Here is a 285,125-nt window from a genome sequence, read left to right as displayed (position 1 = left end):
CAACAACTTGAGTCCCTTGGCCTGATACGTACCGCAGCTCGGACATGTTAGTCCACCTTACTTGGAGGTTACTCATCCACAGATCCTTGCTGGTCACTTTTGGACCTGAAACTAAAATAATTTTCTTAATGATGCTTAAAGAAACGTTGCCGCACCCTTCTGACCAGCTCCGACCTTACAAAGCTAGTACTGACCCTAACCCGCAACCTGATCTTGGCACGTGCAACCTGCAAGGGCGAGCGCAGTTCACGCTAGGCGTTCTCAAGACACCTCCAAAATTCAAAAGTGCTCATTTAGATCGCTGTTACATGGAGGGGTCAGTAAATGCTACTATTATTCTTAGTGACAGAGCCCTCCTATATGGAGAAAAAGGTGAATTTGTGATTTAACACCAAAACTGACAGCCCAACTGGGCAGCGCCCACAGATGCTTCTTGCAGGCTAACGTGACCTGCTTCCACCAAGGCAGCGGTAGATGACTTCACATTCGCCAGTCCTGTCGCTCTAGCTGCTCTGAGAGCAGAGATGCTTCTACGCTGCAGCCACTAACACAGGCAATGTCAAGTATTCTGCTCTTCCCACTCACAAAGACAAGCGTTTGAGAGCCTTGCGCTCTTAGAGAGGCATGCACCGTGAAGGACCAAGCTCCTCCAGTTCCCACCATCGGTGCGTGGCAGGACCTACCTCACCAGGTCTCCTGCAGGGTTGTATGATTTGTATGGCTGGGACCAAGTCTGTGGGCAATAAATACATCAATGACTTTGTGGAGGTGGAAGAGACCTTTTTAATAAACAGGATTCAAATAAAATAAAATAAAAAAAAAAATCCCTCTGAACTGCCACTGCGAGAAGAGTTCGGATAACTAGCACAGAAGATGATGCTGCGTGTGCACGATGGAGGGAGAAGGGAAGAAAAGAACAAGCTGTCACCAACTTGATGAGCTTCCTCAGTAAATCAGCAGAAACCAGCTCAGCAAAACTCTCCAGATAAAACACCGGTGGATCCATGAGAAACAACTCAAATCAAAACAAAGACAAATCCCTACATCGGAAGGCGCTACGTCAGAGTAACCAGCAAAATACTGAGTGCCGCTGGAGCTGCAGCAACGGCAGGGAGACGGGTCAGATCTGCCAGCGGTTCCCCGGGTCAGGAATAGCCACAGTGTGAGGGACGCACTCAATCCGTTCACAGGCAGTGTGTGTGTGTTTGTGCTAGAGGGGGTGTCGGTGGCGGGGAGGTCAGGCTATCGAACGAGGTGGTGGTGTAGAGTGGCAGCAACGGAGGGTGAAGGGCAGCACTCAACGATGTCAACTCCGTCTTGCTCTGGTGGCTAGTGCAAATAGTCGTCTACTCTGGCAAAGGAGCAGGAGCCCAAGCCCACGCGAGCCATGAGCCGCAAACACTCCGAGGCCTGGCCCAGGGCAAGCATCAGCGGGGGCTGCTTTGGCAGGTTCTGAGATTCTGTGGGGGCAAAAAAAGAAATCTGTTTAGAAGAGGCATCCTGGCTGCGGTGCCGGCTCACCTGCACGCGGGTCGCTCTCAGTCCCACCTGGGCACCAAGCCCAGCAGCCCCGCAGAAGGCCCTGGCTCTGGAAGGAAGCTACTCCTACGTAATGCCGGCTCTGCACCGCTGCTCATCTGCACGCCCCACCACCCACGACGCGTCCCACGTGGGGCCAGAGCTCAACGGGGCCTTTGAGAAGGTGCTGCTGTGGTGGCCAGAGCAAGAAAAAGGCAGTGAAGCTCCTGCTGCCTCAGTGTCTGCCAGAAAACCCCCAAAGCATGAGAGATCGAAGTGTGGAAGAATAAAGAAAGGCAGGAGAAACTGGCACCAAGTGAGAGGTGATGTCTTCGTCTCTCCCAGTTGTCCACGTCTACACAGTAGTCCAAGCTCTAGACAAACTCACTCACTGGGCACTGTTTCTTTTCAACTTCACGTTTGCTATGTATGCAAGAGGGAATCCTCAGCCGAGCTAGACAAGGTGTCTTGCAACCTGTGTGACAAAGCCTGTCCACACACCATCTTTCATGTCTCCCTGGTGACACCCCTCAGCAACTCGTCCAATGCTGCTCAAGCACTGGACAAACAACGGCTGAACTGAGCCACCCTGTTGGACACCTGCCCATGGCGACTGTCAGGGGAAGGGACGCTCCTTCCCAAACCGTATCGTTTCTGTTCCTTTACTCAGACAGAACAGGAGCCCTCGTGGGTTTCTCCATCAAGCTGTTCCTTCCCCCCGAAGATAATCTCTGAATCTCCTTCTGGCACACTCAACGTGAGGTGCACAGACCCACAAGGCAATACGTCTGGGCACAGTGAGCTAGACTGTGCACCGGAGTCAAGCATGGGTTTCCGAGACAGAGAAGCCGTCCAGCGGACAGCGTTTGGCCGGCTGCGGATGGACTGGGCTAACCCAGACTGGGGAGCGTCCTGTGAAGTTACCTGAGCAATGATACAGTATGTGCATGGTCTGGTGACAGGATCAAGGGCCCTGCCTACAAGGAAACAACCCCTTTCTTCCAGACCGTGGGATTTTCTGCAGCTGAAGGTGCCAGGGGTGTCAGCAACAACATGGCAACTCATTGATTGCAAGCACAAGACTTCCATCAGGGAAAGCTCCTGCATTTACCACACCAGGTTCAAGACAGGAGAGTAAGCGACAACAAGCTGTTGGGCCAAGGAACACGCTTGTTTAAGGAAAACGGAAGAGCAGGCATAAACATTCGGCTCTGAGGACACAGACGAGGGCAAGAGACTCCTCATACCTGGATCCAACCGTGACCCATTCTGCTGACACAAAGAGCAAAGCTCATCAAAAAAAGGGGAGCTGTCTTGCTAGCCTGACAATAACCAACCTATAACCAGACCTGTGCACGGAGCGGCGTCCTCTCAGCCCAGTTATGACCAGAAGGGAAAGAGCAACTGGGCCATTACTACAGCGCCGATTTAAACACCGGGACTGCAGGCAGCCAGGCTCTCTGGGCGCCAGCAGGCACAGCACACGGTGGGAACATGCAGAGGCAATGCTCGAAGGGAAGACAGACACATTTAACTTGGCACGTCCAACAGGAGCTCAAAGGTAACTGGACTTATGGCCCCTTCTGCTTTTGAGCCAACGCTACGGGAAGTGGCTTCACTTAGCGAGCTGCTGCAACGGAGCAATGGCATCGCCTTCCAGAAAGCAGGATGATGCCAAGAGAAAATTCTGCCAACCCAAAGAGCATGCAGAAGAGCCCTGCTAATGCTGGTGAACTGATGCAGGTGGGTTTGGAGAAAGGAGGGAGAAAGGCAGGAAATGCACCGAAGACGTCTTGGCTTCCTCAGTAAGCAGGGGAAGAAAAACCCGAGGAACTTCCTTGGAAGCGGCATTGAGGAACACCCAAGAAAGGGAGCCAAAAGAAGATCAGATCAGGAGGATGTGTTCTCTGCAGGCTTCCCTCCTGCCTCCCTTCCTGCACCACCGCCCTGTTGGTCCTCAGCAACAGGAAGAGAGGCAAAAGCTAAACACAGGCATTTCTGAACTTTCCCTAACACTCACAGGCTTGCCCGCCACAGGACAGCCCCTGAGAGCAGACGTGTCCAGCGGGTAGCGCTCACACAGGAACTGGGCCTTACCCAATATAGCACTATTAAGAGCAGCACACACAGGTTCCCTCTGGATCGGGTCCAGCTGTTGACCGACGGGGCAGTTCCAAGGGTCTGAGTAAGCTAGCAAGCTAAACGCGTCCTGCGTGAGAGAAGAGAAAGGCACGGTAAGGTCATGCATGGCCGCAAACACACCGGAAAACCGCCAGGTCCGTCAGCTAGGGCACCTCCTGCCATCGCCAAGGTGACAGGTGCCTACCTCCTGAAAAGAAATGGCCCTTTTCTTCTCGGCAGCAAGGGACCACACTGGGCCGTCAAGATAGTGGATTAAAGAGGGTGCCCCCTCCACCTGGCAGGGGAGCCAGCACGGGAAGGCAGGTAGAGTGTCACCTGGGGAGAAGAAGAGCGAAGGCAGGCAGGAGCGGTACGTGTCTCTCCGGTGCCGAGAACTGGGTCTAGATGCGCCACATTCACCGAGTTTCGATCTCTGATCCCCATGCAGGCCCCCTCTTCCTCACCAGGTGCAGAAGCGGGGGCCACCCAGAGCTCTGCAAGAGAACCCGCGTCCCCAGTCCTGGCCCAGAGAACTGCTGCGGCGCAGCGCAAGGCCCGGGCTTACCTGAAGCATCTTTTTGTGCACTGTGTTCTTCCCATATTCTCTGCAAAGCTGCTCGCTCAGCATCTGCAGCTCCCGTCCAAACTGGATCATGCGCTCCGTGGCAGCGTGGTTCCCTCCACAGAGCTGCCTCTGGGGGCAGCTGTCTTCTAGAGGAAAGGCAGTGGAGAAGTAAGAATCGTCTCTCATTCCCCACCGCTGCCCACTCTGTGTCATGCTACCCATAAACTCCTTCCCCTTCTGGAGCAGGTAGCTGCTCCCTGCTCTAAGTTTATCCCAGTGGAAGCTCTTCTGATCCCTGCACTACGACGGCCAGTAGAGGCTTTTTCATGGCACCTGTAGGGTACAGGGAAAACTTGAGCTCAGTTTGTTTAATGCTTGAGGACTACAAATCAAGTATTCTGATAAAATCATAGGAACTCGCAACTCTGGCTGCGTTACCCTTTCACGTGTGCAATACAGCGCACACAACGTGGAAACCCCTTGTCTAACAAAACCTGGACTCAGAAAACTTTCAGAGATGCCAACACCACCAACTTCCCAGTATTGTTAGGCGGCCACGACACCCATTATAACTGGAGGAATCCCCAGTTTCAGAGGTAGTGTAGCTAATTCATCCTCTCCCTCCAGGCTACAGCACCCACAAACCCGACAGCTGACCATACTGCGCTGAGGACGCTTCGCAGCCAGGCGTCTGTCAGCCTTTCACAGCTCCGTTCAGTCCCTCAGCTGGAAGAAGTGACAGGACTGCTCTGAGCTGGAATTCAGGGCTGAACAAACCTTTGACTCCTATTGCTTTCCCTGCTCCACAACCTCACCAGTATTGCTGCAAGACTAGGAAAAGCCAGACCTAATTTTAGTTCCAGGACAGATTCGTTTTCCCCGTGAAACAGCCAACTTGACAACTTTCTTCACTGGAGTGGGGAAAGAAACCCAAAGTACACGGTTTTTCCCTCACAATCCAATCACAATTTTAACTGCCAGCACCAGCTCCTCCTACTTCCCTTGACCCCTCCTGCCTCTGAGGCCCTACCCATGCTGGATTCATCTGTCTGCAGGATCTCTTCATGTTTGTAGGTGCCATTCATTATCCTGGTGGATGAATTTTCCAGGACTCCGTTGGGGTAATGCTCTGCCTCCATTTCCATCTCGCTGTCACTGGGGTGAAAGAAGGAAAGAAAGGTCAGTTGTCTAAATTAGAAAGGGAAGAAATGAAGAGCTCAGATGCCAAACGGTGCCCAGGAATGGCCAGTAAACCAGGAAAGGTGCCAGCTGGGCTACAGAGAGCCAAATGGTCTAATTCGGTGCAAGCAAAAATTGTTGCAGGCTTCTGAAGAAAATTTATGGAACAGGTTTCTGTTCCGAAAGTGCCTGTCATAATTACAGGTGCAGAGAGCTTATCATTTTCCCTTCAGGAAGCAGTCATCTCTGGGACAGCGACAGCAGCCAGACAACAGATAACATATTTACATGCTAAACAGGAGGGAAATCTTGGCTCTGGTAAGCCATCAACCCTTGCAAAAAGTGCAACGCAGAATCCAAGGGCTCTAGGCTTAGATGTTCAAGACAGCAGCCTTAATGAGATTGCTGATTGATTAACTGAAATGATGAGAACATCTTGCTGGGATTTGGGCTCTACATTTTAAAAAAAGAATCATAAATCCAGCCTTAATGGTTCTGGTAAACTTGAGTCTGAACAAGTGCTTCTCACTCAGTTACGTGCCGTACGGCTCTCAAGAGGTCGTGACAGAGACTACACACTGTCCCGCGAACGGTGCTCAGCACAGTACTTGGAGGATGAGTACCAGCTGCAATTAGCAAGAGATGCTACTCATCACAAGGATATCCTCTGCTCCAGCAGGGCCTCAGACAGCCCTGCAACGCCAACCTGGAAAACGAGCCCGAAGGAAGCTCAGTATGTTCCACACACCAGTAAACGCAGCAGTAACTATCCCCCTCTCCTGGACCGCCCACGGCTCCGTGGAGGAGGGAGGCTTTCTGAAGGTCTGACTTGCTGCCACAAGTACGAAACAAATTACTGTTGATTCAGAGGCTCATCTGGAAGGAACTGGGCAACAGGTAGAGGTAGCCTAAGGAAAATACTCAAGAGGGCAACGCACCAACCCAGTAATCACTTGAGCTGCTGCCTCACCCCCTAAAGGGCAGGCAAGCTGCTCAGCAGCAGGTATCGACTGGCTGAGGCAGCAGTAACAGAAACAGGACCAGTGGGAGAGTTTCTACGCAAACTATCACGTTGGGCTCTAAGGACATCGGTTTAATGGGACGGCTTGGTGTCTGAAACAAGAGCATCATAATATTCCTTATGAGATGAGCCTCCAAGTCTGAGCCAGAGCAGGGGAACTGGAATAGGCTTGTGTCTGCTGGGAATAATAGTGACCCCGTAGATACGCAGAGCTGTTCCGTTGTTCAAAAAAGCAGGACAGATGCCCTTCTGGCTCCTCAGAAAGGGGACTGAGCTCTCTCCCACCATCTCACCCTCCTCACACATCTACAAAGGGGAAAAAATACCTGGTTTCTTGGTTACTCGTACTACTGTGCTGCTGCGATTTGGTAGAATCTGTAGAATTGGACTCAGAGTAGTTCACAGATGAGGGGGAGGAGGAGGAGGAGGATGAAGATGATGAACTCAGTGTTGGGTATTTACTGTGACTCTGTTTGCTTTTTGTGGACATGACTCCATTGCTACAGGTTGGACTATCTGCTCCTGAAAGTCAAGAGGAAAGGGAAAAAATGAGATCAGACTGAACAGTATCACTCTGTTGTGAAGTCAATGATTTAGCAAGAGAGCAGGCCCCAAAGGAAGAACGCAAAATAAAACTGCAGATCTTAAATTATGATTCACCATTCTTAAATTCAATGGGGTTTAGAGAAAATACAAATGAATACGGAAGGAACCCCGCTGCTCAACCAGCAACATCTGAGCTTAAGGAAGTTCTAAAAATGGGCTGTAGGTAGGAGATCGGCAGCAACAGCTCACACAAGTACAGAAATTATTGCTGAAATATGAAGCAGGGATGGTTTGTAAAGAAGTTTACAAACTCTCTTCTCACAGACCTAAATATTTCTCATAAATTGAAATCTCATCCACTTCCCCACAAAAGGTGCCTATCAAACTGTGGAACTTGCTGACGCAGGACACAAACCTTTGGTTCCCCCAAGTTTTATATGGAGTAAAAAATGACTGGCTAAATTTACAGGGCCTATTAAATACCAAGACAATGGCAAATCTTTAGAGGCTCAAATAATATTTTGGAAGAACCTCACTATGGGCTCGTCTTCTTCCTATATTCTTCCCATGGCAACCAATATTGACCACAAGCTCTTGACTAGACAATGCGACTTGGCATGGCTGTTCCTCCAGAAGTGATGGCGATATATCCAAATCCACCAGCTGATCCCACAATTATATTTATAGCTAGGGAATTTATTTCTATTTTTATCAAACAACGGGCTATTTTGTGCCTTTTGATGACAAAGACACAGCGGACCGCACAACAGCTCTGCTTAATCTTTGAAAGATGCGCTGATGAAACGATCACGATTTTGAAAGCACAAGATCTGACAGAGAGAACTGCGGAAGGTCTTGTCCTGTGTATGGAGGCAAATATACATGAATGTTGCCTTGTGCTGCCAGGTTTTTTTTACGTAGGCATCTCCTGGTTGAAAACGGGTACTACCAAGAGCTTTTCTGGAGGGATGGGAGTGTTCTGACTATCTAGGCAGAGAAATATACCCAGGGTTTCTCGCAACACAATACAGGAAAACAGAGATACTGGCTTGGGAAGGTGAGTAACAGCTTGGAGGCATTCAGGTGATTGTCCTTCTTTCCCTTAAATGTTTGTCTGTCCACAGTTCATCACATGCAGCTGTGGGAATACCGAAAACTAAACACACTCGGATGGCCGTGAGCAGCTCACGGCTCAGTGAAGCAGCTCAGACTGTTTTAGGGGCTCTGCAGGTCATACTCCCTGGCCCACTCCACCTTCAAAGCTGTAGTCAATAACTACCTAGGGAAGATAGGCTGCATGTCCTGGTTTACCTTGTTCTTTCCACTTCAAATCCTAAAGTTTCGTTTCCCAAACCACAAAAAATTGATGCTTCAGAGATGGGTTTTGCAGGTTCCCTCCTCCCACATTTAGAGCTTGCAAGGTAGAGTGCATGGCATCCCTCTAATCTTTCACTCAGTTGGCCAGAACAGTGCATCTTCTGCTCGGTCCTTCCTGGAAAGCAGTTTTTTTGCAGACTCCAAGGAAACAGGCTTTGCTCTCCAGACTGCCTCTTGCAGCTCGGTCAGTGAAACGCTAGTGGCTGCACTAGAAGGCCACCTATAAAAGCTTTATCCCCCAAAAAATTTGCTCTGCAGACAATTGTCTGTGGAAAATCACTCACACAAAACCAATTCTGTAACAGTGTAGAGACACCCACGACACCAGTATGTCCTCTCAGCTGGGTATCACGAAGGAAAAAAACATTTCATAGAATAATGTACAGAAAGCAGCAGGTAACGGACAGCAGTTGACATTTGCTCTTCTCAGCAGGAGACACGGAAAACAAACTTACCGGTGCTATGAACGTGTGAGTTGCTTGATCCATGTCTAGGACTCAAGCTGGGGGACCCGGGGTAACTGTCCTGGGATCTGGGGCTGCGGGCACTGAAACAACGTACTTCACTGTCTGTCCCATTCACCATCTCCACAAACTGCCGACACCTGATTTCATAGGAAGGAAGAGGGAGAAAAGGGTGCGTGACAGCCAGGATGTTCCGCACTGAGGCTTCCTGAGTGACTGAGAAGTCCTAGAAACTGCAGAGGAGCTAAATTTCTTGGCTTTGAAAAAGACATTTTAGACTTCTGGTACCTTTGTATTGCGAGTGCTCTGATAATGCTGTGGGAGGAAGGAGTTCAGAAACTCCAACTTTGATGCTAGTGAATGTCGAGACATTCCCCAAAAGCAAGTTTATTTCCATTGTGCTAAGAAGAAACTGTTCCCTTACAGCATGCTTCCATCTCTACCACCTCTGCGGGTACTCCAAAATTCAGCTGTGGGGTTTTTTTTGTCAGGGAGAAGATACTAAATCTACCGAACATCACAGTTCCCCCACTACTCCATCAACCTAGAAATACTGTTGGCCAATGGAAAATAGACATGGAAGGGTAAAAAATGCAATATCCACGCTGACAGTGAGGACATCTCCCCATTTAGCTTCACTGGGAATTGTCCTTACGTGTCTCAGGAGGCTGGGGAGAGCCACTGGGCTGGGACGTATGGCTGGGAGAACTGGGACACACAAGCACTTTCTGCCTTCAGTCTCTACCCCAGACAGCCTTTTCCATAGGTCTGCCTTTCTAGGAACCTTCACAGTGACTGCCCTGTGCTCCAGCGTCGCAAGATCTCCACGAGACAAGTAAAGCCATCGGTGAAGGAGTTTCTGGCAGTCAGCAGAGCTAAAATTTCACCCACCTCTGCCGCACCTCGTGAGGCAAAGCCATTACTGGGTCCGAGCAGCAACAAAAGGGCTACGTCCACATTGCTACAAGCACTGTGCAAAGGACTGAACCTACTCCTCTCCCAAAGGCGTCTCAAACAGTTTGAATGCAGACCGAGGTGTGCAGCCGGACTGGATGGCTGGACAGCCTCTTCCTTCCCTCCTTCATCTACACAGTTTGGCATTAGGGAGCATAAAGCTATCCATACTTACTTTAACATGAAGAGCAGGTTGGGGTTATGTTCTAGGAGGCCAGGATAGAGCTGTTGGGTGGCTTCTATAGCCTCTCCCACTCTGCCTGCTAATACTAGCTTCTGTATTCCTGAAAGAAAAGGAGACCTGCTGACACACAGGACCAGCCAAGAAGAACAGCCAGAAGAGTTGTCTCACATATGCCACACAGCTCCCCACTACGACCTTGCACAGGGGCTAGGGAGCACTGGGGAGCGTATCCCATTTATTATGGATTAGGATGAGGAAAAGCCTGTGAAAATGAGGGAGAATCTGTCAGTGGCTCAGAAACACCAAAAGTAGAAGGATCGGAAAGACGGAGTGGGTGCGCTGGGGTGGGGTGCTCTGGGACTTTAGTCCTTTAGGCACAGTGACGGAAAAGAAAGCAGGACACGACAGCTGGATGGGAGCAAGGAGGCTGCTGGGGAAATGAGTTTCAGAGGGGAAAATGACAATGTCAGAGGGAAAAGCCCTAAGTCAGCCCCACGTTACATCCTCTGGCTGGTCCTTGCTTGGAAGATTACTGCAGGGCTGACCACCAGATGAGCAGAGTATTCTTAGAGGGTCTAGGGGCTTAAACCACAGCACAGTACTGCTTCCCCACTACCCCTATCTCTAAGCAGAAGTAATTATACCAACAAAACAGGGTTCCTGCATGTTCCACCTCAATATATTCCCAGAGAAGTAATCTGAGCTGCAATGAGGATGTCAGCCAGGAATCAACTACCGACTAAGCTAGAAACAGCTCAACAAGTTGTACGTTTCTAGCAGGTGTAAAGACACACGGCAGGAGCCATGTATATCATCCTGGGTGTTCGAGTCCCAGGTATGTTCCTTCAGTGGGTCAGAAGACACAAGTGCAAGACTCAACGCAGTCACCGATCCCATCCCACAACACTCAGGGAAGCTGCTGGTCTACAGAGATTGACATTTTTTTTTTTCCCCTAAGTGTACTTAAACTAAAACCTAAACGTACTTAAAACTGAAACTGCATTGCACTTCCCTCTCTGTTTTTTCCAGGACTCCTTACAAACAACAGAGAGGAGGTTTGAATCACCTGTGAGGTGCTTTGCAAGCAGAGGCTCTAATAACAACAGGCTGTGACTTTCGCAAGTCATGAGGTCTTGAAAGCCCAGCCCGGTGATCCTCACTAGCAATTCCCAGTAACAACCCGCAATGACTTGTCTTGGCTCCCACTTCTCAGTGTCTATTTGCTTGTTTTCGTAGCTGAAAGCTAAACCCAAAGACATGGCGCTCACACCAACGTGTGTTGCACAGTCTCCTTCGTTTCGCTCTCCGTTCCTTCTACTTACTTGCATGTCCGTTTTCACGTCTCGCTGCTTTTGACAGCACTCTTCTTTGCCTCGTTTGGCAGCTCTCACAGTCATCGCCTTTTATATTTTCCCCTCTTTTTGTTTTCCCATCTGTGTTTTCCTCACACCTTTTATTTAAGCCCCAACTTCAGAGCTCTGTGTTCCTTCCCTCCATCTGCCTTGCCACCCGTCCCCACACGACGAGACTGCACTGTCTCACGTGCCTCCTTACTAGCCTTACTAGCCCAGCCTTACTAGGCTTCACCAATTAAACCCATACCAGCAAGACCTCTGGCTGGGGTCAGGGTTGCATAATGCATGACCTGGAAAGCACAAAGCCCATCAGCACTAACGGGCAGCCACTACAAGTTATTTTGGGTACTAAGCAGAGTCCCCAGATGAACCCGAATGCTGGCTAAGCGCATGTAAGGTACGGAGAGCGAGCTACAAAGGGGCATGACGCGCCTGATACGTGACAGTCACATGAGAAACGGTTCACAAAGGGAAGGGAAAGGCACAGAGCGGGACGCAGCCTGTGTTCAGCAGCCAGGAGAATGCAGAAAACACACCAATGTTCTGGGATTCTGCAGTTTGAACCTGTGAATAGAAAAGCTAAAACAAAAAAGTACAGCAGGAAAAAGCTGCAAGCCTTATTCTGCAGGAACCAAAAGCACTTACAGCCTTTACCAACCGCGAGATGAGCCACTTCAGAGGGAACAGCAGTAAGCAAAACAGAAACAGAACACAAATTCTTCACCTAGTGAGAGCTAAACACGTTGGCTGTGACTTTGCAAAACCCTCAATATGCAAAAAATTTACCTGAAGACCCAATGTGCAAAGGGACTGGAAGACTCGTTAACTCTGGGAGCTGTAGTCAAAATAGATTGATGTGTCTGGGTTCCTACGGTCATGCTAATGAAAACCACCCCTGCTGCAACAGACTGCATTGAAGAACACAAATCCAAAGGGATCTCAGGTGCACAGTGACCTCAGTCTGGGTGAAGTCCAACCATTCTGTTCTCCTCCAACTTGGCACTACTTCCAGGAGAGCACCTTCTGCCCTGGATGTTTCGTTTAGCCTGATGTGTGAAACTGCTGGACCTAAAGCCGATAGTCACCTCATCTCTTCCAGGATTCAGCTATTCATTTTCAACAAGACTGAGGAAAATTAACCAAGTTGATAACAAAACTCAGCGTATTCAAGACCGCCAGGCATGCGGGGCATTTCTCAGAGCGGACAAGCAAAGGAAAGAATAGGGCAGTTCTTCAGGCAAAGATGGCAGAGGGTGGAGAGGACACAGAGATGGTGGGAGAAGTGCTCCCAGCAGTGGTCCCCAAGCTCTACTGACCCACAGGCAGCAACGGCAGGTCAGCAGCGTGCTGTGGACAGCTTTGTACTGTCATGGAATAACTTTTCTACTTCCACAGCTTCATTCCTCTGCGGGGTCCTGAAGGGGACACGCGGCCAGCGTGCCACACTTCGGGAACGACTACCCAAGAGACTTACTTTGTCTGTTCTTTATTGAGGTCTGTTCTTCCTGGATTGTGGTGTCTGTGACTCTAGCAAAGGCAGTTGCTGTTGAACAGTACCCGTGATGAACCAAATACGATGAAACCATACTAGAAAATAAGAAAACACAAACAGATGAAGAGGCATTGGTAAAATAGGGTAATCACGCTGGAGTAAAAACATCAACACTGCGACCTACGTGACGCGTTCACGCAGACAGCAACCACCTTTCAGAAGCCCAGGCTCTCCAAAGCAATGACTTTTATTGCTTGGGAGCCACGGTTGAAACTTGTTGAGGGCAGAAATGATCAAATCGGAGGAGCAGCTATGTCTGTGCTGCATCTAGGGGTGCTTCTCTCACCCAGAGCGGCCACGGTGGTGGTGGAGAGGGCTTGCCCCGTCTGTGGCTTTTCTCCTTCAAGGCAGAATTTGACTGTACGCTTCTCTCTACAAACCACACACAGTTCTCCTCCTTCTGGCACGGACCCCTTAGATTCTCAAACAACCAAAGTCCTCCCACTTTATCAGAAATAGGGACCTACACCGCTCATCCTCCCACAATCAACCACGCCAGCCTGCTTCATTTCAGCTGACTCCTACCCAGATTCTTCACAGCAAGAGCTAAAAAGATTAGAGATCCTACAGGACTGCAACGACACACAAAGGTGACGAGTTATCCATGGGAGTCCTGTTCAAGGTTTCAAGCACGTGAAAACCTTGCCAGAGCAGCCTCAGACGGCATATCCAGGAGTGCAACACAGATGAAAAATTCTGCCACACTACTTCTTCTTCTGCTCTCCAGGGAGGCACTCCCTACGGCAAACAGATTAAATAAGACACTACGAATCCTACCAAAGCCACAGGACAAGAAAACTTTGGCCAGCTTGGAGCCCCAAGCTGAAACGGCTGGACTACTAACATGAGGTACAAGTCTTGACTTAGACCTGCCTATGGAGGGGAGGAAGATGGGAAATGTTATGCTGATTCTTAAAAAGAAGTTCAAAGGAGGTATGAGGGACTCCAGACCGGTGATCCTGACCCCTCCACCAGGCACATCAGACGAAACAATTCTGGAGAACACGAGGAACAAACACAGGGATACACTAGTCCTGTTGCAGAAGAATCAACAGCTTTTGTAAAGGGAAGTCATGGCTCTCTAATTTGGTGATTTTGGAGGTTTATGGAGGGAGTCTGGAAGCAGCCAGAGGAGTGATACTTTTGCAGTCCAAAGACGTTTCACAGAACCTGTGCTACTGACGTATTCATAAAACTAAGCTCGATGGACCAGTGCTCTCACCCACTGCAGGTGCTTTTATGTTCAAAGATGCAGGGCGCACACTTTTTTTCTGAGTAAGTTGCCTTTTGAGCATTAAGAACTAAGTATTTCCATTTAAATATCAATGTAATTCTTCATTCTCTTTGGCTGCTAAGCGAGCTTTCCAAAAGCGGATCCTGTCTTTCCGCAGCCTGACAAGATGCGTTGGAGAGAGTGAAATGACCCTATAAAGTCAACAATCCAGTACATCAGAATAAAAATTAGCATTAAAGTCAACAACTTCACAAAGTTTTAAGTCTCTGAGCACATCCATGCTGGGTGAAACCAAACATCCAGTTAGCCCCGTACTTGTACCTCCCAACTGGCAAAAGCAAATGCCTAGGCAAAAATAAAAGCATAAGGCACATATGAAATGATACTTTTCCCCATAACCCTTCCAGCTTCCAACGATCTGTGAAGTATTTCCCATCCTAGAGGTGGTATCTCTCTACATTCATAACATTAGGTACTGAAAAAAATTAGCCGACATTTCCACGCAATGATTCATCATAGTCCAAAGATCTCATTCCTTCCTGGAGGGTCCCTTCTTCCCAGTCATTTCTGAGCACCCTTAGCAGCACAGACATTACCAGCACACCTCCATGCACAACTTGACAGCAACCTCCTCCAACACGGACAATCCCTCCCTCGCTCATGCCCTCTCTTGTCTCTCTTTTAAACAATTCATAATCAAATGGCTGCATAGTCCCTCCTTAGTATGCAGCAAGGGAACTTCTCAAGGACTTCCAAGACAAAGATGGCAGCCCAAGAACCATATCAACGTACCTGCTGGCTCATCTTCGCAAAAGCCACCTTCTATTTCTCCACATGCCCAATGCATTTACCCTGCAGTAGTGCTCCTACGGATTTGTCCAAGCCAGACGTCAAGGTTCTCTCAGCCCACCGCTGCCCAACTCTCTTCTGAAACCCTTCATGAAACATGGCACCATGCGCACCATCCTCCGCTTCTCTTGAACCAAGGCAGTTCAGAGAGAAGCTGTTCCACAGCTACCAGCTCACCTGTTTTCTCCTTGAGTCCTGTTAGGACTCTGGGTAAGTATCTGGTCCTCGAGACTTTCTCCTCCCCTCACCTATTTCTTCCAGTCAACTCCTTCCATCCCAGACACAGCCTCTGCCAAGTCCCTGACAAAGCAGTGTCCCAGCATGACAACCTACCTGATTTCTGGACACCGGGAAAGAATTCAATTGGGTATGGTCTTATCTTCCCCAAGGTCTCTTTTTATACTCTACAGGCCCTACAAACTCTCTGGAAGGCCTCCTGCTCCTGATTTCCCCGAAGAAAAATATTATTGCTATTTTCAATAGCTTCTGCTAGTTGCTTTTCAAAGTTTTTGCTGGTTGGTGTGAATTACCTGCAAATAACTAAATACAAGGCTGGCAGAAGACAAGAATGGTCACATGTATGCGCTTATCGCTGCATCTAAGCCTCCTGGGAGACAGTGACCAGTATCAGGTGTTTAGGGAAAGGATACAATAAAAAGATGAAACACAGAGCGATCTGTAATCAGAATTAGAAGCAACAGCCATAGACGTGGGGGGTTAAAACATAACTATGGCGTTGGCCTCCATGAGTTACCGTAAATACTGAAACGTGTATTTTTTAAAATCCATTTACACTTAAACCATCACAACTTTTTGCAGCAGCAAGTCCCACAGTTTCACATATTTAAGTGAAAAAAAAAAAAATCTTAAAAAGCCAGAAGGTGCTTTTTCTCTAATCCTTGTGTTTTGAGAAATAATCACTTTCTAGTCACACTTTTCATGGTGTAAACGACTGACAGACAGCTACACTCCACCTCCCTCAATTACCTCCTTCCAAGCCGTGTAGCCTTAGTCAACTCTGTCTTTCTTCAGGCAGAAGATACTCCTGACCTCTGACAACCCTTATCAACTGTTCTCATCAAGTTCCGCTCAATCCTTTTCGCAATGGGAAATGCATTCAACAGTCATAAATTCATAAAATGCTATAACTGTGGTTTTAGTTAGGCTGGGTTTGGAAGCCTTTGGTTTAGGCTATTTCTTGTTCTTTCATTTCTGAATTCAGCTGACTTACGTCCTGGCTTTTCTCCTGCATTAGAGCTTTTATGGTATCCTCTCCACTCCCCTTCCCCCGGTGCATCACCTCAAAGTGTATGCTCTTCCATTCCTACAAGCTTTCACACAGTCTTTGGCTGAAAACTTCTCCCGTATCTTTTACATTTAAAACAGCAGCAATCTACACAGGAAAGACTATTAAACAACAAAACAGAGGGTAAAACAATTGCAGCAAAATTCACTGACCGGCAATTTTTGCCATAAGAAATTAGCATTAAAAAAGTCTTTGAAGCCTAACGGAACGAAAGAAGCTGAAGACGAGAACAGCGACTTACTTCTGCAGCATGGCTTGCCACTCGCCTAGTCTGTCTCCTATGGGAAACCGCTTAATGGTGCTCTGAATCTTCGCTCGCCACTCCCTCATGTAGTCCTCAATGTCGAACACAAATGGCTGCTGCCCAAAGTTGGCATCGACTATCTCTCCTGGAGTCTGGAGACCCACCGTAGGGTAGAGGTTTGACTGGGAAGGAAGAAAAAGAAACCTCTATTAACCCCAGCTTTGGCAAGACGAAAGAGCTGTTCTTTACATTGAAACATGTAACGGAAGAGGAAGGGGCAACAACGTTTTAGGTACATCTCAAGGAACCCCGCAACTTATTGTACAGTTATTAGAGGTTATTGTGCAAAACCAGAGCAATGGAATCAATCTCCCAGCAGGCTGTGATCGATGCGAGCGATGCCATGACTGCTTTCTATGGCGTGTGCACTTTCCGGCTTAGTTTGCTGCAATGTCTACAAAAAGCTCAACAGCCAGATAATAATAATAATAATAATAATAATAATAATAATAATAATAATAATAATAATAATAATAATAATAATAATAGGCATCATCTCAATCAACAGTTCTACATGTTCTCCACTGTTTCAGCTGAACTCTCTTATTCCTTGGAAGCTGCTGTCTGAATATTTTACATCTCTGATGAAAAGGGAACGGATGGTAGTAGAGCTCTGAGGTTCGGTCTTTGATGATCCTAAGACAGCAAGCCATCCACACAAGAAATTCCACTACTTATAGATGAATTTCATTTTAAAGCAACCACATGGATCCAAATGGAAGCTTTGACCCACCACCAGAACATGGGGAAAACAAAAAGGTTACCATCCTGAAAATACCTCTAAAATTCAGCCAATAATTCAGCTTCCAAAGATGACCTCATTGAAAATAGGTGGTAAAGTCTATCTAGAAGTTCTCTGAATTCAGGTTATTTTAAGAATAAGCTTATGGATATGAATTGAAACCCTGAGCCCACTTAAGTGTGGGAAAAACAGAAACGGCATCAGAAAAGGTACAGGGGTGCCTGGTTCTCATCACTCTGGATCACGTTTTTTAAGAGCGTGTTCCATTCACTGTCATGTTACTTTTCTACAGCAGAAATTACTTTTCTGTTTTCAACACAAACTTCGTTAATCCTCAGAGCATCTGCCGACAGCACGTGGGGTGTCGGAAGAAATCCCTCTCATGCCACTCATGAACTCAGGTTTGGTGTTGGGTTTTTTTCACTTTGCTTTAACACACTGGAGAGCGCCACAGCCAGAAACCAGACACTGGGCAAAGCACACGGACGCACGCAGTGAAACTGAAGTCTGGAAGGTGCCTGGTTGCAGTGTCTTGCTCGTGGTTGAACCCAGGTCAGCCGTTAGATCAGTGGAGGAGCAGATCTCTCTCTCTGGGTCAAATCAGTGAGAACTACTACTAGGGGTTAGATGGTCATCCTAAAGAAAGCTAGGACGATTCCCTCCTCCTCTATAGCAAGGGGCTTTCCTACAATTATCTGGAAAATGCATTCAACCAATTCTTCGCTCTTGTGGAGACCTGAGATATTGGCAATATAAATGATCTCCCCCTGAGACCTACTGTAGTTGTGGATTTTACTGTTTACCAAAGGTATTAAGGTGGAAATCAGCAGAATCCTAATCACATTAGCAAAAACAGGAGCCACCGTGCCGTGGGAAGTGATCACTTCTCCCTGCTTTCACTAGCGTGGCTACAGCTGCAGTCCACCTCCTTCACAGCCACATCCCCAGGACAAGAAAGACATTCATAAACGGGGTCTGGTTCTGCTGCGATGGTCAGAGGGCTGGAGCACATGGAATACAAGGAGATGCTGAGGGAATCAGCTTGGAGAAGAGGAGGAAAAAGGGGGAAAATCTAACCGCAGCTCTTCCACTCCCGGAAAGGGAGGTGATAAGATGGAGATGAGAGATGCTCAGTGAAAGGACAAGGGGCACAAGCTGCAGCCAGGGAAATCTTGGTGGGACAGAAGGATGAAATTCTTCCTTGTGAGGATGATTAAGGACTGGAACAGGTTCCCAGAGAGACTGCAGTAGCTCTGTCCTCAGAGATTTTCAGAACTTAACTGGATAAGGTCCTGACCAACCTGCTCTACCTTTGAAATTATCAAATCTCAAAAAAAAAAAAACAAAAACCAAAACCAAACCAAAGAAAAAAAATGAATCTAGAAATAGAGGCTGGAAATTTAAATCAGAGATTGCTGACTCAGCACACCTCTTCCTTTCCCATTCTCACACCAAGGAAGTCGCTGGATTAGAGGTGTGCAAAGAAACCACAGCATGATAAAGGAGGAGCCGCCAGAGGAAAACGCCGTATCTAAAGCCAGTCTCTCCTTTCTTTCAAGCACAGCTGACAAGGACTCTCTAATGAGGGATCAGATCTTTTCCACAGTTCATACTTTTTTATTAACTTAATTTTTTAGTATTATGAACCCAAGGACTTCCAAAGCCAGGAATCAGACACCCTAAATACTTGGAAGGTAGAAGTAAAAAGCCCAAGTTACAACAGATCACATATTTTTCAGCCACTTTTGAGTATGTGCATCTTTGAGGGAAGTTGCCTAGCCCCAACTTGTCTCTGAGTTAAAATCCCCTTTTTTACACGTGGGATGTGTCCTCTCTGTTTAGCAACTGTTGGGACCTCCACGTATCTCCACCACGCCTGCCAGATACAGGGAGACATCATCCCAGAGCCCACTGGCCGGGCAGATGCTTCTCCTGCCAAGTTCTTCAGGCAGACTTTCCCAGTGACTTTGGGACCACCTCTTCCCTCCGATGTTGGTGGCCAGTTGCTCCACAACCCCTAGTTCAGCTTGACTTGTTTTTTTAACCTCTTTGTCCCTTTGCACCCCTGCAATCCCACCCTGGGCTCTTCCACATGCTGCTTTTTCACATTTCCTATTGTTTCAGCAAACCCTCAGGCAGGACAAACCTGATACGGGCTTGTGTAACTAAGAAAGTTAAGCCTAAGCATTGACTTAACTCGGTGAAAAGGGGGAAAACTCCCTTTGTGGGATATTCACTTCTATTTGCAAGCAGTTATTTTTGTACTAACTTCAGCCTGTGCTAAGCCAGTATTTTCCTCTCACTGTATATTTGTACAAATGCACTCTTCAGAGGGAAGTGAAACAAGCTGAAGCAAATATGCTTCACCTTGTGTGAGAATTATCACAACAAAATGTGGTTTTCAACTGAAAATATCCATTTCAACTTCCTAATATTGTGAATATTGCAAAATATTGTCTTCATCATCTGCCTCTGAAAGGGGAATCTTGCAATAAGCACTTCAAGGAAACAATTTCTAGACAGGTAACGTTCTGAAGGGTAATGTTAATCCCTTGTGTAATCTCACCGACGTGCCAACCCCAAAAGTTATTTAGGCTCGAAAGATGTAGAAGTAATAGGGCTTATCGGCCAAGCTTCTCACTGCTGTGTGCTCCCAGTCAGCTTCAACATCACATAAGCTGTAATGAAAGAAAAAGCTTCCAACCTACGGCGCCTCTCACCGGATTTCAGTAATTGGGTACGGAACAGAGCCAGGGCCAAAAAATGTGTGTCAAGCTGCTCAAACCAGAGAACCTCAAGGGTCACTCATGGAAGACTGCTGTTTCCACTCTCCATTTGCAGTTAAATTTTTGGACTGCAGTTTTAGCACGTGAAGGACTTTAGCACGTGAAGGACACAGATTATCTTTTATATCTTTCGTATGATGGATGTTTTCTCTCCTTTACCTTATAATGGATGGATACCGTGTTTGAGCCTGGATCACAATGCTGTAATAAATGAAAAAACCCCACTTGCAAGTTCTATCACCTTCACATTCCCTACTACCTCAAGACTTCTACAATCTCTGACAGTAGTCGTTATATTTAGACCAAAAGTCTGTCCTGGGTTTGGCATCCCCTTCTTCAGGAAAGGGCAGTAACCTCCACTGTTTGGAAGAACAACCAAGCAGCCATGGACCGAGGAAGCAAAGAGGGCAAGAAAAGGACAGAGAATAGTCTGCAAGAGTGAGGGAAGAAGGCAATAATTCAAGGGAAGTATATTGGAAAAGGAGGATGGGAATAGGAAGTCGGGTGCCAGCACCTTTAGGATGAAGCTGCCAACACAGCAGCTGAGCCATTTAGCCATTTAGGAGAGGGAAGTCCAAAATCCACACAGATGCAGAAGTCTCCAGTTCTTGCTCCCATCCACAGTCAGGGGATGAAATGAGCCAGTCAAGCTTCTCTCATTTAAAGAGAAATTCTCTCAGGAAGGATAATTCTCAACAGTAGAAGGCCTACAGGGCATCCACTGTTCTCCTTCCTGGCCCAGAAAACCAGTGTTATGGATTAGTTGCTGTTGTAAAAGCCAGAAGCAGATTTCCACAGAAAACAACTCGGCAAACTGCTGGTAAAAGGCACAGGGATACCGTTTGACCGTTGCAGACTCCGTCACAAGGCATTTGAACAGCCGATCCCCAAAAAACCACTTGCCCAGATCTTCCTCCAGTTTAACACTGAACCAAAATCTCCTCTGCACAGGACACACGGACAAACAAGCATGAGAACCTGTAAGGTGAGATCAAGAAACAAGAGGATGGGGGGATGCCCTGGGCTCCGGAGGGCTCTGAATTCAGTCTCAGCAGCACTGCAAGACCTCGCTGCTGGAGGAGCCCTTCTGTCTGGTCTCCTGCCCCAACTATTTATCCCCTATTCATAAGAGAGACTCAACACCAGGGTAAACAGCCTCCAAGGAAGAGAAGCAGTCTAGCCAAATGAGAAGACAAAGCAGTGAAAAAATCAGAAGGAATATGGCAAAACTGTGATTCCTAATGTAATCTACATCCAGAGGGAAAACAAATAGCACCTAAAACAAGGCATATGTCACAGAAGCGTCTTCTCGCCACAGATGCAAGGTCGTCACAAGACCTCACATCAAAAGGTTAATATTCACGGACAGGTAAAATATTCGTTTACTTTAATAAACTGTACTTGGATCAAGTGAATAAACTACTGTGAAACAACCCACATAAAGAGGGTTTCTGGTTTAGAAACGTTACCAAGCTCAAAGAGCCTTGGAACCAAAAAAAAAGCCATATTGACAGCTGACGTGAAAAGGCAAATTCAATAACTGGAACACCCTTCAGCACATACATTGGCTGGGGTATGGGAGAGATCTGTAAAGCCATAAATCCCATTGGGAAGTTGAACAGGGAGTGCTAGTCCTTATTTCTCACGGCACAAAAATTAGAAGAACAAAATAAATTTTTTGGCAGAAGGTGCAAAACAAATAAAGGTGAGCTTCCTTCCACACAAGGTGGACGTGAGCCAAGAAAATTGACCACTTTGGAGGCCTAAACAAGTTATGAAACTAAGAAATTCCTCAGAGGAAATTCATTTGGGGTTATTAAGTACAAAGACAGGAGTGCAACCTCAGGGACAAGAAGTTCTGTGTATGAGAGAAATGGATGCAGTGGAGGTATTGGCGTATGCCTGACCTGGTTTTATCGTCTTTTCCTAAGCACCGGCTCCTTGTCCAGGAACACTTGGGTCTGAAAAAGAGCAACCAGTTTTTTGTTCATGACACACTGTGAACGTTGTGCTTTTGTACGACCCAACCAGACGTTACCGCCTGGTGTAACTCAGCTGGTGTCACTGCACTCAAGAGTAAATCAGTATCAGGGCTTGTGAATCAGAGGAGTAACTATCAAGCCCAAAGAGATGCCAAATACATTCGTCCAGCAATTCCACGAGATGGTTACTCATCGTGGGCTTGTCCAAAACCTGTGCAATGAGCACACACACTACAGCCAGCTAAGTCCGACCTTCATTCTCAGAAATACCCTTCCTTAACCACAACGTGGAAAGGGATCAACTCCACCACGGCTGCAAGACTTGGACGAGAGAGGAAGAAGCTGAGACTAATATCATTAGGTGGTTTTGTGCTCTCTGATGATGGGACGTGAGAGGCTACTCAATGCACATGTAGTCCCCATAGTTGAAGCTTGGCAGTGAAGTTTGAATCCTTGGTGTAATTCCAGGAGAAGGAGCAACGTATTCTTAGAGGCAGTGAGGGGTGAGAGGAGGCATGTGAGTAGCCCACAAATCCATCCACAGCATTACGAAGTTTCAGAAAAAGGAGCATCCACACCATTCAGTAATGTGCGTTACCATTTTTTAACAGGGCATCAAACAGGGGGGGGGGGAAAAAAATCACCCCCCCCACACTCTTCCCCCTCCCTTCTGTTTGCATCCTTAGTTAAAATATTGAAAATAGGTGTACTTACAGGGAGGTCTGTAAAGGCTATACCTGTGGGGGGAAAAATATTAGAATTAAAAAGACAAGGATTTTTATTCCCTGCTTGGCTACATCCTTAACATTCTACAAAACGTTACGGCATTTCAATAAATCCCAGCTCTGACCCTGCATTTCATCACCTGTCGTATTTAGAAGTAACCTCCCTCCCCAGTCCCCTCCTCTGCAAGGTTTTGCATCCGTAGAAAGGTTCAGGAAAAAGCCTAAATGCTTCCGACATCTCTCCCAAAAATTTTGATTTTCTAAAAAGCAGCTCCTCTTTCCTTTGCTTCTCCCTTTGTTACTATGGAGCTGGTTTTCAAGACTCACTTTGGCTTTAGAAAGAGAATTTTACTATAACGTTGCTTCGGTTTAGGCTGCAACTACTTCTGCTTACCAGCCAGAGACAGGAGTGAAGAGTCAACAGCCTTGCAGCAGGACCAAGCTGCAGCCAGCAGCACCTGAGAAATACTGTGCAAGGAACAGCTTCATCCCCAACTATGCTGCTACAGTCCCAAATAGAAGAGGTGGAAAGAAGCGTATGGTTCCCCTTTTCGTTTACACTGGGCGTGCCAGGGAAGAGGTATCTACTTAAGCAGAGACAGCCGTTGTCTTGGATCGCTAACATGGAGGTGCCTCTCCTCCCTCTCCCGTGGCATAGGTCCCTCCATCCGCCACGGGTGAGATCCAGCAGCGAAGCAGGAGCACGGTGGGATGGATCATCCAGCGGCAGCAGCTCTAATCCACGGGTTTTGGGTCACCCTCATCAACAGCACAAGGGGAACTGCTGCCATGCCCTGTTCACCTTCTCAGGCTGAGCCTAATTCACGTTTTAGGCTAACGTTTCAGGAGTCAGCCTGGAAGCTGCAGTCTTGCCCCATGCGTGCTCCCAGCAATGCTTTCTGTCCCCAGCCAGAGGAAGGCTGGTACCCACACCAGTATGCCCAGTTCTTCCACGCGTCCCACCTCTCAGTCACGCAACCTTCTGGGTGGCAGTGAAACAGCCGCACAGAAGCAAGGGCACATCGTTCTCTGTTTTTAACGTTAGGCCTATATTAACTAAAAGCGGCAATGTTACTCGGTCAGCCCGAAACGGTAACTTAAACCAATTTTAGGAGTCAACGTAGGAAACAACTAATGACTATTCGAAACAGCTCAGATCCAAAATCAAATGCTCGGGAAAACAATCTCGAATATTTTACTAAATACATAGCCAATAAGGTTTAATTAGCAGCCTGGCAGATAGCCAACATGGTTTAGTTAATATCATGGCAGTTTGGACTTTGTTTGTTGAGTACCCTCTCTACAACCCAACCAAAAATTGTGTATACAAACAATGTTGAATACCTGACTGAGAAAAATGTTCAGTAGGCATTTCCCTCACCCCAGCACTTTGCCTAAATATTGTTCCTCAGCTGAAACCTCTTTTTCACTTCGCGCTTGTTTTGCTCAGCTGGATGAAAGCTTGTTTCTACCCTTACACCAGAGTGAGGTCAACCTCCTTGAGTCTGCAGCCCACTTGGAGTCCTCCTCTGCCACCCGCCATCAGTCACAGCCAAAGGCGTCCCGGCTTTCCCGTGACAACTCGTGTAGCCGTATGGCTGGGAGCTGCATCCAGCACACGGACAACCATATGATTTTTGAGTGGAATACAAGGTGGGTGGAAAATTGGCTGGACTGTCAGGATCAAAGGGTTGTGATCAGCAGCTCAAAGTCCAAGCGTTCTCCCTCAGGGTTCGATGGCAGGGCCAATACAGTTTAATGTGTTTACTAACGACCTGGACGACGGGATAGTGTGCACTCTCAGCGGGCTCACAGATGTTACCAAACTGGAGAGTGAACAATACACTGGAGGGCATACTGCTATTCAGAAGGACCTCAACAGCCTGGAGAAAATGATCCAGCACAAATCTCACAAAGCTCAACAAAAGGAATTGAAGAGCCCTTCTACCAGGTTGTAATATTCCCAGAAAAGAGGACAGGCTGGGGCTAATTGGAGAGAAAGCAGATCTGCAGAAAAGGATGCAGAGGGTCCTGCTGGGCAACAAGTAGAACGGGAGTCAGCAGTGGGCCCTTGCAGGTCAACCACATCCTGAGCGGGATTAGTAAGAGTGTAGCTGGAGCTGTATTAGTAAACTGGGCTGTACCAGTAAGGGTGTAGGTTAAAGGAAGGGATTGCTCCCATCTCTTCAACACTTGTGAGTCTGAACTTGGGAGTATAATGTCCACCTTTGGGCTCCCCAATGCAAGACAGACAGTGAGACTGCAATGAGTCCAGCAGAGGCCAACAAGATGAAGAGAGGCTAAGGGAAAAGGGGTCGTTCAGTCTTAAAAACATTAGGGAAGACATTTATTGCTGCCTACCATATGGGAGGGTATAGAAAAGATAGACTTTTCTCAGAAATGCATGGTGACAGGAGACAGGAGGCAACAGAGACAAGTTGCAACATGGAAAATTCTGATTAGATATTAAGTGGAAAAAATTCAGTATGAATTTTCAGGTCAAACACTAAATCAGGGAACCAGAAAAGCCCCCTGGGGTATCTCCACTCTTGGAGACAGTAAAAACTTGATGAGCTTCTGAGTAACATAATCTAGTTGGTCCTGCTTTGAGTGGGGCGTTGGATGCATGACCTCCAGAGATCTCTCCCAACAAAAATTACTCTCCGATTCTGTAAATTACATTTACTCTTATTCATTCTTATTATATTAATTCTTATTACATTGCCTTAATTTTAAGGCATTTGTATGTTTTGCACCCTCTGTTATGTAACTAAGACCAATAAAATGTTTTACGTGTACAGAACTGGATCTGTTGCACAAATATGTCTGCTTAGCGAGTTCATCCTGAATCTGCACTGCTACACCCCTGCATCCAACAAAGTCAACAGCAAAAAATGAAAAGAATCACAGCTCTAACCAGGCAGCTGAGTCTGAAACTGTATTCTTTCTCTGCAGCACCCCCAAAGCCTTGGTCCAATTTAACATAACAAGCTTCATAAATTTAAAAACATAAGAACTGGACAGCTCAAGAGGTCAGGAAGCAAGAGGCAGTGTGTGAAGAGCCTCTCCTGTAAGTGCATGATGTTAACGTGATCATCAAGGCGGTGATATAAAACCATTAAAAGAAGGTTCAATGCTGGGCAACAGTGTGAATGACATCTTCATCTGCCATCTAACCAAAGGACTTCCACCTTTCTGTGACTAACGCGCTTATAGACGTCCTCATGCATGCAACATGCTTGCGGACCTTCTAGCCCAACCCTACTCTCCACCCAGCAACAAGCACCCTGTCTGCCTCATAGCTGGCCATTTTCTTCACAAGACATTTCAGAATTCAATTTGCACAAGACAACGTACATTTGGGTGATCAGCCACAGCACTCCATTTCCTATACGGCAGGATACTCCTCCAGCATCTGTTTAGGTAACCGTAACTGAGAATGCAGGGGCAGTGCTGATGGATTGCCATAAGCAACACCACATTCAGCAAGACGGGCATCCTGAAGAGTAGACTAGGAAATGTCAGCCTGTGAAACACTTGAATACTTCTACAACTTGCTGCTGAGGAGAAGCACTATTAAACCCACACAGCTCTACCTGCTCTTGGAAACAGTCATCCTCCAATCAAGCCACTTGGGTTCTTACAGAGAAGCAAGGCTGTAGACAAGTTTGATATTTTCCATTCAATTTAAATTTGTTTCATCTAAAGACTTGTTTAAAACTTCCCAAGGCTCTTGCTCTCTGCAAACTTAATTTGAAGGTTTGGGGACAAACCTGTTAAACCTGGGAAGGACATCTGTGGATCTCTATGACAAGCAGATTCCTTCATCATCTTTAATGTTCCTATTAGTCTCTAAATTGGTTGCAGAAAGGGTATTTTACTTTAGAGGTTAACTCGGTCTTTCCAAGTGCCTGCACTAGAACTCGCACTACGGGACGTTTTCTGTGCCAAGACTTCAGAGGGTTGCGTGCTCTTTTTATAGCCCTGCTGCTCCATTTACCTTGGTCTGCTGTCAAAGTCTGAGATCTGAAACACTCCTCCATTAGTCCCTGAGCAAACTCATCCACTTAATCCCAGAGACCTGCGGCAGTCACATTCCCGCATCATGCCCTGTGTCCAAGGCTCTCTGCTTAGTGGCTGGAGCCCCAACATTTCTCACATTTCTCCCTCTTTCTCTCCTTATTCACTCTCACCACACTTCTAGCCAATCTCATCGTGTTTTTTACTGCCAGGACTCTGCTCAGAACTTGTCAAAAGCATTTAATCAGTAGGCAGAAGACATTTAAGACATTTTCCAAACCAGAGAATTAAGACTACATACGATGTCAAACAGTTTTCATTTTTCACGTGACGTCTCCAAACAAAGTTCAAGACTTAGCTCCAACCAGAACATCCAGAATTGGTCATGGCCAAGAAAACAGCTGTTACACAGTGCTCCTGATGGATCTGATTAAATGGAAGAGTATGGAGACAATGGAAGATCATAGTTAAGCAACAAGAGAAATCCCAAAGAAAACAAAGGGGGGTTCTCTAATTAACAGATGAAAAGGAGAGGATTAAAATGGTGAAGAGAGAAATGGTGAAATTTTATCATCTTTAGGGAAAGACAAAGCTACAGTAATTAAAAGCGAGACAAATTCAAATGCCCTGAGGTGTGGCCCTGAAACCCTGCTGTCAAGCTAACTGGCATCACAAAGGGGCTGATTAGTCTCATGAATATTTTTGGTATCTGCAGCAGGATTACAGAATGACCTCATTTCCTAAGAGGAGAGAGATACAGCTTCAATGGCTTTATGTCATGGAACGTCAAGAAAAAGCAGATTCATCCCCTTCCTGGTAAACCTTGGGTTTACACAACACAGAAGTGAGATTCTCGGGTCCAAGATCTTCAAGGAGATGCTTCCACCAGCGCAGAAAGCATTCTGACTTCCAAATAAATCATTGCTCCCACCTCCACCTGGTCTTGGCTGCTCTGCTGACACCTGCCTCACCCCCTCTTCTCAGACCTATTTGTTCTGTCCCCGTGAGAAGCTGTGTAACAGCCAGATGACTGCTATCTCTGGTCTACGGGGCTCCTCTCCTCAGTGTTCAATGGGAAGACTTCTCTTAAATGCTGCGTTTCTTTATCATTGGCACAAATAGACACTACTGGCCCTTAACAACAGTCTTCCTGGCTAAGGTTTTCATTCTGCTTTTCTAAAAAGACCGTAAAATGTTCCAGCGGCTTTTATCAGTCAGTCCAGCAATGACTGATGGTCTGCTACTCCCTAGTACCTCCATCACTCTGTCTCCTCTAACCACACCATCTCTCCTCTCTGAGTGGAAGCATTATGCCACTACAGATCAAAAAGAAGCTGGTACATGAATGAGCCAGTTGCGAACGCTCAGGAGAGTCTCCTACCTATAATTTTCTCATACATCTCATGTCTTGTACCGTACATCTGCAAAGCCCACGAAGAGGATACCCAGGAGACAGCAATAATCTAACGCTGTTCTCCAAGCACTGTGTAATTTAATTCCCTTCCTTTCCTGTTTCTTCCCGCTGGCATTGTTCACTGCTGGGGTAGGCTACTCCCCAAGGGATCATCCAATGTCAGGTTAGAAAACAAAAGCCTTCCACCCAAAAAAACCCCAAACATCTTTGAAGGAAAAGGAGCACTAAAAGTCAAGAAATGAAAGCCAGGTAACTTCACTGGAGATAAAGACCTCCAAACATCCCAACTAAAACAAATCTCCGAGCAGGACACGAGGCAAAGAATCAGAGGATGGTAATGACGAAATGCAATACAGAAATCACCGAACTGTGCTCTTCGTTTGGCTTCATCTGCCCAAAACGCCCAGGCGCAACACAGCCCTGGGAACAGAACGGAGGACAGAGCACGGGACAACTTTTCAACCGACACGCCTTCTACTCTGCAGGCTCCTGGTCACTAAAAAGGAGTTAAATTTCCAATGAACACATTTGTATTCATTAAATAGAAGACCTGGCCTCTTCCTGACTGTTATACTTTCGTTGTGATGAAAAGTAACAGCACGCTCAGGCTAAAAAATGGTGAAGCTGGAAAACCACCTACTCAAACAAAGGGAAACAGCCAGGGGGGCACAGCACAGATCACTATACTACTTCTGTGTAAATATAGACTAAAAATCAAGGACAGCAACTAAAAGGAGAGATTTTGTGAAGTCTTTTGAACTATTTCAGCACCTTAGTCACTGTGGTATGGTGAACTTGTCGCATTCCTAAGCAACAGCTCCTACTCTGTACTGTCAGCTTGTTGCTTTCACACCTCAACTTGTCTTCCCATATGGGATTGACAAGGGAAACACCCAGAGATTATGAGTTAAATTTAGAATAATCCAGCTATTAGAAATCTGGGCAACTAACTAATACTTATGGACTACAAATGACTCCTAGTGCCTCTACTAGTGACTGATCTCACTAGGCAGTAAGCCACAAGTCTTCACTAGGAGTCCCCCAGCATCACATATAGTCTGGCTGCTAAATAGTTGTAATTTCAAAAAAGAAGCCAGATCAGACACTCAAGTCTGAGAAGCTTCCCGCTGGGCTTCTGATCAAGGCTCCATTTATAAAATTAGAATGTTAAAAACAAGTCTCAAAGGATGCTTAAACAATTATTTTTTTCCATTCAGGGCTGGAGACCTCTTGACCTGTTGCAAAGCATCAGGACTAGTTGCTGAAAGCACGGTCACAGACTCAATCGAGAACGCTTCTCAGAAGGCATGTGCCTCATTTCTAGGCAACCATCCCCTCACAAATCAACAAATGGTGGGTATGAAATTAGAGGAATACTGAAAAAAATGCATGAGCACCAGGCCTTCCTGTTTCTGCCTCAAAGGAAGGATCTTTCTTCAGATTTGAGGGGGAAAAGCCCGCATCTCAGATCCGTATCTCTGCTATACATGTAGCATAGTGCGCTACCTTTACAGAACCAGAGACTGGCTGAGGTTGGAGGCACCCATGGAGGCCATCTGGTCCAACGCCTCTGCTCAAGCAGGGCCACCCAGAGCTAGTTGCCCAGGACCGCGTCCAGACAAATTCTGAATACCTCCAAGGGCTGAGACTCCACAACTCCTCTGGGCAACTTGTGCCAGAGCTTGATCACCCTCAGTGAAAGTGTCTCCTGATGTTCGGCAGGAACCTGCTGTCTCTGGTCCTGGCACTGGGCACCGCTGAGAAGAGCCTGGTTCTGTCTGCTTTGCACCCTCCCTTCAGGTATTTATACATATTGATGAGATCCCTCTGAGCCTCCTCTTCACCAGCCTGAACAGCTCCAGCTCTCTCAGCCTTTCCTCCTAGGACAGATGCTCCAATCCCTTCATCATCATCATCAACCATAGGAAGGGCACGGAGGTGCTGGAGTGCGTCCAGAGAAGGGCAACGAAGCTGGTGAGGGGTCTGGAGCACAAGTCTGATGAGGAGCGGCTGGGGGAACTGGGGGTGTTCAGTCTGGAGAAGAGGAGGCTGAGGGGAGACCTTATCGCTCTCTACAACTACCTGAAAGCGGGTTGTGGTGAGGTGGGTGTTGGTCTCTTCTCCCAAGAAACTAGCGATAGAACGAGAGGAGACGGCCTCAAGATGTGCCAGGGGAGGTTTAGGCTGAGTATTAGGAAAAATTTCTTTGCTGGAAGAGTGGTCAAGCATTGGAACAGGCTGCCCAGGGAGGTGGTGGAGTCACCATCCCTGGAGGTGTTTAAAAAACATGTGGACGTGGCACGTTGGGACATGGTTTAGTGGCATGGTGGTGTTGGGTTGATGGTTGGACTTGATGATCTCAGAGGCCTTTTCCAACCTTATTCTATGATTCTGTCAACTTGGCAGGCCTTTGCTTGACTCTGTCCAATACATCCAACTCCCTCTAACACTGGGGAGCCCAGTACTCTTCCCCGAGAGCTCACCAGAAATTATGCACTCTGCAGGTACACACACTGCACTCCAATCCTACTCCTTCCACCTGCCCAGCCAGTGACTCAAGCCAACTTTTGTTCTGTTAAGTGTTTTGATTGGGGTATTTTTCTACCAGCTTCTTCATCATGAATTCAACAAAGTAGAATCGACACAGCAAGGAGAAGCAAAGGAAAGGAGGAAAGGAGTGCTTGTCCCTGCCAAACCAAATGAAGTCCAGCACAAAAATTTAGATGAATTTATCAAAATTTACTGCATGTCTTAGGTGACAAAAAAAACCGACAAGAATTTATGTGGGGTGGAGAATATGTCATCCCAGGGGAAGATATTTTAGGTGATATTTTAGCCACAAGTTTCTATTTTAGACAAATCAGATACGACATATGCCTGGAAAACATCTACGAGATATGAGATACTCCTTTGGGCAAAATTTTGAAGTCCTTAACTTTAAGAGAACTACTGAAACAACTGTGGAATGAACCAAATTACACGTCAGTGCTTAAGCAAGACTTCTTATGCTGAATTAATGTCTAGCTTTGGGGATGCTTGGACCAACGTGTTAAGGCTTCCAGAATGACAAGTCCCTTTAAAAATGAAAAGACACCGATACAGTGGCTTTGTAGGTAGTTGAATAATACACTAACGAAACTTCCCACTTCTTTATTTCCCTGTTTCCCAGACATTAGCCATCTTATCCAACCTCCCACTGTCTGTGCAGCGGCAGAGGAAAGGAGTAGAAGCTGGGGATGCAATCCTAACCTACCTAAACAAATCAAGTAGCATAGAAAACATTTTACGTGCCGGAAGTATTCATGCCTTGGAGCCAGTTTACAACTCCTGACCGCTGCTGAGTGCTCTTTTTCTCCCCTGTTTCTTAAATCTTACCCACAGATGTGGGACAAGAGTTACAACACGTGCGAAGTATTGAGTAAACAGCAGCAAGAGCAGGGCAGGAGCATCCCCCTCCCGCGAACAACTTTACTTACTTACCTAAACTGTGGCCGTTTTTTGTGTAGAAGCAGGTATTGTTGATAAGGTTGACACAGCAGCCGATCACATCTCCAGTGGTGAACGTAGGGCCATAGGGCTGTCCTGTCCCCGAAGAACAGAAGGAGTGCCCGTCATCACCGTGGTACCCATAAGAATGTTTATCCCATCCTGCAAAAGACAAGATAAAAGAACAGGTCAGCAATGGAGCTTAGCAGAACGACATAGCAACTACAGCTCTCAGGACGCAATTTTTTGGTAGGAAATTCGAAGTTTTGATTCCCACTCCTGATTCACTCCAAGATTACTTTTTACACACCAGTACCTGAAAAGAAATTAATGGTCTTCAGTCATAACACACCGTTTGGGTTTCAACCTCATTTGTCCCTTATGAGAAATAATAAAAAGAACAGATTGCCGAAAGTCATTTTGACAAGGATTTTTTTCTTTTAAAAAAACATTAAAACCCTGTTTCTGTTTTATCTTGCCTGCGGTGAAACAAGCTCCTCTTTGTAAAACATTTGTGTTTCCCACTAACACAATCTTCCAGCAAAAGCATTTAATAAAATAATTCTCAGCCAATTGCAGCTTTGTCTGTAAGCGTAACCGAATGGCTAGAGGCAATTTTTGCATCCTCATATTTACATTTCCCTTCTAACATTCGATAAAGAATTCTGTGTCTCCTTGAGCAACATTTCGCATTCTGTAGACAGCTTAAAACACAACCCTTAAATGTCAGTGGGCAATTTTCAAAGTCGTCGATTCTAACATTAATATCTTTTATTTCTTCTGCCAGTAACACTGTGCCTAAGGTTAAAGCTGGGCTCAGGGAGCGCACCCTGCAATCACGTGCTCTTTTCTACATCTCGCAGTAATTCGTTATTCTGAGTTCCTGATTTTGTTCTATCCTACTCCAATTCTGTTCTACACTCTTTTGTGAATCTCCTACATGTAGGAACGCCAGGTATAACTGGTAACTATTGCAAAGAAGAGAGATTAAGCCTTCCTTTAAAAGCTGACATGTTCTTCAGGCAAGACATTGGTCTTCTCTTTTCAGGATTCATCTCCCTCTTGCAGAGGAGAGGACAGTGCTCCCATGGTTGTGGCCACAGGTGATCCAGTGAATGCCACCTGAATCTACTAACCCGTGCCTGCCAACTTCAGGGGCCACTACTGCTCAAGATGGTTTATCCTTGCCTCTCTTAGGAGACCAGCCGGCAGGCAGGGAGTCATGAGGAACAGTCCTCTTACCAGAGAGCTTAAAGAAAGCATGACACACTCTGTCATATAGAAGACTTCCAGAAGAATCAGGATTTTCTCCAGCTCTTTGGAGCGTTCCTATGAATTACACAGTCAAAACCACATCTCACAGAGAGATGTACTTCTATCAAAAAGCCTGAGATAGACACAACATTAATAACAACTTAAATGGATACGGTTGGATCCTTAGGCAGACGGTGCCAACTGAAGTGGAAGCAAAAGAAGGTGCTTTGACCATCTACTGGTCTTCTACAACCTAGTGTAGAATCTGTTAAATGTGGAACAATGGTTTTGGCAAAAGGACTATGGAGGAAATGCAAAGATCACAAGATCACAAGAAGAGAGGGGTTAAAAAGTAGAAAGTGCACATCCTGCAATATGGCAAAAAAAGTCCAAGCACAGTGCAAACCACAGGGAGGAGCCTGGTGAAGGTGGGCTGGAGCACTTCAGCAAGCCACGATTTTCCTACAAAAACAACAACATGAGGGCACTCGAATTTTAACCCTGTAAAATGGTGCTCAGCTACACGCACTCAGGTATCTTATCATCAGCAGACCCACATGCTCAGGGCTTCTCAGAAAAGCATGAAACATTCGGTGCATGCCCAAGGCCTTCCGTTTATTGCACCACACCACATGAATGCCAACGGGAAAGTCAGGGAATGGAGCAAGACTGAAAACATACCACGATCCAAGATTTTGGACCTCAGGGCAAAGTTTGGGGGTGAAAGGTGTGAAGGACTCCTAGCAAATCTTAGCCTAGAAATGGTGAATAATTTCCTTTGTTTAGTCCCACACATCCACAGGAACTGAGATGTCCCAAGAGTCAGCTCCGTCTTCCCTCAGACCAGCTCCAAACAAGCTGTTGACAGTAGCACTAGTCCCGTTTAATATCTTTATGAAAGACAGGGACAACAGCACAGACAGCACCCTCAGCAAGCTCAAAAACGATGCCAAACTGGGTTGTCAAAAACAAAGGAGGGAGTGATAGAGGCTCTAGAGTCTGTTGTCAAACTCTCGCTGCTAAGACTCCATATAGTAAAAATAACATTGAAATACTGAGTTTTTAACACCGTGGCTCTTTTCCACTATCTCTTTTATTTTCTCTGATGCTGGCCCGTGAAAGCCTGCCATCACTGATCTATTATTTTAGTCTCCCCAAAACCAGACCTGTTACATGTGTGTCAGTTCAGAACTTCTCTAATGAAGCTGTTGGTAACTTCAGATAGCTCTAATCAATTTATCTCCCAAGCAACTTAATAATACATTGCAAATAAAAACTTCTTGCTCTTCTGCATACAAAACACTCCTGGCATTACAAAGCATTCAATAAGACCTTTTCACCAGTTACATCTAAGTAGCCAGATGCTCACACATCACGCACCAGGTAAGGCTACCATGAGAAATGCAACACCGTGCCCAACCATGAGGACAATTTCACAAAATACTTGTGCCAATGCAGACACTACAGGTTGTGCAGTATAAGAAAAAAAAGGTTTTGTTACCTAAGGATTACTGAAAAAAGCCCTCCTCCTGCTCCTGTAAGACTTGTGCTTCAGAGTATTAGTACTTGCTGTACCACCAAGGGTGGTGAGGAACTCATTGATGAGATGAGCTCCAATGAGAAGTGACTGGATAAAGGCTTTGAGGACCCTGTCAAATTTGGTATGTATTGCAACAATACCTGGAAAAGGCTTGATTTGAATCGTATTCTCCACAGACAACTACTAATAGCACCAGTTCAGGAAATCTCACTTATCCAGCACTTTGCTAATGATACACAGAGTTAACTTTTTCAACTCAAATGTTGTGTAGTGCTGAATCTAGACCTGATACAACCCTCAGTGTTTTAAATCCTGGCTGTCAGCCTTATCAAATCACCATGGTCATCTTAAAAAAACAAGGCAGATTTGTTTGAGAGAACTTACTGTACTTGCAATAAACATAAGCTGAGTGGCGTTAATTATATGCCTAACCTTTAGTTGTTTATTAACCAAACAATGTACCAGTATTTCTAAAATTCTGCCCAGAATAAACATGAGGGTAATGGCATACAGGTCATTCCAGCACTGGCAAACTTCAGTCATGCTGAAATTTCCTAGTAATCCAAATTAAAAATAACAATCAGCACTTCTAACACTTCTAGGTCAAAGTTATCTGGGCCTGTTGACTTAAATAGCATATCCCTATCGAAAGCGTCTGGCATTATCTCCCGTTACCAGCAGAGCGGGGAATAACTCATCACACGTATTTTGCAAATACATCCTCCAACTTCTCTCCAAATACAAAACCACTTGCTGAAAACTTGGGACTTTTCTGCCTCATTAACAATTTATTATCGCCACCTAGTAATAGGTCTATGATATTACAACCTTTTCTTTGACTCCTACGACACCATTCGCACCTCCAGTCACTCAACAGCTTCTTCCTTTAGAAAATCTAATGCTGTTTTAATAAGGGCTGAATCAGACTTCCTATACGCCTTCCCTTAACATCTGCAAATTCTCCGGACGTTTTAACCTTCGCACCATTTGTACTCAAGTACTTCCAGAAGCTACTGTTGTGACCCAGAAGGCAGAGATGAGATGTTATCCGCACGTTCTTAAAGAAAGTGGCCATAGGGGATAGGGGGTCAACCCGCGTACGTGTCCTGTTCAAGAAGTGGATGCTTATGAGACAGCATAAGCATCGGACATGCACGTACCAAGTTCTTACTGAAGAGCATTACCACTTTCCAACCACCCACAGCAGAGACACGTACTGAGCCAGATGGAGATTCTCTTCACTTTGGACTCCTCATACAACCTCCTTGCCATTAAACTGTCCAATCCTCCTTTAAGCACATGTGAACGTTCACACCATTCACTGTATCCTGCAACAAGGAGTCTCCCAGAGGCACGAAAACACGCCTCCTACTACTCGGATTTGACACCCTGTAGTTCTTGCACTGAAGGCAGCAAACTATGTATTCAATCCCTCCAGAACGTACATCATTATATTGACCTCTACAAAATCCCCCATAATCAGTCCTTTTCCAGACTGATGAGTCCTCGCCTATTTAGCCATTTCCTGCATTTCCAAGCATCACCATCTGAAACTTTTGCAGGTTTACGGTGTTACTTTTGAGGATGGAGATGGAGGTGCACCATGGAGAAGGGAGCAGGTTATAGTTGTTCTCTGTACGATCCCTCTGCGAGTTAATCCTAGCATTCTCCCCTTTATTATCCTTTTAACCACCAAACTGATGTTTGCGTGATGCTATCGTTATCAGTCCAAAACACGTCATCGCTCTTGCCCACGAAGTGACAATGTTCTTTCTGCATGGATTCTGATCTGGTATCTTCACCGCCGGCACACTCAGCCTCAGCTTGCTCCCACAGCTCCTCTCCAACACCTTCCACCTTACCACACTCAGGAGCTCGCAATCCTCAACAGCTAGAGCAGTCCATCCTGGGCTAGTGAGGTGCAGGCAGCTCCTTCTAAAGAAAATCTTGGGAGTACCCATGCACAAAAAGTTTCTGTTTGGCAACTCATTCCAACAAGGCTGTGGGGTTTAAATAACATCCCATTTCAGTCCTTTGGTGATCTAGACATCTAGACTGATGCTGACATCTACAGCAGTGGACACTTCGCACCTACGTGCAGCTGACCATGTCTAAAAATTCTCAAATGCAAGTGCAGCTTCCTTAAAAAATTTCAGAAATCTGGACAACAAGATTGAAGAATGTGCTTTTCTTTTTGTACTAAGTAGATCATGGATCCCCGAAAGGCCACATGCTGCAGTCTGAAATCTAGTGAGCTAGTGTGGCTGGAGGGTTCAGTCAGCACAGTTCTCCCGTTCTTTCCTTTTCCTTCCCCATGCTCTCCTCAAAAGCACAAAATCATTTTGAAGAGAGAAGACAGGCAGAGAACAGAAAGGATTTGGCCACCTGGCCCACGGTAGTGGGCAAAGCAGAACCTAAACATCCCACCTCCTAAGGCTCCTGCAGAACCACTCTGCAGCTGGGACCTCAGCAGCTAGTGAACAAAAGAGGTTCAAACGCTGTCCCTTTGAAATGAACACTTCAACCCCAAACTCAAATTATGTGCATAGTATTTATTAAGAGCCGGACAGATGCAGAATAACTCAAACTGTGCAATCAATCAGAGAATGGGAAGAAAGAAAACCAGAAACCATGAGTAGTGCTTGGGAGGATATTTTTCTACGTTCAGCACCAAACCGAAGTTCTGTTTGGCCTGCTAACAAGAAAAAGCAGATACACTGATCTTCTGGGCAGACTATCTTGATCCCAACACACAGTGGGGGGGGGGGGGGGGGGGGGAAGAACAGCAAGTTCCATTGCTGCTGCTTGATAAACAGGCCAGAATTATGCAACATCAGACCACATGGCAGACAAGTCTTGAGTAACTTCAGGACCCAGTTACAGGATCAACTCATAAATGCTCACTCCTAAGCGAGCACTGGAGTTAGATGAAGTGTGCTACCCAGTATTCCTAACCATCCTACATCCATCCCTCTTTGATCTCTCCTTGCCCACTCAACAGCAGTCCTGCTTTACTCTTGACTTTTTGGCCCTGAACATCTACACCTGAGATCAGGCTCTGCCTCACAAAGCAGCAACAGGAAACTGGTACTATCGGGTTGGGACACCATTTACCTCTTAGCACTGTGGAAATAACACGTCATTTTATCTTTCCACTTCAAGAGCAACGTGCACAGAACCTCATCTGGTAGGGACTGGGTAAAACTAGCATCATGGCTACATGACACATGCAGGAACACAAGGACCTGGATACGCTGCTCGATTTTGAAAGCACGTAACATCAGGCCATATACACGAGAGGCAACGCAGCGGAGGATGCCCTGTACCAAGAGCAACAGGTATTTGCTGGCCTGCGGCTCCTTCCGCACAGAGTGTGGAGAAGGATGGAAACTGATGACCTCCCCCCCGTGCAGCAAGGTTCAAACATGCTAGACTCGCCAGCGGACATGGGAGAACCAGGAAGGCAACATTCACAGAGATCATGGAAAATGATGGCTGTTCCAGTAAATTACAGCCTGATACCTCAGACTCTTCCTGCTCTGTCACGTGCCAGGCTTAAAAAGATGGCAGACAGCTGGACTTTACCGTTGCCACATGGACCATCCCCTGCCCATGCACATTCCAGGGGAGAAACATGTTCCACTGCCGCTCAGCCCATACATTCAAGGAACCAGCACCCGTTGCAGAAGCTGCTGCAAAGGGCAGGGTCCTGCTCACAACAAGTTCGGTGGTGGCCTGACCCGCGATCAGGAAAACCTGAAACATCTAAAGTAGTAAGTGATGTCGGTGAAGTATGCATTTGGTCACATGAAGAGGAGGTGGGAGGCTCCTCGGAAAGAATCTGAAGATTTGTAAACAGGATTTGTGCCCGTTGTATCCTGAGTAATGTGAGAGTCTGGAGGCTAATTCTTCAGGAGAGACCTCAGCGACTGCTCTACGCAGAACTCTTTGCAGTGTCTGCACCTTTCTGGATTTTACCTGTGCCTACTCTTGTATTTTGAACCACTTTTCATCTTTCTCCCCTCCCTGTTTTTGTCCAGTATTTCTCCTGTGGCATTCCTCTTCCCACTCCTCCGGCCAGCCAGCCTAGCTCCCACAGCTGCCCGTGCCAGGGCAAGCAGCGTGCAAACAGTAGTCGCGGAGGGACAAGAACTTGTGTCAACACACTGAAACAAACCAAACAAAATAATTTTAATAAGATTTATTGAATCCAAAGTCTAGCAGAAGCAGATGTACAAACTTTGCTTGGGGAATGGGATGTTGACGGTGGAGCCAGCTACGGAGCCCAGCGTCGCCGCTGGACCATGTTCTGCACTGCTGCTGCTGCTCAGCCAGCTTGGGTCTTTGGCAGCTGCAGAGTACGATGCCAGCGGAGGGGAAGGTACATTAAACAGAGGCTGAACAGATGAATACGGTGCAGGGCGAAGGAGGATGTTGCTGTTCAGAGTTGCTTCTACAGTCTCCTGGGCAGAGCAGCCCCAGGCAGGGACTGGCGTCTGAGGGGACAGGGAAAAATAAATATGGGGAAGGAGCCGTTCTCCCAGCAGAAGAAGAACCACCCTCTACTGACTGCTCTACCATCCTGTGGTGGACTTGGCTCTGCCAGCGGACGTACCTTTGGTGCACATTAGCGCACAGCAGTGAAGCCATGCCTTCGCCCCTAGCAAAGCCTTCAGCTCTAGAGCTTCACCTCTACAGCTGTGCTCCTACAGCCTTAGAAGCTAAATGCCTGGTCAAGAAAAGCCTGTTGCCCCAAGAAGCATCTGGGGTGCTGCAGCATCTCAGCTGTAGTTCAGTTTTACAGCCTTTATGCCAAACCATATGAAGTTGCACAAACATCAGATGCTTGGGTGAGAGCAAGGAGGTAGCTTTGTTTTTCTTCATTCAACCATGCTTCAGAACCAGATCACCTATTACTGTTGCAACAACACATCTTTCTGTTTTCATATCCAGCCTACAAAAAATAGCTGCTCAGTGGCCACGGCAACCTATGCTATAGATTTGGGGTGGTGGGATTAGGGGAGGCATGGTCCTGGCATGGAATAGCTGTCTAGCTGGTTCATGTAAGAGGAGGTACAGTCCGGTCGCCAGCTGCAGGACAGGAATAGGACCAGGGAGCAGCGTGTTTAGCATATTACAGCATCTTCCTGGCAGAACTTCAAAGGCCTGGACATCTGCCCAGAAAGCGTTAAGGGGAAAAAAAAAAAAAAGTCCCCAAAACCCACTTACCTAGGGGCACCAGGAAATGAAGAAATCCTAGCTAGTAAACACCCCAACTTTTTATCCATGTACCTTCTTTCTTGTAACAGCTTCCAATTCTTCTGCAAAGCGGTGAAACAACTTTGAATGCAGTAGTGGCCCAAACGCTGCACTGCAGGACCAATGTGTACATAGAAAATAAAACCACTTCACCTCGTGGAGGACGAACTTCTTAAAGTAGGGATTGGACATGCTCAGCTCTCATAGTCCCTGTAGCATCACACCGAATCGCGTACGAGGTAACGGAGCAGCGTAACCACATCACTGCACACATCCCAGAGAAAATCGGCTGTATAGTGGCCTCCCCGTGCCCCAGTTCCCAGCAGATCAAGTAGATTCATCCAAGGCCAGTTTGGCCACTACAGAGCAACACCAGATGATGTTAATCAAAACGTGCAGGACTCTTGGCAGGCCCAGCTGTAGGTTTGGCTCAGAGGCTATTCCATGTTTTTGAATAAAGTACTTTGCACTTGCAACTGTAAAAGAGACAAAGCTCAGACCAAACCCTCACAGTAGAAGGACTTCAATGTGGCAAGCATCTGAAGTTGGGGGGGGGGGGGTGGGGGGGGTGGGTGAGAAAAAATGAAAAAAATCACAGCATCTCTCTCATATTAACAGAGAGCAGGAACAAAAGGACACAGTGACCCAAAGATCAAAAAGACTCCAAGGAAGACAGCTAAAAAGGCCTGCAAGAGTTTGGGAGGTCCAGCAGAACGTGGGTGCTAACAAGCATTGCCTGATCCACCACGGAGACTGTAAGCAGAAAGCAACATCGTAAAATTTCCCTTTTAACAATATTGATCTGGAATGGCGATTTTTAGACCAGATTAGCAACTCCTACCATTTGACAGCTACTGCATGGTAACTAGCCTCTAAAACAACATCAAACCACAGTCTACACTTAATTGTATAAAATGACACTACCTACTGACTCATAAAAAGAAAAAAACAAAACCAGAAGGCTCTGGATGGCTGCAACATGGGCAGTACCGTGTCAACAGGAATGGTCTGTTCCACCTGCCCCAGAAATTTGTTAATGAATCCATTCCACCATTACCTAGCATGCTCCTCACCACAGAATACAGTAATCAAGACAAAAATCCTACTTCCTTGAATGAATAAAAATGGCAAGCCCTTCTAACCTACAAGCTTGATGGGTCATCTTCTGCCAGAGTCAGAACATGATCTGGTCTTCCCTATACCAGAGAGGTCAAGATGTGCTACAAGCCGTTTTTATAGCCCTCTAAAGAGCACAACACGCTTAAAGCACAACTACAAAGCAGGTTGGTTCTATCTGCAAAGGCAAGGCTCAAAAAGCTCTCTAGCATGATCAGCTCATCACTGTACTGCAATATCTATTATATTCCTTGACACACAACACTGGAGGGGGTGGGGAGAAGTGCAGGGGCACAAAACAAGGTAGGACAGGGATTAAAAAAAAAAAAAAATTCAGATGAGGAGTTTTGCCATTTATCTATTAAGTGGCAGGGGCAAAGAACAAGTTGGGCACAAAAGCTTATCCCGTACACAGCCTTCGAATCTCATCATACTAAATAATTCACATGTTCACTTATATGCCGACTTTTCAACTTTTAGCTGACGGGCAAGAACACCTTTATAAAATATTAAGACACCTTCAGAAAAATCTTGCAAGATAACGGGCAAGAGTCATTTTACAGAGACATTGAGGCAGAGCAGTTAAATGACTCCGCCAAAAGCGACGTCAGAGCTCACTGCGGAACGCAGGGGGCTAGAACTCGGCTACTATTAAAAACAATCCCTAAAATGGTATTTAATGAGGTAAGAAAATTATGAACGAGAAAGTATTTATGTAAACACAAGACTTCTCTCTGGAGAGAGAAGTCTTCCAGAAGAAGTGCCTCTCAGGATGTGAAGGGGTTGCAACAAGGCCCTCTAAACCGAGGTTCCTTAAATATTTTCCACATCAGTTAAGGTAAAGCAACAGGGTTTTCTGAAAAGGATCACATTTATCCATCAGTAAAAACAGCTGCTATCTATCAGTTTGAGTTGTAGTGAAATTTAGCTTTGCGTTGATGTTCACTTTTATCCCAAAAGCTCAAATAATAGGTACAGCCACCATAAAGAAACTTCTTTTAATCTGAAGAACAAGCACTGCCGATCACAACTCCTGTTGACAGCTAAATTGCTGCCTCTGATTTCCTGGTCAACTGTCACTAAGATTGCCTGGATTGTCCGTAATCTGTGCGAAAGCTGGAGATGCAACCCATGTTATCGGTGAAGGCCAAATCACAAACCTCAGTACTCAATGCCGTCTCCACTCCGCTTTGGAAACTCTGTTTTCACATGGCACAAACCCAACACAACCTGCCGCATGCCAGAAAGCTCCACGCAAAGGCAGGCTCCAGCGTACCCGTATCATAAATTTCTGGGAACATGTTGCATGAGAAAAAAGTGCAGAAGCTCTACGAGGAGCCAGCCCATCTCCAAAATGGTTGTGGCACAGAAATCAGGGCATGGAAAAACACAGGACAGCCATACGCCCTGACTAAGAATTACTTACCCGCACTGATGCCCAAGCATTTCTTAGCCAGTAGAAACACTTTCTTTGATTAATCTTCCAAGGCCAAGGTTACTGCCTTGAAATACCGATTCATGGTTTTGTTCAGCTTGAATGATACCGCTAAGCACTTTCCCAAATATTCCAGGGTGAAGCATGGTTACTGAAAGCCCAGCTTTTGGTTTGCCTCCTCCATTCAAACCTGAAGTCTGTGTGCCCAAAAGCTAGTCTAATTGAAAAGACCAAAAGAAAAAAAAAAAAGAAAGAAAATAAAAACATCACCTCCCTAAAAACCTGACCAAATGGCTGGCAGCAGTTTTTTCCGGCTGCAGACAGGGCAATCAATACAACCAATACAAGAAAACACGTGAACTGAAGTGGGTCTGAAGGGGAAAAAGGCAGTAACTTTTATTTTATACAAACCTAATTTTCACATAAATAGCCATAAATAAACCATGAGATTAAATTTCACCTTCATTCAGAAGGTTATTCACCGCAATTCTGTGGTTCAGGAGCTGGTTTTGTTGCTCTCCAGCTCTGAACACATCTGAAAGAGAGTGTCAGGTCTAGGCCTGACCTCATTCGAGGAACTGGATCATCACCACCCGGGCGTCACTCTTCAGCAAGCATCATGCAGCGTACTAAGATAACCGTCCAACTCCTCCATGCCATGCCAACTCACCCAGTATCAGCTCTTAGCAGAAGGCTCACGTTTTACAACACGTCCCACCTAAACAGGTCGTATCCCGCTATGTGCAAGATAACCTAATTAGGGGAGGCACACCTAACGAGCAGAGCAGAGGCGTGCATGGGGGACGGAGGCTTTGGCAGCCACGAAGGTAAGGAAAGAAACTGCACATTCTTCGAGGTACAACTATAACCGCCAGTTCAGCATTTCTTGATTTGCTTATTCTCGACAGCTTATAAAGACCGTACGAGTCCATCCAACTACAGAACTTACACACCACACGTCAGCACCACAACTCCAAAAAAACAAGACCTGTTGGGAAGAAAAAGGGAACCAGTGGTACATAAACTAACGAACAAAATTTGTGCGTTTCTTGCACTTCCTGCACAGCACATTTGTAGTGAAGGTTGGCAAGGATCTACCCAACAGGATAGCTCAAGCTTCTAAAGCTGGACTCCTCCATCCCCCTCCAACTTTCCTTCATCAAGCTCTTTTTCCAGTCCCCATCACGGGTAGACAAGACGTGAGCTGACCACCTCTGCCAGGCTCCATAAAAGCTGTTTCCCCAGATGAGGCCAGCCACATGTGAGACACCATGCCCAGACAAAGGAGCAGCAGGATAAAGATAAATGCTACCACATGCCTGAAGGCCAACAATATTTCCAACTACCGATTTCAAGAAAATATACTTTTATACTGCATTTTAAAAGAACGGCTGATCTGAATTCAGGTTATTCAAACGCCGTAACAACACAATCTAATCTAAATCATAGCTCAATATGTATTTTATAACAAAACCATCACAGTGATCCTTGTACACCGGTTCAGCCCACGACCTTCCCCTCCTGTACCAAAATGCGCCCAGTTAATTCTTTTAACTGTATATTGGTAAGTTTTAACTTTGGATGTCTCCAAAACTTAGATCTTGCAAATCCAACCTTTCTCAAAAAGCCAACTATCAATATGTGAAAAACTCAGGAATGTGGAAGAATGACCTTCCAGTTCTTCTAGGAGCTGAAGATGGGATATGAATGAATTCATAGCAAATGCATCAAATCCATTTCAATATTCAAGCTGGAATTTCCACACAAGTTCAAGCAACCTCAGCACGCAAAGTAGGATCTGAGAAAACTGACCGGGAAGTGAGGAGGCTTAAGTGGGAAGAGGAGAAGGCAACCAAGCAATTAAGTGGAGCTTGGCAGACCCTGACTGGTAGTGGATAGGTCAAACATAAAATACAAGATTCACAAAGATATGTAGAACTTTTCTTTTTTTAATAAAGAGCATACAATTTTTAGAAAGAACAACTCTTTTTAAAGGGTGTTTACTGATCTGCAGAGAGTAAAGCAGGAAGAAAAAACAAGATGAGGGTGAGTTAAGTAATGCCAGCGGAACTCAAGAGATCATGATTCTTCAGCGTAGATGCAGCAGGGCACCCGTGGTGCATTTAAAATTTTGTCAGGCACCACATACACATAGAATTGAGAGTGAAGACAAAAAAAGAAACAACATAAATTAACCAGGTATGCCCAGAATAAACAGGAAATTAGTATTACCCACATTACTGTCCTATGATGAAATTCTACATACACTGAACGCATGCAATCGATTCCATATGGGAAAAATTCTCACATTAAAAATATGTGAAGCTTAAGTTCAAAGGAAATCCCTTTGTTTCATTATAAGAAGCTCAAATTTCTTATTCATTTCTTTAGTATGACCTTTATTTGGACTTAAATTAAAAAAAAAAAATCAAAAGTTGTTTTGAAAATAACACATGGTACAGCACAGTAAGAGCAGATTCGAGGACTCAAGAACCAGTTCCAACCAGTCTCAGGACACTTTCTCCAGTATGAGATTTTTTAATTATTTTTTTAAATGGGGATGGGCACCTTGTATTACTTAGCCTTGTCCTGTGGACTAGAGAGTTACTAGAGGCTGGAGTGCTCTAACTGTGATCCTGGAGCTCATCTTTCAGTTTAGTTTAGAAGAGACGAGGGTAGCACAGCTGAAGATGTAAATAAAAGTACAGCAAGTGGTGACAACCAGGAGATTCACTCAAAAAAATACACCCTTCCAAAAATAAGAGATTCACATAGACAAATCCAAAAGGCTCTGACTGACAAAGGCCACAAATCTTAAATCCATTGTAATGTGTACCTTTTTCTTGGCACTGTGTTTATTATCCACCCACTGCTCTAAGCTCCACAATAATCTTCACCCATCCAGATGAGCTCGAGTGGTGAGGAATTTCTCTAAAAATTCATTCTGCACAAATGGATCACTAACTCCAGAGCTGAACCAACACACTGACCCACTTTGCTTTAATTTCTTTCATTACGCAGCACTAAAACCTGCAATTTCTAAACATACCGATAACCTCTTAGGATGTTGAAGACAGATACAAATTACATTTTCAGGTCAAAACCTAGTTAAGTTGGCAACAGCCGGGCTACCCAAGTGAAGTTTTTGGAGCAGTTCTCAGGCTGCTTTGTCCCCTCAGCTCCTACTGAACCTCAGATTTTTTGGCAGTAACCTGCATTTAAGCAACAGGACACCCTCCTAGATGCTCCAGCGCTTCTTGCTCAAAATGCATTAGTAGGGTCTGCTGGGGAAGCAGAGACAGCTCTCCTCCTGCAGCCACCGCAGGTCAGAGGATCTCTCTGTGTCAATCTTTCAGGTCCTTTGTATTTTGGAGTGATTAACAGCATCCCCCTCGATTTGTTGTGAATGAGCTTCTGGTGGCCTCTGCTGCAGACTACCACTGGACTTCTCTACAATACACCTTCTTTGCAAGAAGTCACCGTCCTTTGATTACAGGTAACTTCCCTCCACCACCACCAAGACAATTTCTGTAGATGCTCTCATCTCATCGTACTCTAGGGCTTTAATAACCGTGGCACGCACATCGCGGCCTCTTTAACGTATCCCCAGCGGCAAACCAGACACAGCTAGAAGGCATTTGGCCCAGAAGTTTCCGAAGATAAGATTCTCCTCCATCACCCACATTTGAGTTTTCCTCATAGCACCCTTCCATAGCCCGGGCATTGCCACTACTAGCACACAGCCCTTCTAATAAATAGCTAACACTCTTCTGAGCTCAGTAGCTTCACCAACCTTCAGTCTCTTGATCATAGAGTCATAGAATTATTTAGGTTGGAAAAGACCCTTAAGATCATTGAGTCCAACCGTTAACCTATCACTGCAAGTCCACCACTAAACCATGTCCCTAAGCACCACATCTACACCTTCTTTACTGAAAGAGTGGTCATTTGGACGCCAAAGTATTAGACAGGTAACAGCACAATACGCATATGCCTGCATTGACATTTGTGTTCAATGAAATTCATTGACTGAATGAAACAAAGCTCAGTGGAAAAAAAAATCCAATCAAGTTTAAATATTGTCTGACTAATTGCCAAAACAAAAGGTATCCAGCCATCTCTTTAAACAACTTGAAAGAAGGCAGACAGATAAAAAAAACTAGAGAGACACAGCCAACCAAGCTAGCTTCAGCCTATTATGCCCTAGCGAGAAGCTCCTTCATCAAAAACACTCTCCATGATGAGCTGGATAACTGTTAATTGGAGGGAACGTTCAGCCTTTAATTAAGGTTTTCAGAACATATCTTAACTGAGAGTAATATTTGTTTCTATCAAAAATAATCTCAGACCACTGTTACCCACGCGTTTCTGTAGAATAAAGGTTCACAGAGGAGTTGTTTCAACCTGCACTACCTGCATGATCAACTGGGCAACAGAACAGATCCAAGTTAATAACAACCCCAAAATCAAGCAGTGCCCCCCGCCCATTATTATTAACCCAATTACATGACCCAGTTCACATGCAGCCCCACAAACTGGTTTGCTAGGATAAATGAGAGGGTACCAGATGTGTAAGCAAGTTTATGGATAGGAACTGGCACAGCCAGCTGAAGGACTGCATGCGTAACTAAGTCCTGGAGGTGCTTCCATAAGTAGTTTTGAGGGAACGCACATTTATTTTAAAAAAAAAAAAAAAAAAAAAAATCAGTAGCAACCCTATATTTTCCTTAACCTGACATACAAAAATTAATCGCCATACTCTATAATTCATGCAGGTACTAAATAAGTGATGTCTTTATGAAATTCCTTACGGGTACTACAGTTATCTATATGCAAATCACACACCAAAATTAAAATTTGGATACTATTCACTCTGCATTATACTTACTGCACAAATAAAATAAAATCCCTGACAAGTCAAATCTCCTCCTGGCTAGCAAGGGGAAAGGTTTAAATGTGGAGTGGCAAGTGGAGTTGGGTTATATACAAACTCTTCATTGAAGAACTCCAGCAGGACACGGTATAGATGGTATTGCCATTACCAGTTTAGCAGGAGTAACGCTAACAGATCCACATTGCCACAAAAACTATGAAATGTTGAACCAAGCATACATTTTGGTACCACTTTGATTAAATTACTCAACTAACCACTTTTATCCCAAACTCTATCAAACAGTACTCAAAGGTTTCCATGGTGCTAAGTCTAGAAGCACAAGTACAAAATACAAGGAAAAAAGGCAAGACAAAGACGACTATAAGCAATGATCAGGTAAAAGCAAGTACTCAGACCCCTTCTAAGAAATTACAAGGCTTCCTTTAGCCATTCTTGAATAATTTGAGTGGTTTAACTAGAAACCTCAGTGGTCTCAAGTGTCCATGAAGAGCCACAGCAACACTAAGAACAAAACATGGGGCAAGGGGGAAGTAAATTGAATGTCTCCATACTTCTTTTACAGCATTAAGCTTTCTTTATGGGCAATAACAAGAGGGACGGAACAGAATTCAGGTTTCTCCATGGCACTCCAAGGTTCCCCACACACTCCAGAAGCATCAACTGTGAGTATCTTTATTTCAACCTGACATGCACTGAGCACAAAAGGCAGCTTGCCCACAGCCTTGACAGAGTCTAAACTAGCAGCAGCTTGGACTGCCACTGCTTTCTCGTCCTTTTTTCCACTCATCTACCTTCATAATGTGTCAACAAGTTGCAATAAGGATAGACTACATAATTAAAGTTACATTTAAACTAAAAGTAAAGCTTAGATTTGCTCTATTTCTTCAACACAGGAAATAGAGTAGAAGAAAAGTGACATTTGAGGTAGAGACAAGGAAGCGCAAGTACCATTGTTAAAGACTTTACTGACACCATACAGAAATCCCACATGCCATTTTGGACAACTATTTTTAAGGATAGTTCTGGAAGAGCTTTGCAGCAGGAAAAATACCATAAGGTATTTTATACTATAAGGTATTTTAAGACAGAGCTTGATCAGCTGCATAAATAGTTAAGCAAACTTAATAGAAATTACTTCCCAAGACAGAAAATCAAGTTGGGTGTCCAAAATGCTAATTTAGCCAGGAGGGTTTGAAAGCAGACTGAATCACTATTTGTTTGCCACATACTGTTCATATATTTAATGCCACACTGTAGGGCTTTTGCTGGTTGCTCTAGAAGCCGAGGGAGAAGGCCCTTCTTTTCCCAGTTAACCATCTAGCTTCTTCCCCTCCCCTTTCTGCTAAAGCCTTAGAAATCATGAAAGCTTGGCAAGGATTTTCCTTTGCCCTTGTCTGCAGTGTGGGATAAGAGTCACTTCCCAGGCTTGCTCTGAATTTTGATGCTTTCTTTTACTATAGGGAGTAAGACACTGGTGCTTGTGATGTACCCAGTGGTTAGAGTTCAGAAAGGTCAACTAGAGTTGTCATGAATCAAGAAAACATGACAAATAGGGACAGGGTGAAGAGGCAGGGATGTTTGGTCTAGAGAGAAGACCACAAAGCAGCAATAGAAGTCTTCAATGCATACAGCTACAAAGAGGAAAGAAATTAATTATTCTCCACCTCCACAGGATCCAAGAGTAATGGACTTAGACTGCATGGGATATTCAGCTTAGTCATCAGGAAAAGTTTTCAACACAAGGACAGTGCTGGTAGAAGTTGCCAGAAAGATAATGAAAGCCTGGTTTAGACACACACCTGTCAGGCAGGATTTATGCATAATTGAATTAGCTTCAGATCAGATGATTTGGTGAGGTCTCATCTTCTATAATTATTATATTTACCACTGGGACTAAGTCCTTTAGCACAGGTCCTTCATTTGTCATTGGAGTCACAGAAAGTGACAACCCAAAGCATAACCTGATACGTGGAAATGAAGTTCTTTAAACAAATCTGAAGCAGAAAGATCCCCTGGCAATCACAGGAGAATTAAAAAAAAAAGAAAATAATAATTAAAAAACCCCAAACCAACCCAAAACTGGCTAGAAGGAACATCTGGAGGTCTCTAGCCAAAATTCCTGCTCATAGCAGGGTTAGCTCAAGAATTAGATCAGGCTGCCCCTTACCCAACCGAGGTTGGAAGATCTCTGAGAATAGAGCCTCTGTCCTAACCCATCCCCAACTCCGATGAGGAATAACCTCTTATTTCTTGTGAGAATTTTATTTGTTGCAACTCCTGCCCATTGCCTCTCCTCCTTGTACTGTGCACCTCTAAGAAGAGTCCATGTTCTCTGCAAGCTCCTTTAGATAGTGAAAGGCTGCTATAGATCCCTTCTCCGCCTCCTCTCCAGGCTGAACAAGCCCAGTTCCTTCAGTTTCTCACTGGTTCCTACAACACAACATCTATGCAGCCTCCCTTCTCTGGTCACTCCCAGAAGGGAGCACACTAGCCAGAAAAACCTTTGTGACATCCCTAGGGGAGAAACCAGTATCTTTGCCCTCTCAAAGGAAGGAACATTAAGACAGATTCCTCAATAGCCTTGCTCCCCTGCTTGCATCTCTTCTGATGCAAGATAAGATGAGAAGAAACAAAGTCTTCTCTACAAATGTCAACAGAAACCTATCAGCAAGAGGAGAATGCAAAGGAAAAGAAGGGATCTCCAAGCAAAGCTAAAATGGAGAGCACGTTCATCATGTTGGTGGCTTATGGTGGAGGACGGATGGCTTTCACAAAGGAGGGGAGCATGCGGAAGTCTTAATTCCCAGTGCTCACTTTTATTTTATCTACATGTCTACAGAAACAGATCACTCGCAAGGACCCTTTGCTGAATAAAGACATAGGACAGTTGGACAAATCGACTCTGGTTTTGCTGACCTGGCTTAAGGCATTACAGTCCCAGAAGCCAAACCCCAAGATGGAGAAGGTTTCTGTACACCAAGTCTGCTGGTTTATCTGGCTGCACTCTAATTCAAGTCTATAAAATATTCTTGAATTTGCAAGCTTGTTCTTTTCAGAGGGAGTCTGAAGCAGGCAGATCATGAATAAGAAAAGCAGTTTGTTTTCATTTGAAAAGTAAGGTGAAAAAATAATCAAAGTTTCATGAAACAAACCAATGGTGAGTGAAAGCTGGCACTCTAACATGTGCAATGCTGCACAGCAGGGCGAGTCAGTTATTAACCAGAGGGTATTTAAAGTCTAAAAGTGATTGGTCACAGCCTACCTATGCTGTTTCAGAAAGTGAAGCAGAGTATGGTTTCAGAACGTTTTAGGCTAAATTAAGACCTTGCTGCTACCGTAGAGAATCATCCCTCCCACTCTTTCTGCCTGGTTGTACGTTCGTGCTGGGTTACCCTCAAAGAGCTAGAACAAATGAAACCTTATCTCCTGACAGCATGAAGGACTTGAACCAATGCGGAACACCACACGCAGGGGAGAATCGTCTCCAGCGTGCCCATTCATCCATATTAATGACAGGAACACCTATCTTCTCCATTTCATGAAGGTTAGGTGAAACCTGTAGCAAACCACCAATGCATTTTCAGCTGGTCTTTGAAAAACTTCCTGGACTGAGGTCTAAATAATAAAAATAAAAGAAGGACAAGGTAAGAGCATTGTTCCATGAGTTCTGAAGGAACCAGCCTGCCACCACCCCAACACAGCAGAAAAGCAGGCAGGTTCTTGCCAGGCCTGAAAGCTGTCCTGGCAAAGGAGGTGACAAGTGCCAGAGCCAAGGGCTTGCACAAGGGAAGAAGAGTGCAGCTGTAGGTGGCAGGGAGGAAGGGTCAGGTTTCTCTCCTTTGATGACAGTGAGTTCGATCAGTTCAGCTGTAACATGTAATTTCATCCTCAAGATACCAAAATGCTGAGCATACGTGAAAAAAAAGTTCTATCTGTGGAAAGAAATGAGCAGGCATTTCAAGAAAAGCCACTAGTTTAAAGCAGAACGTTTATTAGTAAGTGTTCTAAATGTCTTTTGAAAAATTAAAAAATAACAACTAAAAAAATCACCAAGATATGTCAGGGTGGCAAAAGTCAGCACTTCAATAAAAATCCCACAATAATTTCAGACCCGATGATTGAATTTCAAAGCAAAGACCACAGAAACCTTGAGTCGAACAGGGACAGGGCACTCTCCTTTTAGAAGCAGTCTCTGCAACGCCGAGAGAGGTACTTTAAAGAAACGCTCAGGTTGCTCCAACCACACTTCCAACCTTCAGAGAAAGCCCTGCGCTACACCCATCAGCATCGAGCTGGGCTGAAGCCAAAATAGATTTAGCACGGAGCACGAAAGCCCCAACTTGGAACTGGATACGGCCAAAGTGTTTGTTCTTGTGGTGGGGGGAAAGGAGTTTGAGACAGGACTCAGCAGCAAGATGGTTCTTTGAATTAGGGCTGACAGGGTGCCAAGGATCCCACTTGAAAGTGGGAACAAGAAAGGGACCAACTTTGTCTCCCACACCAGGCTCTGGGGTCCCGAACCACTGAAAAACTGAAAACTGATCTGTTAAAGCAGAAGTGACTTAGAAAGTGTCTAAGGAGACAAACCTGGCAGGGTTTCAGATTGCAAAAAGTTAAAATTACACTTTGATGTGAAGCCAAGTCAAGATTCCAAAGTCTGTCACTTCTTTTTGGGCTCTCGCTTACCCTGTGCTGTGAAGGACCTGATAATGCTTAAGCCTGATACATGTTTCTCACTTTAGTTACTTGAGCAATATACCATTAAAAAAAAAAAAAAAAAAATCAGACTCATTCTCCAAAAGCCAGGAAGATAATTACTGAGCTGTAATACAGAGCCATGCAGTTCACTTTACATAGATTATGGGAGGTTGACCTGACTATGCCCACAGAATCACTCTTGGCAACATACTCTGTGTGTGATCAAACAAACAACAGGTTGATAGGATCAAATTTGTACAATTCATTGCTAAATAAACACTATCTGAAGTCTCAAGTTCACTTCATGTTTTATTTCACTCAGAGAAAAGAATTCTATGTTCGCTACATACACTCTAGAAATAATAGTAGTATACAGGCACTTTTATTCAAACTGGCCACAAAATACTGCCCATGTAGCTCTTGGGCTTTAAAGCCATTTATCAGAAGTGGTTTGGCTAATTTTTAGTCTCTAAAAGGAAAAAGAAAAAAAGAAAAATTACAGTGTCTGTTCAATTTCAGGACAGCACACCTATGAGATTCAGTACATATGATCTCAGGTTAGTATTCAACTGTGGTTTTTTACTTATTTTATCTCTCTCTCTCTCTCTCTCTGTTGTAATCCCAGGAGAATCCTAGGTTAAGCATAATCCAACCAGCAGTCTAGAGGCCAAGTCTACAAGACAATCCCACCCATCTTTCCATTGCACAAGCCAGAGCGCCATTTCTTGAACAGAAAATGCTCCCTTAATGGCCAAACAACTCTTCTACCAAGCAGCCAAGCACTTCAACCCTGGGAAGAGATGATGGGACTAGACTCGTGCTTCGTCTTGTGCATGCACACAAGTCACTTGGGTCGGGAGCACTGGGGGGTGAGGGAGTGCAGAGAGAGGAGGAGTCTGAAAACTGAGACTTCTATACCTGTTGACACCAAATCATCCTGATCTAGACATTCCCTACTTTTTTGCAACCACTTTCTCAATCACTTGAGAAAACTGGCAGTGCTCTGCCTTCCTCCTTCCCTGGTCTGGTTCCAAGTGGATAAAGGCCTGTGACCTTAATTCTCCCTCCAATGTACATATGCTGTTGTTGTCATAACAATTATTACAAATATAGTTTGCAGTAAGATGCAAATTCTTTAAAACATGGGTGTCACTGAAACCATTCTCCCAAAAACAGAGTTATCATAGAAGCATAGAATAACTAAGGAGGGAAGGGACCTTCAGAAGTCTCCTAGTCCAACCCCTGCTCAAAGGAGGTCTAATTAGATCAGGTTGGTCAAGGCCATGTCCAGCTGAGTCCTAAATATCTTCAAAGTTAGAGGTTCCACAAGCTCTCCAGGCAGGTCTGAAATTACCAGAGAAAAACAGATGCCAGGAAGGTTGTGCCCCAGTCAGACCAACAGGTCTCAGGACTTGCCTCTGACAGTGGCCAAAAGAAGACTCTCAAGGTCAACCAAACATGATCAAAGTGGTACCTGGAAAAGGAAAGTCTGCCTGCAACTTGTTAACCGTGGTTGCCAATTTATGAATGGCCCATGCGCTGCACTGTCATTTGTCACTAAAACAATGTTTATTGTTTCACTGGTGAAATTTTAATTGAACTAATTAACTAATGCAATTAGCCTACAATTCCAGATCTCCTCTTTATCAATGTAAAAGGTCCCAAACGCTCCCGCATGCATTCCAAGATCGCCATACTTCTCTTCAGTAACGAGACAAGGCAGCCGTTCCATTCCAAAATTCAGCAGCAGATTTACAATTAAAAGAAAGGGCACCAGAAAGTTGGCTATTTTCTGAAATCATCCAAGGACCCTGGCTTAGTCTCCTTTTTGTCTTCTTGCTGACACTCCATCTGCAGTCTTAGCAGAATTTCAGAATTCAGAATACCTATAGAAATGTACATTTCAGAAATTTATAATAGAGCTACAGAACGACAGATTTTTTTTTTTTTTTTTTTTTTTTTTTTGCTAACAGAATAGTCAGGGATTTTGCTCCAGTGCTGCAACATTTTCAGTTGAAGGTTATACGGAAAAAAAAAAAGCACGTTCCGTGCTCTGAATATGCAAGTTACCAGTCGAGATGAAATCAAAATCCTCACTGAGAAGTAGATTCACAAGAGCATTAGTGCAACCCCTATGGAAGCTCTTCCTTTTGTAAGGACATTCACAAAATGTTCTCCTTTGGAGGTACCAAGATATGCAATAAGGGTTGAACATACATGTCAGCTTTAAAGCAACTCCACCAGAAATAAAACACTCTCAAGACAAAAGTTTTCCCAGTTGTTTCACTTCTGGCACTTGAAGAACATTTACTTTCTACCAAACACAGAAAACTTCTAGTTTAAAACCCAGCTGGAAGAATTCCTGCTACAGAAGTCACTATGTTGATCCAAATCTAGAAGTTAAAAATATCCAATGTATTAACTAAAATATAAAAAGATTGCTGATGATTTATTTTTTAAAAGAAGCTACTTAACCAACTTAGAGGCTAAGCTAAAAACAAACATTCCAAACAAAGGAAGCCACAACATTAACTGGAAACACCACTGTATCACAATTTTCTAGTTTTTCAGTGAGAAGAGGGGAAAAAAGAGAGGAGAGACAATATGACAGGCCAATTTTCCTGTTACTTTTAGATTCTTTCACGCAAGTTTGTCAAGTGGGATATATAGATTAAAATGACAAATTATTTTGCTACTTGTTTTTCAGACGCAAAGAAGAGCTTGCATGTCTGAAGGCTCATCATCTTACCCATTACTCGTTAGTTTAATATGAATTTCTATTACTTGCTGAAATCATCACGGCCACATTAACAATACTAGCAACTCAGTTTAGGATAACACTCAATAGTTTGAAACTCCCAGATGTAAGACCCTTATAGTCATGACATTTTATTAATAGAAACACACATTCACTAAGTCATATATATAAACGAAAATCTTTATTTCAAATGAAAAGTTAACAGAGACTGTAAACCAAACCAAATCTTAACAGGGACTTACCAGGAAGCCTGTTCATGTTGACCCCTTGAGCAGAAAGTCCTATTCCCATGTACCTTCAAAAAAACCAAACAACATATCAGTCAAGCACAGAATGGCCAACCCACAAAATTTCCTGCAGCAGAAATACAGGGGGGGGAAAAAAAAACCAATCCACAAATCATTTAAGGTAAGAATGTTGAAATTGCTAAAGATTTTCCATTACGTTTTTAGTCTCCTCTTGAATCCAAGATAAAATGTCAGTCTGCTTTAGTGACTGACAGCTTTCCAATATACAATTACAGCTACTCTTTAGCTCTGAATTGGTAGGAAAAGGACTGGAAAACAATCAGCAATTAATTTTTTTTGCTTGTTCCCCCTCCCCCCACATATCAGAAAAAAATAATTATATAGGTGATTAACTAGAGTAAAAAAATACATAAGGGCAGATACAGTATATGAGAACAAATCTCCATCCAGCCCAATATACCGTCTCCAGGAATAGCTGGTAGTGGATGCATGGAGCAGCTGTACTTTCCAACAACGTTCTTTCATTGTCCAACATATATTTTACAGAATTTCCTAAGGAAAAGGTGGTCTTTCTGTATTTCACACCCACATACATTTTCCTCCATTCATCTGATGGCTTTCTGAACCTTGGTAAGCTCTTTCAAAAGGCAACATCCTGCAGCTCCACCATTAATTACTGTCCAAGCTAGTTTTGCTTGGTACTTCCATTTTCAGAACTGGAAGAGAGGAACAGCATTTCCCTGTTAACTTTCTCAAGGATTTTAAAGTCCTCACCATACTCCGCTCCGCAATGGTCTCTTCTCAAGGTTGATTACTCACAGTCTACTCCTTTGTTCCTCATATGGAAGCTAATCTGTACCTCTTAATACTCTTGCTACACTTCCAGTTCTGTCTCTTCTTTGAGAAGCAGGGGGAAACCAGGACCGCAAGCATCGTTCACAACACAAACACATGGTGATTATTACAGACAGCACTATAATTGTGTTCTCCATTTTGGTTTCTATTCCTCCCCATCTTGTTCTCTATATCATTACATTTATTTTTTGACTGCAGATGAGAACGGAGCTGATTTTCCCATGGAACCAGGACACAAAGAACTTGTCCCTGCGCTGCAAGAGGCACCTCAGAGACCATTTTTTGCGTCAAGTTTGGATTGTTTATTCTGCCCCCATGAGAATCATTTTACATCTATCCAGCCTGAACTGCATCTTTCATTTTATCATCCAGTCTCCCAGTACTGTCAGACCATTCTACAGTTCTTCACAGTCAGCCCTTCATTTTACAACTCTAGTTAGCTTCATACCATCTCCATAAAATATTGCCTTACTATTAATTTCACTTCCAGGTCATTTATTAATGTAGTGAGTATCAGAGGCTTAGTACACATCCCCACAGAAATCCACTGGTGAACATCCGCAGCTGTGGGGAGGAGAGGCGGCATGCCAGGCACACATGGGCCATTCGTTTCTCTGCCCCATTTCCTACCTGTTAGCAAATCTTCCAACCCATCATTCAACCACACAAGTACTTTATCCCACGTTTCCTTTAGTCTCCTCAAGAATTTTTGAGACTGGACCTTGTCAAATGGCTTTTGCAAATCCAGGCAGACCGATCCTTATCTACATCTGCGTTCAACAGGACTGGAAGGCATGGCCAGGCTTCGCAAAGGCTCTTCGTCCTCACTGTAATATTTATGCACATACCAGTTTTGTTCGTTCTATTTCTGTTAATTTGCATGCTCTGTAATTCTTTTAATATCCCCTGGAACCACAGAAACAGCTGCCCTGCTCGGTTTGTATTTAACAAGCTTCCATATTTTTAGGTTACTGCACTTTGGAATTAACAGTTACTGTTGGGCTCTTGTTCACGTGAAGGTATAAATCCAAATAGGCTGCAGCCAGCGTCCTGCTGTTCTCTCACGGTATCAGCTTTCTTCCTGTGGCTTCCCCAACTACCTGCTCTAAAAACATTATTTCAGAATTGGACCCCAGAGTTAACACTTCTTCAAGCTACATGTCTCTTACAACAACTGTTGCCTCTCCTTGACTTCTCTGGATCTCAGCCATCATTGCCACCCCAATGAAACAGGATGGGAATGGTAATAACTGATTTGTTTTCTTATTTAGACAGGAATTTTAATCCTTAGAGATCTATGATACACGTTTATCAGACTTGAGTCTATAATCTCTTTAATAAATAGCATTGCACCTTCACCAACATGGCCAACTTTGTCTTTCCTGTACACTTCATAGCTTGGTATCATGACTTTCCAGATTTTAAACACCTGAAACCTAGTTTTACAGTGCTTTAAATGAAGCCAGTCCCTTCTTTAAAAAAAAAACAAAAAAAACCCCAAAAAAACAAAACCACCCAAACCACGCTCTGTTTCAGAAGTATCCCAGCTTCCAGAGGATCCAAACCCCTCCTCTTTACACCAGTTCCTCAGCAACATACTAGAACTGTTCCTCTTCACCTCTCTTTCAGGTCCTGGGCAAAGCACAGTACTGTGCAAAGGTGGGGAAAAGCATTTTGGAGACTGCTACAGCAGAGGTCCTGGTTTTCAGCTTCCTATGTGATAGCTACAGGTTTTACATACGGAACCTTTTCTGCTCTTCCCTATGCCTTCGGCACCACGGGGACCACAACTTCGTGCTCAGCAACTGGTATGATATTCGGATGCCTTGGGAGAGCCGTGTACTTTGAATCTAGCAGCCAAGTCATGACGCCATTCTCCCCGGACTCACAAACCCAGTTATCTATATATCCGATCACCGAATTCCTAACCATTCTACGGTCCACCTTTTCCTTTTAGCTGGCCCCTGGCCTCTTAAGGTTCTCTACAGAGGAACATGATACATGATCATGATATGGAGAACCTATTGCTGGATTCCTAATTTCCCTTCACCCAGCTCAGTGTTTTCCTGACACAAGACTAGGGATCTCCAAGTTCAAAGTTTCTTGGGGTGAACGCTGACAAATAGGGTTATGCCAACATAATGGCCGGCTACAGCCAAGAAAAGCCAGTCCAGGTCCTTCAGCTCTCACTCTGTATAAATTATGTAATTACACAAGCACCAGGAAAGCATTTGTGTTTGATAACGGAAATAGTAAGAAGACTACTGAACTTAGGTAAATACCCAAAAGAGGCTTTGGCAGCAGCCAGTTCAGGAGCAGAAGATTTGAACCTCCTGACAGCATTTAGGGCTAACAGTTTATCTCAGAAACTCCAGTTACAAAGGACAGATTCCAGGACATTTGGCTGTTATTTCCCATTTCTCATTCAGAAGGATAAAAAGAGATTTGTGAGGGTTTCCAAAATATCTAGGATATACATTATTATGTAGCAAATCTGATATTCTCTGCAGAAATGCTAAAAGCCTGCAGCCTGTCTACAAAAAGTAGAGCTCAAGCTTGTTCAGACAGAACAGTCAACACTCCAGTGCAAATCCAGAGTGGACAGAGAGTGTACAGAAACACAAACAAATGCCCTGAGTGTATTTTTTGCGCTGCTGCAAGTCCCAGGACAGAGGTGAAATGACTGCTTTCTGCAGATAGTGGCCCTAAGCTTTTAGACCTGACTGGCCCCACCCTGGAGATAATCCTCCTCATCTTGTTTGGTCATGATGGAAGGAGCTTGAGGGCACGTCTTCCCTACCACAGGCTAACCAGCTCCTCCAGCACAACCAGGGATTGTTTCACCTGCACTAAGGGAACTGTCAGCCAAAAGTCAGCTGGCATCTGCCTGGGCATGCACGCCCTCCAAGGACGGATTAGAGGCTGCCAAGGTACAGCCTAAGAAAAGACATCCCAAAGGTTTCTGCTGCCACGTGCCATAGAGTGACCAGGAAAGACATAACGGAAGAGTGGAGTGGGAAGGATTCATACAAAATTAAGCACTGCATAGTCTGCAGTGTGTCCTGAAGTAGAAAGCTCAAGGGTAAAGACCAGCATTGTTTCAAAAGATACATGAACTGGGCAGAGACAAGGCAAGACTTTCGGGCATTCATCCCAAAACCTAAACTTGTAGAGGACTATAAGGATGAAAGAACCTATTCTCTAGATTATCTACTCCTCAGTAACTGCTACACAGAAAAAAACAAACACAACTTCCATCTGAGAAGGGATGCCATAAATGCCAGCACCTTTGTCACAGAGTCCAGAGGGGAAGATGTTGTTTCTCTCCGGCTTAGGAACTCCACTGAACCACACCTGAGCAGCGATGCAAAGGGCAGCACCATGGCAGTTATCAGCTAAGACAATGGCAGCTAATCGCTATTCTGATCTTAGTGAAAGGGTTCAGCTTTTGAAGAAGAGAGATCAGTTGCTGGTCTCCACTTCCCTATGATGATAGAAAATATGGCCCGCAAAACATCCCCACCCCAAAACCCTCAAGCACCAACAACTTCCATGAAAAGGACATGGCACCACAGGCAAATTATCAAAACATCTGTGTTCCAGCAGGGTATGGTCCTTCCCCAGAAAATCTTAAAGAAATTATCTTGGTACAAAAAGAAAGTCACCTCCGAAACTACTAACTAGTTTAAATGATAAGAGATCAAGGATAAGCAAAATGTTTCCAGGAACAGAGAGATGAGGTAAAGATGTCAGGCTCAGAACAAATACCTGTGACCTTAAAAGGAGACTCAGGAAAGCCAAGAAAAAGAAGAGGACTGGGCTGTACTAGTATAAACGCAGCCAGTGGGTCAAGGGAAGGGACGTGTTCCCCTCTATTCAGCACCTGTGAGTATCGTATTGAGCTTGGGGCTCTCCAACAGAAGGAAGAGTTCCACACTGCAGTGAGTGCAGCAGAGGCCACCAAGACAGGCAGGGGCTCAAGCAACATCATGGATGAGGAGAGGCTGAGGGAAATGCGTTTGTTCAGTCTTAAGAACAGAAGACAAAGGGGGGATCAAAGTTCTAATAAAGAAAACTCCAATTACAGAATCACAGAATCGTTAAGGTTGGAAGGGAAGTTTCAGATCATCAAGTCCAACCGTCAACCCAACACCACCATGCCCACTAAACCATGTCCCAAAGTGCCATGTCCACACGTTTTTTGAACGCCTCCAGTGATGGTGACTCCACCACCTCCCTGGGCAGCCTGTGCCAATGCTTGACCACTCTCAGTAAAAAAATTGTTCCTAATATCCAGTCTAAACCTCCCCTGGCACAACTTGAAGCCATTTCCTCTTGTCCTATCGTTAGTTTCTTGGGAGAAGAGACCAACACCCACGTCACCACAATCCCCTTTCAGGCAGTTGTAGAGAGCGATGAGGTCTCCCCTCAGCCTCCTCTTCTCCAGACTGAACAACCCCAGTTCCCTCAGCCACTCCTCATCAGACTTGTGCTCCAGACCCCTCCCCAGCTCCGTTGCCCTTCTCTGGACACGCTCCAGCACCTCAACGTCCTTCTTGTAATGAGGGGCCCAACACTGAACACAGCATTCGAGGTGCGGCCCCACTAGTGCCGAGTACAGGGGCACAATCACTTCCCTACTCCTGCTGGCCACACTATTGCTGCTGATACAGGCCAGGATGCTGTTGGCCTCCTTGGCCACCTGGGCACATTGCTGGCTCATATTCAGCCGGCTGTCAACCAGCACCCCCAGGTCCTTTTCCACCAGGCAGCTCTCCAGCCACTCCTCCCCAAGCCTGTAGCGTTGCCTGGCGTTGTTGTGACCCAAGTGCAGGACCTGGCACTTGGCCTTATTAAACCTCAAACAGGTGACCTTGGCCCATTGATCCAGTCTGTCCAGATCCCTCTACAGAGCCCTCCTACCCTCCAGCTGATCAACACTCCCACCCAACTTGGTGTCATCTGCAAACTTACTGAGGGAGTACTCGATCCCCTCATCCAGATCATCAACAAAGATATTAAACAAGACCAGCCCCAAAGCTGAGCCCTGGGGAACGCCGCTTGTGACCGGCTGCCAGCTGCATTTAGATATTACTAAAAAGATTTTACCCATGAGCATGACTGAACACTCGAAGAAGGGCCCAAAAAAGTTACTGAATCTCCACCCTTAGTCAAAAACTTTACTGCACATTGTCCTGAGACACTTGATGTAACTTTTTAAGTTGGCCCTGCTTTGAGTGGGGAGCTGAACCCACAGAGACACTACACAACGTAATTTATTCAACAATATCTTGACTCTGGACGGTTTTGCTGACAGGCAGCAAACTCTTGGCTAGCAGTGCATAAAGCAGGATATCTACCAAGTTGAGAAAAGACAGAACTTCCTGAGGCACACACATACACTGCAAGCTAAGTCCTGATCTGACCATACCAGCTGAACCCAGCTTTCTTCCTAGTCATCAGGGAGAATGGATCATCCAGGAAAAACTGGTTCCTGATCTACAGAACAACCCCAAACTCACAAACAATACATGCCATGATGACTGCTGCCTGGCATATCACCATGAGCCCTTTAACTCTTCGGCTGAAGGGCTCCTGAACCTAGCGTCCACTTGAAGAAAAGCAGCAAGGAAGGTTCTGCTCTGATGTAGAGATCTCAAGGACAGAAGAGACTTTAAGAGAAAGCACTATGTGATTTCATTCCTCTGGATTCCTTAAAAAAAAAAAAAAAAAAAAAAAAAGCCACACACACCTCTCTCCTCTCCTCTGTAATCAAGACTTTTTAGACATCACACTCCACAGTTAATAGCTCAGCTATTTCATTCTTTAGAACTCTTGAATGAAGACCAGATAACCCCTAATGATTTGTCCCTGTGTTTTATGGATAAATAACACTGTTGTTGCATTAACCCTTCAACAGGAGCCACATAAATAATTGGAAAACAAAGACTGGCATGTGTTTTATTGACAAATGACGTTGCTGTTGTATTAACTCTTTGACTCGAGCTTGATAATCCTTTAACAGCAAACACTGGCATTTAGGAGCCTCTAAACTGTCCTTCATAAAAAGTTCTGAATTATCTCTTGGTTTTACAGACTCTCCAGCTTGCTTTCCATCCCTGATGTTTTGAGAGGGAAAAATACTCCTTTAACACTTCAGACCTTGAGCCAGATGTCCCTGAAGTCATTTTGGTGAACCTTATTGTTTTTTTAAACGTAAAATTTGTTCTTTCCGTTTTTCTCATCTAATAAAATTTCAACTTTTGGAGCGTGTATCCCTATCCTTTCTCAGCCTCATGTCTAATGATGTCAACTGTCAAGTCATTTTGAGTCTCTCCACTAGTTCATACACATCTACACTGATCCTCCAATATGTGTCTCTCCTTGAACAAGCTCGATACAATCTGAAAGCATTTTACCCTTATGATTGCATCTTTTTTATTAACTCTTCTTAAACAAGCTTCTTCCATTTATGTTGGTTAGTTTTGTGACTTTTTTATTTTTAATGACCACTGAAGCGGTAGCCTTTGTACAGTGCTTCTCAAAGGACGTTAAACATAAGTACTTATGGTCAGCACTGCAGAGCAACTTACAAACACACATTTTTGGTAAACATTTTCTGCACTGCTTGGACCATGAGTCAAAAGTTACATCCTTCCATGGATGTAACTCCAAAGTTACATCCTTACATGAGTCCCTTACTAGCCTCTCTGAAGCAGTCACTTATGGCATCTAAAAATCTAGTCTCGCACAGTCATGTGACATACACACATCTATAAAGAATAAACTGAATTTTAAGGATATGTTTGCAGCCTTCCAGGCACAATATGGAAGAATTCTCCCTATATCTGCAGGGAGCACTCTAGTTCTTCCTTGCCACCTTCTTCACGCATAAGCAGATAAGACAGCGTGCTTGTTGTTCGCATTTCAATTTTTTTATTCCTACTGAGTCTGGAACCCCCTGCTGCTGCAGAGTTTTCCTTGCTACATGGTGGGTTTTGCTGGTTTGAGGTTTTTTTTCAACTACACGCACAAGCAGTCGGGATCACAGTCCACAGCTAGAACTACATTCCAGGTCTATATTGCTTCAGAGAGCGGTGAGAAGTGCCACCTCTGGCAATTGTTCAAACCTCAGGGTAGCTGTGATTCAAGGTCCCAAATTGTCTGAACACACAATAAAGGCACCATCTAAGCCTGGTGCAATAATACCAGAGTGCTTGGTCCTGACTCTGGCAGGCCTGAAAACACTTCGCAAAAATCTGTCGAGGAGGAGACCGGCCAATTACTCTGGCAGAACGATCCCCACCACCTTTACCTTGTCACATTAGCAAGCCCAAGACCTCCTGCATTTGTTGGCAGCTGCCAAATTTTGTTCAATGTGCAAGACACGCTGCTCGGCATAGGGAATGTTTCTTTATGTCCTGATCTATTTGGCTGAGCTGATGGTGAACCACGGTAAAACTGTGGCCACTTTGTCTCCTTGAGCGCAGCTTCGTGACGTGTCAGCTTCCTTAGTTTCAGTATCACACCGCAGAGCTCCACTGGCATAGGGCCACTGGCCAACTCCGTCCCTCCTCACTGCCTGAGGGTGCTTCCCTGTTCCTCTGCCTCTCCTTCTGCTGCTGTTGGCATTAGCACACCTGGAATTTAACAAAGAGAGCAGACACCACTTCTGCAGGCAACCTCAGCACACAGCTTCATCAGAATCATGGCTGCAGCATTTTGATGGCTTCTCTTCCATCCCCGTCCCTTGTTGGGTCATTGCACTGTATTGCCACCATAAGGACAGCAATACTGAGCAAACTGTTGGAAATTACAAGAAATTACATAATTGTTGAACTCGGATAAAATAGGTCATTTCCCACTTCAGCTTATCCTGCTTAACTTTCTTATTTTCTATGCAGATTCATCCTCCCCCTTTTCGTGTACTGCAGCACATCCCATGCACATAACCAAGGGCAAAATCACATAAAATAGTATCTTTCCATTTTCAGACAACACAGCTTTAAATTAGGGCTAGAAGCTTGTACTTTTTATAAAAAGCAAGTACTGCAAATCCAGAAATTCTAAATTTAAGATTACACTTTAATTTAGATACACAACACCATGGAAATTTGTCACTGGAAAAAAAAAAAAAAACAAAAAACCATGGCCACAAGTTTTCCTCATTCACAAATTTTTGCTCTTCAACTTATGCTCCCATTTAAAGCTTAAGACAAGCTTTAAAAATAAAACCACAATGACTGTAGAACTATACTCAGCAGGTTGCAGACAACCTAAAATAAAATAACTCTCTCTCTTCATGCTGAGTTTCAAGTCCACAGCCTATATCCAGAACTTCAAATTGTCATATATATGATTGCTGGTTATTGTTTCAGAAGATGCTAGCTACTTTGCTTTTCCAATCTACTACTGATTAATATATCAGAAGCAATGGATGAAATGAGCTTTGAGACTTACAAAGTCTTGGATTAAAAAAAAAAAAAAAAAAATCACTCTATTCTCTTGAAAATTGAGAGGAGGAAAAAAAAATCCTGTTCAACTCTACCATCACCAAAAGCATCAGCTGCTTTCTGAACTTCTTGGTGCAACAGCTCCTCACTGCCTCGATTCCAAATGCTGCAAACCAGTTTTGTGCATACAAAAAATTCAGAACTAGTTAAACAGTATTTGTGGGCATCATCAAGCACGACCTACTGCTGCTTTTTTTACATTCAACATAAATCTCAGTCTGCCTGCATCATCACTGCGTTTGGAGGTCTCAGGTGTGGAGATACTTCGTACAGGGTATCCATTATCTGGAGTCCCTTTTTGAGGGATTCAGAGAACCTCTTGTAAAAGGATGCACAGAAAAGTTAGTACCCACTTTCAAACAGGGTGGGGAAGAAAAAAAAAAATGTTTTTAGGGTTTTGGATAGTGATACATTTAAATCCATTATCCACCATACATAAGACATATATCTTAACTAAAACAAGGCAAAAGTGTTCTCCTAAAATCATCTTCTCAGCAGTGAACACTGAATACTTGGAACTGCCCCCCACACCTGATCAGAAGCTTCAGAAATGCTGCATCAGTAGATCAACTCCAAATAGAGCAGACAGACAAAAAGAAAGGCGGACACATGCTAGTGATTCAATTAGAAGTCTTGTCTCCATTTACCAGCAGCCGCAGTTACCATAGCACCGAATTTTTCCAGACTTGTAGCGCACCTCAGCTCTGCCCAGTCGATACTGGTTGCTTTTTAAAATTTTAATAGACTGAATCAGCCACACTCACCCCCAGTAACATCATCAGCTCTGCCACTTTTAGCCATGCACTGGCTCTCCTTGGCCACAGCAGATGAATGAAGGACCTTGGTAGCAAACCCTCATGCCAAAAGACGCGCTCCACACACCTCTGCACAGCACACGACCAGCAGGATTGCCAATATTTTTCCCTCTAGATCTAACAGCACCGTGACCGTGGTAAGATTAAGTTCAAAGAGACAAAGCGTTTCAGTTTCCTCCCCCAGTTCCCAAGTACTTCAGCAGTAAACATCAGCACGTAGGCTACATCAGCACAGTGACGTTTAAATAGGACAGTATTCACTTCTAGCTCCTAAGAGAACTTGTGTGGTGGATTGTGCAGTGCAGGTATTTTCAATGTTGCAATTTAAATGTGTATATTAAAAAAAAAAATTATTTTTTCTTCCGCCAATAAAAGACTGTCCCCGGAAAAAAGATGGAAAGAACCAAAATGATGACTGTACTTCTAAATTAAAACCTAACTCTTAAAGATACAAAAGATCTCAGATGCACTGACTCAGCCAGGAAGCATTATATATTGTCACTGGGCAGAAGTTATTCAAAAAGCTACATGAAAAGTTATTTCACAAGAGTGACAGTATTTGACTGACCTAAATTCAAACAAAGGGATCTCTTAAAGAGGCTGTTTTAAGTGTTATGCAAGTAGAGGAGTAAACCGTGGCTGCGTTCAGTTTGCCCCCAAAAGGAGAATCCACCCTTGTGACAAGCAATTCTTCGAGTCAAAAGATGTTTCTTCAGAACAAACACGATACTCAGAGAGCCTGCCAAAAAGTCAACGTAAGAAGTTTTTTGGCTAGTCTAAAGCTACGTTGTGACAGCAACCCAGAAAAATCCTCATGAACCCAGCAGAAAAACTTAAGAACAGACCTGCCCTTTGATAGCAAGTAGCTAATGCTGAAATTCCAGCACTTGCATCTGTTTGGCTTTTCAAACACGGGACTGAAGAAGTCCTTGACCAGAACACAGCAACAGAACTCATGTAATACCCACTAGGCCGTTATATAACTACTATAAAGGAATTATATTCTTCAGTTTTAAGAATCCCAGGAGCAAAGACCATCTCCCTTTGAATGCCTAGAAAGCACCCAGCACTTGGGAGGCATTGCTAGATGCAAAAATAAGTAAAGGTGGGACAGCAGGAGAGAAAAAGCAATCAGTCCAGGGTCCCAACTGGATCAAGGCAGTATACTTTAAACAAAGGAGATGGCATTTCTTTACCCAAAAACCTACAAGGCTTTCTCAAAGAAACTTAAAAAGAGTACTCATCTCAAATGCTAGTTTTGACAATTAGCAGAGCAGGTTTATTAAGGTTCTGCCAGGAAAAGAAAGATATTATGGTTTCCCTTCATTTATTTCTTAACCTGTTGAAAGGTACCAATTCAGGATGGTGAAAGAATCCATGTCGTTCCTCTTCCAAGGGCCTGTGAAGTTTACCTAGAAGGCAGACAAAATTCATCCCATCTGAAAGCTGAGAAAACGAAGGTGGAAAAATTCACCAGTGTAGCATTGGTTGGCTACCCAATGGTCACAAGCCTAGAACTCTTCTTTACTGTGCCGGTAGTGCCCTGACACAGTGGTCTCTCCTTAGCGCATGCTTTACTATGTATGCCAAGGTACACCTAGACCTACCCTTAAAGAGTTAAAAAACAGAGACATTAAGTAATTTGTTTTGTAGGCCATGACTTCCAGTAAAGCAGTTGTTCCCCGCTCAATTAACGAACTAACAATATCACTAACATGCGGTACAAATTCCTGGGATTGGCATTTTATTACGCGGCTCATCCAAGAGCAAGCGACCCAGCTGAGCCACGAGTTAAACACGGGATGTTCTTCTCTTCCAGAGGTGAGTTTGTGATTCAAAGGCTTACTGCATCCTGCAATTTTTTCTAATAACCACACCTATCTGGTAGGAATCCTGTCCTCCCAGCTATCATGCATCCCACTCTTCTAACACATGCAGTTAAGTCTTAATAATTTAGCTTGATTGTTTTAATTAGAGATTAATAATACACCCCATCACACTGGTGGCATTTCAGAGACTTTCATAGCCTCTTGTGCAAAGCTCTGAACTATCATTCTTGTTGTCTGAGGTGGGCCCTGACTTCAGGCCAGGTTTAAAGAGTGGTGAGAAACGATAACCCATATCAATTTACCACCTGAAACCACATTGTCGCAGTTATGGTGGGGGAAGGGGCATGTTATTTTAAGGCAGTGAAAAAACAAGTTACATCTGTTTAAAAAAATTACCTATGGTACACCAAACACCAGATTCCAACTGTCTCTGACTCCTCAGTCTAACAATAAATATTTTGGAACCAATTCATAATGGAATATAATGAATCTCTAAAGTGGAAGCGGTTCTGGTTTTATTCATGGACGTTGTGCTGTTCTGTAACAGTGCTTCAGAAATAGCCCTGACAGGCTCCAGAAGGAATCCCAATTCCTCAGACGGAGGTCAGTAAAGACAAATAATGTAAGGCTGAAAAGAAGTAGATAAAGGTAAGAAAATAAAATTCTTAAGAGCTCATTAAAAACAAGTACAAGTATCCTGAGGCAGGGAGGAGTCCAATTGCACATCAGCCCTTAGAAAGGCAGAGAAACTCTAAAAGCCAAAGAACATGGAAGAGCAGGCGAGCAAGCAGAACAAAATTAGGAGGCAGCAATCTGGTAACATCTTCTCAGTCTGTGTTTGAATAAATACTGACAAAGCTGCAGAGGAAGAATAAAAAACTATTTTTGCTAGAACAAGGTATCAGATTCCTAGCTCCCTTCCAATTTTAGGACCACGTTCAACTGGAATCTGCCAGCTGTAGGAAGGGTCAATCTGTCCCTTTTCTGCATTACCTTCAGGAAGGGAAAAGACTGAGGATGTATGTTAGCAATATATCTAGGAATACTGAAAGACAGAAAATACAGATCAGAGATGAAGACTTGACTTAAGCACCATTTAAGAAAGAAATGGCATAATACAAGCTTCACCAGGCTAAAATCACCACTAGGATCTGGCCAGAATAACCAACTTCTCCACCTGCCACCCCAAGCACCATCACATCCAACAGGACCCCAAACCCTGCAATATACTATGGTTGAAACCAACTGTACCCGAAGCTAAGGTGTCCCACCGACTTATTTTCCAACTTTAGATTTTTCACTCTTGACAGCTGACTTGTTCTTTAAGTCAGCTGGTATTCAACAAAGTTCACATAAATCATGTCAACATAAATCATGGTGTTCAAAAAGCGTGTAGATGTGGCACTTTGGGACATGGTTTAGTGGGTATGGTGGTGTTGGGTTGACGGTTGGCCTTGATCATCTTAGAGGTCTTTTCCAACCTTTATGAGGTCTTTTCCAACCTTTATGACTCTCTGTCAGTGGCAAATGATGCGTTCAGCCTGGGAACGGCATAAAGCATTCCTGATATTAATTCTCTAATTATTTATTCTGGTTACACCCAATTGAATAAGTAGAACTTTTGTTCAGTTTGTCCTGTTGATTAACAAACTTCACTTCCAAATGCACTGTTCAGAGTTGCTGAAAATTTTTATCCAATATATTTGAGAAGTTAAACAGGTTTCCACGACTGAATAGACTTAAGACTGTTTGACTGCTAGTCTAAGCAACAGGCCATTTCTACTGGCATGAACAAAACCTAGCAAACAGTAAAGATAGACACTAGAGGTACCACAAATATCTAACACAAAGGCATGCAAAAGAGGGCAAGTCATATAGAGACTACAATTCTCATGCTGAAGACTAATCTTGCATTTCAGTCCATTGTAACAGTCAGCTTCAAACAGCAGCTCGAGTTCCTGTTTTCTCCACTAAAACACGGGGGAACAATGTAAACGCGCTACCCAGATCAAAAAAAACTCACTCTACTGCCAGGTAGCTAGCTCTCTTAACAGGTATTCTCCCATCCTTACAGGCTAATTTGCTCTGGTTTGGGCTTCAATCAGGAAATTGATATTAACAATTCTTATGCAGGGAGGATTTACCTGCTAACACAAGTTTTCATGAAATTACAGAAAAAAATAACTGCAGTATTTACATAAGAACTGTCTTTTTTTAATGTGGAAAACACATTACAGAGAAAGTTTTAACAGATGTATTTATGAAATAAGAATACTTTCTCCTTAAAACAATAACAAATAGCCAGAGAGTTAGGGAGAGCAGCACACACTGAATTCACAGATCTTTACGTGCTGACATCTCCACAACAAGTGACAAAGGCTAGATGTGGAGAGCATCAATGCAAAGAACTTGTAAACAAGAAGGAAGATTGTATCTCTAGGATTGAAATTGTAGTGTGGAAACAGAGATCCAGTCTTATGCCACAGGTACAACGTAAACCCCGGTCCTAGAAAAGCAGTTAAGAAAATTAATCTGGCAGTGCAGACAACAGAACGCAGTTAAATCAGCTTTACAGGGCCACTGGCAGAGCCGAAGGAACAGCATCAAGCTTCGCAGCAGATGATAAATTCCTCAGCAGTTCATCATCCCAGAGCTTCATAAGTGAAGGAAAAAAGTTTCCCCTCTATAAAAGTTATGCAACTTGTACAATTTAATTATTAAGCAGAGAATTGCCTAGATCTATAACCCTAGATATTTAAACAATTAGTTCCCATTACTCTATGGTTTGATTTATTAACTGTAAACATACTCTGAAGAACTGAAGCATAATAATGTTTTACACATATTCTAGAGATGTTCAGTTGATTTTGCTAAAGTTTACTTCTGCCATATTCCTACCTTTTCTATAACAGGTATTCAGAAATAGCAAGGGGAGGAGGGAGGAGAAGAAAAAAAAAAAAAAAAAACAAACACAAAACCTTTCCTGAAATTTTTCTTCTTTACTGTGCAAAACCTCACAGCTCTAACTGGACAAAAAATTAAAAAATAACAAAAAGAAGTTACCACAGCTTGAAATCTAGGTCTCAGACTTCAGACATACCTAAGTGCACACATCACAAGTGAAAAAGTCACACATCACCTTCTTCCATTTCATTTCCTAATTTCACAAATTATTTTAATGAGAACTTGATATTCTACCATTACAATGGATGCACCTATGATACTGCTATAAGGCACTGCGTTTCACTTCCCACTTCACCAATTTAAACAACAAACTAAAAAATTTAAAAAAAACAGTTATTAGCTGCAAGTTGGATATTCCATTCTCACAACCTGCTTTACATCATAAAAGCTGCTCTCAATATTACTCCCTTTTGCAAGAGTTGAGCAGAACAACAACAAAAAAATAACAGCTTATACGAGATGTCATCAATTAACGTGAAACCTCCGCAGAAAATGAGAGTGTCTACACTTCAGAGCACCAAAGCTCAGCCAGCCAGTAGCTGAGCAAGCAAGACTTGCTCAGGCAAGACTGTTTGCAAATGCGAACAAGGTGAGAACTGTTTACTGAACCTACTTGGGGGGATTTATTTATGTGTTGGCTTGTTTAAATGATCGTCTGCGGAACAGCATAAATTCAAGTAAGCAGACATACCTGCAACCAGAAGAACAACCCCCTCTCTATGCTGGTTTTGGATTCTTGGAAACCAGGATGGAAAAAATAAAAAGGGGGAGGAAATCAATTATTTACAGGCTTATCAGATACAAATAAGGGATCACACAGCACATGCAGCTGCTAGAAATCCTCAGTTGCCCCAGAATATTCCACAGCCTTCCCTACAGCCACATCCAGACACGCATGACATTATAAGGCGTCTGCGGTATAACCAGCCGATGGGTGCACAAAGACAACCGAGCCATTAAAGCCACCGACGTCAGAGCACTTCATGGACAGGCCTTCTATCAGCATCTGGAAACCATTAGAGCACACGATGGAAAGGCTTTTCAAAAAGCAATCACACTCACCATATGCTGAAGAGAAATGGAAAGTTGGCAAGAAGAAACGTAAGCAAGGAAGAGAGGGGCAGATTACTTGTTACTAATGTAAAGACTGCTAAACAACCAATACATCTGACCTTTCTTTTTCTTTTATAGTCAGAAACTAAGCTATTTTTAAGTCTGGTGTACTGGTGCAAGAAAGCTAAAGAAAGATTTTAAATAAACTCTGGTACGGACTAAGCTAGATTAGCTCTTCGGCCGCTCTCCTCAAAGCACTCTTTCCTCCCTCTCTCCGAAAAATGCCCACAACCCAGCACTGACCAACAGCTCTGGACAACAGGCTGCTCATCTCAAAGCAACTGTGAAACAGTTCCAGCCAGTGCTGGCAACACCCTGTTGCCCATGTCTTCCCACTCTCCCTCTTCTGCCCTTCTGGGTCTCCTCTTCCTCACTTAACGCACAGAAAGCACCGTATCAAGGACTGATCCAGCAAAAAGACAGTTAACATGATTCAGTTCATTACAAAGTCACTACTGCTGGTACAAAAGAAAGGGTTTTTAAAATAAAAATCATGGCGAGAAGAAAAGCCAGACTGGCTCTGTTGGCAGCCTTCCTGAGATGGCTCAAAGTCCTCATGAAACGGACTGGCTCTCCCTGGAGCAGCTCAGAAATGGAGAAGAGGCTGCAGACTGGTGACTCTTGCCAGAATCAGGAACCAGGCACAATCAGGGTCACCTTCCAGGATGTCCTCCCCAGTCACACTCCATTACAACCCACCACATGGCCGAGGGAGGTAAAACAGGTCCAGAAACCAAAATGGTGGTCAGGAACAAACACTGCCACCCATGAGATAATTGACCTTGTCCCAGCATAAAGAGGACAACAAAGATGAATTGTCCCCCTGAGTCACAACAGCCTCTAAGTTGTGGGTTGACGGCCCTACCCTGGTGAGTCTTACACTGCTCCTGTTTACCAAGCAGAGATCATCTAATGGGGAAACAGAAGCTGCAAGATGTGCTGACAAATCAACAGCGAAAAGAAACATGTATTTGAGAGAGAGAGGATAAGAGTCGGGTGCTTCAAATATAGTTAAGGTTGAACTGTTATAAACACCATGGTGACAAAAGCTTGAGCTATTTGTGGCAGCTCAGGAACACAAGAGTCACATGCATTTCTGCCAGTCTGCTCATCTGAGGAATGCTGGAAGCAAGCCATCCACCGAACCAGAGAGATGTTCGGACTGGAAGGGACCTTGGGACCTTCCTTCTTCATCCTCCTGCCCAGAGTCTAAGTAACTCTAAAAGTTGTATCAGGCAGCATGGGGCCTTGTCCAGACAAATTTGAAGGTGGAGATGCCACAGCCTCTCCAGGCATCCTGTGTTCTGGGGCTTAACCATTTTCATGAGGAAATCCAGCTGGCATTTCCCTTGCCACAACTTGTGACCCATTGCCTCTTGTCCCTTTGTTCCACTTGACAACGCTCAGGAGAACCGCAGACAATGGCTCAGGAATTAAGTACCCAGCAAGTCTTAAGACAAAACTGCTCCACACCACTTTGGAATGGAACAAAATGAGGGTTGCTGCAATCCTACCCTTCCTCTCCCAACTCAGCCCATCCCTTTATTGACTCTCCTTCAACCCACATCAGGGAGCAGAACCCTGAAAACTAGTCCTCAATTAAAAATAAATAAATGCATTTAAAAGCAGCCATTTCTGACAGTGATGTCAATACATCATCATAATTATCTTGATGTGGCCAGCTTTCAACCAGTTATCTCCTCGAACCACCTCGCCATAGGACCGGGTAGCAGACTGTCAGCACGAGGGAAGGCACAGCAACATACGGCAAGTGGAAGGGCAGAATCCCAGTGTCTTGACTTGTATCATCTTAAAGTGTTGTGGAACCACTCCCTGCGTGTTCAGCACAGACAAGGAGGTGAGAAGAGGGCTGGAACTAGAGACTGTAAACTAAATTCTCCTCTACTCTCTGAGGATAAGAACCATCTCCTCAAACAAACAGTAGCACAAACAACAGATCAATCTACTGCCAGATCTGATTTGTTGTGTGTTACCTAGCCTCCTCGTCAAGATAATTTTTCAAGGGTAGTCTGAAAGCCTCTCCCCTCTAAAAAAAAAAAAAAAAAAAAAAAAAAAAAGACAAAAACAAACAAAAAAACCCCAAACCACAACGAACCCAGTAAATAAACATGACCTCTTATCAATAAAGGCTAAAACCACCAGGATGAGAAATGACCACCATTCAGTTAAAAGTAAGGCTCAGTCATCTTTCTTTAACTCAAAGGATTGTGGTTGTCTCTCAGCACATGAGCAGTAGAAGATCCAAAGCTAAGAAAAGTTAATAAATCTTAAAAGTTTAAGTGCATCAAATGGACTTCTTGCATTTTGTGCTTCCTTTGAAATACCCTCCAGTAAACTAAGCTAGATTTTACCGATGCCAAGGCAGAAAATTCTAGTGATGGTAAAGGGAGAGTTTTCACAAATCATTTCATTTGCTTCTTTACCAAAAGCACCTTTATGGAGCAGGTGCATTAAAGGCCAGGGGAGAAAGACAGTGGAAAAGAGAAAGTTCTTCTGCCAGCTACGGGTGCAGTGCCGTGGCGGTCTAAAGCAACTCGTGTCTGTGCTGCTGCAGCCCCTCCGTTGTGCTGGCACTGGGGCTTGCAAAACTGAGCAGAGAAGTAAGCTGGGGGCAGGTGAGGGTGTGTGTTTTTACTGCTGGGGTACAACGTGGTGGGAGGAAACAAAGGAGAGAACCACAGCATACTGGGTTTAAATCACCTTAGTCCCATGAAAGCAACAGAAGGGAGAAGTTAAAAAGGTGGTACCGATACCTCAGTTGACTCGCTAGCTCAGGTTTCTCTACCATGGTGACATCACCGATCCAGAACTGGCACTGTCTGATGCCAGTTCGAGAACCCTCGAACGTATCATATACAGGCAACATCTCATCAGGCTGCAAAAAGTCATGATGTGAGCTTCAGGATCCTACCATCTCCAGTAAAAGCCACCAGGAGCTTCTACCCTACTTCTCACCTGCGATATTATTCTGTTGTTCATTAGCAACTGTCAGCATCTAACCAGAGTGTAGAGTGCTAGTCTAATAATTTTTTAGCAAAGAAAGATGACAGCTTTGAGTTATTGAGAAAAATCAATCAGAACTCCTCAAAGCAGACTTCCTGAAAGTACACCAAATACACCAAACTATTTTTTGAGTAAGTCTCGTTTTGAAACCTGATTACTCACATTTTAAACCTAAATATGAAAAGCTATCACAAACTCCAGCAAGAGAGACACAGTGAATAACATCATGTGATCCATGCCACACTACTCCGCACGGCGTAAATAAAATAACAAGCTACAGAGCAAAGACTTTAAACCTGAAGTACCCATTCTGGAAATGAGCTCAGAAAGATTCCTCTTCCTCTCCACTTGCTAAAGGGCTTCCAGTTGAGTTCCTAGGGACATGCTTTACCACTTATGCCTCTTGAAAACTTCCTTTCATTCCCTCCAATCTCTTTTTCTGGACTTTTATTCCTTGGAACTGAAGCCACCATGGTGTAATAAACACCGGAGAGCTTTGTAAGAAGAAAAATGTCTCTGACACAGTTCATTATTACAACATACCAAGCCTCCAGTGGGCAGACTTCAAACTATCAAAGATGAGACACACAAGAGTACCTTCCTAAGTGACAGACAGGCAGCAGCTACAACAAATTCACAACTACAAATCCCCAGTACCACAGTATGCAAGATCAAAACCAGACCTCCCTCTACCAGCAAAAGAAACACAAGGCACAGGAATGGCTGAGGCATCAGACAAGCTCTCAAAGGCTCACCACTGTCCTGACTTCAGATCATAGCTATCAACCTCTCATGCTTGTACTGCTGTAACGTTAATACACACGGTTCCATGTCTTTGAAAGTATTCCTGGAAAGTTAACTGTAATTACAGAATACAATAAAAACAAAAATGGACTATTAATATAGAAAACTGATCTTGGGAAACGAGTAGCAAATTCCATTATCTCCCTGCAAGATTGATCTAGAATGCAGTAAGGTTTAAGTGCTGTTCAGTGACCTTTCATAACGTCATTTCTTTGGAAAATTGTCTTGAAGTTCACTGTAAATTATTTTAATTTTAGCAGTTACATAAACGAATCAAGTGCAAGGTTTCAAAACAGACGAGCAGTAAATCGCCAAGTCAGTGAAATGAAAGAATAAAGACGGTCTTTTCACTGCACTTGTAAAGCATTCAGCCCAGCATCCACCTCTGCACAGACAACCTAATAATTATTACAGGCCTAAATGCAGAACAATTCAAGATCTTTTGCAAGTCCCTTTGCAAATAGGCCACTTCTCAATTCAACAATGACAGCAAAAAATTTCAACAGTAAGAAATTATGACTTTACTTTGGTTTCTAGTAGGAATGTTTGCTGCCCTTGCCTAAGACCCCTAAAGCGGCCAGAGTTCAAATGTTATTCTTGAAGGACTGGATTAATTCATTACACTCAACACCTTCTCCTGGGCAGCTTTCCCTTCTGGATAGTTGTGTGTGCGATATTCATCCTTTCGCAATGAGAAATGCCAAACACATACACATGCAGCAGGCTGGCATCTTTGTAACGATTAAATATTAAATCTACACTACCAGTAGAAACCCAGCCCTTGCTAGAAATGCCCTTTTATTGCTTTCTTACATTTCCCAACATCCTGAATATGGCTTTAAAGGAACTCCACATACATCCTGGCTCAATTATATTTTGGATGAAAATAATGCTGATACAGTGACCTCAGGACTGGATGAGATCCAAAAGCCACTGCCAGCTCACTTCACTGAGGTGCCACCCAGTAAAATACGGCTGCATCTGTTCAAAGTAGTATATTTTCAAGACCAATAAGGCAAACACAGTCTCAACACCAGCCTACACTATTAAATATTATCCCCAAAAAACATGATTTGGTCAGGAAAAACCTTCTTATGTTTAGCAATCTGGTTCCAGCACAGTATCTCAAGCTTCCACAGTTGCTATCTGTCATGACACTTCGTGGTGCAATCTATCCTCAGACAATGACTTGAGTCCAAATTCGAGTCCCAGACTAGATATGACAGAAGTAGTGCAGATTCCAGCTTCAAATATCTCTCTAACAGTCCAAAATTAAGTTTAAAGTTCCTCCCCTCTATTTCGCTCCACTTCTGAGGTATCACAATTCCAGAAATCTGAGCAACCAGACCTAGCTAGCAAGAGGAAAAACTACTTTAATTCAAATTACACCGGAGACCCAAAGTTTCCTAAATTTTTAAAACTGCCCATCAAACAGCACAGAAAGCAGCTGTGTAAGTGCCTGTACTTCCAGTGTGTTCTACCACATTGACATCTATTAACCAAGAGAATATAACCTCCCCATGATGTACCTGCCTGTTACACCCGACAGCCATGGGACCGCTAACCCTTCCGGAAAGGAGGCCAGAGTACAGCAGAAATGCTAAATACACATCACCAACCACTGAACTGGAATAAGGCACTTACCCATCTCTACCTTTACTGACGATCTTCACTTCAAAGTAATAAATGCCACAGGCTGCAGGTATAGGGTGTGTAGCCCTGACTGAGGCAGCATCTTTGTGATTTTTACCGTGACCTAGGAAAGAACAGAAATGTAAGTCCTGATGGGATTCGAACTCTCCCGCGTTTTGTTCTAAAACGCCGCTATCTGGACACAGTGGGGATCTGTTTCTACGTATATCCAACAATTTAAAGCGCACTTTTCAGAGAACTAGAATATACAATCCTGCACTGCCACCATGAATGTTCCCTACACTACGAGCACTGTAGTTTTTCCTTTGTTTTCACTGTGAAGTTACTGAGAAAAGCTCACAGAACTCTCTCTCCCCCAGGTACAGAATTTGAAGACCAATGTACACAAACAGAAGACAAAATGATTACACAAGAGGGGAATGACATCAGTGTTTACTACCCAGGCAGGAAAAGGAATGATCAGTGCTCCGCTGGGTGGGTAGGGAGAACAGCCTCCAATAGCGAGCAAGAAAAACATCAGTGTGATTCCCCAAGTCCTAGAAGTCTGCGAACATTTATTTTGTGTAAACTCAAGCAGTCAAAGCCCCAGTTCCGCAGCGGGTCGACGCCATCCGACCCCTCGGCCGGGTTTTAGGCAGGAGGACAAAGTAAACAGAGGATCTGGCTACACAGAGGCGCCCGGGCCCGGGCTGGTGACACTGCAAAGCGTTACACAGGGCAGCCACTCCGCCGGGGAAGGAGCCCTCGGCTCCAGACTACCTCCGTTTCCACGAAAACCCCGCGCCAGGCTAGAGGCCAGCCATGGCACCCACGACGAGCAGCCCGCCCCGCGGCCGGAGCTCGGTGGCACCCCCCGCCCCGCGCTGCCCCTTCCTCCGCGGCTGCCAGACTCGCGGCCGCCCCAGCGCAGGCCCGGGCTGCCGGCCCAGCTCGCCGCCCGCCCAGCCCCGCGGAGCGGCCGGGCCAAGGGCCGCGCCGGGGCCGCCCCGCTCCAGGCCGAAGCCGAAGCCGAACCCGGCGCTGCCGCCCCAGCCCGGCACCTTTGTAGTGGACGCGCAGGTTGCCCTGCGAGAGGCCGATGTAGTTGTACTTGTCCTTGGGGCTCCAGGACCGCGGCAGCGGCGTCTCCTCCTGGTTGACGGCGGGGTAGAGGCGGCGGAGGCGCTGGCTCAGCTCCTGCTCCTCGGGCGGGCACGGCAGCGCCGTGTCCCCCCCGTGCAGGCTCCCCGCGCCCGCATCCGCCATCTTGGATTCGCTTTGTGTCACCGGGCGGGGAGCGAGGCCCGGCTCCGGCCGCCAGCCAATGGAGAGCGAGCGTGGCCACAATGGGGCCGCACTGCCCGACGGGAAGCGGAGTCCGCGCTGCTCCCGCCCGCCCGCTGCTCGCGCTCGCTAGGACTACAGGTCCCGAAAGGCACCGCGCTCGAAGCCCCGCCCCTCCCTTCGGCGCGCTGCACGCTGGAAAACGTGTTCCCCCTTCCGCCCAGCTCCAGTGAGCGCCAGCTGGTGTGGGACTCCCGTTCCCAGCGTGCTCCGCGGCAGTGGGGTCCCGAGGTCCCGCCTCGCGCCTGCCGGCCGCCTCCGCGCAAGGGCCAGTTTCAGCCGCCCCTCCAGCGGGGCAGGCAGCGCCATTCCGGCGGCCTCGCCCCGGGCCCGGCCGCTCCGCAGCGCCCGCCTCCTGCCGGGGCGGAGCTGGGCCGCGGCGGGGCTGCCGCTGTTGCCGAACGGCACCGGCGCGTCAGGCGCTGCCGCGGCAGCTATGGCGGCACGCGAGGGGGTCCTGGGGGCGGGTAGCGTCTCCATGGCGACGGGTGTAAACAGCACGGGCGGTGCGAGCCATGGCGGCGCGCCGCGCTCCACCGGGCCGGTAAGGGCCGGGCCGGAGGGAAGGACAGAGAGGGATATCGGCATCCGGGCCCCGCAAGGATGAGCCGAGCAGGGCCCTTCCCTTCCCGCGGGGTCGTGGGGCCTCCCCGGCCCTGCCACACGTACGGGCTGGGAGGCCGCGGGCGCTGTCACCCCGCCCCGCCCGCCGAGAGCCGGCGTCGGGCCAGAGCTGGGGCGGTGGGACACGGTTCACCACACCAGCCTGTCTGGAAGTGTAAATGAACCGTGAGGAAGGCTCTCCCGAACCGCTCGTGGAACTTTAGGACACGGCATTTCTGTAGCAAGGGCCAGGCTCACTCACAGCGGAGCAAGGAACTTGTCGAGTGATTCCTGTGGTATTTAGCTTGCAGTTGTTACCGTTTATAGCTAGCTATAGTTTGTTTATGGTTTGGAAAGCAGGGCCTCTCCCTACTACTTGATTTCCATACCAGTCTTTTATCAAAGCATCTGTCTCTACCCTCGATACCTCATTCCAGCTAGCCTGAGCAGTTGTAAAAGCAGAGAGGCCTCCTCTCTTTCCTAAGCCCAGGCCTGAGCTTACATGGAGCTCCTGGACCAAATGGCAAGAGGGTGCATGGGTGAGGGTGTTGCCTGAGGCTGATCAAGGTAATCAAGGTCCACTGGAAGCTCTGACAACTGCCTGGGCTGCCTCAAAAGGAAAATTCTAGAGTGTTCGTGGCCAAGATTACTTTTCTTTGTATGTCTTGAGCCTCCCTCCGGCCCAGTGCAGGCCAAACTTATACCCACAGAGAGGTTTTTAATCTTCAGATCTCAGAGTTGTATAATGCAGGTAGTGTAAAAGCATGCGATCACTGCCTTTTCTGCTGGAGAACTCCAATATGGAGAGCCATGTCTACATCCATTCAAGAAAATGTACATACGGTGAAAGCAACTTTGATTATATTGAAGTTGTATGTTTTTGTGCTCCTGGGAAGTATCTTTCATCAAATGAGAAAGGTTTTTCTTGCATCAATTTTGCTAGCTTTCACAATGCTGAAAAAGCCATCCATTCCAAATCCAGGCTGTCTGTACCACAGCCCAGGTAACGATCATTTTCACTCGGGGGGGAAAGTCATGGGCACTTCTTTTTTCACTTAATGTGATTGCCTGGGAACAGGCACCTTACAGTTTTCAAACATGGGCCATCATGCAGTCGGAGACCCGGCTCTTGTCAGGTGAGTGAAAAGCTGTCATGGCTGGTAGCATGCTGACTGATGTGGCTGTAAAGACTGCCATTATCTTAAGATTCCATCCTGCAAGAAAAAAAAGAGGCATGTGCTCTTGAGTGGTAAGTGCGCTCAGCTTTTATGAAAGCAAATGGAAGAAGAGAGCGCTCAGTACTTTGACTATCAAACTGGTCGCAAGATTAGCTGCAGATAAGAAGAAGGTGCATTTCTGGATAGCTAGGAACCTTATTTTGTTTAAATGCATGAAAAGCGCCCTTCTGATTCTAAAACATACATTACTGTATGTTTAATGGTCTGTTACATACTGGAGACTTTCAAAACACAACCACAGGCCACGTCATACTCATCCTGCTCCTGGAGTGTCCCTGGATAGTGGAGTTTGATATTCTCAGCTGTAGCTCCCCGTTGCTGCTGCTTTTCTATGCCTCCCTGTAGCCAGGCTCATGGCACGAGTTTCCATGGCTTCCTTGTGTGGTGGAACTGTGCCACGGAACCATGTTGTGCCAGGTACAATCTTCTCGCAAGAATGAAGCGTCTTCTGGGCGTCTGTCTGATCACTAAGCAAAATTAAAAGATGATGCTGGGTTAGTTTTCTGCTGAGGTGATGACTTAAAGCAGCTTATAAAGAGGTGTGATGAGCAGTGGCAGCAACACAGGGTAAAGAGCAGGAGGATCAGCTAGGAGGAGGAGAGGGTGTGGGAGAGCAGAGCTTTTTAAGAGCAGTAAGCTGCTAGATCAGCTCACGGTGTCTCGGGGAATCTCCCCCAAAGGTCTGGTTCCTTGGGCAGGCTGGCCCAGCTGCTTGGGCTTTCCGTCTCCGACCTCACTGCCATCTGTGGAATTGCTCCCCCACTGAGAGGTGAACTCTCGTGTTGTGTTTTTAGTCAGTCTGAACTGGGTTACTGCAGGTTTTCCCTTGGATTAGCGGACTAAACCAGCTCAGAGAGTTGTCCAGCACACAACAGAGCTAACACTAGGTAGGCATCAGGAGCTTGTTGTGTTGGGGAGAGAAACGGGACCTCCCCTTTCAGCAGTGCTAAGCTGTTACCACGTTTTACAGAGCTGCAGCTTGAGGCTGCCATTTTATATGCGAGGGTAGGAGATCCAACAGCTATGATCTCTCACCCCAACGCTGGCCCTTGGTGGACTCCTCTGAAAGCTAGTCCAGCTCACCCCATGCACACCTCCCCTGGAAAGCAGATGGTTGGAGAGTTGGATCTGCTGAAGGTCGAACAGCTACCTGCCACCCGAGCATCAAACCATACTGGCAGCTGAAGCCAATGCTGAGGTATCAAGCTGAGTGTGTGGTCCTGCTGTGCCAACGTAGTGACTGCAAATTCACTGTGATTTCTGGATTGCTTTACTATATCATGGCAACCCTCATTTTCCCTAAAATACAACTGTGGTCTTACTTCTTAAAAGGCCTTTCAGCTGTACATGCCAGTTTCTCATCTAGGAAAGAGAGTTTCTGGTTATATTTGTTCCATGGTTTGCCAGTTCTACCGGCCACCAGGCCATCTGTGCCACGGCACGACTGCCACCACAGGGAACTGGCTTTGCAGGCACTTTTGGGACCCCAAATCCTGGTCCTTGACCCATGGGCAACGGGTTTTCTAGCTCTCTTTCTAATCTCGCCTCTTCAGAAGACCAACACCTCCAGGCTCACCCAGCTGCACGGTTCAGCCCGGTTGCTCTCATTGGGATGGTGAGGAAGGTACCCAACGTTGTGCCAGTTATCAAGTAGCTAATCCTGGAGTTCATATGTTTCCATCAGTCCCTCCCTGTATGTTATCCTATTGGATCTTTTCATCCATCAGGCACTTCATAGCTGACCGCTTACCTTAGGTATACATGAGCCAGAGTCTCAGTCTCCACTGTATATTTAGTTAATTCTGTATATTTTGAAAAGTTTCTTTCTTGCCATTGCACAGGACTGCTCCTGAATCTTCCTCTGAGACTCCAGATTGCCAAACACGTATCAACAGTCTGAAATACATCCTGTCCAAGAATCAGAAGACTCCGGTGAGTTGAAGAATTCCAGTGAAATATCCAAACTTTAGCTAACTTGGTCAACTTTGAATCTTGCTGGAAGCCCAGGGAGCATCCCGAACTATTAGGAAGTCAAGCAGGTTCTAATTATTTTAATCTTTCTTTAATATATATATACAGAGAGAAAAACCTGTATGTTGCTGCTAACTCTTGAATTTCAGATTCAGATATCATCTTTGTGAATAAATGACTGCATTTTTAAGGATGGAGGAAAGAAGAGAGGAATATAAATGCTGTTCTTGGCTGCAACTTTTTGAGTGGACATACATGCCAAATACTGAAGCCAGAATTTGACCCATATAGCTTAAAAAAAACCAAAACACACAAAGCATCCTACAGGAACATCTGCTCCCTAGTATTTATCAGTCTTAGTAAATAAAATAAGCAAGCATGGGAAAAATCTGTATCCAAATTATGAGAAAATATATCCCAGGAACATGTATACCAACAAACTAATGGGAGGTTAAGCTCTATAGAAGTCATGTGTTGTTTATTTTTGGGTTCTTTTTCATTAGCATTTTGGTTGTACTTCAGGAATGTGCCACTTCTACGACAAGCTGTATGTGCTGCATTAGTACAAGAACTTAAAATATTATTTTGTCCTTAGAACTGGGACATTCTGTAAGCACTTCCCTCATTGCACAAAAGATTTTCAACTCTCAATAAATTGGAATCTTACTATTTCTCCAATGTAATTTTCCTGCTGCTTCGGCTGAAATTAGGGCATTTAAACTTCTGAGGCTTTAACTGTTTCAAGGCTTCGTCAGTCTGAAGTTTGGGTTTTGAAAGTCAAACCGTCCTGTTTGCCCATGATTAATTTTTCGGTAAATTTTACAGAATAGGGAGGGATTTGTATTGGACAATCGCATACGAATTATTTATTAGAAGATAAAGTAGAGCAATCCAGCATAGCTGGCTTCTTTGCCCTCCAAAGAAAAACTGAGAAAGTTCCAAGATAGAAATGACCAGCCTCTTAAAATTAAAAGGATTTTGCTTTCAGAAGAGTTTGCAATTTCTGAAGGAAAATGCATTTATCACGTTCTTTTTTACTATTCCTCAGACCTAAATCTGTTCCTCGGACCTTGTCTTCATGATGTTCTGCACTGATGCAAATTCAGCTGTTTTGTGTAGGGTCACCAACTTGCATTTAAAACTCATGACCTATATGAATTAACCTAGCTCAACGTGCCCTTACCGTGGGGGACACACCCCAGTGCAAAACTCCCTAGTGGAAGTGAGACCTAAGTCTAACCTGTCATTTTGTGTTTCATCTGGATTAATGCAAAATTCTGATCTCTTTGTGTGATCCTTTGGAAAATAAAGGACCTTGGGAAAATAAAGTGGTCCCAGTGTAGACCAAGAAACCATTTTTCACCCAATGATGTGACTTTCCCACAATCATGTAATCTAGCCAACGTGAACTGTAGCTACCAGGAGATTGTTCAGAGGTGTTTAACAAATGGTACTAGTCTGGAAAGATGATTTTTTCAAAGAACAAAAAATGTTTACTGGGTTTTCTAGGTGTGACCAGTTCTGGCTGAGAAGAGTTTCAGGGTACGGCCCTTGTCTTTCATAGGTAGTTCTACTGATTCTGGATTTTGGCTCTTTGTTGTGAGTTTATAGCACTCAGATACAGCAAAGGGGTTTTTTTCCTTCCAGTCTTTTCAGCTTTCTGCTCGAGGCCACTGGTCCACATGGCCTGCATTTGCATCTGGGCAGACCGTCCTAAAGAATCACAAACCCTGCTGCGCCCCAGAGGAGAGGCAGTCTAGGTAAGCTCAGCCTGTGCTGCTGGTTAAGTCACCAAGATTGCTGGAAGCAGATTATGAAAACTAAGACGTTACGGAACAGCATCTCTTCCAGTGTTAGTGTGAACAATGATGTTGGGTTACCCCACAAGAGTTCAGCATTGACAGAGAAGACATTGTTGGTTCTGAATAGTAGCTCTATAGGAGATGTCAAGTATTTACGTAATAGCGAGTCATGCTTAGTATAACCATTACCATAAAATGCTATCATTGAATGATTCATTGACCGACATTACGGAGGACCCTGTCAGGGCCTTGAGTGCACCAACAGGCTCTGCAAGCTCTTCTCCAGTCCTAGGTGTTTCGGTGCCTGGGCTCAAGACCGGTTCTGATGCAGCCCAGCTGGGTAACCTGGGATCAGGTGCTGTAACAAGAGCTGTGTGAGAAAGAGATGTGAGAAGCCTTCACTCAGGCTCACTTGCCTTAGGTTCTTGCTGGAGCTATGGTGTAGCCACATCTATCTTGCACCTCACTGACCCCAGCCTGCTGACTTGAGATCCCAGCTTGACATCGGACCTTCCTCATCATTGCGGACTTGCCTGACCATCACTGAACTATGGATGACCCCGGCTACCATCCAGGGACCTGCTCTGCTATTCTTGTTCAAGTCCTGTGGCATTGTGCCCTGCTGAGCAAGTCATTCGCCCTGGTTTCCTTCCTGTCACCCTGTGGGGTCCCACCTCCCCTTGAACACAGGCACCCAAACACCCAGGGCTAGGGGAAGAGGTTGCAGAGCCTGTTGGTGCACTCAGGGCTCTGACAGACTGCAGGACACAGTTGTGGATGATATAATAAGGATAGTTGGGCTTTTTAGTTTTAATTCTAGCTGGTTTTAATATGAAATATGGATGAAAATATCCAGCAAAGGGACATTTGGCCTAGAACCTCCTGAGGAACCTAGAATCTCAGGAGATGTACTACGTTATGAGTTCTTTTTTTCAAATGTCTGTTCTCCTTGACCCATTTCAAATGACATGATTAGTATTTATTCTTTTCTGGCACAGAGAACCCACTCACCTGTTTTTTTCTACCCGAAAGCATTATGAAGTTCTTAAACTGAAGAGTAGTAATAGCAATTACAACAGGAATCAACAGATTCCTGCTCCGTCAAGGAATTTTAAATCATCCCTTGTATGCTTTGAGAGAATATATATGTACTACAGTTAAAAAAAAGTCCTGCTGTGAAGCAATGGGCAATAGGGAGAAAACAAAGATCCTTGAGCTGATTTATTATGAGTTCATTCTTATGTATATGACATACACAAGTCCACGTGTCCATTCTTTTCCTGTGTCTCTGCAGCAATAAACAGGCCCTTCTCACCATTCCAAAGCCACAATACTTGGAGAAACTGGAGTCCTATTTAAGGAAGGAGCTGCAGTCTCTTGATCTGACTAAAAAGAACTCTCAAGAACTGAAGTTACAGGTCTGATACAGAGTTCTCTTGACTTGAAACTACATGCTGAGATGGATTACTTAAATAGGCCATCCAAAGGAAAAAGTAGATGAGAAGAGTAGGCACCAACGGGTAGTATTAGATAAGTGCATTTGCAGCTCATGTTAGAAAACTAGCACAGAAAGCAGTTGGGTTGTTCATATCTTGTGTACTCCACATCTTCTATAGCTGTTTCCATTTTCAAATCAAAGCCCAAGTCTTCAAAAAGACTTGGTAATCTAAAATGGATGTGAAACAGCATTTAGTCACTAAACTCCTGAAGATTCCTGTGTAAACCCATAAAGCAGCAAGTGTGTAGGCTCCCAAATTTTCACTGCAAAACATTTAATTTCTGAAGTTAGGTTCCTGCATGTGACAAGAAGGAGCTTTCTCACCTAGCTGTTGCCTGAGCCTAATCAGGATCCCCAAAATTTGCAGCATTTGTTGTGCATGTTTGAGGACACACCTCATGGAGACATTGAGAACCACCATTTTAATTCAAAACATAGATAGAGTAGGAGTGGGTACTCCTGTTTTTGCAATATCCTGCAATTAGAGCATTTACACAGAGTGTGGGAAATTTGGATTCAATTTTCTCTGCACAAATTAATTCAAATGCTCATTCTCAAAGGAATCCTGTAGTGGTGGGGAAAGAAAGTGGTAGATGGAAGAGACTGGAGAGAAACAAAGAGTGACTAATGGGAAGAGAAAATAGAGGTTTCATAAATGTGTTTCTGCTTTGAAAATATTTTTACTGTCTTACATGGTGTGTTTAATTGTATTTAATAGTGAAGTATGCCCAGTAAGAACATTGCTTATGACCAGTGAAGTCTTCCCACAGCCCAGGTACACAATGGGAGTTCAACTTTCCTCTCTGAACAAGTTTTATTCTGCTGAGAAGGACATCTGCAGCGAGACTATCTCTGCTTTGCAAAGCTTGCCATTTAACTTAACAAAATAGGCAAGAAAAGCAGCAATATGATCTTGTTTCATATCTTTAACATCCATGTCGTTACGTCCTTGAGTTCTAGTCGGCTCCATCTGAACAGGATCATATTGTAGAGCCATGCCCTGACAGACTTGATCAAAGCTTCTCTTCGGCCACTAAAATCTTTGTTTGCTCTCCATCGTGCTGTGCTGCCTATCAACAGGGGAGAGAACTGCATCTTCCTATCATGCATTTGGGACAGTGAACCAAAGATGGAGAGATGAAATAAAATGCGTTAGCAGGATTTTTATTCTCACTGTCATTAGATGCCATTTGTGTTGGACAAAACAGCTATCTCTGAATCCTGAAAAATGTGCCACTGAATGTTTTCTCAAGCTCTCTTTCTTCTCTCAGCCCTACAGAGACATCTTTGAATCCTTCATAGACAACTTCAAGACCTACAAACCCTTGCTGTCAGCTATAAAGAATGAATATGAAGTTACCTTGGGTAAGCTCTTGGATTTTGACCTGTGGGGGAAAAGCACTAATGGAGACATGTTCTTACAAAGCATACTTGTGTTGGATACATATATAGGATGAACAGCCTAAATAGATGTCAACTGATAAAACCACCTTTCTGGTCCATTAGCTCTATTTCCTTCATATAGAAGATGAAGTTGTTGGAGGCCTTTTTTTCGTAAAACATTTTAAATTTTTAGATTTAAGATTTTTAGATTTTTTTCTAAATCTTCACCACATAGACAGTTCAGGCAACAGCGGTGTCTCAAGGTTTTTCTGGGACAATCACATTCATAGTGGAGCCTACTGTACTAATATATTTGGATGCACTTGCACTGGTAACTCGAAGCTTGAATTACTCCTGAAGCAAGGCAGGGTGGAGAGCTGAACTGCCTGTTCCCTGGCCATTCTTAGGGTGCTGTAAGCTTTGGTTGGCATTCAGATGCCACCGTGATACCACTACTTTGTAAACAGTCACAGAGGGCTAGAAATAGACTGTAACCAGGAGCTCATTTCACACTGGGCACTGAGCAGCTATCAAATGTCGACAGTCTCTTACAGGATATATATTGTTTATCCCAGTACCTGTTAACTGGGCTACCTAACCATAGTCCCTCATTATAGACAAAAATCTTTCTTTGCACAGTATACTTCAACCAGGTGAATAAGTCAGTTTTAAGCATTATATAAAAACATCTTTTTAAAATCAGTTTCCATCCAGAACTCTTTAGTAGACATTTCTTTCAGCTCCCAGAGAGATTACTGGTGTCCATGCTGTAGCCTATCTAGTACTGCTTTCTGAAGCTTTTTTTTTTTACTATTTATTTACCGATTCCCCCATATTTCTTGGATGTGATATTTCCCTTTTTTTTTTTTCCTTTGAAGTCTCTGGATCCCAGCAAGACATATCTTTTATGATAGCTTTATGTCTGGAAGTCACCTGAATGCTAGTGAACCAATAGGCCGTGGTAGCAACTGTACTTGAAGCTCTAAGTATTAAAAAAAAGGGAATATTTTTAAATTTTTTTTAAGTTGGGATTGGGATCCTCCCACCTTTCTGTATGTTGAGGACAAACTCATTTTCCTAATTACAGATTTTACCTTGCTAATGAGGCCTGCATGGCTTCCATCCCCTTTTAGCTAATGGTGTTGGATGGGGTTATCAGTAAGTGATTTCCAGGCTTCCTCCTCCCTACCTAGCAGAGACATCAGCTTACCTGCCTGGCCAGGGAAGCAATGATCTAATCCAACCCAACAACTCATGGCCACGGAAACAAGAAGGTCCCACTTCCCCAGTCTTGACGGTGCATTCCCACTGCCGCTAACCCACCAGCTCTGCCACTCACTGGACACCTCTATGAGCTGAGTCGACTCACCCAGCAAGAAAAACAAAGACCAAGAGCTGCAAAGTTTCCTGTTGGTTCAGTGAGTTGAATTGCTCAAGAAAATGCCTGTGCTAGGGAAGAGACAAAAGCAAGTGACAAAAGCAAGTGTTTGAGAGGAGAAAGAGTACAAAAGACAAAAAGAAGGAAATGTACTGATTTGTAGAACTGCGCTCCTAAATATTTATCTTTATTCTTAAATTATGTCTGACTGTGCTTAACAAAAACAAGTTCTTTAAAATCTGTGAGAGGTGACCATTCTGAGGGCTCCCAACATCATTTATATTCTATTTATAGTCCCTCACTATAGTGCTTGGAGTCTTAAGGTGCAGCTCTGGAGCTGATAAATGGGACAGTTTGCTTCGAAAGATGTCTCGTCACTCCACCTAACACACATACTCTATCTGCAGCAGTTCAGCTCCTTTTGAAACCGAAACTAAACCTCCTTTACACCACAGCATTGTATTTCTCAGCTACCCGGCTACTAGCTCTGCAGTCTGATTTAGCAGCTTTGTCTTACTCTGTTTTTTCTGCCCTAGTCATGTATCCTGTACTAGCTTAGCCTCTATGACATTTAAGGTGATGACCACTGCACCCACTGCCGGGGGCGGGTTCTCCCCTTAAATCTGCTGGCATTACAACAAATTCCCAGTTCAGTCAAAATAATCTGGGTTGTTTTTTGTTTTTTTTTTTAAAAAGGTATTATTAAATGTTGTCTTAAAATGATGCTGCTTACACAGTATATTTAGCTACATCATTTTGGCAGCACGACGTTTGAAGTAGCTAGCACGTGCATAGCTGAGCACGCAGAGCGGAGAAGGCAGCAGCCTCTGATGGCAACAGGGATGCGCAGCCTGTGCTGGTTGCTTGCAATTATCTGTCTTCTGCCAGAACTGGCCGTACAGCTGCAGCTCCTTTGGGTGTTAAGGTTGTGTTGAGCCAGCCCTGAGGCCTTACGGCATCGTTTCTGGAGTCAGTGCACGTGAATGTGAAGGTACTAAGCAGAATTTGGAAAAGTAGCACTGTGGAGGAGAGCGCCATCAAATGCCTACAGCCGTTAGCTTGATCTGAGATAGTGGTTATGTTACTGTGAGCTCCTCTAAGACAAAGCTGAGTGACAGGGTAGGTCTTCATGCTGATGTTATCCACAGCTGAATCCATTTCTAATCAAGAATATTCTTGATTAGAATTATTTATTGTGCGATTTAATTTTTATTTATTATTATTGTTATTCAAATAATATTATTTCTTTTTCTTCAAATAATATTCAAGTTGCTATGTCCACAGTCACAATGACTCCTTTGTGGTGCTGAGACTTCTGGGTCCATCCAGCAATTCTGTATGTGCGATGAGCTGCACCACAGCCTGGCCAGTGTCCACACTACAAAATAATCACTTTGGCAGCCAACGAGTTGTGCTCTAACTTCTGACACGCTAGGCACCTGCAATTAAACGTCCTGTCACGCTTAATTTAAAGGGATTTGCTTGTGGTCAGGAGTCAGTTGTGAAACGCTCAAACTATGCCTTGAAACAAGTTTGCTGAAGTTTTAACGTGGTCACACTGAGCAACCAAGCAGCACAGTGGCAGAATCTCTGTGCTAATGCTCTAATTTTTGCCATCTCTTGTCCTGGTGTGAGCATCATAGTGCAAGCATTTTGCAAAACTTTTGGTACAGTTATAGCGTGGGAAGGAAATTCACGCCCAGGCGTAGTAAGAAAAGTAGTTCCTGTTCTTAGATTTATGTATGTGTTTTAACTTTTAAAATGCAAAATCTGTTGCCTAGTATTTGTACAGAAATGCTAATACCAGGTTTAACCGTGAAGGAAAAAATCTTCCAAGTCAGATTATTCAGCATCCACCAGCATTTCTCTACTTCTGTTCAGGAGAGGGAGTGAACAGTTTTGGTTTCTGAATAATGCAGTTATTCACAAACAAAATGAGGCTTGCTCATAACCTCATTTTGAATCACATCCTATCCTGTCACTGATCATTTTATTCTCCTGGTGGAATTCCTTCTAGTCATAAAAACAAGGCTCCGCACCAAGGAGGTGGCGTCAGATGAAATTCTACCATGTAACTGTAACTAGGATGTGGGACCCAAGTCAAGTATTGTCGTTAGGTTCCTCAGGTAAATATCTTTAAGAACAATTTTCAAGTCAAAGGGGAAACAGCTGAGAGTGAAAAGCACACGTTACAGCAGAGAAAGCCAAGAAGAGCACATGTGTTCTTTACTGGACGTACTGAAGAGAAGGGCAAAAGAAGAGAGGTCAAGGAACACCTAAAAAGAGGGGAGAGTGGGCAGGCAATAAATTTGTATACAAAAGGTAGCATGAGACCATGCACTGGGAGACAAGAAAGCAGACTGAGGTTCACGAAGAACATGCCTTCACAAAAGAGGGTAAATCGCTAATTACCAGTTGTCTTCAGCCCCGTATGCTGCCTGTGCTTAAATGGTGACACCTTCCCACCTACTGAAACATGACAAAGCCATCAGTACTCATTATATCTTATCAAAACCTTAGGTACTCAAGAAAACAAAATAAAATACTGTTCATCTTCTATTTTCCAAACCAGGATAAATAGCATGAGCTGAAATCAGAAATCTTTATGAAGTTCATATGCACAGCTGGATAGACAAGGGGATATAATCCCAAAAGATACTACTCCCAGTCCTTAGCCACTCACCAGTCCAAGCTCCACGTTCAGTCCCACTTCCCACTAGCACTGTTTCCAGGTTGAATTTCCAACAGTCCAGCTGAGTAAAATTCAGGCTTTGAGGCTTATTGTGGAACCCCACCTCTGCTTTCTTTAGCTCATCAGAAGATGACAATTCGTGCCCTAGAGCCCCTGAAGGCTATGGCCACAACTGTGTCTGAGGAGTGCACCCGGCAGATACTGGCACTGCAGGAAAAGGAAAAAGATGAAATAAATACGTTAAGGCAAGAGAAACAACATTTGTTGAAGTGCATTGACAACATAAAGGAAGAAAAGCATTCTCTTCAGACTCAGGTAAATTAGACAATGATGAGTCAAATGTTTCCCAGCTGCATTTAGATGTATTTTATACATCTGGTGTCTTACCTCCCAGCCTCTCGTCCTTTGATGCCAGTAGAAGTTCTGGAGCAGGCACTGAACATGTGGCACAGCAGTGATGCTGGCTCTTGGCCAGCTCCAGAGAATGTCCTGGTCTCTTGGAACAGGCTGTTCTGCTGCTGTCAGAAGCCTTCACGAGTATCTCTTGTCCCATCTGGCTCTTCCAGTGTCACATTTGAAGCGGGGAGGAAATAAGTATCTTCCTGGTACTAAAGTTTTAAGTTCTTATGTAAAAACACGTGCACTCTTTTCCAACATTGTACCCTTAGCATCTTCAAATCTGTTCCTGCTATCTTACTGCCTGTGCAGTCACATTGATATCTATAGGCCAGATCAGTTAAGTCTTTCCAATTTAAATTACCACTTTATCCAGTTCTTGAACAGTTTCAGCTACTCAGGCTGAAATGACATTACCATCAGAGAGCAACAAGAGCAGGGCTGCTGCCTGAGAAAGGACGAGCCAGGAGCTGAAGGTGATTGCAACACAATCAGAGCCCAGTCTCACAGCACCAAGCAAGGTGCAGTTGTCCTCAGCAGCTCCAGGTGAGGCATTTAAGCCCAGGGTCCATCGATGGGCTTAAATGCCCAGGGGGGCTTAAATGCCCAGGGGGGGGGAGGAAGCAAGCACTCAGGAGATAGGGCTAGAGTCAGGACTGGAGGCAAAACTGCAACAGACATCCAAAGGGGTCCATCCAGGAGAAGAGCTACATACGACATCAGTCCAAGGTCCAGTTAGGATACAGAGACAAGACTGGAGGCAGATACACCTACAACATAGCTCAACAACGATGAAAAACCTCATCCTGAGCTTAAACAGAGCTGCTTGGCTGCGGGCAGGTGGTGGGTGGGTGGAAGGTCCAGCTGAGGCTGATCAGGACAATTAAGGTTTTTGGGGCCCTGACAGCTCATTCAGGAAATATCAAAGTGCTGGTTGGAAGGAACATCTAGAGCCTCCAGCCTAACCTCCCACATGAAGCAGAACTATTGCCTATGTTACATCAGATCAGCCATGAACTTGTCTGGCTGAGTTTTTGAGATTCTCCCAGGGTGGTGATCATTCAACTGCCTGGGCAGCCTCTTCCAGGGTTGTACCATCCTCCTGGTGACAAATCAGCAGGAGGAAGAAACAAATTGTCCTTGTCACACAGCAATTCTGCTGTAGTCAGAGGTGTGATAACAGCATGAGGAAATCTACCTGAACTTGCTTTCCTCCACTAGTTGAAGTACTAAGTTTAAGTGGTAAAGGTGAAGAAGAACAAGCTGCTGCTTGTTCCCCAGACTATGTAGGCTCCTTATTCATCTAGCTAGCACTCGGTGAACCTTAGAGGCTTTGGTTTCACTAGCTGGATCAAAATGCTTATAAATATCTCTCCCATTTGCAGTCTTAGAACTAGCCACTTCCACTTTTTGGTACTCACAGTGCTTCACAGAGCCAGAGAACCTTCTCTGAAAGGAGCAACCAAGAATTTATGCAAAGTTATACTTGCCTTACCTAAGAATAGAGCCCAGAATCCAAATTCTAGTTTGGACTATTTAAGTTTTGCAATTTGAGTGAAGAGGAGGTTGGGATAAATAATTCTGCTAAAAGCAGGATTCCATTTTTGAGACAGCACTCAAATATTCTAACTGTGGCATGGTTAGATATTCAAAAATTCCTTGGAAAGATCCACCTAAGCTGCTGACTTGTCTGCTGGTGGCAGCGTGGTTGTGGCTATGATGGTGTAGGGACACAGGTAAAACAGCATTGCTACAGCGGGCTTGTATTTTTATGAGACTTAGAGAATTCAGAATTCTCATCAGAATCAGAATAGTCAGAGTTCCCTGAGGTACCAGTTGCCTTCTGAGCAACAAGTAAAATTCATTCCCCATCCAGCAGATTAGGCAGGCACTGGCAGTGGGAGGATGCGATCACGCAACAAAATGCACATCAGGGGAATCAGCTGTGGTTTTTACACACAATCCCAGCTCTTGGACTTCCAGATTTCTGATAGTTTTACTTTGCCACTAATTTAAAATGCAATTAAAATTTAAAATGACAACAAAAAATTAAAAATACACCACAAATACAATGCCATGTTGCCATCCAAGATACATTTCTGTCACCAGTTCCCGTGGAGTAAATTGGGAAGAGTAGCAGCTTTTTTTTCTCCTGTGTGACCAGCAACAGGGACAGAATAAGTTGCTGGAAGGTTTTCTAGACACAGGCTTACAACAAAGAAATGGTGTAACTCAGATGATGAAATGTGTAAAATTCACGCTCTAGAAGGCAAATCACTCAGAGCACCCTTTTGCACGCTACATCTGAGTCTGAACTCTTCTGTCATATTTCCATCCGGTCTGTCCTTTTCTACGGTGTTATCTCTTGCCCACTCTCCTGCTCCAGTTTTTCCCATTTTGCTTCCCTTACCCCACTCTCTGCTCCGTAGTGTCTGCTCTAGACCCACCAAACCAGTCCAAGAATTCCCACTGATGCTATGCTCCTGATCAGTTCAAGCCTCTGTTCCCTGCAGGTGGAGCATCTGCGGACAAGCGTAGCTGAGGAGTATGCTCGCTACCTCAATGAGTACGGTGCCCGCAAACTCCTTCTAGCAAAACTGAATGATATGCACAATGAACGGCTGGACATGACACGTCGCCAAGTCCAAGGTAGAGAGAGTGGATCTCTGTAAGAACCTGTCCTGCACAGAGACCCAAGTGCACACACATGGGTGCGGCATTGCAGGAAAAAATTCAGAGTATCTCTGAAATATCTTCCAATATGCTTTGATTCTTGAAAGAAGTTAGGCAAATTCATGGACAAAAAGTCCATAAATAGGTAGGAAAGGGAATAGGCAGTGATGTACCTACAAGTCTGATCTGATTCACTAAGTCATTGCTTGTATTCTTGTAACGCTTTTGCTTGGCACATCAGGTAAATTGAAGGCAGGAGCTGCCCAATGCAAAAGTTCCTTATGTTTTTTTGACTCCAGTGCCAGCTGTCAGCACATCTTACCCAGCCACAGATGGCAGCTTTGTGCCTGTCCACAATTCACATGTCACAAATACCTGGCACAGAGGCTACTCATGGTGGTAGGGAGCCTTTCAGTACGTGATCTCCGTTGATCCACAGTCTGGTTACGCACACCTGTAGCGCTACTGCTTCTTGCTCTCTGGCTGTAGCCATTGCACCTGTGTATGGGCTCGCCCGCCCATGATCCTTTCTCTTAATCAAAACCAAGCCTGAGCCTTTGAATATGTGTGTGTGCATGGGAGAGGAGGCAAGACAGCGGGTGGGAATGTGAACGCTGCAACATACTCTTGGACTTGCTAATAATAATAATAATAATAATAATAATAATAATAATAATAATACAATCTACACCCATTCAACTCTTGCTGACACTTTGTAGGGTTTTGTGGTCTAAAAGCTTAATAGAAGCTATTTTTAATAGCTTAAAAAACCACAATTTTACTGTCACGGGCTTTCATCGATGGCTGTTGTTTAAAGATGTCAAGGGTGAAGATGTGGTGAAGTTAACTTTGGCGTTGAAGATAGCTCGGCAGGACCTCACAAAAGCCCAGCTGAAGCTGAACACAATGGTGGCAGACTACGGAGATGTCGTGCCCAGGAGAGATTTTGAATCACTGGAGAAAAAACACTCTGATTTACTTCAGGAGGTGAGCATAAGCTCCTCATTTTCAAGCTGTACCACAAATACAAACATAACATGGTGCTTCAGTAGTCAGGTTGAGACAGGGACTCAGTAAACCTAGAGGTCACATACGGGTATTTGGTTTTTGTACATATGTGAAGCCACTGTCTTCTAATCCTCAAAAGCTCCCTTTCTATTGGAATCACATCCTGCCAGAGCACTCAAAATTAGTGTACTGTCACAAACCCTTAGCATCAGTTTTAACTTAATTAACACAGTAAAAGCTATAATGGCCCACAGACCGCCAAAAGCCCACAGATCACAGCTTGAGAACTACTGTCTGAAGTAATCACATATATAGAAATAAATGAACTAGGTTCACCTCACATTTGCACAGTTATATCCAAACCACGGCTAACTGAAACTACTGCTGGGCTACTAATGCTTTATCTGTCTAGCTGGGTTTTTGCCTTTTCCAGTGGTATTAAATGGCTTCTTTAGCCAAGGTCATCAACTGAACTATGGGGCTGATGAACGCATTTTCCAGCTGTGAAAGAACTGGACTAGGTTCCTCATGTCGTATCTGTTTGCTGCCTTTTCACAATACACGTTTGCTTGGCTTGCACTGGAGACGCACAGGAGCAACGCCATGTTCACATGCAGGACAGCGAAGGGATAACACACACCAGTGGCTAGGATGGGGTCTGCTTCCAACCCCACAGTGGCAGAGTGGCAGTGACCTGATCTCCAGAAGGAAGTAAAAAAGAGAACACATTGGATCCCACCACGTAGCTAGCACACAGCTGTGAAGAGGGATGGTTGAAAACCTCCATTAACTCCAGTAATTTAACTTGTGCTTCAGAAAAGCAGTGCTGGGCTGTCCCAGGTACATCTGGGCTGTTGGCAGCTCCATTCCAGCCCTGGCTGTCACAGAATCATTAAGGTTGGAAAAGACCTTTAAGATCATCAAGTCCAACCATCAACCCAACACCACCATGCCCACTAAACCACATCCCGAAGTGCCACATCCACATGTTTTTTGAACACTTCCAGAGATGGCGACTCCACCACCTCCCTGGGCAGCCTGTTCCAATGCCTGACCACCCTCTCAGTGAAGAAATTTTTCCTAATATCCAGCAACTGGCGCAACTTGAGGCCATTTCCTCTCATCCTGTCACTAGTTACTGGGGAGAAGAGACCAACACCCACCTCACCACAACTCCCTTTCAGGTAGTTGTAGAGAGCGATGAGGTCTCCCCTCAGCCTCCTCTTCTCCAGACTGAACAACCCCAGTTCCCTCAGCCACTCCTCATCAGACTTGTGCTCCAGACCCCTCCCCAGCTCCGTTGCCCTTCTCTGGACATGCTCCAGCACCTCGACGTCCTTCTTGGAGTGAGGAGCCCAACACTAATGGCACAGCTTGATCCACTGTTCATGTCCCGACCTTGCAGCGCAATAAATACAGGCACAACCCTCAAAACCCAGACGAGAGCTGTGGTTACCTCTGAATCACGATGTATCTTTGTAGTAGTATACAAAGATAAATCATATAAAAAAGAAACTTCCTAAATAAAGTATAGTGGATCTGAAGGGGATGCATGTAAAAATTTCTACAACAAAAACCTATGTTTCTCTTGCTCTCTCTTAATTAGTGGATTAAGATCTATTTTCTGTTTTTATTTTTTTTAAGATCTATTTTCTATAAGTGGATTTTGCTCTCTTAATTAGCGGATTAAGATCTATTTTTAAACACAAGAACAGGTATAAAAGGGTCATTGACATGTTTTGTCAGAAGTTTTTGTAAACGGTAACAATAAAATTTAATAAATCATTTATTTTTTTCCCATCTAGAAGCCATTAGCCAAGGACAGCTCTCCGTATGTCTATGGATTACACTGACTGCTCGCTGAAGCTGTCTGACAGCAACAGAAAATTTCTGCTACTCTGGTTAGTTTGTTACAGTCCTCCTTTCTGTACCCTTTAGATGAAGACTCTGCAGAAGGATTTTGATCAACTCCATACGGAATATGAAACACTGCTGGAAATCCACAGAGAGACTGCAGAAGAGCGAGACAACTTCTGCGCTGAACTCCAGCGAGTTCAGCACAACCGCACGCCCCGGCCGAACTGGGCAAAGTGTTCAGGTGCCAAAAGTATTCAGTAGTGGTTTGCTTAAGGCAGCTCATCTTTAAACACTTTCCTGTGGTGCATTTCTCATCTGCCACAGCCCATTTTCTCCTTGGCTTTTAGGCAGTGGGCCGAGAGAGGAGCTTGCAGCGTATTCCATTTTGCCTTCGACCTCTTAGGAGACAAACTAGATGTCTCAAGATCTGTATCTATCATAAGGCTCCTAGTGGGAGTCACACAAAACCCAGTATATGCGGGCATGTTCTCCTCTTCTAGCAGCTCAGCGTCTTTTTGCCGTTGCAGAGGTGATTCCTGGTGGAGCTGAGCGGTGGGGCTGTCTGGCTGAGGGGAAGACCAGCGATCAGCTGGTGGATGTGCTTCTGGAAGAAATAGGAACAGGAGTGCTGAAGGAGATAAATGTCTTCCCTGGATGGGTATGTGCAAGCTTTCTTCTCTGCTTGCTTCCACTGAGATTAATTGGTAATAAATATCCATTAGGAAGGTGGGAGAATTGCTTTCATGGCTAGTGTCTTCAATATTCACCTTCCCATTAGTGTAACCACCAAAAACTTTAAAGCTAGAAAAACTCAGGTGCAATAGAAAAGCTGAAATTGGGAGTGGGCGTACTGAAGACACAGCTGAAGTATTAGAATCACAGAATCATTAAGGTTGGAAAAGACCTTTAAGATCATCAAGCCCAACCATCAACCCAACACTGCCATGCCGATTAGCCACGTTTTACAATGATGCCACGTGAATCAGACATGCAGGTGTTACTAGTGGGCTAGAGCCCCTACTGATGCTGCACTATATGGCTGAGACAAATTAAGAACTTGCTGCTACTGAAAAGCCTCATCCTTCTCCCTGGTCCCTGCTCCCTGGTACTGGCTGCGGCAACGGGGAAGCGTCCAGCAGAGCAGCGTTCGGCTTTTTCCCAGATCAGTTCTCTGCTGATGAGATGAACTCAGACAAGCACCAGAATGACTAAAAGCAGCAAGACTATATAGCAGGGGATGACTCCTTTTTGTGGCATCAGGAAGTTAATTCAACTCGCACCATCCCATTGCGCTGCACCCCAGCACGTGGAGGAATCAGGAAATGATGCAGGGACAAGGAAGTGTTACAAGGATTCTTCACACCATACCGAGCATAACTATATCCAAAGGTTTTCCCAGAGACAGAGTAGCATTTCTTTGGTCCTATCAACATCTTTTCCACAGCCTTTCCAGAAGCTTGAACTGTTTGCCCTGCCATTCCTGGAAGATATTTCCAAGGAAGATCTTTCCTTTTCTATTCTTCCTGGGCAGAACCTCTCACACAGTCCCATTTTGTCAAAGGACAAGGTCCATCAGCCCGCTGCTGCCGAAAGTCCCATGCCCTCCTCCTCTGCAGCTACTGTTCCACAAAATGCTAAGTTTTAAATAGTGTAACTGTGGGCAATGGGCAATGTGGCTAGCATGGGCCCCAACTTACGCAGGTCCACCCTGGAGCAGTTGAGGCATGCTGCAGAGGTACTGACAGATGTGCTTTATAGTACTGGGACTGAGACCCACACAAATGACTCCTTTTAATGCCTTTAGATGCTGACAACATGGCTTTGTTCACCAGTGAGGTGAGTGCCTTCCCTATATCTGTGTTTCTTTTCCATTGCTTAGGGCAAAGGTGACAAAGTTCCTGTGTACCTGAGGCATGAAGGTGAAGTCAAGAACAAAAAGCTGACTAAGAAGGATGTGGTGAACATCCTAAGGGATGTCTGGAAGGAGAAAATTGCACTAGAACAGCAGGTTTGTCCCATTTTCCTTCTCCACAAACATTTGTTATAAGTCAATGCAGCTTGGGAAGCCAGGGTCTCCCCCGTGTCCTGCCTAGTGCTTCATCTGGAGGAACCACCTCTGGAACCACTGCAGTCACCCTGAGCTACGTCAGCCACGCTCACGAGTCTGAGACCTCAGCTAGATCGACTGCTGTTATTCTGGGGTGCGACGGCGCTCCGTAGACCAGAGATCATGACGATGCAGCTTCTGTTCTGAGGTGGTGGAAACCTTGGCAACATCTGTGAAGCCAAAGTAAGGCCAGGGTTTTATTGCTGGGTTGATTTTAACCCATGCCAATCCATTGTTAAGCTCCACGGCGTTTGTGCCCGTCCGAGAGAGGAACAGGAAAATCGAGGAGCTGGGGCAAAAAAAATAATTTATCTTGGTAAATGAATTAATATAAAAGTGCTTTGGTTTTTTTACATGAAAAACAAAGAATTTCCTTTTCTTTGTCCAGGGTGGGTTGGGAGTAACTACCGGAAAGAAGAGGGGTCAGGGGTGTGTTCTCTACCAAGGCAGAGATTCTGGGTTGTCTGTCCAGGATGGTACAAGACTCAAAAAGAGAATAGAAGTGGCTGTTTAATTCTCCCCATGTTAGGGACAAGTATCCATCTCCCCGGATACTGGACGAGCCCTGGTACTTTGCCTCAGTCATATGAGAGCAACCTTGCGAGAGGCAGAGTCACTTTACAGGTTTCTTCTCTTGAGCTAGAAGCCTAGAAACATCTCTGAGATCAGCCCTAAATGGCTTAATGTTTTCTATAGCAGTTGTCTTTTACTTTCAGCTTGGTTTCCTGGGGAAATAGGGTTGCTGCAATCACTGTCTGGCTTTACTTTTCTCCAATAACAGCTTCCATTTCTCAACCCATGAGCCAAACTCAGCTAAATCTGACCAAGGGGTAGCGCCTCACAGGTGGCAAGTTCCTACATATTTTACAAAAATAGGTAGGAGAGACTTTATCATCGGCCTCAGCAACAGAAGACCTTTGTTGTAAACTTACCCACGTTCAGAGAACAAACCTGGGAGAAACATTTTGAATGATCTAATAATGGGGGCAGACTGCAGCCAGCACTAGCACTGTGTGAGATCCCCAACAGATGGACATCTATAGACAGCTAGAATCAAATGGGCAGATTTGATTTAGTTCTGCTGCTTATGGGAGTTACTCACTTCTTATCCGCAGACAGGGAAGCGATCCTGTCTTCCTGAGTTCTTTCTCAGCTACCTCCAGAAGAAGTACGGAGATGCCGCTGCCATGGAATGGTCTTACACCCTCTACGAGAACATGCGGCTCTGTCCATCAAGCCATGTCCTGAGCTCGTTCTACAACATACTCACCGGGAAGGTAGGCAACCCACAACCCAATTCCACAACCTCTGCCCGGACATCCCCAGCGTGACAGGCCTTCCTCTGCAAAATAAAAGTAAACGCTGACACACACTGGAGAAGGGAATCCTGTACGTGCAAGACATGGCAAGCTCTTACTGCTCCCAACAAGCTTCTAGGAGACCTCATTTGTTTCAAACACTTTAGTCACATCGCATCTGCCCTCTCCGATGAGAGGCTCATGCTTGCAACACTTAGATCCAGGCCTCTTTCTCTCGGTAGGTCTTTCCTGACTCATGATCTGTCCCTGTGCAGTGTTTGTAGAGATCAGGACATAGTTTCTGAACTGCAGCACCGTGCAGGCCCTGGCAGCCTTGCTCCCTGCTCCCCAGCACCACGTCAGAGCTGGAGAGCTCTAGCTGCATGGCCTCATCCTTCCATCTCCTGTAACACAAAGACATGTTGTAGCCCTCCCAGGTCCTTTTATATGTCTTGCTTGGAAATGGGAAAGTGGCAGGGATTAAGTGCCACCTTCTGGGCAGGGAGGCTGCCCCAAGATTCTGGGGGATCGAGGTTGTGCATTTGCACCTGAGAGCTTCACAGTTTAAGCAAGTTGTTCAACAAGAAGCTACTGTGAACAGCCACCCTGCAAGCTACCGCGTTGCTTGCTTAATTATTTGTAAATCACTGAAAGCTGCCCAGGTAGAAGTTGCTTTAGAAGCGAGCACGGTCCTTTTGCAGTTTTGCTTCCCTCTTGAAGGTCATCCAAGGGATAGATACTGACCTGTCAACCTTCCCCGTTTCACAGGTAGGTGAAGAGCAGTACCATGGCCAGAATCAGCTGATTTCCAGCCTGCAAGAGGAGCTGGCTGCCTGCGACAGCTCAAACAGCGGATCCCTGAGCAGCAAGCAGTTCAGGCAAGAGGCCCACCAAGCTCTGCCCACGTCTGGCACACGTCAGATGTTGTGATATGCTGAGTCTGCTTTGCTTATCTGCCAGTGCAGCCAGGGGAGGAGGTTATCCTGGATAACTTCTGCATTAGGTTTAGAATAATGTCAATACTGCAGGTTTTGAGCAGTGCAACTGAAGAGGCCCGAGAGCAGACACGGGTTGCCTCACGCATACTCTGGAACAGGCTGGCAGCCCCTGCACCCTGCCGCGCTCCCCGAGGGGACACAGCACCCTACACAGTGCTCCCACAAGCTGCTATGATAGGTCACAAAGTATTTCTGTGTATTTTGCTGCAGGTGCAAGGTTTGTCAGTCTTCTCCCAGTCCATCAAGCAGCTGTGCCTTAAGTGAAACTCTAAATACAGCCTTTCTTTGGGCCATGGCACAGAAAAGAAGCACCAGCCATTTCCAGCACTTAGTTGGGAACACTGCTCCGGTACAGACACGTTAACCAATTCCATCTGGGCTACCAGCTAACCCATACTCATGGTTGCATTCAGAGTTTCCCACTCGGCTGCGCATCCAACACTCACCCGAGTCCTAAAATCTGCTGAAAGCTTTGCCCTTGTTTTGGTGTCTGAAGGTGCATGTGCTTCTCGAAATGTGCTTCCTGCGAAAGCAAGGACTTTTTGAAGATCTGGCCCATGGAATACGTGCACAAATTGGCAGCCTAAAAAACCAGCCAGCCTCACTGGCTGTTGTTAAGTGCTCATATTGTAACAGCATAGACACTTCTGTCCGCATTGCCTGTCTCCATACAGCATGGCCGTGCGGGAAGCTTTTCCCCTGAAAAGGAAAGAGTCAATCCAAGAACTAGTCGATGCAAGCAGGTACAAGTTGGACAGCACTGAAGATCTCATTGACTACATATCCTTATTTAAAGAAGTAAGCTGATGTTACTTAAGTTTTCCTTTTGATTCAGATTAAGCATCATTTAGGGCTTAAATTAGCTTTATCAGACTAACAAAGTTGCAGTGCCCACCACAAGTTCTAACAGTTGAAGGCCATCTGCAGACAACGGCAATGCAAGCTTATGCCTTTTCTCTGATACGAGTTTTTCCATATTCTTTCTCTTTATTTCCACTTTTCACATGGAAATTCCATTTCTAGGATATCCAAGTTATTTTATTACACATTGCGGGGCAGCTCCTATCCAGACTGGAACAGACGTTCAGTGCTAATGCGCCTGTAATTTCTTTCAGGATGAGGAGGGGAACATTGAACCTTTCGTTGCCAAGCTCAGGGACCAGTACGTCAGGGAGAAGCAGGACTACCTGAGACAGCTGAAGAACAAGCTGGGAGATTTAACGTGAGTCTGGAGGGAAGGGGCTGATGGGGACAGTCTATCAGGAGAGCGTGTGCGGAGGGAACCCCCGCCATGGACACGGGAGTGCATGGCCAGCGCAGGGCCCCCTGCACTGTCGGAGGGCCCCAGCTGTGAATATTGCAGTAAATACCAAAACCTGTCTGAGTCCTGCTCTACAAAACATTGCACAGCAGCAGTTCCTGACCCAAAGGACATGGGTAAGGCAGGCAGTGAGTAGAGGAGATTGGTAGTGCCAATAATCCCCTTCAGAACTTGAAGCCTTGTATCTGAACACTCCTCAGCTCTCCAAAACCAGCAGTAAAATCCTGTACATCCTCAGAGGTTGGTTCTGAGGAGTGAGAAGCGTGAACAGGACCCACAACTTCAGATTTAAAGAAATAATTCCGCTTCAAAATAAGATAAACAAGAGGCAGTTACTGCTTAGGAAAAAAAGTCTGGTGCCAGGCACCGAGCACACTGAAGGTGGGTAGATGCCCGTGAAGTTAAGTACTGTCCAACGTGGGCGCTGAATTCGCAAGGGAAAGCGTAGTTCTGTAACGAGGGATATCACAGTGCGCAACAGAGCGCTTTGAAGGTCTTCCCAGGTTATCACAAGTCTAACATTTACATTTCCTAACTTCTGTTAATTTGAATAACAGAATAACATACATAATAACATATTCTGAAATTTAGTACTTAGCCGTCTTTATTACATGTGTATTTAAACAACAAAGGAATACTAGTAGAGGCAGAGATAACAATATCAAAAGACATCTTTGCTCTGCAATCCAAGCAGCATGGATTCTCACTGTGGCGCAAATACGTAAATATTCCTTTCACATACCACAGCATAGCAGTGACCGAGTTGTTTTTCGACAGAGAGGTGAATGCAGATGATCTGAAGACTGCTTTCTGCACGATCGATCCTGATATTGATGATCAGACGCTGGATACCTACATTGGCCTGGTTTATCAGATCCAAAGAGAAGAGCCAGACCAAGAAGCTGTCCCTGTGGAAACTGTACTGGAGAGACTACTCGCTGGGGATGTGAGACGAGTAGGACCCTCACCCAGGGAGGGAAACCCGAAGGAGAGCAAGGACACTTCCAAGTATTAAGAATAAATGGACTGTTTGATCTCCAGGTTTGGATACTGAGCTCAGCAAGACTTGCCTTGCCCCAGGGACGTTGCCTGATCCCCAAACAGAGGCTTCACACCCCCATGGCACTGGGGCACCGCTTGCTGACAAAACAACTATGCTCCAACAGCCATTACTTGAACCCAAGAAGCCATCATCAAACTCCAGGCTGCAACACAGCTGTTTTAGGCCTTTGGTCTTATGGTTCCTTGGCTCAAAGAGGGAGGGTTTCAAAGATAGTTTGCAAAATAAGGTGTCATCAGCACAGTCAGTGCGCACATGAAAAGCGAGTTCAGCCCATGCCAGGTTTGCTATCATGTCTGTCCCCAAGGAGACTTTTATCCTGGTGTAGCTGCTGTTGGCCAGTATGAAGTTGCTTTGAAAGAAACTCAAGTGCTGCCCCAAAAGGAGGTTTAACCAAACTCCCAGCTGGAAAAATAATCCAAGCACACAAAGACTGAAATCTGTTCTTTGCTTCAAGGCAGACACCACATGCGTTTTTGTTGCTGCCTTTCCAACCACTGGCATCGATTAATCTTTCCTATTCATTAGTGTCCTCTCTATCCAGCATATAGCCCTCTCCAGGGAGGGCAATAAGGGTTCTTAAAACAAAAACCCCATAGGAAACCAGCTCAGCTATGGTTATTCCTAAATTGCTGAGTAAGTGAAGCGAACATGAGAAGCAAACCCTGTTCTTTTTCTCATAACATGCTTCAAAAAGTAGAAAGGGGTAAGCTGAAATCAGTAGATACCTTCCTGATAAAGCACTTAGTTTCATGAGCGTTTGCAAAACCTGATTGCATTTGTAAACTGGAAGGGTGTCACTGCCGGTGTGACAAAGTGCCACCCAGAGGTACGAGGCCCCAGGGGCTTCTGCCTTGAATACTGAAATTGGTGCTGGGCGCTCCCAACGCAAAGGAAAGAAATGATAAAAGGATTGAAAAGGGAGATGCATCATCTAGCCAGAAACCAAATGTCCTAACTGCAGGTATTTCTAGGAGTATCTGAAAGGAGGGGTTGGAATACGGCAAAATTCACTGTATCTATAAAGAACAGCGAACGTAAACATCAAGAAAGTGTTTGGTACATGATCATTAGATTTGCAAAGCTCAAGAAAGCCCCTAAGAGGAAGGTAGAGAAAGCAGTGGGCTACACAGAGCAGGAATCACTCGTTTTGCTTCACCCTGAAGACTTTAGATCCCAAAAAGTTAATGGCTGTTTACTGCGCCAGGCACCTTTCTTTTGCCCTTCCAGTTACATTGTTCAGACTTGAACACTGTGTCCCCAGAATTCTTGAATTTAGTTAGCCCTGACTTTACTGCAACTAGAAGCTGAACGGGTCTCAAGAGAAGAGGAAGACCAGATGGGGAATCTTACCTCTCCCTCTCACAACATTCCCAGCTCCAAAGCCCCATCATCTCCTGCCTTCAGCTGGAGGCTGTGCAGCTCAGGAACCCGGCAGCTGAAAAAGCTGGTTGCAGATGTGTGTCCTCAGCAGCGTGGCTGCATGAGGGGGCAACACAACAAAAGGAAGGAGGAACCAGCAGCTTCTTCCTGGGAGGTTGTCTCCTTTGGAAAAAAGGGTTCTCTGAGTGCTTCAGCACCACAGAGGAAAGTTGGAAACTTCATTACTATTTCAGATCAAAATTTTACAAATTCTGGCATGCAAGGCCTTAAGAACACACTCGAAAAGTCCCATAATGGCAGAAAATGTATTTTTAAAAGTACAAGTTTTGCAATATGTTTGTTCAAAGAACAAAGCTGTTTCCTTTTGAATACTGAAAAAAAATCCCCTTTGTTATATTAATGGAATTACTTTAAAAAAAAAATACTTGACAAATGACTGACCTTTGTATTGGTATTGCCTGCCAAAGAGATTTTAACTATATTGGTCATCGTTTCCTTTAGTGTTGTGCAAAAGCCGTTTAACTCGCAAGTGTTGCTGCCAAGAGCTGGGTTGGATTTCCAGGAGCCCTTATTAACTGTGCCATTTGGCTGTAATTTTGGGACACTACAGACTGTCCCACCCGGGAGCATCAGAAGAGCCAGCAGTGAGAGGATGTTTGCGCCAAGCTTTGACTTACCCCGCCTGGACATGCTGACCATGCTCAGCCCCACTCTGCCCTACGTAAGGAGACTGCAAAAGCAGCAGCCTCGAGCCGTCCCTTTTTCACAGGCATCTGGAAATTAATTAACTGATTTAAAGACTCAAGTCTAAGTCAAATTCATCAATTCAAAGGCTCAAGGTTTTCAAGTTCAAGACAGAGATGCTAGGAACTGGGGAGAAAAAAACCACAATCTATTAATTTTTCTCAAAAATTAAATAAGCATCATGTCTTACCTTACAGGCTAGCTAAATAAAAGGAAACCACATTAAGGTGTCAGACTGACCCCCGGAAAGACACTAAAGAAAAACATGCGAGAGAAAGCTTGACATCCATATCCATCCCTCCAAAACCAGTGAGGCAGGCATCATTCTTCGCCAGCTTGTGAATTGTTTTACAAAGCCACAGTCCTTTGCACCCAAAATCCCCTGCTGTGGCTGACCTCATTCCTGGTGCAGTTTAGGTTCACCGTAAGCAGTAAAAATCACACACAAGGATTTCGTATTTATTGTCTCCCTACCTGATCAGGGAGCGGAATGTGGACCAGCTCCTCTGCGCAGCAACCGCCTGTAGAAAACTGCAGGTGGAAAGCTAAGAGGCACCATGGCTCACGCTGGGAGTGGAGCAGCAAAACCCACACGGCTGTGTTGAACATGCAGAGGATTTATTTGCGCTTTGTTACTTACAGAGTCGCTGCTTGGATCTTGCAGCTTTGGATCATGGCGTGGGACACCAGCACACAACGCGAACGGTAGCGGGCTGACCTGTTTGAGTTTCGCAGAGCAAACTGCAGCTCAGGGAGGTGGACCCTGCTTCACAGATCAGCTTCTGGCACTGCCCGCCTCCTCGGTGACACTGCCAGGCGTGAGCAACTGCCTTCCACACACATCTCTGTGCGTAGACAGGGGACAGCACCCGGGCTGGCAGAAAACAGCTGCGCAAGTGCCACCTTCAGCTGTGGGGTTACACCACCTGCAGCGGGGTGCTTTAACCATAGCTGGCTGCCAGGCACCCACCCAGAGGCTCTCTCACTCCCCTCCAACTCAGCGGTGGAAGAAATAAGATTAAAAAGTTCACGGGTCAAGATAAAGACAGGGAGATTGCTCACCAGTTACTGGCACAGTCAAAACAGACTTGACCTCTGGGTCCCCCACGGGCTGCAGGTGGATCTGCTCCAGCATGGAGCTCCACAGGCTGCAGGGGGACAGCCTGCCTCACCATGGTCTTTACCATAGGCTCCAGGGCAGTTTCTGCTCCAGCAGCACCTCCTTCTTCACTGCCCTCGGTGGCTGCAGGGTTGTTTCTCTTGCGTTTTTCTCCTTACTCCATTTTGGAGCTGGCTGGAACCAGCTCTGTCCAACACGGGGGCCAAAGGCACTCCTGCAGCCTTCCCCCGTGCCACTACCAAAACCTTGCCGTGTAAACCCAACACACACAATTAACTCCACCTGAATTGGTCTCTCCCAGCCTACCTACCACGTGTGCCCCAGAAAATGTCACCTCTCCAATGGTCTCAAATTATTGCTGCCAATTCCCTGTGAGATTTAGTTCTATATTAAGTATAAAGTATATTCTCCTGTTTCAGTTTACACCAGTAAACAGCTGTGGTCACAGCTGGATCATGATCTACTCTTAACAGAGTAGACTACACTTGCAAACAGGGACAAAACCCAAGTTTGAAAGGCCCTGCTGGACAAAGACACACAGCTGTAGCAAGGATCTGCTTCCTTCCGTAAGGCAGACTATAACTTTTCTCCTTTGAGCAAACAACTAGTTAATATGAAGAGATCACCACAGCTAAATGGCTATTAGGAACATTTTGAACAACGCGATGCAGTAGCCTTTCAGCTCACTGGAATAAGCAGCATTTGTATCATGCAGAATATATACAATATTTTATTTATCGGAGCTGTACAAGTATTCAAAAGTAACATGAAAAATTCAGGATAGTCAAATTACTTGTAATAACGGTTGGTGAGATCCAGCAGTTGGTGTGACAGCCACAGCACAACCCGCTTCAGTTCAAGGGAACTGATTTATTTACAGCCCCACTGGTTCCTTGTGGAAAAGCATCACATGGAGCAGTTACATGAACAACCTACAGTGGGGCACCTTCCCACCCGGAAGGGCCACCGCTGTGAAGGGGCACACTCATTTGCAGGGGATCACTTTATTTCCACTCACAGCAACCGGAATCAGGAGCTTCCTGTACTCCAGAGGGAAGTAACGCTCTATCAGCACATTCAATGGCATCTTGTCTGTCACCAGCCCTTGTCTTTCAAGGAGGAAAGCAGAGAAGAAACAGAGAATTGTTAGCAAAAAGAGTAAAGTTTTCTTGCAGTAACATTTTTGCATTTAACAGCTGAAATGTGGTGGCTGCTTTTGATAGAAGAGCTACAGATTTCTATTTGCAGGCAACTTTCTCAGGTGATGCGCTAGGTCCTGCGTACGGCACCGGCGCGGGCACCAGGCGTGCCTATGCAGGAAAGTGGACCAGGAGAGTTCCTGCAGACCAGCTTCCCACGGGGCTACCTGTTTGTCACAGCCAGAGTCAGCATATTGATCTTTACTGAAGGACAAGTTCATTGCTTTTTAAATTCGCAATCCACCTGCCATGGGATAAATTTTGCCATTTAAAGACATGCACAGAATGAGGCAACAGAAGCAAATAGCTCATTACCAACAGATTTTTTTACGTTTCCAATTCAGAGGTGGTTGGCATTTTCAAACTGTGTAGGCCATGTAGTTTTCTAGTACACCATTTAGATGATTGGCCTGGAAAAAAAAAATCAGCATCTCCTAGTCTTGTAGAAAGGAAAAAACAAATGCTTTTCTTGTGGAAGGAAAGTACTGTTCTTATTCATGAACCAGCAACAATTCCCGATCCCTGAGGCCGTGGAAAGGCATAAAGACATCTAGAAAAAGGTAAAGTATCAAGTGTACAGAATCCTCAAACCTGGCCAACTAAACCACCGCACCTCTCAGCCTGTTCACACTAATTTCAGCACACACCTCTGAGGTGGGCAAATGACAATCTCCAGACCAGGACAGAAGCAGATTATTCTTTTTAAGCAGCAGTACCAGCTCCATCTAGACAGGCCAATGCAAAGCCAATGCCTTTAATCAGCAAAATCCCTCAGATGAGTTTAGCATCACATCTGAAACTCTTGCAGTGGAGACGAGGATTAACAACTTGCAATAATGACTTTAAATGAGTGATGGATTTGTTTCAGGCCCCACAAAGCTTTACAGAGGGCTCCAAAGCCAAGAACAAATCCCTTGCTTTTTGGTGACAGAACAAATGAAATTCAGTCATGAGATGGAGAAGCTGAGGGAGCCCGCAGGAAAGAGCGGCAGTGAAGCTCTGAGAACAGTTCACCCAGGCTGCTGGCCAGCCTGCCCCTCTGCGGGGTCTCGAAGAGGCAGCACGACGAGGAACACAGCTGTTAGGAGAGGCCAGCCCTGGCCTGCCAGGCTGGAGGCACCTTTTCCCGCTCTGGAGAGGAACTGTCAGTTTGAACCTTACGTATCAGCTGTGCAGAAGCAGGAAGAGTGAATCACAGGTTGGAAAAGACCTTTAAGATCATGAAGTCCAACTGTCAACCCAACACCCCCATGCCCACTAAACCATGTCCCAAAGTGCCACATCCACACATTTTTTGAATGCCTCCAGTGATGGTGACTCTACCACCTCCCTGGGCAGCCTGTTCCAATGCTTGATCACTCTCTCCATAAAGAAATTGTTCCTAATATCCAATTTCCTAAACCTCCCTTGGTGCAACTTGAGGCCATTTCTTCTCGTCCTATTGCTAGTTACTTGGGAGAAGAGACCACTCCCCACCTCACCACAACCCCCTTTCAGGTAGCTGTAGAGAGCGATGAGGGCTCCCCTCAGCCTCCTCTTCTCCAGACTGAACAACCCCAGTTCCCTCAGCCGCTTCCCATCAGACTTGTGCTCCAGACCCCTCCCCAGCTTTGTTGCCCTTCTCTGGACACACTCCAGCACCTCAACGGCCTTCTTGTAGTGAGGGGCCCAACACTGAACACAGCATTCAAGGTGCGGCCTCACCAGTGCCGAGCACAGGGGCACAATCACTGCCCTGCTCCTGCTGGCCCCACTAGTGCTGATACAGGCCAGGACACTGTTGGCCTCCTTGGCCACCTGGGCACACTGCTGGCTCATGTTCAGCCAGCTGTCAACCAGCACCCTCAGGTCCTTTTCTGCCGGGCAGCTCTCCAGCCACTCCTACCCAAGCCTGTAGCGTTGCCTGAGGTTGTTGTGACCCAAGTGACATTTTGTTCGGAAGAGTAAGTCATCAAAACAGATAGCAGGACATGTGAAAATGTTCGCACTACTTCAGTTGCAAACGCTTTTACCAAAGCGATCGCTCAGGGTGCAGCCCAGCCTCGCACTTACTATTACTCTTTTTCTACTGCTTCACCCTTGCAAACAGCCCCCTCCTCTTGCTACTTGTTCTTCAGATGACTCCAGCACTCCTGACCCCTCGCTAACTTCCTCTTGCCCCTCCACCACCGTCGTCGTGGAGTATAAAATCCCAAGCCCACAAATGCCCTTCCTGGCACAGAAGGCCAAGCAGAGTAAATCACAAGACACCACACTTGCTGCAGAAATACTGCTAGCACACACCCTGGCAACGAGTCTTACGGGGCTGTCAACGCGCCACCAAACACTACTACGGGTTAATAATAACCCTCCCTTCACCTTCTCATGAGGACTTCCAGGTCAGCCATCTCCACTGTCTTCCTCCCTGCATGGTTGGTGTAAGCTTCCAGATCATCGCTTAGCTGCTTGAAGTATCTCTCGGAGCTGAAGGAGGATTGAGGAGGGAAATAAAATCAGGTTGTGGAGCATGTGAACACCAGCTACTCACCCACTTCCATAGGGCAAGTTGCACTAGAGCTGCTCGCCGTGCCTGCCAGGGAAAACTGTGGGAGAAGAATCACTCCACAGCCAGCCCGTGCATGGAGAAGACTCATGATATTAGCGTGCTGTTAGCCTGAGAGGATTGTGAATGGTGCAGTTTGTAGTGGTTGGGACAAAACCCAGATGCTCCTGCAAGGTCGCATTGGTCATGGACATCTCACAGCAGCCAAAAGTAGCTTGCACATTTCTGTCCTCGTTTTAATCAGACCTCCCGTGGCTCCCGCCAGCTGAATCGGGAGGGCTGTCAGCTTGCCAGTGGCACTCCTGACAGGCTTGTTATTTCAAGAGAGAAAAGAAAGAAAGAAAGAAAAAAAAAGACTAAGAAGAGTGGGAGGAGGAGCAGGTTGTGGCTGCTTACCATTTTTCAACAATTTTGAACGCGTCTCTGGCCACCGGCATTTTCGCATAATGGCTGAATATCCTCTTTATCAAACTACTTGCTACTTCAGGCTCACGCGTTTTCCTCCGTGATGCTCCCGAGCTCTTCGGAAGTGGCTTAGCCTGCGGTGGCTGCAGGGGAGACCTTTGGAGGAAATTGAAAATTCACACCTCAAATGAACAAACAACAGAGGAGAGGCAGAGAACACCAGGCTGAGTTTGGGCAAAACTTATGCTGAATTTAAAGGGGTAAGAATTACCTCGAGCTCTTAATTCTTTCTCCTTCCCAATTCTTCAAAACCCTCATGCCCATGAAGTACAGTCTGCAAACGGTTCACACGGCATCAGGACCTTGGGAGCCACAATCCAGGCTCAAGTGTCCCAGAGGTAAGCATGCTAGAATAACAGTCAGCAAACCATACTTCCTTCCAATACATCAATGCAGTTTTCACTGCATCCCCATAGCTTGAACTGTCCAGGAGTGCACAAAATTTGATGCATCCACATCCCACATCTGCATCTGCAGACAGGAGAGTCTGGTCTGCAGGGTATATTTTTACACCGTTATGAATATTTTTTTGGTGGGTTTTGGTTTATTTTTTTGTTTGGTTTGGGATTTGGGGTTTTTTTGTTTTTTCCCTTAAACAAGATTAAGTCCCAAAGGAAACTACTGATGTTTTCCATTCTAAAAAGGCAAAATTGTAACTGAAAAAAGGGAAGTGAAATCCCTGGATTCACTCAGTAGACAATTTGAAAAGAACGGAAAAGACGTGGAATCTCAAACTAACACGTGCAAAACCCACAGAGGGAGTGCACATACCATTTGATTCGCACTCCAACCCATCTGTATGTTTTTCTGTCAGAGCCGCAAGGGCAGGTGGAAGAGATCAGCCTCAGAGGTGAAGTATGTGTAGTAGTGAGGAAAAAACCTGTCATTATTCAAGTCATCTTAGTTACCTTTTCTGTGCCTCAATTTACCCGTTTGGAAATGATTCTATATGAATGTTTGGTTCACAGGATCAGGGCAAAATTGAATTTTAGCGACGGTATGAGACGGTGGTGTTTCTAAATGAAAAGTACTATGTCTCTAATCTGGTAGAGTTGATCACAGTAGAATTGTACCAGTTGTGGAGTAATCGCTGAGGGGCGCTTTGGAAATTTACCCTCTAAGAACAGCATTGAAACCGGGTGGAACGTAGCACTAGTGTACAACGAGTCTGTACCATGGAGATTCCCTAGACAACCCTAGATGTTTGTAACATCAGGGGCACTTGGTGTGCTGACTCTGGGAGAAATTGCATGGAGGGTGGAGCGGAGTGGAGATGTCGTGGCCATGCTCTGTGAACAAGGGAATTTAAAGGTACACAGTGTGTACATTAATAAGCTGCACGTGCGATGCCCTGGGTCAGTGACCTGTCAACTTTGATGAAATGCTGTACTTGGAGTGAACTTTGCTTATTTTAATATCATTATAATACTAAAACGCACACCCCTTTCAAAAGTTACCCACCTCCCAAGGTGCGACCGCTCCTCAATGAGCGTGCGCACTGAATTTTTCCTAGTCTGTACCTTTAAACGCGAAGCGAGAGAATTCTGAACCAATCCTGATAAAGGTATGTATGACTAGAGTCACTCAAGCTCCACCTGCAAAGTAAAACACTCTAAAATAGTGTTTTAAGAGCTGGATGTTAGGGAAGATACCATCGTCATGTACTACTCTAACTTCTGGGATCAGTCGACGGGCTGAGCCTCTCTTTCCCCCGCATCGGGATGCCTTTGGGTAAGATTCGAACACTTGGTCATACCAAGTGCCTCCCCGGGAAACTTAGAAATCTCTATAGAGTCACTTTACATCTTTTAACACGTTTGTAGCCAAGCAGTGTTACTCATACTTTTGGCATTTGCACATGCTTTGTAGGCAGTGAATTTATCACCGGCAATCCAAAGAACCTGTGTATCTGTTGCTTCAATAAATCGCACTATTGATTGACTCAGCCGTGTGTGTGTTGTCCCTGAACACAACCGTAGCTCTGAGTGCGGCCATGTGAGTTCAGGAGGTGTCCGGTTGAGCAGGTAGTGCGATGATAGTAGTGCATCCGGACCCGTGATAGTCCAACGAAGGTGTTGGGCGTGACCGGACTACTAACACTAACTTTGGGCATCATTCAGAACCTAAGCTCAGCCACCCCCAGTCCCTCTGATATCTGAGGATCGACTGGAAAGCAAGGGGGTTTAGTTTCTGCCAAATTGCTCTGCCTCTTAACGCAACACCAGTATAAAGAGATTATTTTCTAGCAGAATGTCTTAACCACGGCTCTCACATGGTTATTGCTCCACCACATAACCTAGAGTACTCCTCAGGCTTTTAACCTGAGCATTGCTCTCCCAGGGAGCAAGCAGGCCAACTCAGGGTCAGACTGCATTACGTATAGTGTAAACAAACCGTGCTTTTGTGCAACATCTGCCTATAGCCTAGGCTCTGAACCTGTAATTATGATCATCTGTTATCTCAGCATAGCTTGAAAGCCTGAAAATCTGTCAGTAGTAACATCCAGAAATTACTATCAAAAACGTGAATCCAAATACATAGAATTCTTTTGCAATGAGGACTAGCACTCTCTACAGAAGAATTAGTATTCAGACATTCCATATATATATATATATAAAAATATAAAAAGAGCACATCTCAGTGCAATATCCCAAAGCAAATCTGCATTCATTCACTTCCACTTCAACAAAGTATCAAAGACTCCTTTTTCTATTTTAGAAATGTATTTTACTATTCATGATTAGAGCAATCATCCAGCACCTTCTGTAAGCATCATCTCTGTTCACAGCAGTAAATGGGCACAAGAATTTCATGGTCCTGAGGGATATGGGTCCCTGAATTTTAGGAAATCAAACTTCCAGCTCTTCAGGGAGTTGGTCAATAGGACCCGCTGGGAGACTGCCCTCAGGACAAGGGAGCAGAACGGAGCTGGCAGATCTTTAAGGACACTTTCCATAGAGCACAAGAGCTCTCAGTCCCCAAGTGTAAGAAATCAGGAAAGGAAGGCAAGAGGCCGGCATGGGTGAGTGGAGACCTGCTGGGCAAACTACAGGGCAAGAAGGGAATGCACAGGCAGGGGAAGGAGGGAGAGGGATCCTGGGAAGAGTACGGGGACGCTGCCCAGTTGTGTAGGGATGAGGTCAAGAGGGCCAATGTGCAGCTAGAGCTGAACTTGGCAAGGGACACAAAGAAGGGCTTCTACAGGTATGTCAGCCAGAAAAGGAAGGTCAAAGAAGGTGTACCCCCCTTGATGGGCAAGGCTGGCAGACTGGTAACAAGGGATGAGGACAAGGCTGAGGTACTGCATGACATCTTTGCCTCAGTCTTCACTGGCAGTGTCCCTTCCCACACCTCTCGAGGTGATGCACAGCAAGACAGGGACTGGAGGAGCAAAGTCCCTCCCACTGTAAGAGAAGATCAGGTTCAAGACCACCTGAGGAACCGGCTGATGTAGTTGCCAAGTCACTCTCCATGATATTTGGAAAGTCCTGGCAGCCAGGTGAAGCCCCTGGAGACAGGAAAAAGGGAAACATTGCACCTGTTTTTAGAAAGGAGGACCCTGGGAACTACTGACCTGTCAGCCTCACCCTCTGTGCCTGGGAAGATCCTGGAACAGATCCTCCTAGAAGCTCTGCTAATGCACACAGAGGACAGGGAGGTGATTCGAGACAGCCAGCGTGGCTTCAGCAAGGGCAAGTCCTGCCTTACCAACCTAGTGGCCTTCTGTGATGGAGTGACCACATCAGTGGACAAGGGAAGAGCTACAGATGTCACATATCTGGACTTCTGTAAGGCCTTTGACACAGTTCCACAGAACATTCTTCTTTCTAAATTGGAGAGATACGTATTTGATGGGTGGACTGTTAGGTGGATGAGGAATTGGTTGGATGGTCACATCCAGAGGGTAGTGGTCAACGGCTCAATGTCCAGATGAGATCAGTGACAAGCGATGTCCCTCAGGGGCCTGTTTTGGGACCAGTACCTTTTAATATCTTCATCAGTGACACAGACAGTGGGATCAAGGGCACCCTCAGCAAGTTTGCAGATGATACCACACTGAGCAGTGCAGTTGACATGCCTGAGGGACGGGATACCATCCAGAGGGACCTGGACAAGCTCGAGGAATGGGCCCGGGTGAACCTCATGAGGTTCTGCACAGGGTCCTGCACCTGTGTTGGGGCAACCCCCGGTATCAGCACAGGCTGGGGGTGAAGGGATGGAGAGCAGCCCTGCCGAGAAGGACTTGGGGGTATTGGTGGATGAAAAGCCAGACATGAGCCGGCAATGTGCACTCGCAGCCCAGAAGGTCAACCGTGTCCTGGGCTGCCCCCAAAGCCACGTGGCCAGCAGGGCGAGGGAGGGGATTCTGCTGCCCGGCTCTGGGGAGACCCCCCTGCAGTGCTGCGTCCAGCTCTGGAGCCCTCGGCACAGGAGAGACATGGACCTGCTGGAGCGGGGCCAGAGGAGGCCCCCGCAATGCTCCGAGGGCTGGAACAGCTCTGCTGGGAGGACAGGCTGGGAGAGCTGGGGGGGCTCAGCCTGGAGCAGAGAAGGGTCCGGGGAGACCTTACTGCAGCTGCCAGGGCTGAAAGGGGGCTTCCAAGAAAGATGGGGACAGACTTTTTAGCAGGGGCTGTTGCGATAGGACAAGGGATAATGGTTTTAGACTAAAAGAGGAGAGATTTAGGCTAGATATAAGGATGAAATTCTTCCCAGTGAGGGTGGTGAAACCATGGCCCAGTTGCCCAGAGAGGTGGTTGATGCCCCATCCCTGGGAACATTCCAGGTCAGGTTGGACGGGGCTCTGAGCAACCTGATCTAGTTGGAGATGTCCCTGCTCATGGCAAGGGGGTTGAACTAGATGAGCTTTAAAGGTCCCTTCCAACCCAAACCATCCTGTGATCCTATGAATTTAGGTTTATTGTTTATTGCTTCAACAAACAAAAAAGTAAGAGTCACAGGCTAGAAAATTCCTCCTGTTCCCTAGGACCCACTGTCAGTGGTTCTGATGAAGCATACGGCTTCACCAAATTTCTAGATAAAAGGGTGACAAATCTTAATTAATTTGGAGTAATGCAGAGGACAGGTTCACTTTCTACCTCTAGACAAGCTTTGTTTTCTTCAACACATGGCAGCCACATACAGCTTTAGGTTTCTAAAGTCAATACAAATAAGTCATTTAATGTGATCAACGTCACGTAATCTGCAATTCCCCCTCTTCTGCAAGGGCCTCTGCATCCCATACTGGAGTCTATACCTCCAGGGTAGCTTACCATTTGGACGAACTCCTAGGAAAAGGTTTTGGCCTTCAGCACAAGAAAATATAAAGAGAACATTCATTGGAAAGAACTGAGGCATCAAATCTGCTCTGGGAGAGTACTGATATTCACTTCATGGCACTCTTCATTCAACTGCCAAAGCAGTGATTGAGCTAAAGACTTCAGGACTGCTTACTCCCTGCTACAACTGGTAAAGCACAAAACAACTGACAAAGCTGGGCTCAGCGCTCTCAGCCTGGTGCTTACAGCCCCCAGATGCGCTTCTAGTGGGCCACTGCTGAAGGTGGCCTATACTTACTTGTGAGCATCAGGTTTTGCAGGACGCGGAGTTGACAACCTGTGAGTAGCAGGTTTTGCGGGATGAGGAGTTGACAGCAGTGGCTTGTACGCTGCAGCATGGACAAATGCGGGTGTCTTCATGGAAACCTCTAGGGAAAAGAAGTATTTGAGGAACTATTTTCCAAGTTCCTGCAGCAGGCAGTGCTGTAGCCGCAGACAGAAGCCCAGCCAGCTTTCCACACATCTGCTCCGGTGCCACACTGCCTGCGGTCAAGCTATGGTTCCACAGCACCCTGAACCAGCGCGACGGCTGGCGGCTTGCAGTTCCACCCGCCCCACCTCCTGCCACACAGGCTGGTGCTTCCCTCACACCAGGTCCAGCCTGTCAGTCCCCAGACAGGACCAGCAGGGTGTAGGAACACATGCTTGGGGCTGGGCTGCAGGGGCTGATGGCTGGGTCTACTTAGGCTGCCAAGAAGCTGCAGCTTCTTTTCCCAGAGAGAACTTCAAAGTCTGCAATCTACCTCATTGCCATCTTGCTAAATCAGTGGCAAATTCTCCTGAACACAGGGCAACAAAAGCAGAGCATCCCATTACAAGGGTCAGCCTATGAACATCTCCCATATTCACAGATTTTCAGAAATTCCCTCCAGCTAAGGCTAAGGCTGTAGCCAGTACCTCGCCTCTTCTTTGCCGTGACCTACCCATCCTAGTTTCCTCCAAGTCTAATCTGCATCCTCTAACTTCACTCTTGAATTTCTTCACTTCTTAACAAGTGAGAGCACGAAAGAAAACCTTAACAGAATCGAAATACCGAGCAGCTTCCCATCTAGAAGAGGAGCGGTCACGGAGGGCTTCTTGCCTGCCAGTTTCCCTTGAAAGCAGAGTGCAGCCCAAGAATCCGGCATTTCTGGCAGTGGTGTCAACTTCACAACCCTCTGTAAAAGCTAGGACACCTGCCCCATTACAGAAGATGACAAGCCCAGGTACTAGAGGCCTCAGGTACTACTGAGAGTTAAACTCCACAACTCAAAGGGTCAGGAGTTTCTTGGAGAAAGCAGGGCTTGGGTGAACTACCATGCTTCCTTGCACTAGCTTCTTCTGAAGAATTATTTCTGTATGCTAGAGGGACAGGGAGCAGGATGCAGGGGAAGAGGCTAGCTATGCTGAGGTTTCCGAGGTCAGTTTTATGACAAGAGTGTGTAATTTTTCATCTTTTCTTCCTCTCCTTGTCCAATGAGACCTGCAAGATGCTACTCTCAACTGTTCCACCCTATCAGCAGAGATCTCTTCATCAAGACCTTTCCATCTCTTCATACAGCTGTGTTAAAGATAACCATATTAGCACACTATTGTAGACACCCTAAGACCACCTATAACTTTCCTTGTGGCAAAAGTGTACCAGTTCAACTGGTGTCTTTGTGCCTTCCACACATCGATATTCTCATTACAGCTGAATTTCCCCACAATGCCTCAAATCGTGGCAACGGGATTCTTTTAGGATGTCCTTAGTTCAGTATTTTTATTTCAGGGTGTACTGTACTTCAAAAGACTTTAAGACCAGTCCCAAAAGACACCACTAAAACACACTCCGGGCATTCTCAAACGTGGCCTGGATCAAAGAGAACTCAGTCTGATGTATATGTTCTTCCAAAAGGCTTAAGCACTCTTGGGGCAACAGAGCAGACCAATGCAGTGTCTAAAGAACTGTTTAGAAACTGACAATTCCTCTCCGCTCTCTGGAAAACCAGCCTACGCTTTTGGTTAACTGGAAAGGAAATCTCTAGCTACATGTATAAAATATGGTGTTCTAAATTAGTTTTCAAGGCTGGAGTCACATAAATGGCTGTGGAAACAGCAGTTCAATGCTAAGACATTCAAAAGCATGAAGTGAGGAGTCAGGAAAGAAGGAAGCATAAAATGGATATCCCTATGTCACTGTATAAAACGGCTTTGCACTCAGTTTTGTCTATTTGTGTACTTCCATTACCTTCACCTCAAAAAGTACAAGATGATCTAAGTCCCTGAAGCACCTGATGAGTGGCTAACAATCTGGCCCTGGGAATAGCAGCCAACAGCTTCCCCTGGACTGCCTGAAGGACTAAACAGTTAATAACATTATTAACCCATGTTGCTCCTCAATCTATCAAGGGATAACAGGGAAAAATTTTCTCCAACTGCCTTCTGCTACTGCTGCAATAGTTTTCTTACCTTCACTCTCAGGGTCTTCAGCTTCATCCTCAGTAGGCTCTTCTTCTAGACCATCTAATTCTACCATGACAGCCTGGTCTTCTAGTTCATCTGCTTGTTCAACAGCTTCTTTTAATGGCTTCATCCCAGATTTTTCAGAGGAGGAAAAAGCATGAGAATGCCTGCCCAGACTTCCAGCTCCAACACCTTTGGCAATCTCACGTTCTAGAATTCCAAAACAGGAAAAAATACATCGCTGAAACAAGTATCGTAGCACTCATAAGAATGAAACCCAGCTTTCCATTCCTGACAATGTTGCCATCTACTATATTGCTATCTTCAGTCATTAGGGTGTCAATAGACTAAGCTAGATAAGCTCAAGTACTGATGAATCCTCAACTTTTCCCTCTACTACATCTAGGTGTGCAGGTCACAGGAAAAAAATAGCACTTGGTAATGTAGAGAACCCCATGAGATTTGAGTGAAATTTTTATCTGAGCTCCTTTTAAATGAATTTCCTTTAATAAGAACTTTTATCTCAAAAGAAGTTTTACCAAAGCCTTAGTGCAGCATCTTGAACACAGAAGACACAGCAATTCAGGAAAAGTAACTTGGGAGATCCTGATCTGCCAACACACTCAGGGGGTCTCCAAATTTTATCAGTCTTTGCCTGATTCTGGAACTTCCACTGGGAAATTTTAATTAAAGATGCCTTCTGCATCTAAACACTATTGCCAATGCAGTTGTGGTTTCCATTTGAGCAGAATACAGTCTTTCAGCTTAAAATGTCAAAATTAGTTTGATATTTTCCCAGTATTTAGCCCAGATTCCAGAATGCAAAGAGTTAACAAGTCTCTCTCCCAGCATCGATGTCAATAATGCAGCTTGAGAAGTCTTTGGCATCAGAGAGAGTCTTCAGTATTGGACGTTGTCCTCACCAGCTCTGGGAAACCCTTGGTGTTCAACACCGCCTTCTGCTATTCCCTTTCCTTCTGAAGGGGCCTTTTCTGTTTCAACTCTGGCATCCTGTCCTGTAGCTATCTGCCATTCTGCTTTTTTGGTCAGCTTCTTCTTGAAATGTTCAGAATATCCAGCATTTACACGATGCTCTGCAGCTAAAATAGTAAATTCTATCATCAGTCTTACCTACAAAAAAAACCCCAGATCAACCACCAGCATACAGTTTAACAACCACTAAAATTTACTCATAACTCAGCCATAGCCATAAGCTACAAATAAGGGAAGCAGATGCAGTTCCTTTCCAAAAGTTTACAGCTGAGAAATGCACAACTTTTCCTGCCTTTGCTCTACAGTCACCTAATTACATCAGATCCCAATGAAGGAATTTTACTTATCAGTAAGCAGAGCTCCTCCACATACGCCATCTCTACATCTATTCTCACTTCTGGTGATTGTGTGAAAGACCAATTTATTTTCCTGCAAGTCTAACAGTACATGGAGTTTGTGCTCAGATTCTCCTCCCCATTTCCTCATTTTTTCTGAATAAACAATTCTGGAAGAGATATGCTGCACTACAACAAGGAGAGCACCTAGCAGTTGTTTTAACCACCCTAGCAGGCAGGGTAAGGAGAAATAAATGGACACATGATTTGCATGTCTTTAAAAACTTCAACTACTGAAGGAGCTACTGAGGAGTACTTAAGCGCTGCTCTTCCCTACATACTGGAACTATAGTTGACACATCTGTTACCATGCAGCTCAATTCCAGCAGAAACCCACACAGGTAATTATTCGGAGAAATCTTACTGGGAACTCTCATAGTACTGTCACTCGCTGAAGGGTTCAGAAATCTTGGCTGAGCCCAAAACCAGAAGCCATAAAAGTGGATTTTTACCATCCTCTCCAGTGACTGGAAGGTTTCACACTCAAAAGTACAAGTGTCAAGGCCTTGGGAGCCTCAAGCCCCAGCGAAGGTGATAAGGACATCTGGTCAAAGGTGGTGCAAAAATCAGTAATACCAATCTCACTAACCAGAATATTGGGCTCCCTACACCAATGCAGACCAAAATCTTGCCTAAAGTTAATAGAAATAGTAACCAGCTTTGTGGCGAGAAGACAAAAGCTCAACTCTACATTAAGACTGCCTAAGGCAGACAGGCACCAGTGAATCTCCCACACTACTGGCCCCTTGCTGGGATGCAGTACTTTAACAGTGGAGTACCGGATGCTATTGACACATTCACGTCTTCATTTTTACTGATTTCTTCACCTGTTGCTAGTAGCAGTACCTCCTGTAGTTTGGTATAACCTGCCAGTGCTCGTTGCTCCTCTCTAGTTCCTGCACTGAGAGATGAGGGAGCTGTTTGTTTCAATTTGATTGCTGAATCACCTCCTCCATGCTGCTCAAGGCTTTTCTTTTTAAACTTCTTATACTCCACTCTCACAGTAATTGTCTTTTTTCCAGGCTGAGCAGTCCTTTTCTTTAGTCATTCAATGTACAAAATTGAAATTGAAACTGCTCCATAGATTTGATTAATGGTAAAACTCTTTTTCTCTGCACCTTCTCTAGTTCCATTAAATCTATTTAGAGATGGAGAGGTTAGAACTGCACGCAGTATTCAAAAGGTGAGCATGACAATCGTTTCTGTTAGCAGCACAGTGATATTTTGTAAAAATTATTATGAAAGGAGGACATGACATGTTATTTGCTCTTATGACCATCCCCCAAGCTTTGAGATGCTGTTCACAGAACTATAACAATTCTGAGGTGACTTTCATTGGTCTCAAGAGTCACATCCCATTTAAACTTCACACTCCACAGGTACACCCAAGTAAAACTGTAACATGACAAAAGAATCAAGAAAGATTACAGGATGCCAACCTTATGCAACTGTAAATTTAGAGGTGCGGAATATCTACTACCTTAACGAACTACTCTAAAAGAACTGTTTACAACAAAAGTCTGTATTAACCAGATAAAAAGGCAACATAACACATTTCGCTGCTGCACCTAGTATGTGTAAGCAATTACTTGTGGGGACTGCAAGTATTCAGTTTAAAGTTCTAATAACAAAACTGTTGGTGCTATAGACTGTGCAGTTTCCATACTCCCATAAGGTAATTCATGTGAAACTTGAGACGTAATTAAGCATAGAGAACGCTAAACCCACGTGGCAATGGTTGCCTCTCATTCCCAGACACTGGCAAAGGAACAGTGGGAAAGACTTAAAAAGGATCCTAAACTGGAGTCCGGAAAATGAAATTCAACAACACACAGGAATTTGTGCCCACACATACCCCAAAGCTTTATATAACGATGGGATAACTCCTGCCACTCTCAGCATCTGTGCAGTTTTTACCATCTTATTCTAAGGCAAAAGGATTTCAGAGAAAACCGAGAAGGTGCCTGTGAAAGCAGGCAACTTGCATGACTTGCTCTCTTCCAGAAAAAAGGAGGTGTTAAGGCCCCACCTACAAGTGACAATCTTTATTACTTAAAGGAGAGCAACCTTCAAGCCCTTGCCTTAAGAGAAAAAGATGCTGGTTAGTACTGGAGAAAGATAATGGCCAACATGGCTTAAATAAATATAGTAAAGCATTAAAATGTATGCAAACAAAACGTGTGATTAGCCAGACGTATTCCTTGCCAAGAGGGAGCTATTCATCTTTCCTACGGGAAGATGAGCAGTACTATGGACCTACCAAAAAAGTATGAACCTTTATTCCATTTGCAGTCACTGTGAACAAAGCAAATACTGACAAGGAAGCACATGAGCAAGTCACAGCCTACTTTTAGAAAGCTTGTCTAGAAATGCTCAGTGTCTCTGACATGACTTGAATTAAATCATCTCCAGCATCTACTGCACAATAAAGTCTTATTTTACTCTGAAAATCGCCTGAAAAACTCTTGGTTTTAAACAAAGTACTCCAGTCCCTTGCAACACTGAAAGCACTGCTTACCCTCTCTGAAAATCTCTTCCTGTTCCACTTCGTTCACTGTATTAGCCATCTCTTCTTCTGTATCGCTTACATCTAGGTCTTCAATTATATAGGACACAACTTCTCTCAAAGACATGCTGAAAGATCTCTTAGGCTTTAGAGTGACTGGGGATCCCAAACATTTACTTGAACTTCTGGACGACAAAGAGGAGCTCCATCTATTAACTGCTAGAAATTGAGAGCATTAATGTGCCCCAGTATATTTTTAAACTTTCTTTTAGCTTTCGTGAGAAGTAAAAAAACAACCAAGCAGGAATTTTCTTGTGGGGAATACCCACAAGAAAATGCTCTTCCCTTACTTGAAACAGCTTAGGGAAGTCACGTTGTATCTTAAGAACCAGTTGGAAAAGTCCTTGCAACTATTTTTCAGTTCACACTGAGAAGCAACAATGACATCAGCTACCTTTGGTAAAAGAGCAGAACCATGTAACCATTAACTTCTGACATTAATACCTTATAAACTCCAGCACCTTTCAGATGTGCTCTCACTGCCCCCCTCCTCTTCCTCTCATTTGATCCAGTCCCCTGTTCCATGTCCTCCACGTCTCGCCACATTATCTGTTTCCCCTGAAAGTGCCTACCACTAGGCTCTTCAAAGCAACTCATCTTTTTTTCTGTTCATCCCTTGTCCTTTGAAAACAACTTTTCCCACCAAGCTTGCCACAGACAACCCTCCAGAAGCAAAGTATGGTGCAACAGTTCACCAGGCATTAATTTCTAAGCTTTCCATGGCAAGAACTCCTCTCCTGCCTTGAATAGTACTGAACACACCAACCATCCTTCCAATATCATTTCCGTGGCCCTTTTGACAAAGAATCATAAAAAAACCTAAATGAAACTTTACCTGTCCATACTTCATGGAAAGCATAAGGAGTTTTGACTGAAGAACTGCACGAAGCTATTTGCTGCAGCAGATCCTGTCCTGGCTAGCTGCCCCAGGATCACGAAGCAGAACGTTTTAGGCTTACAACCATGCCTTGGGGCCTGAGGAAAATGTACTCCCATTTACACAGCCAGGATAAGGTATTTACAGGGAAATGAATGCAGGAGAGAGATATCAGACACCAGGGAAAAACTAGCAAGTGATAGGACCTGCAAAGCATTGGTGACCAGGGAGGTGACTACCTCTGGCAAGGGATTTTTAAGGCCCTGGAGACAGAGAGGTGGTTAACTGTGACAGATAAATGACCCTACCAAGGTAAAAATCTAGACTAGTAACCTCCTGAGACTCCTTCTAACTCTGTCTACAGCTCCTACACATTGTCTCCTTATCTCACCATATTTGTGACCAATTTACGGTGTCCACTTCCAGGCTTCCCCATACAAGAGAGATGGACATACTGGAGAGAGTCCAGCAAAGGGCCACCAGGACAATTAATGGACTGGAGCATCTCTCAGTGTGGGATCTCATCAATATATGCAAGTATCTGAAGGGAGGATGTAAAGCAGACAGAGCCAGGCTCTTTTTAGTGGTGCCCAGTGCCAGGAGAAGAGGCAACAGGCACAGACCGAAACACAGGAGACTCTGAACATAAGGAAACACTTTTTCACTGTGGGGGTTACTGAGCACTGAACAGGTTGCCCAGAGTGTGCAGTCTCCATCCTTGGAGACACGTAAAAGCTGCCTGGACATGGCCCTGGGCAACCTGCTCTAGGCAGAGGGGCTGGAGAAGATGACCTCCAGAGGTCCCTTCCTACCTCAACCACTCTGTGATTTCCTATCTGCTAAGCCCAAAGTCCTAACCCATAGTACTCACTACCAACCACCACCTCTTCTGAAACAGAAAACTGTTCCATGGGGTTACCCTGCTGGGAATGATCCTGCTTATCTTCTTGCTGGTTTGGGGGTGTTTTTGGAAACACACAAGTCATTCCGTCAGCATGCTCACGATCAAGGATTAAGTCCTCAGAGTATCTTTGGGTCCTTCCCTCATTCGTGTCCCCACTGGATACCAGGCCCACCAGCCTTGCTTCCTCTTGAGCTGGATCAGAAATCTTGCTTCTCTGTGCTGAAGTTTTTGAATCTGATAGTGGTGGTTCAAGAGCAGAAGGCTTATTTTGGCTCTGTTCATCAAACTGAGGCTGAACAAAGAGCTCCGTGTTACTCAGCATGATTTCCGCATCACTTGTCAGCGTGGCTACTCGAATCCCAGATGCTGTTCGTGAGTCCACAAGATAATCCTGTGCTGTTTAGAAAGTTTTAAAACAAGTTTTATGTGAAAAACTGTTCAAGGTCATATAGACACACATTTATTACCAGGACTTGCATAATTCAAAATTTAAGTCATTCAACCAAATTTTATTCATCCTCCACAGATCAAACACTGGAACTGTATCACCGCACTTCAGTGTCCCTAACTCTCCCTACCAAACCATCTCCCCAATACCCATAGTTATGAACACGATCCCAAACGATTCCTGTGGTATAAATTCAACAAACTGGGAGGAGCACATATTTAAGTGCACGGAATCAAAGCAACTACAGATGCAGAGCCTCATTCTAATCTTGCCTCCCCAATTACACTGGATTTCTGTGAACATGCTAGTAGCCTTTACATCGTAAAATAGAGACCACTCTTCAGTAACTGCTTCTAAAAAATCACCTTATATAAGGCCCTCCCTCCCAAAACAGAAGTAACGATGCAAAAGAAACCTTTTCTCTTCCGCATGTTCTGTTCCACTCCGCCTTCAAAAGCTTCCATGTCAATAGCTTTGCGATTTTTCGGCCTCCGGAGTAAGCCTCTCTTTTCAGCAGCATCTGGTGGGATCAAGGAACCAAGAGACATGCGAAGAGATCTGTAAAAAGAGGAGGGAAGAAATAATTTTCCAAACTTCCACACTCACCTTTTACCCTCAGATTACGCACATGCTGCCATGAACAGTGAGACATTTCACAAATCCCTTAGCTAGAAGGAATTTCCCCAAAAAAAAGCTTGAAGATTACATGCCAGTCTACCTTAAACAAATAGTTTAACTTCATGATGTCACCTAACATCAGGATATGTATCACAGAGATCTCCTGATCTCTGTTATCAGGACTGTTTTACAGTGTCCTGATCCGGTGTACAGAGTCCTGATCTCTGTGATCAGACTGTTTTACAACCTCCTACCTTGAGAGGGCTGCAACGATATAGCTGACAAAAGGTTCAGGAATTTTTAAAATTTTAAGTAAGAAAAAAAGGGAAAACAAAAGTTTGAGAGTAAAGACATCCTCTAGATGACGGCAGGGTTGTAGGAGGACTTCAGAACAAGTCCAAGAAACTGCTCATAGTATCAGTATTCACAGTAAAGTACAGCTACCAACACACTGTTAACTTTTTTGAGGATGGGAGACCACAGGCAAGGGCTGCAGCAAGAAAGGTGAAACTGCTAACCATGACTACGTTCATTAGCAAAGTATCACAGAACCTTTGAGATGAGAGTGACCTTTAAAGGTCATCTAGTACACGGGCAACTCAGGAAAATGTCTTTGACTTGCTAAAAAGCCTTTAAAGTCCAGGAAAGTTGGACTAAAGACTGCATAGATGCAACTGATGTGATGAGTCAAATTAACGGGCAGAGATAATATTCTAAGGTATATTGTGTACTGATTTATTGTTGGAAACATGAGAATGAAAGGAAAAAAGGAATGATCCTCACAAGTAAAAAGAGGAGCAATAGTAGCAATACAAGCTAGACCAAACTGGGCATAGAGTGCAAAGCCACAATTTCTGAAAATCACAAGGTATGTGGTGTAAGACCTTCAAATTCCATCACCAGAGTAGGAGAGGATTGTGTTAGTAATAACAGAGGTCTTAATCACGAACCCAGGTATCTGCACGGTTCTTCACAACTACAGAGGTGATGAATCAAGGCAGCTACAGTTAGGGCAGCCAGAAGTTAAGACATTTTAGTTTAAACTCACTGAGCCAAAGCACTGCTGTCCAACGTTGAATGAGCTAGAAAAAGATTTGTGACATGTTAGTTGAGAAAGTACTCTAGCTGAGAAATTACCCTCTACACAACAGACTACAGAACACCCCAAAGGATCTTCCTCTTTCTATAGTTTATGCTATGATCCTCAAAAGTTACGTTTTCGTGAGAACAGGATTGGATGACAGGTTCACATTACAATTTCTTGTCTGCGTTTCGAAACTGCATATTAGAATTCTAATAAGCAATTTCTGAAAGGGCAACAAAACAGTTATTTCAAAGATAATTTAATATGGCACATGCCCTCACATTCAATAATGTTAATCTTACCACATTAATAGTGAGATGCTAGGCTAGGGCCTCAGTCACAACCACCCTTAGCAACCCAAACCAAACATTAAAGCTTTAGAAGTACAGGTAACTACTCCATAGATTGTTGGGGAAGCTGTAACTCAAACCGGTTCTACTCCCAAAGTCCCCAAAATCCAGAAGCAGGTCTGGAGAGCAGTGACATAATCATGCTCATTCTAGAACATACTAGAGCACATCCCCTCTGCTTTTACAGAGCTGCTGGCATCTTAGCAGGGCATGCTCAGACCAGGCATCAGGCTAAAGAAAGACAAGTTTATTTTTTTGACCACAGGTGAGTCAAGGTGGGATTCAGCTCCCAATTAAAATATCCAAACACAGGTATCTATGTTCCCATTATAGTCAAACATGACTAATCAAATGGAGGCATCTACTTTAGGGTGAGCTGAATCACCTGCCATACTCCACTGACTAGATCTCCCCCAAACTTTAGGAGGACTCCAGTTACCTAGCGTACACACGGCCACAGATCGTCCGTAATTCGGAGCCGAGACACCTGTGTCTGTAATTTGGGGCCGAACCCCACCCTTGAATTCTAATCCAGTTGCTACTGCCAGTAGGATATGTAAACCAAGGTGAGGTGTTTTATCTGCCCCTGTTAAATTGCATCTAAAATGAAAGTTCTATTTACCAAATTTGCAAATTTATGTTTAAAGGGAAGACTTATTCCAATATAAAACATTATTTATTTTACAAAACTGCAACATCCTTTTTCCTCAAGCAAGAACTTCATAACTTATTTGATATAATTGCAACAAAAAGTATGCAGCTTGTTGTATTTTCAAGTTTCTGGAATTGAAGGGAAGACAGGGATTGCTTCCTTTGGAGACGCTTCAAAACTCAAAGAGCACCAAGTTGGAAAAACAGTCAAGAAATTATACACAGTCAGGGCAGAGCCTGTAACTTGGCTCAAAAAGGCATATTTTAAACTTGATAGGAGGGGCTTTTACCTTCTCTGCTATCCCCTTTGCACAAGATACTACAATCTTGCTTCCAAGCATACAACTGCCCAGCTGAGAAGTTACCAAGGACTAAACTGCAGCAGATGAACATCAGTTGACAGGAAATGCAGTGCTGAACACGGCGATTTTTGACCGCGGCCTTACCTTGGTTCTGGGGAAGTCGTTTGTCTGCTGCTCTCTCGAATTCAGAAACGCTGAATTTCTTTCTCTTATTAGTCATACGGAATGCGGTGATAGATGTGTCCTCAGGAACAAGGTCTGGCAGTTGCATTTCCAGCCTACCAATACAAACCAAGCCTTTAACAAAGGACAATGTTATCATGTAGCTACCCCAAAAAAGTCCCTGTAACGTCGCTGAAAAGTAAGTTAAAATTATTTGTCCTTGCTGCAGCAGAAGCACAGAACTAATCGGTCATTAGCTCAGCAAATGCAGGAACATGTCATTCCCTCCTATTAAGGAGATTTCACAAAGAGAATCAAAACTCAAGTGTATATTCAAAACAACAGGGCTGAGAAAGGTCAGGCTAGAGTAGAAGCTTGGACTTCCAACAAGCTCCATAGCTCTCTTCTCCTAACAGCACACAGGAGCAATTACTTTGTCAATTGTTACAGTGTAAAGGAAAAGCCATCATCATGGAATGACATTAGGTCTCACAAAGCACATTGGTACATGGAACAGACATGCAATATCCCCATCAGGCACTGGGTCAGATCAAAAAAAAGGCTTAAAATTAAAAAAAAAAAAATTTTTTTTAAGTCTATACCTCTTTAACCTCAACAACCAGATAACACACAAAATATAAAACGCTGCAAAGATCCAAAGATCACCTTTTCATTTCAGACAGACCAATGAGAAGCACATTTGGAGCTGTCCAAGAACTACAACAAGCAAAAATCAAGAAGGAATTAAAATAATACATCCCATCGTCTTGAATTTAAAAAAAAAAACCAAACCCAAAAAACAAGCTACCACACCTAACAGGAAACTCTGATTTCTCTTCCTCTATTAAAAAACCATAAATACAGAAAGTTTACCTAATATTTTAGATGACCTGTTTAAGGTTACTTATAGTTGATGCAAAATGTTTAGTTATAAAAGACAAAACACAGGAAATCACATTATTTAGAATGGTCTCTTTTGCAGTAAAGCAAAAATACACCAAAGTCTTGTGACAAAACTGGCTAAAGCAAATTAAGACCTGCCACCACTACTGGTTTTCTTCTATTTTGTAACAACATGGAAGGAAACAAACCACATTTCAGCCTCTCGGGCAGGCCTACTGACTTAAAATATTAATGGAAGCTAAACATGAATAAAAGCAGCTGAGCCTCAAGCAAACCTCACCTCCAGACCACTCTAAAGGGAGGCAGTGACCCCTAGCAGCCCAAAACAAGGACAACCACAAAGCAGCAACACCGTAAAAAGCCACAGCAGCCGCTATTCTGAACACAAGACACAGCAGTCACTCATGACACCTCAGCATCGTCAGCACATGGCCTGTAGCCTCGGCGAGATCCAAGAACTTCTATTTTAGTACGTCACACAAGTAAGAAAAGTAGGCTGCCATCAGGAGACTTACTGCATCTAACACTTTCCACTACAAAAAGATATTAAAAGTCTGCATTTACGAAGGGGGGCCAAGCACAAACCTGCAGTATCTACTATTCAGTCCCTCAGCCCCAGTGATTCCTATTTTTAGAGCTGGAGACGTATTTCTGAATATCCCATTGTTTGAATGCAATTCTGATCACTGAAACCAGTAGTAAAGAAATCCTGCCCCCCAATCCCATGGTCGCTGTACCTGGTAGTGTAAAACAATTAAAATTAAAATTTAAAAAACATTACTTACGTGCTGGAAATCCTCTTAGACGGGAGCTCTGATCGAGCCTCTTCTGTTTCTTCATGGTTACATATCTGAGGTGCCAGAGGTGAAACTTGTTGTTCTGTCAACAAACCAAAATATTTCCTTTTCACAGTTCAACCCAGCAAGAATGCAAAAATGCAGCAGTGTCAAATATACACTACAAATTACATTTATTAACAGGTTAAAATAAAGACCTGGTGAAAACTATTTGTGTTCTACTCCTAGGAAGGCTGGCACGTACAATGACAAAGCCAAGAGTGACAAACGGGGCTCCAGGTACCAGAGCTGAGCTGAAGTTTGCAGCGGTGCGTGCCTCTCGAATTTACACACACTCCTACAGCTAAAGGCGGCACAAGGATCACACGCTTGCTCACCAGGATAAGAAGACTGACTGAAGAGGATTTTCAAGAATATGATTTCATCAATAGAGACAGTCTTTGAGACAGAGCTGTATCACATCACCTCATTCTGCTGCCACTGCGGCGATTACTCATGTAAAGTCACACAGTGGTCTGCATTTCTGTTCCACTTAACAGGGTAAGAATAGCAGGCTATGGGAGAACACCTCCTACCCTCAACTCCATCAAAATATTGTCTTTCTGTTCTGTTTTCCTGAAAAAAATATACTTACGGGTCCGGATGATTCTCTTGAGCATCATCCGTGGCGTGTCATTGTCAAGACCAGGGAACACAGTTGGTCTCTGCTTCAGCAAGGTGCTTCTGCCAGAATTCTTCTCCTTTCCTGAATCAGACACAGTCTAAAGAGAGAAATCAGACATGCAATTCAAAAATCATATTTTCATCATCAAAGATCACAGAATCACTAGGTTGGAAAGGACCTTCAAGATCATCAAGTCCAAACATTAATCCAGTGCCACCATGTTCCCTAAACCATGTCCTGAAGTGCCACATCCACACGTTTTTTGAACACCTCCAGTGAGGGTGACTCCACCACCTCCCTGGGCAGTCTGTTCCAATGCTTGACCACTCTCTCGGTGAAGAAATTTTTTCTAATATCCAATCTAAACCTCCCCTGGTGCAACTTGAGGCCATTTCCTCTCATCCTATCGCTGGTTACTTGGGAGAAGAGACCAACACCCACCTCACCACAACCCCCTTTCAGGTAGTTGTAGAGAGCGATGAGGGCTCCCCTCAGCCTCCTCTCCTCCAGACTGAACAACCCCAGTTCCCTCAGCTGCTCCTCATCAGACTTGTGCTCCAGACTCCTCACCAGCTCCGTTGCCCTTCTCTGGACACGCTCCAGCACCTCAACATCCTTCTTGTAGTGAGGGGCCCAAAACTGAACACAGCATTCGAGGTGCGGCCTCACCAGTGCCGAGTACAGGGGCACGATCCCTGCCCTACTCCCGCTGGCCACACTAGCGCTGATACAGGCCAGGATGCTGTTGGCCTTCTTGGCCACCTGGGCACATTGCCGGCTCATGTTCAGCCAGCTGTCAACCAGCACCCCCAGGTCCTTTTCCACCGGGCAGCTCTCCAGCCACTCCTCCCCAAGCCTGTAGCGTTGACTGGGGTAGATGCATGGGGTAAGATGAACCTTAACATCAAAAGCTTTCATCACCTGTCTCCTAATAAAAACCTAACATGAAACATTGTCCAAATTCCCCAAAAGAAATCGTGCACATTTGCTTTTTAACAATGCTGGCATTTCATTTTTGGGTGGAAGACAATTCACAAGGCTATAACATGGAGGCGGGTTTCAATGCACAATTCTCATCGTGGACAAAAGCCTGAGGGACTCGAGAGCACAGTCCGTGGCCCCTCGTCCCTCACAGCCCTGACCTAAAACAACCCGAAAAGGGGAAAGAAAAACATAACCCAGCTGGAAGGCTGCAACGGCCCTGACTATTCGGCGAGCACGAGATTCAGGGGTTTCGCCCTGTTTCCGACATCTAGAGGCGAGCAAAGGGGCAAGGGAGCGTCCTTTGCTCCCCGGTCCCTGCCCCAGGGGCCTCGTTTCTCCCTCGCACCGCGCGGGAACGGGCGAGCAGCGCCGGGCGGCCCCGGCGGAAGGGCCGGTGCCGACAGCGGCTCTCCTTTCCTTCCCTACCCTCCCGCACACCCCACGGGGGGCCCGCCGCGCCCCCTCCGCCAACCTTCGCCGCCGCGGCCCACGCCGAAGAGCGGCCGCTGCGCCTGGCCCCGCGGCGGGCCCGCGGGCGGCTGTCAGCCATGGCGGTGTAACGGCCGCGCCTCCGCGCGCCCAACCGCCTCTCGCGAGATGGCCGCGCTGCGCCCCACGGGAAGGGGCGGAGTCTGCTGAAGGGGCGGCGGCCCCGGCGCCCCCTGGGAGCGGTAGTCCCAGCGCAAGCGCGGCGCAGTGTGGGGCGGGTAGTTCCGGCGCGGCGGCGGCGCCGCGGTGCATTGTGGTCCGCGTAGTTCCGGTGCGGCCTCAGCGGGCGGCGTTGGCGGGCGGCGAGAGGCCGCGGTTGGCCTTGTGGGATCTGTAGTTCGGCGGGGGCCCCCCGCGCCCGCTCTCCCCGCCGCCGGGGCCGCCCAGGGGGTCTCCCCCTCGCCCCGGGAGGGCATCCCGCCATGCCGGGCTTCACCTGCTGCGTGCCGGGCTGCTACAACAACTCGCACCGCGACAAGGCGCTGCACTTCTACACCTTCCCCAAGGACGAGGAGCTGCGGCGCCTCTGGCTGAAGAACGTCTCCCGGGCGGGCGTCAGCGGCTGCTTCAGCACCTTCCAGCCCACCACGGGCCACCGCGTCTGCAGCGAGCACTTCCAGGGCGGCCGCAAGTCCTACTTGGTGCGGGTCCCCACCATCTTCCCGCTGCGCGGCGTCAACGAACGCAAGGCGCAGCGGGCCGCCCGCCGCCCCCGCCCCGCCGCCACCGCCGCCGCTGCCGCCGCGGCCGCGCAGGGCCCCGGTGCCGCCGCCGCCGCCGAGGCCCCGGCAGGGGGCGCGGCCGAGGACGTGAAGCCGATCGACCTGACGGTGCAGGTGGAGCTCGGGCCCGGGGCGACCGCTGGGCCCGGCCCCGGGAGGCTACCGGCGGCGGCGGGGGACGAGGGCCCGGTGGAGGGCGGCCCACCGGACCACTCGTACTCGCTGTCGTCGGGCACCACGTCGGAGGAGCTGCTTCGGAAGCTGAACGAGCAGCGTGACATCATCGCGCTGCTGGAGGTGAAGATGAAGGAGATGAAGGGCAGCATCCGCCGCCTGCGCCTGGCTGAGGCCCAGCTCCGCGAGGAGATCCGCGAGAAAGACCGGCTGCTTCATGCCGCCAGCGCCGGCACCCGCAAGCGCCACGGCCTCTGAGGGCCACTGGGGCCCGGCCCGGCATGGGGCTCTCCACCCCGGAGCCTCTGCTGCCCTCGGTGAGGTGCCCGGTCAGAGCGGAGACGGGATGGGCTGCCACCCCACAGCCCCCCGGCTCCCGCTGCCTGGTCCCTCCTGCCCCTGCCGAAGCAGCCCCCAGCCGGGCAAGCCCACGCCATCGGATTCCCCTGCCTAGACGGGGCGGCCACCGTCAACTCAGTGCCGAGCCCCGTTATCGATCCGACATTACCCCAGAGCTAGCACTGCGGGCGCCTGCCGGTGTCCCGTCTACACCGGGCCCATCAGCACCCTCTCTGTTCCGGCAGTGGCAGAAAGCGCTTCTTTTGAGTGCAGATGGGACCCATGTCACCACTAAGCGGATGTTAGGGTATCAGTTTTCAGCAAATAAACTCGCTTTGTGTTTAGTGAGGTAGCAGCAACACTACCCCCCTGGAGAAGGCGTGTCTGAAAGCGTGGTTGGCACTATACCCTTCATAGGAACAAACAACGATGTCGTGTTTGGCCTCGCTTAGCAGAGGCATGAGGAAAGCTTTAGAAACCCTCTCAGGGTGATGTGTTTCTTCAGTAAATTACTGATGCCATAAAAGACTGCTGTCTCTAGCGTGAAAGAATCCCCAGATTAAAGAGTGCTCTTGTACTATGTAGTTTTTGCTTTCTCCGCAGTACATGCGTATTTGTTACAGATGTCTCGATGCTCTCAACACTAGTAAGGATTACAGTCTGGTACAAAGAACCTGGTGGCATTTGACGGCTGTAGTTTATCTCGTTGGCTTAAGAACTCCCTCTAATGAAACAGAAGCTTTGTAACACGTCGGAATTTAAATCCTTGGCTTTTCGTTCAGAGAACGGGGATGAAACAGAAGTGAAGCAAGTTTATCTGCAGTGGTTGCAAACCTTTGCTGTCTAATCCTAAACTAGTTGGCATGACTAATAATCTGTACGTTAGGCAAGACCTTATTGAAACGTGCTTGCGTGTTCTAAACCAAGATTTAAGAGTATTGTAACAAATCTACGTGGAATGATTGTGTAGTTTCTGTTTCTAGCCAGTGTTCATCCCCTCACTTCCAGCAACAGGAAACCAAATCAACATTGGCTAGAAAGATAGTGGAGCGAGGGTAGCAAGGCTACTTGTCTGGTCTGAACATGTACCTCCAGGTTAGCCGGTGGAACAAATACCCTCCTCCTCCAAAGTGCTGAGGTACCTGGTGCACCTGCATAGCTCTGTGGCGATGCATACGTAGGGGGTATGGCTTCGAGAGCGACGGGTGTTGAAAACAAAAGGCAGTTCACCACAGTGTGCCCGTAATTACATTCGAGGGAGGAATGCCCAGGTGTCTTCTGGGTCTGTGAGATCTTTCTCCTGTAATCAGAGTGCGTTACACTCGGCAGATCGGGATGTCAGTTTTACTAAATTTTATAGAAGTATTTTCTAAATGTAAAAAAAGTATCTTTAGTTTGAAAATATTGTAATCTTTGTAACACTGGCTAACGTAGCTTTACAACTGTCCGTTTCGATGCTCTGTATGACCGAACAAAAGGGCACAGTGGGATCTGGTAGCTGGAGGTTTATCTGTTGATCATGTAGCCTGTTCAGCTAACGGCATTGGTTGTCACAGCCTGCTACGCGATGCATGGGTCATTTTTCTATTAACGTGTGTACTGAGTTGGATGGTCGACCATAAGGATACTACAAGTCTATTCACCTACTAAGTATTTCCCATTATTTCATTTTAATTTATTTTCTCCAATCTGATATGTAGCGCTTAACTTCAGCTCCGTGGTGTACTGATTTTCCTGCGAGTCAAGTAAGCAGTGATTTTTTGGTTGGTTGGTTGGTTGGTTTGGTTTTTTTTTTCTTTTTGTAGGGAAAGCAGATACCTGCTTACACCATCTGATTAACATATGTAATTGGTCCAGCAGATCTATATGCTCCCATCAAGACAATAGGCAGCACAACGTCTCTCCTTACAAACGAGATCGGTTGTGCGTCCTAGCTTCTTGAGAACGTGCGTGTCGTAACAGTCGTGGTACTTTTTCTACCATTGGAATGCACTTCAGGACGTTCAGCCATTCAGCCTGCTGGACTGGTTAACTGCTGGACCGTTGGACTTCTCCAGGTTACACTGAGGTGCTAACATGCTTAATTTTAATAAAGTATATTTTGTTTTGTTAAGTTTCCTGTTTCTGTGCTGTATATATGTTTCTGAAAGGTTGGTGGCTGTAGCTTGAGTTCTGTTTTGCAACAGCTTGTTATTCCTCATGAGCTCCACGGCCGCAACAGTGTGAATATGTTCATATAGGGCGAGGAAGAGGAGTTTGAGGTCTGTTTAGTGTACTACATGCCTGCCTACGGAGAGGTTAGAGCTGTTTTGATGAGCTGTTAGGACAGGGCTGCTCTCTAAATAGCCAGGAGCGATTTAGGCAGCGAGAGCCAGGCTTCCTTCCCCACGGTGCTTCTGCTGAAGGGGCAGCAGGAGTCCTACATGCTGGCGGAGGAAGGAGAAGGCACAGCCTCCTGTGCCCCAGCACGCAGGGAAGAGCTAGCATCTAGTATCTTGGAATCTGTAATTCTTCTTCCCAAAATTCCTCCTTTCAGATTGGCATAGAGCTATTAGTCTCGAACAATTGTAAGCAGCAAAAAAATTCAGCTGTGCCTCAAACCTTGTATTTTTGGGTTGAACTGGGAACATTAAATGAAGCCGCATGACAAAAGTAAATACTTTTCCTCATGAACACTTTCCCCCATTTGCTGCTAAATTAAGGTGAGCAACAGTACTGGCAGTGAATTAAGAGGCTAATTAATTCTGGAGGGAGGTACCTTAACATGTTAACAAATAAACTGTATTACTGCTCCACGCAAATGCTCTTTCTTCCATTTCAACTCCTCACATTTCTGCATCCTGTATTCTAACCTAGCCTATACCCTGGCGGTATTTTTCTTGTACTGGCATTGCCTATCTTTGGTTGCTACTTTCAGGTGTGTGTATATTTTCAAAAGTTATCCCTAGAGAAAGACTTGAAGAATGTTTATTTAAAATGGCCTTTATTATTCTAAGGGAAAACCTTAATTTAATCTTTGTAACAATCACACTTAGAGATTAATAGCAATTCCCTTTCTGGGTTTTGTACCTTTAATCCAGAAGGTTAATAATTTTATTTTACTTAAGATGATGCATTCTTGCTCAACATCCTCAAGCTGCAGAGCTCAACTGCTAAACAAGTTATGGATTCCCTAAGAAGCCTGTATCCAGTGTTGTGGTACAAGTTCATCTACCAGTTACACAAGAAATCTGGACATTTAACTCCATCTATGGCACATTTAACCATGTCATCCTAAATTCCAGACAATGTGGATGAGGATAACACAGCTTTCCCCATTATAGGCAGGCTGCTAGTCATCTTATCAGCTGGCTGATGGGGTTTTTGGTATCTGTAAGAGCTTCCAGTTGTTCCTTCCCTGGTTTCCCAAACTAGCTGCCAAAATCACACCATGACTGGCTGAAGCTCAGACTAGACTGAGTGAAAACAGCATTGTAACGTATGTGGTCTTTACCTAATGGCTAATTAGGTAAAATTGCCTAATGCATCTGTACAAGCCATGCGATCCACACCTCTGACTCAAACAAAAGAGGTTTTTTTCTGAAGGTGGTGCGCCTAATCACTTGGCTCTACCCGAAGTGTTTGCATTTCCAAGGACTAAGGTTTCTGAACTTTAATAAGGTAAAATCAGCCTTTGTGAGAAGGGAGTATAAAAAAAGCTTTGGCCACGAAGCCCCTATAAGAGCAAGGTGGTGACCTGTAGCCTGAGCTTTGTGTTGACTTCTTCATGATCAGATATGGATGGGAAGGGACTGAGAGGCTCTTACTTGACAAGAAAAGTTAACAAGCAGAACCAAACAGGAGAAAGAGAAGCTTCTCTCCAATGCAAAACCCTCTTGCCTGTAGATGAAACTGCACATGCACAAGGCTTGCTCAGTTCACCTGTATTTCAGAGATCAGTATCGCTCCCATTCAATTATTGGACAGATGGCTGTTTTCTTGATCACTAACACAGCCTTTCGCAGGGTGCGTTCCTCCACAAGGAATACTCTCCAGCATTCTGCCCAAACTCTTTATCTGCAGTTCTTTTCCATCGTTGGAAGCCATTGTATTGGAAGTTAGTGTGTTCCCATCCCAGCTCCACCTCCATTTCCCCATCTCATGTCCTGCCTCCAGCTTTGGACACTGCCTCCTTTTACAGTCCTTCCCGCTGTTCCTACCTCTGCCCCATGCCCCGGGCCCTGATGTGACAGGGCAGAAGTTACTCTGCCAGCAAGTGTCGTTATGCAGAGGCTGGAGACTTCTCTAGGAGCTGGTGTGCCAGCAAGCACAGACCGACAGGCTGGATGGTGGATATCTCTCCAATACAGCGTCAGACTTCCCTGCTCTCTATGCAGACAGCAGAAATGCTGAAATTCTGGGATAAGTTGAGACAGACGGTGCCAACAGCCTCAGCCTTCTCCTTGCCCTTCTCCTCCTTCTCTGCATCTTACCACATGCCTTCTTTTAATCTCATGACGAGGGTGTTAAGGCCCATTCATGGGGTTGGCTCGCCTTGCTATTCTTGCTCAGAGCCCAGGCAGCCTGTCAGGCTCCTTGTATCACTCCCAGAAAGCAGCAGCCCCCCAGGACCAGCGTGAAGGAGGGAGCATCCAAAGCTTTCACTTTCCTCCTGAGCAGAACACAGGAGCACTCCCAGGGTCCCAGCATCACAAACTCATCAGCACCCAAGGGCTGGGTGAGAAGTGGCCACGGAAAATTTGATCAGCTCTGGTCAGGATGTGCAGCCAAGCGTGCACTTCTGTCATGCGCTTCATAGGACAGCTCTGTCTTCATCACCTTGACTATTCTTTGGGCTTTAGACTGCACATTTTCTAGGGTAAAAATCACCTCTCTTGTCCACTTGCACATAGCACCCAGCAAAGCAGGGCTTCAATGCTGCCTAAGATCCTGGGTGATATACTTCTTAACCTCTGCTAAAAAATAAAGAATCAGCATCATTCAGCTGCTGCCCAGTCAGTTCTCACTTCAAAGAGCTGATTGTTTCCCTGCAGAAATATTACAGTTCAGATAGGCATGCTGAGACAGCCCCAGAGACCAGATGGGCAACTGCAAGGCACTAGCCACACCTGCGCTGGTCCCACAACTCACCTGGGAATCACTTATGCAGGCAAAGAACAAAAACGGTGTGCTCTTGTGGGTGGTGAGGTTTAAAGAATCAGTATGTCCCTTCTGATGGAATGTGATTTCAGAATGTCTCTCAAACAAGAAAAACATCCCTAAAATCCAGTTACCTCCTGAGAAGGATGCTCCATTTAGCCCTCACCATGTCATTTCTACTTTTCCTCCCAAATCACGCAGCAATTCTCCCTCAAATTCTTACTGCATCTCTCCTTCAAAAATGAAAAACCACGCTGCACAGAGCAGAAAGGTGCTACTACAGCTGGGTAGTCACACCATGAAAAATACTTAACCACAGAAAGGAGCTGCTACAGCTGGGTAGTTGCATGCCGCTATAGTGGCTACTACAGGAACAGCAGAAGGAGAACACACAGCATTTTATCCTAAAGCTTGCAAGTTCCAGGCTTGGGTCCTATGTCTGGAACCGCCTCCACACCACATCACCTAGAACAAGGGACCCCAGGTGGTCCATGTCATGCAAATCCTTCTCCTTTGTCTTTCTATACAAAGAACAAATGAAGAGTAGCTTTTTCTGTATATTCACAGCTTTGCATTGGTGTAGAATCAACCCAGTTCCTAGATCTTCCTAGATAAATCTGATGGATCAGGGTTGTTGTACACAAACTGTTTATCCATGTAAGAGTCTCACAGGCTCCTCAATTTAAAAAATGGGTTTTGTTCATGACACAAATCCTTAAGCTGAAACAAAGAACTGTGGTCAGGATGGCACCAGCCGTTCCACTGACCTTTCCCCCTGGAGGAGCAGCATCAGTAGCGACTACAAGGTGCAGAGCACAAGAACATGTCTCAGGATGGCAGCTGGAGAGCTGAGAACATCACAATAAAGGCAATAAAGAAGCTCATAATTTTCTCCCAGGCATGAACCAGCACCTCAGTCAGAGAACAAGGGGCAGAGAAAAAAAAAAAATCACCTATTTATTGTTCAGCTACTCTTCATCTGGACTCAGCAGAGTATCAGCTCCCTGCAGCCTCCATTTGCAGTCCACACGGGGTAAGAAGCCATGAGATAGCGACCAAAACAGTGTTGGCACTCAAGTTTGCCTTCTTCACATAGGAGAAAGCTGTTGGAAAACACTTGTAGTACTGCATTAGAAGAGTCTAGGAAAAAAGGCTCAATGTCAGCCCCCTCTTATCTCCTTTTCCTAGTACTGCCTTCAGCAGCAAGCTTGGAGAAGTGGACCCATCTCTTTCCAGGGCTGCACAATGGCATCTCGCTCTAAGCAGACAGGTAATGCTCAAGTTTGCTGGCAGAGACCTGGGAACCTTGAGAGCTGGGCCAAAATGCTGTACTTGGTATGGGACAACAGCTGAGCTGTCTTTCAGGCTCAGCCCTAGGATGTAACTACCTGATAACCAAGAGTTCTGCACCTTTATAAACCCTCTCTGCTGACGCTTGAGTGAATGTGGTGTGGGCCTCCAGTGAGACCAAATCCCTGTTGTTTACACCACTTAACCTGTTTGCAAGTATTGATTTGAAGGGTTTTTTCTACCACCCCAGACCTACTGTGCCGACTTCTTTCACCGCAAGCAAGCAGAGCAATTCCTTTTCTTTTAAAAAAAAAAAAGAAAAAAGGGTTTTATCACTAGATAGCTCTTCTTATGGGAGCTAAAATGAACTTCAGGATCTGCAGTTATGGCTGCAGCTCATTGCCTACTTCCTCGCTCAGGGCTGACACCCCTCTGATCGGTGAAGATGCTTCTTGCCTTCCTCTTTGGGGTGAAATCCTGCCACCCCTACACCCCAGGAACGCTTGTAGCTGGAGCGGGCGAGGTGGGCTCAGGGCGGGCCCAGACTCCCCTCAGTGGGCCCAGGGCAGGCCCAGAGTCCCGTCAGCCACCAAGGGCCATTTCACATGGCCTCGACCGCCCTCCTGCCGCCCGGTGACAGGACACTAGGCCCGTCTACCGGGGATGGTTTAGGTGGCCCCGAGACAAGCGGGGACCCTAGGTTTGCTAGGGAGGAGCCCCACGGCCCTGGCAAGGGGACACTGGGCGCCTGTCCCCTCCCCCTCCCCTCCACGCTCCGCCACGATCCCACAGTGCTCCGGGGCACCGCCTGCGGGGCCAGCGATGCGCGGTCCCCTTCCCTTCATTCAAATAAGCCACGGCGGGCCGCGGCGCGGGGCACGGCGGGAGTTGTAGTCCTCCACGCCCCTCCCGGCGCGCACCCCAGCGGCCAGGGGGACTCGCTGTCCCGGCGTGCCCCTGGGCGGGGCCGCCGGGGCGGGGCGAGGCGGGGCGGGGAGCGCGGGCGAGAGAGGCTCAGGGGGTTCGCGCCGCGCACGGTGCTGCCGCCGCCGCCGCCGCCATAGTGGGAGCCGCGGGGTGAGTGCGGGGTGGGGGGGGCGGGGCGGCGGCGGGCACACGGCGGGGCGGCGGGAGAGGGTCCGGGCCCGCCCGCGGGCCAGCACATGGCGCTGCCCCACCCCGCGCTCGCCTCGGCCGCGGCCCCGTGGTCCGGCCCCAGCCCCGCGGCGGGGCGCTGCCGGCAGCCGCGGACCGGGCTGGGCGGGAGCCGGCGGCCAGAGCCGCCCTGACCTTCCCCGTCTTTGAGGCGCCGGCCGCGCGGGTCCCCGAGGGGCGGCGGCCGGGGCCCGGCGCCCGCGCTTACCGGCTGAGGGAGCTGAGCGGCGGCGGCGGCTCTGCCCGGGGCTGGGGGGGGCGCGGCGGGGCTCCGCCTGTGACGGTGGGCTGAGGCGGGTGGAAGCTCCTCCGGGCCGCAGGCTCGGGGAGCAAATCCCTCCGGCGGGTGGCCGGTAGGCAATGGCCAGGTGAGCGCGGAGCCCCGGCCTGTGGCAGCGAGCGGCTCTGCCCGGGGCTGCTCTCCCCGGGGCTGCTCTCCCCGCTCCAGCGGGCTCAAGCTTTACTGCCGCCACGGTCTGAGGCACCGGGACTTCTGGGCACCGAGTGTGGTGCCCGTCGGTGCTTCTGCCTTGCTTTGCGGTGGCTTGGCCGAGGGGAAGAGCTCCCGGAGCTGCGAGATGGCTTGGGTAGCGTGAAAGGTGTACCCGAGTATGCTTTCTGCTTCCAGTAATTTTGATCTTCTTGCTGTATTACTGTCTTGCCAGAAGGTTGTGCGGGGACCGAAGTTAATCTGACGTGGTTGAATCACTTTGTGACGTCGAAAACGAAAGGTTCACGCTTCCTTGGCGTAAAACGAGCAGAAGGGCATGTGCTTGGTGATCTGCTGTAGCCGTCTAGTTGCCAGTTTCCAGTGTGATTCTACAATAGATGATTTTTTTTCTTCCACCTCTATAGCTGTTGGCGCTTTTTAGCTTTAAAAACAATCAAAACCTGGACAAATTTCCAGCAGCGAGGAGCATATCTTGCATTTTGTTAATATGAGATCGCTTTCTGAAGACATTTAAGTCCCAAAGATGCTGTTCCTGCGTTGATTTCACTCCCTAAGGCAGGCTGTAATGCTTCGCCTGTTCGTTCTAATTTGAAGTCCGTCACTCCCAGTGTAAATGTGTATTTTGGAGTTGGATTTGTGGCATACACACTGTATCGCAGTCGAACTGGAACAAAGCCCAGGTGAATGCTTGAGTAGGAATTGGTTGCAGATCTGTTGCTTGAAAGTTAAACTTGATTGCTGAATCAGCTCCCTTCTCAAGTTGATACTTTTTTTTGATTTCTCTTTTTCTGGTAGGAGGAGTTGTGTTCAAGCAATGTTTTCAGTGTTTGTGGTGACTTTAAGTTTTCTTTTAGCAGCAACGAGAAGAAAAGGCATTTCATAGATCTCCACGTAGAAGTAGAGAAATTACTGTATATAGTGTCATTATCAGTGAAACACATCATCTAATTTAAAGTGCAATGATATTTTGGCTCTCTTTTGGACTGTTTAGCTGTTTTCCCACTGCGGTCCTAATGATTATTTCATGTTCTTCCCTAAAAGATTGCAAGTTATTTGGTAGATGATTAGAAATAGATTTGCTTTAACATCTGTGTTCAGTTCTTCAGAAAAATGTGAATGGTGACAAGTTTCTGCAGTTCTCTCTGCTGGGATTTCTTTTGTCTCTGTCATTAATAATAGGGTTGTTTAGTGGTGGTGTGGAATATGTTTTGTGTAAGGATTGCGATATATACTAATAACTGGTAACATTTGTAAGCATGATTTCTTTCAGTTGTCTTAAAACTCTTAAATATTGTAGCTTCATAGCCGGTTTTGATATTCATATTTGTGCATGAGCAATTGGTGTGCTTACATACCGTGTTTCTGGAAGCAGGTCTATTGTGTGTTGCCAGGGAGAAAAAAAAAAAGGAAGCAAAGCAGGACAGGAAACATGTTTTTTGGAAGTGTTAGATGGTTGGGTAGATACCATAGGAAAAGTTTCGGTGACTTTTTCAGGCGTATTTTTGAAATTTGGACCTGATACCGATCATAGGGATGTGAGGTATCACAAGCCTTGCTTACACACGTGAAAAGCTTGTGGATCGGAAAGCATGTTGGAGAAATTTTTCCATACTTTGAATGCTGCCAATCAGTAGTAGAGGAATGCTGTGGCTAAACCTAAAATTATGGGGTAATATAATGCAAAATGGCAGTGTTATCTCGGTCCTCTTGCATTTAGCACTGCACCAAGGTGCTTAGGGTTGGGGTTTTAGGAGTAACTACCTTTGTACTATCTAATTCAGGATTCTTATTTACACAACTGGCTGCTTTGACAAACATAAAGTGATTGTTTTCAAATGTGCCCAACTTCAGTTGTGAACCGCAAGAAAACTTGCAAGGGTCAAATCGCAGTTGTTGGTAGAAGCTCTATTTGGAATAAAAAATACTACTGAATATCATTTTGCTGCTGAGTTAATAAACAAACATGGTTATTTTTTAAGTAACGAGTTGGTAGAGAGGAATGGGTTACAACTAAAATATGACTTCTTTGCTTCCATAACTTAAAAATCAGCTCCTAATTTTCTCTTAAAGTGAAACAGCAGTCATGATAGAGATGGGTGGATGGAAATATCTTACATTCTGCTGTTTCTTGGAGATTAAATGTTATGTTACTGTGCCTGTAAGAGAAAGAAAACTGTGGTGCAGCAGTTCCTCCCCTCCTGCCCCCCAGTAACAGAGGAGATACTTTAAAACTGAGCAGTCTTGGGTTCATCCTGGAGAAAAGAGATGTGACTCCAGCCTTGTAGACTTGAATTCAGTTTTTGGATTGCAGCAAGAACACTGTGGAAAAAATGCCAGACATGTAGTATTGTAGCTATTGCTTAACAACAAAACATTGTGTCTTCCTATCCAATTATATGTAATTAATGTATGTCAATATATTTGTATATCATCTCGACTGACTCTGTCGGGGTTGTCAGGTTGCAGATAGGATGAGCATCAAGCTGTAGGCACAGCGAAAGCTTTTCCAGAGGCCTCCCCATGTGTTTTATGTACTAGTGGCCTTGTACTTGCTGACATCTGTAACAAAAAAAAATATAGTTCAGGTTGGCATAATTCCTGCATTAATTTGTTTTAATGACATGGGAGGAGAGGAATAAAAAGACTGAGAAGGGGAAAGTCAATTTATTTTCTGTATTTTTCAAAAGGAAACAGACTCTGCCTTTGCCTTCACACTTCCCCTTTCTTCCTTTCCATCCTTCCACTGTCCACATATCTAGACTTAATAATTTTTAGATCTGAAAACGTATTTAGAACAATGTGATTTCTTGCACAGCGCAGCCCATAGCGCTTACTAGGTGAAGTTCTGTGTTGAAATCACTAATTTCTGATTGGCCTGGAGCAGTAATTTTCAGACTGTTAACCTCCATGGATCAGTCAGCTACTGTGGAGATGATAGCGAAGATACCCAAGAGAAGCACTTCTTTCTCCCAGTCTCTGAACACATGAATTTGCTCCTCAACTGGACATGTCGTAGGTTTTCAAACAGAGAAAGATTGACCGCTAAACTGGAATCTCTCAGAAAGAGGTACAGGGTGTTTAAGATAAATGATTGATGATGTATGATGTCTCCGAGTAAGTTCCAGTATTTCATCACCCCGGTGTTAACGTGCATTCTGCCTGGTCTGGGCTTGTTTAGCCTAGAGAAGAGAAGGCTTGAGCGGGGCTTAATCCTAGCCTCCAGTATCTGTCAGACCATTTTTGGGAAAATGGAGCTGGGCTTTTCACAGGGGTACTTGGTGGGAGGACAGGAGACAAGGGACATGAATTGGAACAGAAGGGATTCGGGTTGGCCATGGGGAGAGCTTGCCCTCTGCGCTGGAACAGCTTGCCCACAGAGGTTATGTAGCCTTCAGCATTGGAGGTTTTGGGGATCAAAGTGGATAAAGGCGTGGGCGGCCTGGTCTGATCTCCTAGCTGATCCTGCTTTGAGCCGGAGGACGTCCCTTACAACCTGAATTATTCTGTGATAATTTGCGTAGTTTCTTCTGTTGAGAGTGTATGCCTTTGGCAAAGGAAGATGATCTGTTATCAAGTGATTCTTGGTGTAGGTGAATAGATGATCTGTTTGAGAGAAGATTAACTAGTCCTGTGATGCTGGGTCCGTTGCGTTCCTAGAAAGTGTGCACAGGAGACGCTCCTGTCTTTGTAAGTTCTATGGGCAATAGAAAAGAGATTGAAGGAAAAATAGTCTAAAAGATCTCTGCTGCTTTACTTTTTTACTGCAGTCTAAAGACTGCTCACTTTGTTTAATCAGAGTGATCAAAAATACATGTGTGGTAGAAATTGCATGAATAACAGGAACTGAAACGACTGAGAGCTCTTTCGTTGTCCTTATTTACTCTTGTTAATCAGTAGTAAAGGGTGCAGCAACTGATCGTCTAAATCATGTTTGCCATGGATTTGCTTGTACCCCAGGACCGATAGCACCCATTTAAGGGGAGTATTGGCACTCTCTTGTTACCATGATTTCCAAATCTTCCAGAAAACAAGCTTGAATTCAGTCCTAGAGGTTAACTTTGGTGCAGTGATGTGTAGGGCCAGCTTTAATATCCAGGGAGCGTGGTTTATTGATGGTCTGATTATTTGTGGAATAAGTGTAGTCATAGCTGGATAATAGCTGGCAATTTTTTTTTTTCTGTTAGCGTGTTAGAATGCATTGGTTTGAGGCTCTTCCTCTTTAAATTCAGTGTTTTCTTTCTCAGCGTTCCACAGATCAGAAAGTCTTTACTGAGCTTATTTGCCTGTGATGGTTGTTCATTGATTCTTCGGATACAGCTTGCTTTTTAAATGTGGCAATCTCTGGGAGACCATGTGAGTTTTCTTTAGCAATTTATAGTATACTTTACTGTTGCTCATGCTAGTTTTTGTTGACTTTTTCAGAAAATGTAGGATTCCTATAGAAGTGCAGGTCTGCCATGCTTGAACTCAAAAAGACTTAATTTTTAAAATTGATCGCAGTAAGCTTACATATGTCCAGGTCTGATAATGCAGTAAACACAGCTGCTGGTTAAAAGAATTATTTGGTCTTTCTTCATACTGCGGAGATGGGACAATAGCCTCATAGCCCAACTGCTTCAAATGTTACTGGTGCTTATATGTTTCAGGAAAAGCAATGTTTATTTGTCAGTCAGCAGGTGACTCTTTCTATTTTTGCCAGGTAAAAAGGTGGCTTTTCCTCGCGTTAAACCTCCGAGTAGCTCTGGCTTGAGCAGAAAGAAGGACTTCGTGCTTGCAGCATGCTGACAGCGAATCATCTCCACAGTGTTATGTGGTTTCTTGTTTGTTGAAGAAAGCCATGGGAAGAGTTTTCATCCAGACCTTTTGCAGAAATTGGTCATTTAAGGACTGTTTTCCCCTTAGGAGTTACAGGCAGTGATGGTGTGTCCGTGCTGATCTCTCATGCCCAGAGTTAAGGCAGAGAAGGAAGAGGGATGGATATAGATACGAATGCCTAAGCTGTGGACAGACACAAGATTCTGTGTTTCTGGGGTTTATGAACAGAAGATCTGCTGCCTGAGGCCAGCATAACCTTAGTCTAATTCAGGGCCAACTCATGGCCCGTGTGAAGGCTCTGTTCGCTTCTGGTCCTCCTCTGTCTCGTACCTTGATGCATCTTACTCCTTGGTTCCAGTCACGCAGCTTCACAGGATATTGGTGCCATTTGCCATGTGCCAAAGCAGATGACGGGGAGCTTAATTCAGGCAGTCGTCTCCCTTGTGGACCAGCATGGTTGGTGGCACAGGCCACAACAAGCTGGAGGAGCCTTTGGGAAAGGGGGAGAGGCTTTGGGATGTAGTATAGCCTTGGCCACATCGAGCAGCAACAGAAGCACTGGGCAGCATAGACTGTGCGGGCTGGGCTGCTGGATTTAGGGCAACGAAGCTGGTGAGGGGTCTGGAGCGCAAGTATGATGAGGAGCAGCTGAGGGAACTGGGGGTGTTTAGTCTGGAGAAGAGGAGGCTGAGGGGAGCCCTCATCGCTCTCTACATCTACCTGAAAGGGGGAGGTGGGTGTTGGTCTTTTCTCCCAAGGAACCAGTGATAGGACGAGAGGAGACAGTCTCAAGTTGCACCAGGGGAGGTTTAGGCTGGATATTAGGAAAAAATTCTTTACTGAGAGAGTGGTCAAGCATTGGAACAGACTGCCCAGGGAGGTGGTGGAGTCACCATCACTGGAGATGTTTGACAAATGTGTAGACGTGGCACTTGGGGACATGGTTTAGTGGGCGTGGTGGTGTTGACTTGACGGTTGGATTTGATGATCTTGAAGATGTTTTCCAACCTTAATGATTCTGTGATTGTGGGGCTCCGTGGAAGTCCTGTTGAAGTTGGGAGTCTGTGACCGCATGTAGGAAAGCCTGGTGTCGTGGGGAACTGGGACGTTCTGTGTGGTTTAGGGTATGAATTCCCGCTCCTGTGCTGCGAGATGCTGAAGACGGGAGCTTTCCTGTGCGTTCAGGGATGCTGTGTACCCCAAGGCATTGTGCGGCGGTAGCAGTGCCGGGCTGAGGGATGAACATGGGATGAAGATACTGGGGATACCATGGTGCCATGTAGGATGAGATTTATAGGAAGTGTGGTGAGAGATGTGTAGAGGGCCGGAGTTTACACTTGAGGATCTGTCGGTGTGCAGCCTGGCAAAGATATTGGAAAATTTGATTTAGACATCGCTGAGGAAAGGTCACCTGTAGAGCGGCGATCCCGGTTCTGCAGTGTCAGTGTAGACCTGTTGGAGAGAGCTGTTGGCAGCTGCAGCTTTTGTGCACTGTATTGGGTTTCCGCTTGAGCACTGACTTCTGGGTGGTATTTGAGGTGGGAATAAATTTTCTAATATGAGCAGATTCCAAGAAATTGAGGGAGTAATGTGAGTTAAAGTATTACACTCCGTGTTGGTAGCTTAGCTTTGCTGCTGTGCTTCTGCAAAGAAGGTGTTAATCAAATGGGCTGTGATGTTCGTAAGTGGGTGCGATGAGGTAGGGTTGGTTTGAAGTGACAAAGGAAAGAAAGTTAATTAGTTTAAGGAATCAGTCTCCTTTTCCATGGGGAATTAAGGTGGAATATCCAATAATACACTTACACAGTGGTAACTTCCAGCAGGTGCCTTTAAAAGGACCGATGTGCTACATCTTACGTGCTTTCTAGCTTATTGAAACTCTTTTCATCTGGCTTAATGTTAACTGAATTTTCTTGCCTCTGTAACCAAACTTTTGAGCGAACCATGGATAGATTTGGCTGGATGGCTCTGAGGCACAGCGGTGTTTGTCCTAGTGTTTGACAATATCGGAACATGTGCATTCTTCTTAGCTTTGGAATAGATCTTAAAAGCTTTTATATTACATTTATCTCATCAAAACAGCCTGATAAATGTGTCAATACAAACTTACATGGATTGTATCTCATTGAAAGGGACTGGGCTTGATGACACACAAGATCATTCCTATCCTGTTCTTTCTTTAGGTGTATCTCTAAGCTTCTTACATCTGTGATGACAGGCAGAAAACATAAGACAACATGGAGGAAAAGGTGACAAATCAGAAAAGGAAAATAAAAAACATTTCCAGGGGGAGTGAGAGTCTTCAACAAAACCATATATGAGTGGCACAGGAAAAAGAGCAAGAATGTAACAAAACAAAAAATAATCAAGGATCATTAATTTCAGCAGCATTTTATTATTTTTTTTAGTTTGGTTCTCACTTCTGGCAAAATCAACATTATAACTGGTCAAATTTATGCTGTTTTTGTTTAATGGTATCTTACCTGCCAAAATCCAAATACAATTTTTTAGAAGGATATAGCAAGGTAGCATACTAATTTTTAGTTTTAGAAACCATAATACTACTTTCTGCATTTAAAATAAGAATTCCTTAATTTCTTGCAGTCTCAAAAGACTTTCTCACAGTTTCAGGAATGGAACAGAAGGCATCTGGTGCTTGAGTGAGGCTGTTGTGCCTTGAGGAGTTGAAAGCCTTTGGTTCTAAACAAGGTACAGTGCTAGCAGACAGCTTGATCTTGGGTTTGTATGACGGTACAGTGAGCTGTTAAGGGTGAATACATGCCGTGTGTGGGCACAAAAATTTCATTTAGCAATAGCTAACTATAGCTTCAGGAGCATAAGCTGGTGGCCTTTTGCTGTTCTCAGTGTTGGATGCGTGGCTGTTTTAACATCGATACTGTCAACTAGAGTTGCACTTGAGTGTTTAGGAAGGATATCTGATAGTGATGTGAGTTCATAGGTCGAAGTTGAAGTCATGATGATCCATAAAAAGTGAGCAGAAGTGATTTTTCATTTGGACTGATTCTTGGCTCCACCACAGCCATCCCAAACTACACACCTCTAGCTACCTGCAGGTCTGGAATGGAAACAGCATACTTCAAAACTAAATACTAGTACTTCTGGTTTTCCAAAGAAAATGTGAGAGTCCTCCCTAACAGCAGGGTGGGCGTCACTTGGTAAAGTTTCCAGGGAGTTGGTACAATGGTTTTTGAGGTGGTTTTCTTTCAGCATAAAATCCTTTAATACAGGCTGAAGTTGTTTGATTTCTACATCTGCTTCAGGTTAGGCTGGAATGTGGCAGTTGTGGATGTGCAATGAATATGACTTCTTCTCTTGTAAAGAAGTAGGTTTCAGTTGTTTGGGGTGTGCATGTGTTTTGTTTCTTAAACCAGTTGTAGTTGGATTATTTTTAATTTGTGATCTGTTTCCCCAGAGGGGTGACCGCACTGGGTAAAACTCCTTCAGACTGAGTCATGTATTGCAAGTATTAGTGGAGCACAGCTGATGGTGACTGATGCCAGATTGTAGATCTTTTTGGAGCAGTTCAAATAGGAGTTATGCAGCAATAAGTCTTTGAATTTTTAGTCTATGTTAGCGTGCAGGGTTACTGAGTTGGACCGTATTGCCAAGGTGGTTGATAATGAAATAACGGTCTTTAAAAATGGGATAGGTATACTTCTATCTTAAGTTCATTTTTGACCTCATCCTTGAATAAAATAAGTTTCTCAGGTGTACTTGAGAACCAGCATGCAGCCAGCTGGATGTCAAAAACCATGGAGTCTGTGGTGTGCTTTTGTGTTGACACAATCAAAGCTCCTCCTGCTGAACTGCTCCTCTCTTCACAGGCTACAAAACATCCCTTTCGCAGCAGGGAGAACCACCTTGCTAGGTATATATGCTGTCGTAGTCTCGGCTCCACAGACACCAACCACCTTCTCGAGTAGTCTGGGTGTCTAAGCTCTAGCAGTTGTTCTTGATTTGTATTTTACTTTGGTCATTGAATTTACCACCCTGAAAACTTGTATGATACTCTTGTTATAACATTGACCTAATAGAAGACATTTGCTTTTGTGTAAGCCCAGTCAAATTTGTGTAATGTAAACATTTTTGGCCATTTCAATTCCTATTTGTGTGAGTAAAGTTCAAACAGCCAAAGGCCTGCAATATGAGGAGAGCTTTCTTGTCTGTGCACAGAAATGTAGGCCTGGTAATGGAGATCTTATGGATATGTTCTTTGCTTCTCTTAGGAACTTGTCAAATTTTAAACAGGTCTCTGAGTAATTGACATCTAAAGGAAGCCAAAACAACTGTCCTGAACCAGAATTTCACGCCTTTCCGGGCTGCAATACAAACCTGTAGCTCAAGGGTTCCTGGTCGGGGATTGCAGAGGGACTAGAGGCAGATCTTGATGTTTAGCAAGTATGATTTAGTTCACTTGAAGTAAACTCGGATCTTAAAATGTAATGTAGTGGGTTTTGAGCGCAGCATTGTTGCGTTTTGATTTTTAGCACAATTCTTCAGGCTTTCAGAGAGGTATCAGGATTTAAAAAAAAAAAAAGTTTGCTTTCTTGAAAAATTTAATGGCGTGGTAAAGCGATCATCTGTCCTGATACTACATGATAGTTTCTAGTCTGGGTCTGTCTGGACTGCCACACATGCTGGATGCTTAATCCCTCTAAAATAGAAGGACTCATGTTTAGAAGTGTGGGATGCCTCTGAGCTTCCACTACCTTCACTGGGAACTGCAGATTCTCACCACTGTGAAAAATCATGGTTTGTATCTTGAAATTACTACAGGTTCAAAGATAAATGTGCAGTGTATTTCAGCTTTAGTGACAGGATAGAAGAGGAAAGTCAGCTTGTGTTAAGCAAAGAGCTAGTGCATGAACTCCTGTTGCGTACCATTGAAAGGACACTCTTCCTTAGAATGGCCTGTGGATGGTGAAATTCCCGAGGACCTGAATAGATAAATCAGTTGGTGTAAGCCACTTGCAGTCAATCCGCGTTAACAGGTCAGTTTACAGTAAATGAGATCAAGTCAAAATAGCAAGCGCTAGCCAACTTTTTCAGATGGTGTCATTTTTAAAATATGTGAATATAAGGTGCTAACACTCATTTTTGTTCTTGTTCTCCGCTTGGGTGAGTTGTGACCTCCCACTGAAACAGCTCTAGAAATCACCAAATGCTATAATAAGAAATTAAACCACTTGGCATCCAAAATTTTTATTTCACAAAAGTCTAGGTAGGCTACAGAGGTGAGATTTGTCCTACTTTTTCCAAAGAAAAATTCTGGCCAGCTGAGAGGATCTGTGTTTGCACAGATCTTGATGCTTAATACTCAAGCCAAGTGCTATGCTTATTTATGTGAATGTTCTTTCTGATGACTTGTTTGTTTGTTTTACAGTCACTGGCTTTAGGTGAGGATTCAGAATGGGAGACAAGCCTATCTGGGAGCAGATTGGGTCCAGCTTTGTACAACATTACTACCAGCTTTTTGATGCAGACAGGACTCAGTTAGGAGCAATATATGTAAGTATTTACAAAAAGGGGACTGGGGCGCTCTCCTGTTGTCTGTCTAGGTTTCCCTGGTTTGATGTGTGGGAATACACAGGGTGGAATAGTGGGTTTTATCCTGGCTTCAGAATGTCAGTCAGTGCAGTCGCACTTGCTTCTATTTATTGCATTTCTTTTACATTTCACTTCTATTTTGAGCTTTGTCTGCCTTATCTATAGGCAGTCAGGCTCATAAAACTCTGGTGGGCTGTAGAGAGTGGCTTGTAGTGGAGGGGGCTGGTGATGATCCTGTGATGAAATTGTCTGTAAAAGCAAACATGCTAGCCTTGGTTTGCTGTTAATTTTCAGGCATGGATTTGCTTGAATCCCTCTTGAAGTGGGATGTGATTTAAGTCCTATTCTGTGTGTAGCCATTCTTGCAGGTGTTTCTTGGATCTCATACTGTATTAATCCTCAGAACATTAAAATAGATTTAAAATTTTGAATCCAGTTTAAATATGTAGATTTTATTAAATTTAAAATTAAGTTTAAACTTCTCCAAAAATTAGGTTTCTGGTTTTGTTCCTTATTTGGGACAAAATAGATGTGGTTTCCAAAATTGAAGACACTAACAAACCCGAGGAACATCAGCTTTTAGTTTTGGGGGAAGACTCCTTCAGAACATGCAAAGTGCTCTGCATGTGTAGTTGGTTACTGGCAGTGAGGAATGCTGCTGGGTGGCTGAGGCGTTTCAGCAAGACACTTAAGTCTTACACGTCTTCTAGCAGCATTTCCTGTTTTTCTGGCCTGTTTTTCATCTGTTGTATGAATTGTATGAAGCTTCACCATGCTCTTGAGGATTGAAACTGTTGCATGAACACCATCGTTATAGCTCAGAAGTATCCACCAGCAGTGATAACATTTGCTCTTTGGATTGTTGTGTATTTCCTAGATTGTTGCTTTATTTTGGCCAAGCAGCTGTATACAGAGAGCCTATAAAGCAAGAAAAACAAGTAGCCAAGTTCAATCCACAGCTTTAAATACAAAGGCACTTAGCAGTTTCTGTCATGTTATTACCAAGGCACCTTCAATCCTCGGAAGACTGGTGATAAGTACAGGCTAATTTAAATTCCTGGAAACATGGCCTTCCACACAATGAACTCCTGGGCTTTTTCCACCCTTAGGGTCTTTCTGCCTTTCATCAGTCGATGGGGATACCTATTTAAATGTACTCATGAAAGCTGTTATGCAGGTCACAGATTGTTTTGTGGAGTTCCTGAATTGTGGAGGATGGGACCCTCTTTTGTGTGGCTAAAATGCACCAGGGTTACAACTTGTCTAAATTAGAGGAGGTTTCGCCGAAAAGCGCTTTTACTGGTGACCTTTTTGCCTTCTGAGCAAACAAATGTTATAGCACGCAGGAACGCGGCATTGCTACCTCCACCGCAGGGTTCAGTTTTCTCCTTTAGTGGTGTCATCCAAGTCGATTGAGCTTTTGTCACCTATTCCAGGTAGGGATCTGGGCCAGTCACTTTTGCCATGAATTGCTTGAGCTGCTTCAGTTGGAGTTCTAAGTCAAAGACTTGGTTTACAGTGATTTCCCTGCAGTTGTTTTGCAGGTGAATGTTTGTAGCTACTTCTTTCCTATGCTTTGGATGGGTGGCTACTTATAATGAAATATCTTATTTTTATGCTGTTGTCTCATCTGTAGGGATTTTGGGATGGAGGGGGGGATGCTTTTCGTTCTTGAAGCAGTTGCTCCCAGATTGTTGGTACAGCAAGTGGCTGTGGAGGTAACCTATAACAGAAAGTCAGGTGGATGCTAATTAGGTTGAAGTGTATTTCAGAAAGAGCGTATTTCCTCATCTGCTTAATCTATGTCCTGTTTTTTGAAACATCAAGAGCGTCCTGCACTACCGTGTGCTCACCTGCTGATTGCTGAAGTGGATTCAGGAAGGCAGGTTTTGAGTCCTCTCTGCTTTTATGGCTTTCCATATTTGAAGGCTGTAATTTGAATGCTTGAGAGGATAGCCTTATTCCCTGGTACCGTCACCTTGCTTCTCAAGTTATTGACACCAGGAGTTGATGTCATGCAAGATGCAAGTGGTGTCAGCCACATGACTTACTGTGTGACTTTAGATTACGCAATCTAAATTAAGTCTATGTCTTCCTAAAAGGGACCAGTCCAAACTTGAGGAGGCTGTATTCAGGGGCTCTTTGCCTTACTGCTCTTGGTTGCATCTGTGACCCTGAAAAGCTTCATGCTGCTGCCCCTGGTCTCCTTCTTTGTTCTTCTGGCACGCACTGCACTTCATAGTTCCTTCTGATGACACATAGAGGACCAGAAGCTTTTATTTTAGAGTGGCTGTGACTGTTGTGCATGTTCAGCACAGCACGTGTGGCTGAAAGAAGTGGTGCTTTGCTATAGTGTGGGTCAAAAACAGGGCCTGGAATATATACCAGAGAGCATACACGTGGAGTTCTTTGGAACCTGATATTTTCTGCTGAGACATTCAGAGCTTCATTGAGAATTAAAGACTGGATGGGAAGGAGCTGGGAATCATTTTCCTGGCGGTATGTAAACTTGGAAAGATGGAAGGAATAGCCATCTGTGATAGGGTGCCTGAGAACTGGGGCTATCAGGTACAGGGTGAGGGTGCTGTTTAGAGATGGCAGCAGGCAGACTTTGAGCTCAGTGGAAACCAGTTGAAACTTAAGTCTGTTTGGCAAGGCTTAAAAATCAGATTTGAGAAGGCAGAGCTACATCAACAACAGGATATTGTGACTCTGGTTTAAACAGCGTATCCTAAGCTGAATAGAAAGCTTTTTGCCAGTTGCTGTTGCACCTGACGTAGCAAACTCAGAATTCCCTCCCTCATATACTGCAGAGCTTGTAGGCTGAAGCATCTCAATCACTTCATGCCACACAGGGCAGTCTGTTAGAAAACCTTTAGAGGCACATTCTACTTTTCTGGGTGTGAGCAGGGTATGCAAATCAGTACCTGAGAAGGGAAAAAAAGCTGGTGATACAACTCATCTTACCAGATTTCTTCATGTATTTTAGTCTCTCTACATGCTTGGCTGTGTCCATAGGATTTTTTTTTTGTGTCTCCTTTTAGATTTTTTTTTTCTGAAAGTCAACTTTTATCCAAAGGCAGGAACTTTTTTGCTGGCAAAATCATGATAACGACATTTGATCTATTTAATTTCTAGTTGATTATTCCACGCCTTTTCAATTGCTCTTTGTGGTTTCTTTCCATCTCCCTTTGAGGTAGTTTCCAAATAGCTGGATTCTAAGGATATATGCCAGGTAAACAAAGTCTCTTACCAGGGTTGCTTAAGGGTTACCCAAGCGGGTTGATGAATTTGTTTCTTTTCCCCGCAGATTGATGCATCATGCCTTACGTGGGAAGGACAGCAGTTCCAGGGCAAAGCAGCTATTGTTGAAAAACTCTCTGTAAGTCTGTAATCCTTACTAAATGTTTTGGGAAACAGTTCTGAAGATCATACAGTAATTGCTTCTGAAATTTGATTTCAACTTCAGCAGTGTGAAACTCTTGAACATGCATGGCACTTGTGCTTCCAACTTCTGGTTTTCAAAAAAATGTTACTTGTGATTTAGTTCTGTGTTCCATTGGTGGCTCTAGTGGTGGAATGTTAATTGACTCCGTTAGTTTGTAAGGTTATTTTGTGACTGCAATTGCATCTGATATTATTGATTTATTAAAGTTCATAGTTCATAAGCTGATGCCGTGATCTAGAGGAATGAAAGGTGGTTTTATCTTCTAAAGCATGCCAAGGAAGTAGCAATAGCAAACCTGTTACTTGGATCTACTTGTGATAGAGGCTAAACATGTTTATTGCAAGGAACAACTTGTTTTCTGGTACATAAACTGCAAATAAATTCTATGGTGGAGAACCTGACTTATCCTCAGTGCAGCATTTGTCAGCTGTTCAGATGCAAGCAGTTGTGATTCAGGACTTTGAAACCGGTGTTTTCTCTTCATCAGGTGTGATGAAACCATTTCTTACTGTGTAGAGACTGAAACTTTCCCTCCATGTTTGTGTAGTTAAACCTGGAGAAGTTTTACCTTTTTGAGTAAATCCATGCTTCTACTATAAAACTGGGTGTACTTAAAAGCTGTCAAGAGAGTAGAAAGTTTCTTTCTCTTGAAAGATATGTGGAGGCCGTGTGTTAGGTCCTCAGATGTTCTGCTCAGAGTATAGTGTATCAAGAAAACACACCCTTTTTATTACACATTGAGATGAAAAAAATCTTTCTCACTTGGATGCTTGTCTTGTTGCACAGCTACTGCTCCTGCTGTTTTGGAATCACTGCTTTCATCCAGGCCATCTTTAGCTGTGAAGGCTGAGGGTTGCCCTTGCATCTGTGTTTTAGGTGCCTGTGTTGCCTTTGAGAAGGCCACACACCTCAGAAATAGCACAGCTTGCAACCGCTTGCTTCTAGAGGAGGAGATACTCAAGCTCCAGAGTTGCTTGGTTTTGTCCCCAGTGTTCTTTAGACTTCTGGGCTAGCAGCCATTTACATACCTAACCAGCTAAGCATTTGCTTGGCCACAGTCTCTCAGATGCTGCCTTGGATTTGGCCGAGTGCAGATCATCCCTTTTCCCACCAGAGCATTACTCATCTTTACCTTCCCTGTCTGTGATGCAAGTTGGACTTTCTGGATTCATGTGCCTGCTGCACAGTCTGGTTTGGTGAGTGAAGGCATGCTACTTTGCCTCAGGGAAAGTTTTTCTGACTTATATCCATCTGCTTAAAATAAGGAAGAAATGCAGTAAAATTATTCCATGCCCTTCCACTGCCATGGCTCGTTATGGGGCTGTATCAACTTACTGTGACTCTAATGTCTTTCAGCATACCTCTGTCACAGCTGAGCTACTTGAGCTCTGTTTGTTTCAACTTTATCACAGAATCACTAAGGTTGGAAAAGATCTTCAAGATCATCAAGTCCAACCATTAACCCAACGCCACCATGTCCCCTAAACCATGTCCTGAAGCGTCACATCCACGCGTTTTTTGAACACTTCCAGAGATGGTGACTCCACCACCTCCCTGGGCAGCCTGTTCCAATGCCTGACCACCCTCTCGGTGAAGAAATTTTTCCTAATATACAATCTAAACCTCCCCTGGTGCAACTTGAGGCCATCTCCTCTCGTCCTATGACTAGTTAGTTGGGAGAAGACACCAACACCCACCTCACCACAACTCCCTTTCAGGTAGTTGTAGAGGGCGATAAGGTCTCCCCTCAGCCTCCTCTTCTCCAGACTGAACACCCCCAGTTCCCTCAGCCGCTCCTCATCAGACTTGTTCTCCAGACCCCTCACCAGCTTTGTTGCCCTTCTCTGGACATGCTCAAGCACCTCAGCATCTGTCTTGTTGTGAGGGGCCCAAAACTGAACACAGCATTCAAGGTGCAGCCTCACCAGTGCAGAGTACAGGGGCATGATCACTTCCCTACTCCTGCTGGCCACACTATTGCTGATACAGGCCAGGATGCTGTTGGCCTCCTTGGCCACCTGGGCACACTGCTGGCTCATGTTCAGCTGGCTGTCAACCAGCACCCCCAGGTCTTTTTCCACCAGGCAGCTCTCCAGCCACTCCTCCCCAAGCCTGTAGCATTGCATGGGGTTGTTGTGGCCAAAGTGCAGGACCCGGCACTTGGCCTTATTAAACCTCCTACAGTTGACCTCAGCCCATTGATCCAGTCTGTCCAGATCCCTCTGCAGAGCCCTCCTACCCTCCAGCAGATCAACATCAACAGTAGTGCTCACCTACTCTGTCTGTGCTTCTGGAGCTTCTTAGTCTGTTGAGCAGATCACTGAAAGTTTGACGCTGGAATTCCTCTGCGCTGCTGTAGTCTTGCGTTCTTCAGTGCCTGGCTGATTAATCAGTGTAAGTGCCAAGGGGCAGGATTACAGCAAGTTCTCTGCTGTGTAGCAGCAACACGATGGCACCTTTTCAACCTACTCTGTCAGATGATGCTAATACACGAGGGCAAGGTTGTCAAGACACTGCTTTGCCAGCACTGGTGCGCCTGTACCTTGCGACAGAGCAGGAGGTGACACGTGTTCCTTCGGTCTTAATTGGTGCTGGACTTACGAGTTGTTTCAAATAGAGTGCCTGTCCTAATCAGGGGGCAGCCTGATTTACATTGAGCATTTGAGATAATCCTGTAGTTCTATGAGCCTCCTGGACCCAGGAGGAAGGTGGGACAGGTAGCTTTATTGCCAGGAGTGAGTTTAAGCTACTCGACTACATTCTTGCAGAATTTCTCTTACCTGACCGCATGGAGGATTCCATGGTTTCGGTAGTGAAAGCCCAGACAAGTTTTAGTGTCAGAGGTTGCTAAAAGCCTTGGTTGTTTTGTGGCTTCTCACTTGTTAGTTGCTTTTATTGTACTCTTCATATCAAGAAATGCTTCTCTTCAGTACAGATGGATGTCCCTAAGCAACGATCCTTTTGAGGATAGCTTCTCTCTATCCTAGAAATCAGTGACCTTTGGTATCAGCTGACCCTACTCTTTCCCGTGGGATTTCCCCCACTGCTTCACACAGCTGGCAGACCATTGGGGTCCTTTTCTCTGAAGGGGACAATCAGATACTTGAAACAGGCACCATCTTACCTAGCTTTGTGTTTGGTTCCTTCTCACTATTTTGCAGGGCTCTTGACTTTGAAACCTTTCCTTCCTCCCTATCTTCTCCCTGCAGTCTCACCTCTCATTGGCATCTTGTCACACTGGAAGCTGGGTTCTGGATACAACCACATTCATTCCCCTTCATCGCTGCCTTTTTGAGAGACTTTTCTTGCAGGACTTGTTCAACAAGAAGCTGTTGTGCTGAGGTGGGACCAGGTTTCACAGTACTCTTTTTGTCAAAGGAAGGGTGTGCAATGTCCCAGCCTGTGCTTGTGCAGGCTGTGCATGCCCATTCAAGTTTGGGATGGTGACCCTGGAAAATATTCTCTGGTAGTTCAGAAAAGACTGCTCTGGATGGTTTTTTGTTATTGGAAGACTATTCCATATTACAAACCAGTCGGCTCACTTTGCAGTTCATGGTAGCTTGGGATTGTTCTCCTAGCCAAGAGGAAACGCTGCAGGCTTTATTAGAGTGTGTTCTTGAATAATGTCCTCTGTGATTAGAGGGCTGCTCTGTACACTTCCTTTGCTTCCCCAGGTCCTGATTCTTCCACAATTTGTGTTCTCTATTATCCAAAGATATCCTGGTATTCTTCCTGAAGCCCTATGCTTGTAGGGCAAAGTCTGTACTTCACATCCTTGATAGTAGGACTCGGGTCTCCTGTTCTTATACCTAGGTCTTCTAGGAAGCCTTTCAGACTTTTTGATGTTCACTGCTTTGAGTTGTCCATGGTTGGAATATGTGTTCTAAGTTGAAAGAGAGGAACTGCTCCCCAGTGTCTGGTGTTTCTCAGGGCATGTTCCTTAAGCATGTTGCTTAACTCCAGACATACTCATATTGGCTACATGAGCATCAAGGGGAGAAGGGGAAAGGTGGATATGTGGACTTCAAGTCTTGAACACTGGTTCTGGGTCAAGGACGCTTCCTTTCTAGTCATAGCCACTTTAACAAAGAAGCAAATTTGGAGTTGTCTGGTAAATCCCAAGTATTAGATCGTACAATCTTTTAACACTCTTCAGAGCAGGGAAGCTTTGTGCCTTCGTCATGTGAACTTTCAGCTTACAGATGACCTGAAGCTCTTCAGGCAGTGTAATTAGACTTGGAAAAAGTACTGTTTTCTGTATATGATGACGTTATTTCATGTCTCGATGCTTGAAAAACACAACTCTTACGATCAACCCAGCCTGAGTAGGGCCGAGTTGCAACAACTCTCCACGCAGTACTACCAAAATAGTCTAACACTTCCTAATGTTGGATTTGCCTGATCTTTGTTTTGTAAGTTAGATAATGCAATGACTGTACATTTCCTTATTTTGCTTTCTTTTCATTGCAGAGCCTCCCTTTCCAAAAAATACAACACAGCATCACAGCACAAGACCACCAACCTACACCTGACAGCTGTATACTCAGTATGGTAGTGGGACAGCTTAAGGTAAACTCTTTCCATTACAGGTTAACAAATGCTTACGTCTTAGATTTTTGCAGGATTCTAAATCATCTGATTTCTGAAAACATTAAAATGCTCTCCTGAGTGGGGAAGGAACACTGGTAAGCTTGCATTGGGATGTCTTTCTTCTACTGTTCAAGTCTGTCGAGAAACTGCTCATCCCTTCAGATAACCAGCCCTGGGTAGAATACCTGTAATTTGACAGTCATATGTTCCTGCCAAGCAAAGTACCATGTTTTTTACTGTGCATACAAATATCATATAGGCTCTAGAAGCATCAATATTTCTCTTCCTCAGTTTCACTTAAAAGCAACATTATAGTGTTCTTAGACAATATGAGCACATCTAGTTTAATGTGCTCTTCGGTGTAACTTATGCATTGACCTGCAACTTAGCAGACATTTTTTGTTAGCTGACAACCCTTCAATAAGACCATGTTTTTTCTTTGCTATCAGAGGACACAAGAATACAGTCCTGGTGTTAATGCAGTCCAGTACCTCTGTAATCAAAACTGGTTCAGCAATGGGAGTATTGCCTCTGAGATCAAACACTTATTGTTGAAACAGCTGTTTTTGTGAAGAAATCAGATTATTTTTCAGGCTGTAGTATGATTACATTGCTCTTTACATTATACTACTGAACTGCGTAAACTTATCCAGCCTCCTGTTCTTCGGAGGAAATGTTGGATCTACATATACCAGGGCCACAGACTTGTAAGCTAATTACATTACTTACCAATGAAAGAAGTTGTCCCGGAATGTGCAAAAAAATGTCCTGTATGTAAAGTCAGCTGTAGGCAGAACTTGCTCACAGTAGGCAGCGTTTATTTTAGAAGTGTGAAATAACGTAGCAATAGTTAAAATTATCAGTTAGTTTTGTCAGGGTTTGGTCCAGCCATGCTGCCAAGTCAGGACTCTAAAGCCATCTAGTCTTTAGAGTCACTTGAACCCAGTTTCTTTTAAAATGGCTCTTTAGGTTTCCTTTTAACTCTGGCACCTCCGGTATCAACACATTCTGACTTCCACTGACTGTACTGTTAACTAAGCATATGTAGGAGTGCAAGTTTGAATCTGCTTGCTTAGCTATTCTCCTTAATTGTTTTGGGCTGGGCAATTAAGAGCAGTTCCCAGTGTATTGTGTCCACTTCTAAGCCTAACATAGATAGCGTTGGCATTAAAGTTGCTCCTGCTTCGTAGCTGCAAGTTGGATTCTGGCTTTCTTGTTGCTCAGTCCCACCTGCACACACTCTGAGGAAAGACAGCCAAGTGTGTCCATGGAAAGCACTGAATTGCAGGGCAGGTATGAAGTCAGACATGCTGATCTCATCTGTCTTGCTTCTGGGTGTGCTCAAAACCCAGTGATGGGACCAAGACTTTGACTCAATGTCTCAGGCCACTCACATCTGCACCTGGCTTTGCACAGTCATGTTTTTAAAGTTATTGCATAAACATTAAGCAGATGACAGCTTGCAGCAGTGATTGTGTTGAATCCTGTGGCAAGATACCAAGGCCTTGAAGATTCTGTAAAACTTTTGGGTTTTCTCATCCTTTAGTATAGTCATTAGGGTTGTAGATGCAGTCTGGGAGGTTTCCATAAATACCATGCCTTGGAGTAGTATTTCTTACTGTGCTGTTCTTATCCTCTGAATAATTCAGCAAGCTGGAATTACTCAGAATCAGCGATCGCGCGATAGTGCATCTACGTACTTGGAAAGAACATATTGGATTAAAGTATGCCTATTGTCATGATCAAATCCAACTTGTTTGTGAATTTTTAGTGGGAGAGGCAATATTTTTCCACCCTTCAGGTGTACCTGTCTCCGATCTTAGCTTTAAAAAGCACATTTTAATGCCTGGGAAATGCTGCTCCTCACTGAGGAGGTGTCCAAAAAGTCAAAGTCAGCTTAGAACTTTGACTTCTTGCTTCTGCCTTGTGTGGTGGACAAATGAAATAATTGGTAATAGTCTGTAGCATGACATATATCGTAACCATTTCTGCCAGTACGCAAACCTGGTTGTCACATGTAGAGAACACTTTTTCTTGTGCTAATGCATAGGTGTTGACAGCCATTTTAATACTTCTCAGTGCTGTTCTTGATACAACACAGGAACTGAGAAGAACTGCATTCAGTTAGTGCATTTGGACAAGTAGCTCATCGATAGCTCCACTTGAACAGGTTACACTTTAACACGCAACCATGAAGCAGTATAATTAGTTTTATTTAAAGGTTGCTGCCTTAATAGCATGGCTGTTCTGCACAGCTCACATCTGTTGGTCTCTAGGAAAACTGTGGAGAAATTTTGCACAAGGAAGGGGACTTTCAAGACCATCAGTAGCAGGGTTTGAAGGGAAAAAACATGCTCCCTGCTTACTATTCAGTTATCCTTTTCATGGGACTGTGAGCCAAATTCTTCAAAGCCCAGTACAATTGATGCATATGCTTTTGAATCCTCTGCTGTTTTTCAAAACTTGCATTGTTTTATGTAATGAAGGAGCACACATAATGCTTTTAATGGATTAAGCCAAGAAAATAATAATGCTAAAATAGCTTTAACATACCCTTTCTAAGAAGTCGTTCTTGGCATGATATTTAAATAGATTTTCTGAGGCCTTAGTTGCTTGAATGGCTAGTCCCAGAAGTTCAGCAGAAACTTATTATTGAGTGAGCTGGGCACATCTTGTATTTCTTTCTTAAACCATTATTTTTTGACCTTGTTTGATTTTAGGGGGAAAAAAACCCCAAACGAAAGCAGAAAAACCTTCTACACTCCCTGCATATATTGTGGGGTGAACTCCTACCAAATTGTCACAAAGCTTCAGCTCTCTTCTTAACTGTACAAGAATAGTTCTGAAGAAATAATGGGGCTAGGGACTGTTACTGTCAAACTCTATTTTTTCTTTACTAGGGTATTATGCCTTGAGTAAACCTGCGGGTTCGGGTTGTTTTAAGCCTTTGGCCTCCCCTGCTGGAGGGGATTTAACTGGGGTCAGGATGTATATCTGCCTCTGTGCTGCTCCAGTTTACAGCCCAGCATGCCAATATGAGTATGAACTGTAAATTAAAAAAAAAAAAACCACCATCTTTTTCAGCAGAATGCTGAAAAAGTCTGCACTGAAAGGACCGGACACAACAGCTGCTTGGAGAAGATGTTGGAGAATAATAGGGCATCTAAGTAAGGTGAATGTCACTAGCGAGGCTCAAGTCTCTGGCAGAAGCAGTGCAGTAATCACTTTCATAGAAAAGCATGTTTACAAGTAAATGTATAAAAGATCCTCTTTAATGGATGTTGGGATATGTAGTAATGGGGGTTTTTTAAATCCTTTTGTAGAGGTATAGTAAATAGACCTCCACTTACTCTAATTCTGTTCTAATTTTTGATTGCTATTCATCATCTGGGTGCATGCTTGCTTGCTTGCTTGCTTCAACTAGGAAGAATAAACATCAGCCTAAGCCTTTAGGAGTGAGTTTCATTTGGCGCGATGCTACTTTGCCAACATTCATTCAGAATGTCACCCGGTGTTTTCAGTGTGCTTCACCTAGTAACGTATTTCTCCTGTCACGCTCAGGCAGATGATGACCAGGTTCTAGGCTTCCACCAAACCTTTTTGTTGAAAAGTTTTCAAGGTGCTTGGGTGTGCACCAACGAAGTCTTCAGGCTAGCCCTCCACAACGTTTAACCCTCTGCCTTACCTCTCTTCCATGCAGTCCTCGCTGTCCTGGTTGAGTAAGGAGTTCTCTCTTCTCCTTCTTCTGTCACTTGAGCTCGGCTGAGAAGCATGACTGTGGCTTGCGCGTTCTCAGAGCAATGTGGCAGATCTGTGCCTCTCCCTCAGAGTGTGAATTTTGAAGTGATTGTTGCAGAATTAATTGTGAATAACTAATTGTTATGCGGTGTTTCCTAGTCTTAAAAGGGAAAGGAAATTTGCAATTAAAATCACTGGATGTTTTTGTAATGCTTGCTGAACACTTAAAGCATTGCTTAAAGCCTGTTAAATGAGGCTTAATATCTGAAAGAACCTGCTGTCTGAAGTAATTAGGCTTTCCTTTGAGATAAGGATAGTTGCCAGCCTGCAGTTCAATCAACAGTTGCTGTGGGGTGCTGGTGGAAGAGTAAAACTGTCTCTGATCAGACAAGAGGACAAAAGTTGTGCAGCTAAACTTGGATTGCAAAGTAGTGTTGCATCTAATACTGACGTCACCCGTGGCTCTGTGAGCTGAAGACTTTCTAGTCTTGAGCCTCCAGGTCAGAAGGGTTGTAGAAAAACTGGAGGAGGTCAAAAAGCTGCCAAGATTGCCAGTGTTTAAGAGCTTGTGGAGCTGGGAGAGGAGGTGGCTAAGGGCAATCCACCTGAAATGTAGGTGGAAAGTAAAGTACTTCCAACTACCTGAAAGCAAACTGTTCTTGGTGATGCCAGACAAGGGACAGCGGCTGCAGACCATAACTTGGGAGGTTCAGATTGCATGCAAGAGAAAGGTTTTCACTGGAAGGCTGAAACCCTGGGAAACGGTGCCTGGACACGTTGTGAAACATCTTTTCTTGGAGGCTTGGAAGACTTTGCTAGACAAAGCTGTGGCTGATGCAATGCTGCTGGTCGTGCATGCTCATACTGAGCATGAGGCTCGACTGGAAACCAGAGGATCTTTCCAATCTGATTCTGTGACTCTTAATTTTTATTTTAATTCAAGGATGTCATTGAAAGAATTTGAACTGCATAAAGGAAAGCTTTGTGGAAAAATAAAGCCCCTGTGTTTCAAGCCTGGGCTCACATCTGGAATGCAAATACTGAGATGGACATAGCTGAATTTGGAGTGGAAAGTAAGGGTAAAGAGTTTTGGTGAGGTTATCTGAGCTGTGATGAAGATCCAAACTAAAACGGGATAGGATTAGTCTTCTAGAGCACCTCAAGTCACTCAACTGTGGGTCTTTGCTATATGTTAAGAGGATATATTCAGAATTTTGGGAACAGACTATAAGTTATTTAATTCGCCTTAAATATAGTCTAGGGTTTTCCTTGTTTTTAGAGTATACTGCTCCTCTATGCTGTGAAGACATAGCATGAAAGAAATAAAGAAAGCAATAATATGTGACTTCATAGTGGGATTTGCCGTATTTACAAGAAGTGTTTGGGGAAGAATTCCCTTTTCTTTTAATCTTCATGTATCCAGTCCTGAATTGCATAAGAAAGGAGGACATTCTCCTCAAGCCAAAGCACTAAGAGCCACAGTGCAGCTAGGCTTATCAGAAATTGAGGAAATCTACACTAAAACTAGTCTGGTGGTGATATCTCCCGCCCCCCCCCCGCCCCGAGGTATATTTTTAAAGTGTTCTCATGTCAGTAATGACATGCTCAAATTGATGTGAAAACTACTTGTGCAACTTGCAGTAGGTGCCTCGGTGACCTAAGGTGAGGAGACCATAGGGCAACTGAGAGTATTCTAAATATTTACTAATAGAGTTGATTAGAAGTGATTCAAGATGAAAGGATTCTGCCTGGATGGTTTAAACTAAGCCATTGGAAAGAAGCTGACGTGAATATGAATTCATTCCAACTTAGTCCAAAGTACTTTAAAAAGTTGTATGTCAAACTTTAATGTACGCTGCTCTGATGCTACTTGGATTTCTTAGATTCCTTCATGTCCGGGAACCTACCAACTGTCAAGCGGTAGGAAGACTACGAGGATGTAAGTGTTACATTTGATACCTAGGAAAAGCTAGAAAGGGCATAAATCCATGAGTTTCAGTGCACAGGCCACCTCTTCAGGATGCATATGCAAGCATCTTTTTCTGGGCAGGTCTAGTAAAGATAATACTTCCCCTGAAATAATTGGCACGACTGCTGTTGTGTGTGCTAATGGTGATGTGCTGGATGGCTGGCTGGTCTAATCCAGCATATCCGCTTGTGTTCACATTGCGCTGATTGTTACGGAGCCTCTGCCTAATGCAGAAGGAGGCACATATATCAGTGTGACAAAAAGCTGCCCAGTTCATCAACTTGTTGAGCAGTGACTTTATTGGCACTTCTCTTGCTTGAGAATTTTTCTTTCATTCACTTGACCTGCTCATACTTCTGGCCTTACTTGTTGCCTTCTTAATTTCTGGGTGTAGTAGCTTACTCAATTCACTTTGTCCTTTGTGGTTTTATAGTAATTTATCTTGCCCATTCTCCTCACCTTGATGACATTTTTGCAAGCTAGAGAGTCATACTCAATTCACTTTCTTCAGTAGGAAGCTGTCCTGTAGCTGGATCATCTTTCTTGTCCTTTCCTTATTGTATCATTTTAATTTTTTTAAATTATAAGAAATGCATGCAGGATTTGATATGTGGGTGCTCTCTGTGTATTTATGCAGTTGCTTACTTACAGGTTTTGGGCCTCTCTTCCTTATAACTGCTAACACTGTGCTTGCCTTGATAGCTTTTGAGCTCTGAGATGGTTTAAAAAAAAAAAAAAATTGTCCATCCCGATTTCAGAATCGCTTTCCTGAGAGGCAGTAGCTCATCTAGGGGCATTTTTGGTTTTCCTCTGTGGAGTAGCATACACTTACTGAAACTGCACTTCATCTACACCATTTTATTTCCTAGGCAGTTGTCACCGTGAAATCCCTGCAGCAGTTTTGGATTTGAATGCTGCTTTTACATGCACTTGATCCTACCACTGCGCAGGCAGACTTGCTGTTTTGTGATAACTGATGTACTTAAAGCTGACCTGTTTCACATTCAATTTATCACTTACATGAATATTACTTTTTTAAGTAAAGAATGGGAGGGGGGTGTTTATTTTGTGGTCTGCTTTGCTTTTCAACCTTTTCACTTGCTTTTCTTGGTGGACAGCAGCAGAGCATTGAGAGTAAACATTCAGCATTTTTGACAGTCATGTGCTCCTCTGGCTGCTGCTTTTCAATGCCTTTTTTTTAATGCATTTCCTCCATTTTCTGAAGCTGAATAGTTGTGTGCTGAAAGAATAGAGCTTAAAGTCCTCCAAAAATGCTGAATTGAATACACTATGGTCAGTATCAGAAGATTGTTTTGTAGCTTGGTCCTGTGTGCTGGTCAGACTAAATCCTATTGTGTGATTTCCAGCTGATTTGGGAATCATTTATGTTGTTTGGAGGCTTTAATTCCTGCATAATGTCTCTGAGGACACTGGTAAACGTTAGGTGGGAGAAATAGCTCCCTCTAACTGTATTACTACAAAAGTAGAAAATAGTATAAATATAGTGCAGACACTATAACCTGCCTAGATGAATTGTCAAAGGCAGAAGTTGAGGCGCTGCTGCAAAGATGCCTGTACTTGCAGCGTCTTGTTGCAGTATCGTAGGTACTTCACTCCCTTTGAGCTGTTCCTGGACCGTGGAAGTGTCTTAGTGGAAGTAGTAAGTTGCTGGCCAGCTGTACCTGCTCCGAGAGAGCTTTCAAAAGCCTAGATCATTCAGGCAATAATGTTGATGCTGACTTCTACAGAAACTCCTTTCTGTCGTCAATCCAAAGTACAGCAGCTACAAACTAATTTTAAAACACCTCATTTTATGCTTGGTTCCTGGGCAAGGCCCGAAGAAAATCTGTGATTCAGCACCGAGGCAGGCATGTTCTTATCAGTGTTGCGAAGCTGCTGGAATGAGATGCCTGCAAATCTTCCAGAAAACCCCAACTTCAGATGCCATTGCAGGATTTCTGTGTCATTGGGCCCTAGATGTTTGTCTGCAAACCACTACTGGAACAGAACCTCTGGTTGTATTAGTGTCTCTTGAGGTACTAGGCATCTTACAGCATGTGACATCACTGTTAACTGTTAGCTTTTAAGTCGCCTTATCATGAGTTTTGGAATACGTTTCTCAAAGAGCATTTTGAACTCTTTTTCCTTCTCTTCCTACAGGCTGATGAAGACCCCATCATGGGATTCCACCAGATATTTCTATTAAAGAACATCAATGATGCCTGGGTTTGCACCAATGACATGTTCAGGCTAGCATTGCACAACTTTGGCTGAGCTGGCAACCCTGAGGCACCCGTGCTTTTCTTTTTTTTTTCCTCCTCTCTTACTGGTATTATTCACACTCACGGAACATTCCAAATATCATACACAAAACTGCAGCACTGCAGAGCGTGAGCAAGCAAGACCTGTGACCTGCCCTTCTGCTGAGTTTACATTGTCACTAGATGAGTTTCTTGTGCATGATGTTTGGAAGTTAGACTTAGCTGCATTTGACAAGAGAAAATTGTGTTGTACCAGCATGCCTCGGAAAGAATTTATAATGCAAAAGGTTGTTGTTTATGTACTGACAAGATGCTCTATAACCCAAAGAAATGAAAGAACAGCAGCCTGTACAGCCCAGATACTGATTTGTTCAGATGTTTCAATGCTACATTACACAATAAAACCATGAGATTTTCTTAACAGTTTAAATTGTTTTAATGAGTTGGATATGGAGTATATGGTACCGCCTGCTTTGGATGCCTTCCATGTCTGCCTGGCTGCAAACATGAAACTCTCAAACCGAAGAGCACTTCATAGTTTTACCGATGAAGCCAGTTCAAGTATGCCCTTGGCCGTACAACTTCTTTTTCCCTCCCTCTCAGCAGCTTCTATAACAGGCTTCTGGCTTAGTTTTTAACAGTGGCCGGTTAGTCCTCAGCCGTTGTATTTTGCCAATAATATACAAGGATGGCAACAGTCATGGTAGCTTGTAGTTAGATGTCATGAAGACTGTTATGTTCACCCTCAAAGCTAAACAGGATGCTGTATTTTCTTCATAGGCAGACACCCAGGTTGTCAATCCAGCGCTGTTCTCCTGGAGTTTGTATTCACCCCTAAAGCCCTGGCTGCATATGAGCTCTCTAGTGTCTTTCTAGCCTCCCTTCATTATCGTTTGGGGTGGTTGGTGGTACCGCATTTGCTGTGCAGGTTTTTATGACATGGTTGGCTGCCCTGTGTCCTCCACCCTGGAGGTGGCGGTATTTCACCAGTGAAGGGATGTATTAAATTAATCTTTCCTGCATATGAGATGGCACAGGAGGAGAATCACATTCAGATACCACTAAGCTATTCTTTATGAGTTTTCAAGGGCTTAGGACACCTTGCTGAGCTTGGTTTTCCAAGTATAGAGAACCTGGCATTTCCAGTTTTGAGACTTTTCAGGAAAACCTGGGGATGCGGTATATTCGAGCTGGTCGGTTCTCAAATCTGGCTGCTTTGGCATTTGAATTGGAGCAGAGCTTTCTTGGAAACTGATGTTAGGGCCCCCTGTTCGGTATTGCAGCATTCTCATGCAGTCCCTGTTTCAAAGGCAGGACTGTTCTATTGCTGCTTCTATGCTGTGAAAGTCAGGCTCAAAGTTAATCACTTGAGGAGATTAGCTCTTTGAGTAGAAAGAAGCATTTTGTATGGTCACGGCTAAGCAAGGATCCTTATGTTGTAGCTCTGGATGTAAATAAAGCCTGGCAGAGGAGCGAGGATCTAAGAATAGGCCTGGCTTGTGAACCTTGCCCTGCAAAAGGATCTAGTCCATGAGGTCAAGGTAGTCCTTTGAATAATGGGCTCAGTAAGCCAAGAGAGAGCTTGCTTAAAAGTCAGGCTTACATGTGGCAGGTGTTGGTTTAAAAACTATTTAAAATTAGATTCTTTCAGGCCATTAAAAGTTCAAAGCAGTTATCCCCTGAAATTGGTCATGTAGATCATGCAGATGGCCATCCGGAGAGACCTGGACAAGCTTGAGGAATGGGCCCGTGTGAACCTCATGAGGTTCAACAAGGCCAAGTGCAGGGTCCTGCACTTGGGTCAGGGCAACGCCCGGTATCAGTACAGGCTGGGGGATGGAGGTCCTTGGTCCAGAGGCCTGTGAGGAGAGAGGGCGAAAGCTGCCTGTGGTCGGAGGGAGGGCCGGGCAGCAATATGAGGTTATTCTTTCCCCCTAAACAACCTGCCCTACCCCTTTATTAGTGAGACTTAGGTGTCACTATTGGACCCTGCTGAGAAGGATTTGGGGGTACTGGTGGGTGAAAAGCCGGCCATGAGCCGGCCATGTGCGCTCGCAGCCCAGAAGCCAGCCGTGTCCTGGGCTGCCCCCAAAGCCGCGTGGCCAGCAGGGCAAGGGAGGGGATCCTGCCCCTCTGCCCTGCTCTGGGGAGACTCCCCTGCAGCTCTGGAGCCCTCGGCACAGGAGAGACATGGACCTGCTGGAGCGGGGCCAGAGGAGGCCCCAGCAATGCTCCGAGGGCTGGAACAGCTCTGCTGGGAGGACAGGCTGGGAGAGCTGCGGGGGGTTCAGCCTGGAGCAGAGAAGGGTCCGGGGAGACCTTACTGCAGCCACCAGGGCTTAAAGGGGGCTGATAGAGATGGGGACAGACTTTTTAGCAGGGCCTGAAGTGACAGGACAAGGGGTGATGGTTTTAAACTGAAAGAGGGCAGATTTTGACTAGATCTTAAGAAAAAAAAATTTCCCAATGAGGGTGGTGAAGCCCTGGCCCAGGTTGCCCAGAGAAATGGTAGATGCCCCGTCCCTGGAAACATCCCAGGTCAGGCTGGACGGGGCTCTGAGCAACCTGCTCTGGTTGAAGATGTCCCTGCTCATGGCAGGGGGTTGGACTAGATGGCCTTGAAAGGTCCCTTCCCACCCAAACCCTTCTAGACTGATCTTTTGGGGGCTCTTTTTCCTTCTCCACACAGTCATTCACTCCTGGCTCCTTACCTGGAGGAGGCAAACACTGGTGTTTCTAAATCAGTATTGCTTAATGGTTTTGACAGCTGCAGGTCACTTTTGAGGCCCAACACACGTGAACAGATTTGCTGTCTCTCAACTCTTGTCTCTCGGGCACACCTTTGCAGCGAAGGGTTAGGCTGAGCCCTGGTTTTCACCCTCCCGGTCTGGAGGCCTGTGAGGAGACATGGCGAAAGCCGAGGGAGGGCCGAGCAGCTCTATGAGATTATTTTTTCCCCCTAAACAACTTGCCCTACCCCTTCACGAGTGAGACTTCAGGTGTCACCTCGTGCTATTGGACCCAGTGGCACCGACACGATGCCCCGAGGAGCCAGGGCCGGTGTAGGCCCTTGACGCCTGCAGCACCCGGCTCCCCCTCAGCGTTCGGCCCGGCGGGGAGGAGGAAGGGGGCGGCCGGGGTAGCTCCCGGGCCGCGCCACCGCCGCGGCTCCCGCCGAGGGAGGAGGCCGGACGCGCCAGGGGCCGGACTGGCTCCGCCCCCCCCGCCCCCGGAACCCTTCGTCCCGGCGGCAGTTTCCGCCCGACGCACCAAGCCGGGACCGGAGGCGGAAGTGTGGGCGGCGGGCCGGGCCGGGGTAGCGCGGTGGCGGTTGTACGGGCGGCGGCAGGAAGCGGGCCAGGCTCCATGGCCTCCTCGTCCAGCATCGACATCGAGGACGCAACCCAGCACCTGCGGGACATCCTCAAGCTGGACCGGCCGGGAGGTGAGGGGCCGGGACAGAGGGGGCGCGGGAGGCCGCCGCCGGCGGGCCTGGCTGGGGCGGGGCCGTCACACAGGGCAGGCGGTCGCGCTGCCCTGTTCCAGGCCGGGGCTGCAGGGCCCTCCTCGGCCGGTGCGCCGGGGCTCCGCCGTCTGTCAGGCGGCCGCGCTCTGGGGCCGGACCGGGCCGGGCCCGTCTCCCTTCGGAGCGCCGCTGGCATCGCTCTCCGCCGGCTCTGTCCCGCCCAGGGCGAGCGGGGGTCCCGCTTGGCCCTGCGTCTCTTCCTGAAGAGCCCGGAAGACAGCGGGGAGGTGTGTACCAGCCGGATAAGGAGAGGAGCCAACGACCCAACTGGAGAAGCCTTGCTTATGGGAGAGGATTCTTGAAACTGAGCAGAACGGGAGCGTTTTGGACCCACAGCTCGCTGCTGCCTTGTGGGTGGCTGGGCTCTTCTTATCTCAGCGGTATTGCTGCTGAGAACTCAACTCAAGCGCTGACCTCCTTGACCCAAGTCTCCCTCCTTTGCTAAGAGTAGTTTGAGTTTTTCCCAGGTGTCTTGCTGGGCTCATTGGATGGGGCTGTCTGGCCTCTCTGAGATTGCTGCCATCTTCCCCCTTATCACAAACTTTTTGTTCTTGTTCTTATTTGAATGTGAATTGGGATCACAAGCACCTCTCCTAAAGTGGTTGTGAGTCCTCTCCCTTTGGTTTGAGCTTATACTTATCTGCTCAGAGTTCGCTGGATGCCCGTCTTTCTGTAAAAATATCAGTGGTGAAGAGCTTGGGAGTCAGCTGTACAAAATGTGTTCCCACTCCCCTGTAGCCTAGCATCTCTGTCAATCTCCCTCATAGCTTTTTGAACCTACCATAGTGTGTCAGTCACACCTGATGAGGTAATGGTCTGAAGGAGGCTGAGACTGTGAACATTTTGTAAAAAAAAAAAAAAAAAAAACGAAACAACAAAAACTTAGCCTCTGGGTAGAGGACAGAATTTATGCCTGTGTTGTGCTTCTGTTGAGGGAAAGGCAGGAATGACATGGCCTTTAAGTGCCCTCAGAGTCTGTCAATATGGATGTGCTACCTCCAAAGCAACTGCCACACGTGCAGCCTTTTGCTTGGCTGAAAGGATAAGAGGTTGGATGCAGGATTGTTGTGGGAAGGATGTAAAGGCACATGGGTTGATGGAGCAAATCTACAGGAAGCCAGCTTTATTAGTTTTACTACCTGTAGAGAAACTTCTCATTCCTTGAAGTAGTTTATCTTGTTTGCGGAGCACTTGTGTGCTCTTGGATGATAATTCTTAGAAGAAAATACATTTTTCTTCACAGTGCAGCACTCTGTACTTGAAAGACTGAAAGGAGAACTCAATACAAGGATTGGGAACACTTGTTTTATAAGCAATTTCTGAACTGAAAGGATGTGTCATGGTCAGGAGATGGTTTCTGTTCTCCCTTCTCTTGCTGGTTGAAGCAAAGGAGTTATTTACTGAGCATGGCTTATTTTTTTCATTTTTCTTCTTTCCTATTCATTCTTTTTATATCTTCTTTGTCAACTCTAGTGCGCAAGAAGGCAGTTAGAGAAAAAGGAGTAAATGGACAGTAAGTCAAGCAGTAAGGAACCTGTGGTTGTTCTCAGTGGAAATCACTGCCTGGGTAATAGCAAATAGACTGGAAAACTGGACATAGTAAGGTGAAGAGCAAGAGTACTTGTTTGTTAACTGAAAGCCTCTGAAAATCCTGTTAGGGTGTCGGAGGAAAGTGAAACTGGGGGATCCTTCAAGGCTTTTGAAAGAGAATAGAAGCAGCATCATGAATTGCATGCGTAGGGCTAGTCTTGTCTAGCATAAAGTTGCTGTGGTTAAGGTCCTCTCTAGTTCTAGTTGCTCTTATAGGCTGTGTTTCACTTACAGATTTTAATACCCAGCAGAGACTACTGTAGCTGCTTTCCAAGGTTACTGCCACAAAGAACGTTTTGCAGTGCTAGGTGCATGTAGCTGTGCTGTGAGCAGCATTATGTTATTTTTGGGGGCTGTCTGAGCAGGTGACTCCCCGCTCTAAAGAGTTTACAACTGTCACAACACTTTAAGTTCTGCTAGGTTTGGTGATAGTGAAAATGCGATCTACCACCCAAGTCTCTCTTGACATGCTTTTCTCCCAGTTTCGGCTAACATCACCCATAGCTTTGGTAGCCCTTGCGCGTTTTTTATGCTGTGCCCTCAGCAAGGGGAAGCTGCGTGATCAACCCATGGACCTCCCAGCTGGGGCACGTAGATAGGCTGTCAATGCCAGGGTGCTATGGAGGAGAGTCCCTGCTGGGGTTGTGGGCAGGATCCTTCAGTCCGTGCTGAAATCTTTGCTGATAACCAGGTGTTACGTGGGCTCACCCTGCCCGTGTGGTGTTTACCAGGGAAGTCACCGTTTAGTACAAAATAGCATCCTTGATAAGGAGGGTGGGAGCACGAAGAGTTCAGTAACTCGGCTCTGATTGCTCCTGCTTTCCTTCCCTTTAAGAAGGTAATGAATACCACCTCACTTCTTTCCCTTTGAAGGCCAGTACCAGTGTAGCTTAATGTTTTGTTCATGTACCCACTGAACACTGAGCCTCTTCCCTTCTTTTATGTCTTCAGGACACTGCAGGCAGCACCAGTGCTTGTCTGGCTAAGACAGGGCAATGGGCTAAGCCCATTCCTGCACTCCAGTGTACTGTTGTTGTCCCCACCGGCCTCTGAGGAGTGTTTCCTACTTCCCTTTCCCATGGAGCGAATGTCACTGTCCTGCTGTCCATAAAAGCGCAGAGATACTTCCGTGAGGCATTCCTGGTGCTGCAAATAGAGCAAAGAATGTATCATCTTTCTCTGGCAGCCTGGAGGCCTTTTCTATAGTGAATGTTTTCCTGCTTTTAGTCACAAAGAATAAATTGCAGTCAATGGAAGTTGCAGCAACTGGACAAGCCCCCGCTATATGTTATAGGAATAAGGGGTGCATCTTAATCTTGCAACGGCAAGCACTGCACAAATGTGTTAGGTGGTTACAGGATCCCATTCCCTGGCCTGAAGTTTCCTTGTGCTGTGTGAGTGCTGCCACTGTTTTCTTCATGCTGTCCAGGTAAACTGAGGTGCTCGCCCAAATCGTCTCTGCATTGGATTACCCTGTTGCTGCACGGGCTTTTTGTGTCCATAGTGTAGTTGCTGATTTAATGACTCTGTTTGTAAACAGGCAAATTTTAAATATTCTTCTGGCAAATGAATAATAGTTACAATTATTTCTGTGGGCAGCAGCGCTCATCCTGGTATGTTAAAGCCTGTTTTGTAGCTGAAAGCTTGCCTTGCTTTCAAAGAACATGCCTCTTACCCGCAGTTATGTTTAGGTTTGTTACGTGTGCCAGTAACAGTAGAGCTTCTGGTCCTGGGAGCAGCCATTTTGCAAGAGCTCAGCAGCAGTTGTTACCTGGCAACAGTATACAAAATTTCAGTTTTCAAAACCAGGGAAAATTTCAAGCAAGGACTTCGCTGAGACAGGAGGCTTTGACTTCGGTGTGTTGACGTGTAAGCGCAGATGGAGCAGGCTCTATCTCTAATGGGGACTGTCAACTCTTTACCTTGCTAATGAAATAGAGAGAAGAGTCTCCTTCACCCCCTGTGACATCTGTCCCCTTCTAAAAGCCTTCAGAAGGCATGGAGGCCACCAGACAACTTGTGCTAGGGCAAGTATATGAAGTCAGGGACATGCACTCTTCAAAGCAGAGCTGAAATGCTGAATGAATGGTTGCTTTATGCAAAACTTGGGTGCTGTAAACTTCTATATGAGTTGTCAACTAAAGAAAAATACGGGAATCCTGTAGGCACAGCTGCATGATTTCACAGCTAAGTTACTCCAACACCTGGACTCTGAGGTCAGGTCTCGCAGTCAAAAGTCAGTTTTGGAAAGTAACAAATGTATTATTTCCAGCCACCCCCAAATGTGGCAGCAAACCACTGTATTGGTGGACTTCAGAGATCTCTCTGCAGGCATGAGGGTTAGAAATGACCCTTCAAGAACTCTTTGGTCTGGCACTTGATCCTGTAAATCTGAATTACCAGCTTAGTCTTTCTAATCCAAGACTATTTGCTGCTTGAACCTGGTAAGTTCCTTGTACATGTTCTTTGATGTTTTTCTGGTCTGATGGGGTTGCTTGTGTAAGAAAAGAGCTATGACTTCACTTGTTTGTGTGGAGGTAAGTTTCTTAGACAGAAGGTCTCTTACACATCCTTTTTGGAGAAGAATGCTTTACCCAGCTAATTCAGTGTATTCTACTTGATGGACCAGTAGAACCTGACAAAAAAAACATCTGCAGGTAGTGTATTTCACACAGCACTATTTCTTCTAAGTAGTTATTGTGCACAGTTGGTCATGCGGTTTAGTGGGCATGATGGTGTTGGGTTGATGGTTGGGAAAGACCTCCAAGATCATCAAGTCCAATCTTAATGGTTCTGCGATTCTATGCTTTTCCCTAGGTTCAGTGAATGAGAACCAGAGACCGTCAAATTCATATAATGGAGACCTGAATGGACTGCTAGTGCCTGATCCCATCGTCGCTGGAGATGGACCTTCTTTGGTTAAGCCAGTGCATCGCGGCGTTTCTCTAGGAGCCCTGCAGGAGAAGCAAGTCATGTAAGTTGGTTTTTTTTTTTTTGAAGAAAGGCTGAGAGTGAACAGAATACGGTTAAAAATTAGTTCTGGTGAGCCTGGACAAGCATGCTGGGAACCTGGCAGTGCGTTTTGCATTGAGTTCAGGTGGCAGTTAGGTGTCCATGCTGTTGGTTAGAGCTTTTGTAGTTTTTATGAGGCTGATGCATGGAGCTTGCTACCCTTGCTGCTCAGGAACCAAAGAATGGTTGCCAATGTGACGCCCATCTACAAGAAAGGCCGGAAGGAGGATCCTGGGAACTACAGGCCTGTCAGCCTGACCTCTGTACCGGGGAAGATTATGGAGCGGTTGGTCTTGAGAGTGCTCACAGGGCACCTGCAGGACAACCAAGGGATCAGGCCCAGCCAGCATGGGTTCATGAAAGGCAGGTCCTGCTTGACCAACCTGATCTCCTTCTATGACCAGGTGACCCGCCTAGTGGATGAGGGAAAGACTGTGGACGTTGTCTACCTGGACTTTAGTAAAGCCTTTGACAACGTCTCCCACAGCATTCTCCTGGAGAAACTGGCGGCTCGTGGCTTAGACGGGTTTACTCTTCACTGGGTGAGGAACTGGCTGGATGGCCGAGCCCAGAGAGTTGTGGTGAACGGCGTTAAATCCGGCTGGCGGCCGGTCACAAGTGGTGTTCCCCAGGGCTCGGTTCTGGGGCCGGTCTTGTTCAATATCTTTATTGATGATCTGGATGAGGGAATCAAGTGCTCCCTCAGTAAGTTTGCAGATGACACCAAGTTGGGTGGGAGTGTTGATCTGCTGGAGGGTAGGAGGGCTCTGCAGAGGCATCTGGACAGGCTGGATCGATGGGCAGAGGCCAACTGTATGAGGTTTAATAAGGCCAAGTGCAGGGTCCTGCACTTTGGCCACAACAACCCCATGCAACACTACAGGCTTGGGGAGGAGTGGCTAGAGAGCAGCCCGGCGGAAAGGGACCTGGGGGTGCTGGTTGACAGCCGGTTGAACATGAGCCAGCAGTGTGCCCAGGTGGCCAAGAAGGCCAACAGCGTCCTGGCCTGTATCAGGAATAGTGTGGCCAGCAGGAGTAGGGAAGTGATTGTGCCCCTGTACTCGGCACTGGTGAGGCCGCACCTTGAATACTGTGTTCAGTTTTGGGCCCCTCACTACAACAAGGACGTTGAGGTGCTGGAGCGTGTCCAGAGAAGGGCAACGAAGCTGGTGAGGGGTCTGGAGCACAAGTCTTATGAGGAGCGGCTGAGGGAACTGGGGTTGTTTAGTCTGAAGAAGAGGAGGCTGAGAGGAGACCTTACTGCTCTCTACAACTACCTGAAAGGGAGTTGTGGCGACGAGGGTGTTGGTCTCTTCTCCCAAGTAACTAGTGATAGGACAAGAGGAAATGGCCTCAAGTTGCGCCAGGGGAGGTTTAGATTGGATATTAGGAAAAATTTCTTCACTGAGAGGGTGGTCAGGCATTGGAACAGGCTGCCCAGGGAGGTGGTGGAGTCGCCATCTCTGGAAGTGTTCAAAAAACGTGTGGACATGGCGCTTCAGGACATGGTTTAGGGGATATGGTGGCGCTGGATTAATGGTTGGACTTGATGATCTTGAAGGTCCTTTCCAACCTAGTGATTCTGTGATTCTGTAATATCGTCAGAGCTGTTTAGAGGGAAGGGGAACAGGACTGGTTGCATGGCAGACATTGCAAGTTAGGAAGGAGGTAAATTCGCAGAGCTCTGGGTGAAACAGCATTCTCATGTAGACCTTCAGCTGGACACCTTCAGCTGGACTCCTCCAGGGACCCAAGTTACCTGCAGGGTAACTTATACCAGTTTGCAGTACGGTAGACCTTGCACTTGTCGAAGTTATTTCTCGCCGTATGACTTAAAACAGGACAAATGATCCTGAGCTGGATTTCTACCCAACTCTCTGCTGAGCTGTGTATATACATTAGTGTGTTTTGGACAATGCACATGCTTTTACTGCAAGAGAACATATGCATATAGAGTATTTTGGATTTGTCATGGGAGTAATAATACAAATCTACATCCGCCTAATTAGTGTAATACTTGGCTTCAGGCACTGACTTTTAACATTAGAGCTCATGTAAATACCTTTTGTTTGGATTCTCTGGTTATAGTTTTGAGAGAGGATGCAGTGAGAACCATGAACTTCATCAACAACAGTGCACGCTGCGTAACAGGTTGGCTTTGGTCTCTTTGGCATCTTCCAGTGTTGGGTAGTAGTCAAGGTTACTTTAACCAAGTGTGGGTCTGTGCTCAAGTCAAATAGACAGGAGGTTTTTAAGCTGAACAAAAACCTGGTATTTGGCGCTCTCGAACCTGTGGCACATGGGGAAGGGAGACTCTTAACTGAAAGTAGTTTCTGTTTTCAGTTCAGTTTAAACCTCCTAGATGCACATTGCGTTGCTGTTTAAATTATGAATAGCAAGTACCTGACCTCTGCTCTCTTCCCGTGAGTCCTGTCTGATTATTTTTTTTTCCTCTATTTTTCTTAAAAGCTGCCTTTCCGGTGATGACAGCTCCACTTGTGTAGTGATATCAGCAAAAGATGTGGAGATAATGGCCAGCAGTGATTCCAGCATCACCAGCAAGGCCAGAGGGAGTAACAAGGTAAGGAGCAAGAGAAAGCATAATTTTGTTTCTTCTTTTTAGTCACACCAGCTCATGCTCGAACATTTTAAACAGAAATGGCTATCATCTTTTCTATGTTATAGGAGCTTGTAATTAGATAGAAGTTTGTCAAAAAGCTTAACAAAGGGAGGAAAAAAAAATGGAACTGTGTCTTGTGACTGTTACTGTTGTCCCAGAGTCTGGCCAAGTTATCTTCTAATCCTCAGGAATAAGTCCATGATGTGAGTTGTAGGTTCTTGGGAAAACACCTTTCCTCTACAAGCAAGGTTTTCTTGCTGATTGTTTCTCCACTGGAAGGCCTTCACTATGGAGGGAGAGTTGCTCTTGCTAGCTTGCTAGCCTTGGTCCTGCTGACGGCTTCACCCAGCAGATCAGAGCTGCAGAAGAACCTATGTGCTGAGCTTAGAACTAGTGCTGTAGCAGAGTACGAAGACGTGCTCAGAACAAATGCTAGTAATTAGGAGTCCTGAGCCTCTCGGCACTTTTCCATATTATATCATTTTGTTTCTTGATGTGCAATGAATTGAGGGACCTCAGAGATTGTAAATAAATACTGTCCCATGTTATCATTCTTCATAGATGATAATGAAGATGAAAATGAAAGGGAGGATCACTGCCATAAACTCCACAGTATTTCTTAATTCTTTGCTTGCAGAGACAATGCTTATCAAATAAGACCAGGACTCACAGTTTCTTGGAAAGCAGTATTGAAACTAAAAACCAAGTGTCCATGCAGGAAATGTGTTTCTATATTTCAGAAAAGTTTCCAAGAACTGGGAATCCAGACACAGTGCTAGCAAAGAGGTAAAGGCTGCTTTGCTGTACTTGCAGGGTCGGGCGTTGTTCTGCAGCATGACACATTCAGTGAGTCGCATTCCTTCTTGCCAGGGAAGGACATATTCATCAGCCTCCAGAACTTTGAATGTTCAGGGTTCTGCTACCTGGTATTCAATATGCAATTCTTCCTACCAAACTTCTAACAGTTTCCTATTAAGCATTACAGATCTTCCCTGGAGGAAATAATATATTTGGCAAGTTTGTCCCAGGAAAAGTGAATTCCAGGCACTTCTCATATTTTGTTTTTTTTTCTCTTGAGCAGGTGAAAATACAACCTGTTGCTAGATACGACTGGGAGCAGAAATACTATTACGGCAACCTAATAGCTGTTTCAAACTCTTACCTGGCTTATGCCATTAGAGGTGAGATAGCTTCTTGTCTTGGATGTGATTTGTATTCTTTTGGTCAGTGTATCTCTAAAAGAGGCAAAGTTTGTATCAGAAGAAAATAACTGGCAATAACTTGGAATACCAAGATCAGGGTGCTGTTGTAGTGGGAATATAGGTGAAGCTGGGGCTACAGGGGAGGGGAGAGCTGGTGGTGTAGGAGAGTTTCCACTGAGAAGGAAAGCTTTTCTGAAGTTAGAAATGAGAGAAGGAGAAGGCCTCAGTGGGGATGGAGGAAAAATTGAAGGATCACAGTGGTTTCACTGGACAGTAAGCTGATGTTCAGATTACTCCTCTAATTAAGTATTTCTGCAGTAAACAAGCTTCTCTGTAGCTAGGCACAGAAACAGCCCCATGGTAATTTGAGCAGGTAAATGTTTGTGATGGATTTGCTTGCATAAATTTAGAGTTGAGTTTAAGGCTAAATTTAGAGGAGCTGAAGAGCAATGCAGACGCTGTGTATTTTGCAGCAGGAAGGGAGAGAAAAGCAGAACAACACAGGGAGAGATTGTTTGACAACATAATGAAATAAATGAACACTTAGTCATCTGCAATACCTCTTTCTGCTGTCATACAACCACACAGTGTTTGGGGCTTCATCAGCTCTTCCCTTTCTTCTTAGTTCTAGCACCAATCAGTTTGGCCTTTTATGAAATCTAGTACTCTGCTTCTGTGTGTTTTCCTAGCTTAGGTTATTTTAGAGCAGCTTGAGGGTGTCTCACCCTTTTTTTAAAGCATTAAAGCTTGGGTGCAGTAACACTGTGGAAAGCTGAGTGGTCTGCTAGGGCTGGCTTGAGCATCAAGAAGTGGAAACAATATGTTCTCCATAAGACTGCCTGCATTATAGTGATATTTGTCTGCAATGGGGAAGTTGGAAACTTTGCTTGGTGTGTGCATGCTCTAAAGCATGTTCTTTTCGGTCACACAAGCCAAAAAGCAGTGTTCTTTGCAAGGTGACTGTTTATGCTTTTAAATCCTCCTCACAGAAGATGTATTGGAGCTACCTGCCTCTCAGTAACTCCTTTGCTCCAGTTACTGAAAATGAAATCGCAATTAAAATCAATTCACTGTCACTGGAGGTCAGTCGTGAGGTTTGGTAGCTTTGTCATGAGCTCGGGATAAAGATTTAGGCCTTGCATTTAATGAAGGCATCTTTCCTGAGAATAATCCTGGGAATCAGGAGAAGTCAACTGCCGTTGACTTTTTAAGCAGAGCAACTTAGAACTTGAGGTGCTCGAGAAACTGAGGAAGATGGGGGATTTTAGCTGCCCCTTACAAGGCAGGAAAAGTTACTGATTGATGCTGCTGTTCCAATCTTCCACACCAAAGCTGAAAGGTGCAGTGAACATTTGTGCACGTACCCTGGGTCTTGAAAGGGCTTGTTAACATGGTAGCTATTGATACGGGTTTTCAGTGTGCTGCCACTGACAGCACACACATGACAGGATGTGTCCTGGAAATGCTGATGGCTGGAAACAAAGGCAGTCCTGTGGGGAAACTGCACGGATAAATGGTAACTTCTCCCTCTGTCTTTTTTTGCAGCTGCCAGTAATGGCTCCGCTATGGTGCGGGTGTTGAGCGTCAGCACTGCTGAGCGCACCTTGCTGAAAGGATTCACAGGCGGTGTGGCAGACCTGGCTTTTGCTCATCTCAACTCCAACCAGCTGGCATGCCTGGATGAGGCCGGCAACCTTTTTGTCTGGCGCCTGGCCATGGATAAAGAGAAAATCCAGTATCTTGTCAAAATACACCTCATATCGGTCTTTGTGTAATGGTTAGATGTGAATGCAACCTCAAAACTGCAACTTATTCCCTAGCCTTTCCAGAACAGCAGCTTGCTGTTCTGGAAATAGTTCTGCCCCTTCAAGAGTATCACATCAGTCAACCTGTGCCTGGATTCAGCACAATCATTACTTGAAATCACACATAACTTGAAATTCTAGGAGTGACACCTCAGTGTTCCTTCTGTGCAGGTGAAAGTAGTCAGTGAGAAGTGTCAGTCTGTACTAGCTGGCTTTACACATGGACAGTGTCACCTCGACCATGCGACAAAGCTTTTTACTTAGGTTTGTGTGGTTCTAGCTCTTCCTCAGTTACTCTTCTGGGGGAGAGGATGTAGTACTACTTTCCCACTCGCTAACTTCCTTCCAAACCCGTCACCCCTGTTTTTTTGGTGGTCCTGAAATTTATTTTTAGTGTTCGATTCATTGCCCTAAATCTTTTAATTTCTAGGAGTGACTGCTGGGTACTTCTGGGAAGCACATCAGTCTATGGGATATGTTGTGTTAGGCTGTGGCTTCTTAATTTCAATTGGAGACCATCATTTCAAAAGCAGCTGGAGCAAAGGTGGTTGTAGTTGTTTTAATATCTGATTCGTATGGGTGGACCAGAGCACTCAGCCTGGCGCAGCGCGGTAGCTTTTCTCTTTCTGTAGTAGTGTTGTGGCAATGCTAGCTGAAATCACTTAATCTGTCGATCAGCCGTCGTGTGGATTGCACGTTCAGATATGGCTGTGCACTCCTGTTGTGCGTATCCTGTCCTTGTCTGCAGCCTGCAAGAGAAAATTTTGAGAATCTATTAACTTGTGTAAGCTTAACCTCTTCTGCCAGTGAAGAAACACGAGCTTGACTGTGTTCTTAGCAGAATCCATTTTACCTGATTTCTTTTTGAATTGTAACGATCTGGAAAAAAAAAGCTTGAGGTTTAATAGTACTTACTGGAGGACCAAGGCTAAACAGGTTAGTGCTGAGTGTCCATAGCACAGCCAGAATGTTATGTTCCTTAACCGTGGTGATCAGAGAGGAGATCTTGGTGAACATCAAGCGACCTGACAATACCCCGTTGAACACCTCTCGAAGAATCATCTGGTGCCCTTTCATCCCAGATGATAATGAGGAGAGTGGTGAAGAGGGCAGTCAGACGTTGGCATTGTTGCATGAGGACAGGGTAAGGAAACCTTGCTTTTGAAATATTGTTCCTTATTACCATTAGGGAGGGAGAATCTAGTGAAGGAAAGAGCTAATATGGTTAGAACCTTAAAGGCTCCTGTCTAGTCTGTGCTGGGGATCCTCCCATAATATGAGATGTGGGGATTCCTCCCTTCCAAGGAGAGGTCATGCTGATCATGGGGCTCAGGAGGAAGGAAAGTGGTAACTTCTGCTCGCCATCAAATAGCAGGACCACTAGAAACAATGTGGAGGGCCAGAAGCATCACTCATCTGTTCAGGCTGAGCCATTTCCCAGGGGAGGGGGCTTGGTGAGCAGTAACTACAACTGCCAAGAGCAGTTTGCTGTACTCATGTATGGCTGGGTGCTGGAAAAGCATCTAATGGCCAAACTGGGTAGACAGTAAGTGACATAAACCTTCTCCTATCAGGCTGGCATTTGAGGATGTAAGATAAGAATATAAGGAATTCTCCACTGGATCAGACCAGTAGTTGTAGAAATAAATCTGTATGCCCACACGTTTGTTTTCCAGGCAGAGGTGTGGGATTTGGACATTATCCGAACGAACAACAGCTCCTGGCCTGTGGAAGTGCCTAGCATCAAAGAGGGCTTCATCGTAGTGAAAGGCCACAGCACGGTATGAACCTGTTTTGTTTTCTTTACTGCCATCACATAGGTGACCGCTAGAGATCACTTAGGTTTTCTTTGGGTTATAGTGTCTTGGGAGCTGCAGTTCTCTTAGGACAGCTGGCTGTAAAAAAACCCAGTTCCTTACCCATCCAACTATCACCCACAACCTACTGGCTATGTACGCACACTGTTGGTAAGTAACCTATGTTTAAAGAGCTGAGGTGAATGTGTAGTCATTCACTTTGAAAATGGCTCTTGAAAAAACTCATCTGGATTTCCCAGGGCCTGTTTGACAACCTGGCCTTTATTTCAACTATTTTGTTATATCTCCTGGTAAATGGAACACTTACTGCTGCTGTGGTGTACTGCTGGATGAGGGCAAAATTAAGCCTGATGTCTTCTTTATTCTTCTGTGATTCCCCTAATGTGTGTAGTTATATCTGTGAGTACAGTGGACCAGGACTGCATCTGAGTATCCAGTAGGTGATATTTTGAGTCTAAAAGAAACAACTGGAAAGAGTCCAATTTCACTTCTTGAACAGGGTGATGGTAAAATAGTTGTATCACTTTGATGGAGCAATTACGATTGTGAAACAATAATGATTGTGAAAAGCCAGAAGGTCCCAAACCAAAATGAACTCTGTTCATATTATGAGTAGCAGTGAGAACAGTAGCAGCACAGTCCATTGTAGTTGAATTTGCAGTTTGGAAAAAGTGGTTGTTAATTATTATTACCAAAAAAGTCTTGTCAATTCTTTGAAGGGTTAAGTTGCCTGGTGACGTGTCTGTTAGAAATCACTCTGACCTCATGTACTATCAGACTGTTAGTCACATTCCTGTTTGAAGAGAGTACTCTTTCTCCATGAACAGCTGTAAAATCACTTTTCTGTGTCCCTTTCTTTTTTTTCTCCCCTCTTTGTTTAGTGTCTGAGCGAGGGAGCACTTTCTCCGGATGGAACTGTGTTGGCCACTGCAAGCCATGATGGTTTTGTCAAATTCTGGCAGATCTATATTGAGGGGCAAGATGAGCCAAGGTAACTGGAGATTTAGAAAATTAAGGATCTTGGAACAGAGAGCAGCATTTTCTCTGTGAGAATTTCCTTGTTACAGAATCACCTGCAATGGTCATTCTCAGGACCTTATAAAGATATAGGGTGAATGTAAAGTAACTTTTACAAACAGAAGACTTGTATGACTGAATATCATGTATGCTCAAGGGTTGGTTAATTTTAGGAAAAAAGCAAAGAGCTGTGTCTGGAAGCAGGAGTTCTGCGCTTTGCACAGGCTGCAGTCAAACTCTTTTGCACTGTCCCTGTAAATGCAGAAAGCTTCTCTTGAGCTGTTCTTTTCAACGTTGACTACTTCTATGTATTGTGCCCCTGTTAAGATAGCAAACCAAATCCCAACACTTGATTTCTCTTCTCTTTTTTTTTTTTTGTCACAATTTATGGCTGCATGGGCCATAGATTTTATATATTATAATATATAAATAATAGATATCCTTATTTTATATAAGCCTGTAAACTGCTACGCTTTGTGGCTGCTGACTTAATGCTGTCTTTGGACAAGGGGTTATGTGTTCAGCGCCCACCTTATATATTCCATATTTACTACTCCCTGCACACTCAGTCTTTTCTGATTCTTTCTTAGGTGTCTTCATGAGTGGAAACCCCATGATGGTAGGCCTCTTTCCTGCCTGCTCTTCTGTGACAACCATAAAAAACAAGACCCGGAGTAAGTCCCCAATCCTGTACTTGGATTATTGAAGTTTACTAGTGTCTTCTAACTCTGCCTTTGGAGGGTTTCTTGTAACTGTGTTGTACTTGTAAAACATTAGCGCTGATGCAGGAGCAAGTCCTGTCCTCTTTATAGTCAGTTTTCTAGTGATGGAGGAATAAATAAGGCTCTGGAGCACAGTATAAAGTGACCTTAATTCTAGTGTTAATTCCATGAAAGCAATGAAAGTTCTAAATTGACGAATCCTTTCAGGTTTGTGGTATGGTCAGTTTTAACTGGCCTGTTATCCTCCAAATTTCTGCTGCAGTTGATTAAAAAATAATTGGTTGGGTGTGGGGGTTTTTTGTGTTTTTTTTAATTTTCATTCTTTCTTCAGTCAGTTGTGGCGTTAAGGTTCTTGAGAGCTATGAAGAGCTATAGTAGTTCATAATCTGTCTCAGAAGCAGAGATTTTTCTGGGAACTTTAAGACACGGTCGGGCAAAGTCAGCTATTGGCAGCTTGTGAGGAACTTCTCCATGAAAGGACCAGACCTGCTTTCAGATAACTTAATTCTGTTGTGCCTGCAGGGTTCCCTTCTGGAGATTTCTCATAACAGGAGCAGATCAGAATAGAGAACTGAAGATGTGGTGCACTGTGTCTTGGACCTGTCTGCAGACTGTCCGGTAGGTGTTGATATGCCAACTCTCCTGAAGGGTTGGATTTACTTTGAGCAGTGGACCATAACAAAGTGCTCGATTTCCAGGTATGCTTACTTTGCAAAGGTGATCCTTCATCTCCAATGGAGTCTACTCTAGCCCCGCTTACAGCCTCTTCCTTTGCCAATCTGACCTATCTGTTGACAGACTGTCAGCTTGAGCTTTGGCAAGGCATGGGAAGTTGATCCTTTTATACACTCATTGGTGTTACCAAGACCTGTTGTCTTCACTTTGGTCTGTAGAGCATAAACATAGCCATAGCATGAGAGGCATTCCAAATTGCACTCCTTGGGAGCTTGCTTCTGTAAAAATACTAGATATTCAATAACCAACCTAGGATCTCTTCCTTTTATTGCTTTTTCTGATCTAGGTAACAAGAGGCTGCTATGTTGACAAAGTTTAAGCAGTTATACAAGGCTTATTTGCCAAGCCATGTGGGTCCAGAAGTTCAAATTTCACTTCAGTCCATCCCTTTACTCAACTTGCTTTTGGTTTTGCTTTTCTGCTGGTGGCTCGTGGCCTCTCTGATCGCATGCATGTGTCAGGCCACTTCTGAATTGCCCTCTTAAAATGAGAAGAATATGACATACAGCTGAGTGCTGCTTTTTCTGCCTCGTGCTACAAAAGGTCTAAAAACTATGTAAGGATTCTCTTGGTTTGGTGGATTTTTGTTTTTAAATCTGTAGCATTGGCTCTTGTCCAATGTGGAACATGTTAAGTAATGACAAACTGTCATCTTTCATTTAAATGTTCAGAATCTGTATCTAGAACCTATTCTGTGATCTCCCTGCTGGTCTCTCAGCTGAAGTCAGCACTGATTTCTGCAATGATGTTTTTGTTCTAGTGGGTGGTTGTGCTGTAATATGGCTGTAAACTCCTTAAAATGTTTGTTTGTTTTTAAACTAATGCATTTTCATAGCAGTCATTCCAGTTGTGCTAATCTGCCTTGCTTTCTGCACCCCCCCACCTTTTGTTTGTGGATCTAGCTTTTCTCCCGACATCTTCAGCTCCATGAGTATTCTTCCCAGCCTAAAAGTCTGCCTGGACCTCTCCGCTGAATATCTGATACTGAGTGATGTGCAGAGAAAAGTAGGTGGTTCATTTTATTGCTGGCTGGGTGGGTAATGATGACAGAAGGAGAAATGACCACCTGTGTGACCGATTCTGCTGCCTAGGTCTAGGATTTGCATGTTAATGGCTAAAAATGCAGAGGTTGGCCTCAGCTATTTCACTGTAAGATGACAAATGGTAACAATTCAGCTGATTAATCCTGAGCAGCCTTGAGGATTATTTCTCACCCTAAAGCAAAGCCCTTATTTGGAGACACCTGTGTCTGGCACAGTAGGGTTGAGTTCCTGATCAACATTGACTCAGATAGGAGTGTGCTTATGGTGGTTCCCTTGGGTGTTCTGTTTCAAATTGAAATGGCCTGGGCTTTATTCCTCATGTTATTTCCATTGTTCCAAATCTCATTCAGGTGCTAGGCTTTGTATTCCACACATGTGTACACATGGTCTGCTCTGAAAGCCCAGTGACTTACTGTTTCTGATTCTTCCAGGTCTTGTATGTGATGGAGCTGATGCAGAACCAAGAGGAGGGCAAAGCTTACTTCAGCTCCATTTCCGAGTTCCTCCTTACCCACCCAGTCCTAAGCTTTGGCATCCAGGCAGTGAGCCGCTGCCGGTTAAGGCACACGGAAGTGCTTCCAGCAGAAGAGGAAAATGACAACTTGAGTGTAGGTAGGTGACGAAGAGAACACAGCTGATGTGACATCAGGATTTCTTTCCTTGCTGGTTCTGGCGTTCTCATGAAAGACTGGTCTCTTCTCCCAAGTAACGGGCGATAGGACAAGAGGAAATGGCCTCAAAGTTGTGCCAGGGGAGGTTTAGATTGGATATTAGGAAAAATTGCTTCACCAAATGGGTTGTCAAGCATTGGAACAGCCTGCCCAGGGATGTGGTTGAGTCACCATCCCTGGAGGTATTTAAAAGATGTGAAGGTGTGGTGCTTAGGGACAGGGTTTAGTGGTGGACTTGGCAGTGCTAGGTTAATGGTTGGAATGGATGATCTTAAAGGTTTCTTCCAACCTAAATGATTCCGTGATTCTCTGATTATTCTTCTCTTAGTCTGTGTGAAATACTCCTGTGCAGCTACGGTACTTCAGGGAAACACAGTACAGCTGGTCACAAGGGACCTCTGGAGGTCTCTGGTCCAACTACTGCTTGAAGCAGGACTATGGCTGGTGGCAGATCAGGTCACCTATGGCTTCATCTAGTTGCATGTTGAAGGCCCCCAAACATGACACTTCTGTGTCTGCTCTGATGCTCTGTCCCAGAGCTGCACCCCTTCCTAAAGAAAATATTAATATTGAACCTGAACCTCTCAACCCAGGTTGTAGCCATTGCCCCTCACCACACAGAAACCCCATGGAGGTGTTTCTGTTATTAAAAAAATTATTCCAGGGCTGTGTGGGCTTAAGTGATTGCAAGCGATGCTTTGGTTAAGGTACAAGATTAGCTGCTCAGTATCTGGGCTGCAATACTTTCGTGATCGCATAGCATCATTGCCCCCAGCAGAATGCAGGGGACAACCTCCCCTGGCAGCACAGGGCTGTGTCTCCCTCCGACATGGTTTGATGCAGGCTCACAGGAGCAAAAGGGTTCCTGGAAGAACTGGCAGGATATATTTCTGTGACTGTCCAAGTAATTAAACATCAGAGGTGTGAGCACGTGGTCTGAGAAACAAACTGGTTGCTTCTGAATCGTGCTGCCTGAGCTGTGACAGATGTGAGGACAGCACGCAGTCTGAGTTGAGGGAGAGGGTGGGATTCTTCTCCGTCACATCTTGAAGGCATATTCCTAAGCCACAAAGCTTCTCGCAACAGAAATGAACAAGTAACTCTTCTTAGAGGAGAAACACATGAGGTGTCGTCTTCTGGCTGCTACTACAATGAATATGACTGAACCCTGTGGAGAACTGTCCCACGTAGACACTCTTTGATTGCTGCTTCTCTTCAACTGTTGGTGTGCTCCTGCTCTCCTACCTTTCTGTTAGTAAAATTTGGAAAGATGCTTTGAATAACATCGACATGTTTCTTCTTAGAAAGGTACAGCTGTAGCAATAGTCCAGGAATGATGTGCTTCCCTATGCCACCTCTTGTACATAATTACAGTTAATTCATGTTGTTGTCAATATTAGTGGCATTGCTCTGAGATGCAAAAGCAGAAATGACAGATACCTCTAGCAAGTCAGGAGCAGACTGGGACTGAAGCTTCGAGTCCCTGATTGCTGCTCAGATAATTAGGACAATTTGCATAAGAATGCCTAATATATATTTTTTTCTATGAGGAGTTAGGTTTATCTTTTCTAATCAGCTTCCTTAGCTTTGTTAGCAGTGAGACTGATACAGGTGTTGAGTAAATGTTGTCAGTGCTGGCTCATGGGAAGTTATTGCAGAGCTCTTTATAACTACAGTTGTTTACAGCCAGGAAGGATGGTTGACCCTAGTCTGAACTTCTCTATGATGTATGCTTATGCTAGTGTGTCTCTTAAAATATATCTAACCGGTCACCTCAACAGCCAGAACAAATCGCTGGCAGTTCCAGACCTCAGCTTCCTCCTCTTTACTTAGTGAGGGCTTTTTTTCTCTTCCTTGAGGCTTATTTGATTGGATTAGAGCAAATCTGATTGCTCTCACACTGAAAAGTAAAGGGAGTGTAGGATACACTTTCCCTTAACAGGGTGAATCTACCGCTGAAGTGGAGAAATGATGAAGCTGTACCCTGCTCCTTCATCTGCTGTGATGTTTTCCTAGTTGTTTGTCTGCCATTTCCATCCAACTTCATATTTTCCTTTTGTCTCGTTACCAGAAGGTGTTCAGGGAGCTGGGGCTGTTGAATCAGCAGCAGGCGTGCTGATAAAACTCTTCTGTGTGCACACCAAGTGAGTATGCGTAGCAGCTACCATGGGCAGCTGTCTGTGGTTGTCCTAATCCTGCACTGACCTGTAGAAATTCAACGTACCAATTCCTTTTGCTCGTAACAAAAACTACTGGGACCCGTAGAAACTTCTACCTATGGCGTGTTCAGTATGGCCTTACCTGGAAGTAGCCCTGCATGGTGCCGTGGCAAGGTAGTATTTTTGTCACCATGAGTACACGGTGACTTAAGAGTTGCGCTCATGCGTAAGCGCTGGGAAACATCTCTGAAATGCTCTGGATGCCAGAACCGGGTGATGCAGCTGAATGAGGATCAGCTTCTGCTGCTTCTGTCACGGGCAGAAAACACTAAAGCATATTCCAAGGGAATCGGTTCTGTGGAAAGGAATCTTCTAAGCATTAGATTCCTCTTGGGGATTCGTAAACTCATCAGAGATGCCTGGGTTTTTTTCAGGGCCCTACAGGATGTGCAGATTAGATTCCAGCCTCTTCATAGCCCTGACATGAGTGCATCCATGCCTTCCCATAGCTCGCATGAAGAATTTGGTGAGCATTTGTGTCTAAATCGATTTTCAGTGTTGCTGAGCCTTTAAAGATTGTTGAAAGGGGCAGAAGGAGGGCAATTTTGGGTGCCTCTTTGTAATAGAGTGGTGTCATTGCATAAAGGATTCTGAATAGAGACTAGCTGTGAAGCAGGCCACTTGATTAGAGCCCGGACTGAGTATGGAGCATGGGGACATGTTAGGCCTGGAGCGCTAATGCTTTGTGCATGTTTGAGTTCACCTTTCTAGGTGATGTGGCACTTGTGCCAGAAACTTGACGTTTGTCTCTTGCCAAGTGGAAGAGATTAGAGTGACACCAGAGTAGAGGGGATGGGGCTGCGTGTAGCGTGCTCTTTCAGTTCACCATTCTGGGATGTGACTGTTAAACTGGCCTTGCGTTTAGAGAAGAAAGGAAGCTTGGATCTCTTATTATCAAAGCCTGATAATATTCACTCTTTAGCATACAAAGAGTAAGCGTAACACAGGATTTGCCTTGCCCTTAGCTTTGGTTAGGATGTTGTAGGGTTTTTGCTCGTTCTGTTTGGAAACCAGTATGGCAGGCAATGGCATAAATTCATACTTTGTGGAATTTAAGCTTTAGCTTTCGGGGGAAGTTCCTGTAAATTGATTTGTATTTCTCCCTTGGAAGCCTTTCCAGATCATATGGCTGATCTAAGTACAGAAGGGCTGGGATCTGAAAAAGGATCGGTGCATGGCTCTCAACCAGACTTGCGGCGTATTGCTGATCTGCCTGTACCAGCAGACTTTCTGTCTCTCTCGAATGATGCCAAACCTAAGCTGATGACTCCAGATGCATTCATGACACCAAGTACATCTCTTCAACAGGTAACCAGAGGAGAGCAAATGTTATTGATGGTACAGGGGATGGGTTTGGATTTTGTTGCTTTTGGAACTTTTTCTAAGCAGTAATGACTCCAGTTGGCTAAACTAACCGAATGCAGAGCCCACAGGAAACTGCTGTGCCTGTAACCGAATTGAGTGAAGGCATGTTGGCATGTCTAAAATGCTAAGGTGGCCTAAGCTTGTGTTGTGAGTGTTGTGTTTAGCTGCAAAACTGGTGATGTAGCTGTGTTGCGTAGAAATAGGTGTGTGCTCAGTAACTGTGCTGGGAGACTGTTTTTACTGGTTTACACACGTTGTTTGGGATTATGATATAACTAGAATGGTAGAAAATGTGCTGTCTCTGCACATCCTGTTGGATGGGATCCTGTGGGGATGCATGTCTGAAATGATCAGGTAGGTAGGTGAGATGGGAACATCTTCTGCATGAGATCTGCAAATCAGTGATCCAGTAGCTCGGTGTTTTTTTTTTTTTTAATCTAACGCATCAGGCCTTAATTTGTACAGAAGACAAGACTTCTGTGCTTGCTCCAAGGTTTTTGGTATCGGGAGTGTGTGAAGCATTCCTCGGGATTTGGTGATCTCTGCAAAGGATGGCAAAGCGAAGAGCCGTAAGCATTCACTCCTCAGTGGAGCTCTGATGGAGCAGTTGGAAAACACAGAATTCCTCTTAATGTTCTGTCATGTGTGCATGGCCTGTAGTGGTTCATCACACACCTTTGGGTCCTGCTGGGCTTTTCTAGAGGCGATGTGGCATCAGCAGTGTGCACCTGTCTAACTCGGCGCAGGTTTCTGCTGCCCGTTCTTGGTTATGCCAACAAGCCGAAGTGCAGGACCTCACCGTTTGGTCATTCTGCATCCAAGTGTCGTGTCAGTTTGTCTTAAACCAATTCAGATATTCTTGCTTTATAACCTGCTTCCATGCCTCTGTACTGAATTTGTGACTGGGTAGTTTTCTCCATGTGCTTTTAGAATGGGAGTAGACATAAATTAAAAAGCATTTTAAAAAGTGCCTCCTTTTAAAAAAGTGATCTGCAATTTAACTATGAGGTGTGGATTCCACTAGTGAGAGATGTGCTGTTTGTGTTTTCTCTGCCTTCCTGTGCGAAACGGACTGTCAGCAGTTATTTGCTGCGCTGATGTGGTTTTTACAGGCACAGAGGAGAGTGCTTGTGAGCAGCGCTTCACATGTGTGTCCTAAGGTAGGGCTTCCCACTCCAAGGGAGGAACACATGGCTGTCACAACAGCTTGAACGTGTACTGGAAGAGCCTGGGTGAGGACGGGCAGTGCATGGAGATGTGCGGAAATGGAGTTAGTACTGAGTTGACTGATGAGAGAGCACAACTCCAGCAACAACTTGAGGAGCAACGAATAAATTAAACTCCTCCTAAAGGTTTTGATGTTGCTTGGCAAAGTTGCTGAGTGCTGAAGTTAATTTTGTGCCTGAGGATGGGTAGCCTTCCCAATGCAAAGATGTCTCGAGGGAGCAGAGAGAAGTTGTTAAGCTCAATTTCTGCTCTCTGCCATAAGCAGCATCAAGCACAAGAAGCTTGGCCAAACTGGCTTTCCCGGCTGAGTACTTGTGTGCTTATGCTGGTGTTCTCCGTACGTGTTTCTTGGTAGCCAGAAGCAGCGGTGGGGGCCAGCATATCTACATGTACTCTTCACTGCTAGCCGGCTACCTAGTGAGCAATACCTCTTCTTGTGCGTTGGAGCATTCAACTTCCATCAGCAGTGCAGGGCCTAACCCCTGTACGGACTCTGACTTCGCTAGTGGCAACAGACCCTGCCGAGAGCAGTCTAGCTCAAAGAGCAAAATGGAGATCTGGTGCTGAGCCCTGCAGAATGCCACTTTGTTCTGGGAGAGCGATTGCTTACAAAAAGCATCCATGGTTCACGTGATGAGGATGTATTGGGGCTTGCCTTCGACCAGCACCTGAGCACCCTAGCAGTACAACTCGATCTATTTTCTTTTTTTTTCCTATTCCCTCTTTGCCAGAGACCTGGAGCCAGCATTCATGGGTCTAGTTCCGCTGTTGGACTCTTCCATCGCGTCCTGACCGCTGTGTATTTTCTTACAGATTGCCGTATCTCCAGGCAGCAGCGTCAGTTCCCTGACTGCAGTCACAGCCATGAGTAGCACTTCTGTCACGGATGCCTCCATGCCCAGGTAAATAAATCATGTGTTAAATAACATACCTGCAGCTGAACTGATGCTGTCCTTCAGGGTGGTGCAGAGCTGTAGGGTATCTTGTAGGAGAGAAGGCAGTAACCAGAGTTAGAAACTGGCCTGAGTCCCAACATCCCTGTATAGGCAACTGTTTGCATCTGTAATGCAGCTTGGAGCATGCCTGTTGTCATCCAAGGGGCCAACAATAGTGTTTCATTTGTGCCTCACAGGGATTCTCTTATTGCATCTCAGTTTTGTTGCTTTACATGCTTCTCCCAAAGGGCTGTCGTTGCTTACAGGTAAGAGAACGCTGCAGCCACCAAGGACACGAAGATAATTGGGACTGTTAGGAAAATCTTAGTAGTGTTGAGGTGGGTTGGGCTGCATAACAGGGGAAAACTTCACTTCTAGGGGCTGGGAAAAGGGCAAAGACCTATCCCATAGTGTCCTGTTTCTCCCTAAACTCTGTACAGTATGAACTGAAGATACAACAGGTCCCTTCTGATTGAAACCTCAAATTCCAAGAGATTGCGGTGCCCTTCTTTTTTGGTTTCCACCTGGTGTCTGTTTGGGCTGTGTGGGGACTAGGAGATGCAGGCACTAGTTGACAGGGAGTGGCTGACCATGGTGGAAGGAGCAAGGGCTTGGAGAATGTTCGTGAAGTTTGGGTTGGGCTCCTCCATTGACCTGTGGATCCCATCTCCTCACTTCGAGTGTTTGATGCAGATCTGTGTCATTAGGTTAGCCTGCTTGATATGTTTATGTCTCTGTTTTCTTCAGGCCATCGGAGGACTTGACTGTGAGCCCCAAGATGCAGCTGGATACCAGCCTCACGCTGAGCAGCAGCAGCAGCAGTCTCCAGACTAGTCCTAGGAGCCATTCAGTTCTTATCCCAGGCCTCCCTGACAAGCTAACACCAAAGGCACCTGTTCCAGTAAGGCTCCAAATGCTGTTCCCTTCCTTCTCCTCATGGGCCAAGGGACTTCTCTCTGTGGGCCTGTACAAGCTGAAATTAGACTTATTAGGACTATTAACAGGGCCAGTGTCTGCCCTTTGGACAACACAGCTGCTGGCACAGATCTGCAGCCAGGTTTACCCGTGTCAATGGAACTTGACCTTGCATAAAACAGCACGTCTCTGAAAACTAGAGACAGCTCTAGCTTGTGCTGTCACTATCACAGTGGTTGGAAATGGTCAGCCTTTGAGTTAGGAGACAGTGCTGCCTGGAAAGGTTTCTTCCTCCTTGCCGATCTTACGGGTCTGAAACAATCATTTCCTATTCCTAAATTTTTCTTTCTGAGTGTGATGTAAAACAGATTATGACCAAATTTTGAAGTTTAAATAAGCTTTCGGTCCTGGAGGTGTTCGGTATTAAAACTAACTTTTCTCCCTCAAAGAGAAGGGATCCTGGAGCAGAGCAGGGAGGTAAAACTAGTGTTACATTTTCTTCTGAAAGCGTGTTCAAACTAGCATTGGCTTAATGGTGGTGTTAGCCCTGCTGAGAGTCCGTTACAAGTCTTGGGGCCCTTCTGTGTCTGCTGAACGAAGTGGGAGCATGGGGATCACATGAGGAAAGGATACAACTGGCTGTTTCCAGAGGTGGTTGGTGTAAGGTACCAGGGGCTCTTGGGGTGTCTCTGCATTACCCTGAAGGCGCTTGTTTGATTTTTTTTTTTTTTTTTTTTTTAAATTCAGGTCACGCCAGGAAACCCCTCTTTAGCACTAGAACTGCAGGAGGTGGAGCCTTTGGTGGTGCCCCAGGCTTCTCCCACCCGCGAGCGCTCGCCAGACGTCATTTCCTCTGCTTCCACAGCCATGTCCCAAGATATCCCAGAGATTGCTTCCGAGACCTTGCAACGCAGCTTTGCGGCAGCTCCGTCTGGACTCCCTGCGGAGGTGCTGGAGCCCAGTCATCACGCAGACAGTATGGCATCCGCTGCCTCAGCCTTGCATTTGCTGTCTCCGAGGAACCGGCACAACTCAGACCACAGCCACCACTCTTTGGACATGCCTCCAGTGGAGGTGGACAGACTGAATGCTCCATCGTTACTGGAGACTGCTTTAACTCAGGAAAATGCATCTTCTGACAGTGTTGTGAGTCAGCCATGGCCAGCAGCTCCTGACATAACCAGAGAAACCAGGAACAGCATGGCAGACAGGTAGTCACTTGGGTTTCTCTTGCTTAGGGCAATTTCTTTGCATTTGCCAAATTGCTAGCTTGGTGAAAAGCTTTTATGTTGTGATTAAACCACAGCAGTTCTCCATCCCTCCGTTTTCCTAAAGGATCTGATGATTCAACTTCCCTGTGTGCCTGATATGTGTATGTTGTGTCCTGAACTTCCTAGGAAAGCTTTAACAATTTGTGCTTTCTCATAGCCCTTGCAGCATAAAGGGTCTCTGTTAAGAAGGTGAAAAGTGTACTTAATTGGTCTTCATGTTCACCTGGGAATGGAGACTTGAAATGGGATATTTGGGGGGAGGGGGAGTGTACTCTGGAAATAAAACCAGTACAAGCTAAATTCTGCCCCAGGTGATGCATTCCTGCATGCTCTTATTGAAAGGAATCAATTAGAACATAATTGACAGGTTTGAGGAGAAATTAATTGCATATCTCTCTTCTAGGACTGGCTCTGTGCAGCTAGCATTATAAATAAAGTACTTTAGAAGTCAGGAAATGAATGACAGTGTCTCTGTGGAGCAGGCATGCAGAATGGGGCAACATCGCATACACCTGCTTACCAGGAGCAAGCCATTATGGTGGGAGCAGTGCTAGGATTCATCACCGAATTACTGTCCCCATCTTCTAGTGAGGTGGGAAGAACAAGGTGCATCTGGCATTTCCAGAGTCTGTCTAAGCCAGGGCTGCATGTCACATGAGAGCGTGCAAACACCTTCCTTTTCAACAGGACTAGCAGGCTGGAAGTGTCAGTCTTGTCCTTCAAACTGTCCAGGGCTGTTCCATCGCATGAGAATTGCAAGGGAAAGGCCACACCTTGTGCCTCCACACCTAAGGATGCTGCTTCAGGAAACAGTCTCAATTCTGATGGCTCGGGGGAGGGCACTGAGGCTGTGTCTACGCAGTGTTTTTACTTTTGCTCATAATTTGAAGTTGATAAAATGCTTTTACAGGAGTTTGCAATGCCCCTCGGTCCCACTCTGCCTTTGAATTTTACAGGACTTCTCATATCACAGTATCGGATCAGATATCTCTGGATCAGACATTTCACTTGCGCGTCAATATAATTTATTTTTTTTACGTTCCAGCTCAGTCAAGCCATCAGGCTACATGAAAGTAGCGAGCGCTCACTTCTGTTTCAAGATCTTTTTGCACACTGAATTCAGAGAGACCTAATTTATGGCTTAGGAACATGTGTCATTTGCTTTCAGAACCTTTATGAAACACCGACTGGGTTCGCTGTTGCAATTCTTTTCTGTCTGGTAGAATTAACCCATCAAATTGGCGCGCTCCCCTGTGTGTACTACCCAGACACTTGGAAGAACTGAGAAGCGCTGATTTTTGCCCCAGTGATTAGTAGTATTATGGAAAAACACACCCAAGATGATGCTGTTCACTGAAGTATGCGATACTGCCCATTCTGAGTAGTGGCTTACCTGTCTTGCCTTGTTGTCTATTGGGAGATTTATGGTCTTGGTTAGTACCGGAAGCATAGCTGAGCTGCTCCTCCCTTTGTAAAGCCTCCAGAAAAACACATGGAGAAGTTTGAGTGTTTAGCACCTCTAAACAACACTTGCTGCTCTCCGGATCTGTGCAGATAGGCATGGGTTTTTTGTTTGTTTGTTTTAGAGCTTCTGTCAGGATCTGCCATGAGAAGTGAGCAAATACCCAAGACTTTAATAATGTAATTTTCTTTTTTTTTCCTCCTCTAGCCCAAGGGATGAGGTTGAAGAAAAGCACAAGAGTTCTTCCTATCATCGACACAGCTATCACCTGCTGCAGCATGACAGCCAGGATGCTAGTGCAGAACAAAGGTACCAGAGTGCTCAGCCCCCTCTCTCGCCCTGCATGGACTCAGTTCAGGCTGCATTCGTGCTTCTGTCCCCAGCAAGCCTTCACGTGTGGGGTGAATGTCTTTGCTTTGTCTCCTGACTTAATGTGTGTATGCAGTCCAGCTTCCGTAATGTTCTGATGAATTCAGCTGATCATGAGATCGGCCTCTGGGCGTTGTCCGGTTTACCCTCAGTAGGAGCAGCACAGTCAAACCTTTCCCTAAGAACATGAACCAAGCTTGGTTTAATTACCAGTGAAAACCTATTACAGGACCAGTTTCCAAATACTGTGCCTTCCATAAGGTAGCAAGGGTATCTCAGGAGTTAGTTTCTGGCTTTTGACATCTTTGCTCCCTCATGAGGCACCCTAAAGCTCCATGGGCACATTCTGTGGTGCCTGGTAAGCTCAGCCCTGTTTGACAGCTGAGGGTTCGTTCGTAATCCACACTTCAATTCAGATTGAAATGTGCAGCCTGTATTGGATGGCTGGTCAGCAGCTGAAAGACTCCAAAGTACCGAGGATCACCTACTTCCGAGGCTCAACCTGATTCTCCACTGTTCCCGCAACACTTATGGCGTGAGGTGCTTTCTGTCTGTAAAGCTGTAGGGATATGCTATGCTTGGGTTCCCTGCTGGCTCAGCATCACATCCTTACATTGTAGTGTGTGCGTGCGCAGCCAGAACGGGCATCATTCCGCCACGCTGCCTGAACCACAGTGGTCCCTAATGCAGAGACCCTTCAGGTCTTGCTGTGGCAGCACTGGAGCTCAGCCTGAGCAGACCCGGATCCAAACGGAGCAGCACGTGCTGAGCTCTGCAGAGGTCTCTGTGTTAAAGATCAAGGTGGCAGGCGCCCTTAACTGAGCGACTCTGGCCGTGTGTGGATGAAGAGCAGAGTGTGGATCCCCTCCCCTTAGTGAAGGCTCATGCTGTCCAGTATTGCAAGTGATATCCTCTCCCCTGCTGTTCCTTCATAGTGACCATGATGATGAAGTTGCAAGCTTGGCTTCTACGTCAGGTGGATTTGGTGCCAAAGCGTCTACGCAGAGGCTGCCTGTGAAGGACTGGAAAGCCAAGGCATCCCCTCGGGCTTCCCCAAAGCTAAAGCGGAAGGGCAAGAAAGATGACGGGTACGCTGGGCTTGCCAGAATACAGGTGGCTGGGGGACTAGCTGTGCAGGGCCACAACCTGATGTAGCCAGTAGCCACGAGACTAGGGTCTGAGGCTGGGCAGCGGCCAAGTGCTCCCAACCCTCACCCCATTTTGCAAATGGCAGTAACCCCGCAGAAAGTGTTGCTGGTTACTCAGATGCTGACTGCCGCGCAGGGGTGTGGGAGTAGGTTCTGCACTACCTTTCCAGCTGAGACTCAAAACCCAAAACGTAGCCTGGGCTTCAGAAGAATGTGTGGGAGGTAAATTGCACGTTGGTGGGGGGGACTGGATGCATTTCCCAGTTTCAGTGAAGGCTTCACTGGAACTGTGACACTGTGAGTGTAGCTTAATGTGGCCTCCATTTCAGGTTGCCTTCTGAACACTGGCAGAGTGCCCTTCTTCAACAATATCTATCGTTTGTTACCTGCTTGCTGCTTTTTGTGTGTTTCTAAACGTGCTCGTATGAATGTCTTGTAAGGGAAAACTGATGGCTGGGAAGGTCTGCCCATGGCAAATTAGACAGTCTGCAGTAATGTGAGGAGAGCAGCACAGCTTCTGCATGGGGCGCTCTCCTCTTCTTCTGTTCCTGTAGCTCCCTGATTTGGATCTCCGGCTGTGCAGGTTACAACAAAGGTGGGCTATAGCATTAGGTTTCTGGCTGTGGTCCTGTACTGTGATCACCCAGAAGCTCTTAGCCTCAGAAATGCCTTTCATTTTTCCTGCCTCGGTCCTTTTAAAGTTGCTGAATGGATGCTGTCTGGGAACAACAAATGCTTACTTTCCTTCTGGTAGAGTTTGAATATTCATAGATTGAGACTTTGATGGAGAGATGCAATATTAGTGGATCAGTTCAGTGTTTTGCTTTATTCTGCTGTATGTGCTGGAGTGTATCACTAGTTTCTTCACCTTGAAAGCTAGAATCATTCTAGCTGATTTGAAGCTCATTAATCCTATATTTAACAAATGAGTACTTGGTTTTTCTTGGTAAAATATCAGGAGACCTTCAAAAGCTGTTTGGCAAAGCTTTCCCTGGCTTTGAATCTGGACAAAACTGAAAAATCGGTGTGCATTTTTCTTCGTAACAGTCCCCATTAAGACAAGGTTGAAATCTCCTCCCTTGTGAAGGGACCAGTCTGTAAGGAAGTTTGGGGCCTGTGGATGGTGCAAATGATGGAGTCACAGTGCTGTAAGGACTGGGATTTCATCACCTTCCCATCGCTCTTCATGTTATACTAGGCAAAACAGAAGTTCGAGCTGGAATGTAAAAGCAACCAGAAAATGTGTGATCTGTTTTGGCAGAAGACTTGGATAATAAGAGTAGTTAATTGGCATAATTGGCTTACTACTTTTTTATTTCCAGGGATGTGAACCAGTCACCAAGATCATCTAACAACCAGGTGAGTCAGAGCTGCCCTGCAGTCCGTCCCAAGGGCACGATGCTTCAGCTCTATTTACTGTCTTACTAAAGACCTGAGAGAAAATTCATCCCAGTTTCTTGAAGTACCGTGGGCCCCTGCTGTGCCCGAGCAGGGTGAGAAGGGGCTGCGCTGAGGCTTGGCGTTGCTCTGTTTTCTGACTTGTGCAGCAGAGAAGGAGCTGCTCAGTGCCATCCAGACTGATGGCTTCCTCGCCTTTGCATGTCGATGTGCATTTCTGTGTTCTCACAAGACCTACATCATCTAAAATGCCACCACTCACTACGTCTTACCTGCTGAGATGACTCGCACATGTGAGCTCCACGATAAGCTATTCCCAGCAAAGTAAGGGTCACAGTGGGACTGGCCTGATGGAATTTCTCATCCCTGTTAATGATACCTTCATATCTGGCAGAAAATGCTCTCATCTGAGTTGCACATGCTTCTTAAACTGCCCTCTGTGTGTGACTCCTTTAGATATTTTGAGCAGATGAAGAGACTATAGGCATATACTTCTCCAGTTGTTTGGTTATTCATAAATAAGTGAAAGAGCTGAAAAAGTGCTCTGGGAAACCTCCTTCTTACTCTACTGATAGCACAGCTCACTCGTAAGTGTTTGAGGTCGTTATTTACATTCAGAGGCCTGAACACTCTCTCTTGGTACCTGGCCAAAAGTGAATAGGATCTATTTTCTTCTGTTTTCTTTTAGATGCCAGAGCTTTGAAGGGGGTCTTGAATCTAAACAGTTGATATTCCAAGCAACCATTTATGAATTCCGTATAGGAACTTCATGTACCTTGCATTATCAGTTTATTTCTTGGGACACAAGTCTTGGAAATAGGCATTACACTGGCCCCATTTTCTGCTTTGTGTGTTACACTTCAGTCCTAGGCACAAGGGTTGACTTAATACCTAGAAGAAAGCTTGACTGACCTCTGATCCTGTTACGAATGCTTGTCCTCTCCATGCGTAGGTGACACCAGAGTTCCAGGATGAGCTGATGTGCATATTGAGGAGCCAACAGCGGGAGCTCTCTGAGCTGCGTCAGAACCAGATGGAGCTGCTGCAGAGACTCACAGATCACCTTGATGCCATTCAGAGCTCTCTTATGGGCCACGTGGAGAGGGTGATTGACTCCCAACAGGAGCAGGAGCGTATCCTTGTTTGCAAATGTTGCGTGGCAGTTGAGTGGAAGGCTGCGAGGCAGACTAGGGACATGAGGAAGGCTAAGAAAGTCAAGGATCTTGGTAGTGTGGGCCGTAGGTGCAGTAAAATATTCAGATAGCTTTCTACTGAAGTTCCGAATCTAGAGCTATATTGCAATATTTGAATAATTTTTCTCTATCTGAACTACTTAATATCTGCACTGAATTTTGTCAGCAGCTGAATTGTCTTTTCACTCTCTGTTTTGTTGGGGGTTCTTTGGGTTGTGTTTTGTTTGTTTGTTTTTTAAGATACACGTGCATCTCAATGTTTGTGTGTTGGCCACTTCAGAGAGCGTGGTTGCTTCATGAGGTATGACTAGCTTTTATTAAGCCTGGGTTTGCTCCCGTGCATTATATTGCTTATGTCCACCAATTCCATCCTGTAGAAACGTTTTTAGCAAATTGCTGCTTATAGATATTGGCCTTTTTTGTAGTGGTATTGGCTGGGATGGAGTTAATTTTCTTCATAGCAGCGTGCATGGTGGAACGTTTTGGATTTGTGACTAAACAATGTTGATAACATGCTGGTGTTTTTGCTATTGCTAAAGCCTGTTAAGGGCTCCTCTGTTTCTCCCACCGCTCCACCAGCGAGCAGGCTGGGGGTAGGCAAGAAGTAGGGAGGGGACACAGGTGGGACAGCTGACCCCAGCTGACCAAAGGGATGTCCCGTACCGTATGACGTTGTGCTCAGCAGTAAAAGCTGAGGGAAAGGAGGAGGAAGAGGGGACGTTCAGAGCGATGGCGTTTGTCTTCCTGAGTCACCGTTCCGCGTGAGGGAGCCCAGCTTTCCTGGGGATGGCTGAACGCCTGCCTGCTGATGGGAAGTGGTGAATGGATTCCTTATTTTGCTTGGCTCGCATGTGCAGCTTTTGCTTTACCTACTAAACTGCCTCTATCTCAGCCCGTGAGCTTTCTCACTTTACCCTTCCTGTCCTCTCCCCTGTCCTGCTGCAGAGGGGTGAGTTGCTGTGTGGGGCTGAGCTGCCTATGGGGGCAGCTAAGTTAACCCACAATATGTAGGGAACACTACTGTCAAGCTTCTTGTAGCTGTTTGGCTTTTCTACCACGCCTTCCAGAGCCCCTCTCTCACCCTGATAATTTGTTTGAGAGCACCCTGTTGTTTGTAGGAACACGTCAGCAATGTTATTAGACTCCTCTTTCACCAGAGCTGCAAATTTGCTCTCACTGAGCCTCGGGTGGTGAGGCTAGTGTCCATCTTTGTGGACAGGAGTGTTGAGGATAGAGAGGAAATCTGTTGTTTGTGCTCCTTAACGTGCATTCTCTTTAGAGAGAAGACTAGACCGAGCGCTGACGGAAGGACAGCAGCGCAATGGGCAGCTCCAGGAGCATCTGTCTCAGCAGCTCTCTCAGTCCCTCTCCACTGCTGTGTGTAACCGTCTGGAGAGGACCATTCGTGAGGAAACGAAGAAGACCATACCCCAGTGTGAGTGGTGCTGCCTGGGTTTTGAAGGTGGATCCCTACAGTTAGCTCCGTAGGGATTGCAAGCATGCTGCCTAAAAGTGTTGGCACTATACGAAGTAGGAGTTAGGACACCTGAAGACTAGTCGTAGCACTTTAAACCATTGCAGGCCCCCCTGTCATCTGAGGGGTTGTAGTTTGGAAGGAGGCTCCCAGAGGAGGATGCTTTTCCAGAGAGCGTGATCTGACCTTCCATTATACTCCATAAAGCTTCTGGAGTCTGTTCAGTGGAGGAAGGCAAAGAGACTAGTGAGTTTGGAAGTGTTGAGACTTGACTGGAGCAAACTTAAACTTGTCTTTGCCCTTTCTTGATGCATTGGCACCATCCATATACGGAAATGTTTGAAGATGCTGGTGGGAAAGCCTTCTGCAGCCACTAGTGTCCACCACTCTGCTTGAAGCAGGGCTACCCGCTATTCTAGATCAGGCCAGCTGTGACTTTGTCAGGGCAAGCCCTGAAAATCTTCAAAGTTGGAGATGCCACAGCCTCTGTGGTGACTTCCAGAGCTGTACTGCCTTCCTAGCAAAACGTTTCTCCTAATGTCCAACCTTAGCTTGCCAAGCCAGAGCTTGTGACCGTTGTCCCTTGCTGTGTCATATCCAAGAAGAGTTTGACTCCATTTTCTTATTTTGGGTTTTGAAGCGTAACTCTAGGGTTAAAGCTGCAACTTTGACATGCTTGTGTTGTGCCTAGGCATTTCCAAGAGCATGGACCCTATTGCTAGCCAGCTGAGTAACACTATTGCCGCCAAGCTTACTGCGGTTGAGGGGACACTGAAGGAGAGTATCACCAAGCTAGTGAAATCAAAGGTAAGGAGAACCAGACTGTAGGTTTTCCTGGGGCCATTGAGTTGTCACCTGCCTGGGTAGTGACGACTCATACCTCTTCCTCTCACCTATATCTCCAGGTAAGGGCAGTTTAGCTGCCAGTGGTCAAAGCTCTTTCCCGGTCTCATCAGGAGCAAGCTTGTTTTGCAGACCCCTGCCCACTTTGCCTCACCAGCCCTTTCTTTCCTTTACCAAGTTGTTAATTTTCTACTAGAGTAGAGATTCTCACTATAGCAGTGGTTTTAGGGCCACCTCAATTAGTGGTGAAAGTTTGACTGGCTCTTCTGCTCTCCACTCCATTCTCCATTCCTACATTATTTAGGGAGCAGAAGCCTGTTACTTACCTTGGCAGGGAATGGTGGCTTGTGGGAGAGAAGCAGGGGAAGGGGAAAGGACCCGTGCCTGACTGTGCCACCTCCCCTTGCTCTACAGCTGAACTACAGGGACATCGTGATGTTCTTGGGCAGCCCCTCAGCAAGCAGGTGCTCTGCCTGCTGTAGTCATGGTGCAGCCTGGCCAGTGGAAAGAGCTGAGGGAATACGTGTTTCTGACGCGGGGCTGTCCTTATCTGGTGCGGGTGTGTTGCAGGGACCTCCAGTGTTTGTTCACATCTTTAGTCTGCAGCAAGCTATTGGTAATTTTCTGGAATCTCTTCTGCATGTGCTTGTAAGAGCCTTACAGACAGCGTTGTGAGGGCAACGGCCGATACCCTGCAGGGGCCGATCCAGTCAGCTTACAGGGAAGCGTTTCAGAGCATCGTGTTGCCAGCCTTCGAGAAGAGCTGCCAGTCCATGTTCCAGCAAATCAATGACACCTTCAAGCAGGGCACACAGGAATGTGAGTAGGTTTTCTTCTCTGCGGAGCATATTTGCATTAGTGGCTGATGACAAGTTGGCCTTTTCTCATGTCTTTGCCTTTCAGAATTTCACTGGTGACTGTTTAACCCCTTAGCCCATCTGCGTGCTCCATTTCACACTTGGGAAATAGATGCAGAAGTGAGGAAGTCTTTGTGGGTGGTGCTGTAAGAACAGAGATTCACCTCTGGTCTCTGTAGCCCATGCAGCAGAACACTTGGCCTCGTTCCGTGAATCTGTGACTTCGTCTATTGAGTAGTAAAGGCCAGCTGTAGGATTATGGCATCCTGACGTCAGGAAGATGACGGATGGAGGGGGTAGCACTCCTGCAGCTAGGCTCTCCTCTCAGAGGGGTAATGGATTGGGGAAGGTTTAAAGAAGGATACGGGGATGATGGGAGGTTAAATAGCACCTGAACAGTGTAGACATGGTCAGGCTGGAAGAAAGAAAACTATACTCTTAAGTAAGGAAAATTGTACACTGAGGCGCTGGAGAAGATCTTTCCTGTTCTCAGGCTTGGGGTCCCATTCCTTGGCCTTCTGGGAGGCCAGGCAGGTATTAGTCTGCAGAGCTGGTTTCTGAGGGAGCCTGAAGTTGGCTGGTGCTAGCACAGCGACTTCTCTTGTCCCCAGATCTGCAGAGTGTCTCTAGCTGCTCTTTATTTTGCACCCTTCCTTTTTGTCACAAGTCTCCCACAAGTAAATAGAGCTTATATTCTTCTCCCTTTTGATCAGACCAGTTCATAAAATATGTTAAAATACAGCTTCTTGATCTCTGCAGACATGATTTTTTTTTTTTTTTTTTTTGTCGGAAATGTTCCTCCTCTTTCTTCATTGGCATTGAACTCCATCGCTAATGCAGATCACAACTTGCACTGTATATGAAATAAAATACCCTGGCTCCCCCCTTTATCTTGCCATGAACAAACAGTGCCTGTTGCAAAACAACTCGTGGCTTTGTTGCTGTATCATGTAATCCTGCATGATGGGGAGGCTGGAAGCAGGGTTTCTAGGTTAGTGTAATGCAGCCCAAAACAAGACTTGTGTGTTCTCTCCTCTCTCCCGCGCTCGTACACTGGCTCAGTAATTGTTTCTGCTGGAGAACGTGTAGAGCCTGGCAGCTGGATTGCTGCCCTGACGAGCTCCACAGGTACCGGTGGCACAAACATCTTCCTCTCTGGTTGTTGCAGATATCCAACAGCTTGAGACTCACTTGAAGAACAAGAAGGTACGAGAACAGGAGGCTCGGGAACCACTGCTGAATCAGCTTCGACAGCTCATCACCACCTTCCAGAGCTCCACGGAGCAGCTGGCTTCCAGTGTTGCAGCCAGCGTCCATGCTGAGGTGCAGCATCAGCTGCATATTATTGTGGGCAAGTAAGTTGGCAGCTGGGCTTGTGGAAAGAGATGTCAGTGAGGGGTATATGCGTGCAGAACAAAAACTCCTCCCTGCTTACTTGTAGAAACAAGCCATTTGCCACTGCAGGGCTGCTCGCTGGCTCTGCGCACAGTGTGATAAAGCGTGTGGGCTGGTGTAACTGTTGCCCTAGAGGGCACAAAATAAAGACCACAGAAGGTTTCTAACAACCGGCTGTGTCGCTGCTGCACGTGTGAGCTTGGGGCCTGCTTTTTGCAGTGTCCCATGTGCATGTTGGAGGACAGAAGGTCTTGGGGCGGCCCAAAAGTACACTCAATTCTGGCTGGCCTTCCTATTCTGAAACGTTCTTCTGGTCTTTTGAGGGCTTTTCTTCTTAACTCTGTGTCCTCGGGCATACCGACACTTTCTGCAGGCTACTCTGTCCTCCCAACTGTTCTGCAGCAATTCATGCTTGACCATCCTGGCTTCAAGATGTAATCCTGGCATTGCCTTCAGCACCTTCACGCCGTGAAGTTGGCGGCGGGCTGCCAGGCATTAAGACCGGCCAGTGGTCACCTGCGGGGCAGAATGCCCCTGTCTATTTTAAACCACTAGAACATATGTCAGAGCCCACTGGGGTCTTTGCAGATCAGACTTGCCAGGAAGGCTACCAGACTAAATTCTGGTCTCATTGCATGGGCTGTGCTTGCTCCCAGAGAAGTCTTGCTATTCTACCTGCGGCAGAGCAGGTTCGATGCTTTGTACCCTGTATAAGAGGGCAGGATCCCACCCTGGGAGGGAAAAGTGTAACACACAGCAACAGAGCCCACGCCGTGAACGGGTCATATGTGGAGAAGTCACAGGCTCAGCGGAAGCGTGTTCTTATTCTAAAGGTGTCATCTGCAGGCTAGGAAGCCGCAGCCAACAGCTCTGATGTAGAAAGCTGGGCCCATTTTGGGATGAACCTAGAGCTTAGTAGCCTTGCTTGTAAGCCAGAGACATTAAATATTTAAAAAGCTGTATAATGAGAGACTTCGTTCTCTGAAACATCACTTTCCTGCATGGAATCCCAGCATCTTCTGCGCGCACCTTGGGACGTGGTGCTGTTGGCCACAGAGCTACCTTGCGCAGAGTGTTTCCGATGCCTGTGCCTCAGGGCCATGTGTATTAACCCTTTGGGAGCCATGCTACAATAAGCAAGCAAGCTTGTCCTTTCTCGCTGGTACAAGCTTTGTGCAATGTTGTCCCTCAGCTCCTCATTTTCAGAGATGCCTTTGGGTTTCGTTTTTGTTTTTTTAGCATGCAGGAGTCTATTTTGGCCCAGGTGCAGAGAGTCATTAAAGGAGAAGTGAGCCTGGCTATGAAGGAGCAGCAAGCAGCTGTCACCTCGAGCATCGTCCAGGCAATGCGCTCGGCGGCCGGGACTCCCATCCCCTCTGCTCACTTGGATTTCCAGTCCCAGCAAACTCACATCCTTCAGCTGCTCCAGCAGGGACACCTCAACCAAGCTTTCCAGCAGGTACCTGGGCTTCCTGGCAGTGGGCATCACTCTTGTTGGGGGATGGAGTAGGGGGGAAAAGGGCTCCTTGAGGTGGGGTCATAATCTCACAACAGCTTATATAGGAGTTGACTGAAAAGACCCATGGCAGTGGACCGCTCAAGGGCTGCAGTTGCACTCTCATGCAGGCTGAGCCAGAGCTATGCAAGTGACTCCTCACGACAGGAAGGACGTTGAGGTGCTGGAGAGTGTCCAGAGAAGGGCAACGGAGCTGGTGAGGGGTCTGGAGCACAAGTCTGATGAGGAGCAGCTGAGGGAACTGGGGGTGTTCAGTCTGGAGAAGAGGAGGCTGAGGGGAGCCCTCATCGCTCTCTACAGCTGCCTGAAAGGGGGTGGTGGTGAGGTGGGGGTTGATCTCTTCTCCCAAGTAACCAGCAATAGGACAAGAGGAAACAGCCTCAAGTTGCACCAGGGGAGGTTTAGGAAATTGGATATTAAGAACAATTTCTTTATGGAGAGAGTGGTCAAGCATTGGAACAGGCTGCCCAGGGAGGTGGTAGAGTCACCATCACTGGAGGTGTTCAAAAGATGTGTGGATGTGGCACTTTGGGACATGGTTTAGTGGGCATGGTGGTGTTGGGTTGACGGTTGTACTTGATGATCTTAAAAGTCTTTTCCAACCTTAATGATTCTGTGCTCTATGAAGTTCCCTGATTTTTGTGGCAGTTAAGTTCCCTCCTCCCTGCCCATGCTCTGTCAGGACAGCGTCAGTGCTCCAGTAAGCCGGAGTGTTTTGCCATCAGCGGTGGCACATGGTGCATCCCTGAAGAGCAACAGCTTCATAAGCCTCTCCAGGCAGATCTACCAGCTGGGACCTGACCTTGCCTTTGCCTTTGACTGTGTAGGCAGTCTTTGAGCTGCTGCAGACAAATTCCTCTGGGAGCAATAGCAATGCTGTGCCAGTGGGCTGGCAGGGGATGCAAACATGGCCCCGCTCTATGCTGTGAGCTGTAACCTGCTCCCCTCCGTCTGGCTGTGGTCTGTTCAGCTTAGAACAGACACAAGTGTCCTCCGAGTACAGACTGAGAGCCTAAATGTGGTCCTGTTTGCACGTACAGCAGGGTTTGCAGAGAATTCTACTCCCAGAGGAGGCTGGCGAGCCGTTGAGCTGCCCCGCAACAGAGAGCTGCCTCGTGCTCTGTCCCGTGTCCCTCACCTGCCTGTTGTTGCCTCTGCATTTCAAGCTGTGTCCTCCTTGCAGGCTCTAACAGCAGCTGATCTCAACCTGGTCCTGTATGTCTGTGAGACTGTGGATACTCAGCAAGTATTCGGACAGCATCCGTGCCCGCTGTCCCAGCCTGTGCTCCTCTCCCTCATTCAGCAGCTCTCCTCGGATTTGGGTACTCGTACGGAACTGAAGTTGAAGTGAGTATGAGCAGAGTGCCGGGTCTGAACCTGTGCAGACCTGTTCCTGGCTCTGGCTTTAAATTCACTGCCTGGCAGTGGAAGGTGGTGCTTTAACGAAGGTTGGAGCTTCTTTAGCCTGTTACTGGCATGTGAACAACCCGTAATGACTTGGAAGAAGATGTAGACATGGCCACGGAAAGCTTTGCTGCCCGGAGGTGGTAGTAGGAGGGGTACCCAGCGGTAGGTGCTGTTACCTCCTGGATTGTAGTCTCTGAATACTCTTTGAGGTCTGTGCAGCTATCTCCTTGCACCAAGGAACCCTGCGGAGGCAAAAGGGAGGGATAGTGCCATGTTTCCTGGATAGCTGAACATCCAGAGCAGCTGTGCTCCGTCCTCGGTTCTTAACCCTTCGCTGGAATTCGTGTCGGCAGTTTCTCATTGTGACGACCAGACAGGTTCAGTTGGAGGTGGCAGCAGGAGCTACTGGAAGTAATGTCAGTTAGATGTTCCAAGCAAAGTTCGTGTGACAAAATAGTGACTGTGCTGATACTTGCCATGAGCATTTTTAGTCAGTGAGTCAGTGAGTGTTACCTGTCCTAAAAAAGTAACTCATTAAGATACTTGCAGGTTTTGACCATGGCTTATATGGAAAACTACTTAAATCGAGTTTTTAAACTCAAGTTAACAATAGCAATAAAGCAAGCTAGAAAAACTGAAAAAGAGCTTTGAGTTATAGAAGAGCTGGTAATCAGAGCTGAAGTTGCTGCTGTTAAGTTCAGGCTGGTCTGTTAGGGAAAACCTTTTGCAGTGACCACGTTGCCTTGCTCTCAGGCTGCAGTTTGAAAGTTTATGGCTCGTCTGAACTTCAGAAAGGTTTGTCTTTCAGTCTTCCTCCACCCGTTCCTGAATAGACATAGTTATATTGGAAGACCACCTTAAATATATCCCTACATGAAATAAGCCTTACTGCTGAGGATTTTTACTGTCTGATTCTTCTTATGCTAAAAAAGCATCAAAGAAGATATCTACAGAGCTGTGACCGGGCATGGCCTGTGGCCAAGTGCCACCTCCAGCTCTGCTCTAGCTTGCTATTGTGCCTGCTTGGTTCAGGCAAGCCAGGTTGTGTTACACGTACTGCAGACTGGAAAATACGTCCTTGCATGTTGAAGAAGGGATAGGGAGACCCTGCTGTGAGTCAACAACATGTATTTTCTGGTGGCTGAACGTACTGCACTGAGTTTGGGTGGGTGGAGGAACTAAACTGTGCACCTTCAGCGCTAAAATGAAGGGCATCGAGTTGGGATCGCACGTCGTTGGGTTCTAACCCTGCTCTCTCTCCGGCAGTTACTTGGAGGAGGCGGTGATGCACCTGGACCACAGTGACCCCATCACCCGAGACCACATGGGGTCAGTCATGAACCAGGTGCGGCAGAAGCTCTTCCAGTTCCTGCAGGTGGAACCCCACAACACGCTGAGCAAGCCTGCCCGTCGCCTCATGATCATGCTCCAGGGCCTGGTCACGCCTGGCATGACCTAGGAGGACCTGGCTACCTTGGGGGCTGCCCCATGGAAGCCCACCCAGCAAATCCAGTAGTTACTAACCACGTATGGCTTGCGTTAAGAGCTCTTGCCAGGATATCTATCAACATGTGTGTGATGTCTCGAAGGCAAATGCCATCTGTGTATAGTCCCAAATAGTCACTGAACACTCACTTGGCTTATTTTTCCTAAATAGCCTATTTTTCAGAGAGTTAAGTCCCTGAGGCTGGCAGTCCCAGTCGCATTCAGCAGAAGCTGATGGATTTCTTACCCCTTTAGTTCGGAATCCGCTGCGGGGAGAAGGGAGGTGTGCCCTGAGCTCTGAGCAAGGGGCTGCTGCAGCCACATGCTCCTCGTTGACCCAAAACTAGTCCCCCCATCTTAGTCAAGGACTCGAACTCCTCCTCCCTGGTGGGGTGAGTAGGTGGGAGGAGATCAGCCGAGCGGGAAGGGGCTTTCATTACCTGCCGCTGCAGTGGGGACCCCAGCCCTTCCTACGTGGTGCAGGCAGGTTTGGGCAGGGGGGCTGTGTGTGTGCCCTGAGGAGGTGCTCTGGGTCTGCGCCAGCCCCCCGGGGGCCATCGGTTCTGTTGTGTGTCGGAGCATGTCCATGGTTCAGACGTTAGTTTTGATTTGACATGGGGGGGGGTGTTTCTTTTTATCTAAATTTTGAATTTTTTTTTTTTTGAAATAACATTAAGAATTCAATAAACTTTTTGAGAAAAAAATAAAAGGTTCTGTTGATAAGGAAGGCTTGTCCAATGGCCAAGCCCCGGGGGGGGGGTCTGCTCCGCCTGGGGCGGGGCTGGAGGCGGTGGCGGAGCGCCGGAGCACACAGCAGCGGCGGCGGCAGTGGCTGGGTCCGCACCATGGGCTGCGGCTGCTGGCGGCTGCTGGGCGTCGTGTGCCCGCTGCTCTTGCACCTCGGTGAGTGACCCCGGGACCCCCCTCTCTGTCCCCGCCGGGGGGGGCGGCGGTGGGAGCAGGATCCGGTTGCCCCGAGGCTCAGCTCGCCACCCTGCAGTGCTGGGCGAGGAGGAACTGGCTCTGTGGCGCTGCCCGGGGGTCCCTCTGCTCCGGCTCTCCAGCCCGGAGCAGTGCCCCAAGCCGGCCCTGCCCGCTGACCCCATGCTCCCCCTGGCTTTCCCTGCCTGCCCTCGTTCGCCCGGGGCCCAGAGGGCATCCTGCCTGCGGGGTGAACAGTCACCCGGCAGATCCTGCACCTGGCCGACCCCCTCGTCTCACCTCCGTGCTCTCCTGCTCCCGCCGGAGCCGAGGGAGGACACTGTCCATCTACGCTCTCCTGCTCCGGAGAGACACCATCCAGCTCCGGGCATGGCGGGTGCCCAGTGGCATCCCTGCCCCGAAGAGGGATGCGGGAGCCTGGGGGCGAACCTGGTCCGGCGGCGCTGCACAGAGGGTGGAGGATGGGGACAGCCGAGCCTGGGGAAGCTTTCGGGCTCCAAGGGTGGATGATTCAGGTCCTTCCCCAGAAGCAGGACGGCTGCGTTGGCGCTCACTTGGAGCCGAGGATGCCCCACCGCACCCCAGGCTCCCTCCCTGCGTTTCCCTCGGGGGGGGGGGGCGGGTCTCCCCACCGGAGCCGGCAGCAGGTCTTTCCCATGTGGTTTTTGCGGCAGGGTAGCGGGGGTGATGTGCCCTCCTGGCTTCTCCTGCCTGCCTCGTGCCGAGGGAGCTGGGCGGAGGGGAGGGCTCACGCTGGGTGCTGGAGGAGCCCGGGAGGCCAAAGCCCAGCCTGCGGCAGGGACCAGCCAGCCAAGGGCAGGCATCTGCTGGCCCTACCACCTGGTGTGTCCCTGGGCTGCCGGGAGGCACGCTTGTTGCCCGGCTGGGTTGAAAGAGAAGCAGCGGATCCCACTTTCTCCCTCGATACCTGCGGTATTTGGACCCGCGTGGCTGACATCAAGCCGAGACGTTCCTCAGTGATGTGGTCGGGGTTTTTTTCATCACAAACAGCCGCCATGCTCCGTGATGGGCTGAGGTTTCAGGCTTGCCCGGGTGTTGGTCGCTTTGCTCAGGGCCTTGTTCCAGGGGCACAGGCGTGGGATGCCAGCGGCACGGCGCACGGCTCCCTGGAGACTTCCTGGCCGCCTCGGCAGCCGCCAGGCAACTTTCGGTCACTTCTGGGGTCACCTTCCTGCAGGGGACCCCGCCGGGACCGTCCTCATGCCTCTTCAGCGTCCTCGGCTTAGAGAGCTCCTGGGCGCACACGCGTGGCACTTCTGAAAGTCTCACAACCTCCCGTGGCGTGGCCCTGCGGGACCCCGGGCCAGAGCCGAGGACCATGCAGTGTTTCCCCGTGACCCGGCCACACACCCGCTCTTTTTGGGCTTCCCCCGGGCCATGGATGGCACCCACGATCGTCTCCAACACACCCCGTCACCCACTGTCCTGTGGCTGGCACTGGGGCTCGGCCAGTCCTCTTGCGGAGCAGAGCAGGGAACTGGGGCTTCCCAGGGTGAAGCAGATGGAATTGCACTTGTGCCTCTTTCTTTTGTGCTTTTTCCTTCCCTTTTTCCTTCCCCTTTCCCCTTCATCTTCCCCCTTCCTGCTTCCCCCTTCCCCTTCCCTCCCACTGCGGGAGGAGCAGGGACTCCAGCTTGTCAAGCCTTTGCTTTCTTTTGTTTTTTTTTCTGTTGTAGTTGCAAATTAATCTTTGCTGTTAGGGGATAAAGCCAGGACAGATGGCTCCGGGGAGAGCCCGGGAGGCCCGAGGCAAAGCGGCCGGCACGCTGCTCTTCCCCTGTGGCTAATGGCAGCATCGCTTGCGGGGTCATCTCATCGTGCCTCGTCGGGCTCCCGGGCCAGGAGCGAAGGTTCACTCTGAGCACCTGGGGAGAGGATGCCGGGGGGTCCGGCGGGATGTGGAAGGGGCTGCCAGCCCCTCGCCACATTTCGGAGCCCCGGAGCCGGGCAGGCGATGGCCATCAGGGGATAGCCCTCGCCGGGGAGGGGCTCAGCTCCGTCTCTCCTCTCCCCCACAGCTGCGAGCCAGGAGCCCGTCAGCATGGAGGGGAAGTGTGACACCATCTACAAGGGCTTTGCCGGCTGCCTCATCAGCCTGGGGGACAGCATGGCCCAGAGCGTCCGGCGGCAGCGGGAGGAGAGCGGGGAGGAGGCGCAGGAGCTGGACACCATCTGCAAGTGAGTGTCCCCGTCCCCGTGGGAGCTGCTGGGACGGCCGGGTGACCTGCCACCGGCCGTCCCCTCCGCTCCTGCCCGTCTCCCCAGGTCCTGGGACGACTTCCACGCCTGCGCCAGCGAGGTGCTGTCGAGCTGCCCCGAGGAAGCGGCCGCCATCTGGGAGTCGCTGCGGCAGGAGTCCCGCAAGATCCAGTTCCAGGGGAACCTGCAGGAGCTGTGCAGTGCCCGGGGACGCCTGGCCAGCGCCCGCGGCTCGCCGGCCGCCGAGACCAACCAGGCCACGCTGCGGGGCTTGGCCGTGCCCCTGCGCTCCCGTCTCCTGGCCCTGCTGGCCCTGCCGCTGCCGCTGCTGGTGCCGCGGCTCTAGCCCTGCCCGCCCGCGGGGTGCCCGGGCACAGGCACCCGCGGTCCCCGCCGAGCCCACCTCCCGCCCCGGGCATCCCTGGCGGGGCATGGTCCTCTCCTGCGGCCCTTCAGATGGATTTATATTTATATTAAAAGACGCTTTTACATTTCTCCTGTCTCTCTGCCATGGGATGCCCCTCGCAGCCTTCCCAAGCGCCGGGTTCGCTCCAGGGGATTGGAGAGGAGATGATCCCTGGACCAGCCCCCCGGGGAGGGCTCTGCGGCTCTGTCCCCCCGGCACATCGCCCGCGGCAAGGCTGGGCAGCCCACGGGGCCACGACGGCCCCAGGAAGGGCTGTACCGGGGATTGCCACCGCCCTGCTGTTCCCTGACAGCTGTTTTTCAGGGCTAAGCATAAAGGATATTCCCTTTAGAGACGGGTCAAATGGTTTCTTTATTTTAAAGGGCATCTTAGGAAAATACAGTGCACGTATTTCTCTTTTTCCCTTTTCGGCAGCTGATAGCTTGTCCTCTGATGGGCAACTCCAGCGGCATCAGACAATTTTCTGAAAGAAATCCTATTTTCCATCCCTTTTATTTTGGTCCTGCTATATTCAGTCCTGTTAATGGTCATGGAGGAAATTGGGGTTTGCAGGGAAGAGAGGAGGGGTTTTTTAGCCAAGATTAGATAAATTAAAAAAAACGAGGAACTGGAGCTCTCATCCAGGCCCAAGTGGGACTTGATGAAGTTAAACCAAGATGATGTGCTGGAGTTTAACTTGGTTAAACTTGTGGCTATCACTGGAAGATGCTGTTATTCCCATCCCTGGTGTGTTACGCTGCAAACTTCAGATTTTTTTTTTCCTAGCACACTAAAACCCATTGCGGCAAAACAGTTTCCCTTAGACGTGGGCAGGGAACAGCCATCTCTCCCCGCCCGCCACCTAAAGGGCCATTAAAATTGCACATGGGCCACCTCATTTATTGCACAGATCAATGGCTCCTCGCTGGCGCAGCCCGAGGCTCCCGGCAGCAGTGGCGGGTGGATCTGGCCGGCATGTGCAGTTTCTTTGATTTCTGGGAGGACTTTAAATCATCCCCCGGCCGCGGGGCACGGTCGTGGGTTTGGTCCCGGGAAGCCTTTGTGCACTGGCTCGTGTCTGAAAGCCTTCGGCGTGCGAGCAAGAAGCTGAGTTATCACCGTCCACGTCGAGCCGGGGAAAATTATTGCTTGTTTAATTGCAAAACCTCTTCCTGTGAGGTCCGGTCACTTAAATGTGTGATCCTCGACCTCTGGGATGTCACCCCGGCTGCGCCCGTCCCCTGCCAGCCTGCGGGGCCGGGAAACGCTGCCTGGATTGACGTGCCGTGGGGCATGAGCGGTCGCTGCCGATCCCTCAGCTTTGCGGGGGGATCCCGTATTTATTTCGCCTTAGTTATTTCATTAACCAGCCTGGAGGTGGCTTGGGGAGGGACACAGAGCACCGCAGGAGGAGGAGCGGGGACAGGCTGCCTTTGCCGGGGGATGGTGCCAAGCCCAGGGCTGGGTGCCCCACGGGACATGGGGCAAAGCACCGTCCTGGCTCTCCTCAGCCCGCGGCTGCCATTGCCCGTGTTTAACGCCGGTGTTGGGGGGTTAATCCGCCGATTTTTCCCTTTCCAGTTCCTGACAATCCTGTGTTTGAGGATGAATTAGTGCCGGATCCCTGCAGGGTGGCTAAGAGGATAAACACCGGACGGGCGCCGGCCACGCAGCGCCCGTCGCCCCACCGGCATCTCCATGGGGCCGGGAGCAGTGGGCTCGCTGCCACGGACTGCTCCCCACTGTCCTCCGGCAGGGTGGTGGGAGGTGGCCGTGTAGATGGAGGGCCACCAAAGCTGTGGTGCTCTGCCGGGCCGTCACCGCGATGGTGACACGGACGTGCACCAAACCGCGCCGCTTCGATCCAAGCACTCCAGATGTTTGATCCCGCACGCAGAAAGACGTGCTGCACATGTCCCATGCCCTGGAAGATGTCACCGCACGTGCCCCGCACCCTTGGCTATGTCACCATGTGTCCTGCAGCCGGAAGGTGTCACCGTACGTGACACCAGAGTATGTCACTGCACAGCCTGTGGGCACTGATGGCTCCTGGGAGCCGGGGCTGGGATTTGGGAATGCTGGGCTGGGCTGGGCCTGTGGATCACCGCTGCCTGGTGACACCCCATGGTGCAAGGGCCCATAACAAACCACTGCCCTAAACCCACCATCACCGTGTTACCCCTAGTCCTCCTTCAAGGAGGTGCCCCCAAGGCTGGGAGTGGCAGAGTGATGGCAAGGACGGGCACGTCGACCCCCAGGAAAGCTCTCCAGGTGCTCCAAAATTGGGACAAGCAACCGGTGTCTGTCCTCCCATTGGGTTCAAGGGTTTGTGGCAAGGGTTTGGGAGAATGCTGCGGCCATGTCCCGGCGTGGGAAGGGACAACGTCCTCGTTCCTGGCCCCAAAACAAACAGCTGGCTCCCTGCACGCTGGCCAGCATCTTAAAGCAACTGCTCAGGCTGAAACCCGCTGTCGCTGGATGGGGGGGACAGGGACCGGTGGCCCCCGGCACCGGGCACCTCTGAGCACCCGGCGTGCTGTGAAAACCCATCGCTCCGGTTATGAAACTCCAGCGACCTACTTTACACTCCCCGCTTTTGTTCTTAATTCCCAGATATGGCTGCTCTCCAGGTTTTGCCCATCAAGGCAAATTAATTGGAGTAGATCCTAATTTGCTCTCTGCTATTCTTTGGGCAGAAGATTAAATGCTCTGCAGACATTATCTCCCTCTCTCTTTCCTAAGAGACAAACCTGAATTATTAAAAAAAAGGAAAAAAACAAAAAAGAAAAGGGGATAAAGGAAGGCCGAGTTAGGTGGAGTTGATGTTTGAATTCACTTTTTTGTAATCGCAGAAGGGGCCGAGGAGGCCCCCGCATCCCTGGGCAGCTGGAAGCAGATGGTGACACTATTCTGGGCAGCTGTGTGAGTGGGTCAGCACACGTAGGATGGTGACACGAGGGCCAACCTCCCGGCCACGCCGCCTGCCGCCTCCGCCACACGATGGTTGAATCCTCCTTTCCTTTGCCCAGGGAAATTCCTGCTGGCGAAGGAATTCCTCCTCGTCTGTGTGGACGCACCTGGGTTTCTCCAACAGGATGGGCTGGAGCTGTGCCAGGGCCACCAGTGGAGGTGGTCACGGTCCCCAGCGTCACCCTCCCAATCCGGTGCCCCCACGGAGGAACACACCCAGGCACCAGCCTTGCCGAGCAGATCTGCCTCCAGCATCGCCGGCACCCCGGCACGCTGGGGAGAGAGGGAGCGTCGGGAGCCGTGCGTAGCCTGGAGGACACTATGTCGCGGGGCTGGCTGCCGTCCGAGCTTGCGCAGGGATTTCTGCCGAGCCAAATGTCCAACTTCCCACAAGGAAACGCCAAAAGGCAACCTCAATCCCTGTGGATCGGACGCAGCGGGAACGGCTGAGCCGGAGTCACCTCTGCCGCTGGGGCTGTGCTCAGTGCCCAGCCTGGCACCCCGTCTGCACTCAGCTTTGGGGCTTTTGAGGCATATGGAAAGTTGGATTTCTTTTTTAAGCAGCTTTAATTGAACATCCTCCCTCTCCGACCTCTGCTCAGCCTTGCTGGGACAACCCTGAGCGGTGGCCCGGCGTGGCCACTGAGGCACAGGCTCACTGCCGCATGGGGCTGGGATGTGGCTCGGAGGTTTCCTGCTTGGCCGCGTGTCCGTTCGATGGCAGACGAGGGACGCCGTTCCGCTCTGCGACCTTCCTATGGCCTGGCACAGCAGGAAGCCCCAGGCTCTCTGAATTGCCCCGTGCCCTGGACGTGCAGTGATGTCCCAGGGAGCTTGGGGGTGCCGGGGGATGCTGGAGGCAGTGCTGACTGTTTCCATCTCTCCGCAGGGAACTACAGCTCGTTACGCCCCAGATCTGGCTGGCAGCGCTGCAGGTGGGTGTTGGATGCAAAGGGAGCTCCGGAGGTCTCTCATTCGAGCTCCTGCTCCAAGCAGGCTTTACCCCAGTGCTGCAGCAGGCTGCTCAAGGCCGTCTCCAGAGGAGCTGTGCCTCTCCGAGGAGGGAGGATTTTCCATCTCTCTGGGTACCCAGCATGGGCTTGGTGGTCCCAGCCTGTGTTTAACAGCTTCCGCAGGAGAAGCCATGAGGGAGCCGCTGATGGGAGAAGCAAAACCTGAAGGGGAACTCATCCTTGCAGAGGGATGGTGGTTCCCAGGAGGGAGCAGCCAGGCTGCGGGGCCACATCTGCTTGCTGCTTCTTCGTAGAGATCCTTGCCTCGACGGGCTGAATCATCCCCAAGGCACTGGAGGCAGGCTGCGGGTCTTGGGGGGGGTAAGAATTGGCAGGGGATTTCTGAAGCGGCAAGCAAAGAGGAGCAGGGTGAGGCTCCTCTCTTGGGAGAGCAGCATCTTGGAAGGGAGGAGGCAGAACCAGGTGAAAGTCAATCAAGAAACAACCAGAAGATGACAGCCCATGTGGCAGACAACAGCAAAACCAGCTGTTAGACCGTGCCCAAATACAGCGCTCTGTGTGAGCAGGCCAAAAACCTGTTATCAGTCCCCTCTTGCAGGAGAGACAAAAACTGGTGGGGCTTGGCCAGAGCATTGCTCATGGGAGCCCGGGCACCCAGAGCCCGGTGGGGCTTCACAGCCCGCCACCGGCACGCTCAGCAGCAAGATACTTATCCCAGTCATGAAATATTTCTTGCTGTAGTTGGAGAAATGACTCCAGATTGAGTAACGGTTTCAGCGGTCAACTGACGCTGATCCCAAACTCAAAACAGGGGCCCAAACCGGCAGGCAGAAGATCACGTAGATGAGAGGAAGGCTCCCCAAGATCCCTGCCCGCTCTCAAGCTCCGTCACAGATTTCACACTTCCTCCAGACCTTCCACACCGAGCTACAGGTCCTTCCTGGCCTCGTCCCTGGGTAGTTTGCCGGGCAGGTATGTTGGCTTTGCACGGATGTCTGGTGTGAAGTTCTCTTGGCTCCGGTGGGTCTCAGAGCACTACCACAGCATAAATAATACACGAAAGAGCCTCTCTGATTGAAGTTCTCAGAAGTTCGTGGTTCTGGCCCAAGAGTTCCATACGTGTTGGCTCTTTGACAGTTTTGTCCTGACAATTAGCACTGGTGATGGACCTGTAACTGCCTCATTTGATGTTCTCATTAGCCCGCCAGGAAACAAAGCTGTGCGGAAGAGACTAATGGAAGAGGGGAACCCATCCTTGCAGAGTGGTTATCCCTGTCTCAGCAACTGTGGCCAAGGGGAGGCAGCCCGCTGCTGTACTCCCATCCGTAGCCGCCGGGCTGACGAAGAGAGGTGCATGCTTTTTAATTTGCTGGTGGCACCAAGCTGGAATGATCTTGGGAAATGGCCTAAATGACGGGACCAACTTTAAGAGGGACATGTGTAGGGTTTTACATGTAGGGCACAGGCTAAGCCACATCCCAGGGACAAATGCGGGGGACATCTGCTGTGGAAACATCTCCAGAAAGAAAATAGGGTGGCTTATAGGGCTGAAAGTGTACCAGCAGCACCACTGCTGTGTGGGAAAACAAGAACAGGCTAATTTCCCTTGAAGGAAACTGTACAACTCATCGGATCTGCTGAGTACAGCCCAAGCAGCCCCTTCTCAGACCTGCCAGTTGTTATCTCTGTACCTTATCTGGAATTACATGGAAAAGAAACTGATGATAGTAGCATGCATCAGCAGGTGTAACTTTTATTACGGTATGACTTACTAAGCATTTTAAACAGCTGAAGAGCCCAGGAGTGTTAAAATAAAAGCATCTATTTTTAAAAGCGTGGTAGGAGTGTGAAAATAGCCCCTCTCCACCTGAACTGTGTCGGGAATGACATGACAGCCAGGCTGGAAAACAAGCCCGACAGTGTTGCATTATTGTCTTCCCTGGAGAAAGAAGTGCTGTCAGCATCTCTGCAGGAAGGTCTCATCCCTCGCCCCACTGCTTTCAGGTCATCTAGGGATGAAACATGGAGAGTTTGGTTTAGGGATGGGGAAAGGGTATGAGAAGAAAGTCCACTAGCAGTTACTAAGCAAGCTTTGCGGGTTTTGTGGCACTTAGTAGCGGGGGAAAAGAAAGGAGAAAGGAATGTGCCTCATTATTCTGTTGCGCACAAGAGCTAGCCCACAGGGACCGTGTTTTCCCTGCCAAGGAAAAGGGCTGATGCTTCCGGGCGATTTTCTTGCAAAAGGAGTGTTTTTCCAGAGCCCCGCAGCCCAGCAGGGAGCCCTCGGGGCCGCTCGGCAGGAGCAGCACTCCCAGGCGCTGCTGGGGATCCGTTTGGGCCGGCTTTGGCTCCGAAAAGGAGGCGAGGAGTCGTCCCTCCTTGGGCAGCGGGTCACCATGGCAGCCCCTCACAGGCAGGAGTGTGGGGAGCGGGAATACCACGCCTGTCGGGGGGCCTCTTGCTCTGCCCCGGGGGCTGACGGGGTCCTGGGACCCACGGGGCTAAGGGGGCTCCCGGGCCCTGTGGGCTGAGGCGGGTCCCGGGGCTGGTCGGGGCCCTGGAGCCCACGGAGCTGTGGGGGCTGCCTGGAGCCCGTGGGCCTGAAGGGGATCCAGGGGCCCGTGGGGGCTCCCGGGGCCCGTAGGGCTGAGGCGAGTCCCGGAGCCGGGGAGGGCCCTCGGGCGGGTGTTCTCGGCGGCCCCGGCAGGGGGCGGTAGAGGGCGGGACGGCGGAACAAGCACCACCTCCCCACCCCGCCGCGGCCCCGCCCGCCGCCGCCTCCGCCAATCGCCGTGCGCGGGGTCCCCGCCCCCTCGGGCGTCCCCGGCGCTCGGGGATGACGTCAGGAGGCGGTGCCGAGCCGCGGGCCGGAGTGGGTCGAGGTGAGTGCGGGATCGGCCGCCGCCCGGGGCCGCCCGCTCCGCTCCGCCCGGGCCAGGTGGGCGGGCAGCTCGGGCTCCGGCCGCCCCTCCTTCCTTCTCTTCTTCCTCTTCCTCCTCCTCCTCCTCCTCCCTCTCTGGGTGTTGGCGGCTGCGGTGCGGCCCCGGGAGGGCGCGGGCGCGGCGGGCCCCGGCGCCTCAGCCCTGCTGCTGCCCGCGGCGCTGGGCCGCGAGTACGGGCGGGCCGGGGAGGGAGCCCCGACCGCCTCCCGGAGCGTCCCCTCACCGGGTCGGGCGTGGTGCTTCCCAGGCCTGGAGCCGGGCCTGCCGCGGGACCAGCTACCGGCACCGGCCCTGGGTCCCCTGCCTGGAAAGGATGGGGGGAAAAACGGTTCTAGTTCGGGCAGAGTTATGAAAAATGATCCGAATTTTGGAAATCCCCGTTGGTTTGACCGATTCTGGCTTGCCAGCGACCCTGGCACAGCTGCCTGGAGTGCCGCAGAGCCCCGGCCCCCGGTTTCCTCTCAGAAACCCACCGCAGGCTTACACTGTGCGACTGGTGATACCAAGTTTATGTCGGGCAGTAAGAGGCATATTAGAGATTTATTAGTAAAACTAAAGGTAAGGCGCTTTCAGAAATGCTGTGTTGGCATAGGTGTGATTTGAAGGTTGCTGCGTGTGAGCATTATGCAGTTAAGAGCTGGCATCTTCAAAATTCCTTACTGGCATCTCCTAGAAAAGCAAAATTAAATAGCTTCTAAGTTGTGAGACATTTAATTGGTGGTGGAAGGCCCACCAGGCCTCGGGTGGGTTAGTCAGGTGGCTGACACCCCTCATCCACAGGGACACTCTCAGGCATTAAACCATTAAGTCCCTGATTTCTTCAAAGAGATGGAAGATGCTTCTGAATCGGCAGGAGTTGAGGTGTTGCCCTGCTGAGCCGTGGGACGCAACGTGCTGGTTGTCCGAGGAGAGAGCGGGTAGCCGTTGAAGCGTAAACCTCCCATTCCTTCTCACCACTTGTAACCGTAGCTCAGATGTGCTGGCCTCCCAGATGGTTTGGCACCTGCTGAGTATGCGATTTCCTGCTCACAGGGCGCTTGTAAAGGCTTCATTTCTCTAGCGTGTTAGTTCTTTCTCCCCCATTCTTGGTGATTATTACACAGGAGCGTTTCCACCTGTGCGGACGTGGAGTTACGTGTTTTGTTGCTGGCCAGGGCATGCAGTTCTGTGGGTCTGTAGGCTTCACTGAGACCCTTGCATGTAGGAGGAAAGGCCGCTGTTACACTGACAGTTGATGCCTGATCTCACTTAATGTTATTAGTGGATTTATATATGACGTTTTCAAGCTCAGCATTTGAGGTTTTGTTTATGGGTGGGGCATTTTACACAAGTGCTTCTCTATGTGCGGAATCACTCTGTTGACGGATGCTCTCATTCCATTTCTCTGTTAACTTAAAGTGCCATAATGCTGGGAAAAATTTTCCGTAGGAGGCATTATTCAGTACCAGCTATAGTATTTTATGTATTTTTTTGTCACGGTACTTTAATCTGAAAGAACACCCAGTGACAGGACAGCCCGTGGTGAAAGTCAGTTAAGCTTTCTGTGGAGTTTTTTTATTTCTACTGCTTGCACCTTAGCATAGGCATGTTTGTGCATAGTTGGTGCGCTTAATTTTGCGGTGCTGCCAGGAGGTCTTCCATGAGAGGTTACTTTGATGTCTGATGTTAAAATTAAATCTTAACTAAAGCCTTGTTTTCTTTCTAGGTTGGATGTAAAGTCTAAACTTCTTCCGGGTGTGCCTCTAAAACATTTCTTGTTTGTCCACGTAATTTTCCCGATGGAAGACCAGCCGGGGTTCCCTTTCTGCCGTTTGTGCTGAGTAGTTGCTTGGAGAGGTGGTGAATGAGTGAAGATATGCTCGGTGATGGTAAGGCGTACGATCACATTTCAAGGCTTTTCTGTCACCTTCTGTGAAGGCTCAGGCACCGTATTGATGGGCTCTGAGCCAAAGAGGAGAAACCTAAAACCGCTTGGCTAACTGCCAGAGCGCATATAGCCAGTTTCTCCATCTCTTAGCCAGTCGTACTGTTTTAATCAGCACCTAAAGACTGCTGAAGTACAGCTGATTTGGTTCCGCTGGAATACAGTGTGATGAGCAAGACCTCCCTCCAGACCTGTTCCTAGTCTGGAACAGCTGGTAGCAATTCCAATTCCACCACCCAGCTCCATAGGGAAAACCAAAAGTGCCACTGAAGATGCATGAAAATAAATAAAAGCAGCACTGCGTCAGCGTGTTAAAAGATGTCAAAGCCCACCTTGATTTCTTAGGGTTTGGAGAATGAGGGACTTGCTAGCTAACAGTTGCTCTGGTTAAATAAGGCTTGCCTTTTTGCAGGGGATGCAGTGAGTTAACTGGTAAAACGCATCCTAAAACCAGCGTGCCTCTGTCTCCATATTCCCTGCCCCCTGTGCAGTTTCATTGATCCCCGGGAGCAAAGTAGTGAGAGGTTTAAGATGCTGTTACAACTTCAATATAAAAAAAATCCTAGGAATGTTTGTTAAATGACCAAGTGGCTGAGATACTTTCAGGAGTTTCTAGTGAGAAATTTCAAAACTAAAAGATTTGGAGTGACTGCTGCCTTACAAAGTTGAGCAGATTAAACAAAGTCATGGAAAACACTCGATTCTTCCCTTAATTTGATTTTTAGTAAGCAATTGAGGCTGGATGAGAAGACCTTCAGTGGTCTCCTCCAATCTTAACCATTCCGTGACTCTGTGCTTCAGCGCTCAGCTGGGAGCAGTAAGCAAACTCTGCTTAATAGAGGGAGATACTGTGTGATTTCCATCTGTTCTGACCGTGGATGTGTTTTTATCGGCACTATCTTCACTAGCTTGTGACAACAGCAGCAAAGCACTGTGTGTGCTCTGTAGTAAAGTACAGTGAAGATCCCCAACTCTTAGTTTGCGGTAGCATGGCTCCGTTGAGACGTGAACCACTTGTGTTTTTTTCCTCCTGTTCGAAACTTTGCTACGCTGATTCCTGTTTATCCGATTCTTCTCCTTCTTTTCCTAAGGTTCAAATGTGGGAATTGCCCCAGTTGTGGTTGCTGCTGATGCTGCCCTGGGAAAATGCCTTGATAAGGAATTAACACCATTCAGTGATGGGCTGTGGGACAAGCAAAGTGCTTCCCGAGCCCCCCAAAGATGTGCAGCTAGACCTGGTTAAAAAAGTCGAACCTTACACAGGCCGCAAGGACATATACAAGCATTTCATCAAAGATGACTGTGGGACTGTCATCAAAGCTGGCTCTCCCTCGCCTCCACATCACGCTAACCCTGGGAACCACCTGCCTGCCCACGTGGACCAGCCCGAACCCCGCAAGAACAAAGTGGCTAAATACCGTGCCAAATTTGACCCCAGAGTGACGGCCAAGTATGACATTAAAGCTTTGATTGGGAGAGGGAGTTTTAGCCGCGTTGTGCGGGTGGAACACAAGGCTACCAAGCAGCCCTATGCAATCAAGATGATAGAGACCAAATACCGGGAGGGGAGGGAAGTGTGCGAGTCGGAGCTGAGTGTGCTACGGCGGGTTCGGCACACCAATATCATCCAGCTTATTGAGGTGTTTGAGACCCAGGACCGTGTGTACATGGTGATGGAATTGGCGACCGGAGGAGAACTGTTTGATCGAATCATCGCTAAAGGTTCCTTCACTGAGAGAGATGCTACGCGTGTGCTGCAGATGGTATTAGATGGTGTGAAGTACTTGCATACGTTGGGTATCACGCACCGGGACTTAAAACCAGAGAATCTTCTGTACTACCATCCGGGAACAGATTCCAAAATCATGATTACGGATTTTGGACTGGCAAGTGCTCGGAAGAAGGGAGATGACTGCCTGATGAAAACCACGTGTGGGACCCCAGAGTATATTGCTCCCGAGATCCTGGTCAGGAAGCCGTACACGAACTCTGTGGACATGTGGGCGCTGGGCGTTATCTCCTACATTCTCCTGAGCGGCACTATGCCTTTTGAAGATGACAACCGCACCCGCTTGTATCGGCAGATCCTGAAAGGAAAATACAGTTACTCAGGCGAGGTGAGTGTGGCAGGAGTTATGGTGAGGGGAAGTCAAGCAAGAAGCTCTGCGTTGGTGGGTCTTTGTGATGCCCAGAAGCTGGCTGTCGTGTGCAGGGTGGTAACATTATCAGGTTTAAAAAAAACCCAATAACCTGCCGATTCTGGCTTGTAAAATCCTTTGCTGTTTTCTGTCTGCTTTCAAAACTGCTTCCAGAGCAGCATAGTGAGCTCTTTTAAAAACTCTGTACGTAAAGGAAGAAAAAATCCCTTCCTGTAGAACAGAACTGGGATGCTTGTGGGTTTCTACCTGGGGAGATGTCAGCTGTGGTAAGCTGCTGTTTGACGCTTCATTGTTGAAATTCATGCCAGGATGAGTTTGAAATGTAGCGTGTACATACCTAGCCTGATTTCTGATACAAGTCCAAGTGTACTCTGAAAAATACCTTTGTTGAAAGACAAGGTTATGGCAGACAGAGGGGCACTTGCTTCTTAGATCTGGAGACGTGAGCATTTCTGAAATCAATCTGCATTGTCTCCTGAGCTTAGTTTGTGACAAAAGTGAGGATTGAAGGGTGGTTTTCTGAGATAACTATGGCAAGAGGAACCTTGGGGGGTAGATTTTAGGCAGAAGATGGGTGTCCCTATTCTCCCAGAGACCTATTGCTCTATAGAATGGCCGGGTGCCAGGCTGACACAGCTCCTGCTGACTTGCTGCTGGTCATGGTGGGAGATCTCAACTAGCAGCCGGCTCCTCTACCAGCACACTGGCCAAGAGTCGGTATAACCTCACTAAGAATCACAGCTATAGAAAGTGGGGCTATCCAAATTTGCAAGTTGCCTTTCTGCCTATATCCCTCACTGGAAACATTAAAAAATTAAGCTTTTGTAACCTCTTCCCCTTTAATAAGGGAGGAGAGTGTTTAGATTCCTGAGTGCCATGACTTTGTGAGATGAAGCCCACTGGGAAAGTGTTCATGAGTGGCTAAGTTTATGCTTCTGAAATGACAGTAAAATAACTGTCAAAAAAACAGAATGAATTAATGATTCTTGTGTTTTTAAGTATGACAGGTGTGTTGGCATTTTAATGATGGATGGAAGGAGTCTAACATGTTAAGTTTTTAAACATAGTAAGCTGCCTTAGGATTGTGTTTCAAAATAATAATAAATGAAGGGTTTTTAGAGGTGTCAGTAAGTCTTTTATACTTAAAAGCTGTCAGGCCAGCTTGTGTTAATAGTTGGAATATCTAAGTTCAATGGAGCTGAGGAATATTGCTGTTTGCATAGGAAGCTACCGAAGAGAGCCCAGATCTGACGCCTTTGTGAATCTTGTTAATTCTTCCCATGAGTGCTCCTTAGAAAATCCCTGGTGTGCAGAGGAGACACAAATGTGAGGAGCCATAAACACCCAAATTTTGCACTTTTTGGACCAAGTGTGTTACTTCCTTTAGAAACTGCAGTACTTGATTAGTTTCTTGCCAGAAGTATTCTATCAACTGCTTCCTTGAGCTCCAAGCTTCAGCTGACTTTGGCAGCCTTTCCTTTGTTTCGTTAATTTGCCTCATTAATATGTTTTCTTAATCAGCTGCAGAGTGTTAAGAATGCAGTCACGTTATCCTAATGCAGAAACAGATTAATTCCCAGCCACACGTTACATCTGTAGGGTCACACTGAAAGGCCAAGTCCTAGTTACCTAGTTTACCTTATAACCAGTGGTGGTAGATGCGTTAAATGATTTTTCTCATGTGAAAAGGCCAGTTCAGTCTGACGTTCGTTGTGTAGCAGAACTCATGTCAAGTGCATGCATCTCCTTGTAGTTTCCCATTCTGGCAGTCGATAGGTGCTGGTTTGGCTCAGCCTGGATGTTTGCCTCTAGACGGCAGGTTTTAGAGCTTTCTAGATTCCTTGGCCAAACTCAGGTTTGGTTCTTTTTAGCTCACTTTGTGTTCATCTTGGCCACTCATTTTTCTCCTCTCCTTTCAGTTTGTTTATTTTTAAGCAAATGTGGTGGGATTTTTTGGTGAAAGTTCTCCTCTTTTTTTTTTTTTTCTCTTTGGTTCCCTAGTTCTATGCCAGCCCCATGCCTTGAAGTGCCAGAACGTCAGTGAGACCATTGACTCTTCCCGTTGGGGACCTGCTTTTATTCTTAATCTCTCTAACATGTTGTGATAATGAGTTTATTTTAAAAACATGAGAAAGCTGTTCCCTTCTCTTGGATTTTATTTTCCTCTGCTCATTTAACTGGTCTTTTTCTATGTACACCTCCTTATTCCCCTTTACTTGAGAAACCAGTGAGTAACTCTTCCATGTCCACTTATCAGTTATCTTTATACTTCTTCAGATTCCTTCTTTTTTTGAGGCCGAAGAGCCAACTGTGTGTGTTGGCTCCTGTGGAATATATTCCATAGAGCTGATTTTTGCTGTTACCCTTCTCTAGACTACTTGTAATCTTTGAGACGGGGTGATACGTGAGCACCGTGGCTTTGTGTCGTGGCATAGAAAGGTGTCTCTGGTTGTTCACTGCCTCTTCCCGTAGGGTTTCTGATACTGTATTTGTTTCTTTGATGCCTCTGAGCATTTGGCTGATGATGTAGAGAGTGGTCTCTTGTAACTCCAGGACGTTTCCTGAGCGTTCATAGCTGATTTGGGGATGTCATGGTACGTATGTCATTTGATGCATTCCCTCTAATGTCTCCACCCCTCAGTGCATGAGCTTGTGTTGTGACACTGAATTTTGTGGCTGTCATTCAACTTTGTCACTTGCTGTTTTTACCTTTTTGCAGATTTTTTTAATTAAGCTTAGCATGCTATCCAGGACAGGTTCTGCCTATTACTGTGAAATGTGGTAATTCTGGAGTCTTAGAAGCAAGTGATGGGATACAGTTGTGACACCCAATATATGATGCTGATGATACTGAGCTGTTGAAGTTAAAAATAAAGCTGTGGCATGATAGAGGAAGTAATGAGAGGCCACATGATAAATTGGCTGATGTTTAGTGTGGACGAACTTCAAGTGATCCCATGGGAAGACGGGCATTCTGAATTTTCTGTAAATGATGGTGGGCCCTGGAGGTGGTGCTCGCCCTTCAGAAGAAACAATTTGAGGTTAAACACTTCTAAACATCATCTTGATACCCGTGATCAAAAGCCAACTGATATTAGGAATTAGTGTTAGTGTGCAGGTGTCTTTGCTGTGCCATGCCCATCAGTCACCTGCACTTGAATGTTGAGTACAGTTCTGTTTCCCCCTGAAAAAAAAAAATACAGAATTTAAAAGCATATGAAGAAGGGCAGTGTGAATAATCAAAGGTATGGGCTGGCTTCCATTTGAAGACTGAGTGAACAGAGTAGGGCTCTTCCTCCAAAAAAATAAGTGTTTGAGGGGGGCCTCTGACCAAACTCGGTACAGCCGTAGGCAGAATAGGAAGAGTGAATAGAGAGCAACTGCTTTGAGCGTTCCCTGGGGTAATTTAATTATAAATCCTCTGGTCCTTGTGTCAGAACTGAATTATTTTGAGAAATTTCGTGACTTCATTGTGACTAGGGCCACTGTAATGCACAAAGGTAGCACATGTGCTACAGAGAAAGCATTAGACTATATATTTTGAAAGTGCCAGTGCACAAGCTTGAAGCATTTTACATGTTATTCCACCACAAATTATATACTCTGAGAGGCTGTTACAGCTACTACGTGTGACATGAGTGGTTGTTTTGGAAAGCTGTACATGTTTTACTGCTTGCAAAGCAAATATGTGTCAGCCAATAGCCTGTGTATTTTGACCAGATGCTTTCTGTTCTTCCAGAGCCAGGGAAAATGGATGCTTTAATTTACCCTTGTAATTAAGCCTATAACCCTAAATTGCAGGCGTGTTTGACTGTAGCCAGGTGTTGGCAGGAGATGCAGTAACAGAATGACCACTTTGTGAATAAATTCTAGGTGGAAACAAAGTGAGCCAGAGATTCAGAGGTGTCTGGCATGTTTCCCACAACCTTGCCAGCTTTCTTAAAGCCATCTTCTGAACATTTAAAGCTTCCAAATTTCCGGTGTTCACAGAAAATTGCTCTTCTTTTTTTGTGTTACACTGGAAGAAGTGGGAAGATGTCAGAAATGACGCTGTTGATAAGTTCATCAGACTGATGGAAATGGCAGCCGTAAGTCCTGATTTATCTGGAACAAGAATGAGCAGAATACTTGACTGCGTTGCAGAAAGTATCTGTCTCTGATAGATGCAGAAGCAGAGATTTCAGGGTAACGACTGCTTTTCTTCTCTGTAATGTGAACTTCGGAGATGTGAAATGGAAGAGGGGATGTTAAAAGAAGCCTGCAAAGGAAAGTGCCCAGAGCTGACAGCTTGAGCTGTGTGGCCCAGACGTTTCAGTAGGGAAGGAGGGATCCGTCTTCCGAACCAAGTTGCCGTACCATGTCACGCAGTGGCGAGTTTGCTGAAAATCGGTGCAGAGTCCCACTTTTCCAAAGGTCTGGCCTCAAAACCTTGTCAGAGAGGACAAAGCTGTATTGAGAGAGGAATAAAAGCCAAGGTGCATGCTGACCTGAGAAGTAGCTCCATCTTCTTGAAAAACAAGCGAGCTCATGTCCAGCTAATGTAATTGCTTTCTGACTGGGACCCTCTTACCACCGCTCTCCTGTTCCTGAAGTGTGAGGTCTGTTTGAAGAGGCTGTTAGCAGATCAATAGGAGAGGTCTCCCATAATAGCTTATTCAGGTACTGCTGACATCACTGCTCTGATTGTCTCTACCTCCTTCTGTACTTTCTGAAAACTGCTTGGAGTAATGGGTAGGGTGAGGAATGAAGAAAAGGTGGCTTTGTAACTTGGCATGCTTTTTTTTGAGCATCTCTTGAGTATGGGTTACGTGAGCTATTGAGACTGTATTTGATGTAGCCTGCTACAAAGTCATTCTCTTTCACTCCTTTTGTTAGAACTTACTAAAAAGAAGATTTGGCAATATTTTAATTGAAATCTTGGGGATAAAACTGATTTCTGGGAATCTCTTTGTAACTTAAAAAGTTGTCTGAGGAATAAAGCTTGAATTCCATTCACAGTATCCTTTGAATTTGAAAGTGCAGAAATGAACATCAGACCATCGTTATCCTGCTAAGACAGGCTTGCTCTGGTTCTATTTCAAAGCTTGTCCTTCTCTTGAATAGTGATACTTTTATGTTGCTTTACACACCTGGGAAAGTTGCTGGAAGAAGTGGAAGATAATATATGTTGTGGATAAATGGGGAGACTGAGCTAGGGATTGTTCTGGTTTTGATACCTGATCTGGGCAAATCATTTCCCCTTGTGGTCTGTTTTCCTATTCATAAAACAGAATCAGCTTTTTGAGGTATGTTCACCATGGATTAGTGGTGGGTGCCAGCATGGGAACATCTCTTCATCAGTTTATTTAGAACAAGCTTTTGGCTTTTAATGGTGCTAGGGGATACATTGGTAGACGCGGTGCGAGGAGAGACACGTTTGATGTATGACGGGAGTTGGACATCGGAAGTCTGTAGGAGCTCTGCAAGGGGCTTAGCAGCCATGTGGAGAAATGGTTTTGTGTGGCTTGCTTAGATTTTCCAGTTGATAAAGTTTCTCACCAAAGGCTCTTGAAGCTGTAATGCGATAGTGGCCTGTGCATGGATCGGTAATTTGCTGAAGATAAGCCCGAAGCTGAAATACATGGTCAGTTCCATGGGGAAGGAAAAAACAGTGAAGGGTCTGTTCCCTTCCGCGCAAAAGCGATCAGGACAAAGTTCGCTAACGAAGCTGTGCAGAGCTGATGATAGAATTCTTCAGATGGTGAAAGCGAGGGCTGTGCCCCTTAGAAATCTGTCAGTTCAAAGACCGACGGGATGAATGGCAGACAGATCAATGGAGAGAATGACATTAAAATGTCCCAAGTATGGATAAAGATGTCCCTACGTCACAAATTTCTGAGGCTTGAGAGTGTTAATTCCAACATAGGAGCTGTTTTCTTGGGCTCCCCTCTGTATCTGGTGTCAGCTGATGTTGGAGACACTGTACTGGACCGGCCAGATCTTTGATCCAGTAACCTTCAGTCCTGTTAGAGGTGCTAGTCTTTCCTTCTGTCATTTCATCCCTCAGTTGGGGGCTTCATCCGCTTCCAAGAGTTAATTGAGCTTAGTAATAGGCAGCCTGCAGAGCAGATAGCGCTCCGAGGTGGTGCGTGCAGCATTTGGGTACCTGCCTGTGTGCTGGGGGTGTTCAGCAGTCCCATCGGACATCGATGGAGCAGGTACCGCACGTCTCGTGTGGTTTTTGGCTTGTGGTTTGGAGGCAGCATTATTTCAGCTGAGTTTGAGAATCGGAAGTCAATCCCAAGGCTTATCAACCCCCACGGGTTAATTTACTCGCTGTATAATACTCCTTTGGGAAAGGCTAGACATGTACAAAGCGAGGAGGGTAAACATTTCCTATTCAGTGGAAATGTTCTTTAACTCTTTAATTACAGCCTGATGCTGGAGTTCCCCTGTAGGCAGGTGAAAAAGCAGGCAACGTATACAGACTCGGTTGTAATAGAAAGTGCATTTTGCAGGTGATAAAATTAGTTTCAAATCCCTCTTCTCCTGCAGAAATGTTTTGCTTTTTTTTTTTTCCTTAGGAGAAATGACTCTGTCTTTACGTTATACATCTGTAAAGGAAAATGTGGTATGAACTGCATTCTGTTTGTGACTCTGCCCTTCTCTGTTCGGTGACTCCTTCAGATTTGAAGCATGAATGCAGAACCGAGCTAGTCGTCCTGCCTGCCTGGCACCTCCCTGGTGCCCTTAATATGATGGCTTCATTCTTTGAAAGCTCCCCTTGCTAGTTAGTGTTGCTCTTTAGAGTTCTGCTTACTTAGTTTCTTTGCACTCCCAACAACATCCCAAGTTGCTGTCTTCACAGAGTTCCCCTGTTGCTTCTACTGTCAGATGTGCAAGGGTGACAGCAATTTTGGGGGTGGCTGCTAAAACCCTGTGTCTAAGTGTTTAAGCTGTTCTTTCTGATCCCATGAGCGTGTGGTGCCTTTCCCCATTGACTTCACGTAGAATATAAGCCCTTCTGTAGTTTCAGAAACATGAGTGCCTTTCTCATGGGGTCATAGTTAGAAACATGTCCCCTTCAACCCGGGGGTTTTTGTGGGTCTTCGACAAAGTCTAATATTTAAGGCTTGCTTATTCTTCATTTAAAAAAGCTGGCATTTTCTCTTATCTACACGGCAAACCCTTCAGCCAGGCTCTCATCTTAAGTCTGAACCTTTGCAGCATCCTTTTCTCCTGACTTAACGGGTACATTCTTGCTCTGTTCTAATGCGTACAGATCTCTGCTGCACGCTTTTTTTTTTAATAGCATGTTTCCTTGGCCACATTCACCCAAATTTCTTTTTCTCCACCTCTTTATTTGGGCTACCTACGCTTTCTACCCTAGGCACCTTTGCAACCTAGGTTCACCTCGTCGGTGGTTGCTTGTTAGCAAAGGTCATAATGCTGAAAGGGAGTGCTGCAGTCTGTTAGACTGTCCCTGACATGGATGGAAGCTTCCTAGGATAACCGACAGGACTGGAGACTTGTTCATAGACATGGGCGTCAGGTGGTCGTAACATGGGAAAACAGCTAAGATGCACAGAAAAGTACTGTAAGTACTTTTATAGTATTTTTGTAGTGGTGGCACCTTTTGAAGTTATGTCAAGTCAAATAAAGAGCAGCTATTTTTGAATCTAGATGCCGTTATTTGTGATGACTTTATGAAGAAATTGATGGCATTCCTGAATTGGTTCTTTTTTTGCTTTTTATTTTGCAACAAACTGGCAAGGTCCAGTGGAGACGGCATCAACAAACAGGTCTGGCTTCCTGCATTACAGTGTTGCAATGCATACCACTGAACTTAAAATTACAGGAAGATTTAGGCACAAAGTGGCCTCAGGAAGCCTCTGGTTCAAACCTCTGTTCAGAGCAGGACTAAATTTAAAGCCGGATGAGGTTGCTTAGCACCTTGTTCACTCAAGCTTTGAAAGTTTACAAGGCTGGAGATGTCACCACCTCTCTGGGCCCTGTCCTGGGGCTGCCCCAATCTTGTGGGAACTGTGGTTTTTCTTTACATCCTCTCTGGAACTGCCCTGACGGTACTGGCAGATGCAGTTAGATCCTGTCCCATTTCTCCAGCTAGTTGAGGTCCTTCTGGATGGCAGTCCTGCCCTCCTGCATATCAACAACTCCTCCAAATCTTGGTCAAAAGCAACCAAGAAGCAAGTACTAAAAATTTTAATGGTAAAGAGAGATTTGCAGCTCAAATGGCTTCAGAGCAGAACCAAAGGAGAGGCTTAACGTGCAGATTGTATGTGCGTAGCATTTCTTTTTTCTATTCTTGAGCGTTCAGCGTCTTAATGATCATCGGCCCTAGCTTGGAGTTGAAAGCGCCAAGTTAAATACAGGTATTGAGTAAACTTTGCAGGTCTTGCTGTGGGTAGATTCAGGCTGGAAGAATGCCCATAATTACATGACAAACAAGCTACCCTAGTAGATGAGTGGAATAGCGCGACTTGCGTTCCCATAATAACTAAGTTTAAGAAATGAAACACATCCTTCCCAGTTTTCCCTGCCTGCAGGTGATAGCAGAAGCGGGAAGAACAAAGATTACTGGCAGTGCATTAGCAAACAAACTATGGGCCTGTTGCTACCTGACAGAGAGCAAGATAAAAATACGAAAAGCAATTTCAAAGCAGCTGATGCATGCTTACAGGATGAGTTCTTACCCCAAGTATTGTCGGTATGGCTGCAGAGCGTTTCCAAAGTATTCTTGTAATTGTCCTTGTTGTGGTGGGTGGTTAAAAGACTGTGGAGAACTTGTAACCTGTCAAATCCCTCGCAACATGTAATGGGGAGACAGAAGACAGTCTTGTCAACTTCTAATATTAATTTTGTGCATATATTCAACTTTGTGAGAGAGAATGGGGTAGAGCTTGAACGCAGGCTTCCCCTGACGCAGTTGAGAACTGTTACTGAATCGCTTGTCCCTCTCCAAAGGGATCGGTGGTTGTATTATGTATTTGATTTTCAATCATATAACAAACTTGTTCTAAAAAAAGGCACAAGCAATAAAAAGAAACAGCAATTATTTTTGGTAACCTCCTTCCCCTAAAAGTTGCAGATGGAAATGTATAGTGACAGAGATCCACAGGAAAAAACAACCCAACTTTCTGTTTTGCATACTTGTATTTTAGTGTAGAAACTAATTTCCTCTAGGAGAAGAAAAAAAAATGACACTTCCATATCACGGAAAAGATCTCTCCGCAATCCCTTTCACTTTGCAGGAGAGTTCAGTCAGTATAGGACAAACATTCTAAAATTTTGGATGTGGCTTTTTAAAGAACAGTAAGTTTTGTATTGATGCTGCAGCAAGTGTGATGCTTGACTGTCCAGCTGCCAGTCCTGGAATGGCTCCTGTGTGTTTGCACTTCTGATCACGTAGAATTAATTACATATACCTATGTAATTAAAAAAAAAAATTTTTTTTTTAAATCTGTCTTTTGTTGTTTAGATGACAAAAAGTATAACCACTTCAGGAAAAAAATACCAGTTTAGAAAAAAAAAAGAAATGTTTCATAATGTATTTGCTTTATTTTCTATTTTATGCTTTGTTTGCCCCAGAAATTTGTCCAGGTTTTTTCCTGCAGTTCATAACTATAGCTTTGTTATATATCGTAAAGCTTTGTGTAACATGGTACATGCTAATTAAATTGCTTATAGGGTAGCAACTGCCTGGAAAGGGGGAAAACTCTCCCACTGGTGATTTCCTCCTAGTATATCTCCTGCATAAGATGGGCAGCAAGGCAGCCTGGCTTCCCCGACTTTGGGCTGGATTATGTCTTCTGGAAAACACTCAAAGCAGATTTAAAGAAATGCCAGGAACAGAGGAGCAGCACTGCCCTCTAATGTTCCCATTGGTCCTGTTTTTTGTGGGTGTTTGTGGTTTGTTTTTTTGTTTTTTTGTTTTTTTTTTAATACAGGAGATAAGGTGATGTACTTACAAGAGGCCAAGAAAGCTAGTATGTGTCTCCCATTTATTGAAAATTTAACTTTGCACGATGTCCTGCGCTGCCCTTTGCTTTCAGAGGAGCTCCTTGCAAAGCCTCCTTATTCTTCTGGAAGTTCTCCGTTGGTTCACTGACTGGGAGCGTCTGGATGCAGTGGGACCCCTCGCTCGTGGGGACCCCTCGCTCGTGGGGACCCCTCGCTCGTGGGGACCCCTCGCTCGTGGGGACCCCTCGCTCGTGGGGACCCCTCGCTCGTGGGGACCCCGGCCAGTCACACTGACTGATGGTGTTGTCCTCCTTGGCTGTGCCGGTCGGTCTTTAGACCCGTGAAAGGCTTTTGCAAGACACGGTCATCACTTTGGCCTCTGGTCTTCCTGCCAGAAGAGAGAATGGATTTCAAACCAGCAGGGTGACCAGTTTTTCAGTCTTCTCCCTGGAGTTTGAGTGTCCCCAGCTGTTGAAAGGAAATAACAAGGAAAACGGGCACAGGGCAGTTGAAGGCAAGGTTTTAAACCGTATCTGCAGTACTCATTTGCATGATCATACAAGTCTCTGGGCCCATATTTTAGCCTCTATGTGGGGGGAAGAAAGGCTTTTTTTTTTTTCTTACAGAAGCTATTTTTTTTTTCTGTGAGTCACATTAGATGATAAAAGTGTTTTACAACAGTCCTGTTAGAGAAATGCATAATTTTTTAAATTAGAGATTTTTTTTCCATGTAAGGAAGAATTGTTTTTTATATAAATTGCTGAGGCCTTTGCCTGGGGGCGGGGGGCGGTGTCGGAAAAATCAATTTACAGAGGAATGTACTTTTGCATTTCGTATGGCTGTAAGAATACGGTGATTTTTAAGTAGAGCAAAAAGAGTGTCGGCGAGATGCAGTCAGATGGCTCTCTGTTGAAAAGGGCACTACGCTCTGCTTTGAAGAGCTGAAACACTTGAACAGGATGAAAGTGTGCCTTTCCTAGCCTGGCACAAAACACTGAGGCCAGCCGTATAAAGGTCTTTCTCTTAGCTTCTGCTCTCTCCTTTCTTTTAATGCACCTGCTTAGTGGGTGTGAGGGTGGGTGGATTTGTGTTACTCCATACATATCTGAGAACTGAAGTGTTTGTCCAGATCTCTCCCGGACATCTTAGACTCTCTGAAGACAACAAGCTCAATTAAAACTTGGACAATCCTCCAACCTCCTGCATGTATCGGTGACCACGGTCCCGCAAAACTTAGCGTGCTGTATTGGAAAACACTTTATTTACAGGTAAAGGAACACCTTTTCCAGTAAAAGGGATTTGAAACCAATGTGCGTATTTAAAAATCAATTCCCCTTCGCTTTGGCTGTTTCTTGAGGTGTTTTTTGAAGGTTGTTTCCTCTGATGGACTTGGTGTGTCACAAGGACCTTTCTCAAAATCGTTCCTTTTGCCTTTTTACTATGTGTTTCAGCTTACGTTGCAACTCGTAGCTGTGAAGATAACTCCAAACCCTAGGGCAGAGTAAGCAATACATCTTTTATTTCCATACAGCTACAGTCTGCAACACCCCATTAAGAGTTTTTATTTCACAGAATCGTGCATGTCATCAGGTCAGTGAATTTTTTGAGTCGGTGCCTTGTGGCAGGTGAGTTGGCTGGGCTTTCCCTTAGTTTGGGTTTGTGGTTTCTGCGACTGGAAGCATCTATTGAAACAATGAGGTGGAGACACCATGTGTTTTGCTCTGATGGCTTGTTTGTGTTGCAATGCTTTGATTTTTTTCTTTTTTTTTTTTTTTGGTGTGTGGAGCAGAGGAGATGAGGAGGAAACTGTCTAAACCTCGAAGCCCCTAGTAACAAAGAAAGCAGGGAGTGAATCTCCGTGGAGAAGAGGGATGTGTCTTTTCCCAGTAATTTCATTCACAGTCCCTTGTCCCTGGGGCTGCTCTCCATACCAGTAGCACCTGCAGGTTCAAGGCAGGACGAAGAGCAGCAGCCCAGTATTTTGATTAAGATTTTGGGTGAATGTCTGGATTTGGGGAGGTGGCGCATAATTATTGTAAGGATGGAGGAAGGCAGGAGCCATGTCCAAAGGAAAAGGACTTGCGATAATGCTGTGAGTTGACGTATTATATTTTCATTCCTGCATCTCTGGGCCCAATAAAATCCTGTTAATGGTGGAATAGTATTTCTACAGAATTAGGGATGTAGGAATAAAGGGACATCAGTAGGGCAGAAAAAGAATATTAAGCGGCTTCTGTGCAGAGTATACATTGTTAACAGAAAGGATTTGAACTATCAGCTGCCATTGATGCCTTTGACTCCTTTATAGTTCCTGAAAACTAGGCTGGGCAGTTTCCCCTTTTACCTTTGGCTGATTTAAACCTTTGCATTCTACCTGTGGCTCAGATGTTTTATTTCTCCGATACCTTAGTGGAGGTCTATTTTGAGTAGCGAGACGTGCTGCTGCGTGCTCGTTCGCTTAGGACCAAGGTTTAGCGAGTGAGGATGTATTTTAATTCTGCAGTGGAAAGAGCTGTGATCTCCAGGAAACTACTCACTGGGAGAATGGCTTGTGCTTGACCTTGCTGGCTCATCTGCATCCAGTCTTTCATCTGGGCTTGTAAATGGGCTACCTTGCAGTGAGGATGCAGGAGGATTAGTAACGCTGTGCCACCTTCTTGTATTTCCACCAGAGAATGTGGTAGAAAAGTTGAGTTGCCTGCAAGACCATGGGAGGGAGAAAGAGTAACTGCTTACTGCAGCTCCATGACCTTTGAGAGGTGATCTCTGCAAACCTGGCCTGTTCTAAATGCCACTAAATACCATCACCAAAGCTCTCCCCTCCCTTGTTGATGATTGCCATGGGGTGGGAGACTGTGTTTCTGCACAAAGCTGTGTTTGAAGTTCAGCTGCTCCTGAAGATGGGCTTGAGCTAGGTGCAGCCCTTGAGCAGGGTGCAAGCACTCGTCTTGTTCTGTCATTGCTGTGACACATGTGGGAGTTTTATCACAAGTCATGAGGTGAGTGGATCTTAAACTGCTTCAGCTGGATTTGCTAGACCTGGTCTGCCAAAGACCTGAGGGTGGTATGGCACCAGAAGATTGTATGGAAATACAAAACTAGAACAGCAGTGGGACTCCAGAGTCCCAGGGAGCACCTGTAAAACACTTTTTTAAAGTGAGGTTTCAGGTGGGTGCTGTAAATGCGTTGCACTCTGGAGAAAACTAGAGCATCTTCCATTGAGCCCCCAGACTGAGCATCAGACTTTCAGATTTTGAAGAGCTGGCACCTGGCTGCAGTTCCTGGTGCAGGTTAAAAGCTAGTTTTAATTAGTAAAAACTGAGCTCTGCAAAGAAGGGCTGTAAGCATGCACCTTGTTGCAAATCATTTTGTGGCCTGTAATTGACCCTGCCTTAGAGGCCAGTTGGACCTGCTATATTTGGAACAACCTGCTCTTGAAAGATGTCTCAGATTTGCTCTGACCAGAATTTGGGACTTCCCTAGCAGTTGCAGTGTGCTCCTGCCCTGGGATGAGAGGAAGGGGAGGAGTTAACCAGTGTACGTGGCGTAGGTAGGAAGCCAAGATTTTGCTTTCGGATGGCTAAAATCCCTTTTTAGCTGCAAAACCTGTTTTGGGGAGCTTCTGTTGGGGCTGAGTAGGATGGCTAAAAAGATGCCTCCTAAGCCTGCAGTTTTTCTTGGTAGTCTCTTTACTCAAACCCCAAAAACCCTAAATCTAACAAGATTGAAGCTTTCAGGCTGGTAGACCCAAGGGAGCTGGGTTAGTTGTTTTGAGCTGGAAGGAGTGGCTCAAACCAACAGCGGTGCATCAGAGTTCCCTGTTTTGGAGCATGAGCTTCAGGGCTGGCTCTTCTGTTCTCTCCATTCTCACCACCCTGCTGCTTCGCCCTCCTGCTGCCCTGAGTGAGTGCTAAGATAGAAATCCCAGGCATGTTTTCCAATACATTTGTTATTTAAGTGGATACTTTTATGGATTTTCCTGAAAACTGAGCTTTTACTAATATACCAGATTAGTGTTGGTCGGTGAAACCACGAGAACCACGCAGACAAGCTGAGGAGAGGCAGAAGGTTCTGGTAGTGGCTGTTAAGAGATACCGGCTGTTAATGCAGCGTACAGCCAGCCGGTGGTGTGGACGTATGCTTGTCTGTGTGTCTATAGCTTGTGAACTTCCATCAGTACCGTACACCCTACGCATCCAATGCACCCAGCATTTCAGGCACCTCGAGCGATTAACCAAAGAGTTTGATTTCATACTTAACGAAAGGGAGAATTGAGCTGTCGGAGAAGGAATGTATTTGCATGTTTCCTACCTTTGTCCGGGTCTGAAGAACAATTTCTAAGGGATTCTTTCACAGTCTGATCATTTTGAGAATGGTTATTTGGCTCAAGCGTCAGGTTTCTCGTTATAGCTGGGATGACTCAAAAGACTTTATATACTGTTATATCAGACGTTGATAGGAATGCCTGGGTTTCTTATCACTTTCCATTTACTCAATTTTTTAAATTTGCTTCTAGCTTTACAAGCTTCAGGAATTCTCGGTGACATTCTTAAGCTACCTTTTTGCTTAGGAGGCTGATCTTGAAAAATTAAGGAAAACTAGCTTGGCTCTTGGATGAGAATGTAAAGTCATTTCATGGCATACTCATCTTCCAAAATTCACAGGAGTTCCCATACCTCCAGGCACAGGGGCTTGGCAGGGATGGATCTGACGTTGGAGGTATTTCATTGAAGTGTTCTATGGTCTCTGAAAAAAATCCATGTTTGGAAATGCACTGTAGCACTGACAGCCTTGCTTTGGAAACTTTCTGTGTGCGCTGAACGTGTGCCAGGCACGTGGAGCTCCCAAATAGTCGTTATGGGTAAATCCCATGAATAAGTGCGGTAAGCGTACTTAACAGAGACGGTGAATTAACCACGTCTGCAGGCAAAGGAGAGGCAGGATTTGAAGTGTTCCTTGTCTTCTGGAACCAGGGAGCCTTCTCCTCTCCCTGGCTCTGGGCAAGCAGCGGTGCCTCACTCGTCCTCTGCCTCAGCTGATACCTTCCGTGTCAGTGGGTGAGAAGTACTTTGGGAGAGGGAGTTTGGCACTAGGAAAAACTATGCTTCTCCACCTACTGCTACAGATCATTTTGTCCTCAGCTGCCCTTTGTGCTGAGCAAAACTTCTCTGCCTAGAAGCTAAGAAAATAATGTTCTCCAGTCTTTCTCGGGACAGAAGACGGCAGGCAGGTTCTGCTGTATGACGCTTTCAAAATTGTCACAGGTGAAGCAGGAAGAGCGTGGGGACCGAATCTTTGTATTTCCTCAAATCTATTGTGTTAAAATTGGCATTTACTTACTGGTGGCTCATTAACAAAGTAAAATATGTAGTGAGCACAATTCTCTAGATATTGATAAAGGTCCAGTGGTATTTAGGGTTTTATTGACCAACCCGAGTGAGAGAAGGGGGGTTAAGTTCGTTACGTTTGCAGATGACATGGAATTGGAAGGGCTGCAAAGTACATCGAGTCCCAGATAGCCCTAAAACATTTGAGCAGTTCAATATCAGGTGCAAATATTTTTCATAAATAAGGGTAAGTTAGTGCACAAAAATAGGTGAAGAATAGAAGATCAGGAGGTATTGGCTCCTCAAAAGAGGATCTGCCTATGAATCACAAACTATTACACGAGACAGCAGTATTACACTTGTGGAAAAAGGCAAACATACTGGGGTGTATGAACAGAAAGAGAGGCTGTATGTGGTGTAATCCTGCTGCATTCAGTGCCTGATGCAGCATGCCAAGCTGAAGCTCCAGCATTTCTGGGCAGTGGACTTCAAATACACTGTGGGCCAAGTGGAGAGACTTGACAGAACAACAAGAACAACTGTGAGTCAAAAAAACCACAGTTTCCAGAAGATTGAAACATTTTTGGCTGTTTGGCCTAAAGAAGGTGTTGTCATAATAGTTTGCAAATATGCATAAGGCTGCTTTGAAGAGGAAAAGGAACAATCTCTTTTCCAGATTATGGTAAATAAGAGCCTTAAATTGCACTTAGAAAGATTCATGCTAGACCTTGTACAACACTTTAATAGTGTCTTCTGCTCCTAAAAAAAAAAAAAAATCTACCAGGAGGATTGTTGAAGCTGTCTTGAAGAACAAGTTAGGCAGTTATCTGTCAGGAATGATGCATCTGTGGTAGATCCTTTGTGGACTGTGGGATGGATTGGATGATCACTGGATGTCCATTGCAGCCCTGTTTTTACCCTGATTTCCCAAGGAGGCAAGGTTTATGGAACTGTGCTACCTGTCTTTCAGTCTCCCACAATTAACTACTTAACTTCTAAGGTCAGGGCATGGTTGGACTAGCAGCTAGTTTTAGGATCAAAAAATGCTGTTTTAGGATTTGCTCCCCCTTGTTTGTGCTCTTGCAAGCACCCAGGGCTTGTGCATCAACAGCTTGAAGCCTGCAGGATTCTGTGTGTATGTGGAAGGTTATAAGCTTCTCTCTTCATCCCCCCCGCCACACAATCATCATGATAAAAGATATTCTTCCTCCCTGGGGAAGATTCTTCCTCCTTATTGGGGACCACCAGTCCTTAGTTAAACCGTTACACTGAATTGGTAGGTAGAAATATGTATCAGCTTCAGTTCCAGTTCTCAGCCAATACGTCTACGTAAGATAATAATTCAGAATGAGAGAACACAGTTCAGATTAATTTTGAATTTTCCTTTTGAGACTAAAAGCCCTGTCAGGATACTCGGATCTTATGAACAGATTGGGAAAGGTATTTCCCAGTTATTGCAAATACTGTTGTGAATGGGTGCTACAGCAATACCTTTGGAAATTTCTGTCTCTTTCCCCTGCTTGCTTTTTTGATGGCAGTCTCCAGCAGCCTGTACTCGGTGATCTTGTCTTTACCCATATTCTTCCGAGTCCAGGTCTCTTGAACCTGAGCTTTCTCACGATACAATTCTTTGGTCAAGAGAGGGGTGTGAATTGATCCAAGTTAAAAAGTGGTATTACCCCAATTTAACGTGCCAGTTATTTCCCTAGGTGTTACAGTTAGAATCCCCAGCTGTAGAGAAAAGCTTTGTGTTTATTGTTTTTTGTAGCTTCTATAATTTTACTGCATTATTCTAACTGAATACTCAGTGCTTGTACAGGGAAAATCAGATGGCTATTTCCATTCGAAAAGCTGGGTTATGGAAGTTCACAGCACCAGATGGCTGCGCATACTTATAATACTGTGGATTATTAAAGGGCTCTTGTATTCTCCTCTTTCATCCTTCCTTTATTCCTGCTCCCCACATCAACAAATTAATGCTGAATGCTTGGGAATCTGTCCTGCGCAGACTTTAGCATGTTACATCTTTTCCTTGGAAAGTTTTTCTTCCAGCCCTTTTGAACTGGTTGGGGTTTTGATCACTTCTTTGCAACTGCTTGTGGGCTGAAGGATGCCCTGGTCTGTGCAAGCTTCGTTCCTGGAGCCTCGGCACAGTCCTCGGCTGGTTCAGATGTTACGTCTCGTAGTTGCTGTCCCCAACCTGCTCCTTTGGAGCTGACACTTTCTGTTTTCTAAAGTCAAATGGGAACCTCCTAAATTAGCCAAAACAGCTACGTTAACGTGAAGACTCCAAAAACTGTCGGCCCGTCTGAATCACGTCCTTGCCCAATACCACATTAATGGCTATTTTGCCAAGACTTCTTCTACAGCGATGCAGATTTTTACTGTTCAGGTGCCTCACGATGTGGACGCCGCTCTTGTGTGAAAGCGATAGTGCAAAGGAGGGCCTTTGATTCATTTACTTTTAATAGCTGACAGCATGGCGCTCGTCTGCCACAACAGACATCTGAATTTTAAAATGCAGCTACTCAGTAAAAACAGTATATGACAGAGAGATGTGCCCTGCCTCCAGTGCCATACTATGTGTTAGATTGAGTCTTTTTTGTAAAGAGGGGAGAAAAAAAAAAAAGCCTTTGCTGTTCGCACTTGTGATACCTGGGTGCCGTCTGTGTCATATTGGGTTTGCATGGCGAGGTTTTAGTAGTGGGGGGCTACGGGGTGGCTTCTGTGAGGAGCTGCCAGAAGCTTCCCCTGTGTCCGATAGCTCCAAGACGGACCCGCCCCTGGCCGAGGCCAAGCCCAGTAGCGATGGTGGTAGAACCTCTGGGATAACAGAGTTAAAAAGGGGGGGAAAAACCAGCACAGCAACTGCAGCCGGAGAGAGGAGTGAGGATGTGAGAGAGGAGCAGCCCTGCAGCCCCAAGCCCGGAGCAGGAGGGCTCGAGGCACCAGAGCAGAGGGTCCCCGGCAGCCCCCGGGGAGGCCGGCTGTGCCCCTGTGGCCATGGAGCTCCACGGGGGAGCAGATCGGAGGGCCCCACGCCGGGGCAGGGGGATGCCCGAAGGAGGCCGTGACCCCATGGGCAGCCCGCGCTGGGGCCGGCTCCTGGCAGGGCCTGTGGCCCCGTGGGGAGAGAGAGGAGCCCCGGCTGGAGCAGGTTTGCTGGCAGGACCTGGGACCTCGCGGGGGCCAGGCTGGAGCAGCCTGTTCCTGAAGGACGGCACCCATGGGAGGACCCAGGCTGGAGCAGCCTGTTCCTGAAGGACGGCACCCGTGGGGGGACCCAGGCTGGAGCAGCCTGTTCCTGAAGGATGGCACCTGTGGGGGGACCCAGGCTGGAGCAGCTTGTGAAGAACTGCAGCCTGTGGGAAGGACTCACACTGGAGAAGTCCGTGGAGGACGGTCTCCCATGGGAGGGACCCCACGCTGGAGCAGAGCGGAGTGTGAGGAGTCCTCCCCTGAGGAGGAGGGAGCAGCAGAGACCAGGTGTGATGAACTGACCACAGCCCCCATTCCCCATCCCTGTGCTTTGCTTGAGGGAGGAGGTGGCAAAAATCAGGAGTGAAGTTGAGCCTGAGAAGCAGGGAGGGGTGGGGGGAAGGTGTTTTAAGATTTGGTTTTATTCTCTCATTACCCTACTCTGATTTGATTGGTAATAAATGAAACTGATTTCCCCCAGTTGAGTCTGTTTTGCCCATGATGGTAACTGCTGAGTGATCTCCTCCTGCCCTTATCTCCACCCATGAGCCTTTCGTTCTATTTTCTCTCCCCTGCTCAGCTGAGGAGGGCAGTGATAGAGTGGCTTTGGTGGGCACCTGGCCTCCAGCCAGGGTCAACCCACCACATTTGTGCAGTTTAACTTTCTTGGTAATGGTTTTTAATGGTCCAGATGTCTTCAATGGGATTGCAAACGGCAGCAGTCAGTGAACTCAAAGCAGAGACATATATAGGAACATATACAGAGTTCCGAGCAGCGGTATGGCCAGGTATGTTTATAGGATGGAAAAAAAAAAAAAAAAATCTATGGTGAGCCTTGTGTCCCACATAGGTTCTGCAAGGCAAGAAGGACTCGTCCTGACTAACATCCTGAATAAACTCCTTTATATTAAAAGTTCTGCCTGCCCAGGTCTTTGCAACTTCTTGAAGAAAGGTATCTTCACAGCCTGTCCTTGAAGGGGTGCTAGTCTGTATCTGGGTTATTCTGAAATCTGATTTAAAACAAATACTTAGGGTGGAAAAAGTAACTTAGAAACCTGAATATAATAGAAATATTTTAAAGAGCTAGCGTCCAACAGGAAAATGGATCAAGAAACATCTTTGCTGTGAATTTTAAGGTAAAAACAAGTGAAAAGACAGCATAAAAAGGGCACGTTTTTGTGACTGCTTGACAGCAGCGTGCGCTTCCGATCATGGGCAGAGTAAAATTCAGGGGCTCTGCTCTGGTATGTAAAATCAGCCCTGAAAGCTGCTCTGCCTACACCGTGATGGCTCCTACCCCCAGCTAGGTCTGGTTTAGTTAGACGAGAAGACTCACGTTGGTAACACAGGTCAGCATTTTATTTATTTCAGACGCGTGCGTGGGGAGCTCTCTGCGGCGTACCCCAGGTTCGTGCTCGCTTCAGCAGTGAGCGAAAGAGGTGGGTCGGTTTTTCAAACTGGAGAACAACGCGTTGTTTGTTCCCTGCACGCCGCTGCGGACGGTGCCTCAATAGCTTTTATGCTGATGTGAATAAGGAGTAGGGGTGTTGGTGGGGTTTAATCACAGAGGACCTGGCACAGCACGCAATCACCTAGCCGAAGCGACACTCAGAGGAGGATCTCTCGCTTTTCCTCTTCCTCCTCCTCCAGACTCGGAGCCTGAGTCTGAATAAAACATAGTACACTTGAGAGCTCTTTAAAGGCATTTTAAACGAGGCTGCTTTACCCCAGGTTTATTATCTAGCAGGGCTGAAGTTGCAGATCGGTGATGCGCCCCGTGTTTTATCTGGCTTAGAAGTTCAGAAGATGCTTTAGTAGGAAAGGCTGGCACACCTCGGAAGCAGCCCCTATCATTCCTGAGGGGCCAGAGCTACAAATCTCCACCACCGCGGTTTTGTCATTAAGGCTGTAAGACAGGCTGTAGCGGTGGTTTTGTACTCGATTTAAGTGCTGCTAATTCTGGACACAGTGCCAGTCGCTCGCTTGGGCTGATGTAGCTGCTTCTGCAGCCATCCGGTGAATCACGCTGAGGAACGGTGGCTGAAAACCCCAGCAGAAAAATTAACAGAAGCTCCTGATTTGGCTCATTTTGGTTGCAGAAACCAAACTGTCTGTGCTGACAGGATGGAGAGTGCAGCATCAAACTGGGAATGAAGAACAGAAATGGCACGTTCATCATCTGAGCTTGCTCTTAACAGCGATAAGGGCACGATATGAAAGCAGTCGCTCTGACCAAGCGGACATGTTCAACCCAGCCTATCTGTTGGGGCAGGCTCGTTCCCAAGAAATCCTTTTTGTGTCGTAAAACTTTAAGTTAGCCATCTGATGGTTTTCTGTAGCTGAACCTGGCAGCAACCCATGTGCTGCTGTAGAGCTTCTCAGCCTCCCTGGTGCCTTGAGGCTTCTCCAGTACTCAGTCAGACTCTTCCTAGGAGTCCGTGGGTCTAGGATACAGTGTTTTTTGACCTAAGAGTGATCTTTTGCAGCTCTGTGCAAAACATGCTTTGTGCATCATGTTTTTCTAAAGGCTGACTAGCAAGGGAGATTCACACCTTTTCAGTCCTGGGTGTCCCTAACCTTCCCCATAACATCATCTTTAGAGCTAAAACAACATGTAACTTGGGTAGGAATCAGGAGATCAGTATGTATTTTTCCTTCAGTGGGTACTGTCAAGACTAGAAGCAAAGCTTAGAAGTCGGATGACTGGTTCTTGTTTTATTTGCACAGGACTCAGCAGAAGATCCCTCTGAAGCTTTGCGTCTCTAGGGAGAATGTCAAGGAGCTTCGGTGTGTGCGTGTAGGCTTGTGCACTAAGTGCTGCACCCATGGAGTTGAGGAGACCTCTTGGATGGCCAGGGAGGACTTGCTGTTAGCTTGGAGAATGCTGTAGTCAGGCTCAAGCAGGTCACCTGTAAGAAATGGGTCTGTCTGAAGTTTGCCTGGTTGCTACCTCAGACTCCAGTTACGGTTTCACCAGGCAATGAAAGCACGATGAGACTTTGGAGTTTGAGCATCAGAGTGACCCTGTGTCACCTGAGGTCCTCCTCCAGGTTGTCTGCAAAGGTGCTGAAAGGTGTCACCTCGGTCTGGAGGCATGCAAGGGGACAGGCACTCTGACGAGGAGGGAATTTTGCCAATAACTGCAGTTCTTAGATACACAATGTCCATATACATCTTTACAGCCCATCTTCCTTGGGAGTGGAGAATGGATGACTGCACAGCTCCTCTCAAAGAGTGTGAGTTACTAATTGCAGTTTTTCTGTTTCAAACATCCTCCCAGTCACTAAAGGAAGTTCAGCAGTCTTTCCTGCCTCCTAGGGATCTCCGCATGCCTGAAGGTTTGTGTTAGTAGGTAGGATGTGGTTTTGGTGGGGGTTTTTTTTGTTTGTTTTTTTGTTTAATTTAGGAATCCTTTGCAGCTTACAGCAGTGCTAGGCTTTACTGCATCTCATCTCTTCTGATCTCAGAAGCCTGGCAGTCCTGCTCCTGCCTGGTGAACAGAGGGGAGAGTGCTGTAGAGCTGTTGTCCTGTAAGTGTGATCTCGTAAATCTTTGCTAGTGCTTCTTCACGATTAAAGGAAAGCAAAATGATGGCAGAACATCCTCCTTTATGCTCTGCTGAGCCTGCACAGGAGAGTAAAGATGTACGGGTGTTTCCTTTGGTTATTGCAGGGACCAACATTTCTGCATTCGGGTGAGTTATTCAGATTTACCTACTGCAGCTCTTCTGCTCCCCCCTGCCTTTTTAATTCTGCTGGATCATGTTTTTAGTCACTCTGCTAAATTCTGGAATTACAGACATTACTTTCCAGAGGATGTTCAGCCCTCCAACATGAGGGCCAATAGTCTCCAGTGTTAAACTAGTCTGTATCCAGTGTTTCTCTCGTGAAAAATGAGGTTCATGAAATGGATGCTGCACCAGCTGGTTGGTGCAGTTGTTTGAAAAGCTGGTCACCTGTTAGAGATCTCTGGTGGCATTCAGCGAGTACTGCTGAGGTTCTGCTGAGAATATGGCTGTTCTACCTTTTTTTAAAGATATGTAGAAAGACACCAGAACTACGGTAGTACCTTTCCCTTCTGGAGGAACGCAGTCCGACAGAGGGAACAGCACAGAAGTTATACTTAAACTGCATTACACTTGAAATCAGTTCATAGAGAAACGGGTGCAAGGTGAACAAGTATTGGTGACTTCTCTTAATTTTTGTGTCCTTTTTGTGCCACAAAAGAGAGGAATCTCTCATGGCAGCTGTCGGGTTAAAGGCAAAGCTATCTGATGGGATTTAGCTGATGCAATGTTTCATGACCACTGGATGGGAGCATTTTCCTCCCAAGCCATTCTCTGTTTCTCCTCAGAGAAGCAGAGGGGCAGAAACTCCTCCAGATCACTTCAGTCTTGTTGTGTGAGTGCACCTCGTGTCATGCACTTGTGCCCTTCTTGATGTTCTTCAGACACACCAACGTCAACCTTCCTCAGCTCTTGCACAAACTCCTGCTGTTGCCTTGCTATATTAATCGAGAGGGTTCCTGGGGTTTTGGAAGTTAAAGCTGCTGTTTTGCCAACTGATGCAAGGTTTCTGGAGAGCGAATACATTTCTGCAGGGACGGGGGTTGAAAATTGCTAAATTCATTCCACTCAGTGCTTCAGTAGAATATAGCCTTACCTATCTTTAAAGTAAAAGCTTCAGTGAAATAAAACCAAAGATATCTATGGTGCAGCAAATGAAACCGCCGGCTGCATAAACAGATCGATAAACTGATGTGTGCTTGCTGACCAGAAGAAAAATCTAATGGCAAGTACTCTGTATTCAACATTTGTAGTGAAAAGTAGAGTAATTGGAATAATGAGAAATCCAATTTGCTTTTGTTTGGAGTTTATTCTTCTTTAGGTTTCATTAAACTGGACTGGTGCAATGCACAGACGTCTCAAGGCTTAGGCTGGTTGTGTGTTCAGAGTTTCTAGGTCTTCAGACTGATGTGTTCTTCATGGATATCTTCAAATTCTAAATTACCACATTTGCGATCTTTCAATATGACTTGAAATGATTGAAGTAGTATTGTTCCTGGTGTTCAGAGGCTCGTTTCACCCACCAGAATCTCCTGCTCTGTGTTGGGCAGCCTTCGGTTGATTGAAGTTTCAGTGCATCTGAACGGCAAAATCGCTCTAGGGTTGGCTGCAATTTCCAGTTCTCTGCAGTTACTAACATCTGCAAGACAAAATAATGCTTTCCTGCATGTCCTGAAAGATGTATTTCCAAGAAAAGCCAGTGCTTTTGTGTCAGTCCTCAGGTATTTTTCATTTGAATGCATCTCTTGCATCTCTTTGGATTTAGGTAAAAAAGAGAGAGGATGGAGATCCTGGCATGATCGTATCTCTATGAGGGACAATATTCAGAAAGGTAAAAGATACTAGATAGATGGGAAGAAATACCCTAGGAAAACCGATAAGGTTGGAGTCGTGTGCATGTGTTTTCTCCATTTGAGTGGGACAAAAGCTGTTTCAAGGTATCTAAGTCATCTCGATTGCTGGTAACGGTAATGAAGATGGTGGTAAAGAGTTCTTCAAAAATTATCGTGAGGAGAGTAGAATTGTCACCAGCATTTAATATCACTTTGAGTTAAAATCGGTAAATTGGATAGACATAGTGTTAGCTTAGACGTCTCATTAGCATTATTTGGAGAGTGGAAAATGGGTCCTCTAGGAAGGAAACAGAATGGGGTGAGCTCTGTCTGATAGGAGGAGGACAAGGAAAAAAGTGATTAGTGGTTAATGGGGTGTAGATAAATAATGATGAATTTGTGATTTTAACTGTATAAATAGCTGATAACTTAAATTAGCCAAAAAAAAAAAAAAAAAAAGCAGCTACATAAAATAGTTTTTAAAAAGCTTTTCAAGTCAACCCTGGTAAAAGTGGAGGCAAAACCTCTTATTGCTGGGTTTCGTTTGGATCTGTCCATCTGTGGAATAGAGAACCCAAAGGTCATCTGTAACCGGACATCCGGAGTTTTAAAGGAAGGTGATATGTTGTCCTGCCGATTGACATACAGTACGAGCCTGGTATTACCTGAGATTATGCCACTAAAGACTAAACCCTGCAAGTTGATTCCCTTTGCTGTTATTTAACTAAAAGAAGCACCTTATCCAAAAGTCTGGTAGGAAATCTGTAGGCTTGAAACGTGATTTGTATCCCCCGCCCCGTGGCAGAGGCAGATTTGGCTCCTTGGTTCTGTTCTAAATGGCATAAAGGCTCAGGTCTTCAAAGGGTCCATAGTTCTGCAAAACAGACCAGTGTGTTCAACTGCAGTTGTAACCTTTATTGTGTTTTTTGCTACCTTTGAAAAGTTTTTTTGCTGTTTCATTTACCCTCTTTATAAGCGAACACTTTAATGAGTCTCTAATCGAAAATTGTCCCTATTCTGTTCTAACAAGCACCTGTTTTTTTCTTACCATTCATTGTCAAGATGCTTTTCATCAGCTAAGAAAAAGTAATTTAAGGCAGGTCGTGACAAACTAATTATATTTTAAAACAGTAGATGGAAAAACTTGAGTTTTATGAAAATTTTTTTAACTGATTTTGCTCTTGAAACGAGGAGGAGAGGGCATTTTGGACATGGTTTCAAAGCACAGAAGTGGTGTCGGATCCACGGGAGAAGGCTGTGCTTCCTTCCTGAGGAAGCACTCTAGCTCTAGGCAGGTAGAAGTATTTCTATTTCTATCCTGAATATGTTCAGAAACATTTACAGGTTTTATTCATGTACCGGTATTTCCTTTTATATCAAGTAGTTCACATCATTTTCACTCTCTTCTCTGGCATAGTTATTGACAGTGATCATGTATCCCAATGTAGCTAAGCTGAGTAAGCCAGACTGTTTTAGTCATCGCTTGTAAAAGTAAGATTTTTGGTACTCTGACCGTCCTAGTAGCCAGTTCCTTAGCAAGAGCTTGAATTCATCTTTCCCGGCCCCACCGCTGACTCTCCGTGGTGCGGGGCTGGGAGCAATGCTGTAACTCTCAGACCATCCTGCCTTTCATTACAAAATCCTCCCGTGGATTAGCCGTCTGGCCGGTGCCTTTGAGTCTTGCGAAAGAGAAAATTGCTTTCGGTAACAATAAATTGTGGATCTCAAAAAAACCCAGGACATACCTTTTTAGACCTTTGCACAAGAAAAGAGCATTATATCCGACGCTGCAGTTGGTGGACGCTGAATTTTAAAATAGCTGGGCTCTTTTCTTCCTCACCAAATGAAGATAGGAATGAAAGACACAGAATAGCAGCCTTTGTCTTTTTCAACCACACATGCTGCTTCCACTCTGTTACACGTATGTGGTTGTACATGACCTTATTGTGTTGAAATCTTGACTTCATTGCGTGAATCTGCTCAGGCTTTTTTTAATGCCATTTGGGATGTGGTCTTCACGTACTTGAAAAATTCGGTACTGGTGGTTTCAGGAGGGCTAAGACCCACACAACACCCAGTGATTGCAGAAACCTGCTCTTGCCTGGGTCCATTTGACCCTTGGTTTTTTTATGCTAGCCATGCTGCATCCTCCACTCCACCCTTACAGTAGATTTTTGCCGTGGTCGTCTTCCTAGCTCTGTCCACAGCCCAACCTTCACCTCACGCTAAAGGAAATGTCCTCAATTCTCACGTTAGTGCGAACACGGTATTTTCTCGGAAATGAAACAATTCCAGCATGCAAGGCTGTAGGTGTTTGTCTCCTAAGTTGTTTCGGCTATACTTCTGTCTATTAGGGGGAATTAATTATAGGAGTAATTAATTATTCAGGGTTTGTTTCTTTAAAACGAGCATTTTATCAACTATTTCCTTCTTTCTGTAGTAAGCATTCCTGAAAACTCCTTGTATCTAACATTTATATGGATGTAGAACATTTTATGGGGTTGTTTCCAACTGGGCTGAGTTGGCTGTTCCAGGGTTGACCAGTAGCAACATCTTCTAGATTCCCACGTGGGACTAAGACCGAGTACCATGGCAGAAAAATCTCCCTAGTTTTGGTTTCAGGATTGACACAGAGGTCACTGCTTGCTTGCTGGATGAAGGGTCAGAAGAAAACAGGGGTCTGGTGTCAGGATGCGTCCTCTGTGAGCAAGATGGCTTGCATTCAAGCAGCAATGGCTTCATCAGATGCAAGGCACATGAGAAGATGAGGTCTTCTCATCTCCCTCTTCCCAGGAGGTCTCCAGGCCAGCACCTGGAGCAGGATGTAGGTCTGGGAGCTTGTGTGGTACAGCAACTGGAGCAAGCGCGGGTGTGCGAGTCAGTGTGTGACCGAGTGTGTGACTGCTGGCAAAGATGGAGGCGAACAAGGTGGTGAAGGGACCTGGAAGCTGGGGACATCTGTGTGTGTGTGTCTAAGGACAAGGACGAGACCACAGGAGGATCTGGCAACCAGAGGGACCAGCGAAGTCCCAGGCAGCTGCTGGAGAGATGGCTGAGTCTGAGGGTTGACTGACACCACTTCTGTGTGTGTGTGCACATGCGTGTGTAGGTGTCCACAGGCTTGAGGCACCTGGGAAGACTGGAATCCAGGGTCAGCTACTGGGCAGACTGAGCCCAGCTGCTGGAGTGATCCATACGGCACCTACGTGTAGGCATTTCCCACTAATTTGGCCTCTTCCCCCGCCTAGTTCTCTTGAATTAATTGTGTCTCATTCTCCTTGGGCAGACACTGTTGGTTACCACTTGGAAGATTTGAGGGTGAAAGGGAGGATGGAAGAAGCAGAATCCCCCACCTTTTGGAGATGGGAGGAATTAATTAATCAGTGAAGCTGTGCCGGGACCTTTCATTCTAATTATCTCTTTTGTGTTTTAGCCCTGGCCCAGCGTGTCCAACCTGGCTAAGGATTTCATCGATCGTCTACTCACGGTGGACCCCAGTGACAGGATGACAGCCCTTCAGGCTCTGAAGCACCCGTGGGTGGTCAGCATGGCAGCCTCTTCCTCCATGAAGAACCTACACCGTTCCATCTCTCAAAACCTTCTCAAGAGGGCATCTTCCCGCTGCCAGAGCACCAAGTCCGCACAGTCCACCCGCTCCAGCCGCTCCACCAAATCCAACAAGTCACGGCGGGTTCGGGAGCGGGAGCTGCGAGAGCTCAACCTGCGCTACCAGCAGCAGTACACTGGCTGAGCGCTGGGCTGGGACCTGCCAGGCGTCTTTCCAGATGTCTTCTCTGTGGTGTAGGTGTGCAGCACCCATTGCCGCACGCTCACTCAGTGAGGAACATCCAGGTTCCTCCTTCCCTCCCTCCAGGTGTCCCCCCAGCCCATGAGGAGGTGTCCCCCCCGTGCGGAGGAAAGGGAATCTCGTGGTGGCCATCACACCCTGCGAGCTGTGCCGTGGGGTCTCACGCAGGAAACGAGGGAGCCCTTGTGGGCTCAGAGCACAGCTCAGAGCCTCAAGTAATACACAAATTAAGGAGCCATGTGGGGAGAAGAGCTCTTTCTGTAGCCCAGGAGCTTGGTTGTTCATAGTTATTTATTAATTCCAGAGCTTTAAGTTTCTCTCACTTGCATATTGAAAAAAACCAAATCACTTTACGTGTATGTACGTACATATATGTCTGTGCACATACACATGTGAGTGTGTATATGTATTTAAAAATTACATACACACAAATGTTGAGCTGGTTTAGTCAGACTCCGTGGTGCCTTTGCAGTGAAGCTGATGTGAGTCACATGCAGTTTAGAAGTAGGGTAGCTCTGACTCACCGGCGCGCTGCCCACCAGCTCCTCGTCGAAGAGATGCCAGGCAGCAGTTTTCCGTGATGGCTGGGAGGCTGCGAGGTTTCCCCCAAGGGTTGCCATCCACCCAATGATGTCAAGGGTTTATTCAAGCTGTGCGCAAGCCGCCGTGCAAATTGGCAACCGGGCTGAAGTGCTGCGAGCTCAGAGCTGTAGCCTCATTCCTTTGATCTGGACTGAGTGGGTGCTCCTGCTGGAGGGGTGGCAAGAGGATCATTATCCTGCAGGAACTTCATGGCACGCAGAGAGATGTCTTTGGCAAGGCAGGTTTTTGGGGGGTTCCTTGCTGTCCTCCTTGAATTATCCTTCCTCTGTTTGCAGCAAGACCAGCACCTACCATGCAGGGTTCGTTCTTGTTGCTGTCATTTCTGTGACCTGTCACGCATCTTGCGTCATTCAAGCTAGCGTTACTGACTGCATCACTTCACCAAAACTGTGGTGGTTCTAGGTATTGCTCCCTGTCTGCAGACTTTATGGGGCTCCCCTACTTCACGTGCCTGTTCTGCCCCAGTCTTGCTGTCCCTGCTGTGGGACAGTGAAGTGGTGGTGGGAGCTGTTGAGATGGCCACAGATGGCTCCATAGCCATCAGGGTAGTAGGAGGTTTGATCCTGGAGCGTCAGCAGTGATAATGCCCTGGAGGTGTTGCAGAAAAACCCTAGAGCTGTTAGGTGTGACTTACATCCAACAGGAAGAAGCTGCCTTTCAGGTTTCTTTGTGCTGGATGGTGATGGGGGGCCTCTTGTGAAGGACCTCTTGGGGAAGGTGGGTGCTGTAGAGCTGAGCTTTGTGCAAGCCTGCTGAGATACCTTCCCAACCAGAGTGGCAGAGCGGGGCTGATGGCACAGTCTCAGGGTGGGTTTGCCCTCTTGTGATAGCAGAGACAAAATCTTCAGTGGAGAATGTTGGTTTTTGCAACTTTCCATATGAAGCCATACGGTTTGCTTCACGCTATGCACTTGGGAAGTCTTTGCTTAGCTCTGGGCTGGAGATGGAGGCTGTGCAAGCATGGCCGCCTCCCCCAGGACGGATGTCTGTGCCACTGTGTTTTAGCATCAGCAAGGTTTTAAGTGATCAGTCACATCTCCAGGGAGCCCTAACTACTGGTCACAGCCCCTCTTGGTCAGCAAACAGCAAAGCAGCAGCGCAGCTTCAGCGGGAGAAGGCTGAGTCTTCTGTGCTAAGGAAAAAAAGGGAATTTTAGGGATGATGTACTTCCCACCCCAGAGCTGGGATGGGCTATAACCACTGTGAGCACAGCTTGATGCACCCAAGTGTGTGACGGGCAACAGGCCGGAGGAAACCCAAGGACAGACGGTATGCGTAGGGAGGGTGAACTCTAAATCCTTTGCACGGTCTTGCAGCTTATTTTGAAAACTCTGGATCCTTTGCGGGCTGCCCTTTCTCTGCGTGGCCATCCTACCGTATCACACGCAGTCTTTCTTCCATCAGCATGAACAGATACCACAAAATTACCCAAAATTGGGTTTTTTTCAGCTCTGTAGACTGCAAAAACAAAAAGTTTGTTCAGCTTCTTTTACCTTTTCATGTAGTTTTCCCTGGTGGGTCACCATGAACTATAACCTAGATGTGATTTCTGACAAAACAGGCAGCTTGCCACATATTGCTTCATAAACAATTCAGTGCCCCACATATTACTGCAAACAGCTCTCCAAAGGCAGCAACCACTCTAAGACAAGTATCAGCTGGAAAGTTGTTCTTACCCTGTACATTAAGAGGTGGCTGGATGCTCTCTCAGATGGCTTCTGGTTTTTGAGCTGTTATTTTAAGTCTTCTGCACGTTTGGAGCGTCACACCCAGGCACTGTGATCTCTTTTCCCTCCTGGGTGCTTTCATGGCCCTCCTCAGATTATCTTGCACGTTTATCCTTAAAATAGGTGTTTTGCCTATGAGAGGAGGCCAAACTGATGAACTGAGCCAAGACCTCTAGAACCTGAGGCCCTTTCCTTTAACCACTAGACCATCAAAACACACAGACGTTGTGCAGATGTCTACCCATGCTGTTCCTTCATGCTTTCCCTTATGGGGAGGACGTTGAGCTCTGGTCTGACCAAGCTTGTTTCTCCACCTTCACAAAGCAGAACAAAAATCTTCTCATCTGTGACCGTTTTTGCTCTTCTCAGCAATTGGTTTTTCACCAGGAAAAGTTCGGAGCGATGTCATTCGTGGTGAGTTTGGGGTGGAATGTTTTGGGAAGCGGGATGTTGCTGTGTAGGTTCCTGGCACTGTCAGTTTTCTGCGGTGATGGTCATCCGGGAGGTGAATTGGCAGAAGGGAGGATCCCTCTCCCGCATGAGTGATACCGGATAGTTGCAATCTGCCTCTTTGTGGTATGGAGGTGTGGTCCTCGAGCATCACACTCTTAGGGAATTGCACCAAAGAGGACCAAGTCCATCCCATAAGGGGCTTTGGCTTTTTTAGAAAAAGAACTTTTTCTTTATTTTTTTACATGCTGTCTTGAATTCTTTTTACAAATGCCATGTTTTCTTGTTTGCATGGAAAAAAATCAATGTAAACATGGGGAAAATCTTTACGGGCTTTCCTTACATCGTTTGATTATCACACTCTCGGCTCAAACCTTCTTCTTTTACCAAATTCAATATTTGCAGGAACTCTTATACCCAGAGAAGAATATGTGTGAGCAGAGGGGAGACTAGCAGAGCTCCATCCAAGTGTCCCGTGAAGTCCTTGGTGATCTTTCTGCTTTCCCTCTGTCTGGGAAACTGTGATCATCCAAAAGCTACGTTGCAAGGGCCAGCTCAAGACTAATTCCTCGAGTGCTTTTATCCTTGCAACTGTGGCACATTTTCAGCTGGGTCTGGTGGAGGGGACAAGTCAATGTGCCGTAATTTTGAGCAGTAGCTCAGGTGCCTTCAACCTGTCCTCTACAAAGCTCTTCACTGTGAATTATCTCAGTAATCTGTCTTCATAGATATGCCACAGGAGCATCTCAGCTCTCAGTTTGTCTTAAGTCTCAGGAGTTTACACTTTTCAGGAGTGCTTTGTTTGGGGTTTGTAGAACCTAAAATCTCTCGGAAATGTCTTTTCTGCCATTGAATTTTAAAATCTCTTTCTTTGGCTCTTAGTGGTGGTTCTTAATTTGGCTTGCAGGGTTTTTTGAAAGATTTCCTCTGGTACTGAACTAGCCAGCAGAATGCAGGTAATGCGTTTTGTTTTCCCTGCTGTTGTTCATACAATGAAAATGAAGCTGGAATGACACCTAGTGGCAAATTGCAGCGTGTCCTTGTCCAAGTACAGCCCTCATCTGGTTACCTTCCCACTGTTTGCTGGGTGAGGTGCTCCTACAAAGAGGAATCTGGGTTCGGTGTGCTGAGTGGTGGTCGTGGACCACACCTGCAGTCCTAGATGTTCAGCAACCTTCTCAGCGTGGCACCGTTTTCTCCTATACTGATCCCAAAGAACAGCTTTTTAGCCCACAAAGGTAGGAGTGTGAGTTCGTGTGCGCCTGCTGGAAGGGATTCTTGATGCTGGGGAAAAGACATGTGTGGTCGACCCACCAGTATCTCAAGTCGATGCTCACCAGCACCCTGCCTTGGGGAAACGTCTTAGGAGACACTAGGAGAGAGCAAAGCCTGAAGATGCTGAGGCTGAAATCAGTAGGTTTGGGACTTTCTCCCATCGCGAGACACAATGGAGCAGCTTGGGGTGTTGCTTCGCAGTGTATTCTGTTTCAGGGAAAAGCAGTTTTAAGGAGCAGAGGGAATTATGGTTGGTTGCCTTTTGGAACTTAGCTGTACTGTGTAAAACACTCCCATCGTTTCGTCCTGGGAATTTGGCTGCTCTCTTGGGAGAGAGAATTACAGCTTCAAAGAATGTGGCCTGTTGATTCCTTGATTTTTTTTTTTTTTTTGAGGGTTATTGGAAATGAATATGAAAAGGTCTTCCAGAAATAACGTTAGGTGGTCAGGTTAAGGTTAACAGCCTTGTTAAGCTTTGCATCCAGATTTTTGAGTACATAGTGTATTTTTCTCTGCATTTTGCGAAAACAGCAATTACTTGTCCACGTTTGCTTTACTTCTCATCCTTCTCAGGCTTCTAAAAAACTTAACAACCCAATGGTGGTAGAAACCTCCCTTCCTTCGGTCCGGAAGAAGTCTGTGCTATTTAGCACTGAGATGGTGATAGCATCCAGATGCTCCTGCCAGTTCCTGGACTGCGTTGTTCTTGGAAACGTACAACTATACGTGAGGGACAGCTTTACAGCCTTGTGATGAGAATAAGCCCAGACAAAAGGGCTCTGACCTGCTGGCATCGGTAGAGATGTGGAAACCAGCTGCAGCGTAGGGCCTGCGTTATGTATTTGTTTTGGAAACGATAAACCCTCAACCTCTTAAATTCTTTGGAATTTGGGAATTTTCTTCTTTTAGGTCAGCTATTTTGTGCTCTGGTAGTATATGTTCTTTCTTATACCCTGCTCCATTTCTCAATCCTGTTTTCTACCCAGGGGTTTGGCTGAAGTACTAATATACTCAACTTTTTATGTAACGCACAAACTGGAATAGGAATTGTGGTCAAGCGCAGCAGCTCTGGATTTTGGCTCTGCAGGAGCCGTGGTGAGTCCTGGAGCAAGGTAAAAGTGTCTCAACGGTGCCTTGCGGGTGGGAGAAGGCTCCCTTTGAGGGCCCTGCAGTGCAGCTCAAGATGGTCTTGTACGACATAGGACAACTAGTGCGTGGCCTCTTAGCAAACTGCGTGGAGCCGTATTCCCATTTTAAGTGATGATACTAAAGATTCAGAGGGTTTGAGGTGGGGTAAATTAAAATCTCGACTGTTTTACTTAATTTGGTTTTCTAAATGATGCGAAGCAAGGCAGAGGTTGGCTTGGGGGGGGGGATCACCCCCTCTGGAGGAGTTGCAAACTGTTCTCTGGCAGCAGTGTATTCCAGATGAGCCCTTGGATTTGCAGGGAGGGTTGGTTGTGTCCTGGCCTCTCACCAGCTCGGCATTGTCCCGGGAAATATCACAAAGTGCCTCTACCACTTGGTGCCGGATACCCAGCCCCAAGTTGCCTACACCGCTCTTGGGAGGTTTTTGGTGCTTTTTTTGACCACTCAATCTCCTCTTTCAGTCTGGATTAAGAACGTAGCTCTTGGGTGCTCCAGAGGCAGGTGCCTGCATGTCAGCTGTGCCTTACTGTGCAGTGAATTTGCCAAAATAAAATGTGAAGCAGCAGGGATGCGTGGTGGCAACGGCATCGTGGAGCTTGGTACCTTCCACCCTTGGTGTCCCTGTGGTGGAGGGAGCTCTGCCTGCCTGATGGCAGTTTTTCCTTCTCCCACTGTCCTCCCCTGCGTGGTAATACTGTAGATCCCTCGTGTGTGACGGGCGAGCTACTCGCCGCCGTTGCAAATAACCTTGCACTGTGTTTGATGAATGTGGAAGAGATCTGCGGCCCCGACGAGGTGCATTGGGAACGAGAAGCTCCTGCGAGCATGCCCCGATGCCGTGAGTTTTCCTGTTGCCTTTCACTCCGGAAAGACGCCTCCCGGGAAGCTCTTGGGACCGCAGGTCTTCCGGCACTTGCTGTTATTTTTGCTCACCAAATTTCCGGTGCTGGGTTGGAACGGTTTGGAAGTAACTCTGGTCGCGTCCCGTTAAGTCTCCTAACGGGGCTGTTTTGGGAAGCATCCAGTTCTGCGACTTGCCTTTCGAGTCCTGTCTTTACGCTAAGGACTGTCTTGTAGGATGAGTTCTGAACCATTGTAATTAGTCTGTAACGTTACGATTAGATTGTACAGAATTATTTATTTTGTGTACTCGGTCTGCTAAACGTGTAAATGTATTCTGTGTACCCCGTCGCTCTGCTGTCGTTACTTCTGGCTCAGGGATCTGCGCTTACGGATCTGACTGCTGAAAGGCACTGCTTTCCGGCGCATGAGCGATGGTCACTAAACGCATCAAAAGCCAGGAGCGGCTCACCCCTCTAACCTGTTCTTGGGGCACAGCAAGAAGGTACCAAAGAGCCTGGAAAAAAAGAGTTTACTGGTTTCTTTAAGGCAGCTGCCAAACCAGGAGTTTGCCTTGAGGGAGACTTGGTGCGGGGCTGGGATGTCCGCGGGGATGCTCTGGGTGAGTCAGGCACTCAGCCTCTTGCTGGAAGGCAGGCTTCGGGGGCTGAACAGGCACTTTGGGACATTTTGTTCACTTTTCTTTTGCTGCAAGGTGGCGAACAGGGCCAGAAAAATACCCTCGTTTGCCTGCAGCGACTCGCCACCTCTCTGGTTTCACTCTGAGCAGCTTTTGTGGACCAACAGGAAAACCTGTAATACCAAGTGGAAAATGCATGCCCTGGGAAGGAGGCGATTTTTCAGGAGCGAGGGACCCCGTGCCAGCAGTGGCAGGGGCGACAGTGACCTGAACACACAGAGCAAAAAGTGCTGCCGTTGCTCAATTCCCGTTTGCAGCTCCATGTGGCCACCAGTTTCTTCTGCCCACGTGGCCCATCCCCACAGCTCTGACATTCAGCTGTCTTCAAGGTCACTTGGGAGCTAACTAAAGCCGAAACAGAGCACGCTGCTTTCATGGGATGGGTTTTATTTCTGGTACCAGGGAGTGAAAGCACACTCTAAATGTCATGGCAGACCGGTGGGTACTGAGTGCAGCTGCGACCGCCAGCCTTAGAGGAGATTTGCAGGGAGCTCAGCCCCTGTGCCCTTCTCCCCTACGCCCCAGGCGAGGCCTCCCACGGCAAAGGAGTCCGAGCCAGCAGCTTCACAGGTTTCTCTGCAAGCCCCAGTTCCCTGCTGTAAGTTTGCTCCAGTTCCTCTTGCTCCCTGCAGAGCAGACCACTTAAACGGAGCTAAATTTTATCCAACCAAGCTAAAACCAGCCCTGGGCTGTATTTGAGCAGCTTTTTGTTTTTAAAACTCAAGCATATGGGCCAGAGTATTTGTCTTTGCCCTCTGTAACCCTTCCCATGGGTACATCTCCGTGTAGCAGCATGCTTTCTTGTGACTGCTTGATACGAGAGCGATTACAATCTTTTGGGGGCTGTGGTTCACACAGCAAAGGTTTTATATTGCATTCACCTCACTGGTAAAGGAGAAAAAACCAACCCACGCCTCATGTTGGGATGGTCTGATCCTGCTCTTCTCCACTGTGTCCCCATGACCATCTCTAGTTGGAGCTACCAGGAACCAGGTTTTAATTCTTTGACCATGTGTGAACACAAGACTTATTTTTTTGCACCTGCTGTTGGTCTCAAGAACCTGTTTAGGTGAGGATGCTGCTTGCTTCTGAAAACCTGTCACCTGGCCTCGACATTTCTCCTTTCCAGCTCTGTGTTCCCAGGCTGCTACACGAGTTACAGCTTTAAATTGCAGGCAGGGATCTTTTAAGAGCCTGTGCACCCACCAGCACCCTCCCTCCATGGCAAGCCGAGATGTGCTTACTGGTGCTGAGCCTGGTGAGCTGCAGCTCCACAGTCCCCTTCCCTGATGGGACCGGCTGGTGCTGGAGACCTTGCGCCTGGCTTGGACATCACCCACCCTTAACACTGCGGTGGTCTCTGGGCTGGCGGCAGGGTGTAGAAGACCCCCCCCACTTGAAGACCCCCTGAGGAGCCCCCAAGCCGCAGCCAGCCCTGCTCCCCTCTGCCTGTGCGTCGGGTCCTGGCTTCGCACCTCCCCGGTGGGTCCCAGCTGGGCACTGAGCTCCAGCTCTGGGAGACGCTGGGGCTCAGAGGAGGAGCACCCAACCACAGGGTGCCCCAGGCTTCCCCTGTCCCCCTTCCACCCCGCTCTGCGTTGTCAGAGGAGAGGAGCCAGAGGCAGCGCTTGGCACAAGCAGATTTATTACAGGGGCATGCCTTGCTCCCAGCTCCGCCGAGCTCCCCGTGCCAGGAGCAGCGCCCAGTGAGGGGATCCCGCCGGCACCGGCTCTATCCCTGAGCAATAATGTCGTCGATCCAGTTTCGGAACTGGCTTACGCGGGTGTAGATGGCGGGCATGCGGATGTTGCAGTTGCCATTTCCCCAGGAGACGATGCCGATCAAGGTCCAGACCTTCCCATTCTTGTATACCAGCGGTCCACCGGAGTCACCCTGCAGAGAAGATGCCTCCTGCCTAGCGGTCCCAGCATGTGCTCCAAACTGGACCCTGCCAGCCCTGCCGCCTGGTCCCTTGGACGTGGCCAGATGTTAAAGCTTAAATCACCGGCTCCACAGATGCAAGACCTCACGTGTCCTCCTCCACCCTCCCTGCGGCGCAGCGGGAGCTCGGCTCCTTACCTGGCAGGAGGAGGCACCAACCCCGCCGGCGCAGAGCATGGAGCTGGTGATCCGGTTGCCCCAGTACTGCATGCACTGGCCCGGGGGGATCAAGGGCAGGGTTACCTGCTGCAGGCGCACCGCCAAGGCTTGGGCTAAGGGAAAGAAGCACCATTAACCCGCGCCAGTGTCGGCGAGTCTCCCCGGGGCCCTCGGGAGCGCACAGGCACCCCGGGCAAGCTCCCGCTGGCGCCCCCAAACACACGGGTGCCGCCACGCAAAGCGCCTCCCCCCTCCGTGCCAACGTACCCCTTCTTCCCCAGGGCGGGATTGTCTCGTGGCCCTCGAGCAAGGGCAAACTCGCACCCCTGTGCAATCGCCCCTGGGGTTTGCGCGCCTCCGCCTCCTGAGCGCGCACCTACACCCCTGCTTGCACCAGCGCGCGCGCACGCAGGCTTGTACGCGCCCAGACAGGGTCACTCTGCTGCGCAACACCCCCCCCCCATGCGCACACGAGGCGTCCCCGCGCACCCCCCAGACCCTGCAGAGCCCCCCAGGACGACGGCGGCGGCGCGCAGCCCTCCCCGACGCTGCGGCCTACGTACAGCTGGTGTTGGTGCGTCCCCAGCCGGTGGTGACGCACTGGAGGTCGCTGGGCAGAGCCAGGTTGGCGGGGGCCAGGCAGACGGGGGACACGCGGGGTCCCAGCTGGGCGGGCGAGGAGAGCTTCAGCAGGGCGATGTCGTTGTTGAGCTTGTAGGGGTCCCAGCTGGGGTTCGTGATGACCTGCCGAAAAACACCCTAGCGCTTCATCCCTGCCCTCCGGGAGCAGCCGCAGCGCAGAGCTCTAGCCCCGTCCCCAGGACCGCGGCCGCGTCAGCCCGGCTCACCCTGGCCACGGTCTTCACTTGAACGGGCTCTGTGTTGGAGCCGCGGTCATATTCCCCGAGGACGACCACGTGGGAGTACGGGCTGCGAGAGGTAAGGGAGTCAGGGGGACGCGTGGCAGCCGGCACCGGGGGTGGGAGCAGCACGGAGCACCGTGGGCCCAAGGGCAGCTGCCCTGGGCACAGCCAGGCGGGGAGCCCCGGGCTGCTCGGTTCCTCGGGTGCTGGCTTTTGGGGCTGTCCCAAGTCCCAGCGTGCCCCAAGCCCCTTGCCCCTCAGCCGGCGTCTCCCCGGCACCGGGTGGCCTCGCCATGGGCTGGCCAGACGTCGCTCCTCACTTGAATTCGCAGTGGGCAGCCGTGACGACCCAGTTCTCGCTGATCAGGGAGCCGCCGCAGAAGTGGTATCCCGAGTGGGTCTGGGGAGGAAAGAGGGAGGAAGAGCTGGGGCTGGGCAGGCTGAGCTCCCCCCCTCGCCAAAGCTGGGGACAGGTAGAGGGGGTCACAGGCTCCCTTGGTGCCTGCCCACCTCCCAACCCCAGCTCCCGGGGCACGGGACCGTGCCGTACCTGCAGGGACACCTGCCAGGGCCATGAGCCAGGCACCGCATTCTGCCCATTGATGATCCTCTCGCTGTAGCACACCGAGGGGCTGATGGCAGGCACCCCGCAGCCTGCGAGGAGAGGCGGAGGGGCACGAGAGTGACCCCAAAAGCTCGGGGCTCACGCCCAGGAGCATGGCTGTGCCGGCACGGGTGGCTCCATGTCGCCGTCCCCGGGCTTCCCTGGTCCTGCTGCACCCTGAGGACCTCCCCGCACCCATGGGCAGCACTTACCCGAGACTGTGCTGGCAAGGGCCAGGCAGGCAACTGCCCAGAGGAACGCCATCCTGGCAGGACAGGCCCGTGTTCCCAGGGCCACGAGCTTTATAGCAGCCCGGAGCCATGTGGCTCGTAGCCAGGCAGGTCAAGGTCCTCCTGGTGCCTTCTGCCAGCTGTGGGCAGTAGTGACGGGTCAAACCTGGCACCTACCTTGCCCTAAGCAACCCCCGGTGCCAGCGGCTGTGAGAACGTGCTACCAAAAGGCACCTTGGCGTGCTTGGGCTATCACTGTAATGAGTTGTGTCCGTTCTCACTGCAGAGGGGGAGAGCACTGCAGGGCTATGATGGCAGGGCGCGCACATAGGGCTGCTTGTGGGCGCACAAATGGGGTAGCAGTGGGGCTGGGCATGCTGGGACAGCACCGGTCACAGCTGGATATTCCCTGGGCCACCCCTTGAACGGCATCCCTGGAGTACGTGAGTGTGTCCCACAGCCAGCTGGGGAGGGCAGACGCCTTCCCAGGCAGGTGGGAGCTGTGACCAGCGTGGAGAGCTGGGCGAGCACACCACGAGCCCCAGGGAGGATGGTGGCCACCTCCCCGAGCTGAGGCCGACCCCACCACCTGAGCGTCGCCCCACAACTGCAGCTGCCAGACCCTTCAGCGCAGGGAGGGGACGTAGTGTCTCCATCACCCCCCAGCTCCTTGGGTGATGCTCGTGGGGTGGCACGGGGTGCAGGGAGCCATCCCTGGGGTGATGCTGAGCACAGGGACGGATTCCCACAACGTGCCTTCACCCCTGCCCTGACCCACCGGGGAGCAGAGCCTGGATGTTGGCAAGTGGTTGCAGAGCTCAGGCTTTTATTTCTGGCAGCGGTGCCATGCAAGGACAGCAGGATCAGGCCCACCACACGGCGGGATGCGCGGCCGAGGGTGCAGGTGCAGAGACAGGCTTTGCTCCTGCTCTTTGCACGGCCCCTGAGGAGGAGACGACCAAGGGCTGGACAGCAGCAGATGATGGAGGGAGAGCCAGTGCCCAGGGCGGTGCTGCCCGTCATGGAGGAAGCTGGCCCGGGAGGATGACGACACACCAGACGCAACTGAGTTCACGCACTCCAAGAGGCTGGAGAGTCTTGGACTCCAGTCCTGTCTTGGATGCTGGGCAAGAGAGCGAGGCCAGGGGTCGGGCAGGTCGGCACGAACGCAGCACTGTCCCTTCATGGCAGCAGGGACAGGGGTGACAGCACTACCCGGGGCGGCGAGACCCCCTTGCACCCTCCGCCACTGTGGCCACGAGGAGCTGGCTGAGCTGCTCCCCGCCATCCGTGCAGGGCCCAAGCTGGTGGAGCAGCCACACCAGACCTCTGGGCTGAGCTAAAACACAGGAAGACCTTGCGTGGCTAAAACCCTCCTGCAAGCCTGGGTCTAGCAAGGCTCCAGCCTGTCTTGGAGCTGGGGGGACAACAGTCTCCATGGCCAGGACACGCTGGCTCAGGAGGCCATCTGGATACTTGGGGAAATCCAAATATCTCTGCAGCCCCATGGAGACACCCCAACTTGCAGACTCCTGCCCATCGCTCTGCGGCTCCTCTTTCACCTGCAGGCAACAGGCCAGACCCGAGCAGCTCTCAATTACTGCCTCAGCAGGCCAGCAAAAATAGCTATGGGTAGGTTTTCTCCCGACCCAGGTCTCCCAGGGCTGGTGCTTGCAGGGGACAGTCGGCTGAGCGAGGCAAGACCAGAAGAGGATGGCACGTATCCAGACTGTCCCCAACACAGGCCAAGGTGCTGCGCGTAGGGGATGCCACGTGTCATCTCCGTTCTCCCCACGCAGCCTCAGAGGTGTCCCGCGTGGTCCTTACATCCGTGGGGGGAGCGGGGAGCAGGCTGCGGAGCGCTATGTCAGGCACACTTGCCCTTGCGAAGGCAGAAGGGCAGCTCCGGCGCGGGGATCAGGATGGTGCTGAAGATGGGCCGGTAGCTCTCGGGCAGGACCTGCGGGTGCTGCGCCATCATTTCCAGCACCATGTGCCGCACCTCCTTGGAGACGTCACCCCGCAGATCCAGCAAGGTAGAGATGTGCTCATCGCTGGGCAGAGAGCAAGAGGTGAGTCCGGGCGCAGCTGGCCCGCAGCACCATCCCGCACAGTGCTCGCGTCCCGCAAACCTCCCATGATCCAGAGAAGCTGAGCTGAGGCCAGGGGAGAGCTGGTACTTTGCACCAGGCAAACGTTAAAATTTGCTTGAAAATAACCCCACAAACCTTATGAATTTGGTTTTGACATTTCATGGGTTTTGGCCAATTCTGCCATTTCCAATTTGGCGTTTTGTGATTTCTCACACTTTGGCCACCAAATACGGATGGGTGAATGCCACAGCAGAACTGCTTTTCCCTTTACATCTTTGCCCCTTGTGACTTTGCAAGAACCCCTCAAACGTGGAGCATGGGAAAGAAAATCTCAGGGAGGAGAGGGAAAAAGCCCAGGTCTCTGCCTGCTCTGCAGCATAACCTGCTCCCCTGGGCAGACTTCACACCTACCCCGTCTCACGCGAGAGCAGAGCTGGGCTTCTCACCTGACGTCAGGGTACTTGGTGACGAAACCCAGCACCTCCAGGCTGAGTAGCGCCGGGTCTTTGAGGCAGATCAGCTCCCGCAGGGCAAAGACGGCCTCCAGGCTCTGCTGGCTCCGGTCCAGACCCTGGGAAGGAGAACGACCACGTCCCAGGCCGGGCGGAGGCCGCCGCGGCGGCTGGTGAGACGCAGCCCTGTCCTCGGTGCCCATTTAGGGGCCTGGCCCCTTACGGCTGGTGTCTCCCCACTCAGCGTGTCCCACCGATCGGGGCCGGCTCGCCCCAAGGCGAGAGGAGGTTGTGCAGCCGCAGCGACCTGCGCTGGGCAGGGTGGATGGTCCCCCGAGTCCCTAATCCAGCCAATTCCTCCCATTTTGGCCTCACAACTGCCCGAGGGTAACAGCCACATCTTGTTCTTGGGGGCTGATGTACCCGCCCCATCTGCTGTGGGCTGGAGGGGAACGGGCGAGTGATGGACGTGAGTCCTTGCACCGACCTCACTGGGCGACGCTCCCCTCCCGTGGCTTCCCGCCGCACTCGGGCACCGCTCACCAGGCCACAGAAGAGCTCCCGGAGCTGCGTGGCGTCTTGCAGCAGGCGGTCACAGAGCTGGCCCCGCTCCTCCTTGCTCTTGCACACCATCTTCTTCTGCATGAGCGCCCGCAGGTACTGGCTCGCCACCAGGAGCTCGCTCTCCGTCAGCAGGAGCTGGGCAGGGGAAGAGCCGTTAGCGCTGGGCATCGGACCCCAATTCCCCCGGGAAAGGCAGGGGGAAAGGGGCTGGATGCAACACCAAGCGGTGGGGACAATCTGCCGGGAAGCCCCCCTGGCTGGAGGGACAGAGCAAGCACCTGAATTTGAGGGAAACCCTGACCATCTCTGCGTGGCGGTGCCCTCGGGGCTGCTCCGGAGGATATGGGCTCTCCGGCAAACCCAGCAGCGACTGCATCCCCTGCATCCTGCACCCCACCGTGGCACCCAGCTGCCCAACCTCCTTGCCCTACAGACAAGCAGCATTCGAAGGACACCCCACAGCAACCGTACCGTGAAGACGGGTTTCCTGACACGGGAGAAGTCCTTTGCATACTTGTCAATCACCTCGCACATGCTGCTGACGAGCTGGCACCCGGAGAGCCACTTGCGGGAAGGTAGCTGCAGGCAGAGGGGCTGAAAGAAGCAGGAGAGCAGCGTTCGGTGCCCGGCATCGCATCCTCTTTGCCTTGCAAAGCCCCCAAGCCCCCGCTGCCAGCCAAAAGTCAACATAAAAACAGAAGAGTGGTCGAGATCAGGAAATTATGGGAATTCACTGGGGCTGCCCCTCTCTGACACCCAGAGATCCCCGTTTTGGGGCTTCATTTGGGTCATGATGCCCCACTGTGGGCAGCACCTGAGGTCTGGGCAGCAAGCTGCTCCTCACACACCTGCTTTTGGCCTGTCCTGCTGTGATTTCATTTCTAATTTCCACTCCTCTCCACTTCCCTTGCGTAGACATAACATGTTTTTGGCCGAGGGCTTTGACCTCCGCCTCCCCTACTGTCCTTGCCTGTCTTCCTGCCTGCAGGCAGACATTCCCTCCATGTCTCAGTCTCCAAGCTGCCTGCGAGCATTTCATCCTTTAGCTGCTCTTTTGTTTTCGTGGCATTCAAGCCCTAAATAGCAATGCCATTAATTATTCCAGATTTTTGGTCCAGACTCCAGGAAAGCTAAATTTGACTACGCTGGCAGGAAATGACTTGGGCAGTCGCACATGGCCTTGTATCCTCTGCACGGACATTGTCTCTCTCCTGTTGGTTTTCTGCCATGAAACAGCCTTAAAAAGGAGCACGAGCCAGCCCGGAGGGGGCTGTGGCTCCTGGTCTCTGTCGGTTAGTGGTTCGGGGGCCACAAGCGATCTGCCCCAGCGATACAGGGCGGTGCTGGCTGGTGACAGACATTGCCTGAGCTGTGGGTGGTTTATCAAATTCTGGGAGCCAGGCTGGCAGAGATGTCTGCAGGACGATAGCAGGCCACGGGGTACATGGCGACGGGGATCCTGGGCAGGAATAAACCACGCCTGGGAGTGTAGCAGTAGTGCTGTTTTACTGGGAGTGGGTTTGTTGCAGCCCTGCCAGCCTCGGGGGCTGTGGACAAACGCACCTGCAGGTCTAGGAGCAGCTCCTCCAGCAGCAGCTGGCAGGTTTTCTTCTGCGTCCTGTCTAGAGCAGCCTGGAGGGATGCAGGGACCTCTCTGTGGGCAGTGTCGGGGTGCAGGGAGGAGACAGAGGAGCTAGGAGAGAGAGAAGAAAGGAGGCGACAGGTAGCCTGGGAAGCATGGTGGGGACACTGGTCCCCAGGGGGGTGGGGGGAGGATGTGGCTTCCTTGTGGGTAGTGAGGTTGCTACAAGACCTACAAGGTGTTGGTGCATGTTACCTGAGAGCCAGGTTGTTGTTGAGCATGGCCAGCAGGTAGGAGATGTAGTACTTGGGTATGGTACGGTCCTTCTGGTGCTCCTTCCCGCATTGCACTAGGGCTTCCCGCAGACTGCAACACAGCGAGTCAATCGTGATGGGTGGGAAGAGCCCTGGATGTCTCGTCACGAGGATCTGGAGCTGGGATGCTCCTGGGGGCATGCTGGACCTCCCGCAACCCTCCCAGCTCACTTGGCTCTTTTCAGCTCCTGCCACCAGGTTGGACAGTGACAGTTTGTTGGGTAGGGTGGGACAGTGGGACCCATTCTGGACACCTTGGGAGAGCAGGGCTTGGTGCCACCAGAGAAGCCGATGGCTCCCAAGGGCTGAGATAGTAGCCCCCAAGGGTAGACAGGCTGCTGAGCTTTCTATGACCTGGATGAGCTCTGGGTGCCCCACGGCAGACCTCCACCATCAGCCTGTGGTGCTTGGCCATGGGACCCAGGGTCTGTGAGGATGGGCAGGGGTGCAAGGGGCTCCACTGACCGGCCCAGAAATGCCTCAAGCTCCTCCAAGGCCATGTTGTAGACCTTCTGCTGCAGAGAGTTGGTGATCAAGGAGGCTACCTGGATGTTCTCATTCAGCATCTGCACAGGCAGAGGAGAGCGAGGCAGGGAGGCTGCAGGCCATGGCCCCATTTTTGGGGCACAGTCATGCCCCAGCTGCACCCGTGGTGCTGGGGACCCACCTGCATGACAATGACTGGTAGGGCTGACTGGAAGAAGCCCTGATGGTCTGTCTCAGGTTCCTCTTCCCTGAACCACTCCTTGAACTCCACCTCCAGGGTCCTCTGCATCCACTCAAGCACACTAGCCTGTGGGATGGACGCCCACCATGGTCAGCCCGAGAAGTCAGGTACCAACTCCCTTGAGACCCAACACATAGCACAGCAGCGAGTCCTGGGCCTCATCTCACAGGCTCATGGTCTCCTGCTGCTGTCAGAGCAGACAGTGGCCCAGTGGCCGTCGCTGGGTCCCCGTACGCATTGCACGTGTGCCATCCCGCTCGCTCACCTTGACTTTCACCACGTATTTCCTCTCTGTCTGATCCACAAGCTCAGGGGACATCAAAGGACCCAGAGCAGAAATGTCCACTTCTGGGAGAAGGTCAGGGTGACCCATCATCTCTGAACTGGAGGGCAGAGGTAGGACAGGGCTGGGAAGACCTGTGTTTTCCAGCAGTTCCTACCTCTCCCTCTGCCCTCCCGGTGGTCATCTCCAGGGGCTGGAGCCACTCTCCCAACCCACCCATGTGCTGGTGGACAACCCGGCTCTCCACAACCTCCCCTGCTTGGTTGATGCTGACCTGTGGTACACACGAAGCGCCCACTCAAGGAGGAGGAAGAGTGCCTGTTTGTCCAGGTCCTCTCGAAGGATGTCCTGGAGGTGGCTGGAGAGGGCCTGGTGGTACGTGGCAGTGCAGATGCTGAGGATGTTGTAGTGAGCTGGGACACACTGGACCATCAGATTTTTCACCACACGCAGCTCAGACACGATGTTCTTCTGCAGCGCTGCCAGGTGCCTGGCCAGCCCTGGCCCCTCAGCGTCCATGCGGGTGGCCTGAAAGTGGGCTCCTGTGATGGTCTCCTGGAGGACGTGGTAAAACTTCTGCCTCCAGCCCTTTGGGCGGCCAGGTGGCAGGAAGGTGGCCTCTAGGAGCAAAGTATCATCTATTTTCTCCTCCCGCTCAATGATCCTTACAGCGCTGACAAAAAGAGTCGGGTCCTCGTGCACCAGCTGCAGGCTGCTGCCCACAATGTCCCACAGCTGCTTGGCCAGGCTGTCATTGAGCTCCTGCAGACCGCCAAAGTAGGACAGCACCGTTGCCTGGGCACTGGAGAGCCCACGGAGGTGCAGCTGGGAGAGGATGTCATCCCGGAGGTGCTCCATCATCATGAGCTCTGCGTGGGCCTCCAGCAGGTGCTGCCCATGGAGCAGCTGCAGGGTATGGGAAAAAACCTCGTGGACTGTGGGAGAGGGAGGAGAGATGCCAGGATTGAGTGCGGGGAGTGAAGGAGGTCGGCACCAGGGTCACGGATGCAAGTTAGCAGGGGAGATGGTGAGGGGAAGAGTCTGAGATGTGGGGCTCTGGGGAGGCAGTGGCATGTTCACCCGTGGAGACTTTCCAAACCCAACTCGCAAAGCCGGAGCGACCTGCTCGAGCTTTGCTGCCAGCCCTGCATGGAGCCCAGGGTTGGACTGGAGTTGTCCCCAGTGCCTTCCAGCCCAAATCCACAAGGACCAGGCCAGTGCCTTACCCGAGAAGAGCTGGGGCAGCACCTGGACCACCGAGGCCAGCTGCACGTGCTCCGCCATCAGCGCCCGCATCTGCTGGAGGCCCTGGAAGCGGTCCGCACTGTCGAGCAGAGCCCACCGCGCAGCTCCCATGTCCTGGCAGACGTTCTGCACCTCCTGGGCCGCCGACCGCAGCTGCTCCAGCCCCGCGCTTACCCCCTCCAGGTAGGACTGGACAGTTGACTGAGGAGCAGAAGAGGATGGAGGGGCAGTGGAGAAGCTCTCCAAGGCTGGAGGAGTCATGTGCCATTTGCCCCAGCCTTGCCAGGTCTCTCCTGCATGCACTCTCCCAGCCCCACAAGGCCACGTTTGCCTCTGCCATCATGGCATCCTGCCACATCTGCCTCTGCCATCATGGCATCCTATCTCCCAGACTTTCCATGATGACCCCTGCCTATCAGACCCAAGCACACCCAGCTTCAAGAAACCCTGGAACCGCTCACTTCACCCCCTCTTGTGGGTAAACTGAGTCACAGGGACTATTGGTGGAGGTGGGAGAAGGGCATCGCTCTGCGGTGACCAAGGCAGCAGGGTGAGCAGTAACCAGATGTCTCCTTTAAGTTTTAAAAGATTGCTTTGCTTCTGCAAAATATTTGCAGGCCAGAGGGCCCCCACGTGCCCCCCAGGCCATATTAATGGCATGAAGTACCTCAGCAGCTGTATGAACCCTCCTCCAAAATGGATTTCCATCTTTTCCAAGCCCTGCAGTGGCACTGGCACATCTCCATGTCCTGTCTGCCCATCTAACTCCCGGCTCCCGGTGCCATGAAGCACTTTTACCCAGCGTCACCAGAAGCAGGTTGTTTTCTCTGAGGCCACATCACTTAAAACAAGCTGCCTCCTGGACAATTCACCCACGTTCAGGGTAGGAGAAACCATCTCCAAAATAATCAGGAGAAGGTTGGGGTGCTCAGACCGATCGGATCCTGAGGTTAATCGTTCCTTGGCTTATGCAAAAAGGGTCGCCCTGAGCAGGGAGGCACGCATGGGGACTGGGGACAGCCCTTATGGGTGCGTGTAGAGATGGTATTTCTGCTGCAGGGGCAAGTTGGAGCTCTTTGTCTCCTCCCAGCGCTGGGGAAGGGGAGCCTTTGGTGCTGGGATGGGACGGTGCTGGGGAGCGCTGACTCCCGCACACGGGACATGCCGAGCACCCTTGGTCTTTTGTTTTGAAGGGTGGTCGGAGACATGGGAGGCTCATTTTAACACTTCAGACCCTGCCCAGGGGTAGGACAGGGGGTGGTGAGGGACTTTACCACATCTTTTCCCCCAAACAATCTTATTTCTCCCACCAAGCTCCAGCCAAGGGACAGGATTTTGCCAGAAGTGGGGACAAAAAAGATGATGCAGAAGAGGGGACCTTGGCTGGGATCCCTGCTTGGGGAGGCAGTGAGGCTGCAGGTGTCCACGGGGTGGGCTGTGGCAAACACCCACCTTCAGCCGGGACTGGATGGAGCTGTTCCTCTGCGTCTCTCGGCTCCGGTACTGCCCGAGCCCCTCCAGTTTCTCGGGGCGGTAAAACACCCCTGAAGCCCATTTCAGAGCGGCTCCTCTTGCCAACTTCTCAGCCTTCTCCGCTTCTGGCCACTCCTCGTCTGGGGACGAAGCCAGGGGTTAACGAGCACAACGAAGCTTCTCCTGGCAGGGCAGGAAGGGCCCCTGAGGCCAGAGGCAGGAAGCTGGCTGCCAGCGGACATCCAAGCACACCCAGATGTGGGAAGCCAGACAGCGCGGCAGCCAGCGGGTCCTTCCATGAGGGCCCCCCTGAGATGCCACCGCCGCGGATCGGGGTTCTCACAGTGGCTGTGGCAGCGAGAAGGCGGCCCTGAGGAGCTGTCACCCAGCCTGCCAGCTCAGGCTGTCCCCCAGGCTGAGCGCTCAACCCCCTTGCTCCCCCAAAACACAACACTGGGTTGTGTCTGAGGGGTCTCTGATGGCACCTGGGAAACCCTCGGCAGGGCTGAGGCTTTGGCTGTGAGTCAGCAGGGAGGATGGAGAGATGGCAGCTCTCGCATCAAGAAGAGCCAGGCTGAGGTGAGGACGGGAGGCTCCCAGTCTCCCAAAGGCACCCACACAGCCATGGGGGGCCACGGCATCCCCCTTGGCACAAGGTCTGAAGCCATGGCCAGAGCAGAGGGCTGAGAACTAGCACAGTTATCACATGCCAGCCCCCATCCCCAGCGCCGGGTTTCATCGTTTCCCCCCATACCACCCCCAGCTTATTCACAGCTTGGGGCTCTCTGTAGCCCTGTGGAGATGTCAGCCGGTGCCAAGCCAGGCTCCTGCTCTGCTGGGGATCCTGCCTGCATGGGCACCCTCGGGGACTGGGGGCTTCGGAGGCCGCCAGCAGCTCTGAGGACGAGTTGTGTGGTGAGCAGCGCTGCCTCCGGGGCAGTTATCACCATCAGGAAGCAGAGCCAGGCTTCCACCCCCACTAAGAGCACAAGGCAGCAGCCCCGGCATGGAGAAAAGGTCCAGGGATGGTAAGGCAGAGGGCGGGGGAGACCCCAAAAGACGCTGCAAGCAGTAGCATCCCTCCCCTGCCCAGCACCGCTGGCTACCCGGGGGGTGGCCGCACCGTCCCCGTTACCTCTGGGGCTCACGGCGCGCTCGTCCTCCGCAGACATGCCCATGGTCTCCAGGCCGTGCGAGCTGCGGGGGCCAGGGCAGGGCTGCGCGGAGGAAACCGGCAGCCGTTTCCTCAGCCGGAGCAGCCGCCGCTCCTCAGGGCCTCATTGTGCTCCGGCAGCCGCGCTCAGGACGTCAGGAACGGGGGGCGGAGGGGAGGGGGGACACAGGGGAAGGCGCAGCGGTTGCCGCAGGCCTCCGGAGTAGACGTCGCACCTTGCGCGACCTCCCCGGCACCCCTTGGGCACGGAGCCCCTCGCCGTGCCCCCAGCACTGCCCCACTCGCAGCAGGCCTGGCTCGGGCAGGACAGACGGGTGCCCCTGACGGACACCGGCCCAGGACAGTGTTTTCACCGTCCTGGAGCGGGAGCCCAGCTGAGGACGGAGCAGGCGGGAAAGGGTCCACCTGCCACAGCCCGACCCGAAGGTGAGAGCGTGGGGAAGCGGGGACGGACCTGGAGACGTCCCCCCCGCCACAAACCGCCTTCCCCCGGCACAGGACCAGGCTTCACCCCCGCGCTGGAGGTTTTAGGGCGGACACGTGTGACGGGCAGCAGCAAGGCGCTGGTTTCGCCCCGGCGGAGCGAGGGTTCGCGCACGCGATCGCTGCTATAGCTACAGGATGGAAGCGTGGCCTCGGTACCACAGGAGGGCGAGGGGGCGGAGGCGCACCCCGGGGGTAAACCCAAGGCGGACAGGCGTGGCCGAGCGTGTAACGGCGGAGCAGCTGCCCGGGCAGCGGCGGCCTGCGGGGGAGCCGGCAGCGGGTCCCACCGGGGGCAGGGAAAGGAAGGGAAGGGCCGGGCCAGCCCCGCCGGCTCCCCCGCAGGCGGCCGCCCCCCGGCTCCGCCCCGCGCCCCAGCGCCCGCCCCGGAAGTTCCCGTCGTGCCCCGCGGCCCGGAAGCGGAAGCGCGGTGGAGCCGGAGCCGGCGGCGGGCAGATGGCGGAGTGCGGGCCGCAGCCCCCCGGGGGTGGGAGCGGGGCTGCGGGGGCGCCCAGCCGGCACGAGAAGAGCCTGGGGCTGCTGACCACCAAGTTCGTGTCGCTGCTGCAGGAAGCCAAGGACGGCGTGCTCGACCTCAAGCTGGTGCGGGGGGCTGCCGGCGGGCGGTGAGGGCCCGGTCCCGCGGGGCTGAAGCAGGTTTTGAGGGGAAAGTCGGGGCACGGCAGCGCCCGGTGCAGCAGGCGCAAGGGGAAGCGGGATCCCCGGGGCTGCGGCAGTACTGCCGGCCGCGCCGAGGGCCTGCAGCGGGGGCTCCGCAGCTGCCTCCATCATGTTCCCCCCCGCTGTTTCCTTCCGAGCGGTTCTTCCCCACCCCGTGGGTCTGTCCCGGCCGCTCTGCTTTCCCCAGCAAAGAGGAGGGAGCAGACCTTGCCTGATGTTGCAGGTGTTTGTGTGCTTCTGCATTTTGAAGGTCTTCACCTAGAAGAAGTAACTGCCTTTGTGGCGTGTACTGTACTTAAAGCTAGGCCTCTTCTGTAGGTGAAGTTCCTTAGCTGTGGTTTCTACAAATAGCTCTTCCATGGATATGCGTGTGAGTGCGCTCTGACCCTTTGCAGGCAGCAGACAAGTGCCAGAAATCCCTGAAAGTGGAAGGACTGGAGGAGCCACCTGGCTGTAGGTGTCCGTCCTCTCTCATACCAAACTGTCGTCTCTTTGGATTTGGGCAATATGTTTCTGCTTAAAATGCCCATTAGGTGGGATTTGTATTTGTTAGCGTGATTTCAACGGCTGTGCAGCGTTGGGTCGCTGAAGTCCCAGTCTGTTACTGTTAGGTGAGAGGGAACATCACTCTTGTGCTGACCCGCTCTGTATGCAGTGCCACTGACATTGCTGGTCCTGGCTGCGTTGGTGCCGTGCCACTTAAACTCTTGCTGGTACTGCCTTGCCATGTGGTAGTGGAAACAGATGTATCGGCACAGTCCGGCGTGTCCCGAAACCCGAGGGGAGGAGAGTCACATGAGCAAGGCAGGGAAGTCCCAGGAGCCCCTCCCTTACAGCCATGCTTACTCCCCTCCCGGCATCCTGTCTTTCAAAGAAAGAGGTGTTGAAGAGGTGTTGATTCTCTATCAAGCGGCATCAGATCAGATTTAGAAAAGGCCTTTTGAATGTTGACTTTGCTAAGCTATTGTCAGTCATGCAGACAGGTCTCTGCGTTCCTCTTCCCATCCCCATCTCTTTTACCCTGAAGGAGCACTGAAATTTTAGGCTGCCAGACCAGTGTCTTCCAGCACTGCTTTGCTGCTGAGGAATGGTGATTTTTGGATCCACTGTGCGTGAGATGGCTGGAATTTGGGTTGTGCTTAGTGGGGAGGTTGGTGGGTATGAAAAGGAATGAAGGGTTAGTGGCTTCTTCTCATGGTTGTAATGACATTGAGAACACAGCTTTGTAATTTGAGGCACTGAGACAAGAGAGGTATGAGATGTGGTTGGCCAGGAATTAATCTGATGGGCAGGAAGAAGTGAAACATGCCTGAGAGTTGGAGTTAAGTGCCTAACCTTTTTGCAGGCTGCGGATACCTTGGCTGTGCGACAGAAGCGACGGATCTACGATATCACGAATGTCCTGGAAGGCATCGGGTTGATCGAGAAGAAATCCAAGAACAGTATCCAGTGGAAGTGAGTGACTGAGAAGATCTAAATCGTTGACAGGTCCCTTCTAGGCCCAGGTCTTGTCGTATGGGCACCTTTTTCCTCTTCAGGCAAGCAGGGCTCCGTGAGGCTGTTGTCTAAGTGACACCATGGTTAAAATGCCCCGCTCCAAGCAAGGTAGTCTGTGCATGCTTGTTCTTCCCCAAGCTGGGCTATGCTGATGGTAGCAATGAGAAAGCTGATGTACATATGGCGTGTCTCTCTTACAGCAGAGCAGTCATTTTGGTACAAATCAAGCATTTGCAGTGCCTTGGGCTAGAAAAGATGCCCGTCATGGCACTGGAGATGGGGGAGAGCCCTGTGGCATGTAGGCAGATGTACCAAACGTTGCTGTGCTGGAAGGTGGGGATCTGGAGTGGGCAGAGATGAGGCTTTCCAGGCGATCTGGCCTTGACGTATGACAGGGTTGGCTGTAAGTGAGGTGGCAACCTCTCTGGGAGGCTGGGGCTGGTCTGGGTGCCTCCAGAGGCTGATGCATGTCACTCCTTTTTACTTTGCACAGAGGGGTGGGTCCTGGCTGCAACACACGTGAAATAGCTCACAAACTTATCGAGCTGAAGGCAGATATAGAGGACCTAGAGCAGCGAGAACAGGAGCTGGAGCAGCAGAAGATGTGGGTTCAGCAGAGCATCAAAAATGTTACAGAAGACGTGCAGAACAGTCGATATCCTTTGTGTGAACTGATTACTCTGTCTCCCTGTTTGCTTGCGGGGCTGAAAAGCAGAGACCTGAGGGCTGGGGTGGTGGTGACCTGATGTTGCTGGAGGTTCTGCACTGAAAGGGTCAAGAGGCAGTGCCTGCCTTTGAAATTAGGGTGTTCCAGCCTGGGCACCAGCTTGCTCTGCAGTGCCCAGCTTCATGTCTGGCTTTTTGAAGTAAAAAACACCGTAATGCTTACCATGATGAGAAAAGTGCATCGCTCCGAGTCACAGGTGCCACTTTCTTGAGTGCAGAGCTGCTCCTGTGGCTTGCCTATCTTAGGATGTCAGCTCTCACGAGTATGTAGCTTGCAGACCTTGCCTGCAGACCACTTCAGAGTGGGGCGTGGAGAGCTTTCTGGGAATGGTGTTTCTTGTGCGCGGGAAGGAAACGCCAGGTGCCCTTTGAGTTCTCTGTTTGCGCAGGAAGCTGTAGCCTTTATCCTTAACCTTGGGAACATTAGCGTACGTGACACATGAAGATATCTGCAAGTGCTTCACAGGTGAGGAAATGGTGCTCCATTGTAAAGATGTAACGCTGCAGTCCTCTCAGTCTGTCCTGGCTGCTCTCCTTTCTCCAGGAAAGAGGAGACAGCGGACCACAGGCTGCCCAAGAGCATCAAGTTAAACCTAATGCGAGCTCTGACGCCATCCTGGGTTTGGGTACAACTGAGTTGTAGCTTTCTTGCCACCATCGGAGGGGTCAGGCGGTTTCTTCTACTTGTGTTTAAAGGAACACAGCTGCTATGTTTAGATTGGTTATTAGGAAAAATTTCTTTATGGAGAGAGTGGTCAAACATTGGAACAGGCTGCCCAGGGAGGTGGAGTCACCATCACTGGAGGTGTTCAAAAAATGTGTGGACGTGGCACTTGGGGACATGGTTTAGTGGGCATGGTGGTGTTGGGTTGATGGTTGGCCTTGGGGATCTTAAAGATCTTTTCCAACCTTAATGATTCTGTGATTCAAATAGCTTAAAATGTGGGCATATTAAATTTTTTTTTTTTGCTTATTCCTAAGGAAGTCTTTTTGCTGGGTGACACTGTGTGGGTGTATGTGTGTTATGTTAGAAGCCTTTGATTTTAAGGCCTTGAGTGGACAATGTTCTAATTATAGGAAGCAAATTCTATTGCATGGTAGAAATCTGAGTGTAAGCAGGAAAATAATATAAAAAGTGGTCCCTCAGCTGCATCATGCCCTTTGCTAACAAGAACGCAAGAGTGAAGAGCAGGGCAGAAGGGAATACACTGCTTGCTGTGACCTCACTCCCTTGTGTACTGCCTGCCTAAAGCTGTGAGGAGCCATAATTCTGTCTCTGCTGGGCAAAAGTGAAGAAAACCCACAACGAGTCCCTGTTTCTTCTCTATTGCCAATTTTAATGATAGCTGGAGGACCAAAAAAAAAAAAATCCCCAGTGGCCAGCGTGCAATGCAGCAGTCTGCAGTACGTAAACTGCTCTTCTGGGCTGTAGTGGTGTGGAGTCGCAGCTCCTTTCTGCTTCGGTGGACACCTGACCTCTCCTGACCCCGCGCAACCTGCATCTGCTTGCTTGCAGCAGAGATTGAAGCTACTTATCCTGACCTCCACCAGCCATGCCTAATCTCACCCTTTATCTCACAGATAAGGTTGGAGAAGACCTTTAAGATCATCAAGTCCAACTGTCAACCCGACACCACCGTGCCCACTAAGCCATGTCCTTATCTGACTCTCTCCTCCTCTCTTCTAAGCACTCTTCTCACCCTGCCCTTCATCAGCTCTTCTGTCTTTCGTCTTTGCCTTTGTTGTGGCCTTTCCTTGTTCACCAGATTTTATACTGCCCACGTTCTCACTGCTAACTTATGCAGCACCATCCCCTTTGCTTTACTTTGATTTAAGCTACCACTTTTTTGGGGGGCAGGGATTGTGTTTTCAGTTTGATGGTGCTTGGGGCCAGATAGCTCATAGCAGTCTGGAAGAGTTTACTGGAGACCAGCAGACAGCTTATTGCTTGGTTGACTGAGTGTTTTGCATTTTATTGCACCTGTTTTTTGTAAACCTGTTTGTGTCTCAAGTCAGACCTCACCAAAACGGGCAGAAATTAGGTCTTACTTTTCAGGCAGACCTGAATTCCTTCTAGAACAGAGGCTTGATCCAGGTTTTTCCGTCATCTGTTCAGTTTTCCTGTATGAATATGCCTTACATGACACTTTTTTTTTTTTTTTTTCCCCTCTCCTGGGCACCTGAGCCTTGCAGAGATTCTTTGTTGGACCTCTTGTGTTCTTGAACTGTGGTGCAGGCTCCAGCTCCTGGTTTTTCTGGTTGGCTGCTACTGAACTCACTTTTTCAAAGTGAATTAGGGCTTGAAGATTTCCATGCTTGGACTCTTGTCAAATACGGATTCATTATTGGGATTAAATTAAAAAAAAAAAAAAAGACTATGTTAGTTTTTAGTGACTGGGAAACACAAATTTCCCATCTGTTCCTGTGATGCATTTTGCACTTGCAGGATCAAAAAGGAAGTGGAAACACACTGTATGCTGTTTTGTGAAAGTATTAGGGACGTAGCTATCAAGGGAGATAGAAACACAGCACCTGAATTTGAAACTAACAGTTCTTAAAGCTCAAGCTTTGGTCTTTGAGTTTTATTGTGCATTTTTAATGTCACTTAGCAATCACAGATTTGTTAAAGGAATGCCATCCTGTGGTATTTTTAATCCCTGTACCTTTTGCTGATCTGACCTTTGATTGCCTGCCTGAAATGAAAGGGTGTGCTCTTCTGCTGTCCACCCTCTCTCATCGCTCTGGGGATCTTCTGCCTTAATTATCAAGTGAAGCTTAATGCAGAATTCCGGTGAAGTGTGAACCCTGACCACACTAAAGCTTAAACGTTCCAAATGAAAGCTGCTAACTGCTCGCTCTGAATACGTCTAATGTTCACAGCACCGGTATTTCTCTGTTCGTGTTTCTCACATTAAACGTAAAGCTGGGTATGGACTGGAAGCTGCTCGCCTGTTATTAGGGGCGTAGGTCTTAAGGAGCTGCAGAACTTGAAAAGGAAAGATGCTTTCAGCCTGCCTCCCAACCCCACCTGTGTTGGTTTTGGGTATAGGTCCTCCGGCACGAGGCTGCCACGTCGTTAGCAGCCTGGCCCTTCAGCCTAGTTCTACACCGTCTTGCCGCTGGCAGTGCAGCTCCGAGTTGTGCGCTCATGGATTTACATTCAAACCTAAAAGCTTGTGACAACAGAGTGAAGGATCTTTCCCTTAGGATTCAGTTGTTCTTAAGAATGAATTTAAGCCCTTCTGAGGGAAAGAAAGGTTAGTTCTGTTAAGGATGCTGCTAAAAAACTTTAGGGTTGTTTTGGGAGAAACTTTGCAGGTTCTTTGTGCCCTGAGTGGTTGGCACATTGGGACCTGTATGGTATGCTTAGCAGCTCAGATGGGTGTAAATCGCAGTCCTCCAAGGAAGGGAGGGCAGAACACAGGGTGCTTTGAGGAGGGGCTCTTTGTCAGTGCTTAATTATCATCAGAACAGTTTGTGCCCACTGAGTGCTGACCAGTCTGTTTTTCACAGGAGACACCCTCCTTGCGATTCGAGCTCCATCAGGCACGCGTTTGGAGGTTCCCATCCCTGAGGTGAGCGATAAATGAGTGGGCAGACTGCAGGGGGTGTGTGTGTGTGTCTCGGGGCAGGGGTTGTTGCTGGGTTGACCAGGCTGGTCAGTTGGCAGTCAGGAATTTGGAGTTGGAGGAACTGGCAACCCAAGGAAGCCTCCAGATATTAAATAGTTGCTAGGAAACTCTGTTGTTTGGAAGTACGTGAGTAATTGCAGGAGCACCAGGGGAGAGGACAGTCCTGGGAGTCGGGGGAATTGTGTGTGGAACCGTGCTGAACTGTCTGGACAGCATGTCTTGCCTCTGGGAAATTCCTGTTCCGATTGAAAAGGGCATTTAACGTATGGTTGTGTTTTCCTTTTTACTTTTCTCAGGGCCTAAATGGGCAGAAGAAATATCAGATCCACCTGAAGAGCACCAGTGGTCCCATTGATGTTCTCTTAGTAAACAAAGATGCTTGGAGCTCTCCTCCTGTCGTACTACCTGTCCCTCCCCCTGAAGACCTCATTCAGTGCCAGGCAGTTGCACCCTCGAAACCGCAGATACCACCACTCGCCCAGTTCCAGGAGGCATCCGTTCCCAGCAGCACCCAGCCCTCTACGCCGACACCTACCAGCACGCAGGACCATAGCCCTCCCACGCAGAAAGCCGCAAGCACAGGTGAGAGGGAGGCTGCAGGAGGCAGGAACGGGACGGTGGCCGACAAAGGAGAGTACGTTCCTCGGCCTGGCCAAGGCTGGCACTGCTGGTCGTGCAGCATTGTCAGCTCTTGGCCAAGGGGGCACCCCTGCCCTGGCTGCAGCGAGCCTTTTCTTTTGTCTTGATTAGTTGGACTGGCTGTGTTAATGAAAATAAGACTTGAGGGGGGTAGTGCCAGCCTGGAGGAGCAGTGGTGGGGGCTGCAAGCTGCTGTTAGATTGCCCTTAGACTTCTCTTTGCCTGACTGAACAAGTCCAGCTCCCTCCACCCCTCCTTGTAAGCCATGTGCTCTAGACCCCTTGGCCATCTTGGTAGCCCTAAGCTGGATCTTCTTCACATCTTTCTTGAACTGGCGGGTGGCCAAAGCTGGACACAGCATTCCAAGTGCTGCCTCAGTGCCAAGCAGGAGGATAATAACTTCCCTCAGTGTGCTGGCCACACTTCTCCCGGTGTAGCTTACTACCCAGCTTGTGTTAACCGCTGTGAGAGCATGCTCTTGGCTTACGTGCAGCCTGGCACCACCGAGACCGCTCTCCAGCAGAACTGCAGCAGGACCTCGGAGTTTTTTGCTGGGTGAAAGCAAGAAGCCTTCTTCCTATGCAGCTGTCTGTGCTTGGCCAGCATTGCCAGTGAGCGTTCGGTCTATGCGGCAGCTGCTTGCTTTGGGGCTGGCGGGAGATGACATTCCTGTGTCTGTCTGTGGCTCTTTCCAGAATGCGGTGTCTCAGCGGCAGAGGCCAAGAGCAGCAGCGACTTTGACCCCCTCAGCAATGCATCGGTATCGGCCGGCCAGCTGACCGGGTTGGACACCCAGCCGCTACAGTCCTCTGCCTCCCTGGACAGCAGCTCCGTCCTACCCAGTCCCTCTACCTCCTTTGAGCCGATCAAGCCCGACCCCACGGGAAGTGAGTATGCACCCTCGTTTCATGTGTTGCTCCAAGAGTGTGCCGCTTGGAGCGAGGGAAAGGCTGCTGGCCCTGGAGGAGGAACCTGAAGTCCATTCTGCCTTCGCTGTCTGCGAGGGATGAGTAGGCATTTCCCTGTGAGGGTGCTGGGGAACCTGGTGAGAAGGTGACTATCATGTCTAGCATCCTGATGTTTCCTGTGACACCAGTACTAGAAAATATGCAAGGGACACTCGCGTGGCACACGCCTCTGCTGTTCTATGTAGAATTATTCCCTTTCAGTCCCCTCTGTAGTGCTAGGTCCAATTTTTGAGACTCCATAAAGCTATAGAATTTCCAGCCGTCACTGGGAGCGCCTTTGTAACTGGTGGGGAGTTTTCCTTTATTAGGAGAGCTCTAGCCTCTGTCTTCCTCCTTTACTCAGAAATACGTCTATCTTTAGTGATCTTGTGGTCTTAACGATCTCTCAGTGTATATTTGGGGAGCTTCCTGATGTGCTCGGTGAGGTGAAATGGGCTTTAAACAAGGAACATTTGAGCTTTGTGCCAGGAAATGGCAGGCTGGCCCAAGGACAGAAAAGCATCCTGTAAGTAAGACACACGGCTCCAAGGTTTTGAAGCCTGCCTTCACTCCAGAAACACTCTAAATAGAGTTACGGTTAGAAGAGGAAATCTTGCTCAAATGTAGCTCACGCACTGCTTCTTCACACTTCTGCAGCTAGCGTGTCCAAGAGAAGCGTGAACTCTCTGTCTTCATCCTGGAGTAGCCTCGATTGTAGAATTAAGCCTTTAATGTGCATCTAGCTTGCCATGTCCCGGTGGGCCTGTGCTGACTCTCTGAAGGCATGCCCCCATCCTACAGAAGATAAATCGAGGTTGTGTACGGGCGCTGACGCCGTGTGAGGCTTACATACGGGCAATTACTTTGGAGCTGCTGACTGTGATAACTTGTTCATGTCTCGCGGCTCCTACAGATCTATTTTAAAGTAGTCCAGCTTAAGTATTGCTGATGATTTCAGCAGAGATATGTGACATGGGGCATGGGAGCAGAATTTCCAGATGGCGTAGGATGATTTGGGTGCACAAGGATTGAGTAGGACAGTAGGTGATTATGCTGTAAAGTATTTCAGACTCTTCATGTAACGATGCAAACCATTGGTTTGTTGTATTTGCAGTACTGGAACTTCCCAAAGAGCTGTCAGAGATGTTTGATCCAACGAGAGGTATGTTCATTCCCTGATCACGGCTTTGTTCTGTGCCCATCTACCCACAGAAGTGGGACAGTTTGTTTTATTCACTCTCTTTTTGGATTATTTTTCGGGGTTGTGGTTTTGTAAGGTGCTTGTGGTCGTTGCTGGCTGCTGGCTCTCTACTTGTAGTTACAGACTCTTAAAATTACTGGTTTCTGTATGTATTTTTCTGTCTTCCTGTTGCCAGCAACCTCTGTTAGCTTGCCCTGCAGCGTGTAGATGAGGGCTTTCCCTTCCCCATGCCAACACTAATCTGTGCTCTGGCTTCCCATGCTCCTTCTCCAGCTTGTTGGCACGCATGAAAAATCCCTGTTAGTCATGTTTCAGCTGTAGCCTGCCCGAGGCTAATCCAAGGAAATAGTCTAGGGAGATAGTCTTCTCTCTCTGAAATATCCCTCAGTGGTTTTGGTGACGCTAGTAATTTTGGAGCAGTAGGGGAGGGGATGCTGTTGCTTGTCTTAGTTCTGTCTCTGTCCAAGGAATGTCTGGGTGTCACTGCCTAAGGGTGGGACAGACTGTGGGCCTACGAGCAGGAGAGGTGAAGGAATTTGGTCTAACATAAGCCTAAACTGGGAAACTCTATTTGCACATTTATTTCCCTTCAGTGCTGGTGTAATACTTTCTAGCCCTGCAGCTAGGCAGAGCTGAGTACATGCAAGCGCTTTTGCGGTGGTGACAGGATGTGTGTCCCCTGTGCTGTAGCAGGTGCTTTGTGAAAGGTGCTGCCTTGGTGTAAAAACCCCACGGTCCCAAATGCCCGTGCACGAGCCCCCGATCTGTGTGCTAGGAGCCCTGGGCTCCGCAGTCAGCCTTGGAAAACACCTTTCCTCCCTGCTCAGCACTTGCTGCTGTAGGCAGTGGGTGAGGTTTTGGTAATGACTGAGTACTCTGAAGAATAAATTTGACTTTGCAATGTGAAACGTAAACTGCTGCAAGGCCCTAGCCCATGTGGAAGATCTAGCTTAACCCAAACTAACTGTACTATGTGACTTTGTGAACCCTATTAAAAAGGAGATGTTTGCTGTCTACAGTAACGTATGTTGTTTTATCTTGCCAATTTGGAGGATTAAGGAGATCCAGGAGTGAAGGACAACGCAACACGGCAAAGTCATATTCTTAACTGTGATCCGCTATTGAATTGCAAACGAAAGCTGCGTTCTGCAAAACAGAGTCGACAGCTGCTGAGGCAAAGCTCAGGACTGTAAAAAAGCAACAGTGCAGAGCTGAGGGAAACGGGCCTTGCAGCATGCTCCATGCAGTCTCTGTCATCCCCGTGCAGTCGCCCTGGCACTGGCGGCTGCTTTAAGGCTATGCAGTTTAAGCTGCAAGAGCCTGGAGTTCTTCCTTAGCGTTTTGTATTGGAATTATTTTTTCTGCGTGGTTTTCTCCGTTTTTTAAATGGATGCTTGTTTTAAACTCATATCCTGGAGGAAAAAAAAGAATTTCAACACACGCATATACACACCCTGCTATATTACCAGCCCCGATCTAAGAATGCAGGTTCTGCATTTAATTGCTGTTTATTGAAGCTGGTATTAGTCCTGCCTAGTCACTTGGTGTTGAATGAGATGAGAGAATTCATCTCATAGCACTGAATTAGGCAGGTAGGTTCCTGTTCTCTAAGAAACAGCCTGCTGTGGATAAGCGTCTTGAAAATGGGCTGATCAATTTCTTCTGTGAAAGCTTATTTCAAGCGTGGGTAGTATCTTGTTCAAGCCAGTTAGATTGAGTTAGATATGCACTAACTGAACTTGGGAAAGTGAGAGGTATTCAGAAAGTTGTTTTCAAACGCTTGGTTTCTTGAAGAGATTGACTTGCACGTGCCTTGTCTGGCTGCTTGTCTGCCTACCCTTCAAGCGCCTCGTGAACCTGCTAGCCAAGAGTAACAACGCTGGAGGAGGGAATGACATTTCAGAGATTTTTTTTTTTTTTTACAGTTTTGTGGGGTCATTAGAGGGGAGTGCAGAGATACTGCCTCGTTAAGGAAGGATATGCAGAGCTCAGATGTTCGTTCTCTTTGGCAGCGGGCAGCCAGCGAATCTGCCAGGGCCTATGGCTGGATTAACCACAGCACAGCCGTGGGGCAAGGGGAGCGAATTAGGAGGACACAAATCTGGAGGAAACCGGAGGCTCATTAGTTCTAGTGCTCCTGGAACAGCTCATTTGTTTTTGAAATTTTTCCCCACTCTCAGCAAAGTTGGTGGGTAATTGAGGACTGTGAATATGTTGGGCTTTACCAGCTCAGTTTCAGGCGCACGTTGAAGAGTTTCCTTTGGAGAAGTTTGGGGCACCAGCTAGCATGCCCAGCCTGTCGTATGAAGGAGACTGGTTCTGGTACGGCTGAGCTAAAGCAGGGGGAAAATGCCTGCAGAATTTTTTTGATGTAGCTTCAATAGTCTGACATAGATTTCCCTTTGCCCATGGCAAGAGGCCCAAGCCTCCTGTCCCCACTGCCTGCTGCACACTCAGTGCCTTAGCCAGAGTAGGGATAACCGGGGTGAGGAATTACACAGGGGCACACCAGGAAAGCAGACTGCATGCTTAACCGTGCTCATCTCCTCCCCAGAATGTATGAACTCTGAGCTGCTGGAGGAGCTGATGTCATCTGAAGGTGAGTCTTTGAGTCTCCCCCTCATGGTGTGGCCTTTCTGGGGGAGGAAGACCACGCTGTGTGACTTTACCCAGCTGACAGCCTTGCGACTGCAGGCTCGCCCTCACCTTTTCTGGGTTCTGGACACAGACTCCGTTCTCACTGTCCTGCCTGCCCCCGAGAGAGGTGTGAGGACCAGAAGAGCCTGTCTCTTCTTCCATACCACAAGGCTGATTTGAAGCAAGCTGAAAGACTGTTCCTACAGGGTGGTCTCCTCGTGGCTCCGCAGCTCAGCGCCCATCGGCAGCTCTTGGCTAGGTGTGGGAGTGCTGAGTTTTGTAACCAACCGTGGGCTTCTCTTTCCCCAGTGTTTGCTCCCTTGCTCCGCCTCTCCCCTCCACCTGGAGATCACGACTACATCTATAACCTGGATGAGAGCGAAGGCGTCTGTGACCTCTTTGACGTGCCTGTCCTCAACCTCTGACTTCTCAGTGCGGCTGCGAGCCTCGCAAACACAGACCGTTTTGTAACTCTTTGGAAAGTGTCTATTTTTGGATTCCTTTTGTGCTAGAGCTCGATGAGTGAGCGATTCAGAGATGCTCTCATATGGACTCAGAACCAAGAGGTGTGGACTTGCAGGCTGGGAGCCTCCCCGTAGCTTCTTCCTCTTCCTCTGTTGCACGTGCAAGATGCGTGTGCAAC

General features: G+C 47.2%; 11 protein-coding genes across 13 annotated transcripts; 7 read left to right on the top strand and 4 right to left on the bottom strand.

Moving 5' to 3' along the window:
• Positions 1-284: 284 nt before the first annotated feature.
• RANBP10 (RAN binding protein 10) lies at positions 285-54,933 on the bottom strand (the record flags this gene model as incomplete). 3 transcript variants are annotated; one of them, XM_082005520.1, is made up of 12 exons in its annotated part: positions 285-1,460; positions 3,616-3,727; positions 4,205-4,350; positions 5,235-5,359; positions 6,731-6,926; positions 8,783-8,931; positions 9,921-10,029; positions 12,759-12,871; positions 16,467-16,651; positions 22,754-22,776; positions 31,679-31,846; positions 54,881-54,933. In XM_082005520.1, the coding sequence occupies 12 exons, from the start codon at positions 54,927-54,929 to the stop codon at positions 1,330-1,332; spliced, it is 1,506 nt and encodes a 501-aa protein (XP_081861646.1). In that variant the 3' UTR covers positions 285-1,329. The 3 variants fall into 3 exon arrangements, with proteins under 3 accessions (XP_081861646.1, XP_081861647.1, XP_081861648.1); XM_082005521.1 differs by having other exon boundaries at positions 5,235-5,392; positions 6,707-6,926; positions 54,881-54,929; XM_082005522.1 differs by lacking the exon at positions 31,679-31,846 and having other exon boundaries at positions 5,235-5,392; positions 6,707-6,926.
• Positions 54,934-78,294: 23,361 nt separating this feature from the next.
• On the top strand, positions 78,295-103,017 carry TSNAXIP1 (translin associated factor X interacting protein 1; the record flags this gene model as incomplete). The annotated part of the gene is made up of 16 exons (XM_082005623.1): positions 78,295-78,323; positions 81,462-81,552; positions 83,248-83,351; positions 84,688-84,811; positions 86,163-86,256; positions 90,463-90,659; positions 93,254-93,398; positions 94,231-94,400; positions 96,360-96,519; positions 96,806-96,936; positions 98,158-98,286; positions 99,501-99,662; positions 100,452-100,561; positions 101,356-101,479; positions 101,797-101,903; positions 102,780-103,017. 16 exons carry the CDS (start codon positions 78,295-78,297, stop codon positions 103,015-103,017), a joined length of 2,115 nt encoding a protein of 704 aa, XP_081861749.1.
• Positions 103,018-107,095: 4,078 nt separating this feature from the next.
• On the bottom strand, positions 107,096-131,889 carry CENPT (centromere protein T; the record flags this gene model as incomplete). The annotated part of the gene is given in 14 exon segments (XM_082005622.1): positions 107,096-107,418; positions 109,867-109,971; positions 110,447-110,611; positions 110,727-110,789; positions 116,093-116,183; positions 118,285-118,488; positions 123,981-124,409; positions 124,877-125,019; positions 125,334-125,343; positions 127,455-127,744; positions 129,317-129,410; positions 129,963-130,089; positions 131,561-131,701; positions 131,704-131,889. Coding segments are annotated over 14 exon segments (2,172 nt in total). The 3' UTR covers positions 107,096-107,294.
• On the top strand, positions 131,888-132,619 carry THAP11 (THAP domain containing 11; the record flags this gene model as incomplete). The annotated part of the gene is made up of 1 exon (XM_082005485.1): positions 131,888-132,619. One exon carries the CDS (start codon positions 131,888-131,890, stop codon positions 132,617-132,619), a length of 732 nt encoding a protein of 243 aa, XP_081861611.1.
• An 18,361-nt stretch (positions 132,620-150,980) lies between these two features.
• Positions 150,981-167,137, top strand: NUTF2 (nuclear transport factor 2; the record flags this gene model as incomplete). Its single annotated transcript, XM_082005594.1, has 4 exons — positions 150,981-151,079; positions 154,429-154,500; positions 159,037-159,135; positions 167,024-167,137. 4 exons carry the CDS (start codon positions 150,981-150,983, stop codon positions 167,135-167,137), a joined length of 384 nt encoding a protein of 127 aa, XP_081861720.1.
• A 3,353-nt stretch (positions 167,138-170,490) lies between these two features.
• Positions 170,491-209,337, top strand: EDC4 (enhancer of mRNA decapping 4; the record flags this gene model as incomplete). Its single annotated transcript, XM_082005712.1, has 29 exons — positions 170,491-170,569; positions 175,058-175,214; positions 177,722-177,833; positions 178,954-179,053; positions 180,620-180,809; positions 181,876-182,023; positions 182,556-182,660; positions 183,578-183,687; positions 184,304-184,387; positions 184,958-185,053; positions 186,073-186,175; positions 186,645-186,825; positions 188,956-189,028; positions 189,478-189,569; positions 190,215-190,411; positions 192,509-192,597; positions 193,378-193,531; positions 194,293-194,756; positions 196,486-196,587; positions 197,583-197,735; positions 199,118-199,154; positions 200,146-200,326; positions 201,666-201,821; positions 202,552-202,667; positions 203,357-203,522; positions 204,729-204,915; positions 206,195-206,414; positions 207,655-207,818; positions 209,145-209,337. 29 exons carry the CDS (start codon positions 170,491-170,493, stop codon positions 209,335-209,337), a joined length of 4,209 nt encoding a protein of 1,402 aa, XP_081861838.1.
• Positions 209,338-209,646: 309 nt separating this feature from the next.
• Positions 209,647-213,114, top strand: NRN1L (neuritin 1 like). Its single transcript, XM_082005873.1, has 3 exons — positions 209,647-210,266; positions 212,345-212,504; positions 212,592-213,114. The coding sequence occupies exons 1-3, from the start codon at positions 210,101-210,103 to the stop codon at positions 212,869-212,871; spliced, it is 606 nt and encodes a 201-aa protein (XP_081861999.1). The 5' UTR covers positions 209,647-210,100; the 3' UTR covers positions 212,872-213,114.
• A 9,805-nt stretch (positions 213,115-222,919) lies between these two features.
• On the top strand, positions 222,920-251,658 carry PSKH1 (protein serine kinase H1; the record flags this gene model as incomplete). Its single annotated transcript, XM_082005823.1, has 2 exons — positions 222,920-223,858; positions 251,216-251,658. The coding sequence occupies 2 exons, from the start codon at positions 222,920-222,922 to the stop codon at positions 251,531-251,533; spliced, it is 1,257 nt and encodes a 418-aa protein (XP_081861949.1). The 3' UTR covers positions 251,534-251,658.
• An 8,408-nt stretch (positions 251,659-260,066) lies between these two features.
• Positions 260,067-262,166, bottom strand: CTRL (chymotrypsin like; the record flags this gene model as incomplete). The annotated part of the gene is made up of 7 exons (XM_082005484.1): positions 260,067-260,228; positions 260,415-260,548; positions 260,999-261,179; positions 261,284-261,365; positions 261,619-261,698; positions 261,849-261,952; positions 262,115-262,166. The coding sequence occupies 7 exons, from the start codon at positions 262,164-262,166 to the stop codon at positions 260,067-260,069; spliced, it is 795 nt and encodes a 264-aa protein (XP_081861610.1).
• A 1,833-nt stretch (positions 262,167-263,999) lies between these two features.
• On the bottom strand, positions 264,000-272,043 carry EXOC3L1 (exocyst complex component 3 like 1; the record flags this gene model as incomplete). The annotated part of the gene is made up of 13 exons (XM_082005920.1): positions 264,000-264,186; positions 264,672-264,796; positions 265,221-265,376; positions 265,713-265,835; positions 266,805-266,934; positions 267,079-267,189; positions 267,603-267,703; positions 267,805-267,930; positions 268,130-268,247; positions 268,422-269,082; positions 269,374-269,593; positions 270,845-271,005; positions 272,001-272,043. The coding sequence occupies 13 exons, from the start codon at positions 272,041-272,043 to the stop codon at positions 264,000-264,002; spliced, it is 2,262 nt and encodes a 753-aa protein (XP_081862046.1).
• Positions 272,044-272,838: 795 nt separating this feature from the next.
• E2F4 (E2F transcription factor 4) lies at positions 272,839-284,907 on the top strand (the record flags this gene model as incomplete). The annotated part of the gene is made up of 10 exons (XM_082005801.1): positions 272,839-273,125; positions 274,549-274,658; positions 275,194-275,366; positions 275,854-275,892; positions 278,940-279,001; positions 279,355-279,640; positions 280,393-280,584; positions 281,759-281,806; positions 284,400-284,444; positions 284,792-284,907. The coding sequence occupies exons 1-10, from the start codon at positions 272,979-272,981 to the stop codon at positions 284,905-284,907; spliced, it is 1,218 nt and encodes a 405-aa protein (XP_081861927.1). The 5' UTR covers positions 272,839-272,978.
• Positions 284,908-285,125: the final 218 nt, after the last annotated feature.

This window comes from Phaethon aethereus, assembly GCF_964289735.1.
Source record: "Phaethon aethereus genome assembly, chromosome: 13".
Taxonomy (NCBI): domain Eukaryota; kingdom Metazoa; phylum Chordata; class Aves; order Phaethontiformes; family Phaethontidae; genus Phaethon; species Phaethon aethereus.
The sequence above is the reverse complement of the archived record's forward strand: the minus strand, read 5'-3'. Positions and strand labels throughout refer to the sequence as shown.

Bases quoted from the DNA above. Each gene is read 5' to 3' on its own strand.
- NRN1L (XM_082005873.1), top strand. From the start codon at position 210,101: ATGGCCAAGCCCCGGGGGGGGGGTCTGCTCCGCCTGGGGCGGGGCTGG. The intron at 210,267-212,344 runs GTGAGTGACCCC...TCTCCCCCACAG, and splicing joins CCCGCTGCTCTTGCACCTCG to CTGCGAGCCAGGAGCCCGTC. The intron at 212,505-212,591 runs GTGAGTGTCCCC...CCGTCTCCCCAG, and splicing joins GAGCTGGACACCATCTGCAA to GTCCTGGGACGACTTCCACG.